The sequence below is a fragment of the Mauremys mutica genome, chromosome 2, assembly GCF_020497125.1.
Source record: "Mauremys mutica isolate MM-2020 ecotype Southern chromosome 2, ASM2049712v1, whole genome shotgun sequence".
Taxonomy (NCBI): domain Eukaryota; kingdom Metazoa; phylum Chordata; order Testudines; family Geoemydidae; genus Mauremys; species Mauremys mutica.
Window position 1 is genome coordinate 86,861,638 of NC_059073.1, and position 215,860 is coordinate 87,077,497.

Below are 215,860 nucleotides of genomic sequence, written 5' to 3' on the forward strand. Positions count from 1 at the left end.
TATGGATGGACTTACAGAACTCACCATAAGTGAAACAAATACATTTCATAAGAGCTAATCAAACAATACTTATATGCAGATATTTGTCATTACATGAATTTCATGCATTCTATATCTACCACCAACATATATTTGTCAGATACATCCACTTGTCACCCACTCATTCAAGGGTAATTTATGCTGCCTCATCCTAATATGAAAGGTTTAGACCACACATATTCCCAAAAAAGACAATCACTTCCTACATGAGACCTTAATTTGGTTCTCACAACACAAATTGACACTCTGAACCATTGCCAGACTGTTTTTTATTTCATTTGTGCATTAAAACAGCATTTCTGATTGCTATCACTTGAATCTGATGACTGAATTGCAGGCACTTATGGCTGATTCACCCTTCATTGTAGGATAAGGGGGTTCTTCACACAACCCGGTTTTTCCTGAAAGTGGTTACAAGACAACTGTAGGGACATAGAATTGCCATACTGAATCAGAGCTCTGGTTCATGTAGTCTAATATTCTGTTTCCAACAGCGGCCCACCAGAGGCTTCAGAGAAAGAAGAAAGAAATCCCATCATAGGCAGATGTGGATTTGGCCCTTGATGCTGCCAACACAGCTGCCACTGCCAGGACCATCTCCACAGCTGTGGTGATGAGACAGGCGTCATGGCTTCACCTCTCGAAGGAGATGCAGATCACAGTGGAGGACCTCCCCTCTGAGGGGGTGAAGCTCTTCGCCGAAAAGATCGATGCCTCTCTCCACTCCTTGAAGGATGCCAGGGCCACTCTCAGGGTCACTGGGAATCTACATGCCGGGGCAAAAGAGATGTTTGGCCTTTGGTACCAACAAAGGCCTTATTCATCCCAATTCCCATCACAACAGCACTATGAGCCTCAAAGGAAAAAGGGGAAATTCTCAAAATGGAAGCCTTCCAGCTCCCAATTCTTGACCCAACCACCTGGCCCTAAACACCACTTTTGACGGGCAGGTCAAGGTGCTGCAAGACCTCTCCCCACTACTACCAGTGCCCATGCACCTATTTGGCCACCCTTTGGCAGCCTTTCACAGTGCCTGGGAGTGCATAACGGACAGATGGGTCTCAGAGATCATCAGATCTGGTTACTCCATCCACTTCGCCCTCCCTATCCCCTCCACAACACCCTTCCCTGTCCCTCTTCAGGTACCCTTCTCACAAAAGTTTACTAAAGCAGCAAATAAATTGCCTCCTGCAGTTAGGAGCCATAGAACCAGTACCTCAACATCTATGAGGCAATGGGTCCTACTCATGTTACTTCCTCATATGCAAAAAAAGGGAAGGTGGAGATCCATTCTGGACCTCAGAACTCTCAACAAGTTTGTCAAAGCTCAGAAGTTCAAGATGGTCATCTTGTCAACAATCATTCCATCATTGGAACAGGGAGACTGTTCCTCGACCTACAGGATGCCGACTTGCACATTTCAATACTACCAGCTCACAGACCTTCTCTCAGGTTCACTCTGGAACACGACCACTGTCAATATAGAGTCCTCCCCTTCATTCTTTCATTGGTCCTGAGAGCATTTTCCAAATTTCTCTCAGTGGGGCCGCCCATCGACAATCACAGGAGATAATGATCTACCCTTACCTAGATGATTGTCTCCTCAGAGCCCGATCACTTTAGGGGCCTTGTTGAGCTACTGAAGCCACAATATGCTTGTTCATGGAACTGGGCCTACAGAGTTATCTCGGGAATTCATAGGGGCCAATCTAGATATGGTAGAGGCCAAAGCCTTCCTACTTCAAGACTGGTTTCTATCCCTGGTTTCACTTACAGACACAGTTCAATGGAGCCCTCAAGTGCCAGCCGGAATCTTCCTCCAACTTCTGGGGCATATGGCAGCAAGAATGGCAGTGATTTCACATGCCAGACTCCACATGTGATGCCTACAGTTGTGGTTTAGCTCAGTTTACAGACCAAACAGAGACAATCTGGACATAACCCTGTTACTGCCCACCAGGATAAGGAACTCCCTGGACTGGTGGAAGAACCCAGCCAATGCATCTCCTTCTTACAGGTTCCACCTTCGTCGCTCCTTACCACAAACGCATCCCATAGGATGGGACACACATTTAAACAGTCTCACAACACAAAGCAAATGGTCACCTGCGGAGATATCTCTGCACATCAATCTCCTCAAGTTGAGAGCGGTCAGGAATGCCTGTGCCCTTTTCCTCCCACTGATAACAGGATCATGTACAAAAATCCTAAGAGACAATATAACCTGCATGTATTATATCAACCATCAGTCAGGAGCCAGATCGTCCTCCCTATGCATGGAGACAATGAAACTATGGAACTGGTGCATCTCTCACAACACTACCTTGTCCGTGGCTTACCTCCCAGGCATGCAAAACTCAAGAGCAGACAAGCTCAGTCTCAAATTCCCACATGACCACGAGTATGTCACGACTTGTTCATATGGTGGGGAATACCATCCACAGATTGCCACTTTTCCACTCCTCCTCCTGTGGGAAAAGGACCTTCTTTATGCCTTCCCTCCATTTCCTCTTTGCTGAAGGTCTTTATAAAGATAAAAATGGATGGAGCTTATGCAATTTTAATTGCTCCCGTGTGGCCGGGACAGACCTTGTACTGTTACCTGATGCAGTTCATGATGTACCCACCAATCTCCCTTCTGGCCACCCTGTACCTTCTCTCTTAGGACAAAGGGCATACCATACATCCCAAATTGGGGGTCCTCCGCCTCAAAGCATGGCTCCTACATGGTTCTACCACTAGAAGGCTCATACTCAAAGGAGTGCAAGAGGTTCTACAACATAGTAGAAAATCCTCCACATGATGCTCTTACCTGCAGAAATGGTCCAGGTTCTAGATTTGGTGCATGCCCCAATAAATCTCTCCAGTGTTAGCAACTCTTCCACATATTCTGGAATATCCCCTAATCCTTAAAAGATTAGGGTTATCCCTGAGCAATCTCAGGGTCCATCTGGCAGTTATAGCATTTCACCAACCCACAGAAGGGTACTCAGTACTTTCATACCCAACCACTAAAAGGTTCCCTAAGGGAATAACAAACATTTTTCCTCAACCTCCGCTTCCTTACCCCCTCATGCGACCTACACCTAGTGCTGAAAGGACTGACCAGGCCCCCCTTTGAACCTATGGCCACACGTTCGCTAGCATACCTATCGATGAAAAGGGTTTTTCTGATCGAAGTTACCTTAGCTAGAAAAGTTGGGGAAATAGTAGCTCTAATGACACATCCTCCATACACATATTCTTCCCAGATAAGGTTACACTCAGGCCGCATCCAAGGTTCATCCCTAAAGGGACCTCCTCGTTTCATATGAATCACTCAATTCACCTTCCTGTCTTCTACCCCAAACCTCACTGAGACAATAGGGAGGCCATAATACACACCCTAGATGTTAGAATAGTCCTTGCATTCTACCTCAATAGGACAAAAGCCTTCAGGAAGTCCCCTAGACTATTCCTCTCTATGGTGGAAAGATCTAATGGCTCAGAGATACCAGTTCAAAAACTCTCCAAGTGGGTCTCAAATAGCTACCAAATTCATAACATGACCCCTCCAGATTCGATCTGTACACATTCCATGAGATTCCTCATCTGTCGCCTTCTTTAAGGATGTCCCCATCTTAGAGACATGCAGAGCGACAACGTGGGCATCAGTCCACAACTTTGCAGAACATTATGTGATCACCGGGTATGCAGCTTCTGATGCCATCTTTGGCTCCACAGTACTATCATCTATGACTAACTCAACTCCAAAGTCCCAGCCCTCCAAGCGGGGTACTGCTTGGGAGTCACCTACAGTGAAGCAGCCATAGGGACACTACTCGAAGAAGTTATTCACCTTGTACAGTAACAATGGTTCTTTGAGATGTGTGTCCCTATGGGTGCTCCATTATCCTCCCTCCTCCCCTCAACTTTGGAGTTCTCGCTTATGATTCTGTGGTAGAGAATGAACTGAGGACCGTTAGCCCACACATGTGACGCAGCACAAGAAGAGACACCGCATGTGCGGGCCCAACAGACACTGCTACTGAAGTTCTCCAATCAGCAGCGCATGGACGCAGATACACCTCGAGTGGAACACCCAGAGTGGAACACCCATAGGGACATACATCTCGAAGAACCATCGTTAGTACACAAGGTGAGTAACTTCTTTTAAGGCCTAACATCTACATAACAAAAATCTATTATTTTTATGCTATCTTAACTTTTTATTTTTCTTTTGGTGTCCTCTTTCCATGAGGTTTTAAAATAAGTATCCAATTTATATTTAAATATAATAGAATTATAATTCATGCTGCAAAATGAAATACCTGGCAATTACAGTAACTCTGTATGTCTGAGTTGCAGGTTGTTGTATAATTTTTCTTTCCCTCCTGGCATATTTATTCTGAAGCCCCTTGAAAGAGGTTCTCAAATAAATAATTAATGATGGTGAAAGTGGAATTGCTCTGTTTCACATTTAGGAAAACTTCCAGTCTAAACAACTGTTGAGTAGCAAAGATTATGCTACAGGAGACAGAAAGACTCATCTTTAATATAGCTGAAGCTAAAGAAATGTCAAGGTTGATTGTAGAGGAATGTTTACAAATCTGTGCCTTTTCAAAAACTATGAATGTGTAATGGACAGCCTGAAGGGCCAGACAGCCTAGTGGTTAGATCATGTGGCTCCCAGACTCCTACTTGGTTGTCTTTAAGGCTCAGATTCTCCCTCTCCACTGGGCCCTGTGTTTGTCAAACCCTGAACAGGGACAGCCCTCCCAACAAGGAGTCTAAATTTACTGCTCTGGGCTACTTCCTGCCGTCTGTTCAGTTTGGGGCATGAACCCTCTAATTCACTTAGCCCTGGTCTACACACAGCCCCTGGTTCGAACTAGGGTACACGAATTCAGCTACGTGAATAACGTAGCTGAATTTGAACTACCCTAGTTCGAATGACTTACCGTCCAGACGCCGCAGAAGCGAACTCCGCGGCTCCAAGGTCGACTCCGGCAACTCCTCCTGCCGCGGTGGAGTACTGGAGTCGACCGCGGCGCTTCCGGAGTTCGAACTATCGCGTCTAGATCAGCCGCGATAGTTCGAACTCCGAGAAGTCGAACTCGCCGCGTCGACCCGGCGGGTAAGTATAGACGTGGCCTTAGTTGGGCAGCCTGCTTCTTGTAGGGTCTTTCTCATGGATATTGAGCAGTGGCTCATCATGGTCCCATGCTCCTTTGGGTAGGCAGCTGCAAGCTGGGGAGGCCAGACCCACAATGTCCCTGGGCTTCGCCCACTCAGTTGCCTCTGGAGCTGGAAGCTCCTCGGTCTCCTCCAGAGTCTCCTGCAGCTGGTGGAGAGACAGTGCTTCCTCTCAGGCAGCTGCCTTGGTGAGCAGGTCAGCAATCCTTCCCTTCAGTTACAGAGGCAACTAGTTCTTGCCCCTTTGCCAGTCAGCCTTAAACTGAGCCAAGCTGTTTTCTTTTCTCCTCCCTTAAGGCCTGGCATTGCTGCAGGTATAATGGGGCTGGGCTAGCTGGGCCCAGCTGCGCTCTCCTTAACCCTTGATGTGCTGGCTGGCAGTTGCTCTGCTTCATCACACATTCCCCCCCTCCATGACCCCATTTGGGGTCCAACCCTAACCCCCATCAGCTCTCCCCCATCCCATGAAAAGAAGTCAACATTCAGGTGGTCTTTTCCAGCTCACTGTTGAATGTGGAAGGAAAAGGGCTGGAGGGAGAGGTACCATCTCATAATTTGGGGGTTAGTATCTTTCATGGCATGTAGCCATCGTGGTGGTGGGGGGGGGGGACATGGTTGTGACTAATGTGAAGTACATGCCCAGAAGGTAATAGCAGAGTGAGTCCATTCCACACCTTACTGTAAACACCACTTTTTCAATTATGAAGTAGGCCTTCTCCCTCAGAAACAGCTTGCAGCTAATGTACTTGATTGTGTGTTCATCACCACCCACTACCTGGGACAAAATGGCTTCTAGGCCTACATCCAATGCATTGGTATATACCAAGAACTTTTTGGTGAAGTCGGGGCTGTTCAAAACAGGTCCTCAGCAGAGCTTGGCCTCCTCACAAGCTTTGGTCCACTGGATCATCTTTGGGCTACCATTCCTGAGAAGATCAGTCAGAAGGACTGCAATGATTGTGAAACCGGGAATAAACTGGTGGTACTACTTGGCCAGTCTGAAAAATTGACATACCTATTTCCTTGAAGAAGGTGTGGGGAACATCTAAAGGGCTTGGACTTTATTAACCAAGGTCGCACTGTGCCTTTTCCTAAAGTGTATCCAAGGTAGGTTGTTTCATCCTTGCCCAGGTGACATTTCGCAGGATTTGCAATCAGGCTGACCTCATGAAGGGATCGTAGCATGGCCATCACATGTTTTAGGTGGTCCTGCCAGTTTCAACTTGTCATAAGTAGTTAGTTAAGGGTTAAGGTCTACCTGTAAAGGGTTAACACAGACCTGGTGAAACACCTGACCAAAGGACCAATCAGGGAAGAGAATCTGAAAATCCCAGAGAGCGGGAACTTGGGTCTCTGTGTTCTTTGTTCTGAGTTCTTAGCCGTCTGGACCTACACCAGACCAGACGCTTAATCAAGTCTGCTCATTTCTCTGAACTAATTTCTTCTATTCAAGCTAGTGAGTATTAGAAGAACTGGGTAATTGCATATAAGAATCCTGTGTCTGCAATTCTGTGTGTTTGTATTGATTATTCGTAATTTTGCCTGTATTGTTGTACTGAGGAAAAGGGAGAAATTTCTCCAGGGATTAATAAGATTAGACCCTATGAATGTCTATCTTGGATTCATAGAGATTGTGTATTTTTTCTCTTCTTTTTTTATTCTTTTAATAAACTCTTTTAAGTTCAGGACTTGGTTAAGTTCCTTACCTGTGGATTCAGGGGAAGGAAGCTAGGCGCCACTCTGTGGAGACAAGGGTTGTCTCCAAGCAGAGAAAGCAGGGAAGGGAGAGGGAAGGAAAGAAATCTTTCCCCCTCTGTGATTTGATCTGTGCTTCCCCGGGAAAATCTCTGGAAGGAGGAGAGGGAGGGGGGAAGTGGGCTGCTTCCCTGTGTGTAGAGATTCAAGGAGTTTGAATCAAGCTATCTCTCTCCGGAGCAGGCTGGAGAGAGGGAAGAGAAGGGAGGGGGAAGGTTCCTCCTCTGTGCGTGGATCTGTGTTCCCAGGGAGTGTCTTTGAAGGGAGACGGGGGGGGGGGGACAGAGGGGTGTCTCGATTCACCAAAATAATCGAGTGGTGGCAGCGAGAAGGAACCCTCCCCGACGGGTGAGGGTGGGGGGAGAATACCTGCGGATCTCATGACATGGGATCTCACCCCCACTTTGAGCTTGTGGGTTCAAAGATGGGGACCCGCAGGTATTCTCCCCCCACCCTAACCCTTAGGGTAGGATTCCTTCTCGCTGCCACCACTCGATTATTTTGGAGGTGGAGGAGGGAGTAACTGGTCCCAGTGTTGAGCATCCATGAGGATAAACTTTCGGAGCATCATCTTCAGTGTTCTGTTAAACCATCCCACCCGGCCATCTGTTTGGGGATGGTGAACAGATGTCCTGAGAGCCTTGAATTTCAGCAAACGACACAATTGTTTGATCATCTGGAACATGAAGTTCATTATCTGATCTGTTTAGATCTCCTAGAGCATCCTGACCTGAGCAAAGATTTTCATGAGTTTAGCAGCCACTGCTTTGGCATTCATTGTTTAAGGGTACTGCTTCAGCCTACCTGGTTGCATAGTCTACTATCACTAAAATGAACCAGTAGCCTGCAGCGCTCTTTTCCAGGGGCCCGACAATGTCCATTCCAATCCACTTGAAGGGCATGCCAACCAACGGGAGTGGGACCAAGGGAGCTCTCTCTGTTGGCCAGTGAGCTGTAAGATAACACTCTGGGAATAAATCACAGAAATCCTGAACGTCTTTGTATACCCCAGGCCAAAAAAAAAAAAGGGCAAGAATCTGGACTAATGTATTCTCCTTTCTGAGGTGTTCTGAGAAGGGTATGGCATGGGCAAGCTGCATCACCTCCCTCCAGTAGGGTTGAGGTACCAGAAGCTGACTCTGGATTTCCCCGGTCTGTTGGTCCTCCTTGGTGTGGATATAGGGCCCAATCTTGATAAGCCTAATCGGGGTGGCAGTCACAGCTGGAGGAGGGTTCACTGGCTCTGCTGGAGCAGTTGGCTACAGGATTGCAAGCACCTGCTGGATCAACTGTTGCAGCTGAGCCACTAGCTCATGGATCAACTGATGCTGGTGGTTAGCCATCTGCTGAAGCAGATGTTGCTGTTGCTGCTGTGGGGGTGTTGGTTCAGTCATCCATTTTAATAGCTGCTCCATTTCCATTTACTGGATGGGGTTTGGGTGCTGGCTGTTTGAGGTTCCCCCGCATCTTCAGTTCCCTTATCCAGTGACCGGGCATCTGCTCACATTCACCACTAAATCTGTAATGGGAGTCTTGAGGGCCAATGACCTAGTGGTTAGAATGCATGGTTCCCTTGTTGGTTACAGTGTCTCAGTCTTTAAGCCTGGGGGAGTGGTAGGGGGAACTGGGCCCTCCAGCTCCACTGGGTCCCAGCCCAAGGCCCTGTGTTTGTCAACCCCTGAGAACAGGGGCAGCCCTCCCAGCAGGGAATCAAAGAACTGGAAGGTACCTCAAGAGGTCATCTAATCCAGTCCCCTGCTCTCATAGCAGGACTAAGTATTATCTAAACCATTCCTGTCAAGTGTTTGTCTAACCTGCTCTTAAAAATCTCCAATGATGGAGATTCCACAACCTCCCTAGACAATTTATTCCAGTGCTTAACCACCCTGACAGTTAGGAAGTTTATCCTAATGTACAACCTAAACCTTCCTTGCTGCAATTTAAGCCCGAGATTTGCAGCGCTGGTGGAGGCTTTCCAGCGCTGCAGTTAGTAACTGTCCACACCTGCAGGGCACATCGAGCACTGCAACTCCCTGGCTGCAGCGCTGGCTGTACACCTGGGTCTGCTTGGGGTATAACGATTGCAGCGCTGGTGCTGCAGCGCTGGTCGTAAAGTGTGGCCATACACCAGCGCTGTTATTGGCCTCCAGGATATAAGGATATATCCCAGAATGCCTGTTCAGCCACTCTGCTCATCAGCTCGGACTCTACTACCCTGGCCTCAGGTAACCCGCCCTTTAAATGCCCCGGGAATTTTAAAAATCCACTTCCTGTTTGCTCAGCCAGGTGTGGAGTGCAATCAGGGAATCTTTCCAGGTGACCATGCCTCCACATGCCAAACGAGCCCCAGCATGGAGCAATGGTGAGCTGATAGACCTCATCAGTGTTTTTGGTGAGGAATCTGTGCAGGCACAGCTGCGCTCTAGCTGTAAGAATTATGATACCTTTGCCCAGGTATCAAAGGCCATGCTGGAAAGGGGCCATGACCGGGACGCACTGCAGTGCAGGGTTAAAGTAAAGGAGCTGCGGAGTGCCTATTGCAAAGCACGTGAGGGAAACCGCCGCTCCGGTGCTGCCCCCACGACCTGCCGGTTTTACAAGGAGCTGGACGCGATTTATGGGGGTGACCCCACTGTAAATCCGAGGACCACGATGGACAGTTCAGAGCAGGGAGAGGAGAGGGAGGTGGAGGGGGGGATGGAACCAGATAGTGAGGCTGCTGGGGTGTGGGGAGACACCCCGGAGTCCCAGGAGGCATGCAGTCAGGAGCTATTCTCAAGCCAGGAGGAAGCTAGCCAGTCGCAGCACCTGGAACTTGGTGAAGAAGAATCACAGGAGCAGGTTCCAGGTAAGCAGCTTTTATTGCAATGGAAATGTTTTGGGAGAGGGGGGCGGGTATGGCTGCATGCATGCATGCCTAGACATGGAATATCCCATTGATGTGGTCTATCACGTCGTGGTAATCGGCCTCGGTAATCTCTTCAAAAGTTTCAGCAAGAGCATGGGCAATGCGCTTGAGCAAGTTTAAAGGGAGAGCCAGTGTGGTCCTTGTCCCAGTCAGGCTAGCGCGTCCGCGCCACTGTTCCAGGAGAGGTGGGGGGACCATTGCTGCACACAGGCAAGCTGCATAGGGACCAGGGCAGAATCCGCATTGTTGTAGAACACCCTCCCTTGCTTCCCAGGCAACCCGCAGCAGGGAGATATCTTCCAGGATTAACTCCTGTGGGAAATGGAGGGACAGTGTTCCTTGCAGGTCCCACCAGCAGCTTTCTGCTTTTCCCAAAGCACAGAAACACCAGTGCAGTACTGAACCAATCAGCTCCCCTTCCCAGGCAACCCGCGGCAGGGAGATATCTTCCAGGATTTATGAACTTCTACACTAATTTCCCCTTACTCACCATGTCTGCGAGCCTGTGAATTCTCTGAGTTGTGTTTGGAATGTGTGAGGAATGCTACAGTGTGAGAATGGAAAGTACCTCACTGTGATTATACACAATGCTGGCTCTCTTAAAATGTATCATTTGTTGCATTTTTTAGTGTCCTTGACTGGACCGGCCTTATCAGAGACTGAAAAAAAGCTACAGAACCTAAGAAGAAAACCTAAAAAAAGCAAGGAAGATTTGGTGAAGGCAGTTATGAATCAGTGTGCCAGAGACAGTAAAACTACGCAGGAATGGAGAGACAAAATTCAGGAGAAAGGAGTTGTCGCTGAAGAAAACCACGAGGCAGCTGATAAGCCTCATGGCACGCCAAACGGACTGTATCCAGTCACTGGTAGCCATACAGGCAGAGCACTACCGTTCCAAACCGCCCCCCCCCCCAAACCTCTTGCCCTTGTGCACCAATGTCAGCTCCAAACCCCCTTCCCCAGCATCCAGGTTCTTACCTACACCACCACCAGCTGCCCCCGACACCTGTACGGTCACCTATCAGCCCTGAGAACTACGACCCGTACCCTCTGCACTCAACCCCCATCACCATGCAGCATTATAATCCTGAAGTGCACAGCACTCCTGGCAGTACATATGCAAACCTATGAATGTACAGTTCAACAACCAACCCCCCTGCCCTTTTACTTACTTTTTTTTAAAATAAATGATTTCTTGGCTTATGAAACAGTTTTTATTATTGCATAAAGTGAAAGATAACAAACCCCAAGGAAAACACAGGCACTGAAAATCACTGAAACCACTGCACTTCACTCCCATTCAAGGCAAAAAACATTACTGTTGGCTTTCAGCCTCAAATTCCTCCCTCAAGGCATCCCTAATCCTTGTAGCCCTGTGGTGGGCCTCTCTAGTAGCCCTGCTCTCTGGCTGTGCAAATTCAGCCTCCAGAACTTGTACCTCGGTGGTCCATGCCTGGCTGAATGTTTCACCCTTCCCTTCACAAATATTATGGAGGGTACAGCACGCGGATATAACCGCAGGGATGCTGCTTTCCCCCAAGTCTAGCTTCCCATAAAGCGCTCTCCAGCGCCCTTTTAAATGGCCGAAAGCACAGTCCACAGTCATTCGGCACCGGCTCAGCCTGTAGTTGAAACAGTCCTTGCTCCTGTCCAGCTTCTCTGTATAGGGTTTCATGAGCCAAGGCATTAACGGGTAAGCGGGGTCCCCAAGGATCACAATGGGCATTTCAACGTCCCATACTGTGATCTTCCGGTCTGGGAAAAATGTCCCGTCCTGCAGCTTCCTGAACAGGCCACTGTTCCGAAAGATGCGTGCATCATGCACCTTTCCAGGCCAGCCTGTGTAAATGTCAATGAAACGCCCACGGTGATCCACAAGCGCCTGGAGAACCATAGAGAAATATCCCTTCCGATTAATGTACTCGGAGGCTAGGTGGGGTGGTGCCAGAATAGGAATATGCGTCCCATCTATTGCCCCTCCACAGTTAGGGAAACCCATTTGTGCAAAGCCATCCACAATGTCCTGCACGTTCCGCAGAGTCATGGTTCTCCTTAGCAGGATGTGATTAATGGCCCTGCAAACTTGCATCAAAACGATTCCAACGGTCGACTTTCCCACTCCAAACTGGTTCGCGACCGATCGGTAGCTGTCTGGAGTTGCCAGCTTCCAGATTGCAATAGTCACACGCTTCTCCACCGTCAGGGCAGCTCTCAATCTCGTGTCCTTGCGCCGCAGGGTGGGGGCGAGCTCAGCACACAGTCCCATGAAAGTGGCTTTTCTCATGCGAAAGTTCTGCAGCCATTGCTCGTCATCCCAGACTTCCATGATGATGTGATCCCACCACTCAGTGCTTGTTTCCCGAGCCCAAAAGCGGCGTTCCATGGTGCTGAGCATTTCCGTTACCGCCACAAGCAATTACGTCACACGCGGCAAGCGACTCCAGATCATCGTCGGACTCCTCACTGTCACTTTGGAGCTGAAGGAATAGCTCAACTGCCAAACGTGATGTGCTGGCGACACTCATCAGCAAAGTCCTCAGCAGCTCAGGCTCCATTTCACACAGAAATCGCGCTGCACAGAGCCTCACAATGGCAAGAAACGTGGACGGGAAAACTGTGACTGCTGGGATGTGAAGCAATGCACCACGGGGCGTTGGGACAGGAAGCGGAATGACCCGCACCCTTCCTTCCCCTTCCCACAATACTCAGCGCCAAAATGGGACGAGGTGCTCTGTGGGATAGCTGCCCACAATGCACCTCTCAATATAGCACTGCAAATGCTGCAAATGTGACCACACTGCAGCGCTGGTACCTGTCAGTGTGGCCACACACCAGCGCTTTCCCTACACAGCTGTACGACCAGCGCTGTAACTCCCAGCGCTGCACATCTTCAAGTGTAGCCATACCCCCAGAATGATGTTTGCTTTTTTTGCAACAGTGTTACACTGTTGACTCATATTTAGCTTAGGGTCCACTATGACCCCCAGATCCCTTTCCACAGTACTCCTTCTTAGGGAGTCATTTCCCATTTTGTATGCGTGCAACTGATTGTTCCTTCCTAAATGGAGTACTTTGCATTTGTCCTTATTGAATTTCATCCTCTATACGTCAGATCATTTCTCCAGCTTGTCCGGATCATTTTGAATTATAATCCTATCCTCCAAATCACTTGCAACCCCTCCCATCTTGGTATCGTCTGCAAACTTTACAATTGTACTCTCTATGCCATTATCTAAATCATTGATGAAGATAGAGAACAGAATCATACCCAGAGCTGATCCCTGGTTGTGGGACCCCACTTGTAATGCCCTCCCAGCATTACTGTGAACCACTAATAACTACTTACTGGGAACGGTTATCTAACCAGTTATGCACCCACCTTATAGTAGCACCATCTAGATTGCATTTCCCTAGTTTGGTTATGAGAAGGTCATGCAAGACAGTATCCAAAGCTTTACTAAAGTCAAGATATACCACGTATACCGCTTCCCTCCTATCCACAAGGCTTGTTACCCTGTCAAAGAAAGCTATTAGGTTGGTTTGACATGATTTGGTCTTAAGTAAAAGTCAGCCCGGATTTGTCATCACCTTATTATCATCTACATGTTTGCAAATTGATGGCTTAATTATTTGCTCCATTATCTTTCCAGGTACAGAAGTTAAGCTGACTGATCTGTAATTCCCCAGGTGATCCTTATTTCCCTTTTTAATAGACTGACACTATCTTTTCCCTTTTCCAGTCTTCTGTAATCTTTCCCATCTTCCATGACTTTTCAAAGACAATCACTAATGGCTCAGATCATTCATCAGTTAGCTCCTTGAGTATTCTAGGATGCATTTCATCAGGCCCTGGTGACTTGAAAATATCTAACTTGTCTAAGTAATTTTTAACTTGTTTTAAAAAAGCTTCATCCACATTTTATTCCTGGTTAGGTGGTCTGTAGTAGACCATCACCCTTGTTTTTTTACCCCTTTTATCCTAACCCAGAGACTTCCAACAAGTCTGTCTTCTATTTCTATCTCAATCTCAGTCCAAGTGTATACATTTCTAATATATGAGGCAACATCTCCTCCTTTTGTCCCTGCCTGTCTTTCCTGAGAAAGCTGTACCCTTTATACCAATATTCCAGTCATATGTATTATCCCACCAAGTCTCTGTGATGCCAACTACGTCATAGTTGTGTTTATTTACTAGCATTTTCAGTTCTTTCTGCTTATTCCCCATATTTCTTGCATTAGCATACAGACATTTAAGATACTGATTTGATTGCCCACCCTCCAGTTCTGTCTTGTCTCTCTTTTATCCCAGCTATAACAGTCCATGCTCCCCCCAGATTCCAAACCTTATCCCAGGTCTCCATGTTTTTGACTTACCTGTGGGCTTTGGTCACCTGCCCCTTCACAACTAGTTTAAAGCCCTCCTCAGTAGGTTAGCTAGTCGGTATCCAAATATGCTCTTCCCCTTCCTTGATAGGTGGACCCCATTTCTGCTTAGCAGTCCTTCTTCCTGGAACAGCATGCCGGGGTTAAGGAAGCCGAAGCCCTCCTGGTGACACCATCTTCACAGCCAGGCATTCACCCCCAGGGTGCATCTGTCTCTGCCTGGGCCCCTACCCTTGACCGGAAGGATCGAAGAGAACACCACCTGCTTTCCAAACTCCCTTGCAGTATCATTAGTGCCCACATGGATGACTAGCATGGGGTAGTAGTCAGAGAGCCGGATGATTCTCAAGAATCCTTCTGTAACATATCGGATATGGGCCCCTGGCAGGCACATACCTCCCGGGATGCCATGTCAGGGCGACAGATGGGTGCCTCCGTCTCCCTCAGAAGAGAGTCACCAACCATCACTACCCTGCTTTTCCTCCTGGGAGTGGTGGCTGCAATCCTCCCAGCCTTGGGGGTACATGGCTCCTCCTCCTCCACCTTTGGGGGTGATTCCTCATTGCCAAGGCAGTATATCGGTTTTCCATCACCATGGTGGGTGTGTTGAGAGTAGGGGTGGAACCAGCAGCCAGTGTCCTCCCTGTGACAGAGCCATATCCTCCTCCCCCGGTGGTGTGACAGCAGTCCTCTGTAGCTGGATAGCTTCCTCAGCCTTAGATGTTTCCTCAGCAGTCCTCTGTAACTGGATAGCTTCCTCAGCCTTAGATGAATACTCTTGAGAAATTCCTCATGGACACAAATGCTCCTCAGCCTAGCCACCTCCTCCTGTAGCTCTCCCACATGTTTCCTGACAGATTCCACCAGCGGGCACCTTTTACACTGGATGGTCCTGGGTTACTTCCTATGAGTTTGTTTGGTTTGGGGCATGGCCCTTCTAGTCCACTTAGTTGGGCAGTCTACTTCCCATAGGATCCTGCTTATGGCTCTTGAGCAGTGCCTCATCATGATCCCAGGCTCCTTTGGGTGGGGAGCCACAGGTTGGGGAGTCCGAGCCCCACAATGTCTCTGAGCTTCGCCTACTCAGTTGTCTCTGTTGACTCCTCCAGAGTCTCCCAGAGCTGGTGAGGAGATGGTGCTTCCTTTTAGGTGGCCGCCTTGGTGAGTAGGTTAGTGATCCTTCCCCTCACTTAGAAAGGCCGTTTGCTCCTGCCCCTTCCCCAGTCTGCCTTGAACTCAGCCAAGCTCTTTCCTTTTCTCCTCCCTACATACTTGGCTTTGGCTGCGAGTATAGAAGATGATCAATATCCAGGTTTAACAGGTTCAAATGTCCAAAACAGATTGCTTTATGTTCTCTGGGAGAAAAGCCTTTTCTGTTACTGAGTCCAATATATAGCCTATGAAAAGAATTGTCTGGGTTGGGCCGGGAGCAGCGGAAGCTCCCTAAAAGGGGCCACCAGCACCTGAACCGTGCCCCCGCCCCCCCCTACCCCTTTCCCCCAAGGCCCTGCCCCCATGCTGCCCCTTCTCCTCGAGCTCCTTCCCTTGCATCGCCCCTTCCCCTGAGGTCCCACCCTCATGCCTCTTTTTCCCCCAAGGCCCTGCTCCCATGCCATCTCTTTCCCCAAAGATCCCCCCATCGCTCGCCCTTGCGGCAGGTAAAAAGTGATGGGGCCATGACCCTCTGGCCTACCCATTCCGGCGCCCCTCGATTGGGCAGAGATTCACTTTTTTGACTTTCAGAAGCAGACCAAGATCCAAAAGGAAGGAGGATGTAAAATGGATTGGAAGTAACTGATCCTCATGTGTGGCAGCCTTCTGCAAATAATTGTCCAAAATTATACTACTACAAAATTAAGATATTTTCAATGACTCTGCCAGACAGAAACATGAAAATATGCATCCTTTAAACTGAAAATTGCAAACTACTCCATAGTTGTAAGCAAGAGAATTATGGAGGTTGTGGTTAACATATAAAACCAGAACTTCTAAATGTATGTGTTTAATTTTTTTAAATGTAAAATTAGACAGAAGCCCCTATCTTTTTCAGGAAGTATTTTAAATAAATCCCCTGACCCCACAGATGTTTGAGAACCTTCTTCACAGCTTTTATCAGGAGCAACTTCCGTATTTCCAAGAGTAGAATAGTGTCATGAGAAGATTCCCTGAAAATAAAAGGGTAGGGGGAATTGAAAGAGGATAATTTTTTGAACTGATGGCAGAGCCCTTCTCTATCATTTCTATAACTCACTTGTCTAATGTAATAAGCCTCCAACTGCTAATGAAATGGGCTAGCCTGTCTCCAAATAAAGGGATGCTTAGACCCTTAGCCTATGACACTCGCATCAAATCTGGAAATGAGGAGGAGGGACAAGGTTGTTTTGTCTTGGGTCTGAGTCTGAAAGACCTTTTTGTACTGGCTCTGACATGAAGACATAGTTTGCTGATGTTGTTGCTGAAGTTTCTGATTTGAAGAAAAATTAGTAGATAGAGTAAAACTGTCTCTGACAGGAAAAAGGAGGAGTAGAAGGTCACCTTCTGATCGAGGGATAAAGATCCAGTTATTTAGAAATTGATCTAGTTTCTTTCAATTATTCTAACAGTTCATCTGTCCCATTGCTGAAAAGAGCATCGCCTTCAAAGGGAGATCATCTACTATAATCCTACTATTCACAGCTACCGAAGAATTAAGACAAGCATGTCTTCTTATTGTAACTGTGGATCCCAGCGCTCTGGCAGAAGAATTTGAAACATCAAATGAAGCTCTGAGAACATGTTTCATCACATTTTGGTCCTTGGTCAAAATAGTATCTGCCAGCCTTCTTTTATCGTCTGGCAAATCCTGGACAAACACAGCCATCTTTTCCCATAAATGGAATTGGTAATGGGCCATCATCATCTGGTAATTAGCGACCCTAATACTGAGAGAGGAGGAAGAGAAACCCTTTTTTCCAAGGGCATCATACTTCTTCCGCTCTCTGGCAGCAGGAGTTGAATTAACTTGGCTAGACCTAAGCCTATTAATGGCATCAGCCACCACCGGGGAATTAGGCATGGGGAAATATGAACATAAGAAAACCCCTCAAGAGGTATCTGGTACTATTTGTTTGCTTTTTCCAAACAGGCTAGCAGGAAGCAGTTGTCTCCCAAATAGTCTTAGCAGACTCCAGTATTACAATGACACTCTATTCCTGGAAGTAGCCCCAAGAATGTCAGATACTGGATGGGACAGTTGTTCCACAGATACAGAAGGTAAGTTTAGTGTGGATGCCATGTGATCCACCAGGTTGTAAAACTGCAAATCAACCTCAGAAGGGGAAGATGCAAAAGCCAGACTCACATGTTCATGTGGTGACAAATCCATCTTCTCTTGTACAAAAAAAATGAGCTATCTCTTCATCCTCCTCTTCCAAAAGTTTATCAGGCACAACTGCGTGAGTTGCACACAGATCTGAAGATTGCTCAGCCACTGGATCCTTACCAAATGAAACATCACCTCGTAGGACAAGTCATAAACTCCTGTGGTGGAACCCAATGAGGCTCTGTGGTCCAGTACTGCCAGTCCCTCCAGTAACTGGGATCCTAGGAACATGCCCATAGGAGGGGAGCAAAGTAGTGTGGGAATCTGGGCTGAAGAGGCATGAATCAAGTCTCTTAATTCTTCCTCTAACTGAGGATCTGATCTCGGATCTGCTTGGACCTCACGGGAGACAGTAATGGACCCAAACAGTGAAGAGAGACAAAAGGTGAGAAAGATCTGTCTGGAAAACTTGTAGGAGTCTTAGGAGGAGGCATATAAAAATGGGGAGAAAGACTAACAGTCTTCTCTGCTCTCCTCTTCTTTTCAGATGAAGATGATTGTGACACAGGGCCAGAAAGGGTTACACAACTAGCAGGCTAACTGACCCAGATTCAACCCTTAGAGACATATTAGTAGACAATGTGTTTTTTGTGTGACCAAATGGTTCCTGTCTATCACTGTATTCTGTTAATTCAGAGATCAAAAGGAGATGTTAACATTTAGATGAACTGTGAATGTAGTAATATCACTGTCTTAATTTCTGCACATCTACCAATGTGATATATGCCATCATGTGCTAGCAATGCCTCTCTGCCATGTACATTGGCCAAACCGGACAGGCTCTACACAAAAGAATAAATAGACACAAATCAGACATCAAGAATTGTAACATTCAAAAACCAGTACGAGAACACTTCAATCTCCCTGGACACTCAATAACAGACTTAAAAGTTGCCATTCTTCAACAATAAAACTTCAAAAACAGACTTCAATGAGAAACTGCAGAACTGGAATTAATTTGCAAACTCGACATCATCAAATTAGGCCTGAATAAAGACTGGGAGTGTTTGGGTCACTACAAAAAATAATTTTCCCTCTGTTGCTATTCACCCCTTCTTGTCAACTGTTGAGAATGGGCCACATCCACCATAACTGAATTGGCCTCGGTAGCACTGACCCCTCACTTGGTAAGGAAACTCCCATCTTTTCATGTGCTTTATATTTATTCCTGCTTACTGTATTTTCCACTCCATGCATCCGATGAAGTGGGTTATATCCCATGAAAGCTTATGCCCAAACAAATGTGTTAGTCTCTAAGGTGCCACAAGGACTCCTCATTGTTTTTACAGATACAGACTAACATGGCTACCCCTCTGAAACTTAATTTCTTTTTGAAGTTTGTAGTAAACTACCTTTAAATAGCTGAAGATGAGTAATTACCTTATGTTAATCCATGTAGCTAATTACCAGTGGTGCTTAGGAAATAGGAGGTTACTTCAAAGCTAGGATGATTGCCTATTGTGTTGTTGGCTTCTGGGTAACCAGTAAGGTACTGTAGAAGCTGTTTTGTTGCTGGCTTGGTGAAACCACCAGTTTTGGGGATTGTCTGCCCCATTCTTTGCAGTTTGCCCTAATTGAGCAAGGAGCTTGCATACTGAAGAGGGAGGTATGTACTGCCAGCATAAATCCTTACAGTCCCGTCCATCCACAACTCCAATGAATATAACCACATTGATTCTGCTGCTAAGGGGCACTCTGCCATCACAGATGAGTGGGCTTGACTTTACTCAGTTTGAGCACATTTGACTGAGAAACATTGAGTGAATTCACCTGGATAAATGATATGATGAATGGATGCCAGTGGAGAATACATTGCCATGATGACACTAAAATGATATTATCTCAATAATGTTTAATAACTAGTTTGGGAATTGGGGAGGAACAGATAAACTTCTAAAAGGAGTTTATTGTAGCCATGCTAATCCACCCAGTAAGGAATATTTTCAAGATAAGTACGTCACAATTTATTCTTAAGGGACTGTGATGGGGTGTACAAACCCCACACTGGGCAACAAGGGGTTAAGAAATTACTCTGGACCCAGCCAGCCCCACCCTGCTCCACCTGTAGCAAATGCTCCAACTGAAAGAAGAGTTTAAAGGCAGGGGAACAGCTCATTTAATGGCAGATTAGGGAAGAGAGCAGAGCTGTTACCTGCAGCTCCAGCAAAAGAGAGTGGAGGGAAGACAACTGTCCAAAGGTCCCTCCCTGAGGGAAGGGAGGACCTGCCACAGAGACAGCTGGAGAGGACAGCTCTCCCCCTCATATGAACTCTGAACTTTGGTAATCCCCTTTCTTTTTTGTTTGGACTATTCCAGCAGGGGAAAACCCTTGGACTGAGTTGGCCCAGGAGAGTTGGCATCTCATGGGAGGAGGCAGTTGCCGCCTGAGAAAGAGAGCTACCACACTGCATGCTGCCACCAGAAGGTTCCTTGTGGTGAGCGGGCACCCTTCACCTGGCCTTAACCAGGATGGTAACTTTGGGACAATTGCAGGGGGGGGGGATAGGAAGTGGCCCAGGAGGGCAGTCTTAAGCAGCCTTGGCTGTCAGATCACTGATAGCCCTCAGAAGGCCCTGGGTTGGAGCTTGGAGGAATGGGAAGGCCTGTGCTCCTCTTCCAACAACCCTCCTGCAGGTCATGGACTTTAGCCCTGACTACTAGGTGACACAACCTAACCAACCAACCCCTGAGTGAGGATCATCTCAGGGATAAATGAAAAAAGGATTAAAATTGGCATTTTTGAGCATAGTGCTAGAGTCTATGATACCATGTCATATTCGTGCCACTAGCAGTACAGGAATCTAGTACAAGAAACTTTAAACTCAATTTTGCTGCCACTGAACTCAATGACAAAATTCCCATTGACCTCAATGGTACAGGATCAGGGCCTAAATTGGTAAGATTTTTAAGGGCAATTCAATCTATAGGAATTGGTTGCCTAATTCCCCTTTGGGCCTTTAAAAATCTCCTCCTAAAGCAGTTTCCAACCTTTTTATAATATTTTATAATATTGATTTAAGAATCAGAAGAAAAGCTTTAATATTTGTTACATTTTGCATCAACATTATATTTTTTTAAATTAACTTATTAAATAGGTTTAAATTCTACCAAGTACAAATTTGGTATGAAACTTGGGCTCTCATATAGCAGATGTCACAAAGACTGCTTTTCAGCTGGATGTCTGCCTGCTATACTATGCACAGAAATGCCAGTTGTAACTAAGACTCTCTCTATATATCTATATATTACAAAACTACTATAATATTTTAAAACTATAGGCATGAAAATTTGACCTCAACAGTATGCAAGATCTCCGAAAATTTTTTGAAAGACAGAGTAGTTAAGAACATTGAGGTAAACGGTAATGGGAACAAAATATAACATGGTTTTACGAAAGACAGATCATGCCAGATCAACTTGATCTCTTTCTTTGAGAAGAAAACCAATTTCTAGACAAAGGAAATGCAGTAGATCTAATCTACCTGGATTTCAGTAAAGCATCTAATACAGTTTCACAAGGGAAATTATTAGTTGAATTGGAAAAGATGGGGATTAACACAAGAATCAAAAGGGGAAGGAACTGGGTAAAGGGGACACTACAACAGGTCACAATGAAAGGTGAACTGTCAGGCTGGAGGGAGGTTGTTAGTGGAGTTCTCAAGAATTGGCCTAGGCACCAATTTTATTTAACATTTTCACTAATGACTTTGGCACAAAAAGTGGGAGTGTGCTAAAATGTTTTGCAGATGACACAAAGTTGGAAAAAAATGGCCAATATGGAGGACTAGACTATCATACCAGAAAAACTGGAAATTGCAGTAATAGAAATAGAATGAAATGTAATAGTGCAAAGTGCAAGGTCATGTACTTAGGAAATAACAAGAAGAACTGTTGCTATGAGCTGGGGATGTTGGAAGCAACAAAGGAGGAGAAAGACTTTGATGTATTGGTCAATAACAGGATGACTATGATACATGAATGTGATGCAGCCATGCAAAAGGTTACTACAGTCCTCAGATGCATCAGGTGAGGTTTTGCCAGTAGAGACAAAGAAGTGTTATTTCCATTATACAAGGCACTCATGAGACCTTATCTGGAATACTGTGTGCAAGTCTGGTCTTCCATGTTTAAAACAGATTAATTCAAACTGGAAGAGAAGGATGATCAGAGGAATGGTGACCCTACCTTACAAGAGGAGGCTTAAGGACCTTGGCTTGTTTAGCCACCACACAAAGCATGAGGGGAGATCTGATTGCTCTCTATAAATACATCAGAGGGACAAACACCTGGGAGGGTGACAAGTTATTTAAATTAAGGGCCAGTGTTGGCATGAGAACAAATGGATATGAAGTGGCCATCGATAAGTTTAGGCTTGAAATTGGATAAAAGTTTCTAACCATCAGAGGAGTGAAGTTCTGGAATGGCCTTCCAAGGGGAATAGTGGGGGCAAAAAACCTAAATTGTTTTAAAACTGAGCTTGAAAGTTTATGGAGGGAATGGTATTCTGAAATTGTATACAATGGCATATGACCCTTCCATTACTGCTATTAGCAAATGTCTTCAACAGCCAGAGATGGGACACCAGATGGGGAGGACTCTGAGTTACTACAGAGAATTCTTTCCCATGTGTCTGGCTGGCGGGTCTTGCTGACATGCTCAGGGTCTAAATGATTGCCATATTTGGGGTCAGGAAGGCATTTCCCCCCAGATGACATAGGTAGAGACCACTGGTTTTTTTGTTTTTGTTTTGCCTTCCTCTACAGCATGGGGCACGGATGTCTTTCTGGTTTAAACTAGCATAAATGGTGGATTCTCTGTAATTTAAAGTATTTAAATCAAGATTTGAGGACTTCAGTGACTCAGCCTGAGGTTATGAGACTACTACAGGAGTGGGTGGGTGAGGTTCTGTGGACTGCAACATGCAGGAGGTGTTACCAGATTTGCCCGTTACTTTGGGGTATGCTCATTTATTAGGTTACTCTATGGGCGGAGGGTGTGTGTGGGGGTACTGTAATTCTATCAATGTACTGCTTGTGTCACTTGTGTTCTCATATGGAGCTCTACTTCTCCCTGTTGCAAGTTCCCTCCCAATGGAGCTATCCTGCAGAACCTATGTTTCCCAGGGCTGGGTTCTTCCAGCCCCAGAATCAGACGGATACAGACACAAATTAACAGAGACTGTCTGAGACGACCGGGTTAATAAGCACTCCCAAGCTGACCCCTTATATGTCCCTGAACTCAGTATGCTGGATCAAGCAGCATTTCCAAGCTGTCACCCTCATATGCCATGGGCACCACACCGGAATAGAGTATACCTGAGCAGGCTGGGTCAAGCAGCACTTTCAATCTACCACCCTTAAATGCCCTGGACTCAGCAGACTGGGTCGAGCAGCACTTCCAAGCTGCCACCCTCATATGTCCTTAGTTTAGCACATCCCCAACCTCACTTTCACGTTACAATTGTTCTGGGAGTAACCCACTTGATGAGCAAACCCCACAGGATTTTTGGGTGCTGCAAGGAATTTTTAGGTTAGGTACGAGAAGTGTTGCTGCAGAGTGAATGAGGAAGCCATGGAGGAGGGGGGACGGGGAGAAGTAACCAGTTTAACCAAGGAAGTTATTTATTGCCAGGTAATAACTATAAGGGAGCCAAACAAACAACGGTTATAATATTAAATCTACTTAAATTTGATTATAAAAGTCAGGTTTAGAAAACTGTAACTGATCACACAAGTCAGGGTCAGAAGGCTATACTGAGAGAGAGAGAGTTGGGTTGTCACCACTCCATGAAGCTTTAATAGATTGGGGGTCCCAGACAATGGTGGTAGCTGAGGGTCTGGAGTGCTGGAGACAGGCAGAGCCCCCAGCACAATCAGTCAGGAGAAGATGAAGTCCCAATGGAACTGATGCAGATTTTGGATCCAGGCATCAGAACACTTACTTGAGCATTTTGTAGGGAAACAACAATGGTTCAAGGGAGAACACTAGATTTGTTTATGAGTAAACTGATGGCTCGAGGGAGTATACCAAAGTTGTTTTATTCAGGCTAGACAATAGGAACTGATCATTCCTGGCTATGGGTGGTGTTCCTTGGAGGAAGCTCACAATGCAATTAGAGAGTGTCAGTATTTTAGATACCAATATAGGAGTTATTACTAGAATTGGTCTGATAACTGCTGAGCTGGGTGTGTGTAGGTGTGGGTTCATTAACATCTGGAGCAGAGATCCCCCATAATGCAGTGCTTCCCTACTTTTCTAGTCCCAGGGTTCAGTGCGGGTCTTGCTTTGGAATTTCTGTTCTCCATTCTGTATGATAACAGAGATGCCTCCTTGTCCCATCTTCGATGCAAATGAGGCTAGGGGATTTTCCTTAATCCTATCACCCTTGTCCCAGGGGTGTGTCTCCCACTGCCTTTTCATTGCTTTTTGTAAGTCTTTCTTCTGATTGGTTTTGGTTCAAACAGAGGCGTGGGGAGGGAAGTCTTTTGTGAGTCAGACAGGCTGGGTACTGCACCCTGGTTCCCCAAGAACACAGAACTGCCAGGTAACAGAGGTCAAAGTAGATGATCATGATAGTCCCTTCTGGCCTTAAAATCTATGAGAAATGTAGCTTAGCACAAAAGTTGTGGGCCTGATTCATGGGTAAAGTTATTCTCTTTTGAAGCTGTTATGCTAGTTTTGCTTCTGCAAACCCACAGTACTCCTCCTGAGACTACAGATACTGCAACCCTACTCACCTCCATGTAACTGCATGATCCTAAAAAAGTGGGCAGGGAATCATATAACTAGTCTATCTCAGGACACAATAGATACCTACACGTATGTGGTCTACAAATTGCAAGAAAACTGAGCTTGTCAGTCGGTAAAAATCCTTTCCAATTACTCTAGGTCAGGCCTTGTATAAAATGCTCCTGCACAAATTATTTATTCCTAAAATAGAGACTGTTTAAAGAAACAGCAACAAATATGGACATAAAGATAAAACTCTGAGATATCTGCAGTTAGCCCTATGATTTATCCATCTACATATTCAAATAATCTCCTAAATACCTGACTTGTTTGACAGGCCTTTGGGGACAAAAGCTGGCATGACAGTGAGAGAAGATGCATATACTTTAGGACAGGATATAAGAACAAAGTACAGACAGTCCTACCGAGAACATGTAGGCTGATCTATAATTATAGCAGGAGTGTGTGCAAAACTCTGTGTCTTCAAACTTTCCTGAGTTAACCACAAACACTGCAAGAGCACTAAACATAGGCTGCAGTTTCAGAAAGGATGAATATGTTTCAATTATGATTTTCTTTCTCTAGGTCATGAACAGCAATCCTTCCATTGAGCATTTTTGTCACTTCAAGTGTGCGGAGGGTGGGAACTATGTGGGCTAGGAAGCTTTGAACTGTTTCCTGATCTACACTGGTTTCACTGCTACTTTAAAGAGAGCTGAGAATACATTTAAATTTAAATATCTCCTGAACTATTTTAGTTAAATGCTGTTCTGGAGTTATTCTTTCTATTTTTAGAAAGGGGGAAATTGAATAAAGTGGCATTATCAAAATGACACAAATAGTCCAATTTTTAAAAATTAGAAAGTCTTTATGGAGAAAAAGTATAAAAAGAAACCAGTAAGAGCCTTCAGGGGAGTAGTGATCATCTCCAGGAGGAGCGGGACCCTGCACTCTGCTCAATTGGCAACGGAGCCCCGCGGAGGGAGTCCGGCGGTGACGCCCCGAAACGATACCAATGAGCGGGAGCGGCTGGGTGGGAACAGCTTGGGGCACGGGGCAGAAAGGGCGATTCCAGGGCTGAGAACAGCCGCGGCCGCCGCGAACATGGATCCGAGCAGCCGCCCGCCCGGGGGCTGCTCCGGGCTCTGCTTCAAGCGGGGGCGGGAAGTGGAGGCTCAGGCTGCGGCTGCAGGGCCACAGTTCGCAGCAGACTCCTGTGGCGACGGTTCTCCGCCTCCCAGCGCAGCAGCTTCGAGCCCGGCTGGGAGGGGCGCAGAGGAACACGTGGTCCCGGTGCCGCCTGCACAGACGGTCTCCTCCCACCGCCTGAGGGGGCAGCAGCAGCAGCGCTCAGAATTCCTGGGTGAAAAATCGAGGCTTCCCTGGTCACATCGTTTCCCCTCTCTATGGTGCATCCTGGCACGGAAGTGACGTACGGCCCTTGGTTTTAGTCCATCCCGGGACGATTCTTTCCCGAGTAACTTCACTTCCGGGATAGCCTGGTCCCTACTCCGTAGCCCCCGCTCAGCTCTTAGCTCCGCCCTCAGGCTGATTCGTCTCAGCGTCGCGCTCAGCCCGGCCCCTTCCGCTATTGTACTTCCGTGTCCCCCTTCCCCGGCCTAGGTTCCATCTCCAGGCCCCGCCCCTTCACTCGGCAGGCCCCGCCCCTTCCCTGGGGCTCCCCGGCCCCGCCCCCTTCCCCGAGGAGGCTGCCGCTCGCTGGGAGAGCAGCGCCAGGCGGGGGAGCCCGCGCGCCAGAAGCCAGGCTCAGGCAACTGCGCCTCGGCAATTTCCGTCTCTACTGCCGTCTGCTTCCCCAACATGGCAGCGGTGGCGGGAGGCGGCACCAGGGCTCCTGGGCCGAGCCTGTCAGGGCCGCACGGCAGCAGGGACCGGACCGTGTTCCTGTTCGACCGGCGCCGGGAGCAGGGGGACCCCAAGGAGAAAGTGCTGAGCTGCGGCGAGGAGACCTACCGCGGCTTCCGCCGCGCCGTGTGCCAGGTAGCGGGGGCCCGGGCGGGCGGGCGGAACAGGGCTGCTACGACAGCTGTGCGAGGGGACGGGGGGGGGGGCAGGGAGGAGGCACGGGCGCGAGGTGAGGTGGAGGCAGCGGGCTTGGAGTCCCTGGTCCTGCCCAACCGACCGGCCGTTGGGCGTTCTAGCGCGCGACACCCTCGGGGGTCTGGTGCCGCCGAGCCCGGCACGTGCCGCGCTGCCCCACGTGATCCTGCGTTCCTGTCTGGGGGGGTGGGCTGCGGTGTTTGCCGCTGTCTGCCTGGCGGGGCGCTGAAGAGCACCGCGTCGCTGTGCTCAGTGCGCATGGCAGGCTGGGCCTGCAGTGGCAAGTTGGTGCCCTTCCTTGTTCTGATGTTGGCCTCTGGTGGCTGCAGCCTTGCAGGTCACCACTGTGAGCTGTAGCCTCCTGGACAGAAGAAACTCACAGGCCGGCTACATATTGGGAACCTGTGTGTGTTACGCGTTTCAGAGGGGTAGCGGTGTTAGTCTGTATCAGTAAAAACAAGGAGGAGTCCTTGTGGCAGCCTAGGGACTAACAAATGTATTTGGGCATGAGCTTTTGTGGGATATAATCCACTTCATCAGATGCATGTGTTATGTTTCTCTGCCATTTTAAAATTTTCAAAGGGAGATTTTGTTGGTTTGGTTTTGGTTAAAGTTTAGTTTCAGCTAATTTCTTGGGAGAAAAGAATTTGTTGGATTAAGAAACCTTGTAACTGGGAAACAAAAGTTCGCCGTTATCAGGACTGCAGCTGTTTGGTTTTTTTTTTCCTGAGGAAAAAGTACTTGCTGGCTTTTACCACAAGTCTTTTCCACATTTTTGAATGTGTCACTTTGTCACCAAAATATTTAAATCACATTTCATTTTTTCTTGCAAGACAGAAGTTTGAGTTTGGGAGTGGAAAACTTTTATTCTAGAAGAATAAAAGGGAAAGTCCTTATGCATCTTAGGAAACATGAGTTATATAACTCTCTAGACCCCCTAGGAGGGCATGGAGGAACGTTCAGGGGATGTGGCAGGGCCTGGGCGAGCCCCTATGGGGGGTGGGGAGGGAGTCCCACACAACTCTGCCCTGCTCCCGATGACAACTTCTGGTGGGGCGTGGACAGATTTCATTACTGGTAGGGGGATGACAGCAAAAAATTGGGGAGTACTGCTCTAGAAGCCCAGATATGAAATGGAAATGGGTGGAGGCATTACTTATTTGAGAGAATGCTTTGTGGCTAATCAGTGGAATTAACTTGTCTGTTGAAGAGATGGCACTGGGTGGAAATATGACTGGTCACGCAGCTTTCTAAAATTTAGAAACTTCTGGAGGTGGGTATCTGTCCTCTTTGATTCTGCCCACTGTTTTGCCATTCACTTCCTAGTTGTGTTTAAATCTTGCTGCTGGTTTCTGTACCTAGGGGTCTACTTAAATTAAGGAGAAATCACATTTTTGTGGGCTGGTCATGGCATAAACAGCAAAATTTGCTATGACCAGCCCACAAGAAGTGTGATTACTCACAGTGTTTTTCAAACTGAGGGTCCTGATGCAAAGGGGGGGTTGCAAGCCTATTTGGGGGGGAGGGTGGTATTGCTACCTGTGCTTCTGCACTGCCATCAGAACTGGGCAGCCAGAGTGGTGGCTGCTGGCTGGGTGCCCAGCTCTGAAGGCAGTGTTGCTAGCAGCAGCAGTGCAGAAGTAAGGGTAGCAATACTATGCCAGCCTTACTTCTGTGCTGCTGCTGGTGACGGCACTGCCTTCAGAGCTGGGCGCCTGGCCAGCAGCCACCGCTCTCCAGCCGCCCAGCTCTGAAGGCACAGCGGAGAGCGGCAGCTACTGCCCGGCTGCCTGGCTCTGAAGGCTGAGCTGCTGGTGGTTCCCGGCCAATGGGAACCCCCTCTCCCCTACCTCCAAGGCACAGTGTGGTGTCAGAACAGGTATGGACTAGCCTGCCTTAGCTGGGCTGTACCGGCGATTGGACTTTTAATGGCCTGGTCAGCGGTGCTGACCAGAGCCACCGTGACCCAGTACTAGCTCACGACCCATAGTTTGAAAACCGCTGCTCTATATCAACATCTAATCAAAATGTCAGGTTCAGAGAGTGACTGGCTGTTTGGGTTGGACCAGAGATGACCAGAGTGTCAGTTGAGGATATGAGTTTGGAGGGTTTTACAGTCTGCAAGAAATTCAAGATCTAGACTATTTGGTTTGTCACAGCAGTTCCAGAAGATTTTCACTTCCAGATACCTAAAGAATGCCTATCTACATATTTCTTTTGTTTCAAAAATATCTATGGCTTGCTCTGTCTCCAAATGCATTTTTAATATGCCACCTTATCATTTGGTTTTGTATTTGCTCCCGTATCTTCACAAAGTTCATTGTTGTGATGCTGGCAGCCCTTTATTAGTGGAAGTTTACTATCCTGCCCCACCTCGGCTGACTTGTGCAGTTCCTGATGTGTCTGACTCATCTAAGAGCTGTTCTGACTCATCTAGGTTTGTCAAACGTTGGCGTGCTGTTCAACACAAACCAGCAAAAAAATCTCTCCTAGGAAATGATGATGGGGCAATTTTTCTTGCATCTCACATCAGGCCATTGAGTGTTTACCTAGTTAAATGGATCCTCCAGATGAAATTTAACTTTCTAATCCTAATCTGTTTTACTCCATCCAATTTCAAATTTTGGCTTATCTTTCAGATGTCTTGTGGAAGTCCTGGTTTCACCTTTTGATAATAAAATCTCAAACTGAATTCATTGTCTACTCAAGTGCACCCCTCTCCCTCCACCAGTGTGAAAGCGTAGTCGTCATCCCCTGGGCATTTTGTGTGACACAAGCCCTCTCTTTGGACCCATAAATCCAGGCAGTATCCAAATCCTGTTGCTTCTTCCTTCATAACTGTGATGGAAGGTCTGGGGACCTGGTCATAAGTCATTTCTTGATAAAAGAAATAATTGCTTGGAGAAGTTAAGCAAGAGGCCTGTCTGAATCGGGGTATAGTCGGCTATAGTGGTCCATGCAAGGTGGTGGCTGAGCAAGGTTGTTCAGCCTTTGAAAGGTCATTATTTGCTGTTGTTAGTCATCATCGTTCATTGTGCTGTTTCCTGCAGGATGAGTAATTCTCCTAGTCTTGGAGTGTTTTTGTGTAACTGGTTAGGAAAATCAGGGGAGGGGCTTAAGTAACTAAAGAACACAGAGCAAGAGTTGGTCTCTGGACAAAAGAGAAGTTTCTAGTGTCTTATTTAGATTCAGTCATGAGAAGGATTAATTTAGATGCGTTAAGCAAACCATTTCTTTTATTTGATTTCATTCTCTTATTTTAATATTTTTTGTTGTTGGTTTATTAAGATTACTGTAGAATGGGTAATTTCACATAGACATCCCCAAAGAGAAAAGCACCCCATAACCTCTAAAGGAGAGGTGCTGGAACTATACCTGCACCTCTGTCTCAGTCAGGAGGTGCCCTGTCTCAAGAAGTTCTGTTGCCATCAGGTTTCAGTGCCTGAACAAAAGGAGAGAAGCCAAAAGACAAGGAGAAGATGAGAATTGGTGATGGTATTGGTTAGGGCTAACAGGAGGATGACAATTCTGCTTCGCTGAAACATTTGAGGTTGAAAAATTTGTGTATGTTCTGCTTTGGAATGAAAACAAATCCTTTCAACTTTTTGTGAAAATGGAATTGTGCAGAAAATTTCAATTTGAGAAGAGATATCCGAATGCCTGAATGATTAATGTATGTGTAGCGTGGTGGTTAGGGGAGTGGTCTGGTATATGGGAGACGCAGGTTCAAATCCTGCCTGATTCAAAGCAGAGTTATTCACACTAGATCACTCTGATTCTTGCAGAGCAGAAACTTGAGTTTCCCACGTCTCAGGCCACTAGGCTTTAGTGTGAGGGTCTCTTTATCTTCCCCGACCCAAAAAAATCCAAGACATTTTGATGACGTCTTAGTTGAAACCAAAATATTCTGATACTTTATTTTGTCAAAAATGTTCCAGCTAGCTCTAATGTTGGTCATAATCAATGTTTATAAGATCCACTCTTTGTGCCAAGTGTGGGTCCCACTGTAGGTGTTCATGTGCACAAAACTGGATTTCTTCTGAATAGCAGTGTTCTTCATGGTCATTATGCGTACTGTGCCTCCCATGTGAGGGCATAAAAGGCTGAGTGGCCATTCTCCTCCCTCGCGTCCCTCTTAACAACTGTGACAGCATGATGGAATCCAGCGAGTGTCTAGCCTGGTACTCTATTCAGATCCTTTAAACCAGTTCTTTTCAACCCATTTGGTGAAGAATTCTGTTTTCACACTTTAGAGTAAAAGCATGTTTCTTTAAAAAAAAGCGAGATTGATTGACTCCCCTGTCATCCAGTACATCCCCATGTATGGCAGGGCGAGGCTCTTAGCATCAACTACCATGCCCCAGGGTTCAAAACCTGCCTGTCATACGAATGTTTGATCCTTATGAAGGGTGAACACAGCCAGTGTCTCTTCTGCCTAGAAGAGAGTGCCTCCTGGATAACTACTCTGTGTGCAAGCTCTTCTCCACCAGGACCTGCAAGTTCAGGGATACGCAGCTCAACCTATATCTACTTGAGCAGTCCATGTAGGTCACTTTGGACCCTGAGGGCTGACTATTATGATCAGAGTGAGGCCAGATATACCAGCATCAGCTAGTGCTCCCTCAGTCATTCTTCTTACTCTGGGATAAGGCAATAAAAATAATGTAAAAAGGACATCGGCAGAGTTGGCGTCAATCGCATCAACACCAACCTCCATGTTGGAGAAGTCCCCAGTGTGTAAGACTTCAGTGCTGACAGTCTCAGAATTGAGTGCATTAGCACCAGGGCCAACGACTTGCCTCTTAAGTTTCCCCCACTTAAGCAGCAAAGCTGGCACCTTTGCCCACTCAAACGGGATGCTGACTTGCATAGCTGCTCCAAGCATAAACTTGTTTCCAAGACCAAAGGATGTTCTCAGATGGAAGATGCAAGACACAGCTCTGAGGACTAAGTCCCTAAACGGGCAGAACGAGAGACCTAGCACCAAGCCTGTAACCAGTGTCTACAATGAAGTTGAGCAACAACCTCAAGTATGCTGTAGGCATCTGTATCACCCCTGGAGATATTCGCAGTATTGAAGAGACATCTGATCCAGAACCAGCACCACTTTTCTATTAGGAATATATTTCTCCTTACCATCCTGACTTATTCCTTCTTGTTGGTGTGAAGCAGTGATCCCGCTCTTCTGCCATCAGAGAATGATCCTAATGAAGTTATCAAGGAGCCCCTGTTCAGTGTGCACCCAGAGCAAGTATTAATTCCTGGAGGAACAAACTGCTGTGCATATCTCTCTATCAGTGTTATAAAGGGCAAACAATTTATGAGTTTACCCTGTATAAGCTTTATACAGAGTAAAACAAATTTATTTGGGGTTTGGACCCCATTGGGAGCTGGGTATCTGAGTGCTGGAAACAGGAGCACTTCTTAAGCTGTTTTCAGTTAAGCCTGCAGCTTGTGGGGGATGTGGTTCAGACCTGGGTCTGTGTTTGTAAGAGGCGTGCATGTCTGGCACAACCAGGTAGGGCACTGAAGTCCCAAGCTGCCAGGGAAAACGGGCTTAGAGGTAGTCTCAGCACATCAGGTGGCAGTTCCCAAGGGGGTTTCTGTGACCCAACCTGTCACAGGGGCCTCAGACCTATTTTAGTCCTACGACACCTCAACAAGTCTCTCACAAAGTTGAAGTTTTGCATTGTCTCCCTGGCCTCCATCACCCGCTTCCTAGATCCAGGAGACTGGTACACCGCCCTCGACTTGAAGGATGCGAATTTCCATATTTCAAGGTCACAGACATTTCCTCCATTTCATAATGGGTGGACACCGTTTCCAGTTCACAGTGCTGCCCTTCAGCCTCTCCTTGATCCCAAGTGTATGCACAAAATGTCTGGTGCCAGTGGCCCCTTACCTGAGATATGGAGGGGTCCAGGTCTTCCCGTATCTTGATGATTGGCTCATTAAGGGCAGATCTCTGAAACAAGTGCAGAGGAGCCCCGATCTGGCGATAGCCACCTGCCACGACCTAGGCCTGTTGATAAGCAACAAAAAAGTCCACCTTAAGGCCAGTGCAATGGATAGAGTTAATTGGAGCAGTCCTCAACTCCATGTCGGACCTGATCTTCCATGTAAAGAACCACCCACTCACCATGGCTCACATCTGACTGTAGTTGTTGAGCCACATGGCCGCGTGTACATACGTGGTTGGTCATGTTTGGCTCCATCTCTGGCCTCTGCAAGCGTGGCTGGTGTTGATCTACATTCTCAACAAGCATGACCTAGTCCAGGTAATCGAGGTGCCGGATTACATCCGGTCGTCCCTAGATTGGTGGTTGGACCCTGGGTCAGTGTTGGAGGGAGTTCTCTTTGTGGCCCCGTCAGTGATCCTGATCTCTGATGCTTCGGATGTGGGCTGGCGAGCACACCTGGACCAGCAGTATGCAGGGCTGCTGGTTGTGGGATGATCTGGCCCTTCATAATCAACATCAGGGAACTCAAAGCAGTTTGCCTATCCTACCAGGCTTTCTTGCCCCTCCTGAAGGGTAAGGTGGTGCAGGTTCTGATGGAGTTGGCTTAAAGTCTCTTGACTCCATCAAGGACTACGTTAAAGTCTCTGAAGATTTATCTGCTGGCATCCTACAAAAAGCCTTACAGATATCAACCCAAACAAAGGCAGAGTACACCTTACTTCCGGGACTGACAGACTGAATATCAGCAACAGAAGAAACCTAGTACTCCAGGGGACACCCTTCTTCTGCCTCCTTGACCATCCCAGCTCCCTCTGAGGCAGTAGGTTTAACAGGAATGTCGAGAGCCACAACTAAGCTAATCTGAAGTCTACACCAACCTTCTGGAACCACCTGCTACATTCTATCGGGCCTGGAAAGCTATCACAGCTGACAAATGGGTATTAGTTACCATTGCCCAAGTCTGTCCTATACAGTTCCATTCACTACCATCCTCTTTTCATAGACTCTTCTAATGAGAGTCTGTTACAAACAGAAGTGGACTAATTGTTTTGCCTTGGATCAGTAGAAGAGAATGTGAGAATAAAGGGGTGGAGTCTTCTCCCTATACTTCCTTATTCCAAAGAAGAAAAGGAGGTCTTTGACCTACCTTAGGCCTGAGGAGAATGAACAAATATATATGCAACCTCAGATTCAAGGCGATAACACTTTTCTCCATCCTTCTAGCTCTCCAGGTCACCACAGACCATAGAGTTCATAGGAGCCCTGACTGACTTTGGTTCAGTGAGAGCAGGTTCCTGTCCATGCAAACGCTGGTGCATGGGGTAGAAGAAAACATGCCTACAATGGTATCCTTGTGTCTGGGGCTGCTATGCCATATGTCTGCATGCAGGTACATGGTGCCAGTTGCCAGACTTCAATCTGAGCCAGAGTTAGAGCAGTCGTAGGTGGTAGAGAGAACCTGTAAACATGCATAGAGAGGTACCATTCTCTGAACAAGATTGTAATCGCAGATGTGTCTGATACAGGTTAGCAGGTCTACCTGGGCTACCTTCAAATACGGGGACATAGTCCCCAGAGGATATTGGGTTCCATATGAACATGCTCCTGCATAGTCTTCCGACATGTTCTGCAAAACTTCCCCACTGCATATCTTGATGCATAATGCCTTGTGATGCACTGTATAAACAAGCAGAGAGGCACATGCTCCTCTCCCTTCTGCCTGGAAGCTATTAGACCCTGGACATACCACCAACAGTTGATAACATTATGGCTCTTCATCTCCCAGGTGTCAGCAACAACTGGCAGAAGTCCTGATCAGACAGTTGGTCACCACTCACAAGTGGTTGTTGTGGAAGTCCATCATAGAGATGATATTCCTGTGTTGGAGGACCCTGATGATAGAGCTATTCACCGCAAATGTCAATTCCAAGTGCTAGAACTTTTATTCCAAAGAGGAGGCGAGTCCAGGATCATTACCAAACACCTTCCTTCTCATGAGAGCTTATTACAAACAGGAAAAAGGCCTCTTGTATGCCTTTCCATCGATTCCCTTGACCTCCAGGGTCATTTCCAAAATCAAAGGAGACAAAGCCATTATCATTATCATAGTTTGATACGGGGCAAGGCCATTTTGGCTGACAGACTATTACAAATGTCCATCCTGCCTCCAATCCAACTCCCAGATTTCTTGGACCTGATCTTACAATACCATGGCCAGATACACCATCCAGATCTGAAGTCACTGCAGCTGAGGGTGTGGCTGCTGACTGGCTGGTGAAATACTACAGACAAAGACTTCTTGTTACAGGTCTAGGAAATACTAACACAGAGCAGGAAATCATCTACCAGAAGAATGTATTTGTCTAAAAGGAAAAGTTTCTCAATATTGGCAGTCCCACATGGTCTGGACCTGTTCCTGCAGACCATCAACCACTTATTGCACTTAAAACAGGTAGGCCTTTTGCTCAGCTCTATTACAGTCCACCTTACGGTGATTTTAGCTTGCCATCTGCCTGTAGGTCATTCTTGGTGTTTACTCATCCCAAGATGCCAAGTTTCTCAAGTGACTATTACACACTCACCAGTCAAAGAACCAGCTCCTGCCTGGGACCTCAGTCTGGTTCATCTAAGACTTGTGAAGCCTCCATTTGAACATCTGTCAGATTGCTCCCTGCACCACCTAACTCCAGACAGTCTTCCTAATGGTTATTACTTCAGTCAGGAATAGTCAGTGAGCATCAGCCATTTATATCTGAACCACATCTATAAAACATTCCATAGGAATAAGATGGTGCTGCAACTGCACCTGTTTATTTGTAAGGTGGTCTGAGAATTTTTCACCTGAATCAGTTGATCAACCTGTCTGTCTTCTTAAGTTCTGCCTAAAGCCACACTCTGCATCAGGAGAAAAGAGAGACACACTAGACTTTGCTTTACTACATTGATTGAACCAAATTAATCAGACTGTTGATCTGTCTGTTTAGAGCTATGGCTGTGTTTTCTAAAGTCTAAAGTTTTCTTTGTATTTCCTTACAGAGGATATCAAAATGGGTAACACGTGCTGGTATACCTCTCCTGCCAGACTTCAAGGCTCACTGCACCAGAGTTCAGGTGATATTCTTGGCCTGTATCAGCAATGTGTGTTTTTCTGAGACTTGAACAGTGATTGTAGTACTGCTCTCTCAAACTTGGCATCAGCTATGGCAGCTAAGTACAATGCATAATGGTTCAATGGATGCACTTGCTACTTCTCATTCCCACCACCTAAGAGGATACTACTTGCCAGTCATCTACACATAGCTCTATACTGACACTTGAAGAATCAAGAACGGTTGCCTATCTACAGTAACTGATTCTTCAAAATGTTGTCAGTGTGGCTACTATGACCCGGCCTCTGTTCCTGCATTTTTGGAGTTCCCGGCTACTACAGGCTTCAAATGGTGGAATGTTGCAGCTGCTCATGGCTTTGCATGAGAGCTTGAGGAGGCACAAGGTGCATGTGTAGCAACAGAGGACACTGCAATGCAAAAAATTCTGAGCTTGTTCACGTGAGACCCATGTATCCTTAACCATGAAATCCACAGTGACTACAAAACCTCAAAGAATCACAGTTATAGTAGGTTAAATAATAATTCTTTGCTTTCTGTCTACATTGCCAAAATTCTTGGCCAGTCTGTTATCCCTTCCTCTTTGCGTAATGCAGCTTCTCTCTGGTCCTCCTGCCATACATCTTGCCCCCCTCACATCTGTCCAAAATGCTACAGCTAAGATCATCGTTTTGGCCAGTTGATTTGACTGTCTCATCCCTGTCCTTCCACCTTTTCCATCGCATCAAATAAAATGTGCTTGTCCTTTGAAAGCCTTCCATAATTTATCTCCACTCAACTTTATGATTGTCCACCACGCTTTCTGCTCTGCAATCAGTGCCAAGCTTCATTGTCCATTTTCTTGTTTTTCCTACAAGTACTTTCATGCTTCCTTCTGTGCTGCTCCTTGTGTAGAATAACCTTCTCAAATTTAATTCATAAAGCCATGACCTTGTCCTTCAAAGCTGTTAACACATGTTTCTCTTGTGATGTTTATTATTGTAATGGCCGGGGCATAGGCAACTGGCCCCGTGGTGTTCGCCGGGCTGGGATTGAATTCAGGAGTTGGGACAGGTTGCCAAGTCAAATCAAGAGACTAGTACTATGGTCAAGATGAGCTGGAGTTGAAGGCAGGAGACAGGACTAGTTAGTAAGCCTAGTGAGGCAGGAGTCAAAGGCAGGTGTCCAAGACTAGATGAAAGGCAAGGTGTGTAGCAATAGTGAGCGCGAGTATTCATTGTTGCTGAGAGGGCTCATTAGGCCAACTTCCTGGTTTAAATAAGTCAGGCGGCCACAGGGTTCTGTTGTTCTGTTGTCTTTGGGTGGTACTTCCTGCAGTATCTAACTGTCCAGTAATTTTTGGATACTACTCAACCCAGCTCCTTAGTGGAAGTGTTAAATCACCCAGGACCCTGCAACCCTGGGTTCTAGATCCTGCCAATCCTTACTGACTGAAACATCTTTTTTAGATCAGTATCTTCTGTCTGTTATAATGAAACAGTTTGTCATTTTGTAGCACCTGCTCTACTGCGCCAGCTGTTGTGGCATCACCCAGTTGCTCTCCTTTGCTGTGATGCTGCTGCTTCTTTGTCAATGGCATTGATCTGGCTCTTTAGAGTATTTGTTATTTTGCCATGCTGGCAAGATTTTCCTCAGGAGTGTAAGCAACAGAAGGGAAATGGTGACATTTAATAGTTTACAAATATCAAACTTGAAGGGAATTTCATGGGACAAAGAAAATGCATTTTTGTAGCCTCTTTCAAATTTGTTGCAAACAATGGAGATGTTGGAGCTTCTTAGGGAAAGAATCTGTTCTAATAGAAAAGGTTAGGCAACCTAAATAATAGGGGTTGATATCCACTTTCCCTATAATAAAGTAATGCATGTTTAATCTATTTTTGCTAAACTTGTATGCTAATGGGTATTCAGTTTACAGGATCTTGTGAGGGTTGTGGGAAGTGTTCAGCATCCTAATGAATAGTTAAATTAAGATATTTACTAGGTGTGCAGCATTATTTTGAAGTGACAAATAAGATGTTTGTGTATATTAGAAGTATAGAAAATACAGAAGTTACCATATCAAAGAAAAGTACACATTTGTTTAAACTAATAAGTACAAGTTTTGAAGAAAGCTATAGCAGAGATTGATATAGTTATGTCAGGCATATGATAATACCAAAAATGTATTGTTAAACTTGGAAAGGAGAAAAGTTTGATGGGACTTGACTGCAATATTCAAAATTAGAGTATTATAAAAAACTGATTTTTATTTTTTATTTTATTTATTATAATGTGAGAACAAATGGCCACTTTGAATGAAGATGCTATTTTAAGAAAAGTAAAAGAAATGCCATTCTAACTGATGTATACTTCCCTTTGTGTGGATATTGTAGTCAGATACTAGGCATGGGTTATTTCATGATCATTAATATTTGTGGCTATGCAGTTTAAATTACGGTTATTCATATTTCACGTGTCAGGCTCTAAGATGATTGCCTACAAGACAGTGTCTCCTTGCGCAAAGCCTTGCACAGCTGTCTAGTTGATGGTGCTTAAATCGTGTAAGGGAAACTTCTCAGACCAGAGCATTGTGCAAAGATGTAACAGCAAGTGAAAAAGAACTCTTGGAATTGGATTGCATTCTGTCAATTCCTAAAGTAATGTTAAGGGCAAAATATTGCATATTTGATCATTGTTCATTGATGACCAAATGAATGGAAAGGAGACCATTCCTTTTTACTTTTTCCTTCCTTTTTATCTTCACTTTATGTAACAGTTGATTTTTATAACTGACTTTTTTACGATTTTGTAGGCACTCTGCATTTCTTCTGACGATAACTTTGTTATCACAACCACCAATAGAAAAGAGGTTACAGATGACAACTTCAGTAAGTGTAATATATTATTTACCATACATCTCACTCCAAAACAGCTGTCTAGTGCATAGCTGTATCAGCTATGTATCAACTGTATTCCTATGCTACATATACAAGAGCAAATGGAAGTGCAAAGCTTCTTTATATAATAAAGCCTTGCAAAATTGTTACGAAAATCCATCTTGGAACAAATTTCACACACACACTGTTTTTGATGATGGAAACTATTTTAGTTGTCTGTCATCAGATAAAGTACTTCCATGTGCTAAGTATAATGTGCAATGTATGGTTAAGATTAGTATTTTTATTTTGCAATTCTAAATAATGGCAACTCTTCCAGGAACCATTGGGGCACTGAAAAACTAACAAAGTGGTCAAGTTACATGACAAGTAATGTCTGCAAAATGGCATCTCATTCTACATGAAGCTTAATTTCTTATGCAATTAGAGCAAAAAGTGGGTTTAGCTAAGCATACCTGGATAGTGACCCAGAACATTTTTGTAACTGTTACACAGATCAGCCTTTCATTGTGACTGTAACTACGCTGTTTTCTTGTAGTGGATTTATTATAACCTTATTAAATGAGGAACACTATAGGTAAAGTTGAAAAAGTATTTCCAATATAACCGTATACATTTGTTTACTTAATTTTCTAAGTTTGTGGGGGGTTTTGGTTTTTGGCCAAACTTTTGTTTTGTTTCTGTTTAACCAAAATGTAAACTTTGCTGCAAAACTGGAAGGAAATCTGTCGTTTTGGCTATGACAAAATGCCTTCTCCACTGTACATTATGGTGTTATGTTTTTCATTCGTCTAATAAAAGTCTAAACTTTGAAATTGCAAAGATAGTGAGTTAGTACTTCAATTGGAAGTACTGACTTTATTAAGTTTGGGGATATGAAAAGGTTTTGAATTAAGTTACTGTTCCTCCTTGGAACATTTCATAGATAGTGGAAAGAGAAAAGAGGTGCATCAGACGTTAAAACTATCTTCCAGATTTTGGGGCAGGAAATATCTGGAGGGATTTTTACTTTGTATTTAATATTTTAACTCCATTGCAGGTGAAATTGTTCAAGAAGGGATTACTTTGTATTTGCTACAGTCAGTTGATCAGACACTACTTTCAGCAACAAAGGAGCGAATTGACTTCCTACCACACTATGACACACTTATCAAAAGTGGCATGTATGAATATTATGCTAGTGAAGGGCAAAATCCTTTGCGTAAGTATGCAGATTTTTTTATAATCTAAAAACTGTTTTTCATGTATTATTAATCATCATTTACCTTAGAAGGACCTTCATGAGCAAGGCATTTCTTGTCTTTAATAATTTCACTTGTATTTTACCTTTTGTCACTTCGGTTGGAGCATTTAAACTTCAATTTTTTTCAGTTTAAGTTCACCTTTACTTTTAAACTCTGGTTTAGAAAGTGACTCTAAAAATAGCATCATGAAGTTCCAAGTTTACTGTACATGTTACTTGCAGAAGAATTTTTCTTATTTTACAAGCAAAAATACTTAGTCATTGAGAATTTTGCAAACTCAACCAGAGAGATGAAAGCCCAGCCTTTCTTTCTAGTGCCTGCACTTGTAGTAGATTTTGTATTTTGAATTTATTGATGCATGAGTCTGACTATAAGCCTGCTTGCTGTCCCTATCTGTGTTTTGGCTCTTCCGGGCTGACAGGATTAAAAAATAGAAACTAGTTATCTTTGTTAATAAAGTTAGCTGATGTACTTTTTAAAGAAGGTACCACTTGTACATTGGTCATTTTTTCTGATCATTGCTGCATTTCAAGGTACAAATTAATTTGTGTACCAACTTAATTAAATACTACTAAACTTTTGCTTTCGTTCTTTAGTACGCATATCCTTCTAGGCTCAGAACTGCCTAGAAAAATCACAATCGTAGAACTATATGCACATCACTTCATGCATGGAATTCTGGATTATAATAAGATGTGGCTCACAACTATCCCTATTTCTTTTCACGAGCAGCAAACACCAATTACTCACAATCTTTTGGGTTACCATATTCCTATTTTCTTCTGCAGTTTTTGGTTTAGTCTGTTGATGACTTTTATTGTGGCAGTTGGAGTGTTTAGGAACATAGGAAAAGACTTACTGGTTTAGACAAGTAGTTCATATTTCCAACAGTGGCCAGTACCAAGTGCCTTAGAGGAAGGTGCAAGAGCCCAGCAGTAGGCAATTATGGAATAACCCGCACATGGTGAAAGTTTCTTTCTAATCCCCATTTCAAATTAGTTTATTTCCTGAAGCAATAAGGGTTTATAACCCTTTCTAAGACTATTTATTTTAATTTATACTATTTTACTTGTGTCCAGTTCTTTCTACTGAATATTACATAGCCCCTTTCCTCTATGGTATGTTGTGGCAATGAGTTTCATAGACTAAGTGTATGTTCTGTGGGAAAAGTATTTCCTCTTACCAGTTTTAAATGTGTTGCCTTTCAATTTAATTGAATACCCACTGTTTTTGTATTAGAGAGGGTGAATAGACATGCCTGATCTGCGCTCTGTAAACTATTCATTATTTTGTGTACTATTATCTCATCCAGTCTTATAGATCTCCTTTAGGGTGAACTGTCCTAATCTTTTCAAACTCTTTATTATAGAGGTTTTTTTCATGTTTCTTATCACTTGTTGCCCATATCTGACCATCTCCTCCTTCTGTGATATCTTCTTTTGAGGTGGAATTACCAGAAAGTAACATCTTATTACAGATTGTTCTAAATCATGGCATTTTAATTTTTATTATTGCTCATCATCAGTTTATGCACTCTAATATTTTGCTTTTTTTATTGTTGCTGCACACTGAGCAAAGGTATTAACTGAGCAATGATGTCCTGTTCTTTTTTACTGAGATGTTAAAAGTTGTCTGAGAAGTTCCGATTACACTGCTCTACAGGCAAAATGCTTCTGAAATAAATGTAGTCAAACTTTACTAATTCTGGGTCACTGAGAATGAAAATGATGCTTAAAATTGTTGATTGGCTCTAGTTTTCAAGATATGCTATTGGGTCAGTATATACGACCCTTGACTTGGGAATAGCGGAGGATAAGTGAGTTATAAAGGGAAGGGATCTCAATTTAAACCAGAAATGACTAAAATACATCTTTGACTGGATCTATGAATAAATCTATGACTGGGTTTGGACAGTACTTGCTTTTTAGGCAAAACAATGAATGATGCAATCTGAAGCTGGTATTGCGTCATACATGATATGAATTGCATCATGTTATTCCTAGAAGTCATGGATGATGCAATCATAACGAAGCTTACATCACTCTGCTGAACAAATTGCCCTATATCAGCTCTAGAAATCATACAGTGCCGTGCTCTCTTATTTGTCAGTGTTTGATTTTGCAAAGGGACACACTTCTGTTTAGCCAAAGTGAGCAGAGATGCCTCGTACTTGTGTGAACAGTGCAGGTAACTTCTGCTATGTTTGTGGTGAAATGACTTTTGCATCACAAAAGCGCAGTATAACCACTATGGTTAAGAAAGCCTATCACCTTTATTTTGGCGGCAAAATTGGAGATCAGGACAAGAGGTGGGCCCCACACATATGCTGCAACACTTGTGCAACAAATCTTCACCCGTGGTTGAACAGGAAAAGGAAATCTATGCCTTTTGCAGTGCCAATGATTTGGAGAGAGCCAACAGATCATACCAGCAATTGTTACTTCTGCATGGTGCCTCCAGTTGGGAAAGGTGTGTCAAAGAAGAAAAAGTGGACTGTGCATTATCCAAACATTCCATCAGCTATACGCCCAGTGCTCCACGGAGAAGGACTGCCGGTTCCTGATGCACCAGAATCATTCTCACTTGAGTCAGACGAGGAAGAGGATGAAACTTCTGGTCCTGAACCATCAATGTCACAGGACCCACATTTTCTCCCATCCTCCTCCTCTGAACCACACCTCATAACACAAGGTGAACTGAATGACCTTGTCAGGGATTTGGAACTACCCAAGAGTAAGGCAGAGCTGTTGGGCTCCAGACTACAGCAGTGGAATCTCCTGGCAGGCGATGTTAGGGTTTCCATGTTCCGTGACCGTCAAAAGGATCTTGTCCCTTTCTTCTTCATGGAAGGTGATCTTGTAGCCTGCAACAACATTGATGGTGTGATGGCAGCCCTCAACATCATTCACGATCCAGATGAGTGGAGACTGTTCATTGATTCATCGAAGACGAGTCTTAAAGCTGTTTTACTGCATAATGGCAATGTTTTGCCATCAATTCCAGTTGGTCATGCAGTCCATATGAAGGAAACCTCTGACAACATGAAACAACTTTTGAGGTGCATAAACTATGACCAACATCAGTGGCAGCTTTGTGGCGATTTGAAGGTTGTTGCTCTCTTGCTTGGTCTGCAGACTGGATACACAAAGTACTGCTGTTTTCTCTGCGAATGGGATAGTCGTGCAAGAGATTCCCACTACATCAAGAAAGATTGGCCACTCCGACAGTCATTGGAGCCTGGGAGGAAAAGTGTTCAGCATCCACCACTTGTTGAATCAAGGAGGATTTTGTTACCACCCTTACACATCAAGCTGGGTCTGATGAAGAACTTTGTCAAGGCCACTGACAAAACACAAGCAGCTTTCAAGTACCTCCGTGGAAAATTTCCAAGGTTAAGTGAAGCTAAGATAAAGGAAGGTGTCTTTGTTGGTCCTCAGATTCGTGAACTTCTTTGAGATGATGCATTTGACCATGCACTGCGTGGCAAGGAAAAGACGGCATGGAAAGCCTTCCAGTTAGTGGCAATAAATTTTCTCGGAAACAACAAGGGAGACAACTACAGGTTGTTGGTGGAAAACCTCCTCAAGGCATACAAAAGCCTTGGTTGCAACATGTCACTAAAGATACATTTTTTGCACTCTCATCTAGATTTTTTTCCACCGAACTGCGGAGCAGTGAGCGACGAGCACGGCGAGCGATTTCACCAGGACATTGCAACAATGGAGAAACGCTATCAGAGCAAATGGAGCCCATCAATGCTTGCAGACTATTGCTGGACAGTGACAAGAGATGCTCCATTTAATGAATACAAGAGACAAGCCAAGAAGCACCGAGTAGACACTGAATAGGACTAAACTATGTACATAATAGTTTTTTGCCTTTTGATTCATAATACATTTTATTTATATAACCCTTTTGCTGATTTTTAAAGTGTTACATAAACAGGACAGGTGAAATATCATGTAAAGCAACCATAAACACATGAAAAGACCTAGGTTTACAATTTATGATTAAAACTCTACTATCTACACAATATACATAGACATAAAATGTAAAAACTTAAATATCTTAGAAACAATAGCCAATCAGTTGTTTTAATTGTCATATTTGAATTCAGCACCTCAAAATACATAATAAATAGCACATTTTATCTCTGAAGTAGACGATTTCTCAAAAATTGAAGACCAGTGTTACTACTTCCAGAATGTGTTGCCTTGCATTTGTCAAATCTGCTATTGTACTTCCATTCACCAAATTTTTAAGCTCCCTTTGCAATTTTCTTCATCTTCTCTGGTCTTGACTAAACTTAAATAATTTTTGTTTTCTGTAAATTTTGCCACCTGTGCCCAATCCCTTTTTTTAGTGAATCCAGACTCCCATCAAATTTTGTAGATGAAAGGCAGTCTGTTAAACACTTGATGTCCCAGAAATTCATTCCTGATTTGTGATAACTGATCCAGAATATGTTCCACCAGTGAACAAGGAGGAACAGGTTTGTATCCTGTGTTGGGGGGCGGGGTGGGGAGGGGAACCCCTTTAATTCAGTTATGTTCCCAAGCATAGCTAATAGCCACTCACCTTGTAGGGTACTTGAACATGCTCAGCAAACACTAATAAACACACATGAATGACCCTTAAAACAAGTGATGGTGGATCAAGTATTTTTCATTGTCAGTCATATATTGCCCACACTTATCTGGGAGTCATGCCCAGGGAACACTGGTTCAGGTATGTGGGTATTTTCCTACTGCTACTTTTAGAGATCAATAATTACTAACAGTTTTTTCTTTTTCCTTAGCATTTGCCTTTGCTGAGTTGATTGACAATTCTTTGTCAGCTACTTCTCGAAATACTGGTATTCGAAGCATACAGATAAAATTGGTACGATACAAAAGGAATACTCTATTTTATACTCTATTCAAATTTAGGATTTCATGTATTTATTTTGGTTCTCCTGGTTTTTCTTTCCAAACAGTTATTTGATGAGTCTCAAGGAAAACCAGCCGTTGCCGTGATTGATAATGGAAGAGGGATGACTTCTAAGCAGCTTAACAACTGGGCTGTGTATAGATTATCAAAGTTTACAAGACAAGGTGATTTTGAAAGGTTAGAAAGCTTTATACGTTGTTTTAATCACACAACTGAAAAACTGACAAGTTGTGAAGATCTTTACAGGGCACGTTTTTTAAAATAGAGAATTACTAATATCAGGTTCATGTCTGGGTATATTGCATTGCTGTAGCCCAGCTGAGAGGTGATGAAGGTATGAAAAACTGAGGTCAGGTCATTGTTCACTAGGACGGGATAGAGTGCCCAAAACAACTAGAGATGGCAGAAAGAGTTACTGGTGGATGCTGCTATATTAGGGTTTAGTGCCAGTGGGGAATCCAGGAACATACCTAAGCTATTCAAAGGGATGTCCAGCAACCTTTCTCATCTTCCTGACCCAAAAATCTGTGATGAAAAAGGGGCTGTGTTATGAAGAGAAATTAACTTCCTAGTCTGTTTCTTTATAGCGGTTCCATGTACTGTATGCAAAGGGGAAGCTATGCTAGGATTAATATGTCTTCTTTTACCATTCTGTCATCTTAAGTTTCTGTATAATGGTTATCATGGTATCGCAAATGTTTTTAACACAGATCTGGCAATTGTGAGAAATGTTTTTAAGATTGTGCCTTATGTCTTTATAAAAAGAACTTGATACAGAAGGAAACTGACTAAACCAAGTCACTTTCCTTCTGTAGTTTGTAGGGTGCCTATGGGTACGAACAAAATGGTTATAAGAATAAAGGTAATTCAGATAAGAGTTAAAATGCCGAAAACCAAGCAGAGATTTACCCTGCCACAGGAAGGGCAGAAAAATTGTATACATGGCTCATTGGGGAGAGGCGGGGGGAAACCTATAAACAGTTTTGCTAGGCAGCCATGTTAATCAGAATACATTGTGACCCACATGATTTCAGTTTAATAATCAACTTTGTTTTTTCTTTTTAGAGATCGATAAAACTACAACCTGGGTATTAGTTACAATGTTAAATATATGCTCTTAACATAGATCTGAGGTCTTGAATGAGAAATTTTTTAATGAAAAACTTTAGGGACGATGATGATTACAGGAGGTGTTTAATAAAAATGTTTATCCTTGAGCAGTTTTGTGACGTTTGTTTTGAAAAAAGTATTAAAGACAGTGGTTTTTTTTTTAGTGATCATTCAGGATATGTACGCCCTCCGCCAGTCCCTCGCAGCTTAAATAGTGACATCTCATATTTTGGTGTTGGAGGCAAACAAGCTGTGTTCTTCATTGGGCAGTCTGCCAGAGTAAGTAGAATGATCTCCGTATTTTAATTATTAGCATTTCTTTACACAGTGACATTCAGGTAATTCATCTGTTACCACATCACTGAACTGTCTTATTAATAATGCATTTTGGTGTCCTACTGTGATTTTTAAATTTATTTTTCTTTAATACTTAACAGATGATAAGCAAACCTGCAGATTCTCATGATGTCCATGAGCTTTTCCTTTCTAAAGAGGATTTTGAAAAGAAGGAGAAAAACAAAGAAGCAATATATAGTGGATACATTAGAAACAGAAAGGTAAAGTAATGCTTTTTTAAGTGAACATCTTTCCTAGGAAAACTAGTTTGTTTTGTATAGTATACCTATAACAGTTCTCCAGGCATACATATGTCACATGCACACACATGTCTGGGGTATAAAAGTTAATAAAGTGAACTTAATGGCAGTATATTGTAAGGTTTTCTCACATGTGGGTCTTCTACCATGTATTATAACCCAAAGGATTGATTGAGTCAGTAAGTAACACTTTTTCTGAGTCACTGTGCTGCTTTGAGGTACTATCTGGAGAAAAATGCTTTGGCATTGTTGTTATTATTAACAACTGCAAATGTGCTGGCTTAGTACCAAACATAAAAGGAAAATATCCCAGCTTCAAGAGTTTATAGTCTAAATTAGAGAACGAGAGTACATTCCAAACCAAAAATATTATACATGAAATATACATTATTTATAGGTGAAAGGTTCACAGGAGTTTTTTTTTGTTGTTATTCATTTTGAACCTTGATGACTTATCATTGAAAAGCTTGTGGATGTAAAGAGCCAAGGAGGAATTTGAATGGTCAGTTCTACTCTGTTCCATTTTCCTGCCATTTTGGAAGAAGAATTAAAAATGAGAGTGAGAGGAAAGACAGTAAAGTCTAAGGAGAGAGGCTCAAAAGGAATGTGGGAACTAAAAAAACAAAGATGTAGGCAGGGGCACAGCTGGAGGCACCTTGACGATGATAAAGGGTTTGAATTTTGATTTGGAAGGTGAGAAGCCAGTGAAGACATCTAGAGAGGAGAGTGACGTGGCTAGAGTGGCAGGAGAAGGAACTGATTTTTAGAAAGATCCCTTTGAAGCTGCTGAAGTGGGAGACTAGAGAGAAGTAGGTTGCAATAGTGGAGGCAAAAATGACTGCATCAACAAGAGTTTTTGCTGTAGTGATAAGAAGGAATACATACATTTTGGAGACGAAGGACTGGCAGGATTTGCTAAGGGCCTGGAAGTCTAGAGTGACCCTGAGGTTCTAATACTGTGAGGTGGGAGGGGAGGAGTGGGGAATGGAGTGTTTGACAGAAATGGAGAAGGGGAAAAGAAATTAAATAAGTTCTTAGAGTATGTGTCAGTGTGGCTCCCACTGTAGGCGTGCATGCATGGGAGACCAGCTTCCTCACACACAACTATTTCAAATTTGATGACCATATATATCTCCAGATCAGTGGCACCGCTATGGGCACCCGCATGGCCCCACAATATGCCAAGATTTTTATGGCCGACCTGGAACAACGCTTCCTCAGCTCCCGTCCACTCACGCCGCTTCTCTACCTACACTGCATTGATGACATCTTCATCATCTGGACCCATGGGAAGGAGACTCTGGAAAAATTCCACCACGATTTCAACAGCTTCCACCCCACCATCAACCTCCGCCTGGACCAATCTACACGGGAGGTCCACTTCCTAGACACCACAGTGCAAATAAGTGATGGTCACATTAACACCACCCTATACTGAAAACCTACCGACCGCTATGCCTACCTTCATGCCTCCAGCTTCCATCCCGGGCACACCACAAGATCCATTGTCTACAGCCAAGCACTGAGGTACAACCGCATCTGCTCTAACCCCGCAGACAAAGACCAACACCTACAAAATCTCCACCAAGCAGTCTCAAGACTACAGTACCCACACGAGGAAATAAGGAAACAGATCAACAGAGCCAGACGTGTACCCAGAAGCCTCCTACTGCAAGACAAACCCAAGAAAGAAACCAACAGGACTCCACTGGCCATCACATACAGTCCCCAGCTAAAACCCCTCCAACGCATCATCAGGGATCTACAACCCATCCTGGACAATGATCCCACACTTTCACAGGCCTTGGGTGGCAGGCCAGTCCTCGCCCACAGACAACCTGCCAACCTGAAGCATATTCTCACCAGTAACTGCACACCGCACCATAGTAACTCTAGCTCAGGAACCAATCCATGCAACAAACCTCGATGCCAACTCTGCCCACATATCTACACCAGCGACACCATCACAGGACCTAACCAGATCAGCCACACCATCACCGGTTCATTCACCTGCACGTCCACCAATGTAATATACGCCATCATATGCCAGCAATGCCCCTCTGCTATGTACATCGGCCAAACTGGACAGTCTCTAAGGAAAAGGATAAATGGACACAAATCAGATATTAGGAATGGCAATATACAAAAACCTGTAGGAGAACACTTCAACCTCCCTGGCCACACAATAGCAGATCTTAAGGTGGCCATCCTGCAGCAAAAAAACTTCAGGACCAGACTTCAAAGAGAAACTGCTGAGCTTCAGTTCATCTGCAAATTTGACACCATCAGCTCAGGATTAAACAAAGACTGTGAATGGCTAGCCAACCACAGAACCAATTTCTCCTCCCTTGGTTTTCACACCTCAACTGCTAGAAGAGGGCCTCATCCTCCCTGATTGAACTAACCTCGTTATCTCTAGCTTGCTTCTTGCTTGCATATATATACCTGCCCCTGGAAATTTCCACTACTTGCATCCGACGAAGTGGGTATTCACCCACAAAAGCTCATGCTGCAAAACGTCTGTTAGTCTATAAGGTGCCACAGGATTCTTTGCTGCTTTTACAGCTTCCTCTTGTTAGTAGTGTCTGGTGGGGCCATGCATGTATCATATGCCTCCTTGTGCTTCCCATAAAGGGAAGGGTGACTGCGACCCCCTTCCTCAGTTCCCTCTTACCTAGCTGTGTCTATTTGTTGAGAACTCTAGCATGAGCTGTCTTCATCTTAAGCATCTGAGACATTTCAGATCAACCATCGTTCTCTTACTTACAACATTTTGGACTTGGATAATCCTTGTCCAGATCTAAATTCTTTGACCTGACTTCCCTGTACATCACCAAACCACCTCCCCATACTGACAGCCCTTGTACAAGAACCTCAATATGGCAGATTCAGAACCCTGTGATAGGCTAATTTTGTTTAAAGATAGATACAGTAGGTACTGTGTATGCCTGGGTAAATCAGACATTCTAAGCAGTGGCTTTGTTTACCTTTCATTCTCCATTGTACCTAAAAATGGTGGGATGCAAGACACAAGCTCCATCTCTTAGAAAAATCTGAGTGTAGCATAGAACCCAGAAGCTCCAGGGTCAATTCCCCCCCATCTCCCTCCCCCCCCCCGCTGGTCAAACATGCATCCTTCAGTGCTCTGAGCAGATAAGTGGTGCCCAAGATGTCAGTGGAGAAGTCTGCACTGAGTAAGGAACTGACAGTGGCATTGATGCTGGCGCTGACCATAGTACTGGAATCAAGACCATTCACATCAAAGATAATGCCTAAGATATCAAAGAAGGCCATTGAAAGAGGACACCCTGGAACACAGAAGTTCAAAGGAGAGCTTGGTGACCTCTTATGCAGAGAGACAGGAAAGCATTGGGGAATAAACACTCCAAAATGTGTCCAGCTCCGCAGATGAGTGGAAAAAGAGCATACTGCAGTGCAGCAGACTCCATTAGTACCCCACCTGGTACCAAAGGCCCCACTGCTAATGTTGACCCCAGCACTGAGGGAACAGTCATGGACTGCATAACTGTCATTGATACTGACAAAAGCCCCAGCACCATCTCTGAAGGAGTTATACTCCTTGTCACCATCATAGTGGCACACCTTGCTGGTGTCGATGAGGAAGTCCTCCCCCATACAGTTCCTGAGTAGTACTGCCAGAAGAGCCTACTGTTCTACCCGTGTATTCATACAGTATGCCACTGTAGGGGGGAGGGATAGCTCAGTGGTTTGAGCATTGGCCTGCTAAACCCAGGGTTGTGAGTTCAATCCTTGAGGGGGACTGCTTAGGGATCTGGGGCAACATCAGTATTTGGTCCTGCTATTGAAGGCAGGGGGCTGGACTCGATGACCTTCCAGTCCAGTCATTTGGAATCTTTGAATTCAGGTGCATTTTTGGCATGATTTTTCTTAGATGGACAAGACCATTAGAGATCTGTGGTAGGATGCAAATAAAAGTATTCAACCCTGGAAGGTATAACCAGGCATCTTTTTCTCAATATGCTCTGCTGGTGATGTTGCAGTGGCTGCTGTTAGCGACAGGGCTTGCAATGGGTCTAGTAATCCCTTATTTATGAGGAAGGCAATTCTGGTAGGATCTGCTGGTGATCAGATATTGAATAGTTTGAGAGATTTTTCAGGTATTATCAAAGTTCCAATCTCCAGTGAATCTGCAAATCATACCAGGAACTCTTGGAATGTTTTGAAATCAGCCGGCATTGTTATCTGTGCCAAGGCAACTGCTTTGTCACACAAAGAAGAAAGGTCTTTCGGGGGGTGGAAGTGGGAGAGGCAACACCAGTCACTGATAGGTTTGTGTGTCTAGGTCTCACTCCTCCTAGTACTCTGTCATCTGTAGTCTTGCTAATGAGGCTATTGGAGGAGGAGATCTCCTCAATGGAGGCGAGCGGCTCCTTGAGGCTTGGGAAGATAAATGCCAGAACAACAACAACAAAAAATATGGAGATATACCTATCTCATAGAACTGGAAGGTCATCGAGTCCAGCACCCTGCCTTCTCTCTGTTCAGGAGAAAGACCAACTGCTGTACGTCACTACAACTGGCTAGTTGCTAAGCTCTCCTTGCCAAATATGACTTTTTAACATGGGACAAAGTGATGCTATTTATCAACAAGCTCCCTCATGAGGCTAGAGGGTCTCTAGAGGACATTGTACAAGAGGGATGATTGGTGGCAAATATGTTGTTGGGTGCAGATGACATCACACAGCTAGATGCATGGCCACTGTGGTGACCATGCTGGGGACATCTCTTGTAAACTACAAATCACTACTGAAGATTGCCCTTTGAAGAAATATATCAGAGTGGTAGCCATGTTAGTCTGGATCTGTAAAAGCAGCAAAGAGTCCTGTGGCACCTTATAGACTAACAGACATACTGGAGCATGAGCTTTCGTGGGTGCATCTGACGAAGTGGGTATTCACCCACGAAAGCTCATGCTCGAATACATCTGTTAGTCTATAAGGTGCCACAGGACTCTTTGCTGCCTTTGAAGGAATGAATAGAGGTATTTAGTGAGAAAACAATGCTCTATACTCACTAACAATTCCAAGGCAATTCTGTAATCTTTTGGAATCTGCACAGTTCTGGTGTACCCCACTCCACTTTAACATCAAGAAAGACAGTGCATGTCTTCCTATTATAGATAGTCTGAGTACCAGTCTAAAAAGTGTCAAGAAACAGCAGAGGAAGTGAACTTTTCTCCACTCTATTTACGTACAGAGCTCCATTTGTGTACCAGCAAATTTGACAGCTTGGTCAAGAACTACACCAAGTCAACAGAGTACTTCCTTCAGGAGCACTTTGCCTCATTCCTTCAAGCATGGACAGGCAATACTACAGACACATAGGTGCTAGATATCATCATCCTGTTCCGTTTTCTATCCCCTTCCCTGCCTTCTTTCAGGGACTTTTTTGCAAACAGAATTGGCCTCATTGCTCTGTCTAGGAGCCTTAGAAGAGTTGCCTCAGGAATACCAAGAGGAAAAGGCTTCTATACTCTGTATTTCTTCATTCTGAAGATAGATGTCTTCATCCTGTTCTAGACTAGACATTGCCACTCACCTGGACCACAGGAAGTACTCTAGATTCATAGTGGGACCTAGGTTCTAACCTTTGGACACACCATAGCACTGAGAGCATTTCCCCAAGCACCTGCAGGGGTAGTGTTCTTCATACCTAAGTGACTGGCTGATCACAAGCAAGTGCCAGGTGAGACCAAGACAACACTAAATCAAGTCCTCTCCCTGTTCTCAGTGAGGGTTTCTGGTTAACTACAAAAAATCATCTCTCACACAATTCCAGAGAATAGAATTAATAGCAACCCTACTCAACTCAATCAGCCCAAGCATATCTATCAGAGGACTTATTCAGTTCCTTTCAGTCACTGACAAGACACTACATGATGCTCTTGCCCATGCCTGGGGTTATTAGGACACATGTACCTAGGTAACACTGTTTGCCAGACTTTTCTCCACTCTACTCGCATACACTGCAGACATTCCAACATTGGCCAAGGCCAGTGCATACCCCAACCAAACACTACGTGAAGAGATTGGTCACGGTACCATCCCAAGTCCTTTGAGAAGTCACCTAATAGCTAGAACCCTTGAATGCAAGAAAAGGGGTGTCCTCCTTGACCCCCTTCCCAGCAATGACATTTACTATGGATGGATCAGGGACAGGTTAGGGCATCCACCTGAATCACCTCCAAATCCAAGGAGTATGTTCCTTAGATGTTACATGTGAACATCTTAGAGCTGAGGGCCATCAGGTTGGACTGTGTAGTGGTCCTAGCTGGTCTACAGAACTCTGTAGTGTAGTGTAATGTCGGCAATGCACTATATCAACTAGCAGGGAGGTGCACAGTTTTTCCCACTTGTCTGGAAGTCATCAAATTCTGCGGTTGGTGTCACCAACATGGAGTGACCCCAGTGGCCCTGCCTTTTCCAGGGGTTAACAAAGTTCTCATGAATTTCGGAAACAGAAATATAGTAACCATAAATAAGCAGTGGTTTGTGGAAATCCATTCTCAACCCAATATGCTGACTATTGGGGAACCAGACCATAGACCTATTTGCCATCACAGAGAATGCCAAATGCAAAGTTCTAGGGGAGGCATGAGCCTAGGATCTCTCCCAGATGCTTCCCTCCTCTGATAGTCTTGAAGTCTCCTCTGTGCTTTCCAATGGATCACCATGATCCCTAGAAAAATATCCAACATAAGATAGGACAAGGCTACTGTTGTTATGATGACCCCATACTGCCAAGACAATTTTGACCTACTCCAGATGTCCAGCCAACCTCCGGTTCACCTTTTCCCCTTGCCCAGACACAGCGTCACAGCATTAGGGTCAGATACTGCGTCCAGTATCCAGTGGCTTCGGCCCAGCATATCTAAAAGATGGCCTAAGGATCCAGGATGATGGACAGCGGTTGATTGCTCCTGTTCTTAGGCACAGTGGAACTTCCTATCAAAGAGTGAAGATTATCTGTGCAGGAGAAAGAACTGTGTTGAGGCCTGACTGAGACTGTGGAACAAACTCCTACAGGAACTAAGGGCTCTCTACCTCCCACTCATGTGCAAAGTGCACTTTTTGGACCTTTACCTTTTCTAATTTAAACCCATAGCAGCATGTACACTTAGAAAGGAAAGCCTCAAAAACAAAACACTACACACATTTCTCCCCGCTAGACAATGAGAGAATGAACCACACAACATAAGTTAGTCACATAGCTTAATGCAGGGGTTCTCAAACTGGGAGTTGGGAGCCCTCAGGAGGTCGCGAGGTTACCTGGGGAGTCGCGAGCTGTCAGCCTCAACCTCAAACCACGCTTTGCCTCCAGCATTTATAATGGTATTAAATATATTTAAAAGTGTTTTTAATTTTTATGGGGAGGTTGCACTCAGAGGCTTGCTATGTGAAAGGGTCACCAGTACAAAAGTTTGAGAACCACTGGCTTAATGCATTACTGGAAGATGTCCAGTTACTACAGTGATGTGGCAGTATAAGACTCCTGTATAGAATTACATAGGTGTTGATAGATTGAAGGTTGCTGAATTGAGAGCACCAAATACTGACTGTTATTAAGTAGGATGCTCTTAAACAAAGAGGATTAGCCTCCCATGTAATGTCTGCTATAAGAGTGTTTTGCAATTTTTGCCTCCATATGCTTGGTAGGACTTTTTTCACCCATCTTTGAAATGATATAGAGGGGCTTAGAAAAGTATACCGTTCAATTCCTGTCTTTGTTTCATTTTTGGCCCCTTTTTATAGCCATCTGACTCTGCTCATATCACCAGTGATGATGAACGATTTCTACACAATCTCATAATGGAAGAAAGGGACAAGAAGAGTTTCACTGCGGTTGTCGTTACAGGTGTACAACCTGATCACATGCAGTACTTGAAAAACTATTTTAATCTTTGGACAAGGCAATTGGCGTGAGTCAACATTTAATTTTTGTAAAAGATTTTTCTTATTTTAAAAAAAAAACCTCTTATGCAAAGTCAGATTCTAATCTGTTCTTACACTTTTAGTGATGTAATTTGTGTTTGGATTTACTATTAATAATGTTGATGATAAATATTCTAATGACTTTGAAATTCAGTACCGTAACTTGTCACTTAATATTGTAGTTATGTTCCTGAAAAATGCGACTTTAAGCAAAATGATGTTAAGTGAATCCAATTTCCCCATAAGAATTAATGTGAATGGAGGGGTTAGTTTCCAGGAAAATGTTTTTTTGTCAGACAAAAGGCATTATGTACATTTAAAACAATTTTAAGCAAGCAATTTAATACAGGTATAAGTTTTAAACAATTTTAAAGAAACAATTTAATACTACAATCATCATTGCTGAATATGAAGCTTGGTTTAAAAGGGAACTGGATAAATTCATGGTGGCTAAGTCCATAAATGGCTATTAGCCAGGGTGGGTAAGAATGGTGTCCCTAACCTCTGTTCGTCAGAGGATGGAGATGGATGGCAGGAGAGAGATCACTTGATCATTGCCTGTTAGGTTCACTCCCTCTGGGGCACCTGGCATTGGCCACTGTCGGTAGACAGATACTGGGCTAGATGGACCTTTGGTCTGACCCGTACGGCCGTTCTTATGTTCTTATGTTGAGGTGATGGAGTCAGAGAGTGGAAGAGGGTGGATTATCCAGCTGCTCCTCTTGCTGTTCCTGCTGAACTTTCTGAACTCAAAAAAAAAAACAAAACCCACATCTAGAGATTATTTTGCTTTCCTTCTCCTCCCCACCCCCCCGGTAAATTTCTTTATGGCAAATCATTAGATGACCAACTCCCCTAATCACTTTGGAGCTGCGTTCCCTGTTGGGATCGTCATCACTAAGGATTTGCAAGCCAGCTTCAATCATTTGGAAAGCTTCAGAAAGACTTTGGCAGTCAAATTTCGATGGATTGGTGGTGGTTCTACTTCTTGGCCCTCTTCTTCCATTGCTCTCGTCACCTCTAGTTGCATCAAATCTTCATTGGTTAGCTCTTCTCCATGTGATTGCAGAAGTTGTGAAACGTCGGCTTCTGTCACCTTATCAAAACCTGCTTTCTTGGCCAAGCCGAGGATATCTTTCTTCATAGAGGGGAAAACATCTTTAAATCCTTTTAAGTCATTGACACATTCAGGCCACAACTTCCACCACACACCATTCATGCATGCCTGAGTAACTTCAGCCCAGGACTCACCAATGTTATTGATGCACTTCAGGATGATGATGTCATGCCAAAATTGCCGAATCATAGGTTTGCCTTCCCCATCGGTGCCTCCTCTGATGAGCTGGTCAAAAGTACAGCGTAAGTAATACTCCTTAAATGCAGTGATGGCTTCTTGGTCCATGGGTTGGATGAGTGATGTGGTATTAGGTGGCAGAAAGACAACTTTGATGTTTTCACACAGGTCAATAAGCAATAAAATCTTGAAATCAAGATTTTCCTTGGCACAGTATTCCTTCCATGCAGGGACAGCATAGAGAGTCACCCATTCTGAAAAAATAGCTCCAGTTATCCATGCCTTCTTATTGGATCTCCAAATGACAGGAAGGTGTTCCTTTGAAAATCCCTTGAGAGCGCATGGTGTTTCAGATTGGTGCACTGTCAGTGGTTTCATCTTCATGTCTCCGGCAGCATTACTACCTAGAAGCAAGGTTAGACAATCTTTAGCTGCTTTAAATCTGGGCGCTGTCCTCTCATCTCGGGAAATGTAAGTCCGCTCAGGCATCCTCTCCCAGTACAGGCCCATTTCATCGACATTGAGGGCTTGTTTAGGGAAATAGCCACCTTCCTCAATTATTTTCTTGAGATAGTCGGGGAATTTTTTAGCTGCTGTACTATCAGCACTAGCTGCCTTACCGGACATCTTGATGTTATGCAGGTGGAAGCAGCTCTTGAACCGATCAAACCATCCCTGACTTGCTGTGAACGTCTCTGTGATCTTTCACCTTGGTCTCTCTTCAAATTGTCACGCAAACTTTTTGCCTTAGCTTGTATCACTAACAAACTAAGGGTATGTCTACACTACAAGAGTAGTTCGATTTAACTTAGGTCGAATTTGTGGATTCGACCTTATGAAGTCGAATTTGTGTATCCACACTAAGGACACCTAATTCGACTTTGTGAGTCCACACTAACGGGGCAAGCGTCGACATTGGAAGCGGTGCATTCTGGGCAGCTATCCCACAGTTCCCGCAGTCCCCGCTTCCCATTGGAATGCTAGGTAGAGCCCCCAATGCATGCTGGGGGAAAAATGTGTTGAGGGTGGTTTTGGGTAACTGTCGTCATTCAACCGTCACTCCCGCCCTCCCTCCCTGAAAGCGCCGGCGGGAAATCTGTTAGCGCACTTTTCTGGTCAGTGACAGCGCGGACGCCACAGCACTGCGAGCATGGAGCCCGCTGCAATCATCGCTGCACTTATGGCCGTTGTCAACTCCTCGCACCTTATCGTCCACCTCTTCCACAGTCAGCTGCTGAGAAATCGGGCGAGGAGGCTCCGGCAGCACGGTGAGGACATGAAGTGTCAGAGTGGCACAGACCTCTCACAAAGCACGGGATCCCGCGCCGCGGAGATCATGGTGGCAATGGGTCATGTTCATGCTATGGGACGGCGATTCTGGGCCCGGGAAACAAGCACGGACTGGTGGGACCGCATAGTGCTGCAGGTCTGGGATGAATCACAGTGGCTGCGAAACTTCAGGATGCGTAAGGGCACTTTCCTTGAACTGTGTGACTTGCTGTCCCCTGCCCTGAAGCGCTAGGACACCCGGATGCGAGCAGCCCTGAGTGTGCAGAAGCGAGTGGCCATAGCCCTCTGGAAACTTGCAACGCCAGACAGCTACCGGTCAGTAGCGAACCACTTTGGCGTGGGCAAATCTACCGTGGGGGTTGCTGTGATGCAAGTAGCCCACGCAATCGTTGACCTACTGCTCTCAAAGGTAGTGACCCTGGGAAACGTCCAGGTCGTCATAGATGGCTTCGCCGCGATGGGATTCCCAAACTGCGGTGGGGCTATAGATGGGACTCACATCCCTATCCTGGGACCGGCCCACCAGGCCAGCCAGTATATTAACCGAAAGGGCTACTTTTCAATGGTGCTGCAAGCACTGGTGGACCATAGGGGACGTTTTACCAACATCTACGTCGGGTGGCCGGGCAAGGTTCATGACGCGCGTGTTTTCAGGAACTCTGGTCTGTTTAAACGCCTCCAGGCAGGTACTTTCTTCCCGGACCACAAAATAACGGTTGGGGATGTGCAGATGCCTACAGTGATCCTCGGGGACCCAGCCTACCCACTAATGCCCTGGCTCATGAAGCCCTATACAGGCGCCCTGGACAGTGACAAAGAACTCTTCAACTACCGGCTGAGCAAGTGCAGAATGGTGGTGGAGTGTGCTTTCGGACGTCTCAAGGGGAGATGGAGGAGCTTACTGACTCGCTCAGATCTCAGCGAAACCAATATCCCCATTGTTATTGCAGCTTGCTGTGTGCGCCACAATCTCTGTGAGTGCAAGGGGGAGACCTTTATGGCGGGATGGGAGGTTGAGGCAAATCGCCTGGCTGCTGATTACGCTCAGCCAGACACCCGTGCGATTAGAAGAGCCCAGCAGGAAGCGCTGTGCATCCGAGAGGCTTTGAAAGCTAGGTTCCTCAGAGAGCAGGGTAACCTATGACTGTCCAGTCTCTTTACAGAGAAGCTGAACCTGCCCCTGTTTCAATTACTATTGACTTTTTTCAGCGGTTACATACCCCGTTCACCAGGTTTCCCCCCTTCCAACAGACGTTTAAAAATAAAGTTATTGGAACATTGTTAATTAACAAAGTTTTCTTTACTAACGAATTTGCGTTAAAGGGTTCAAACAGGGACGCAGACTGTGGTGGGTACGGTGTGCAGTGATGTACAGACCGCTTCTACACTCGAGCAATGACAGACTCCTGCTCCTACAGCGGTCTCTGGGGGGAGGACGGTTACAGGAGGGTGTGCAGGAAGGGGTGGGTTTGCAGGAAGGGGTGAGGGGTGTGTGGGAAGGGTGAATAGGTGTAGGGGGATGATGGCTCTGGCTGGGGCTCAGGGCATCGGAGAGGCTCATGGCTAGGGTGGAAGGGCATGGTAAGGGCAGCCTGCCTTGCCATTTGTGGATGCCAGGCGCTCGGACCCTGGGGCAGCATACACCTCCCAGACTGACCTGGGGCAGCAGACACCTCCCAGAGTGACCCGGGTGCCTAGTGACTGCACTCTGTGTGTGACCTGCTGTTGATCCTGCCCCCATGTCTGTACCCTGCTAATGGTGGCTGTCCTATGCAATTAACAAACCCCTCCCGCCCCTTCACACAAAGTCTTCTGCAAAGAAACATGACGGAAACAGTAATTAACAGCAAACTATTTTTAATACTCAACTACACAGTTGGGGGATGAAACTGGGATTTGGGATTGGGTGAGCCAGGAAGGGAAGCAATTCTCATACTTTAGGGAATGAGAGCTGTTTGGTACATGAGCGCTCTGCTGGGGTGGAGTGACAGTTTTCACGGCCCCTAGCGCCCCTCCTTCTTGTTATTTTGGGTGAGGGGGGGACAGGACTTTGTGGCGGGGGAGGGCGGTTGCAGATACAGTGCAGGGGGGCTCTCTCCTCCTGCCTGCGGTCCTGCAGAACATCCACAAGGCGCCGGAGCGTGTCCGTTTGCTCCCTCATTAGGCCAAGCAGCGTTTGAGTCGCCTGCTGGTCTTCCTGCCGCCACCTGTCCTCCCGTTCGCTGTGTGAGCGCTGCTGCTGAGAGAGGGTCTCCCTCCACTGGCTCTGCTGGGTGCCTCGGCTCTGGAGCAGGCCATCAGTTCAGCGAACATCTCGTCCCAAGTCTTGTTCTTTCGCCGCCTAATCTGCGCCAGCCTCTGTGAGGGGGATGCCGGGGCAGGTCGTGAAACAGACGCAGCTGTGTGATGGGAAAAAGGAAGTGATTTCCTTGCAAAGATGCATGTTTGCGAACACTGAACACAGTGTAGTCTGTTTCTGTGAACAAGACCATACACGGCACCTATCTCATGCGCTCTCAGGACAAGTTCGAATTTTCGGCATTCGCTTTCATTGCCTGGGGTCTTGCACTGGAGATCAGACAAGCGGGGCAGGACAGCAGAATCCGTGTAGCAGCCAGGCCTGGTAAGCCGTAAACTTTAGGCTGCTTAAAAGTTAATATATAGCAGTGCCCTCCTGCTGCAGGCAATCTGGAAAGCATAAACTCTGACCCTGTTCCACCCCCTCGCGGCTGTCCCCGGGAAAGATCCCTGTATGCTTCCCCTCTGCAGCCTCCACCACATGGCTGTTAAACGACGCTTATTGTTATGCAAAGGAAAAGTGAAGCATTCCCAATAGTAACATTACACTAATTCCCCTAATTAGATGCAGCAGTCGCCGAGCGAGATCACCCTGAGGTGGGTCACTAAGACAGACAGAGAGAGCATGCTGCGTGAAACCCTGCACAGACTAGGGCCCTATGCTGCCATGCTCGTCGAGGCAATGCTCCCACTGTACGTGAGGATAGCCTGGCGCGGAAGAGTGTGCTTCCACGGAGCACCCAATAAGGCACCTCTCCCCAGGAACCTCCTGCGGAGGCTTTTCGAGTACCTCTACGAGAGCTTCGTGGAGCTCTCCCAAGAGGATTTCTGTTCTATCCCCATATGCATTGACCTTCTTTTCATATAGTTTTTATTCCTGTTTTTTAAAAAATAAATGTTTACATGTTTATAGCACTTACCGACTGATCCTTCCCCTGATTCAGAGTCCGGGTTAACGGCCGGGGAGGGTTGGTAGGGGATCTCTGTGAGGCTGATGAAGAGATCCTGGCTGTCGGGGAAAGCAGTATTGTAAGCGCTGTCGCCTGCCTCATCCTCCACAAACCCTTCCTCATCTTCCCCATCCGTGAACATCGCCGAGAAACTGCCCGTCGACACTATCCCATCCTCAGAGTCCACGGTCACTGGTGGGGCAGTGGTGGCAGACCCACCGAGAATGGCATGCAGTGCCTCGTAGAAGCGGCATGTCTGGGGCTGGGCTCCAGAGCATCTGTTTGCCGCTTTGATTTTTTGGTAGCCTTGTCTCAGGTCCTTGATTTTCACGCGGCACTGCGTTGCATCCCGGCTGTATCCTCTGAGTGCCATGGCTTTGGAGACCTTCTCGTAGGTCTTTGCATTCCGTTTTTTGGAGTGCAGCTCCGAAAGCACAGACTCATCGCCCCACACAGCGATCAGATCCAAGACTTCCCGGTCAGTCCATGCTGGGGCCCTCTTTCTACTCTGAGATTGCATGGACCCCTCTGCTGGAGAGCTCTGCATCGTTGCCGGTGCTGCTGAGCTCGCCCCGATGTCCAACCAGGAATTGAGATTCAAACTGGCCAGACAGGAAAAGGAATTCAAATTTTCCGGGGCTTTTCCTGTATGGCTGATCAGAACATCTGAGCTCGGACTGCTGTCCAGAGCGTCAACACAGTGGTGCACTGTGGGATAGCTCCCGGAGCTACTAAGGTCGATTTCCGTCCACACATAGGCTAACTCGACATAGCCATGTCGAATTTAGCGCTACTCCCCTCGTCGGGGAGGAGTACCGAATTCGAACTAAAGAGCCCTCTAGGTCGAACTAATTAGCTTCCTGGTGTGGACGGTTGCACGGTTAAATTGAATTAACGCTGCTAAATTCGACAAACTCCTAGTGTAGACCAGGCCTTAGAGGTATGTTCCACTGGTTTTGGTCCTCTATCCACAGTGAGAGAAGATGCTCTGTGTTTTCAGCAAACTACTACTTGATCGAATTATTGTAGTAGTACTAAGCAGTGTTGCACACCGAGCACTAGCCCTGATCTTTTTGGCATTATTCCGAATTGTTCTCTCACTGGTCGGAGTAAGACCTAGAGCGATGCCAATGTCTACTGCATGCTCACCTGCATCAAAATGCTTTAAAATGTCTAATTTAGTACCCAAACTAATGGGTTTCCTGGTTTTCTTGCTGCTAGTGGTACTGCTACTGCTAGGCACTCCACTGTCACTTGCTGGACGTATTTGACTCATGATGCTGTGGGTGATGATCCTCCAGACGTGCATGCATGTGCTACTCTTCACTCCCTTCAGCTTGGAGTGGTTGGAGTTGTGCGGCATCAATCAACTATTGCAAGGGAAAGAATTTGGAAAACCTATGTCATTCTCCATGGTAATCTGCCCTCCTACTTGAAGCCCTTTGGGTTTAGGCTAGGACTAATTATGGAGGTTCTTACTTTCTTGCAGGTTCTTACTTTCACAGGAGCCCTGCTGGAGGACCAAAGGCCTCTCTTTTAGGGTGCCCTGGAAAACTGGCTCCGCCGTATCTCCCCTAGTAACCATGCACTCAATACCTAAACAGCATTGCAGCCAATGTAGTAAGAGGAGGAAAATAACATTTGCTGCAGGGCTGTGCCCCCTCTCTGCTGTGTGCATGTGGGGGCAGAGAGATGCAGCTGGCATTAAAGTGAATGGCAAAGCTCCTGTGGATTTCACAGATTTTCATGGGAGCAGGGCCAGGTTCTGTACATCTCTACACCACTTCTCCCCCTTGCTACAGTGAAGCAGGCGCTGGAACTCTCTATTCCTGTAACTTGCTTTGGGCGGGCTGCCTCCCCCTGTGTTCTTACCTCCCTCCAGCAAAAGGGGTTGGGAGGGGGACAAATTAAAACATTGTTTATTCTGTCGGACAGCAAAGCAGTGCCTCTGCTGTGCACCACCCACAGCTGCTTTGCAGGCAGCTGGTGGCCTTGCCAGCACTTGGTGTAGAGCCCTATTCCTGAGCAGGGCTGTTGGGCCATAAAGCAACAGTGAATTGTGGGAGGAGGGGATAGTGTGTACGTGCTGTGTGTTTACAAACATACTGTACGTACAGTACAGTGCTATAGTTGGGATGTGCCCCCTCCTTACCCCACCCAGGCACAGCCCACTGGCACTGCAGGCAATGAGGCAGGCAAGTAGGCTAGGAGAAGCACATTGTGCAGCAGCAACTGGAGCTTCCTCTCCTGTGCAAGCACCAGGGGCAGGGGGCTCAACCCTCAGCCCGCTCACTCCACCCCTTCCTCCAAGCCCCCAGACTTAACCCACATTTTCTCCCCCCCCACCTCCTCCCCCTTTACTCCGCACGCCGCGTCCTCACCCCCCCCCCCCCACCTCCTGCCCGTGGCAATCAGCTGGTTTGCGGCGTTCAGGAGGCTGGGGAGGGTGGGGGAGCCTGCATGCTGTGTCCTCGCTCCTCCCTCCTGCTTCCTGAATGCTGCAAACCAGCTGATTGCCGCAGGCAGGGGGAGCAGGGGGAAGGCGCTGATCTGCAGGGTACGCTGGTGGGCAGGAGGTGCTGGGGGGGGGCATAGGGGAGCTGATGGGGGAGCTTCCAGCTGTGGACAAAGCAGGCAGTCAAACGACATTATAGCAGAGCATTGCACAACTTTAAACGAGCATGTTCTGTAACGGAGCAGGGACATAAGATCGAAACAACATTAGGCAAAAGGACATTTAATTGGGGAGTTACTGTACACTTAACTGGTATCATATAAACTACAAACTATACTCCTGTTCCACTCTGTTATGAAGAAGTGTAAAACTTTTCAAATCTACAAACTCCCTCAGTGTATGAATCTTCATTGAACGTTACAAGGAAAAATCTTTTTGTAATTTTCTAAATCTGCTAAATTGCAGAATCAGGGCTTATGAGTTTAATTTTATACACACAAGTAGTCCCATTGACTTAAATATTCCAGTAATTTTCCATAACTAACTAACTAACTTTAGTTGCTAAGTTACTAACTTTTTCTTTCATCTGAAGAAGTGGGTATTCACCCACGAAAGCTCATGCTGCAAAACGTCTGTTAGTCTATAAGGTGCCACAGGACTCTTTGCTGCTTCTAACTAACTTTAGGCTTTATTGAGAGTACTCGTGGCTAAATTAGGCATGTATATGAGTAGCCTTGCTGAAGCCTAAAGGGTTGGGTAATTATTAAAATATTGAAGTCAGTGGAACAGTTTACATGTGTTATTAGTGTTCACAGGATTTGGGATTCAGAGTATACAATATAGCATATGTAGATTCTCAAGACTTCTGAAAACTGGGTTATATACCTTTAGAGAACGAGAATTATACAAGATAATTTCTCTAATGCATCATTGCATGCACACCTAGCTATTCATACTGTAGTAAAATGAAAGAAAGCATAAGGATTATTTGTGACATTCTAATTATTGTGTAGATAACTTGGCACCATTACAAAACTGATCATCAGAATAAATAAAAATACCTTGCTCTTATACACCACTTTTCATCTGTAGATTTCAAAATGCTTTACAGTAGTTTTATTATTGTACCTTACTATAAAGGAAACTGTCATCAAAATAATACATATCACCATAGTCACTTATTGCCTTGCAAAGGTATCTAAATATTTCCAAATCTTTCCTCTAATGCAAGTATTTCACCTATTCTGATAAGTCTGAGAGTAGATATCTAAGTACCCTGGCCTTTTCACTTGGTGAAAGAAAAATAATGTACCTTTAAATGCAGCTAACATAGCTTGGCTAGTCATTTCACCATGTGGTTTTAATGCTGTTGAATTTGGATATCCAACAATGCCAAGAACTAGTTAAATTTAAATTAAAAAAAACCCCACACCTCTTTAATATAAAAACACTTATGAATATATTTAGGCTTTGTACATTTTGCACTTTAGATTGCTTTAGTTTTTCCTGTGTGTGTTTTGGTTTAGTTAAAAATAATTTTTTTAATAACTTCAGACATATCTATCATTACTATATCCATGGACCAAAAGGAAATGAAACTAATGCTACATTGAAAGAAGCTGGACCTTTCAACAACATTGATATTGAGGTGGGATATATATGGTAACGTATTATATGTCATTAATACATTGCTGTAATTATATTTACTGTTAATTGCTCTGAAATACTGCAGTGTTTGAAAGATGTGTGTGATTTCATGGAAAACTGAGACATTTAATGATTAATTTAAAAAATGTAGTTAATCAGTTGACATTTTGTGTTGACGGTAGTTTGTTGATGACAGGAAAAAATTACACTTGTTTTGTTTTTCTTTTAGATTTTGATGTTTGAAAAAGGAAAGGTACCTAGGATGGTCAACCTTAGAGAGATCAAAGATGACATGCAGACATTATATATAAATTCTGCGGCAGATAGCTTTGAGTTTAAGTCACATGTTGAAGGAGAAGGTATAGTGGAGGGCATCATCCGCTACCATCCTTTCTTATATGATAAAGAAACATATCCTGATGATCCATGCTTTCCATCACGTAAGTCAGTTAAATCTAACTAGTTTTAAATTTCACCATTTTGGGGACAGTTTTATATATATATAATCCTACATTTTGTCAACATGCTACATGCATATTTCGAGTTCTCATCATTGGTAGAATCTGCTTAAAAAGACTCAAGAACATACTTTCTGAAGCAAATACGGATCTCCAAATTTTGAGAAACTCCTCATCCATTTTTTATGGCAAATTTCCATCTTGAGCTATCTCACAATTCTTTGTACTGATATGAATTAGAAACTGAGTGGTGAAAACATATGATGGGGGAGCAGTTTAAACCAAGTTGAGATTTAATCCTGTTTTTCAAGTTAAGTTTTACAATTTCAGTTTTAGGGTGAACTAAATCAGGGTTTCTCAAACAGGGGTCGCCGCTTGTATAGGGAAAGCCCCTGATGGGCCGCACCGGTGTGTTTACCTTCCCTGTCCGCAGGTCCGGGCGATCGCAGCTCCCACTGGCCGCGGATTGCTGCTCCGGGCCAATGGGAGCTGCTGGAAGCATCGCGGGCTGAGAGACTTACTGGCTGCCGCTTCCAGCAGTTCCCATTGGCCCAGAGCAGCAATCTGCGGCCAGTGGGAGCTGCGATCGGCCGGACCTGCGGGCGTGGCAGGTAAACACACCAGCCCAGCCTGCCGGGGCTTTCCCTACACACGCGGTGACCCCTGTTTGAGAAACTTGGAACTAAATTATGAAAGTTGTGTACATACATAATACTTGTGCTCCCTTAGGCTTCATTTCTGTGAGAAGTAGATTTTTTGGGCTAAACTCATGTACGCCTAAGGAAGGCTGTACATGACAGTTTTGCTGTCAACTGGCTGGATATCTGTACTGCTGGAAGCTGTAGGAATAACTAGGGTGTAAGAGATACAAAATTAGATTTTGTTTCTAGTGTTAAAACGATTGCCTCTGAAACTGGGTCTGAATGTAGGTGTGAGTCTGTGGAGGAGATAATTGTTTTGGATATTCAAGATAAGATGATCTGATTCAACAAAAGGATGCTTTTGTTCCCTGGTAAATGCCATTTAGTGTAAGAAAGGAATTTTAACCTGGGGAAAGAAAAGGCATATGATAAACAGAATTACTGGTAATTATTTTTTTCCCTCTGTGGTATATAACTACTAAATAAATAGTTTCACTGTACACAGAATGTATGTGTAATTTAACAAACAAGGTAAACGTTGCAATATATTCCTATTTTGGCTCTTGTTTTATTATGGTAACTCTGGTGTTCCTTTAAATCTAGGATTAAAAGATGACGACGATGATGACTGCTTTGTGGTAGAAAAAGGGGCCAGGGGAAAAAGGCCTATTTTTGAATGTTTTTGGAATGGAAGGTTAATACCATACACAAGTGTAGAAGAGTAAGAAATTTCCAGGTCTACAATTTAAACATTTTACTGCTTTTCAAAAAATGAAGTTTCTAATTATTTTACCTTTTTGTTTTAAGCTTTGATTGGTGTGCTCCTCCCAAGAAGAGGGGACTTGCACCAATTGAATGCTACAATCGAATTTCTGGCACATTATTTACCAACGATAAGTTTCAGGTCAGCACAAACAAGCTTACTTTCATGGACCTGGAACTGAAGTTAAAAGACAAAAACACTCTTTTTACAAGGGTCTTCAATGGACAGGTGATGCTTTTAATCTTTAATTTGTACTTCTGCTTGCCACAATTCAATGAATGTGATTTAGGAAGTGCTCATTTGTCCATATTACTAAATTTTTGCACTGTTTCCGGTGACAGGTCACTGTGGAAACTTGCATAGAACTTTGCAGTAGTAATCCATGTCAGTATTAATAGCCCTTAAAGTTGAGCATGTTTAAAACTGAAAAATGAGCACAAACCTTGGGGTTTTTTTTAGGGCTGTCGATTAATCACAGTTAACTCATGCGATTAACTCAAAAAAACACAACAGAATACCAATTATAATTTATTAAATATTTTTGGATGTTTTTCTACATTTTCAAATATATTGATTTCAATTACAACACAGAATACAAAGTGTACAGTGCTCATTTTATATTCCTTTTTATTACAAATATTTGCACTGTAAAAATGACAAACAAAAGAGCATTTTTCAATTCACCTAATACAAGTACTGTAGTGCAAGCTCTTTATTGTAAAAGTGCAACTTACAAATGTAGATTGATTTTTTTTGTTACAAAACTGCACTCCATAACAAAACAATGTAAAACTTTAGCACCTACAAGTCCACTCAGTCCTACTTCTTGTTCAGCCAATCGCTAAGAGAAACAAGTTTGTTTACATTTACGGGAGATAATGCTGCCCACTTTTTATTTACAATGTCACCTGAAAGTGAGAACAGGCGTTCTAAAGATAGCTACAGCACTCGACCCAAAGTGTAAGAATCTGAAGTGCCTTCCAAAATCTGAGAGAGGTGCGGTGTGGTGCATGCTTTCAGAAGTCTTAAAAGAGCAACACTGTGATGCAGAAACTACAGAACACAAACCACCAAAAAAGAAAATCAACCTTCTGTTGGTGGCATCTGACTCAGATGATGAAAATGAACGTGCATTGGTCCGCACTACTTTGGATCGTTATCAAGCAGAATCCGTCATCAGCATGGACGCATGTCTGAATGGTGGTTGAAGCATGAAGGGACATATGCATCTTTAGCACATTTGCACGTAAATATCTTGCGACGCCAGCTGCTACAATGCCATGCAAACGCCTGTTCTCACGTTTTCAGGTGACATAAACAAGAAGCAGGCAGCATTATCTTCTGCAAATGTAAATAAACTTATTTGTCTGAGCGATTGGCTGAACAAGAAGTAGGACTGATTGGACTTGTAGGCCTTAAAGTTTTACATTGTTTTATTTTTGAATGCAGTTATTTTTTGTACATAATTCTACATTTGTAAGTTCAACTTTCATGATAAAGAGATTGCACTATGGTATTTGTATTAGGTGAACTGAAAAATATTATTTTGTTTTTTTACAGTGCAAATATTTGTAATAAAATATAAAGTGAGCACTGTATACTGTATTGTTGTAATTTAAATCAATGTTTAAAATGTAGAAAAACATGCAAAAATATTTAAATAAATGGTATTCTATTGTTTGAGTGCAATTAATCGTGCACTTAATTGCAGTTAATTTTTTTAATCGTGATTAATTGTGACTACTTTTTTAATAGCTTAGCAGCCCTAGTGGTTTTTTTGTTTTGAAGAAGAAAAAAGTGATTTTTATGTCTTCTGCTAAACCTAGTTTTTATTGTATGGATGTAACTAGGTATACAGTGAGGGAAAGACTTTTTCCCTTAAGAAGATAACCTCTTATTTGTAGTAAGCAACATTTTGAAAATTAACTCAATACATCAGTAAGTAAAGCTATTTTAGGAATTTACTGGGTTAAGATAAGTCTTACTAAGGGCTTGGCTACACTTGAAAGTTGCAGCGCTGGGAGTTACAGCGCTGGTCGTGCAGCTGTGCAGGGCCAGCGCTGGTGTGTGGCCACACTCACAGCTACCAGCGCTGGTGTGTGGCCACATTTGCAGCATTTACAGCGCTGTTGGGAGTGCTGCATTATGGGCAGCTATCCCAGCATTCAAGTGGCAACAACATGCTTTTCAAAAGATGGGGGTGGAGGGTGGTGTACTGTGACAGGGAGCGGGGAAGATAGAGAGAGTGGATTTTTGGAGCCAACACTGTGTGTTAGCTTCCCTGGATTGAAAAATCACAAAATGTTCGCGAACCCTTAGTCTTAATTGCAAACGGCCTGCATCCAACGCTGTTTCTCTGTCAAGCAAACTGCTTGCCTCTCATTTGATCGTTCACAGCCAGGTACAGATAGCTCCTGTTTGCTGTGATCAGTGTTTGTTTTTTAGATAAGCAGTTCAACGGAGCTCCGATTGGAGTTCACAACAAAACAAAGAGAGGCTGCATAACAAAACAAAGGAAGTAATTTAGTTAAAAGCATTCTGGGATATCTCCTTATTCCCTGGAGGCCAATAAAAGCGCTGGTGTGTGTCCACACTTGATGAGGAGCGCTGGATCACCAGCGCTGCAATCGCTACACCCCAACCTGACCAGGTGTATAGCCAGCGCTGCAGCCAGGGAGTTGCAGCGCTGGATGTGCCTTGCAGGTGTGGACGGTTACTAATTGCAGCACTGGAAAGCCTCTACCAGCGCTGCAACTTGCAAGTGTAGCCAAGCCCTTAGAATGCGATATTTTTAAAGAGTGTTGAAAAACTAACTTTTGACTACAGTATCACTGAGAACAACCATTAATTTTAAAAGCAGCAAAGAGTCCTGTGGCACCTTATAGACTAACAGACGTATTGGAGCATGAGCTTTTCGTGGGTGAATACCCACTTTGTCGGATGATATGCATCCGACAAAGTGGGTCATCCGACGAAGCGGGTATTCACCCACGAAAGCTCATGCTCCAATATGTCTGTTAGTGCCACAGGACTCTTTGCTGCTTTTACAGATCCAGACTGACACGGCTACCCCTCTGATCATTAACTTTAAGTCGTTATTGACATTTATGAATCTCAGACTTACGTTTTGTATGCATCTACTAATACTCTTTACAGGAGCAGCGAATGAAAATTGACAGAGAATTTGCTTTGTGGCTCAAAGACTGCCATGAGAAATATGACAAACAGATAAAATTCACACTATTTAAAGAAATAATTACACGTACTGACTTGACCTCCAAAAGAATGCAAAGTCCTTGGGCTACATATTCTGCAATAGAGTGGGATGGGAAAACGTACAGAACTGGACAGTTGGTAAGTTAATTGCTTGATAAAATTGGCACTGTTTAAAGTTAAAAATTGATATACGTTATGTAGAATATTTACAGTATATAAGGTAAGTATGATACTAGTTAGATCAACAGATAATTTTCTATACAAAAATTACATTAAAAAAAGTTAAGATTCCAAAGTCAAGATCTAAAAAGTTAAATATCAGAATTAAGTTTGTCTGTTCTTCCCTGGCTCCTTCTTTGTCTCCTGCAGAGTTTAGAAGTAATCTTCAGTGGTCCTGTTTCTCCTTAACTTTGCAACCTACAGAAACTTTACAAATATACAGTTTGTGTTTACTTTGTAAAGTGCATATCACTACAAACTTGTCTTCACCGGGGGTGTGTAACTTTTAGTGCACATTCGTATGTTGCACACTCATTGGCTGTGTGGCCCTTGCTGGAGTGCATTGAAGTAGTCCTGTTTGGGACTGCGCTAATGTAATGTAACTACCTTTTAGTTCACGACAGTGGCAGTTAACCATGTGAATCAGTTCACACCTCGTGGTCCACACTGTGGCACAGTGTAGACAAGTCCTTAATCTCTTTTCTGAAACTAGGAGTTCTTTGTTATAAGACAACAAAATTATTAGAAAAGAATAAAATTAGCCCATTTTCTTCAGTTATAGTTCATGTGCAAGATTTCAAATAAACTTAACTGTGAAAAATATGAAGGTAGTAACAAGCTGCCTTAGTTTGACACATGTTAATGTCAAATCAGATTAATTTTTTTAATATCCTGTAACTCAATTTGACCAGTTTACTTCATGCATTACAGAAAAATTCTCCATTAGCCTTTAGAATAAACCTGGAAATTTTTAGTCCACACCATTTCTTTTAGCCTGAATTACAAGATGTATATACAATAAGTCTTATAATGGAACCTGATTACAACCTTAACTATGGACGGACTGTATCATCCTGTGATTTATCTGGGGAGGAGCTCTGAGAGAAAGTTCCTGGCTGAATATGACAGAGGCCACACTAATTTAAAGCAGGGAGTTTGGGTTTTAAGGAAAGCGTCTCCACTGCAAACTAAAACCTGGGTAAGGAATGTCTAACTTCAGAAAGGTTTATTGTTTGATTTTATACATGAAAGCAGAATAATTGCAAGGTGGCTGATGCACAAATGTCATTTTTAATGTGTAACTTCTGTTGAACCACATGTGTCAGGAACTCATCCATGTTAAGGTTTATGATAATTATTGAGCTGTCTTTTCTCTTTTAGGTGAAAACAATTAAAACTCTTCCAATATTTTATGGAAGTATCTTGAAATTTTTTCTATATGGAGATCATGATGGGGATGTGTATGCTACAGGAGGAGAGGTTCAACTTGCTCTGGTAAGTAAGCTATAAAGCAAATCGTACAAACTCTGAAACTTACTCCATTTTGAAACTCTTTATTTGATCCTGAGATTAGATTTTTTTAACCTTTTTCTCTATCTAAAAACTTAAGATTCAGTCATGCTAGATTGTTTAACAAACCTCCAAAAAAAAAAAAAAAGGCAGTTCAGAGTTTTAGTATAAATCTCCATAGTTCACATTATGGAGGTGTGTTCATTGAAATGGTCTAGTTTAATTTAAATTTGATTTGGCAGTGCAGTATCACAGTTGGCACTTAGCACAGTTGCTGCGTTTTGTGTGTTTAAATTCTGCTGCCCCATGTCAACCACAAATACACATGTATATTATAATCATGCTGTGTTAGAAATTTTCCATTCTCAACTCTTACCTGATAATTTCCCTTCTGCTAGCAGTCTCTCCCACAGCTCTGACATGTATGGGCTATATATTCTCCTCCTGTCTGAAGATTCTGGAGGCAGTTCAAAGCTTCAGCGCAGCCTATACTAACCATGCTCCCTTCTTCAAGTTGCTGCCAGATCTTCTGCGTTTTGTGACAGCTGCCAAGTGGTGGTTCACTTTGCTCCCTTCCTTTTCTTTTGGATTTATTATTTTGGGCTGTTTTGTGGGCATTTAAATTGTTTTTATTTGTTTTATAGCCTTTTCGCCTCCTCTTGGTCTGGGATTTGAGCAGTTCTGTGGTCACTGCCACCCAGAGCCTCTATTGCAGTGCCTCCCTGCTGAGCTTTTTTGCCCCCTTTCAGGTGTGGCAGAGCAGCCATGCAAGCATTGAGCAAAATCTGAGATGTACTCAGTGTTTGAGGCAGCTTTCTCTGTCTTGGCAGAAGGTAAAAAATGCCCAGCCCGCAATCAGCCAACCCTCTCTTTCTGAGGGCACAGGGCTCTGAGTTGACTGGCATATTGGGTCTCCTACCCTCTCAAATTATCCATGACTTCACTGTGAAAAAGCCAACCAGGAAAGATCGAGCAGAGCAAGAAGAGGTGCTGATGATGAAGAGGACTTTGACCAGCTGACCAAGGGGTTGAGTCCTAGGGCAGCAAAGGACCATAAAGATAAGACCCCTTCCAGGCTACTGGTTCCCCCACAAGTCCTAAAGTGGGTCCTAAATCCCTTAGGAGAGAAGCAGAGTTCCTATACAGCTCCCCTTCCTTGCACCATGAATCAGGGGTTTCTCATGATACTTTGGATAAGTTCTGTGTAAACCAGAGATTCTGGGTCAAAAAGGCAAAAGTAAGTGTCTTTCACAAGACAGTGATTACTATTGTGAATAAACAAGTCGGGTGAAAATCAGGAGTTAAACCCCTTCTTTGCCTTCTCCCCCGAGACAGTGTTTGTGGGCGATTATCTCCTTCAGAGGGTCTCTCTCAGTGCTCTGTACCATGGTCACCACCCTCCCCAACCCTACAGCTTGTGTGGAGATTCAGAGAAGCCAGTGCTATGCGTCAGGCAGCAGGTTAACTGAAATTGTGCCCATTTGGCTTTCAACCAAAAGACCCTCACTCTGCCAGGGAAAGGGCTTCAGATTTGAGGCAAAACACGAATGGGAATTGTGCCTTCTGATCATCAGCTACAAATTCTTTCTTTGCCTTGGAAAAGGTCTTGCTTTTTCCCTCCCTCACTCCCAGGCTGTCTCCACATAGAGCCTTGTGCATCTCAGGCAATCTGTGACCAGAACAGAAGTGCTTGAGAATTCCACTCCCCATGAAGCTTGTACCTTCATGGGATTACAGAGGGGTGGGTGAGAAATCCCTTTCCATGTTCAAAATAGCCCTGATGTCCTGACTAAAGCTCCAAGTGGTACTAGGTGGCTTCTACCATACTTACTTGCAGGAGCAGTCAGGCAGCCTTTCAGGTCCTGGAGGCAGCTAACAAGCCTTTTTCACAATTTACTTATGTGTACCAGTAGCCCACTTCTGTTGTGTGGTCTCCTGACCAAGATGAATTATACTATCTCCCTCCTGTAAATAGCCAGGGGAAGAAGTACCACACAAGCAAAACAAAGAAAGAAAGGAAAACAAAAAAACCCTACAGAACTTTTCCAATACAGGATGCCAGTCAATGGCCTGCAAGGAACTTAATATTTAATACAATATCTTTCCTTTCAAGTATTATTAATACATATTTTCCTATTAATGCCTCTTTTGAGGGCATAAGATCCAAATGAGGACACCTGATTAAACTAAAGTGTGTGGGGGTGTGTGTGTGTGTGTAAAAACAAGCCACACCTTCAGAAGAGGACTTCCTTCCAAGACCATAAGAATCATGGTGCAATAATTTCAAAGCCTCAGCTGTAAGTGTTCAAACCAAAGGTTTTTCATATATTTAGTGGGAAAGCTTGTTTCATGATAAACAAGCGTCTCATCTTCTAGTGGTATGATCCTTGCTTGGAGTGAGATGTCTCAGGCCTGGTCTTGGTCAAACCTTTGATGTGATTTGTGATGAGCAATGGATTCTAACATGGTGACTACAAGGATGTCATATTACACCCATGAATAGTTATCACTCATCCTAAATAGATATCTTATGCATGCAGGCTTACAGGTGAGAAGCTATTGGAGGAAACAGAGAAATTACTAGTTGAGACTGCAGAGAAGCTTCAGCCCTCTCTCTGAAATCCAGCACAGCAATTCATTGGTTGCTACCAATACCAAAGATATCCAAGAAAGGATTGTTACCCTGGATGGGAGGGAAAAACCTGGAGTAGAAGCTTCCAAGCAAACCTACATCCGTTTTCCTTCAAACTAACAAAATCCTTAGCTTGATAGACTCTTCTTTCTGATCCACCGTTGGCACTCAGAGTCGTATGTAGCTGATTGTAGTCACAGCAAAGCATGGCTCATAGGCCACAGCATGCAGTCCCACAATCCAGAATCTGGATTGCCTCCAAGCATGTGGCTTTGCAGTAATGCCAGGAAAAGCTCGCTGATTCCCGCAACAACCATAATTCACCTGGGAGTGGACATAGATGCTTCAGTAAGAAAGATATACCCATCACTAGACAGATTCCTGAAGATCCAGGATCTGATATTTCTGCTGGAGAAATGCATGAGGTCAACCATAGCACAGTGTCTATAGCCACTATGCCTTCTGGTCTTGCACATATGTGTCTCTCCATGGGTGAGGTATATCAGATGTCTTCAGGCCTTTCTTCTGAGAGTATGGGACCATTCCTTGTAGCGAATGTAAGACCAGGTTGTTTCTGAGTCAGGTGCTGTAGTTCCAGAGGATGTCCACAGGGGTTTTCCCCATATGCCTTCCAGGCCTGCAGCTTCTCAGACAGCATTCTGAGGGAATGGGGAATGCTCCGAGGACCCAAAATTACCTACCAGATCTGGAGTTTTAGAGAATGGAACCATAGCTGTCAAATGAGAAGCCGTGGCACACCCTAGATATCAAAAGATCACTGAAGACTTATATCAAGCATATGGAATCCATAAGGAGATGGGTCTGTATTCTTCGAGTAGTGTCCCTGCGAGTTCTCCACTTTGGATGTTGGTGTGTCCCTGCGCCGCAGATCAGAGATTTTCAGTAGCAGTGCTCAGTCAGGGCATGCATGAGCAATAGTCATCTCGCGATGCTGTTGGCACCTCATGTAGCGTTCGGACAACCTGACTCATTCAGTTCATTCTCAACCGTCCTTGGCTGCAGATAGAGCTCAGTGCCAGTACTGCCTCTTTGTTTTTCTCTCTATAGAAAGTTAGATTAGCAGTAGCGTAGTAAGTCTAGTTTACTTAGTTATTGTTTTTTTAAAAAAAAATGTATAGGTATTTTCTTTTAATTGTTATTTTTCCCACTCTTTCCCCGTTGGGAAATTTTAACATCCACAATGCCCAGCTTGCCTGGGTTTAAACTGTGACTTTTGTCATGAGGCGATGCCCCTCTTAGATGTCCACTTGTCTGTTGTTTGGGGGAGACCCATATCCCTCAAAAATGTGCCCATTTCTCCAGGGCCGGTGCAAGGATGTTTCGCACCCTAGGTGAAACTTCCACCTTGCACCCCCCGCCACACTGAGGCGCCCCCCATGCGGTAGCTCTCCACCCTGAGGCACCCCCCCGCCCCAACTCACCCCTGCTCCGTGCACGAGCACCCTGAGCACACCGTCGCTGCTTCACTTCTCCCGCCTCCCAGGCTTGCGGCGCCTAAGCTGATTGGCGCTGCAAGCTTGGGAGGCGGGAGAAGTGAAGCAGCTCACCCCTGCCCCGTCGCCTCCCCGAGCATGCCGTGGCTGCTTCACTTCTCTTGCCTCCCAGGCTTGCGAAGCCAATCAGCTTAGGCGCCACAAGCCTGGGAGGCGGGAGAAGTGAAGCAGCCACGGCGTGCTCGGGGAGGAGGCGGGGCAGAGGTGAGCTGGGGCGAGGAGTTCCCCTGTGTGCCCCCCTCCCTTACTTGCTGCAGGCAGCCCTCACCGAGCTCTCCTGCCCCAGCTCCCTCCGCCTAAATGCCGGCGGCGACCGAAGAAAATGGCGCCCCCCAAATCCCAGTGGCCTAGGCGACTGCCTAGGTCGCCTAAATGGTTGCACCAGCCCTGCATTTCTCCAACCTTAAAGCCAGGGCAAGGCATGATAGAGATCCCCGCTTCAAGATGATTTTGATGGAAAGTCCCTTCAGCTTCCTCCTCAGGGACAAAAATTGACATCAACAGATGGTTCCCTGAGCAAAATCTCTGCTAATGGGAGTGCTCGGTCTTCCAAATCATCCAGGAAGCGAGCTGCGAACTCCCCTAATAGGGACACTCAGAGAAAGAAGAGGTCCCTGGCGAGGTCGCCATCCTTGGTGCTGAGCTCGAGTAGAGTGAGCACCTCTGAGGCTTCAAGCACCTTTGGCACCATCCCTCTGTGGACAACTGCTGAGCACCACTGCTCCGGAATGGAGTCGAGAGGCTCCTCCTCCACGGTACTGACCACCCCGGTGCAGGAGTCGGCACTGAGAGTGGTAACAAGGGATCTCCAGGCCAAATAATTGAGTTGTTGTCCACTTCTCCTGCTCCCTAGCCCATCTCCAGTGATGAAGAGAAGAAATTATATGGGAGACACTTCTCCTCCCAACACTCTTCACTCTCGCCAACCTTGCAAGATGCAACAATGGTATGGGCAATCCTGGATGTGTCCAACAATGCCCTTTCCCATGCAAGGGGACCTCTTGGTGGCATATAGGGCTTACCACCGTAGGCCCTCAACCCCAGCCGGAAGGGAAATTCATTCTCCACCTTCCCCAAACAGGGAGACGTCAGAAGCACTGGAGGAGATGAGAAGGAAGACGGTTCGGTTGATGCGGACATTTCCCCAGCCCACAACTCATCGTCCTCCCCTGACAAGGCAGTCTTTTCATTGCCTCTCAGCCAGTTGATGACTTGAAACAATTTCAGGAACTCCTTAAAAGAATAGCCGCCAGCCAAAACATCCCCCTAGAAGAGGTGCAAGAAAACCAACACAAGCTACTGCAAATTTTAGACATCCACTACATCCAAAATCACACTACCAATAAACAATGCCATAATGGAACCAGCAGAGAATATTTGGCAGACCACCACCGCTCCTCCCCCGCCCCCCGTCAACCATACCACCTACTAGCAAAAGAGCTAGTAGGAAGTACTTCATCCCAGCTAAAAGGATGGACTTTTTGTTCTCTCATCAAATCCAAATTCCCTAGTGGTGGAAGCTGCTAATCATCGCAACAAACAACCTCAATTCCAGTCCACTCCACAGGATAAAGAACATAAACAATTAGACCTATTAGACAGAAAAGTATACTTGTTAGCTACACTCCAATTCTGGGTAGCCAGTTATTTTGCCCTTTTAGTCAAGTACAGCTACGACAATTATGGTAAGCTGCAAGAATTTCTTGATGCCTTACTGGAAGAAAAAACATCCCCAGTTCAATGCTGTCTTGAAAGAAGGACAGCAAATTGCAAGGACATCCCTACAGGTCTTGATGGATGTAGCGGACACTGTGGCAAGAACAATGGCAATGGCAGTTGTAATGCGCAGGGCTTCGTGGTTGCAGTCGTCCAGAATCTCCAAAGAGCTCTAACTCAAGGTAGAAGATCTAGCCTTCGACCAGGAGAAACTCTTCTCTGTAAAAACAGATGATCTTCATTCTATGAAGGACTCTAGGGCCACTCTGGGCACCGTAGGCATATACATGCCTCTTAACGAACAACGTCAATACCAGCCATACCAAAAGGGCAGAATTACCTCTTTCCACCGCCCACAACAATGGCAATTCGACCACAACAGAAATAAACATTCACAAAGATGGAGGGCTCCTCAAAGTCAATCCACGTCTTCACAACCATCTACCACCAAGCCACAATTTTGAAGTCTGAACGACCTCCCCTTCAATACAGCGCTACCAGACACTCCAACCCCACCTTTTGGCCATCATCTGCACCTGTTTACCATGCTTGAGCAGGAATAACAATGGACCAATGGGTACTGGTGGTTATGCAATCCCCTTCCTCAGCTTACCCCCCACCTATCTCCTTCCCTGTCCCTCTTCAGAGATCCTTCTCATGAGCACCTCTTACAACAAGAAGTGAACCAAGTTCCAACTCAATACAAATGGAAGGGTTTTTATTCCCATTATTTTCTCATCAAAAAGGAAAATGGCAGATGGAGGCCTATCTAAGATCTTTGGAAACTTAACAAATGTTTGTGGAATCACTGATTCAAAATGGTCACACTCGCCACAGTTATTCCAGCGTTAGACAAGGAGGGACTGGTTTTCATCCCTTGATCTCCAAAATGCTTCATTTCATATTACCGTACACCCAGCACACAGACGATTTTTAAGATTCATAGTAAGGGTCAACCATTACCAATACAGAGTACTACCTTTTGGCCTTTCCACTGTCCCTTGAGTCTTTTCAAAAACCCTCGCTGTAGTGGTGGCCCACTTACGAAGGAGAGGAGTGATGATCTTCCCGTACCTAGATGATTGTCTACTAAAAGGCACAACTTGAGAAGAAGAGACACACATGGTGCAGACAACCATTGAGCTGTTCCAGACATTAAGGTTGCAGATAAATATACTGAAAACTACACTGACTCTGGTGCAACAACTGGAATTCATCGGGGCCTACCTTGGCTCCACACAGGCCAGGGCGCTGATGCCCAGTCACAGATTCATGAAAATAACCAACCTCATCTCAACAGTAATTGGCAGCCTCAAATGTCCACCAGAACCTGCCTACAGCAATTAGGTCACATAGCAGTCATGACATTTGTGGCGAGACACACAAGACTGCATATGCGTTGCTTACAGGGCTGGCTGAGCACTGTGTGCGCTCCCTGCAAACACAGTCTAAACAAAAGAGTGACAGTACCCTCAAATGTCATTACATCACTCAAGTGGTGGACGAAACCAGAAAACGTCTGCATGGGGATTCCTTTCCAACAAGATCCTCCATCACTAATAATCATGACCGACATGTCACTCATAGGCTGGGGCGCTCACTTAGACCAGCACTCCATACAAGGCAAGTGGCCACCGATGGAAACTCAGCTCCACATCAATCTGCTGGAGCTCTGAGCGGTATACAGCGTGTTCATGCATTTCCTACCGATTATATGGAACGAATCAATCTGCATATTGACCAATAACATAGCATGCATGTTCTATATCAATTGCGAAGGAGGAGCTCACTCCCATTCACTTTGCACCAAGGCTCTGAAATTGTGGAACTGGTGCATTCACCACAACATAGCCATCTCGGCATCTTACCTCTGGGGTGTCAGAATATGACAGCAGACACTTCTCCAAGGAACATGAATGGGAAATACACAACAATGTCCTCCAATCGATATTCCAAAAATGGGGCTATCGATCTGTAGACCTGTTTTGTGTCAGCAACAAACCACAAGTGCCCACTTTTCTGCTCCAGGGTGGTACTAGCACCCAAGTCACTAGGGGATGTCTTCTTCATCTCGTGGGAAACATCATTCATATATGCATTCCCACTGATACCTCTAACCTCGCAAGTCATTCACAAGATATGCACCAACAAGGCCCATATCATACTGATTGTTCCAACGTGGCCCAGACAGACTTGATTCCCTTACCTGTTGCACCTAGCAGTGTGCGCTCCAGGAGCTCTTCCCCTGCAGACGGATCTCCTCTCACAGAACGGAGGCTGAACTCTCCACCCAAATCTGGAGAAACTTCACGTCAAAGCAAGGTGACGAATTAGCCTGTTCAGAACGTGTAAAACATATTATTAAATAGCAGGTGATCCACCACTCACAATACCTACCTCCAAAAATGGAAGAGATTCTCACATGGTGCCAACAAAAACAGGTAAAGGCAGTCATGACGCCTCTGCTGGCCATACTGGACTACATACTGGATGTCAAGGAATCAGGCTTATCCATAAGCTTAAAGTACATCTAGCGGCCATTACAGCCTTTCACCACAAGGTGGAGGAAACATCAGTCTTTGCTCACCCAATCACAGATGCTTCCTTACTGGTATACAAAACATGTACCCAGAAGTCTGACAACCTACACCCGCATGGGACTTGAACTTCATACTCCAGTACCTCACCAGAGCACCTTTTCAACCCATAGTGACCTATTCCCTCCTTCATATGTCTATGAAGGTGATGGTTTTTGTAGCGATTACATCAGCTAGACAGGTCAGCGAAATCAGGGCACTGATGGCGGAGCCCCTTACAAAGTGTTCTCTAAAAACAGGATCACTTTAAGACCACATCCAAAATTTTTGCCCAAAGTATTGGGCAAAATCCTTCCATCCAAACCAACCCATATACCTTCCCGCATTTTACCCAAAACTGCATGGGAACTCACAAGAGGCCATCCTACATACACTCAATGTCAGACGAGCCATAGCATTTTACTTAGAAAGAACCAAACCCTTCCGGAAATCCCCAAGACTATTTATTTCCATAACAGAACACTCCAAGGGATATACAGTATCAACCCAGAGACTATCTAAATGGATCTCTACCTGTATCCATCTCTATCGACTGCGTAACAATGAACCCCTACCAGTGATCTGATCCCACTCCTCGTGTTTCATGGCTACATCTAGAGACTTCCCGAACAATGTCCCTCTGATAGACACATGCAGGCCTGTCACATGGGCCTCAGAGCACAGCTTTGCAAAACACTATGCTATCATCCAATCCTGTAGGTCAGATACTATATTAGGCCTTACTGTGCTCTCTGCGTCAACACACACAACTCCGAAGCCCCTACCGTCCACAGTGGGGCACTGCTCTACAGTCACCTAAAGTGGAGCACCCACAGGGACACTACTCAAAGAAGAAGAGGAAGTTACTCATCTTGTGCAGTAATGAGAGTTCTTTCAGATGTGTACCCCTGTGGGTGCTCCACTAACCACCCTCCTCCCCTCTGTTTTGGAGTTCATTCCTCGAGCTCTGTGGTGGAGCAGGAACTGAACAGGTCAGGTCATGCGTGTGCTACATGAGGTGCCAATGGCATCGCGAGACAACTACTACGCACACCGAAAATCTCCAATCTGCTGCACAGGACACACCGACACCTAAAGTAGAGCACCCACCAGGGGACACATCTCGAAGAACCCTCGTTACTACAAAAGGTGAATAACTTCCTCTTTTCCTTTCATTCTGAGGTGCCAACGGCCTAGAGAATCTGTGCTCTCCTTTACTAGATGTATCTGACTATGCATTGCTGAGACATAAAAGCCATTCGGTGCATCTGTTCCAAAAGGAATCAAGGTGCATTCTGTAAGATCTGTAGTAACCTCATCGGCCAAATGAGCTTGCCCTTCCACCCCAGAGATCTGCAGAGCAGCTACTTGATCATTGACTAACACCTTGATTGGATGCTATAAGATGGACTTTCAGTCTCTGCAGAGACCCCCTTTGGCAGGATGGTACTGCAGGCGATGGTCCAGTCATAATCAGGCCATTTGAGTAGTTCAAAAGGGGTGTGTGTGTGTTTTTCCTATTTCTTATGTTCACTTTTGTATCCCTCCCTACTCCTGTTCACTCAGTGTTGCTTCCATAAGCATCAGACTTCTGGAAGACACTAGGCTGCCGAATGGAAAATTTCTTACTTGATAATTCCCGTTCTGCTAGCAATGGGTAAAAAATTTTCCATTCTCATCCCTAGTATAGCATGATTATAATGTATGTGTATTTTAGCACTGAGTCTGTTATTTGTGCACTATAGTTTAAGTGTAAAGTGTGTATATGTAGTTAAGCTGAATACAAATATACAGGAAGACTTTTTAAAATAAAACCAGATAACTTGAAGGGTGTGTTTTGTTTGTTAAAAGTTAATAACCAGCACTCAGTTGATGCCCCTGCATGCAAAAACCTTGAAAGGGCAGTGGAACGCCACAAGATTCCCCTTGTGGAGTTTCTACCTCATCATTTGATTGTTATGTGGAGTAGAATTCCCCACCACCATTGTGAGGAGAGAAGCTTCAAAAAAACCTGTTAGCATGTTATTTACTATAATGTAGCTTTTACAATAAATTCCCTGTGTGGCTTTTTTTCCCCAGCAGGGATAGGGTGAGTTTATGTATAATAGACCTACCCTCTCCCCTTTATGTAGTCAGGGGACAGCTGTGCCTAGTTTATGGGGGGCAATTTGGGTTATACAGTGATCTAAATAAATGCAGATTGAGATGTTTGTTAGCCTATCATGCACTATTGCAAACATAAATTAGAAATCTACAGAATTGTCTGATTAGTGTTTGAAATGCAGTTGGGTTAAAGACTATTTAATATGAAGGAAATTCTGAGAAACTGAGATGTTCATGTTCATTGTGAGCATATGGATGTTCTAAAGGCAACAGCCAATCACAATAGAAATTGTATACTTCAATTATTACATTATTGTATAGTTGTGAGTAACTGTATGGTATCACTGCCCTCAGATGATTTTTTTTTAGCATAATCTAGCATCTACAGGATCACCACATAAACTTATTTAGGATATTGCATTATATCTATGTCTAATTTGCCGATCCCTTTATATAAAGTGATAATTCTACTCTTTGCATGTTACAGCATAGATATTGATAATTGAATTTAATTTATTCAGGAACCTCAAGCATTGTATGATGAAATAAAAATTATTCCAATCTCAAAACTTGACAGAGCAATGTCTGAAAAAGTTGTTAAAAAATACATTGAAGATGAAATGGCAAGGTAAGATCTCTTTTTTGTAATAAAGAGGTTTTACTTGCTAAGACCCTATTCTCTAGGTTTTTGTATTTCTTCCAAAATCATTAAAATCACTAATATGTAGAATGTAGCTCCATTACTCCTGATAATCTCATCAGCTGCTGTAGTAGAAACAAAGATTTCTGAATTGTGAGCATAGCATGAAAATAAGAAATGGAGGGAATGACTTTCAAAAACCTGCTTTCTAAATGTGCTTATGTATAAACTTCAATTATATGCCGCTAAAAATTAAGTGTACTGTTTCTTACTTACAGAAAAAAAACAATCTTGTTTCTTTGTTAGATTTCCTGATAGATTGTCAGTAACGTGGCCTGAAGGAGATGAGCTCTTACCAAATGAGACCAAGCTTGCTGGTACACCAATAGGTATATTTTAATTTAATGTGGTTTTTTTGTTTGTTTGTTTGTTTTGCATATTATGCATTATAACTTTAAAAGAAAACATCTTGGGAACAAGAACAAACACATTTTTTACATTGCTTGTTTTAAAAATTAGTCACTTTTTGGTACCCTTTTATACAGGAGCATTAAGAATTGAAATCTTGAATAAGAAAGGAGAGGCAATGCAAAAACTTCCAGGTACAAGCCATGGAGGGTCAAAGAAACTGCTTGTTGAACTAAAGGTTATTTTGCACTGTAAGTACACAACCTTGAAAGATTAACAAATTATTTCTTTTTAGACTAATAAAGCAAGTTGTCTATATATAGCTAGTTTAGAATTTGATACCCCAATATGAATTTAAGATAAGGACGAAATCTTGTCAGAACTGCACAATGATTCTCCAAAACTAGGTAAGCTATATATTTTAAGGAACTGACAGATGCCATCATGCCAAATGTTTAATGCCCTGATATTTTAAGTATGGCTCTTTAAATCCTCCATTATCTATGTGGACATATGGATTTCAGGTCATATGGCCTTAGAGTGTGAGAATAGTAAGGAGCAGTAAATGTTATCTTTAACCTTCTTTGTATGTGTAACTAATAAGGTAGGTATGTGGGAACACAAGGCTTATAGTTCACTCATGGACTTCAGGACTCATCTATTATATAATGCCCTATTGATTTATGACAGTTAAAATCCATTTAATGAATAAATAACAAAAGAAACTGGAAGCGACTTATACAAAAAGATTAAAAAGTGTGTTTGTTTAATGTTTTGCAAAAAAAAATCTAGAGATCCCAATCAGGATCAGGGTCCCGTTTTGCTAGGGCCTGTACATATACAAACTGATGGTCTCTGGCCCAAGAGTTGAGACATTTTCTAGTAGGATGTAGTGTATTGAAGGACATGCCACATCTCTTTAACTCATGCCATGAAATTTTGCAATACACAGTATCTGATTAATGTATGTTTGAAAGTGCAACATGATATGAGCATTTCAGCCTCTGTAAATCATTCTTGAGCATACATGTGATACGATGAATGGCTTTAGCATTCTGGTGAGGAACAATTGCTGTAATGGTCTAGGAAAACATTCTTTACTGGGCATGAAGAACATGGTATATATATGCAAGACACAAAAATGTCTGACACATGGATTTAATATCGCCATGTCTTGTAGAAGTGTGCCCTGGAAAATTTGTCCACAGCTGGAACTATAAAAATCAAATTTTGCCAGCTTGGTTATATGGTAAGATGCACCAAAATTTGTAAATTATTTCGCTGGATAATAAAAAGAGCAAAATTTGTTACCAAATCTTGCCTATAGTAGAGAGTTGAACTGGTGGGATTGCATAGGTGTAAACACCACCAGTGCAATACATTCACACTAGCCAGAGTTTTTCATGTTCAAAAATTATGGTTTGGCCTCATTCCCCACTAATACTGTTTTACACAACTGCAGATATGCTACTTTCTGGGTAGGTATCCCATAGTTCTTAGCACAGCTCCCAGAGGCGCTACGTATATATACACACACACACTAAATATCTCCCCTCTCATACTGTTTAACGATGAGTATATAGTACTATAGTAAATGAAACAAGGAATTTACACTACTGTGGCTCTCTTGGGTAATGTTGATTACTAATTTGGCTCCTGAACCACTGTTTTAAATGGTCTTCTGGAATACCTCTGGGAAGCCAAGAGAACTGAGAGAGAAGAGATCAAGCTCCTCTGAGTTATTTGTTACTAGCACTATTTCCAAACCATTTTCTTAGATATGGGAATCCACAATGAATACTCAACTTAAGCTCTTTGTCCAGCAATAAAGATTTTTGCTGGAACTTTTGAAGAGTCATTGTTAAGTATTTGAAATGGCTGCAGTGAAACTGTCATGAGTGTGAGATCACGTCACTAAGGTCATCAAGCACCAGTAAGCAGGGGTGGCTCTAGCGATTTCGCTGCCCTAAGCACGGCGGCACGCCGCGGGGAGCGCTCTGCCGGTCGCCCATCCCGCGGCTCCGGTGGACCTCCCGCAGACGTGCCTGTGGAGGGTCCGCTGGTCCCGCGGCTCCGGTGGACCTCCCGCAGGCACGCCTGCGGATGCTCCACCGAAGCCGCGGGACCAGCGGATCCTCTGCAGGCACGCCTGCAGGAGGTCCACCGGAGCCGCCTGCCACGCGACCGGCAAAGCGCCCCCCGCCGGCATGCTGCCTCAAGCACGCGCTTGGCGTGCTGGGGTCTGGAGCCGGCCCTGCCAGTAAGGCACCCTGTCACCAGCTGAATATTCCGTATATATTGAATTCTGTATCTGTGGATTAAATGCACCAGGCAGAGCACCACTTCTGGGTCCAGAGGTTGACCACAGACTGACTTGTCCTGGAGTTCTGGGATGAGCTGCAGTGGCTTCAGGATGAAGATGAAGACTTTCTGTAATTCTCTGCACATTCACAATCATGCATAAATAACTTAATTGTCTGATAACACAGTGTGCCCTATCTGGGCTAAGTGTTGCAACTACCATTGATCCCTGAGGCAAGAGGCTTGCCTCAAAGTGTAGGTACTGAATGTTCCTCATAGAGGACAATGATGACAGGACAGATTCCAGAGCGCTTATTGGTTTCCAGTCTCACTGCCCATCTCTACACCTCCAGAGCTTAGGCCTGATATCCTTTCTCAGCCATGCTGCCTGGAATCATGAGGGCTTTTACAGTGGTGGGAAAGGCCTCCATTTCTTGCTTCCATTCTAGGCCTTTCTATCAGAGACTCCTGGGGGAATTCTGCTCCTCAGAATTCAAAATTCTGCATATTTTGTCAAAATAACACAATATAATCACACAAGTCTCAATTATTTTGGTAATGTATTTCAAAATAGCTGTCAGCAAGTATGTCTAACAATACAGACTGCAAAAAAGATTCAGGAAATGTTTTTTGGCAAATAGATTTATTACTAGGCATATTAATACAGAACTTGGAGTAATAATTCATTTAAACTATAATACAGACACACATTTTCTGCACCCCTCAGAAGCAGTGCAAAAGCTTGGGGGGAGTTGGGATAACGGAGGAGCTCAGAGAGAGGGAAGTAATTGCTGGGAAGGAGCCTAGGTGTGAACTTAGAGGTTGGTGGGTGTGGGTGAGAGAAGTATGGAACAAGTATTTTTAGGGGGGATTATTAAAGAGCCTCCCCCATGCAAACCCTGGCTAATGCTGGCCTCCCTCATTCAGTCAGGCACATCTGCCCCTGTCTCCATGTGTCCCTGCACCTCCCCATCCACATGTGTCCCTGCACCCCCACTCGCATTCAGTCCCCACCCCAGTCTGCCTTCCCCCCCAACTTTTCCGTCTGAACCCTGGTCTGTGACACCCCCCCACCCCTGAAGCAGCCCCATGTGCCCTACACTGTCTGTCCCTTCATATCCCATGCCTTCTGACCTGGCTCCACGGGCAGGGTACTGTGAGGAATGCAGCCTCTTCTCGTCCCTGTCCACAGCTAGGATGCTCCCACCTGGAATGGCTGCTCTCTGTTCTGGTTCCCCATCAGCCCCTGGTGGGTGAAAGGTGTAACTGCAGCACTTCTCAGCAGAACATATTTTCTGCTGAGGAAAAAATAATTCTGTGTGGCACATGAATTCTGCATGTATGCAGTGGTGCAGAATTCTCCCAGGAGTAGTATATTCAGAGCTCTGTAAGCAGCATCTGCACTGATTCCTGCATTTTCTAGTCTTAGCTTAAGTTTATGCTTAAATAATTTCTTCAGAGCACGGACAAGGGGTAGTCCACTGAAGTGAAGTAGTGTCAAGGTGGTACTTGTCAAGGCACAAGTGTGCTCCACACTGAGGGGGACAGTATGCTGAGGCAAAATGTGCTAAAACACAGAGGAAAGAGCACCAGGGTATTGATGCAGGAGGGGCACTGACACAAGAAGTATTTTAAAGCACTGGGCGAAGATTTTGAGGTACCAGAAAGAACTGCACAAAAAAAATGTGTTGGAGCAATGAGCTGAAGAAGCATAGTGACTCTAGAGGTCTTGGAGCACTGAAACCTGGGGAACAGTCAAACAATGAACTTAGACAGAAACTGGCAAAAAAAAATTAGGCTGTAATAGCAATGAGTAAGTCTTAAGTTTCAATAATCAAGAGTTGGATTGCAGGCAAGGGATATTGTCCCGCTGTAATGAAGATGGGACTGGTACAGAATGTGTGAGCAGTGGTATTATATATGAGGGGCTGGTAGCATCACATGTTGTTAAGTTTGCATGACACTTCCCAGTATAAGACCCTGATCTCAGTTGCTTATAAATTTGCCAAACTTTAACTATTTGGACTGGAAGTTTCCAAACTAGATATCTGCCTCAGGCTGAATTGTTTTTATTTTTTTATTTTTGACAAAATTTCAGCAAATGCAGTTCAGCCATTTCCAAGAACAAGGCTAGAGAAGAATAAATTTTGCCTCAGTTTAAAAAAAAATAGTCTGGCAACTTTTTCTTTGAGAAGCACTAGTGCTGCTATGCTTTGGATCAGGGACTTGAAATTTGGGAAGGCAGTAACTTTGCTGCCCCCAGGAAAATCCACCAGAATTTGGCCAAGTTATAAGCCTTTGAAAAATTTCAGTTTGCACAAACTCAAGCTTACTAGAGCGTTGCAGCTAAATTCCCTGAAGCATGCTCCAGCCCAGGGCTGTAGGAGGCAGAGCAGAACTTTTCTTGCAATTATGGCCCTGGGCCCAGAGGTGCTGTGGGCTGAGCACGGGAACTAAGAGCAAGGAAACTTTGTGTTCTCAGCAAACCCCCCTGCTGGTGCCCAATCAGCATGGAAGAGGAAGCTGCCTGATTTGAATGCATTGGGGAATAGAGCTGGTTGAAGGTGCAGGAGACTGGGACTGGAGGCTGGCAGGGGATTGGGGAGAGCGGAACTGTGAGTGTGAGCTCTGAAGGGAAATGGGGTGGGCTGGGACAGAGACTGAGGTTGAATCAGGAACTGGGGGGGACACTGGGACAAGGAGCTGGGGGTGGGGTGGTGTTGATGCACTGAGATTAGATGAGCTTGGGAGGGAGACTGGAATGGGGAGACATTGGGCATGGGGAACTTGGGCAAGGGAAAGGAGGATGAGTGGAAGCCAGAGTGAGGGGAGAGAAATTGGATGAGGAACTGGGAAGGGGGAAACGGGGGCTGGCTGGGCAAGGAGAGTGAAACTGGAATGGGAAATGGAGACTGGGAGTGGGATAGAGAAGGACTAGGGCAGGGACAGTTGGGAGGATATGGGGCAGAAAGGAGCCAAGTTTGGGGGAGAATGGATGGAAGAGTCTGTGCTCTCTAGAGCATGGTCTTTCCAAGGCCTGTAATTGAACCCAAAGTGCAGAGTCTCTCAATTCTTCTGCTTTTAACAAGTGTCTGAAACCCACTGGCAAAATTGTCTCTCTTATCCCCCTTTAGTGCTGGTTCACATACAGGATGACTACCTACTACTGCTCTCAATAACACAAGTGGCAGAGAATCTGTGCAGTGAATCTAAGGGTTCCAACTGTGCTAATAACCCACGTGGCTGTCAGTGTGATGCCACATGATGGAATTTAGTTTTTTTTCCAATTTTGCTTTTTTTTGAAACCTACGAAATAACACACAAACTACATTAAATGAACATTATTAGGTTTGCAAAATCAAGCACTGAAAAATTAGGAAATGTTGGTACAACCTTATTTTGGCTCCCTTGTGAGTATGCATGATGATCTAGTCTTTCATCACATGATCACACATTGTTTTTCCCACAGGCCCATTGCCTCATTCAGTGAACAGGATGAATCAGAGTTGTGTAGTAAAGGAGGCTGTTGTCTATAAGACTCTGTCATGGTCTGGTTGGGGCTCGGAGGATGGGGGAAGAGGTCATCTGGACCAGTGAGGGATTGTGTTACTGTCTGCCCTGTAACCCTGAGTGCCTGAGAATGCTTTGCTCCTGTAGCTGTGAACCTGGGTTGCTCACAACCAGTCTACCAGCATTCAGGTCACACCCTGAGCATCTCCGGTCCAGCAGCTCCGACCCCAGCAGCTGGCCAGCAACACACCAGTCGCACTGTGGCTTGCACCAGCCTTGGTTATAACCAGCAGGATGACCCCAGCGCACTCCCAGTCCCAAATTTTCCCAAAATCACTAGTCCTGAAGTTTCCAGCCCTCTCCTGGGCAGCTCAGAGAAAAAAAAATGTGTTGCTCTTTTATAAAGATAAAACCACATCACAGCTTATTAACTTAAGTGGGGTAAATATATCCTTCTCCTTAAACACAGCATTGAGTTGCTTTATAGTAAAATAAATGTATTAACAATAGGACCTAGGTTAAGTGATGTTAAGTAAAAGAAATAAAATTAGAAAGTTTTACAAGCAAATAAAAGTGAAAACACGTGTCTAAAATTCTGAAACTTAATCTAGCAAGATACAGGCTTTATTCAAGATGGTTTCTCTCACCAGTCATTCTTTTTCCCATCCATGGTTGACTTTCACTCAGTCAAGCCCTTCCACAAAAGTACAAAGTGCTGGCTTCCCTTTTCTTCCCATGTTCAAAATGGCTCCTGGCTTACTGAATAAAGCCCCAAATGGTACCGCAGAGTTACTCAAACGGGTGGTAGCCAACATGGGAAAGCAGGCAGGCATCTTTCAGGTGATTCTTCTAGTGATTGTCCACATGTATTCCATTTCTGAGGTGTATGTGCCCTGTGTTACCTGCACTCTTGGGGCACCCACATTTACCCTGTTCTTGGGCTCAAGGTGTAGCCCCACATTCTAGGGCACCCACCTTTACCCTTCCATGTGCTCAGGTCGTAACCCAGTTAATTTAGGCATCCATCCTTACCCCTTCCGTGGGCTCAGGGTGCAACCTTACACTCTGTGAGTTTGGAGGGCCTTTACCAGTGAAAGTCTTACATGGTAACAGCCTTAACCTCTGTTTATTAACAGTCACAAAAACAGAATGCACACACACTAAGCATTCAATGCTCACCACTCCTAATAAGGCAGGTGAACTTTTCCTGCTAGCTAATCAGGATCATGCCGTCCAGGGACTCCAGCTTCTGCATGATATAAGAGTGTTGAGGTCTGGCAGCTCTGATCTTAGGGCTGTGCCCTGGCATTGGTTCCAATGAACTTCCTTTTGGACTCCAGTTTATATAGTGAAACTTGAGTCCTCCTTAGCTGTACCTTAACCAATCATTTTACTAAAGTATTACAAAAAAATTCTTTGACCAATCCTAACATATTGCGAAACAATTCTTTGCTCAATCATATCCTACCACCTTAGTTGATTTAAATCTTTAAAATTAGTTATGCAACAGACAATCAATCAAAGAACCAGACATAAACAGTAGAGAAGTAGGGACCATAAAGGCAAAACAATAAAGAAGTAGAGATTTCACAGCCACAACTGTTGATAGGTGATTCTTTGCCAGACAGAATACTACCAAACAAAGTTTTCTTTAAACATCTTAAGATCTGTTTCTTTATCTGGTGATGGTGGGTACTATTAGGACAGGATCTCCTTCTTAACAGCCCAATATTACATTATTTTAATGTAAATTAGATAGAATGTGAGGATGTGACTTTCTGCTTTTTGGCTCATGGCTGCTGCTGTCCTAATGTGGCTGCAAAAAAAAAGAAAAAAAAAAGCCTCAAACTTTACACCCTGTGTCTGTGAGATTGAAATCTTTTGAGTAGCATTGTCCATTGGAGCCGTGCCTGCACACCCTCCAGTGCCCTGTAGCAGAGAGTAAGGTAGCATAAATGGTGGAGCAGCTGCAACAACTGTTCTCCAGTTTTTTCTTACTGCTTGTGACTTCAGGATGGCACACACCTGCAGTGTCTGTCTTAGTACATTCTATGATTTATCTTTCTAAGTAGTTTTATTACTTGTAGCCTGGTGGCATTTTGTAAAACACACATGCACACACACACATGTGCGCACACACACACAATAGATTTTAAAGGTCTTCAAGGCCACATGCTGCTTCTGGAATTGGTACTCAGCCATGTCACCTGGATTCAACTCTTGTCTCATGAATATGTTATTCGTATCAGTGATGGACACTAAGTGTCTTCTACCCAGGAGAAGTGCATATGCTATGCAAGTGCTCTATATATTGCTCCTTTTCAAAAAGGATCCATTAGGGCTTTGTTGGTCCTCGAAGGTGAATAAACTGCTCCACTGGACCAGACTACCACTGAGCACCCTGATAAGATGTCAGTCCACTCTCATCTCTAGAGCCAGTTAGCATTGAGGAAGTTCCATTCTTCCATCACATAGTTGTCCAGAACCTCCTCATGTTTTCAGCTCAAGAAAGAGAAGACTGAATGAACTCACAGTGTGACCAGAGATATAAATCTCCCTGTCCAGCCCTGAGCAGATCCAGCCTAGGAGGTAGTTCAAAGCCCAGATGAGATCCTGCTGATGGCTTGGCATTGGTCACTGTTTGGCCTCAGTACAGACTTTGGAAGCAGACTCCCAGCAACTGAGGGTTAAAGCATCAGGCAGAGAAACAGCTGACACCGAAGCAATTGAAACTGAAGCCGGCTATGCGGACAGCTCTTCAGACCTCCCCACACAAACACTAAAAGCCCCAGTACCGAGAGATCATGGTTAGACCAAGATTCTGTTGACGGCCGTGAAAGCTACAGTAGTGAAAGCTGCAGCACTGGCTCCTTCCACACCATGCTTTATGATACTGGCTAACTTTCCTGAGCCAGAGACTTTGCCACCACAGTTTCTTTTTGTGGTATTCATGTGGTTCATGGTACAGGGTGACCTAGTAGGGGCCATCTAAAGTGACACCCACTCAGAGAGACCCTAAAAAGTTGGACCTCTTTGACCAAGAATCATATTCCTCAACCAGTCTACAAATGTACGTTAGAAATTACTAAATGCTGCTGGCTAAATATGATTTCCTGAATTGGGAAAGTATACCTCAGTTCAGTGAGAGACTTCTACAGGCGTACAGAGAGGAGGTTAAATCCCTTGTGCAGGAGGGACAGGTGGTCTCACGGACCTCGCTACAAGCTGCTCTCAACACCTCATTTGCGGCAATCCCATAGTATAGCTATAACAGTAACAATGTGAAGGGCCTCCAGTATTCCTAAGACCTGCAGTCTGAAAGAGGTTTAAACAGCCATTGAGGACCTCCTTTTCATGGGCAGTAACCTCTTTAAAAACAAGATCACCAAAACCTTTCACCTGTTAAAGGATTTGAGGTTGGGTGTACACTGCAGCTCCCAGAAGGAAACAGTTCAAATCTCAGCTGTCACAGGCAACCGTCCTCATACTACTGCGGTCAGCTGAGATAGTCTGAACCTTTGAGGAAAAGCAGAGGTTCTTCTTCGAGTGATTGCTCCTATGCATTCCAGTCAGGTGTGCGCGCCGTGCGTGCACGGCATCTCGGAACTTTTTTACCCTAGCAACTCCGGCGGGCCGGCTGGCGCCCCCTGGAGTGGCGCCGCTATGGCGCCCGTTATATATCCCAGCCGGCCCGTCCGCTCCTCAGTTCCTTCTTACCGCCCGTGACGGCCAGTTGGAACTGTGGAGTGCTCTCTGTCCTCCACCACCCTAGCTCTCGCTACTGTTCTCTGTATATAGTTCGTTTAGTACTTAGTGTAGATAGTTTTGATAGTTAGTTAGTTAGGTTTTAGGATAAGGTTAAGGGGGGTATCCCCTCCCTTTCCTCCCCCGGTGCGGGCTCATGCCCAAGGCACCGGGCTTTAAGCCCTGCGCATCGTGCCAGAGGCCTATGCCAATCGGGGACCCGCACGACGCCTGCCTCCGTTGCCTTGGCGAAGGTCACAGAACAGATAAGTGTTCTTTCTGTTCCGCCTTTAAGCCACGAACTCGTAAGGAGCGGGACATTCGATTAAAACAACTCCTAATGGAGGCGTCGCTCCAGCCCCCGGCACCGTCCGCGCCGGCACCGAGAACTTCATCGGTGCAGACCGCGCCGGCGGCCCCGAGCCGCTCCGGCACCGTGGCTCCGCAGCCTCAGCCAGCGGCTCCGAAGACCCGGCACCGCTCGCTCTCGCCTTCTAAGAAGCGCAAGCTGGCGAAGGCGATTGCTAAGTCCCGCGCGGAGGACTCAGCAACGATGACGATGGCGCTACCTGCGGCCCCCGCGGTAGCCGTGCACAAGACGTGCACCGGACCGTTGACTCCTATCCATTCCAGACCCGCCCTCCTTCCCCACTGTCGGAGTAGCCGGCAAGAAGGAACTGAGGAGCGGACGGGCCGGCTGGGGTATATAACGGGTGCCATAGCGGCGCCACTCCAAGTGGCGCCAGCCGGCCCGCCGGAGTTGCTAGGGTAAAAAAGTTCCGAGATGCCGTGCACGCGCAGCGCGCACACCTGACTGGAATGGATAGGAGCAACACATCTCGAAGAACAACAGTTACTATGGTGAGTAACCGTCTTTTCCTAAGGAGGAGTCACTCTGTGCCTTCCTCCACCACACACAGTCTATCAATGTCACAGCAGCAGGTTTAACAGAGATTGAGAGCCTTGCAGAACCGGTGGTTCATATCCCTCCCTTACACCTCCTCCCCTTTTGGAAACATTTAATCTTGTTTCAGGAGATAGGGACCTTAGACCATTGGGGCCTGAAGGTTATGGACAAGAGGTACTCCAGTCCGGGTCCAATCCCTTCCTACTGCTTCCTCCCCTTTTCCCCTTTTGGGACTCCTCTTATGATATATTTCTCAGTAAGTGGATTCCTTCAGAGAACTTAGAGTAGTGGAGGAAGTGCCTGTGGAATTCTACGGCTGGGGATTTTATTCTCGTTTTCAGGTCCCAAAGAAGAAAGGGGGTTGATACCCCACCATAGAACTCCAGCAGCTCGACATATTCATCCATCAATTCAAGTTCAAGATGGTGAGTCTATCATCCACAATTCCTACTGTAGATTCTCACGATTGGTTTGTGCAGTATGAAAGTAGGTGTTTTATAGTTCACCCTGCCCATAAGAAATAACTCTGATTTCTTATGAAAGTCTCATTACCATACCTCCACAGCCCCATGGGTCTTTAAATGCCTGGCAGTTGTAGCAGCATTCTTGAGAAGACGAGATTCGTGTTATGTATACCTTAGTGGCTGGCTAATTTGAGGTCAGAGGTGAACATCTCAGTGCAAGTAATTCTGGATTTGATCTTGTTGCTGTACTAAGCCTCATATTCAATGACGCAAAGTCCATGCTCACTCCTATTCAGAGCATAGAGTTTATAGGGGCAGTATTGGACTCCCCAACAGCAAAAGCCTATCTGCCACAAGACAGATGTCTCCCGTTCCTGCATCTTGTCAAGCAACTTCAGTCTCACAAGAACACCAGTCAGAACCTGCCTAAAACTCATGGGCTGCATGACTTCCTGCACCTGTGTGATGCAAATTGCCAGACTTGACCTGTGCTCCATGCAAGGATGGTTGAGATGTGTGTAGCTACCCGGCAGAAACCGCATAGACATGTTGGTCACGAATCCCCAGGATCTCTTTTCCTCATTAGATTGATGGAAGGACCCTCTACAGGTTTGCAGTCCTTTTCACGTCTGTTCAACATAATACTAGTGATACACATTCATAGTAGGATTGGGAGCTTATCTGGAGTACCTTCGGACCCAAGACTGTGGTCGCATCAGGAATTGAATCTTCACATAAACATCCTGGAATTGAAAGCCATTTGGATGTCATGCATAGCTTTTTCCTGGCACTTTGAGGTGCCACAGTATAGGTCCTCATGGACAACTCCATGAAAATGTACTTATCAGGAAACAGAGAGGCACTCACTTGTTACTGCTGTGCCCAAAGGTGATCTGCCTTTGGGAATGACTACCTCAGCAGCCATGTTGCACCAGTGGGCCTTCATCTCCACAGTCTACAAAGCACACTAACAGACCATCTCAGTTGTCAATACTGGGATAACCATGAATAGTCATTCAAGAGTTTCTGTGACAGGGACCCCAGGGTGCAACCGGGACTGGGGACCACTGAGCCCTCTGTCCCACCAATGTGGGGTATCCCTCTCACACTGATTCTGTGTCAAGCCACAAACCTCTGGTATGTACTGCACTTACACAGACATCCATGGGCAGGGACACACCCAGCTGAGTTACATGAGTGATCTCCCAGGTACTCATGAACCATCAATAGCTAATTCTCTCTCCAGTCCCGCACCTCCGAATTGTTACTGTCTTGTACTGGTCAGAAGCCTGGCCAGTGTAAGTTCATTACCCAGTCTGCCCCTCCCTTGATGAGAAGAGGACACACACACTAGCCTTTGTAAACTGAGCTGAGATTTCCTCAGCACTTCAACCAAAACACAGTGTTTTAGGTAAAATATAAAACAAAGTTATTAACTACAGAAAGATAGATTTTAAGTGATTATAAGTAGCAAGTGCAGAAATCGAATTGGTTACCTAAGAAATAAACCTGAAGCAAATACTCACCAGCAACCGCACACCATACAGCATAAACACTAACCCAGGAACCTATCCTTGCAACAAAGCCCGATGTTAGCTCTGTCCACATATCCATTCAAGTGACACCATCATAGGACCTAATCGTATCAGCCACTCCATCAGGGGCTCGTTCACCTGCACATCTACCAACGTGATATATGCCATCATGTGCCAGCAATGCCCCCCTGCCATGTACATTGGCCAAACTGGACAGTCTCTATGCAAAAGACTAAATGGACACAAATCTGACATCAGGAATCATAACATTCAAAAACCAGTGGGAGAACACTTCAACCTGTCTAACCACTCAGTGACAGACTTGAAGGTGGCAGTTTAGCAACAAAAAAACTTCAAAAACAGACTCCAAAGAGAGACTGCTGAACTCGAATTAATATGCAAATTAGATACAATTAACTTGAGTTTAAACAGAGACTGGAAATGGTTGGGTCATTACACTAATTGAATATTTCCCTATGTTAAGTTCTCCTCACACCTTCTATGGGTCATCTCAATTATCACTTCAAAGGTTTTTTTTTTCTCCTGCTGATAGCTCATCTCAGCTGATTGGACTCTTCCAGTTGGTCTGCGTACTTCTACCTTTTCATGTTCTCTGTATGTATAAATATCTCCTGTCTGTGTTCTCCATTCTATGCATCCAAAGAAGTGAGCGGTAGCCCACGAAAGCTTATGCTGAAATAAATGTTAGTCTCTAAGGTGCCACAAGTACTCCTGTTCTTTTTGTGGATACAGACTAACACGGCTGCTACTCTGAAACCCAAGAAATAAAAATAAATGCACAGTCTGAGTTCCGCAAACTAAACAGGATTTGAATCAAGCAGTGTCTCACCCAGACAGAGGTATAAATAGGTCACAGCGATGTGCAGCCTGGAACTGCCTTGCAGCCCCGGACCACCCTGTCTCAGTTCAAAGTCTTTGTCCTCCAGATATTCCTCCAGGTGTTGGATTGGGGAGAGGGCATAGAAGAGGCTGAGTGATGATGTCACTTCCCCTCTTTTAGAGTTTCTTCCAGCTTGCTGGGGAGATCTTTTGACATGGAGATCAGGCAGGTCCCCATTGGTCAAGTAGTCTCCATTGTCGACATTTTCTCTCTGAGGTGTCTTCTGGGATGGCCTTTGGAAGAGTGAATTCCCTTTAATCGGCGATCAGCGTGTCTATCTGCTCCATTGTTGTACCTGAAAGGCTGGTTGTGGGTGTTCCCAACCTCACAACATATTTCAGTAATATATACAGCAATACCTCACATATAATGATAGCACATACAATCCGACAGGATATTAGTGTTGAACAGATCAAGACTTTTAAAATGCTATCTCATAAGGCATACTTTGTACAAACATATATTTATATGACAGTGGTGGATATGGGGGTTCCAGGGTGCTGCTTTGAGGTACAGAGTGACAACTCCATTATTTCACAGGTGGGGGCACTCAGATTTAGACCTGTTTGTATTTGACCTGAACAACAAATGTTGCAGATTCTGCTCTGGAGGGAGAACCAGTCCTGGCTATGCTGGACAACAGTGGAGAGGAGGAGCAGTGCTGGCTGGCCCACTGCCCTTCAGGGTTTGGCCCTGCAACCACTGTCAGGATATGACTGCAATGCAACTCACTCTGTTTTGGTCAGGCTGCTCCCATAATGATGGAGGGGCCGAGGGGCCAAACTTGAGTGGGCAAGTGGGGTGGCTAGAGCTGCTGCTCTTTGCCATTGGCTATGGGAGGGCCCAATGGAGGTGACTTGATGCCCCTACCAGTGGTATATACAAATGTGTAATGTGTGTAAGGCTGTGGGTGCCACTGTACCTTCCAATTCCTTTGATACTTTGAGAGTCCTCAAAAAAATCAGACAGGACTTAGCTCTACTGATGATGGTATCTCCAGCCTGGCTCAGGGAGTTTTGGTATTCCAACCTCATGAACCTGTCAACCTGAACCTGATCACTCTCCCAACACACCGAAATGTGATCACATAATTGGAGGGACAAGTCCTACCTCCAGATCTAGTATCCCTCCATTTCATAATCTGGATGTTGGCTGGCTGATTTAGGTTGACAGTGGATTATGTTCTTTATCAGTTCAAAACATCTGCAAACCAAGCATCACAGAACAAAGGGAACTAGCCTTAGTAGTATTTTTTTATGAAGGCACATAGGACTCCTTGATAACGTATCCTCAGATGTCCAGATTAACCAGAAAGGCCAGACTAGAAAAAACATTACCTCCAAAACACAAGGAGTTAATACCTCTTTGCACAAGATTCACATTGCGGTTCTCATGAGAAAAAGGCTATTTTAATGCCAGAAACATTTTGCTTCACAAAATAAATCTACCAAATAAATTCTGTACTTCAGAAAATAAATCTACCATTGCTTTTTTCCCAAACATTTTTCCAAGCATTCTTTCTGGGAAAATAAAGTTATGGCATAAGTGAACATCCCTAGAGTTTTAGAGACTGTTACAAGCATGTGGAGTATACACACTAGCTGTATTTGTCCAGAATGCCAGGGCCTCAAAGGCAAGATGTTAAAATCTGGCATCAGTTGTTATCGTAGGCAACAGGGAAATATTCTCAGAGGGAATTAAGGTTCCTTCTACAAGAGCTGTAGTGGCTTTGTGGATAGAAAATATCTGAGACTCATCTGAGGAATTTTAACAAGTAGATATCCATTTCTCTGCAGAAGCACCCTGTCTAAGGAAGATGCTACTGGGTTAGTTCCCAGATCATTTTCTCAAATAACGTCTTTTACTGTATAGAGGGGAGCTTTTATTTCTGCCTATTCTGCTCTAATGATGATGATTAAATTCTGCTGTATCCTTCTCCCCCTATTTTTGTGATTCACTGCTCACTACTTTCTGTTTATTATGACTGAGGAGAGAAGCTGTGCAGCAGAATGAGAAATTTCATATCTGATCATTTTCTTTCAGTTTTTAGCGTCTCTCACCATTCAAATCTGCCTGGAATACAATTTGTAATAACTTGGGAATTTTTCTCTGAAAAGAGACTTAAATATAGACTTACCTTAAGGTTGGATAATATATTCTCAAGTCTTAATTGGAAAGTTCAAATAGCTTTTGGAAAATCTCTTCTGGTGGTCTGAGGGGAAAGGTGGGGATGGGAACAGAGGTTAGCTTCAGAGTCCAAGCAACAGTCATGTACCACATCTGAATTCCACAGGTGAGAGGCATTATCCATTTGTTACAAATGAGGAAAGAAGCTGCTAAAAGAAGATTATCAGTCAAGAAACTTTTCAGTGTCCCATCATAGAACAAATGTTACCAGTTTGAGGTTTTAAACACAGTCCTGGTTTTGGAGACCAGCATTTTTCCATTCAGACTTTTCCTTTTTGCTACAGCAGCTGCGTGTATTGCCTCTCCCTGGATCACCTTCTCCTTTGCTTAGGATAGATAGTGTATCTTCACAGTATTATTAGTCACATTGTACAGATGGGGAACTAGAGGTAGAGAGGTGAAGTGACTTGTCCAAAGTGCTTTCTTTCAGGGGTTAATCTTGCACTACAACTAAATGATCAAATTTAGGCTAGCAATAGCTGGTGATACTTTTCAACAGGATATTTTGAATTTATTTGAGAACATTTCTCAGTGTTGGTGACTGACAAAAAAAATCATAATGGTTTATTTACACTATCTCCCAAGATCTCCCAAGATTAATTCCTAGTAAAAATTTATTTAACTCACTGTTTTAAAAATTGTGTACAAGAACAAATAAGCTTAGGACAAAGCCGCCTTTGGCAGCCATTTCAAAACATGCATGTAGTTTAGTGCAAGAACATGTGAATAAAGAATATAATTGTAATGTGTAAGAATTTGAAATACCCACATTAAATTGCTATCTAATTTCAGACAGGATGAATGAAATAATGGCATGTTGTAATGAGGTGGTTTTATTTCTTCCCATGAGCCCTCCTTCTCCCCTGTTTCTTCCTTGATTTATTCTGTTTTATTTGATTTTTATTGCTTAGTTTTGCTCCATCTATACTATGTATTTACCAAGTCATAAATTCCTTGATTTTTTGAATAATAAAATTAAATTCAATCCCCCTAAGATGAAGGTGTGAATGAGTGATACATGACCAAAATTTACATTGGTATGTATGTATTGGATACTAAGTTAGAAGATGAAAATTTTAGTAATTAAAAAAATATATATTTTTTGGATGTGCCCTCTTAGTATGGCAAAGATTCTATAGAATAAGAGGAGACAACCTGGGAGAAGGGAGGATAAATGTTTTTGTACTGTCTTTTAATTGGTTTTAGTTTTTTCTACCCAATTGCTCCTATTTTAATCTATTTAATAGTAAGTCACTAGTGAAAGTGGCTTATAAAGCACAGTTGTTTATAAAGCACTACTGAGTATGTAGACTAGAAGTGCCTCCATGTGGGGCACAGCATAACTAAAGGGATATAAAAGTGGGCTTCCACAGTAAATGTATGCTTCCAGTGGCAACAATTTGGCAGTGTGAGAGTTAGGTTCTTTAGTAAAGTTTACCTGCAATCAATGTGATAAGTTGATCAATTGAATTCAAACTCTTGTCTTTTTTTTTAATTTAAAAATATGGTGTCTGGGTATTTGTGATAGGTGTAATTGGTTCCTAGAAAAATAAATATGATACGAAATCTAAATTTATGTAGCTGAATGATCCCTTTTTCTGTTCAAGCTCCTGTTGGGAATAAGGAAATCATTTCTCACATTAGTCAACATGGGGGTAAATGGCCTTACTGGTTTAAGAAAATGGGTGAGTTTGTCTTTAAAATATTACCTTCAATTTATCTATATTTGGGAAATTTTTCTTTTTAACTTTATTTTTATCTGACCCTATCCAGAAAATATTCACAAACTTGGGAGCTACACACTGAAACTGCAAGTCGTGTTGAATGAAAGTAATGCAGACACTTATGCAGGAAGGCCTCTACCATCTAAAATATTTAAATTTAATATTGTAGGTAAGGAAAATTCAAACTATTCCAATTTTCTTCAATTAGATCCTTCACAAATGCTCAGTTCTTACTTTTGACTCACTATATTAAATGTGTGCTGGGTTCAGCTTCAAAATAAATTCAATTTTGGTTAAGAAGTGTAGGGATGATACCTTCAGCAAAGACAAAGTAGTGTTTGTAGGCCAAGGTGTAGATTCACAAAGGAACTTAGGCACCTAACTGCCACTTGAGGTACCTGAATTCCAGAATCTGGCCCCACTGGGATTCACAGAACCCTGTAAACCCCTAAATTTGTTCAATACCTAAATTTTTGCAGTTAAAGTTCCCTAGGTATCTATGTTTCTGCCTCTGACGTGCACTCCAGCACTCCGCCAGGCATCTGGATGCCTGATCCCAGAGTGATTCACAAATCAGGAAGATAGGCATTCTTCTATCCAACTTGCCTGTGGGGCCTGATCTAGTAACCATCATCAGAGCCTGCTTACTGAATCAAGCCCTTGTAGGCGAGCTTATGCTAAAGGGCTGTGGGACAGGGTTGTGGAGAGGAGGACCTCCCTCATAACTTTTAGCCCTGTAGTTAGGGTAATCACCTGAGATGTGAGAGACCTCTTGTTCAAGTTCCTCCTCTACCTGAAGAGGAAAAGAGATTTGAACTGGGATCTTCCACCTCTCAGGTGAGTACCGTAGCCACTGGGTTATTCTTGTGTGGGGGCCTCCTTCAGTCTCGCTGATTGAAGTTCTAGTTTGGATAAATAATGAATGATTGGAGCAGAGGGACTGGATCCTGGGTCTCCCACCTCCCAAGTGAGTGCTCTAAGCACCAGGCTTTAGTCATTTTCATGCATGCTTGCTCACTTTCCCTCTTCCTCTAGCTCTAGCCCAGTGACTCTTGCATTATTTATTCACAGTGGAACAGCTTCAACAGAAGAGATTGAGGGAGCTCCACATCAGAATATCTCATAGCACAGTGGCTAGGATACTCCCCTGAGCGGTGGCAGATCTCTGTTCAAATCCCTTCTCCCTCTCAGATGGAGGGGGGACTTGAACCTGGGTCTCCCACATAAGTAACCCAACCACTGGGCTAAAAGTTATGAGGGTGGTGCCTCATATGCCTCCTTGCTACAGTGCCATAGGCACCTAATGCCAAGAGAAGGTCTGCATCTGAGAATCCTGTGCAAAGAGAAGTGCCTTTCTGGAGCCCAGACTTGGGCTCTTATCTCTGAGATAGGGGCAAGGCTTCACATACACCTTCTCTTTGGCATCTCCCATTGGCTAGTTTAAGGGGGAGCTGCCTAGCATGCTGACCTTTGTGAATCCCATTCTGAGGTGCCTATCTCTCCCCATTCATTATATAGGAAGCGTAGATACAAAACTCAGGCTTTGTGAATCCCAGTGATTTTCTAGGTGCCTAAAAGTTAGGTGTGGTAATGCTCTGCCTCACCATGCCTAAGTTCCTTCATGAATCTAGCCCAGGTATCAAGTGGTTAGAGCAGAAAAGAGCTTGATGCCTGGAAATCCACCATCTATGACAAATCAGATGGATGCTTTGTCTCTTAGTCAGCCTTACAAAAAAAAAAGTAGGATTTTTATGGAAGCTAAAAGCTACCCTTGAACTGAACTTCCCCAAAATATTTATAAAAGAAAAAACAGAATTTTTCTCCTTAGTAGATTTGAACCTAGGGTACTCACTCTACTAGATTTGCAAATTTTCATAATTTAACTTCGCTGACAAATCCTACTTTTTTATAAAACTTGGAAAAATTGGCTGACTTTACAATACATTTAAACAAAAGTATATATGATATTGAAATTGACTAATCCAAACATGAGTTCATACAACCTAAAATATTTCAATGTATATTTACAGTCTCATTCATCTATAATTTTACTGTTATATTACAAGAAAAATCTTACAGAATATCAAACACATCAGTACGTATTCAGTATATAGATAACTTTGTAACCATTTGGAAGATACAGTTGCCTTTGAATATAGTGAAGCAAACTACCAGAAAGAAAACAGTATTTTCCACTACACTTGATGAGTAATTCATTATTTGTCCCTTCTGTATAGTCTGATACATTTATATTTGATCTAAACCCAGTATATGGTGGGTCATGTGTTTCAAAGAGAGCTGATTCTGATTTTAGTGACAATGTGGAACACATCTAAGATGCACACTCTGCTATGGTTGTATCATGTACGTCAGCCACAATGTTACTGGCTTTTTATTGAGAGGATAATAGAAATGGAACTACTTCAGACCTGCCAGTTCAATTTTCTTTTCTGATGTCAAATGAAGCTGTGAACTTTTAACTACTATTTGAAAATTGTTTTGCAGCCTTTTTCTGAAGCAATTTAATTCCATGCCACTGAGCAGCCTTTATTTAACCTTCTTAAGTGGTTGTATATGTGTATGGAAAACTATATACTACTCATAGTAGGGATAGCTCAGTGGTTTGAGCATTGGCTTGCTAAACCCAGGGTTGTGAGTTCAATACCTTGATGTCTTGTCATAACATGTTGCCTTTACTGACTACAGTGATGCTTTAATTTGCTGCATAGTATTATTTGTATTCTTTATATGCGAAGGAATCTAGGGGTTTAATACTACTTTCTATATTGTGTATTTTTGTGCACCTTAATTACAGGATCTCAGAAAGAACATGTAATTATTCAACTTAAAAATGTTCTTTCCTCTTAATTCCTTTTAATTTGTGATTAAATATTTACATTTGGGACCTCAACTCAGACACACGGGCTCCGTGCCTGATTTCAGTAGTCAGCCAAACAGTCCAATTCATGATCTGAGATTTTTTTTAGTGATAACTGGGCCTTACCTGCCCTGTCTGCAGGGCCGGCTCCAGACCCCAGCGCGCCAAGCGCGCGCTTGGGGCGGCGTCCCAGCGGGAGGGCGGCAGGCGGCTCCGGCGGACCTCCTGCAGACGTGCCTGCGGAGGGGTCGCTGGTCCCGTGGCTCCGGTGGAGCATCCGCAGGCATGCCTGCGGCTGGTCCACCGGAGCCGCGGGACCAGCGGACCCTCCGCAGGCACGTCTGCGGGAGGTCCACTGGAGCCGCGGGACCAGCGACCACTAGAGCGCCCCTCGCGGCGTGCCGCCCTGCTTGGGGCGGCGCAAATCCTAGAGCCGCCCCGCCTGTCTCTCTCTCTTTTTTTGGTTACTGGTGTACCTTACAATAAGTAAGCAAGGTGTCCCCATCTAGTGGACAAAATGTGCTTACTTAGAAAGTGGTAGGGTCTTTCTATCCTGTTTTGCAGCTCATATTCTCAGGTTCCAAGACACAGCTTATTACCAGCATCCTTCCTAGCTATTGCATTTTTCAGCAGTTCACAATCCAGAGAAAACCATATCAGAATACTACAAATATAAAACTTTTGGGCTTAAAAAATGACTTTACCTCAAGGGAGAAAAGATAGAAATCCTAGGCGATCTCTGTTTCTAGGAAGACCAAGAAAAAATTGCTGTTTCATGGGCCTCTCATAATCTCTCCACATAAGAAAGGCCGTACCGGGTCAGACCAAAGGTCCATCTAGCCCAGTATCTGTCTACCGACAGTGGCCAATGCCAGGTGCCCCTGAGGGAGTGAACCTAACAGGCAATGATCAAGTGATCTCTCTCCTGCCATCCATCTCCATCCTCTGACGAACAGAGGCTAGGGACACCATTCTTACCCATCCTGGCTAATAGCCATTTATGGACTTAGCCACCATGAATTTATCCAGTCCCCTTTTAAACATTGTTATAGTCCTAGCCTTCACAACCTCCTCAGGTAAGGAGTTCCACAAGTTGACTGTGCGCTGCGTGAAGAAGAACTTCCTTTTATTTGTTTTAAACCTGCTGCCTATTAATTTCATTTGGTGACCCCTAGTTCTTGTGTTATGGGAATAAGTAAATAACTTTTCCTTATCCACTTTCTCAACATCACTCATGATTTTATATACCTCTATCATGTCCCCCCTTAGTCTTCTCTTTTCCAAACTGAAGAGTCCTAGCCTCTTTAATCTTTCCTCATATGGGACCCTCTCTAAACCCCTAATCATTTTAGTTGCTCTTTTCTGAACCTTTTCTAGTGCTAGAATATCTTTTTTGAGGTGAGGAGACCACATCTGTACACAGTATTCGAGATGTGGGCGTACCATGGATTTATATAATGGCAATAATATATTCTCAGTCTTATTCTCTATCCCCTTTTTAATGATTCCTAACATCCTGTTTGCTTTTTTGACCGCCTCTGCACACTGCGTGGACATCTTCAGAGAACTATCCACGATAACTCCAAGATCTTTTTCCTGACTCGTTGTAGCTAAATTAGCCCCCATCATGTTGTATGTATAGTTGGGGTTATTTTTTCCAATGTGCATTACTTTACATTTATCCACATTAAATTTCATTTGCCATTTTGTTGCCCAATCACTTAGTTTTGTGAGATCTTTTTGAAGTTCTTCACAATCTGCTTTGGTCTTAACTATCTTGAGTAGTTTAGTATCATCTGCAAACTTTGCCACCTCACTGTTTACCCCTTTCTCCAGATCATTTATGAATAAATTGAATAGGATTGGTCCTAGGACTGACCCTTGGGGAACACCACTAGTTACCCCTCTCCATTCTGAGAATTTACCATTAATTCCTACCCTTTGTTCCCTGTCCATTAACCAGTTCTCAATCCATGAAAGGACCTTTCCTTTTATCCCATGACAGCTTAATTTACGTAAGAGCCTTTGGTGAGGGACCTTGTCAAAGGCTTTCTGGAAATCTAAGTACACTATGTCCACCGGATCCCCCTTGTCCACATGTTTGTTGACCCCTTCAAAGAACTCTAATAGATTAGTAAGACACGATTTCCCTTTACAGAAACCATGTTGACTATTGCTCAAGAGTTTGTTTTTCTATGTGTCTGATAATTTTATTCTTTACTATTGTTTCAACTAATTTGCCCGGTACCGACGTTAGACTTACCGGTCTGTAATTGCCGGGATCACCCCTAGAGCCCTTTTTAAATATTGGCGTTACATTAGCTAACTTCCAGTCATTGGGTACCGAAGCCGATTTAAAGGACAGGTTACAAACCTTAGTTAATAGTTCCGCAACTTCACATTTGAGTTCTTTCAGAACTCTTGGGTGAATGCCATCTGGTCCCGGTGACTTGTTAATGTTGAGTTTATCAATTAATTCCAAAACCTCCTCTAGCGACACTTCAATCTGTGACAGTTCCTCAGATTTGTCACCTACAAAAGCCAGCTCAGGTTTGGGAATCTCCCTAACATCCTCAGCCGTGAAGACTGAAGCAAAGAATCCATTTAGTTTCTCCGCAATGACTTTATCATCTTTAAGCGCTCCTTTTGAATTTTGATCATCAAGGGGCCCCACTGGTTGTTTAGCAGGCTTCCTGCTTCTGATGTACTTAAAAAACATTTTGTTATTACCTTTGGAGTTTTTGGCTAGCCGTTCTTCAAACTCCTCTTTGGCTTTTCTTATTACACTCTTGCACTTAAGTTGGCAGTGTTTGTGCTCCTTTCTATTTGCCTCACTAGGATTTGACTTCCACTTTTTAAAGGAAGTCCTTTTATCTCTCACTGCTTCTTTTACATGGTTGTTAAGCCACGGTGGCTCTTTTTTAGTTCTTTTACTGTTTTTCTTAATTTGGGGTATACCTTGAAGTTGGGCCTCTATTATGGTGTCTTTAAAAAGGGCCCACGCAACTTGCAGGGATTTCACTTTAGTCACTGTACCTTTTAACTTTTGTCTAACTAACCCCCTCATTTTTGTATAGTTCCCCCTTTTGAAATTAAAGGCCACAGTGTTGGGCAGTTGAGATGTTCTTCCCACCACAGGGATGTTGAATGCTATTGTATTATGGTCACTATTTCCAAGCGGTCCTGCTATAGTTACCTCTTGGACCAGTTCCTGCGCTCCACTCAGGATTAAATCTAGAGTCGCCTCTCCCCTTGTGGGTTCCCGTACCAGCTGCTCCATGAAGCAGTCATTTAAAGTATTGAGAAATTTTATCTCTGCATTTCGTCCTGAAGTGAAATGTTCCCAGTCAATATGGGGATAATTGAAATCCCCCACTATTATTGGGTTCTTAATTTTGATAGCCTCTCTAATTTCCCTTAGCATTTCATCATCACTATTACTGTCCTGGTCAGGTGGTCGATAATAGATCCCTACTGTTATATTTTTACTAGAGCATGAAATTTCTACCCATAGAGACTCTATGGAACCTGTGGATTCGCTTAAGATTTTTACTTCATTTGAATCTACACTTTCTTTAACATATAGTGCCACTCCTCCCCCTGCACGGCCTGTTCTGTCCTTCCGATATATTTTGTACCCCGGAATGATTGTGTCCCATTGATTGCTCTCAGTCCACCAGGTTTCTGTGATGCCTATTATATCTATATCCTCCTTTATCACAAGACACTCTAGTTCACCCATCTTATTATTTAGACTTCTGGCATTTGTGTACAAGCACTTTAAAAACTTGTCCCTGTTTATTAGCCTACCTTTTTCTGATGTGCCAGATTCTTTTTTATGTGACTGTTTATCATCTGATCCGGCCCTTACATTATACTTCTCATTCCTCTGCTCCTGACTATAACCTGGAGATTCTCTATCATCAGACTCTCCCCTAAGAGAAGTCTGTGTCCGATCCACACGCTCCTCTGCAGCAGTCAGCTTTCCCCCATCTCCTAGTTTAAAAACTGCTCTACAACCTTTTTAATGTTTAGTGCCAGCAGTCTGGTTCCACTTTGGTTTAGGTGGAGCCCATCTCTCCTGTATAGGCTCCTCCCATCCCAGAAGTTTCCCCAGTTCCTAATGAACGTGAACCCTTCCTCTCTACACCATCGTCTCATCCACGCATTGAGACTCTCCAGATGACGATAGCCCCTCAAAACACACCAAGTGACTGAAGAGTTTTGAGTCATAGTTTAAGTCTAGAAGGGACCACCTGATTGGCAAACAAAGCAGGTATAGCTACCAATCCTAAATGGAGACTTCTCTTTGTACTTGGTCTGTCAAATGTCCTCTGAAGCAGGGTCTTGATTACCCTGAGGCCCTCTGGTTCAAAAGTCCTACAAAAGTCTCTCGTAGCAGTGTTTTGGCTACCCTGAGACCCTCTGTCTTACAACGTCATGGATCTCTTCAGATATTAATTGAGGAGCTAACTAACTAACTTATGATGTTCCTAGCATTTATACCCTCTGTTCTCAAAGGAGTCACATTTCCTCAAAATATGCTCTGTGGGTGTTCCATTACTGATTTTTTTCTAATTAATATTTTAGAAGGGACTGCAAACCAGATACCAAAGATCAGTTGACATTTACCCTCTCAGTCGTTCACATGAGCTCTCAGTGTGATGCCATCCAAAAGGTTCATTTTGAACCAAGCTCACTGATTGCATGTTTTTGCATTTTCTTTACTTGGTGAGCTGGTCACTGACTGATGTGATCAAAGTTCCAAGTTGAAACACACACACGGAAAGAGTCTCAATTAACCATTCAAACGCAGTCAATATAGCCACTTGCTCAATCTCCACGGCAGTGGTAATGAGGTGGGCTTCTTGGATACATCTTTCTGGTGCTGCCCAAATTGCTGCAGATGACAGTGGAAGATCTCCTGTTTGAAGGGCCCAAGCTCTTAATGGAGAAGATGGGCTCTTCTCTCCACATCTTAAAGGATTCCTGAGAATCTATTCAGCGGGACAGAAGAGAAGATACAGCTCTCAGCCACAGCACAGGTCACGACCTCCTCAATACCGACCATCTCAGCTCTATTATGCGCTGGAGCGTAAGAGGTCCAATGTTCAAAAATGGAAGCAGTCAGCTTCAATCCATGACCTCTCAGTCTCTTGTAAGTACTTTTGATGGGTCAAGGGCCCGAGCAACTATACCTTGCAGCATCAGCTGCCATCTACACACGCCCTTTCAGAAGTTGCCTGGCCCTCTTGTACAGCAGTTGGGAGAATATTACCTCTGACAGAGAAATCTTGGAGATTATTTCAATTCACGTCCAGCCCCCATTTCCACCCTCCTTCCCCATCTCTCTTCAGGGACCCTTGTCACAAGAATCTACTATGCCAGGAAATAGTCAGTCTGTTATGCCTAGGGGCCACAGAACCAGTCCTGGCACATCTCAGGGGCAAGGGATTTTATTCCAGTTATTTCGTGATCCCCAAGGTGAAGGGAGGTTGGAGGTCCGTTCTAGATCTAAGGGCATTAAACAAGTGCGTGAAGGCGCACAAGTTCTAGATGATCATGCTAGCAGCTATTATTCCAGCTATAGAGCCGGGAGATTAGTTTTTGGCCCTCAACCTCAAGATGCCTACTTCCACATCTCAATACGACCGTCACACAGGAGATTCCTACTGTTTATCTTCAGGCAGGACCATTATCAGTACAGGGTGCAGATGAGAGGCCGAATGTCCTCGTTACTGCTCCAGGGCTGGCCTGGGAAAACATTCCATGAGAGAAGTCCTCATCCTCTCATGGGACAGGGACCTCTTGTATGCTTTTCTCCCATTTTCTCTTCTATTCAAGGTCCTGTTGAAAATTCGACAGGACAAAGCAATTTATTTTAAGATAGTTAGCTCCCCAGTAGACTTCATTCCAAGTTACAGAGGTCTGTTTGTACTCCTGTGTAGAGTCCATGGCAAACATTTTTAGAAGTGACCAGTGATTTTTGGGTGCTTTGACTTTTTTGAGTGATTTTTCTCAAAACGTGGTAAAGGGTGGGGGTTATTTTCAAAGTATGAGTGTGCTCAGTATTTTTTTTTTTAAATCAGGATGCATTAAGTGGCTCAAGTTTGGAACAACTGGATAACAAAAGTGTTTATCCTAGCATGTAAACTGAATTTTGTTTATGTAAATCAGAATATGTAAATTGTTTAATTTTACAAAGCGATCCACTGTCCCGTTGGATTTTGTTGAGACATTTCATAGTGCTCTGAAGTTGCAGACATGTTTTATATAAGTTCTTACACCTTACATCAGTATATGTTTGCATTTTAAACAATTACTTCTAAATCCATACAGACTGAGGAAGGAGAGACTGAGAGGTTCTGATCTATCACTGCTGCCAAAAATCTCAGTTTATTGTCTACTAGCCTGTTAGGATGGGACCCTCCTTCCCCATCTATTTGCCTGTTAGAGTGGGAGTTTAGGTGTCTGTACTGATGCCTTAGTTAAAAGAAATATAATGTGTAGTTACAGATAAAATTACCTACATTAACTTTTTTCTCTCTTAGAGGGGAAACCAGAAAAATTTTCAGTGAGTCTTTTGGATCCTCCATTTCGAGTTGGAGTACCTTTTAATATTCCTTTGGACTTGCAGGATGAATTTGGTCATCCCACACAGCTGGCAACTGATATTGAGCCAATTCTTGAAGCTAGGTAATTAAACATATCGAATTTTTATTCTCCCTTTTTTGTAACTTTTACACATTTTTGTTCTTTAATTTTACAAGGTGTTGGACTAGGTATTTTTAATATAAATTGTCTGACACCTCCTGTGGCTTCCAAGTGTTCTTACATCTTGATTATATTTTGGGTGAGAATTAAAATGCTTTTCTTTAAATTAATTTTAATTTATTTTTGTAGTGGTTTGACTTTACAATATGAAGAAATAAGTAGAGGAACAAATTGCGTCATTAAGGGTGTCACTGCTAAAGGCCACGTGAACAATTACCTGGGCAAGGTAGGCTGAGTTATTTAAATTTGGGCAGTATATTAAAACTGCTCACTGCTTTATATGTAAAATGCATTCTAGTGTTCCGTTGTCTTTTATCTGTTCTTAAATATGGGGAATAAGCAGGAATAACTCTAACTGCTTGTAAATAAATACAACTATGACATAGTTGGCATCATAGAGACTTGCTGGGATAATATGCATGACTGGAATATTGGTATAGAACGGTACAGCTTGCTCAGAAACGACAGGCAGGGGGGAAAAAAGGAGACGTTGCCTTACATATTAGAAATGTATACACTTAGACTGAGATTGAGATGGAAATAGGAGACAGACTTATTGAAAGTCTCTGGGTAAGGATAAAAGGGGTAAAAAAATAAGGGTGATGTTGTCACAGAATATTCAGGAATCTGACTGAGGAGATATGAGCCATTAGCGATTATCTTTGAAAAGTCATGGAAGATGGGAAAGATTCCAGAAGATTGGAAAAGGGTAAATATAGTGCCCATCTATAAAAGGGGAAATAAGGACAAATCAGGGAAATACAGATCAGTCAGCTTAACTTCTGTACCCGGAAAGATAATGGAGCAAATAATTAAGCAATCAATTTGCAGACATCTAGACGATAAGGAGATGACAAATCCATACTAACTTTTACTTAAGAACAAATCGTGTTAAACCAACCTAATAGCTTTCTTTGACAGGGTAACATGCCTTGTGGATGGGGGAGAGAAGCGGTAGACGGGGTATATCTTGACTTTAGTAAAGCTTTGGATACTGTCTCGCATGACCTTCTCATAACCAAACTAGGGAAATGCAATCTAGATGGTGCTAGTATAAGGTGGGTGCATAACTGGTTAGAAAACCGTTCCCAGAGAATAATTATTAGTGATTCACAGTCATGCTGGAAGGGCATTACGGGTAGGGTCCTGCAGCCAGGGAACAGTTCTGGGTCCGGTTCTGTTCTATATCTTCATCAATGATTTAGATAATGGCATAGAGAGTACACTTATAAAGTTTGTGAATGATACCAAGCTGGGAGGGGTTGCAAGTGATTTGGAGGATAGGATTATAATTCAAAATGATCTGGACAAACTGGAGAAATGATCTGACGTATAGAGGATGAAATTCAATAAGGACAAATTCAAAGTACTTCATTTAGGAAGGAACAATCAGTTGCATACATACAAAATGGGAAATGACTGCCTAAGAAGGAGTACTGCGGAAAGGGATCTGGGGGGTCATAGTGGACCACAAGCTAAATATGAGTCAACAGTGTAACACTGTTGCAAAAAAAGTGAACATCATTCTGGGATGTATTGGCAGGAGTGTTGTAAACAAGACATGAGAAATAATTCTTTTGCTCTACTCCGTGCTGATTAGGCCTCAACTGGAGTATTGTATCCAGTTTTGGGTGCCACATTTCAGGAAAGATGTGAACAAATTGGAGAAAGTCCAGAGAAGAGCAACAAAAATGATTAAGTGTCTAGGAAACATGACCTATGAGGGAAGATTAAACAAACCCAATCTTTTCAGTCTGGAAAAGAGAAGACTGAGAAGGGACATAACAGTTTTCAAGTACATAAAAGGTTATTATAAGGAAGGAGAAAAAATTGTTGTTCTTAACCTCTGAGGATAGGACAAAAAGCAGTGGGCTTAAATTGCAGCAAGGGTTGGACATTAAGAAAAACTTCCTAACTGTCAGGGTGGTTAAGCACTGGAATAAATTGCCTAGGGAGGTTGTGGAATCTCCATCATCGGAGATTTTTAAGAGCAGGATAGACAAACACCTGTCAGGGATAGTCTAGTTAATGCTTAGTCCTGCCATGAGTGCAGGGGACTGGACTAGATGACCTCTCAAGGTCCCTTCCAGTCCTATGATTCTATGATTAATTGACTTGGATACAGCATCTCTTACAACAAACATACATGATTCTTGAATTGTCTTAAATGTAAATGCACTCTGTGAGGGTACTGGAGTATCATTAATGGGATGTCGTGGGTGAGAGGAAGGCACTCATGATTGCTGGAAGAAGTGTTCTGAGGGAGGAGTTTGGAAGGAGGAGAGAGGGCAGATACTTGGACACTAAAAACAGGGGGTTTGTTCCAGTCATAGGGGGTTGCATGTGTGAAGGTATAAACCTGAGTATGTGAGAGATGAGCAAAAAGAGAATACCAGTGAAAAAGAATTGGAAGGAGTTTAGGGAGATAAGGGAGTAGTGAGCAAAGAAGAGTAACAGCAGAAATGTAGATTGTGGCAAGATTAGGGAGGATCTTGAAGAAACTTGAAGTTGAGAAACTTGTTCAGTCTAGTAAAATGGGAAGCCACTAAAGGTACTCAGGGTGCAGGAATGTGATGCAATCATTGCAGGAGAGGAAAATTACCCTTGCAATGGCTGGTTGGATAAACTGTGAGGAGATAAGAACTAGAGATGACAAAATATAGACACAAGTTTTAGCTGTGTGAATGAACAAAGGATGCTTATGGTTATATCAGAAGTAGTGACAGTACCTAACAGAGGACTGGAGGGGAAAGAAAGAGTCAGAAGAGTAAAAAAAAAGATTACATTGCAGTAATGAATCTAGGAGATAAGTTGGATGGTATAGTTGACAGTGATGATTAAAAACGAAAAAGGAGGGGGGCAGGAAGCAGAGAAGAAGGTTAGGAGGAAAGCTATTCACTTTCTTCAAAATAGTCTGAGGTGATAGCAAAACAATCAGGATACTTTGGAGAGGTAGCTAGAAAGGATACTATATGGGAGAGGAAGAAGTTGGGAGTAGAGCGAGAACTGTGGCAATGGTTACTCTCCCAATGATCTCATTGTCTGTAGAATGGAGGGGACCAAGGAAAAGACACAGATAGGGTTGAGAAGGAGGATGAGGAAATGCTGAAGGAGTTAGTCTGCAAGGTGGGGAAAAGCCTAGATAATAGTAATGGGAAAATAGTAGAACGAAGATTGTGGATCAGTGTAGCAGGCATCGGACAGATAACAATAAAGAAGAATAATCAATATTTTGGTTTAGCTGGAAGGCAATTAGTGACATAGCTCAGGGTGGTTTTGGTGGAATGGAGAGAGGGACAAAGCCAGATTGTAGGGGATCAAGGAGACACTTGGAGGAGAGGAATCAGTGCAGAAGACAGCATATTCTAAGATTCTGAATAAACAGAGGAGGATGGGTGGGAGCTGAAGGTAGATAAAAAGGCAGGTAGGAATAAGTGAAGATTATTTTCAAGACACTAAAGCAGATATAAGAGCATACTTGAAGGCAAAAGGAAAAAGATAGGTAAAAGATAAGAGAGAGGGAGGGGTCCGAGAAGGATCCAGGCATGATAGAAAGTCCATCTGAGGTCCAGAAGGTGGTGAGAGGCAGAGCAGTTGAAACTCTCCTGGTAAAGATAAAGAGGAAAAAATAGGGGTAGGTGTCATGGTGGGTGTCTACTATAGACCACCCAGTCAGGAGAAAGAAATGGATGAGGCATTTCTAGAACAAATATCAGAAATATCCAAAACACAAAACCTGATAGTAATGAGGGACTTCAACTGCCCAGGCATCTGGTAGAAAAGTAATAGGGCTAAACAAAATATCCGGTAAGTTCTTGAAATGTGTTGGGGACAACTTTTTCTTTCAGAAAGTAGAGGAAGTAACCAGGGGGACAGCCATTTTGGACTTGATTCTGACAAACAGGCAGGAATTGGTTATGAATCTGAAAGTGGAAGGCAATTGAGTGAGAATGAACATGAAGTGATAGATTTAATGATCCTAAGCAAAGGAAGAGTGAGAGCAGCAAAATAAGCACAATGGGCTTCAAAAAAAGCACACTTTAACAAACTCAGAGAACTGGTTGGTAGGGATTCTATAGGAAGAAAATCTAAAGGATAAAGTAGTTCAGGAGACGTGGCAGTTTCTCAAGGAGACCATATTAAAGGCACAACTGCAAACTATCCCAGTGTGTAGTAAAGATAGGAAGAATAGTAAGAGGCTCCATCAAGAGGTCTTTAATGACCTGAAGATCAAAAAGGAGTCCTACAAAAGTAGAAACATGGATCAATTACTAAGGAGAAGTATAGAAGAATAGCACAAACAAGTAGGGACAAAATCAGAAAAACTAAGGCACAAAATGGAGGATGGATGAGGTCCCAGAGGACTGGAAAAGGGCAAATATAGTACCTATCTTGAAAAAGAGGGGCAAAGAGGACCTGGGAATTTAGCTAGTCAGCTTATCTTCAATATCTGAAAAGATAGTGGAACAAATTATTAAACAATCAATTTGTAAACACCTAAAGCGTAATAGGGCGATAAGGAATAGACCGCATGGATTTGTCAAGAACAAATCATGCCAAACCAACCTAATTTCCTTTGACAGGGGTTACTGGTCTAGTGGATGACATATCAGTAGGTGTGATATATCTTTTTTTTTTTTTAAAGTAAGTTTTTTAGTTTAGTTTAGTTTGCAGATGACACCAAGCTGGGAGGATTTGCAAGCTTTTTGGAATTAGAATTAGAATTGAGAAAGACCTTAAGAAATTGGAGAATTAGTCTGAAATCAACAAGATAAAATTCAATAATGATAAGAACAAAGTATTTTGATTAGGAAGGAAAAATCAAATGCACACATACAAAATGGGGACTAACTAGTTGGGAGATAGTACTGCTGGAAAGGCTCTAGGGTGTATAGTCAATCGCAAATTGAATGTGTGTCAATGTAATGCTGTTGCAAAAAAGGCTAATATCATTGAGGTGTATTCATAGTAGTTAGACACAGGAGATAGTTCTCCTACTCTGTAATGTACTGGTGAGGCCTCAGATGGAATACTATGTCCAGTCCTTGGCACCACACTTTAGGAAAGATTGGAGAGATTCCAGAGGAGAACAAAAACTTATAAAAGGTTTAGAAAACCTGACCCATGAGGAAAGGTTAAAAAACTGGGCATGTTTATTCTTGAGACAAGATGACTGAACAGACACCTGATAAGTCTTCAAATATATGAAAGTCTCTTATAAAGAGGATGGTGATAAATTGTTTTCTGTCCACTGAAGGTAGGAAAAAGAAGTAATGGACTTAATCTCTAGCAAGGGAGATACAGGATAGATATTAAGAAAAAAAACTTACTAACTGTAAGGTTAATTAGGCTGTGGAATAGGTTTCCAAAGGAGGTTGTGGTATCTTCTTCATTAGAGGATTTTTTAAATCATGTTAGACAAACACCTGTCAGGTATGGTCTTGATTTACTTGGTTCTATCTCAGTGCAGGGGGATGGACTTGATGACTTCTTGAGGTCCCTTTCAGCCTCACTTTTATATGATTCTGTGACTCTACCCTGTAATTATAGTGGCAAAGGAGCGCAATTATAGTTAAGTTGTGTCATGACATCCGTTTAAAGGTCAACTTTTCTAAACGCTAAAATTGATGTGCTTATTTGAATATCTTTGAAAATTGGTAAGCCTCAGAAAGGTACAGGGTAGGGTTAGTGACCCAAATTTGGAGTCATTTGAGCATGGGATTCCAGAGATATAAACCCGGGGGGTGGGGGGGGGGGAATAGCCTTTTTTTTTTTTTAAGTTCCAAGTTTCTCCCCTCCCCAAAAGCTAAAATCAAACTATTGATGTGATGGTGATCAAAATGGTCTCACGCCATCAAGTTTTGCCCAAGATAGTGCATAGCACCTACTAAATCTTTGGAGGACCCAAAATGGGAATGGTAATTAAGAAAATGTACACTGTACATATACCAGTACAGAAAGATGGGTGGAGGGTATCCATTCTTGTCATTTTATATGCTCTAAAGCTAGGCTCTTGTAAGTGGTCTAAAATACGAATGGTTAATTGGATTGTTTTGAAATTTGGAGTGCTTCATTGGGGAGGGTTCTGAGTTTGCATCAGTGATCCAAATTTGAGATCATTTGCGTTTCTGAATTCCAAGCCCTCAGAAGAAAATTTCCTTTTGCTGCCTTGTACTGTTTAACTGAGAGGTACTAATGATTGGATGAATCACACTTCAGATTGCTTGCCCTTCAGTTAACATAACTAAGAATAAATTAATCACAAGCCCCCACCTAAAACAAAAGGAATTTCTGAAAGAGGCTATGTCTACATTACAAGCACTAGAGCAGCACAGCTGCAGCTGTCGTGCTTATCGGGTAGACACTTGCTACAGTGACGGAAGGGGTTTTCCATTGCTGTAATTAATCTGCTGCCTCAGGAGGCAGTGACTAGGTCAATGGAAGACTTCTTCTGTTGACTAGTGGTGTCTATATTGGGGCTTACGTTGGCTTTACCACTTCTCTTGGGTGTGAATTTTTCATACCCCTGAGTGATCTAGTTAGGTTGACCTAAGTTTTAGGTGTAAACCAGGCCTGAATGGCAGGAGGTTGCTACAGTTCGTGAGGCATGGGTGGCAATTTTATTTTGAGGGTAATGTAATCAGTCTTTGGCAGTAGGGGTTAAATTAAACATGTGAATGCTTCCTGGAAGGGGAGGAGTATTAGGAGGCAGAAAGGTGGATGGAGAGGGGATGGGGATTATTGGGAGGGGAATAAATGGGGATAAGTAGTAGAGGAGGGCAGGAGAGATTCTGGGCTGAGATGAGGGAGGCCTGTTCTGGCAGTGCACCCCAACCTCCTCCTTTCCTCCAACTCTGCCAGTGAACCCCAACCCTCCTTTCACATTTAATAGTGTTAGATCTAGTCCTGTGGGTGAGAGTGAATGGGTTGTAAAAGGAGGTGAAGAGCTAGTATGTTTCATCGCCTGTGGGGTTTTCAGGGTAAAAGATACGTGTCAATGGTCATACTGGGGCATTGTTGAAAGAGAGTAGAGTCAAGGTTGCATGGGCAAGCTTAACTTGTGCATTTTCTGGTTTTCAGAAGTTTTAAGTTTTTCTCAACTCAGTGTTCTGCAGGGGGACAACAACATACCACCAACCAACCATAATTCTATATTAACATAGTTTTTTGCCATTGAATACATGTTATTGTTGACAGCTTTTATACTGCTGTCCACAACTGCTGTAGATTCTGAGGAATATTATATAATACTTTTTGCACTGAATTATATAATATATTTCATATGGTCAGAACTTAAAATATTATTTGGGGCTATGTAAAGTTTCTCTTATTTGGTCAGTGTGGTGTTAGTGAGTGTGTAAACTCCTATGAGTAAATCTGTAAGAGAACTTGTTTAAAAACCATACGAGTTGCTTCTTGTGCTGAATAAATGAATGCTAACATTATACATAAGTTTTTTAGAACTTCTTGTTACTCATAATAGGTCTGCTCTAAATATTATTGCCATAGACTGGTATATGGTTTCCTGCAGCTAGAAGTTTAAATAACAGAATTCCTATGTTTAGCACAATTCATCATTATCGTTCCATACAAAAACCTAAATTTAACAATGCCCAGAAAGCCTTTAGGGCAAAGTGAAGGACTCAAATTAAAAAATGCCAAAGTTATAGTTGGCCTTGTAACTTTAACTTGGCCCCCTTTTTTGTTTGCCTTCTTTAGAGCACGTAAATGTTCTGGAGGATTCATTCATTGTGCAGAAAGAATAGTGCAGTGAATGAGACTGTTCTTAAATATTTTTATCCCACCTGTTCAGTGAGTTGACTTCTGATTCTTTCACTGCACATCATCCATTCTGTCCTCTGCAGAATTACATGTGCTGCTAGGCTGGTGTAAATTAAAATTTATTCCAGATCTACACCTTCACAAATGCAGATAATTGATCGATCTGGGTATTTATATGGCCTCCATCACCATAGTTTGTGAGGACTTTGATCAGAGTATTTCCTGTCGTGTTTTTTCTGCCTTTTGCAATATTGTTTGCATTTATTTTCATGGGCCATTTTTTGAGCTTTAGTTTCCCAGATTTGACCTCTCTGGGGCGGAAGATAGATAAATGCACTCAACCACTTGCAACTATGTCTACTCAGTTTGTTTTGTAACTATTTTATTATGTACTCTTGCAAATTTGTATACCAATAAATATTTTAAAGTAGCTACAAAATATGAGGCACCCAAGGACTGCAGTGCTCCCTGTTGGATTTAATCCCTAGAAGTTTGGAGGCAATAACATCAGAAAACTGATAATCTAGTTTGCAAGTTAATACAGAAAATTTGTGTAAGCCTCTGGAATTTCACAAAAATATGCATGAAAGTCCAAAATATGTTTTTGTAGGTTATGAGAATTTATGTAAACAAATCTACGATCTGTGTGTGTTCAGCGTTAATCCTTACAATGTTCTTTTCAATAGAATTTCAATCTGAAGGTTATTCTTCCTGGTTTGAAAGAAGATTCACAGATCTTGAAAATAAGATTATTGCCTGGTAAGTATTTTGAAATATTTGTATGACATGTTGAAAAATATTCTAACACTTTTTTTTGTAATAGTGTGCCTCCATCCAAGCAGATATAATACCCAATGAGATGTACATTTACCTCTACATAATTTATCATCTGTTATTGTCCATAATATGTAAGTCCAGGTACTGGGCTTTGTATATTATTACTAGCAAGTGAAGACTGGAAACTTAAAACAAACTTTATGATGCCATCCCCCTTTGACTGGCAAACATTCACTCAGCATTCCAGCACTACCTGTTCTCTTATCAGTTGGAAATCACCTGCTTGTCTGAGATACATTTTGTTTTATTTTGAATCCTTTTTTCTGATCACGAACTTTTTCTAACTAGGCACAATTATTTAGCATTTTTATTTATTTCCTTTTCTCTGGAACTTTTGGTTGCCCACTAGTCTCCATCTTCTTTGTCCCCTTTTTAGATGGGTCACTTGGTGAACAAATTCTGGGTTTTTCATTCAATTTCTTACTGACACAAACTGTGAAATCTTGGCTGGGGGTGTATAGATATAGTGTCTCAGCTTTAGCATCATGCATTCCTCTTTTATGCCATTTAGTAGTCTGTAAGCAGTACCCCCACCAGATTTCTAAGTCATGTTGTGGATGCACTGGAACTGAACAAATGTAGGTCACCTCTGTAAGTGGAATTTTTTTGGCATGAACAGCTAAAAGTTTCTCAGAGACCATGTGGGTGAGGTAATTTTTTTTATTCTTTGAGTTGATGCAGTTGTGTATTCCATGTAGGTGTGCATCCACACACCATACCAGAGCCAGAGAACTTTGTCTGGCAGTACACATAGAGGCAGCGCTCGGGTCTTGTAGCCTTCTCCCCTCCCCCGCTGTACAAGTGTGATGCCACTATCAGTTTCTTCTCACTGCTCATGGCTGGAGTCAGAGCTCTGTGTGGTATTATTTCACCTCATGCTTTCTGTCTCAGTTGTCTGAGACTTTTCTTGTATATCAGGTGTGGGCAAACTACTCTGGCCTGCGAGCTATTTTAAGTCAACCTCAGCTCTGGTGCTCCGACTGGGGCGCTGGGTCGGAGGCCGAACCACGTGGCTCGGCCCAGCTCCAGCGCTTCAGTCAGGGCGCGGGGTCAGGGCTGCACCATGCGGCTCCTGGAAGCTGTGGCATGGCCCCACTCTGGCTACTACGAGCTCCAATGGGAGCTGCAGGGGTGTTGCCTGCAGGTGAGGCAGTGTGCAGAGCTGCCTGGCCGTGCCTTCACATGGGAGCCTGAGAAGGAATATGCCACTGCTTCCAGGAGCTACTTGAAGTGAGTGTCGCTTGGAGCCTGCACCCCTTGAGCCACTCTCCACACCCCAAAACCCTGCCCTGATCCCCCTCCTGCTCTCCAAACCCCTCGATCCCAGCCCGGAGCACCCTCTTGCACTTCAAACTCCTCATCCCCAGCCCCACCCCAGAGCCTGCATCCCTTCCCGCACCCCATCCCCAGTTTTGTGAGCATTCATGGCCCACCATACAATTTCTATTCCCCTGTGTGGCCTTCAGACCAAAAAGTTTGCCCACCCCTGTTGTATATAGTTGTTGTAGCTCAGACTGTGCCCTCTCTCCCCTCTACCACAGAGTGAGAGCTCATTCTATGAGAGCCCAGATGACATTGATTGTGTTTCTAAGTGATGTTCCCATTTTGGATATTTGCAAGGCTGCCACTTGACCGTATGTATGTATGTTAACAAACCACTGTGCCATTCTGCTGCATCCTGCTCATATGCAAACTTTGGGAAGACAATCCTGCAGTCTGTTCAAACAGACTCCAAGCCCCAGCTACTGCGGGTACTACTGAGAGTCATCTGCATGGAATACATGGCTGTATCTACTCAAAGAAGAAAACATAGTCACTGACTGTAATTTGTGTTCTTTGAGATATGAAGCAGACATGTTTTGCACAACCTATCCTCTATCTCCTCTGACGTTTGATGGGGTCGGGATGGCACCACCCTTATATGGCTAGGAGAGGGCATAAGGCCATAAGACGTGAGCACCGCCCCCACAGGTACTGCTAGGGAAAGTTCTCTGGCTCTGGTGCCCTGTGTGCGTGCACATCTGCATGGAATACTCATCTTCATCACATATTGAACAACAGTTACAGTAAGTAACACTGTTCTATTGGACCAGCTTCTGGTGAAAGAGACAAGCTTCTGAGCTCAATAGAACTTCTCTTTACCTTGTCTTTGTCATATCCTGGGACCAACCTGGCTACAACAACATTGCAAATACCAGTTTCTCAAGCAGTTCCACTTAGGCCTGGTCTACACTAGGACTTTAATTCGAATTTAGCAGCGTTAATTCGAACTAACCGCTCAACCGTCCACACCAGGAAGCCATTTAATTCGAACTAGAGGGCTCTTTAGTTCGAATTTGGTACTCCACCCCGACAGGTGGAGTAACGCTAAATTCGACATGGCTAGCTCGAATTAGGCTAGGTGTGGATGCAAATCGAACTTAGTAGCTCCGGGAGCTATCCCACAGTGCACCACTCTGTTGACGCTCTGGACAGCAGTCGGAGCTTGGATTCTCTGACCAGCCACACAGGAAATGACCCGGGAAAATTTGAATTCATTTTCCTGTCTGGGCACTTTGAATCTGACGTCCTGGCTGGACATCGGGGCGAGCTCCGCAGCACCTGCAACGATGCAGAGCTCTCCAGCAGAGGAGTCCGGCCAATCCAAGAATAGAAAGAGGTCCCCAGCATGGACAGACCGGGAAGTCCTGGATCTGATCGGTGTGTGGGGCGAGGAGTCTGTGCTGTCGGAGCTGCGCTCCAGCAAGCGGAATGCAAAGACCTTCGAGAAGGTCTCCAAAGCAATGATAGAGAAAGGATACAGCCGGGATGCAATGCAGTGCCGCGTGAAAATCAAGGACCTGAGACAAGGCTACCAAAAAGTCAGAGCGGCAAACAGACGCTCCAGAGCCCTGCCCCAGACATGCCGCTTCTACGAGGCACTGCATGCCATTCTAGGTGGGTCTGCCACCACTGCCCCACCAGTGACCGTGGACTCAGTGGATGGCATAGTGAACCTGGACAGTTCCTCCTCGATGTTCGCCGATGGGGAAGATGAGGAAGGGTCTGTGGAGGACGGCGCAGGCGACAGCGAACACAATACCGCTTTCCCTGACAGCCAGGATCTCTTCATCACCCTCACAGAGATCCCCTACCAACCCTCCCCGGCCGTTAACCCGGACTCTGAATCAGGGGAAGGATCAGGCGGTAAGTGCTATAAACATGTAAACATTTATTTTTTATAAAACAGGTATAAAAAAATAGAAATACTATATATAAAATTTTCAATGAAAAACTATATGAAAAGTAGGTCCACACATATAGGGATTGAACAATAATCCTCCAGGGACAATTCAAGAAAGATCTCATTTAGGTCCTCGAAAAGCCTCCGCAGGAGGTTCCTGGGGAGAGGTGCCTTGTTGGGTGCTCCGTGGAAGCACACTCTTCCACGCCAGGACATCCTTATGTAGATGGGAATCATCGCCTCCACAAGCATGGCCGCATATGGTCCTGGTCTCTGCAGGGCTTCCCTTAGCATCCGCTCTTTGTGACTCCGAGGGACCCGCATCAGGGTGATCTCGTTCATGAAATGCTGCATCTAATTAGGGCAATTAGTGTATTGTTACTGTTGTGAATGGTTGACTTTTACTTTGCATAACAATGACCCTCGCTTAACAGCCACGTGTTGTAGGCCACATAGGAAAAGCATACATTGATCTTTCCCGTGCACTGGCGGGAGTAGCTGGAAAAGGGTCAGAGTATATGATTTCCAGATTGCCTTTAGCGGGAGGGCACAGCTATCCATTAACTGATAAGCAGAATGTACTGTAAGGCTTACCAGGACTGTCTGCTAGACGGATTCAGCTGTCTCTCCCCACTTGTCCGCTCTCCTGTGCAATGCCGCAGCCAATGAGAGCGTATTCCGAAATCTCGAACTTGTCCTGAGATCTCGTGAGACTTGTTGCCCTGTATGGTCTTGTTCAGAGAAACTGACTAGTCTGTGTTCACTGTTCGCAAACATGTATCTGTTCAAGGAAATCAGTTACTTTTCCCATCACACAGCTTCGGCTCTTTCCCGGACTGCCCCGGCATCCCCCTCGCAGAGGCTGGCGCAGATTAGGCGGCGAAAGAAAAAGACTAGGGACGAGATGTTCGCGGAACTGATGGCCTGCTCCAGAGCCGAGGCGGCAGAGCAGAGATAGTGGAGGGAGACCCTATGTCAACAGCATCGCACACACATCGAACGGGAGGACAGGTGGCGGCAGGAAGACCAGCAGGCGACTCAAACGCTGCTTGGGCTAATGAGGGAGCAAACGGACACGCTCCGGCGCCTTGTTGATGTTCTGCAGGACCGCAGGCAGGAGGACAGAGCCCCCCTGCAGTGTATCTGCAACCGCCCTCCCCCGCCAAGAAGTCCTGCCCCCCCCCCACCCAAAAGTACAAGACGGAGGGGCGGTAGGGGCCGTGAGAACTGTCACTGCACCACTGCATAGCGCTAATGTACCACACACCTCTCACGCTATAAATTTGTAGAAGTGCTTCCCTTACAGGCTCACCCAGTCCCAAATCCAAGTTTCATCCCCCCACTGTGTATTAGATTATTAAAAGCTGTTTGCTGTTATTCACTGTTTCGGTCACGTCTTTCATGTCAGAGGATTTTTTTGTGTATGGGGGGGGAGGGGATTTATAATTTCACGGTATAGCCTACATTACCAGTGTACAGACTTGGGGCCATGATCAACTGCAGGGCACACACACACTGCAGTCAGTAGGCACCAGGGTCACTCTGTGTGGTGTATGCTGCCCCGGGTCATTCTGTGATGTGTATGCTTGTCCAGGGTCCTAGCGCCTGCCACCCCCTTAATGTTAAGGCACGCTGCCCTTACCATGCACTTCCACCGTAGCAACGAGCCTCTCCGCTGCCCTGAGCCCCAACAAGAGCCCTCATCCACGGACAGATAGTCACCCTTCCCCCACACCCCTCACCCCTTCCTACGCCCAAACCCGCAGCCCACTGCCGTCATCCAAACCCCTATCCAAAGAAGGCACCACTCGCCCCTTCCTGCAAACCCACCCCTCCTGCGATCCCTCCCCTTCATGCACAACCACTTGCAACCGTCCCCCACCCCAGAGACCTATGTAGGAGCAGGAGGATGTCATTCCTCTATGGAACAAGCGGTCTGTACATCAGTGCACACCGTGCCCAGCACAGTATGCGTCCATGTTTCAACACCTGAACAGAAATGCAAAGTAAAACAAAGATTTATTAATAATGAGTGTAACAATTAATTTGCTTTAAAACGTGCTTTGGAAGTGGGGGAAACTTGGAGAACGGGGTATGTAACCGCAGATCGAAATCGACCCATACAGACACAGGCCCAGGGTCAGTTTCTCTTGAAAGCAAGTGGAGAGTCGTAGGTTACCCTGCTCTCCGAGGAAACTTGCTTTCAAAGCCTCCCGGATACACAGCGCTTCCCGCTGGGATATTCTCTCGGCACGGGTGTCTGGCTGAGCGTAAACTGCAGCCAGGCGATTTGCCTCAACCTCCCATCCGGACAAAAAGGTCTCGCCCTTGCTCTCACAGAGATTGTGTAGCACACAGCAAGCAGCAATAACTACGGGGATATTCTTTTCGCTGATGTCCGAGCGAGTCAGTAAGCTCCGCCATCTCCCCTTGAGACGTCCGAAAGCACACTCCACCACCATTCTGCACTTGCTCAGCCGGTAGTTGAAGAGTTCCTTCTCTCTGTCCAAGGCGCCTGTATAGGGCTTCATGAGCCAGGGCATTAGCGGGTAGGCTGGGTCCCCGAGGATCACTGTAGGCATCTGCACATCCCCAACCGTTATTTTGTGGTCCGGGAAGAAAGTACCTGCCTGGAGGCGTTTAAACAGACCAGAGTTCCTGAACACACGCGCGTCATGAACCTTGCCCGCCCACCCAACGAAGATGTTGGTAAAACGTCCCCTATGGTCTACCAGTGCTTGCAGCACCATTGAAAAGTAGCCCTTTCGGTTAATGTACTCGCTGGCCTGGTGGGCTGGTGCCAGGACAGGGATGTGAGTCCCATCTATAGCCCCACCGCAGTTTGGGAATTCCATCGCGGCGAAGCCATCTATGATGTCCTGGACGTTTCCGAGAGTCACTACCTGTGAGAGAAGTTGCTCAACGATTGCGTGGGCTACTTCAATCACAGCAACCCCCACGGTAGATTTGCCCACGCCAAAGTGGTTCGCTACTGACCGGTTTCCAGAGGGCTATGGCCACTCGCTTCTGCACACTCAGGGCTGCTCGCATCCGGGTGTCCTGGCGCTTCAGGGCAGGGGACAGCAAGTCACAGAGTTCAAGGAAAGTGCCCTTACGCATCCTGAAGTTTCGCAGCCACTGTGATTCATCCCAGACCTGCAGCACTATGCGGTCCCACCAGTCCGTGCTTGTTTCCCGGGCCCAGAATCGCCGTTCCACACCATGAACTTGACCCATTGCCACCATGATCTCCACTGCGCGGCGTACCCTGCTTTGTGAGAGGTCTGCGCCACTCTGTGAATTCCTGTCCTCACTGCGCTGCCGGAGCCTCCTCGCCCGATTTCTCAGCAGCTGACTGTGGAAGAGGTGGACGATAAGGTGCGAGGAGTTGACAACGGCCATAAGTGCAGCGATGATCGCAGCGGGCTCCATGCTCGCAGTGCTGTGGCGTCCACGCTGTAACCGACCAGAGAAGGGCGCAAACAGATTTCCCGCCGGAGCTTTCAGGGAGGGAGGGCGTGATTGACGGTTGAATGACGACAGTTACCCAAAAGCACCCTCGACACATTTTTCCCCCAGGAGGCATTGGGAGCTCTACCCAGCATTCCAATGGGCAGCGGGGACTGCGGGAACTGTGGGATAGCTTCCCACAGTGCACCGCTTCCAAAGTCGACGCCAGCCCCGTTACTGTGGACTCAGAAATTCGAATTAGTGTATTTATTGTGGATACACAAATTCGACTTCATAAGGTCGAATCCACAAATTCGACTTAAGTAGATTCGAAATAGTCTTGTAGTGTAGACAAGGCCTTACACAGTAAATGTAAGAGATTTACCACGGTGCCTTGTTCCGATGGTGCTGTTACTCCTTTTTGCACAGGCTTTTCCAGATTAGGAAAATGTATGAGGTGTGTCAGGTCTGTCATGGGTTAACTACTCTTGGCTTTTGACCAACATAAGGTGTGCCAAGCCATTTTGGGGAAATTATTCTACGGTAGCCTTCCTTATAGTTAGACTAGCAGTTCCACCTGTAATTTCTTTTTTATTTCATTACCTTTTTCTGGGCTGCAGACAGATATAAATGCTCCCTTCTGAGAACAGGTATAATCGTCTAATTTGATCAGATTAGATAAAATTAAAGATGTACTTCTGAATTTTCATCTCCTCCTATGTCAAAGATATTTGGACGTTCTCTTTCTTCCTGCAAATACCAGACGCAGTTCAGATTTGTCATAGAATTGCAGGGCATGGTCACATATTTTTGCACTGGAATCTGTCTTTGGCAGTGCCGCAACACTTCAGAGCAATTGATTCAGTGCAATCCTATCTTTTAGAGCTAATTTGGGGGCAATAGTGAGCAAAATCTTTTTCATTCTTTGCTTTTCTTAGGGGACTAAAGTTTCGGGGGGGGGGGTTGCTTCCTGAGTAGAACTGTCTGTTCATCTCCTTCTCTCCATCTGTTTCTCCCCTTTGCATTTTATGATGTAGCAGGCCACCCAGAATAAGCTGAAAGTACACTGGTGCTTGTAACAGGTTGGGGACTCACCACCTGGCACCTCCCACTGGTGACTCCGGGAATTAGTTCTGTCCAGGGGAGCGCCCCCTCCTGGTGGTGTCCTGTCCATCGATCCGCCCTCAGTTGGCCTCTCTGGACCCACATTGCTCCCTGCTCGGCGGTGTCCTCTTCGAGGCCACTGCCCTCCGGCAGTGCCCCTTAGTCCATCCGCATCCCCTTCCGGGGGTCGGTGATCAGCAGTCCTACACCCCAGCCACCAGGTCCAACCACACCCTCTGAGTCTAGTCCCTCTTCTCAGGGATCTGGTGTAGTCTATAATGGGCCGCTTGCTAAGGCCAATGTCTGGGTGTACTGCAAGGGGGGGAAGGAGGGGATCCCAACCCAGGGACCCTCTGGCGGCAGCCTCGCTGTCCTCCTTCTCTCCCCTCCTCTGTCTGCTTCCCTGGGCCACTTCCCCTACAGCCCCTTGCACCCGCTAGGCCCTTCCCTTCAGGGCCTGCAGCCTGGCAGCCTCCGGGCTAGAGCCCCCTAGTCTCCCCGAGCCTGGCCAGCACTGCTCTGTCCATGGTGCTAGTCTCCCACCCTTGGAGACTGACCTTCCCCTCTCAAAGGCCTGGGACAGACTGCCTGCTCCCTTCCTGGGCAGCCTTCTTATAGGGCTGAGCCTGGCCCTGATTGGCTCCCAATAAGCCCTTCTTTGATTGGCTCCCTGTCTGCGCAGGCGCCCTGGCCTGCCGCAGCCCACACTCTCAGGGAGTGGGGTAGTATGCCCCACTACAGTGCACCATGTGCAAGGAGACCACAACAACTATAGAAGAGCAATTCTGCTAAGATTGTTTCATGGGCCTGGGAACAATTGTAGGTCATGTCAATCCTGTGCTGAAGAACCTTAATTGCCACTTTAGGGCTTAATTAAAACACTGCATCTGGTCTCTTAATTGCTATCCTTTTCATTTGACATTTTTAATCTTTAGGGTCTCATTCAGCCAAGGTAGGCAAATTTATTAACCGGTTCTTGCCAATGATGTTTTTCTACCATTTATTCTCCTAAAAGCTTGTTCTAACTCTGGTTTTCAAAAAATAACTTCCTGTAAGGGATAGATCAGCAAACTCTGTTTGTGTAAAGCTTTTTACTAGCAGAGATTTTAATTTAGTCTTCAAAAGTGGTCATGGTCTCTTTTCCTGCCCCCTACCCTACCCCACCCTTCCAAAATAGCTGTCACTTTATAGGTCTTTTCCCACTTGTTGATAAAAATCAGTTTTAGATACTTGGGTTGTAAATGTATAGTTCCCAGCTCAGGTGGGATATCATAACTGATTACTTAGTTCCCTTTCCCTTCTTAAATGTTAATTAATCTCTGTGATTCACCATAGTTGTTTTTATTGCATAGGATAGAAATTAGAAGTTTTAAATAACTAATAGACAGGAACAGAGATTCTTTGCAAAATATTTCTGAAAATTGACCAAAGTTATTTATTTTGTCTTTATTCATTCTTGAAGGACTTTGACATATAACTCTGGTCTTAAAGCTAATGAGTTACAGTTTTCTTTAGGGACTCCACATTAATTTTTAGAATTAAGATTGACAACATATAAAAATTATTTTACCTTTTAAGCTATAAAGTTTATTTTGAGAACTCCCACTATGCCCTCCACATCACATCGTTTTTTCTTTTTTTTATGTTTAGAATGCCTTTTAGCATGATTGATCAGAGTTCTTTGTGGTTATCTACATCCTATAGCACATTTCATATGTTTGCCTTGCATCTCACAGGAAAGTCCAGTTTCAGTATCTTTATTGGTTTACTGGTCAACACTGATAGTACTGGTGACTTGTAAAGATGTGTTTTATATATCTGGTGATTGCTATGTGTCTATTTAAGCACATTCAGGAGACTAGTAAACAAGCACCTGCAAGGATAGAACCCCCTGCTTATTTCAGTACTAGTATTCTTCTGAGGAAAGACCATGAGCATGAATTGTGCTAGATTGTTTGTTACCAAAGGTACCGTGGCAGTTCAGTTTCTCTGCATAACAACCATAATTTGAAAATAAAAGTCAGATAACCTGTAAAATTCTGAAGTGTAACCTCTACTCTAAAATTGTGTATGTTTACAGGCCCTCCTCGTCAATTGAAAGTGAAACCTGATTCTGAAATGCTTAAGATTGAAAATGGGACATCTTTCCCCTTTCAGGTTGAAGTGTTGGATGAAGCAGGAAATATAACAGCACAGCCAAAACTGATAGTTCATTGTAAGGTAGGCTATATTTTATGTATACTAGCATAGGCTTCTGTTATGGCACTTACTTTAATAAAATAGTGCGGAAAGGATCTATTTTGTTCTGTCAACCAAATGTAATATACTGATAGTTTTCCAGACATCTTGAGATTTCATAGTAATTGCAACTTCAGTGCCACCTCTGCCACATAGTCCCTGACTAAATGTCAGAGGTACAAAAAGCTGACACATTAGAGATTAAAGAGATACTGGGATGAGGATATTTTAATTACAGTATCAAGATACTTCAGAGCATGCTTGTGTGTGCGTGTGTGCGCGCATGCGTGTATAGAAAGAGAGCGAGGACCCCTGCTAAACATTTATTTGGTCTAGGATTAGCTAATGCCTCAAGTGAACTCTTAATATAAGAAATAACAGACTATTATTTGCAATATATTGTCTGACAATTTATTTTTAGTATTGGTTGTTTAACTGTCAGCAAACCACTGCAGAAGTTAATATTTTTTAACTCCACTAATCCATTTAATGTATTTAAATTTCTCAGAAATAAGCTCGCAGCAGGCAACTTTAAAATGTTTAACAAGAATGTTTGCACTTAGATTTTCATGTGTGTATTGTTTATGCATGTTACAAACTTAACTTTAACATTTTTATTTTATGAATGAGTGATCAGTGTTCAGTCAATTTTAGGGCATAAATCTAAACAAATGTTAACTTTTGAGTGGCATGAATCATTGTTTTGGAAAAAAAATAATTTAAGGCAAAATATTTTAAATATGCTTAAAGATGAAAATGCAGGCTAATCTGTATAAAAACAAATAGTGTATTATTCACGTCTCCTAAGGACAGGCCCACACTAAAAACTTTTGCTGGTATAGCTATGTCAGGTAAAGGTATGGGGATTTTTGTTTGTTTGGCAGTGTTTTGTTTGGTTTGGTTTTCTAGTGACATTTTTATATAACAGCAAAACCCGTAGAGTAGATGCAGTTAAATTGGCATAAAAGTGCTTTTTGCCAGTATACTTATAAGCTACACTGACAATATAAGATGTGTACACATGGAACTGTTTGCCGTAGCTATATCAGCAAAAGTTTTCCAGTGTAGACTGGACCTAAATTATTAGGATAATATGAGGGATTGTTGAAAACCAATATTTAAGACTAAGCTACCTTCTTTCTACAACCAAGGAAGGACTAGTGCCCCTTCATAATACCTGTACTTGTATGTATTATTAAATATACATTATTAAATGTGTATGTCAGTCACAGTTGTAATCCTCATCCTCCTAGGCCTCTCCTATTATTTGTTCTCCATTGCTGTGAAAAGTCTGACTTTGGATTCCAAGATTCTTGAAGGCGTGGACCTCTCATTTTACCTGTAAAGAGCCAAGCTTCCCTTTGGTGTTGCATAACTAATATTTTAACTTATTTACATGCTACTATATTTAAGTGTAATTTTGCATTTTAAATAGTTTGTAGGTGCTCCAAATCTTCCCGTGTATGCCGTGGATTGCAGTAATGCTGGGACAAATATTTTAACTGGACCAGTTGTGCATGTACAGAATATAAAGAAAGACCAGATGCTCAAAGCAAGGATTGAAATACCTGTAAGTATTGCTCTGGAGTTGTATGCGAATGAAAGAGGTAGGGATGAATTTAAGTGGCAGGCTGCAACTTTTTGAACTTCACAATAGGGAGGGGTGCTATATGCCCACTCCCTCACATACCAGGCAGTTAAAGGAGGCCAGTTCAGAGTTACAGGACTCCTGCCCTTTAACCAGTAACTCGTGTTAGACCCTCTTCGGGGGCTCTTTCTCCTCGCCTCTGCTCCATGCAAAGGGGTTAGAGACTACTAAGGGGAACCTCTGTCTTAGAAGATTTCAGGTCTCCCTTTCTTCTTACAGGCATAAGGTCCACCAGTGAAATCCCAGGTCTCATTTACCTCTGGGAGCTGGCGCTTCTGGCCTCTACCTACACTAGGCGCCAGCTGCAAGTTGTGATGAACTAAACGTCCTATGCTATCTCCTAATGTTAGACTTTCCATCTCGACTCCTTTTGTCTAACTGCCTTCACAATGTTGCCGGGAAGGCAAAATACAGACCAGATCTCTGCCAGTTTGGCACAGTGGTAAAAACTTCCTTCCTAATCCCCCAAATAGGCCATTCATTAGACCCACCATTGTGGAAATGCAGCTCAATATACTGTCAGTACAGGAAGGGAGGGAGGGAGGGTGGGGCAGCGATGAAGCAACTGAAAATGGCCCCGAAAAGCCCAGGATCGCTTTAAATCATGGAGATGGGGAGTGCAAGAGCCAATCTGTTCCTCTGTTCTCTGCTCCCCATCCCTGCCAGCCAGTGGAAGGCGGAGAATCTCCCCCTCCCTCTTCCACCTATTTCAGAGATAAGCAGAAGGGATTTGGGATTTCCAGGCTGGTATGTTCCTCCCAAGCTGAGTTTCATTGCCTTTAGTGTGATCAAACATCATATCCCCATCATTGAGCTGAGGCCAGGGCATTGTGCTATACCTATGCATTAATACTTTTAGTAAGGAGTATTTTTTTTAAAAATAGGCAAAAGAAGGAACTGCAGAAATTGCATTAGTTAAAAATAATTTTTCCTTGGTATAGTATATAGTGACTAGTTTAAAGAGCCTTGGAATACTTATCTAAAAAGCACAAGATAAACACAAATTGTATGTATAGAATGTACAGCTGCAAGATGTGTCAAAACTGCAGCCATTAACATTTACAAACAGAAGACAGTAGTGAAGGAGTTTGCTGTATACTCTGTTTTTGTGTTAGTTAAAAGATTTTGTTTTTTCATCTTCTGTTCCTATCATCTTGATGTTTTTCTGTTTTTCCTTTTCTTTGTATTTCATTATTATTGTTAATATGAAACGATTCTTTATTCTAATTCCTGTCATTTAATGACCCCTCTCAGCGCAGGTTGTTATTTCTTTGCAGTTCAGAGAAACTTGTCTCTGTCCACAGCCATTATCACATTTAACCCAATAGTTGAAGAAAACATGAGGAACTTTAATTGGTTTTATCTTGAAATCTGAGGAGCTTAGTTAACTTGTAAACTTCTCCTTCCCTTAAAAAAATCAAATCAAATCTTTATTTTCCAATAAATTTGCTTTTTCTGGCTTTCAGGCTGGTAACTTCCATGGCATGACTATAATATAGTAAATAAGCAAGATTTCAATTTTCTTTAATACTTAAACACTTATCTGTGCTACTACTTGCACTGAGGAGTCAATTAAATGTCCTCATCATACCAACTTCTTAGTGACATTTTTCAGTATACATCAGCTCTGATTTCTACAACAAAAAGTTAGGAAGGATTATTGTGGTAGCTCCCATATCCCATCCAATGCAGAATGACTGAAGTTTTTCCACATGATGTTGCCTCTATAGAACCACACTCTGTAAGTCAAAAGTCCCTAGCCATGTGGTCAAGGAACCTTCCTGAAGAGTGGTTTCCTCTGAAGTTTCTTTGAGCTGAACATTACATAGACCAAAGGTTATAAACAATCTGCTTCCTTTTGCTATCCATCAGTCCATATCTGACTACCAGCTGGAGTACTCATAGGTCAAACCTGTCCATTTTCTTGGTTTAGATCTAAATAGAAGTCATTTAAAACATCTTATAATGATAAGTTTAGCGTAGGCATAAGTCTGGTACAGTATTAATTTTCTTTCCAACTTGCATTGAATTTATTGTGACTTCTGGTTGCCATGGGCCTTACCCAAGATGGTGGATCCATCTAAGAAAATAGGATTTAAGCGGTATATGTCTTAATTTTCAGTATTCCCTCACTTCAAATGTTGTGAAAAGTGTCTTTTTTTTTTTAATACTATCTGGGAAGAATGTATAGCTAAATCTTGTGGTACCTGAAAGATCTCTTAAAAAGAATATGAAGGATCCTGAAGGCACATGATTCTAGAGATACTATTTCAAGAAGGTGTTTATGAGCACAGTGGACATTGCCATAAAGTCTGACCTGAAATCCCAAAATGAATGGTGTTCTCTGGCAAATGGAGCCACACAGTGACCTATTGAAACCAATTCTACCAGATAAATGTAACAGTTGTTCAGAATAAGCTGAAAAAAGCCCCTGTTAAAGTGCCAGAGATTCCAAGAGACTGCATAGTAAGAAATGGTTCTTTGAGTTCTGGTCCCTGTATGTATTCCACTGTGGATACACATATGCCTGAGACCAGAGAATTCTAGCAAGTAGTGTCCATTGGAAATGTAGATTGTAGTTAGTTAGAATCCTCACTCCAGGGAGTCATCTGATCCCCCAGGGCAGGACTTAAGTTATCCAGGCTTTAAGAATTGCATCTACTGCCCCTGCTTCTTTTCATTCATTGATGACCAGTAGCACTGCCTCTACTGCTTTGGAGAAGCCCATATCTCCAGTAAGTACAGTATATGCCACTCCTTTCCCAGCCGAAAGCAGTAGGCATGAAAACTCCAGCTTTGGAAGTATCTAATGGAATGCGCCAGGGAGCCCCTGTCAGATCCAGGCTGTGGAGAATCCCAGGTACATCAGCCTAAGACATCAAGGAGTGCACCTCCTAGCTTGATGTCTGACTCAGGACCAGGAATGACTAGAGCCAAGGATCCTTCGTCTGGCCCATCTCACAAGAATAAAAGGCACTCTCTCATGTGCATAAAAACAGATTCCTTTCTAGATCTAAGAGTAAGGATCCCTTCCTGGCCCCATCCAGGTTGGGCAAATCCTTGCACTCTGGACACAAGGACTTAAGTTCTCTTAGGCCTTGTGGCCATGATCAGAAGGTACATAGGAGCAAGGCTTCTTCAGTACCGCTCCGCATGTCATCGACACTGACTACCGTACCAACTAAGACAAAGCACCTGGACCCGAAGGATTGTGAACCATTGGTATCAACAGTTACTACATGGTTGAAGTCTCCTTGATTGGTGCTACTGTCAGATTCCCCTAAAGAACCACCAGTTACTAAGAGACCCTTTACACTGACTCCAGTGGGACGAGGTGACAAGACACAGCCTTCTAAGCCTCCACTGCACAGGATATCTTACACCACTGCACAGGATATCTTCATTCGCCCAGACCCACAGTCTCCCCTGTTGTCGGGATCGACCCTCATCAGAGAGATTCTAACACCAGAAACACATCCATGCAATTAGCTACTCATGGCTTCATAACATGGGTACTGATGGCACTTCAGATGGAACTGGACCTGACCTTCTCATCATTAGGAGAGTCAGCTGTACCAGTGGAACTATCCTCCCCTCCACCAAGGGAGTTCAGCTCAGACAGGGGATCAAGAGTCTCCTACTACCAATCTCGTCTATATAAGTAAGGACCTGCTGCTAGGGACCAATTTTTCCCAATAGCTTGGAGACTGCTTTTGATCCCTCATACTGATGTTACTGGGGGCCATGGGGCCTGTACACATAGCATCTGGAATCAGTGTGATCCAAGAAGAAATCTTTACACCTCCTTGTCTCCAAGAGGTCAACCAGAGCTTCCTGATCCTATGTAGGAGGAAGATGATGAACCAGATCTGCCAGTACCAGAAACAACATATACTTCATCTTCCTCACAGTCTCATAGTTTCTTCTTGACAACCACAAACAGTTCCAAGAGCTGCTTTGGAGAGTAGCAGAAGAGCCTCAGATCCTCTTAGAGGAGATCCAGGACTCCAACACAAGTGCCTGGACATCCTACAGCTTACAGGATCTAGATGAATAGCACTCCTGGTCAATGAGGCGATTCTGGAACCAGCAAAATCTGTGTGGCACATGCAACCTACCTATTCTTCTTACCCTAAGACAGCAGCAAAAATTGATACTTTGTCCTGGCTAAGGAAGTGGAGTTCTTGTTCTCCCACCCTGCCCTGAACTCCCTAGCTGTGGAAGCAGTGGTGGAGAGGACTAAAAACGCCCAAGGGCCATTCCTGTGGCTCAGGAGGCCAAGCATTTGGAACTTATTGGGAGAAAGATGTTTACTTCCACCAGCTTCCAATTTAGAATTTCCAATTACCAGGCCCTCCTGGCAAAATGATTTTTTTGAATTATTCTAAATTCCTGGTCTCTAAAGACAGGTTACTCCAGGAGAATAGGGCTTGACTTCACACCCTTTTTGATAAGAGCATATTAGTGCCAAGAACCTGATTACAAGAAGCAGTTGATGCTGCTGATACTGCTTTATGATCACGGATGACTGCTAGAGTGATGCATCAGGAATCTTGGCTATATTCTTCAGGGTTCCCCAGGTAGTTACAGAACACCATGCATGAGTTGCCCTTTAATTAAATCAGTCCTTTCCACCAGAAGACAGACAAGCCTTTGCATTCATTAAAAGACTCCAGGGCAATCCTCTGCTTCCTGGGTGTATATATACACCAGTCTGGAAGAAAGTAGCATAAGCAACCTTGCAAGCCAAGGCCTTTGCCACAGGCTTTCTATCACAAGCGCATTTATGAGCTACTTTGCAAATGGCAGTGGGTGCAGAAATGGAGATACATTGTCCAGTACACCTCTTCTGCAGCTACCCAGCCTCACCATCCCACCTCCCCAACCAAAAGATACTTTTGACAGGACTCTAAAGAGCTGCAAACCAATGTTCATTACATCTCCACCCAACTCAGAGATCCACTTTGGTGGATGCCTAGCACCATTTTCCCCCAACTGAGGGCAATAACAATTGACAACTGGTCATTCCTTTAGCTCAATAGAGGTTCACCTGACAGCAGTCAGCACATGTCACCCTCCAAGGGATGGCTTCTCTATCTTTACTCACTGAGTCACCTCCCAATCAAGTTCTTAAAGGTCTTAATTAGAACCCCCCCCCCGGTAATAAGACCAGCTGCTCAATCGGACCTTAGTTTAGTACTTTCAGCACTTACCAAGCCACCTTTCAAACCCCTGTTTAGCTGTCTGATGCATCACGTGACTATGAAGGTTGCTTTCCTCGTTTCCATCACCTTGGCCAGATGGGTAGGCGAACTGGAGTCTCTAATGGCAGACACTCTTTAATGGCTGAGTCATTACACTACCTGAATTTGTTTCCTTATGATAACTATCCTTACACCTCTTGTCAACTGTCTGTAATTGACCATCTTGATTATCACTACAAAAAAATTTTTCCTGCTGATAACAGGTCATCTTAATTAATTAGCATCTTAGAGCTGGTATGGCATCTTCTCTGTATGTATATATACACTCTTCTTCTATGTTCCATTCTATGCATCCGATGAAGTGGTCTGTAGCCCATGAAAGCTTATGCTCAAATAAATTTGTTAGTCTCTAAGGTGCCACAAGTACTCCTGTTCTTTTTCCAGATACAGACTAACATGGCTGCTACTCTGAAACCTGTCACTCTTTACACTGTATTTCATAAAGACAGGGTCTCGCTATGACTACATCCAAAATTCACCCTTAAAGTAGTTTTGGAGGTTCACATAAACCAAGCTATCCACTTACCTCTCTTCTTTCCAAAACCCCATACTTTCAGCATAGAGAAGAAACTTCATTCTTTCAACGTGAGATCAGCTTTGGCATTTTACCTACAGAGAAGAAAACAGATCAGAAAGTCATCTAGGCTGTTTCTTGCCATAGCAGGTCTAGCCCGAGGACACACTGGGAGGAAACAGCTTATCTCTGGCTGTATCCTACATTTTAACCTTCTTCCCCCACTGAGCTACAGGCTTACTCTGCGGGAGCACAGGCAGCCTTGGTAGCATCACTTCTAGAAGTACCTCCGCTTGATATTTGCAAAGCAGCTGTGTGGAGTTCCAGCCACACATTCTTGGGCAATACACCTTGGTCCAAGCCTCCTCCACTGATACGTCCTTTGAGACAGTGGTTCTACAAGCACCCATATCACCTGGATCCTCACCCCCTCCTTCTGTTTATGTACTGCTTGACAGTCACCCACGATGGAATACACATGGGGAACAGCACTCTACGAAGAAAGGGCAGTTACCTTTATAACTGCATTTTTTTTTAGATGTGTTGTCCTTATCTCTATCTCACTACCTGCCCTCCTTGCCTGCTGCTTTGGCTCCTCTCTGAATCAGGGTAAGAGGAGGAATTGGAGAGGCCTGGGTCCACACTGCCCCTTATACTCTCAGCATAGAGCACAAGGAGAGCAAGGACACAGGCGCAGATCAACGGACATTGCTGACTAGAATTCTTTGGTCTCAGGTGCATCGAGTACACATGTACCTACAGTGCAATACAGATAAGAACTGTGCATCTCAAATAATTCCAGTTATGAAAGGTAAGTGTTTTCCCTATGCCTTAATAGGGACCACGCCACTGGACCTGGGTGGATCCCTGTATGGTTGCTTTCCCTAGATCCTGGGTATCCTAGGAAGGATGTCCAGGGATCCTTGGATCTGAATTGGTCAGATTAGTCCTTTGCATAGGCACTTGGAGTCTGGTTGTGTGTCCTCAGAGACTTAGTTAAGAAGGGGTATTGCAGATTTACATCTCCAAAGCTTAGGAGCTGTAGTAATTTGGATTAATGGTGATACTTTAGATCACTGACGAATATATTCTTAAGGTCTGATTTTTCTGGGGTACAGAACCTAATATCGTCCACTGACATCCAGGAGAGCTACATCACTCAGCACCTCTGAAAATACTGCCATTGGTATTTAACCCTGCAAAAGTTATAGCTGAATAGTAAAATGGCAAACTGACCTATTTCAAAGAGTGGTTATACTCTCAACACAGCTGTAAGGTTATTTTTAAAAATTGTTGTTTTTTAAAAAAATACACTGGATTTGAGGTTCCAAACATGGAAATTTCTATAAATAACTAATATTTCAAGATGTGAAATTAAGATTTGCATTTTTATTGCAGTTTTGAGAGGCCAGATTCTGACCTCAGTTACACCTAGGCCAGTTGAAACCTAGAGTAACTCCATTTATCTCAATGGATGTTAGAACTCAAATACACCCAACACTCTCAAAATGTACAAGTATATATTTAATGGCTTATTTATGTCGCATTCAATGTTTTTCCATGCATAGAGTTGTAAAGATGTGCCACCAGTGGAAAAGACTATTAAACTGCTCCCCAGTAGCCATGTTGCAAGACTACAGATTTTTAGTGTAGAAGGAGAAAAGGCTATTCAGATCAAACACCAGGATGAAATTAACTGGATTGCAGGGGATGTCATGCAGAACCTTATCTTTCAAATGTATGATGAAGGAGAAAGAGAGATCATCATAACTTCAGCTCTAGCAGAAAAAATTAAGGTAGGTATTTTAGAAGAAACTTTATCATAAATTCAAAGTAAATGGAACACAATTGATAGAATATACAATACGTAAAGAAGAAAATGTACTGGCTTATTTACAAGGGGTTTGTTCTCTCTCTTTTTTTTTTTTTTTTTTTTTTTTAAATCAGGTACATGAGCAACGTTCCAACTGATAGTCTCAGGATATGTCTATACTGCAATAAAACTCCCATGGCTGGTTCATGTCAGCAGACTTGGACTGCTGGACCATAAAGTTGAAGAGTAGACATTTGGGCTTGGCTGGAGCCTGGCTCTGGAACTCTCCCTCCTCGCACGCTCCCAGAGTCTGGGCTCCAGCTTGAGCCTGAATGTCTTACACTGCAATTTTATAGCCCCACAGCCTGAGCCCCAGTTAGCTGACAGGCCAGCTCTGGATATTTTATTGTAGAATAAACATACCCTCACAGGCCCCTTGAAGATCTGAAGCACTATACAAAGATGGAAATGTTAATAAGATTGTTCATCTCTAAAAAATCCAATAAAATGTTAAAACTATGTCCATAGGGGGTAAAGACACTTAATGACGATTTTATTGAATTGAGTAAGACTTGCATAATATGTATCATATTCTGTTACCATTAATGCCAGAAACTATCTCAACAGTAAAGGTCTTAGACTAAGATTACTTTAATTACATAACACATTTTATTAATTGATAAAAGTAACATTACTTTGCTTGTATGGCATTCTTGTTCCTCAAGGCTGCTGAGACTCAGTAAGAATCTTGCCTAAGTAAAAATTGCAGAACAGGCCCTTTGGTTTATTCAGGACATCTTTTGCAGTAATATACATTATGAAAAGTAGGTTAGCATTTTCAAGCCTCCAATGCTACTCTCCAGTATAATAGGTTAATCCCTGTAAATACCTGCCCCAGAACTATACTCTTGGCTTTGGAGGCTTTCCCAACATTAGGTAGCCTGGTCAGATTTTTGTCAAACCTGTAACTTCATGAAGGACTTACGTTCCCTTATGTTCTTCCTCCTATATATAGATGTAGGGCTCAATACCAAGGCAGAGCTCCATTGAATTGATTCAGATTTTGTCTTGATAAGGTTCTAGAGCATTGGGACTCTGTCAACAGGACATTTTAGGCAGTCAGGCTGAATGTAAGTTCTCTTCAAAGTAGACTTCTGTATTTGTTCAGGTAACATAGGTTAGTGTTGGAAAAACTCAAGGCTGTCATGAATAAGATTACTAAAGCTATGTACATTTTTACATACACAGTCCAGTCCTGAAAACCATAATGTATATGTACAAATGAAGGGCTGAATGTTGTATAGCCAGTGACTAATTAATAAATATTTTGGTTTTAGGTTAACTGGACACCCAGGATTAACAGAGACCAAATGATTCAGGGACTACTGCCTGATGTCAAAGTACCAACATCTGTAAAAGATGTGCGTTATTGCCTAATTACATTCCATGATGACCATGTATCTTTGGAGAGTGCATTTACAGTCAGGTCTGTTCTTATTGATAATGCTTTTTGTAAAGGGTTGTAATATTGTTCTTTAAAAAACAATTAGTGTTTTTTCTATAAAAGGAAAAAATTGAAAATATTTGGTGAAAGAGTTTATACTTATTAAGAATTAAATAGGCTATCCTAAAGCAAAAAATTTCGATTGCCGAGAAGAACATGTGTGTGAAGAAAAGCATCCATGTATGATTGTACATAGCTTGACAATCACTTGTGAATATAAATCTATTTAAAGGGAGGATGTTGGTGAAAAATTTTGGTAGGCTTCAGTTGCCTGTGTTACAGGATTGTTGAAAAGCATTGGCCTCTCTGTATTGGTTACAGCAACAATAAAAGGGAAATATTCGCATCAGTGCAGAGCAAATTGTTAAAGGTATCCTACAATTAGAAACAGTGATTGTTAAATATGTAACTGACTTTCAGCATCTACAGGACTTCATGGCTTCAGAGCAGTGTACAAATATTAACTAAAAGTCAAAATATCTTTGCACGGTAGGTTAGCAGCAATCAGACGTTCCCAAGATCCACAAAATAGAAAATGGTAGCCAACCCTGAAGCAACAAGACTGTACAAAGTTGAAGCAGGAATTTCATCTTAAGTGCTTGTAAAACACTCAGCACACCTTGGTAGTGGAAAATAAATTACTTGAGTAGATGGAAGATATTTTGATTAGATAGTAGCCTCCATTCTTCTTCAGGAGAAGAGAAAGATTCTTGAAAAACAAACCAAATTTGTTGTTGCTGAAACAAAACAGAACAATAAAGACCATCGTCTTATCTGATGGTCCTTATCTGAGAAGGTGATTCTTCTGTCTTCCCCTTGATAGGAATCTTCTTAACAAATTGTGTTTAGGAAGCTGATTCAAGCACAGTTATTAGCATCTGAAGAGAGGTTTTTTTGGGTTTTTTTTGGTTAGACATGGTTGTCTCTTTACATAGTGCCAAATGCGCTGACTGTTTGGAGCCCAAAGACTTGTTTGGTGCCAATACAGCATTAATATCACAAATTTATTCCCAGTCTCCCTCTAGATCAGGTGTCGTCAAAGGTGGCACACAAGCTGATTTTTGATAGCACGCGGGGCGGGCTGAGCCATTCAGCCCGTCACCGTTCTGGGGTTCCCACTGCTGGGGTCCCACCGCCAATCCCACTCAGCGGCCGCTGCTGGCCTGGGGTTCCTTCCCCCCAGGCCGGCAGCGGGCTGAGACCCCAGCTGGCAGGAGACAGCAGCCGAAACCCCCGAGCGGCAGCGGGCTGAGCCGCTCAGCCCGCCGCCGCTCTGAGGTTCCCACTGCTAGCCCCTTGCCAGCCGGGGTCTCACTGCCCATCCCACTCAGAACCTGCTGCTGGCCACCGCTGCTCTGGGATTCCCGTTGCTGGCTTTATAGATGAGATCTTGGTATCTTTGTGTATGTATATCACGGCATATTATCATGATCCAAATTCTAATGCATTTTACAACTAGACATATGTTTTAAAATTAATTCAGACATTTGTACAATTTATTTTGTCCTAATCTGGTTACAAATACTGTTCCAAATTGCAGAGTAGGCTGGACTTTAGGCTGGTTACAAAACACAATTAACAATCTCATCTATGCTAAGTATTGGTAGCCAGATCAGTAGAAAAACAAGTTTTAACCAGGTTCCCTGACATCATTGTATTTTGTCCTGCATACAGTGCTCACACTGGTTGTGGTTGAAGTGAAAATTCAGAAGTTTATCAACTACTAAATCAAATGCAAGCACTTGAGTCTGTAATATATGCAAGGATATAATTTTGAAACTGTTTGCAAATGAATTATTTTTGTTAAATATGTTTGAAGTAATTGATTTAATGAAGAACTACAAGCCAATTTTGTATGCCAATTTAGACCACTTCCTGATGAGCCTAAACATATTAAATGCAAATTAAAAGGACCAAATACATTACAGATGGGTGAAGAGCTACAAAGTGAAATTGGTGAGTACCTGCATGTCCTATGCTTCATTGTAGGATATAAAAATTTCCTTATCTCTCATAACGTATTATCCTGTTATCTGTACAAACAGCATGTGGCAGGAACTCTGTAGTATGTTCAATATAAAATAGGCAGCTACATTTTAAAATTAAAATCCTAGTATGGAAGAAGTATCAGAGGGGTAGCTGTGTTAGTCTGGATCTGTAAAAGCAGCGAAGAATCCTGTGGCACCTTATAGACTAACAGACGTTTTGGAGCATGAGCTTTCGTGGATGAATACCCACTTCGTCGGATGCAACGAAGTGGGTGTTCACCCACGAAAGCTCATGCTCCAAAACGTCTGTTAGTCTATAAGGTGCCACAGGATTCTTTGCTGCTAGTATGGAAGAGTTTATCACAGCTCAAAGTGAAAAGGTAGTGTTACAAATATTTTCTAGAAGACAAAACCCACCTGTAAATCTGAATTCCTAGTCTACTTGATATTCCTCCATCTGGAGCTCAGATCATCAGGAAGCTTTTATTTAAGTCATGCTATCTAAAACTTCTTAATTTGAATACTATTTCAGACCTCATTTCAGAAATCTGGTCCTCTTTATATTAATTTATTTTAAGGCTGAGGCTCCTAATTTGAATGGAAATAGGCATGTTAAGGAGACCATCAGCCTTTTCAGTATTCCTCAGTTTTGATGTTTTTCACAGCTTTTACCTCATATTTCATTGTCTTTATTATGCATACATTGATGACTTAAGTTCCCATTGGCCTATGATGCTACAAATGTTTGGCTATGAGGTATTTTATTGGTAGATATGTCAGTGAAATAATATGTTGTGATTTTTTTTCAGCTGATAAAGAGGGGTTTTTTCTATAGTATACTGAATGTGTAAATGACCTCAACATGGTCTGAAAAATTTCAGATAATATCTACTTAACTAACCTCTAGAAATTATAAATATTAGGAACATTTTATGGGGATATAAAAGTGTATCTTGAAATAAATTTATTTCATTTATGAAGCAAGAAAAAAATCAGCATAAGACAGCTCATAGTGCTTTAATGTGTTCTCATATGAGTTTCAATATTCAGAAGACTTCTCTTTTAATTCTATGTCAAGTTAAGAGATGATCTACTGCTAAAGGTAAATGTGCGTGAATGGGAAAGGAGGAGTCTTGTCAGGTATGGCTAGAGTAAATGAATGCATTTTTCGCTGTTTCCTATTTACCGTATATACTCATTCATAAGCTGAATTTTTTTAGTGAAAAAAGGAGGAGGATCTGCTTATGAACGGGTATAGCGAGGGAGAGGTGGGACATAGCCCGTCCCCCCAACAGAGGGAGCAAGAAGAGGCAGCAGAGCCAGAAGGGAAGAGGCAGAGCCAGAGTCTCTCTCTGCTTCTGGCCACGCTGCTCTCCCCCCCAGCCTCCGAAGCAGCTACAGCTCCGGGGCTGGCAGGCTGCAGCCATGCCGCTCAGTCCCGCCTCCCAGAGCAGGCTGTGGCCGCGCCGCCCGGCCTGCCGGAGCAGCTCCAGCCAGACCAGAGACATCCTTCCTTGGCCCTCCCCAGATAAGGTGGGAAGGGATGGGATGAGGAGAATGTGGGGGTCCCGGGCTAGGGGTGGGGTTGTAGGGGGTGGTCACAGGGGTTACTCCCTGACCCGCAGCTTCTGCTCCCCGCCCCCAAAAAAAAACATTTCCCCACCAGTTGCTGTCCCGGCCCGTCAGGGTAAGCAGCTGGCGCAGGACACTTTGTTTACGTAGGTTTACCTGCATGCCTGTGGAGGCTTGAGGTAAACAAACCATCTCAGCCCACCAGCGGCTTATCCTGATGGCCCAGGAGCCAAAGTTTGCTGACCCCTGAATTATAGGGTCAGCTTATGAATGGGTCATAAAAATTTTCCATTTTTACTTATCCATCTTGTGGGGGATGGCTTATAAATGAACCGGCTTATGATCGCGTATATACATATATAGATTTTGTGCATGTTCATACTTTGTCTTATTAAAGAGGACATTGCACAGTTACAAATTTTGTTGGAAAAATAAGCTTTCTTTTTTTTAATAGATGTGATGGTTACAGACCAGTATGGGAATCAGATTCAGACCCTCTCAGCCGCTTGCATAAATTCCTTAGGAGTTTCTGGGAATGGGCTGGATAAATCAAATTTGAAAACTGTGTGGCAGGTAGGTACTCAGGAATACTTTCTAAGATGTCATTCAGCGTGTTGTTGCCAGCATGTAGCAATTGATTTATAATAAAACTATTTGTCACCCAGCAGAAATTTAATCAAAATTGGAAAAAAGTCTCTTTTTGATAGGTTAAAAGAGTAGGGTGATCTTAGAGATCTATTAAACTGTATCCCATGTGCCTGTTGCAACTAGGGGATACAGCAACTTAAGTTCCTTTTTTACTACTGATGATAAATCTCCATGCCATTGCTGCAGCTATGCAACAAATCTCATTTTTCAGGTTATGCTTCAAACTTTTTGTCATTTGACCTGTTCTTAGTCCATGCTCCTTTTTATGTCTCTTGCTTCTAGGTGTCAGCTTATTTTTTTTAAAGTAATTTTCTCATTCAGTCTTTTGTGTTGTGCTTTGCAAATGTAGGGATGTTTGGTGTGGAAAAAAAGAATAAGAAGACATAATGGCTAGGTATAGACAATTAGATGCATTACTGAGTCGCTAATAGAGATGATCCAAGTATTTTTCAATGCCTGTGCCAGCCTTAAGTTTCTGGAATTGCAAGGTCTCAGCTTGTCTCTGTGTGACTGAAAACCATGTTACCCCAAGTTCTTCTAAAAGTTCATCTTCTTGGAAATACCCAGGACATAGTGGACTTGGCAGAAGGATTTGCTAGAGGCAGCAAGTTTCCTCAAAAAAGTATAAATTGATGTGTAGAAAGCAGAGAGTGATTTTTGTTAGGTTTGGGGTGCTAAAACAGATGTTTACTTTAGCTTTTCAAAATGTGGATTCTAGTTGCTGATAAAATAATTATGGACAGTTGTGTGATTATGCATATATATAATTACATTAAAATGTACAGTGACGCATATAAGAGTTCCTCTAAGCAAACTAACATCTGAAACAAAAGTTCTATTTTATTTCTTAGCAATAAACTGATAATTGTTTTATCATTTCATTTTGCCTGAATTTGATATAAAATATATCTGTCATTGCCTGGTTAATAATCTTTCTTTCTCTCTCCAAGCTGGTGTTGTCTAAAACAATTTTAGCATATATATATATCTTGTAAATGCAGTTTCTTTCAGTGTTCAATCATTCATTGGTGGGCTAACTAAATTTTGTGACTTTTTCAACTCTTCATATCATTTTTCATGTTCCTTGTTTTCCTTTAAAATGTTTTGCTATTTTCCAATTGATTTGAATTGTATTTTTTCTTAATTTCTAGCATAAAGATACAAAATCCTGCTACACAGGATTTCTGTCAAATAGAACTTAATTTAATTTTCAGTGGCAAACAACAACAAATATAAAGGGAAGGAGATTTTTTTACGCTGTCCCATAGAGTTGTGTTACAGAATTCCCTTTTTTTGGTGTGGCTCTACTTATAGGATTTAGGAGCTTTTAGCATTTATTATTGCATGGAATAGCTCTGCTGTAGTTTTGTGTGAATAAATTGAGATCCTCAACCTGCTTTTCATTTTTATGGGTTTGGGCAATAAAGACAAGTGTCTGATCTTGCTTTCTGTCTTGGGGAGTTTAGTTTAATGTATGCTAGTATTTGATTTTAACACAGCCTTTCAATATTCTGCTCCTTCATTTGAGTGAATTATTTATTTTGACTGGGAATAAGCTATCATTTGTTTTTTCATGTTGAGTCATCATGCTATGACAAGCAAATATATATTGTGTCTGGACTTATGCATTTTTGACAGTTTTGCATGGTTGTTTTCCTGTATGACCTGTCCTTAGGCATAAAAATAATTAGATAAAACCCCATTTATTAGGAAGATAGGTGTCTTAAGAATATGTAGAATTATCTTAAAATCAGTTACTTTATTTGCATATCCCAAAATACCTTGACATTTTAACAGATCAAACATTGCAATATAATCTTTTCATTTATTATACAATGTACTACAAAAAGACTGGCATCCAATGTACATAAATAGTAAGTCACATTTTTTAATCTGAAAAAAGAATAAATTACATTTTGCTTTGCTTTTACTAAAAACATGTTACACTTCTGTTTCTTAATAGGAAAGTACACAAACCATGGCAGTCAAAGGTATTAGGTTTTATCCAGGTCCTCCTGGAAGCAAAGAACTGTGTTTTGCTTGGCGTGAATTTTCTGATTTTCTCAGAGTAAATTTGACTTCAGGACCTCCAGTTAAACTACACTTTATGGATTGGCCAGATTTAGGGGAGGTGAGTCAGCTTCTTTTGGTTCAGATCCAAAGGGTTTAATACCAGCTTTTTATATTTCCAGAGTTTTTGAAGTATAAGGAGCAAAGATTAAATCTGTTGAGTTTTTCTTTCAGTATAGTATATTCAGTATTCCTGAAAGTTTCTACAGCGTAACAGCTCTGGAGATCAAAGTTCACTATCTCTACAAGACTGTATAGTATAGACAGAAGCAATTCAAGCTTCCACCAGTGCCCCTATTTATATGGATATGTGACAGGGTATACCAGACCCTCTGAGGCCCCTTACTGGAAGTCTTGTGGCCCTGCCACACCCCATTACGGGATACCTGTGTGTTTTGAACTAGACTGTGACCATCCGGTCATTTTGTGTGTAGCAGTTGGCTCAGCTGCCCTGCAGGAAGGGGGCCCAGCTGCACCATGTGACCAAGCAATCTGGGGTGCCTGTGACCCAACATACCTGCTCCCCCATGCATTGCTTCCACTGGGGCTTTCATGCTCTACCATAGGCAGCCTAGTTTAGGAGGCAGCTGATGGAAGTCATGGCCTCATGTTCTTTGGTCATGATTTGTTGGGAGGAGGAGGGTAGTTCTTGCTCACACCCTTGTAATGATTGTCTGACACATTCTCTTTACAATAAAGTAAAACATATATATTTGTATCTTTTTCAGCCGATTGCAGTAATTAATGGCAGAGAACTGCAGAAGCCTCTGATAGTTCAGCTCTGTGATCAGTGGGAAAATCCATCTCCTGAACCAAATGTCAAAATCAGTCTTGTAAAGGCTAACAACTTAAAGGTAAATGAGAGCTTAGAAGATGTCCTGGCAGCTTTTATGTATCAAAGCTCATAAATATTATCTACCAAGACATAATATAATATATGGAGATATACCTATCTCATAGAGCTGGAAGGGACGCTGAAAGGTCATCTAGTCCAGCCCCCTGCCTTCACTAGCAGGACCAAGTACTGATTTTGCCCCAGATCCCTAAGCGGCCCCCCTCAAGGATTGAACTCACAACCCTGGGTTTAGCAGCTAATGCTCAAACCATTGAGCTATCCTTCCCCCCCCCCCCCAATCATCTCCCTACATTTCTATCTGGTTTCTCCTTTTTTAAAATATATTGCGGAATTTTACAGATGTGAATATGCCAGCTAAAAAGAGCAGAATAATCTTTTACAGTAGTAGCATACAATAAATAAAAAATAATAATTCCGTCACAGATTCCACAGTTCTTTTTTTCTTGTTAACTAAAATTAAATACAGTAATAAAACTAATAATTTATGCTATTCATTTGTAACTTTTTTTTTAACTTTATCTCCCTGGGCCTTTCTCTGTACCTTCTCCATATTCCGTACATTTCTTCTTATTGCTACTTTTACTTAGTCTTCAGTTTTGTACTTAAGTAACTTACCAAATGACAATAAAGAACAGAGTCAGTAGTATGGTATGTAATCACCTTGTTCAGTATTTCCCAAACTGTAGCCCATCGAGAACTGCCTGATGGTCTGCAAAAAGCCGGCAGGCTACATAATTCTGGCTTCCCTTCTTTCCCTCTTCTAATGCTGAGATCAAGGCTCTTGGCAGTGAAGATCAAGTGGAAATGAGGAGACAGCTTAGCTGTGTGTAAGCGATTGCTGTTGTTGCCACTAGGATGTTATGGAAATATGTTTGTAAAATGGTCTTCACAATTGCAAATGGGATGGAGATGGTCTCTTTATTAAAATGGGGTCTGCATTATGAAAAAGATGGATAACCTTGATTTTTGTCTATTTTTAATGTGTGCTAGTTTTTGCTTATATACAAGATGTTCTTTTTCTGCTGCACAGCTTCTCTCCTCATTCATCACAAATGCGTAATTTCTCATCTGTGGAATTTGGTGCTGAAGGCTCCAGAGTTAAACTACACCCTTCTACCCAGGCCACAAAATATTTTGCCTTTGTGGGCAGAACGAGTTTACTGGAGGTTCTGCATCAGCTTTAGATAAATTTAAAATTGGAGGTTTATACTGAAATAAATGTGAAAATGAATAATGCAATCACTACAGTGTTTCTTCTGTTATTTATTAATACTTAGTTCAGTTTATGTGGTTTCCAAATTTTTAATCTTTCAGTGTGCTGCATAATTTTGTATTGAAAAGTTATAAGCATTATAGAACTTCGGGGGAAGGGGTTGCAGTTGTGTAAGAGACACATCAGGGAAGATGTGATGGTTCAGTTTCTCCCAAATACTTTGTTGTTTAACTTCAATTTTTATTCATTTTCATGCTGGATGATTTAATTTAACCTTCTAGCTCCTCTCCACTGAGGAATCACCAGAGTATTGAGGCTGTAAACTCTGGTTTCTTTGGTACAACATTGGGCTCCCTCTTCCCACAACTATCACAGCAAAGAAGCTTTGCAAGCATTGAGCCAAGTCCAAGAGGTGCGTGCTACAGGCAGTATTTCAGGTGCCTCAAAGGACAGCTATACCCTGCTGCTACAATCCACCAGGCCTTGCTTTGTCATGGCCTAGGGCTTTGAGTCAGAATGGCATGCAGGGGCCTCTGCTCCCCTGCCCAAAGCTGTGACTCCTCCATGGGAGGCTTGACCAGGAGCATGAGGATTACCGCAAAGAGAAGAACTTCTCACAGCCTGCTCAGGGCTAAGTCTTGCAAACTCCAAAGGCTCTGAGTGTCAAAAAGACAAAAGCCAAGCATCCCTTTCATAAGGAAGTGATTCATAATGTTAATGAGCAAGTGCTGTACAAATTATGATTTAAACTTTTTTCTCCTTTGCTTTCCCAACCTGCCTTTTCTGTGTCCTGCAGCACGTCTGGGCATCCAAAGAAGCCTGTTATTCCTATGAAGCCCTGTCTCAGCAACAGTGCAATGGGGAATTGTGCTTGTCTCAGTTTCAGCCCAGGGCCTTCACTCTGCCAGGGAAAGGGGTTCACAGTTGGGGAGAGGATTGCCCATCTCCTTCTCAATAAGCTAGCTCTACATTAAAGCTTAAGGAGCACTTCAGGCAGTCTCTGCCCAGAACCAACGCACATAAGATTTCCATTCCCCATGCAGCTGCACCATTGTGAGGTTATAGGGGGAAGTGGGAAATTGCTACCAGTGTTCCAAATGGAATAAAGCTCCGAGTGGTAATAGATCTCTCCCTAAATACTTTACATGGGTCTAAGCTAGCCTGGGAAGAGGTAGACATATTTGCAGGTTCCTGGGGCCATCTACAGGCTATTCCCACAATCAGGGTATTGGTCCCAGTACCTGTTTCGGCTGAATGGTCCGAATAGCGTACTACCCTTCCTGTAAATAGCCTGGGGAAGTACCCTACAATTACCACTAGCAAAAGAAACCCAAAAATCTTCATGGCTTTCCGAAGAAAGGCAGCCAGTGGTTTGCAAGGAATTCATTGATATTATTAATAAAATACCTTCTTCTTCGAGTTATTGCTCATGTGTATTCCACAATAGGTGTGCGTGCTCGCCACTTAGACTCATAGGCTTTAAGGTCAGAAGGGACCATTATGATCATCTAATCTGACCTCCTGCACAATGCAGGCCACAGAATCCCACCCATCTACTTCTATAACAAACCCCTAGCCTATGTCTGAGTTATCAAAGTCCCCAAATTGCGGTTTGAAGACCTCAAGTTGCAGAGAATCCTCCAGAAAGTGACCCGTGCCCCATGCTGCAGAGGAAGGCGAAAAACCTCCAGGGCCTCTGCCAATCTGCCCTGGAGGAAAATTCCTTCCCGACCCCAAATATGGCGATCAGTTAAACCCTGAGCATGTGGGCAAGACTCACCAGCCAGCACCCAGGAAAGAATTCTCTGTAGTAACTCAGATCCCAACCCATCTAACATCCCATCACAGACCACTGGGCATACTTACCTGCTGATAATCAAAGATCAATTGCCAAATTAATTGCCAAAATTAGGCTATCCCATCATACCATCCCTTCCATAAATTTATCAAGCTTAGTCTTAAAGCCAGATATGTCTTTTGCCCCCACTACTCCCCTTGGAAGGCTGTTCCAGATCTTCACTCCTCTAATGGTTAGAAACCTTCGTCTAATTTCAAGTCTAAACTTCCTAGTGTCCAGTTTATATCCATTTGTTCTTGTGTCCACATTGTTACTAAGCTTAAATAATTCCTCTCCCTCCCTAATATTAATCCCTCTGATATATTTATAAAGAGCAATCATATCCCCCCTCAACCTTCTTTTGGTTAGGCTAAACAAGCCAAGCTCTTTGAGTCTCCTTTCATAAGACAGGTTTTCCATTCCTCGGATCATCCTAGTAGCCCGTCTCTGAACCTGTTCCAGTTTGAATTCATCCTTCTTAAACATGGGAGACCAGAACTGCACAGTATTCCAGATGAGGTCTCACCAGTGCCTTGTATAACGGTACTAACACCTCCTTATCTTTGCTGGAAATACCTTGCCTGATGCATCCTAAAACCGCATTAGCTTGGAAGTTTTTTCCACTAGCAGTACCCATAGGGAGAGCCCCTGGAGTGGCACCTCCATGGCACGGTATTAGGGGCGCTGCATGCTCTCCCCACCCTCAGTTCCTTCTTGCCACCAGTGAAGGTGCTTTGGAACTGCTCTGCTCCAGCTTTGCTGCAGCTATTCCCCAGAACTCTTGTTCGTTCAGTGTATAGTACCTGTAGTTAGTAGTTGGATTAGTTTTATTTTAGTTTAGTTAGTGCGCCTGGGCCGAGGCATGCCCCGCGTCCTTGGTTTTAAGTCATGCAACATTTGTAGGCGACCAGTGCCAGTGAGTGATCTGCACGCAGACTGTTTACACTGTTTGGGTGAAACCCATCTCAGCAATCGCTGCAAGATTTGCAAGTTGTTCAAGACTTGGACCAAGAGAGAGACATTAGGCTCTGGGCCATCCTGATGGAGTCGGCATTGACCCCGACTCCGGCGCGCCGCTTCAAGTCAGCACTGGGTACCACGGTGTCGGTGCACTGCAACCCCCCAGCACCATTTACCAGTTGGCACCGCTCCCCGTTCGCAGGGCATGCCAAGAAGGCTAAGGAGAGGCCTTCTCCGCCACAGCACTGGAGTAAGACTGGGGAAGAGGCTAGACCCATGTTAGGCAGTCCTCGGTCCCCATCGGCCTCTAGGCCTCCGACTCAGGTCGAGTGGAGTAGCCTGGCCCATTTCCGGAGCAGGCTTCTCCAGATGCGTTCCATGCCAGAGGCCCTGCAAGCGGCCCAGGACGTTATGTCCATGCCGGTATCAGGAGCACCGCCAATGTTGGTCCTGCAGTCAGAGGCAAGCTGATGCTGGGATCTCTGCAGTTGCCCCCAACTCGATACCGGTCACAGTCGAGGGAATGTTCCTGATGCCGTTCGCCACTCAGCAACCAGCCCGTGCATAGTCCATGCAGGTCGCTATCACACACCCCCCCCCCCAGGTTGTCTGGTTGGGTTTCGACTGATAGAGTCCAGCCACCACTCTGCCTTGAGGAGCGGACACCGACGGGTCCGAGTCAGGTGACGCCGAAGGTCCTCGTCTCAGGGGCTATCGTAGCCAGTCGCAACACGAACATTGACACCGTTCCTGTTTGTTGTTTCGCTCCAGAAGCACTGGACTTTAGATGCTACCAGAATAATAATCACAAAATTCTTGTGATCTCAGCTATTCTAGAGTTTTCCCAGGCAGATTGGTTGAAGTCCTACACCTAAACATCATAGGAAATAGGGTACCAGCATTAGTGCCGTTCTTTATGCCAGCATATTGGACTCCCTATCTGAGTCTGAGGTATCAAGACTAAACAAAATGACAGATTAGACAAGCCTGTGGCTAGCCTTTTTAGTTGCCATTGCCTCTGAAAGACATTCTTCATTTGTTCTCTCTATACAAAATATACACTGCTGCTATTGGGGAAAATATTGTCATAGTTTCAGAAAGCTTTCTGCCCAAAGTATGATTTTTTTCCACAATTCTTGGGAAATCGTTCTTTCATCATTTTGTTCCAATCCTTAGCACTCCTTTGTGAGGTCATAGCATAAATGGGCATCCCTAGAAATCTAAAGATACATCTTGAACCTGCAAAGTACATGTGGCAAATGTATCCTGTTTCGATTCCATCCAAAGAGTCAAGGCCTTAGGTTTTCAAAGTTGCTAGATATTAATGTTGCACCAGTTGGTCTGATAGGCATTTGGGAAACCATTCACAGAGGGAATCAGGGCTTCTTCTACAAGATCCACTGTGGCATGTGAAAAGAACGTGTCTGAACCTCGTATGAGAAAAACTGACAAAATAGGTTTCTCTTCCTCTGAAGAGGCATCTTTGGAAGAAAGGTACTACTTGATTGGTTTCCAAATTCCCTTTTGCCTTTATATGGGATAACTTCTATTCTGCCTGTTATCCTTCTGGATTAAAATTCTTTATCCTTTCCCATGCTACTTCTGTGAATCACTACTTGCTACTTCTCAGCAATAATATTTGCCTACCTCTAAATTCCACAGGTGAGAGGCATTACCCATTTGTTTTGAATGAGGGGAGAAGCTGCTAACAGGATTTTCAAATAAGTTCTCAGTCCTTACACTCAGTGAATAGTGAATTGGCGTGGTATGCAGTTGTCAGTTTTTTTGAGCACTGGTCCCTTTGTGTATTCCACTGGGCATGCGCATTTGTAGTAGTATGTGTACATAGTATATCTTTATTTCATAGCCATATATACCAGTTATGTCTGTAACGTTCTGTATTGTAATCACCCTCAAACTCTAAACAAATCTAGATAGATACAAATGAGAAGTGGGAGGCCATTTGTAGAGGGTGCAAGCAACTTAAAATATATCCCAATTAGCATATACTACAGAATAACTAAATTGACATCAGAATATAACAAAACATATAACCATAGTAAAATATATAAACTGGTTAATTAAACCAAATTCTGCTTAGTCAGACAAAATGACTTAAATACTGGTCAAGGATATTCCAGAACCTGTTAAAATCTTCATTAAATCATAAGAGTCAGGAGAGGCACAGTATAAAAAAAGAGCTGAATTGTCAGAATACAAGGCAAGGTATTGAGTTGAAATAAAGTATGATAGAAAAAGGGAAAACTTCTATTTTTGGTGTAATATAAGACTTGACACTACTTCTGTCTCATTACAAGAAAAAAAGTCTTGACAACCTTCAACTCTCTTGACAGATCATTCCTTCAAGCCAACAACATAAAACAGATGAAAATGGTAGGGCTAATCTGGGAATAATTAGTATTCATGCACCCAGGTAAGTAATGTAAATGTATAGACAAAAGTTAACTTCTGAAAAGACTCTTATTAGATATTTTTAAGTTAGTTAGTTGCATGTTTACTAAAGTAACTCTAGATGACTTTCTGGCAACTAAGTGCAAACACTTAACTTATTTACTCCTGGGGGAATTCTGCACTACTGCGTGTGCACATAATTAATGAGCCACACACATTTTTTATTTTTTGCACAGGAAAAAAGGCTTCTGATTAAATGTTGCTACAGTTATGCCATTTGCCTACCAGAGAGCACTGAGGTGCAAGAACAGCAGCAGCTCCCAGCAGAAAATAACTTATGCAGTTCTGCCTTTTGCCCACTATAGGGCACAGTGGCAATAGAACATAGCAGCAGCTCCCAGCCAGCTAGGGATAAGAAAGAGCCTGCCTACTTCTCAGCGCTGGCCAGGCCAGGTCAGGAGACAGGGCTTATGGGGACACATGGGAGTGCAGGAACACATGGGGGCAGGGGCAGATGTGCCTGACTGAATGGGAGAGGCTAGGGGGTCAGCCAGGGTCTGCATGGGGGAAGCTCCCTAACAATCCCTCCCCATCCCCTCAAAAAATCTGTTCCATACTTTTCCCACCAAGACCCACCAACCCTCCAAGTTCACACCCAATCTCCTTTCCAGCAGTTTACTTCCCTCTCCCTCAGCTCCTCCGTTACCCCTAACTCCCCCAAGCCTTTGCACTGGTTCTGAGAGGTGTGGGAAATATGGTTCTATATTGTAGTTTAAATGAATTATTATTAATATGCCTACTAATGAATTTGTCAAACATTTCCTGAATTTTTCTTTGTTGCCTGTATTGTTACAGACATGCTAACACATATTTTGAAATAAATGACCAAAAATAATTGAAACTGGTGTGATTATATTGTGTTGTTTTGACAAATAAAATATGCAGAATTTTGAAGAATTTTAAAATATTGTGTGCAGAATTTTTTATTTTTTGGCTCAGAATTCCCTGAGGAGTAACTTATTGTTTGGGTGCATAGGCTAGACTAATTGTTCAGCTTTGAGAAAGCCATTTCATAAACACTTTATATATATATATATATATATATATATATAATGTAATAGCTTACTCCATACGTCTGCCAAGAGAAGCTGCTGCTTTTGTTTACGGGATTTTTTTTTAGATGTGGAAAAAAATCTCTAAAAATGCACATTTTAACCATCATGTAGCACCTAGTGTAGATAGGGGTTTAACATCTTTAAAAATGTGTTACTGCCTAGGGTTGACCATACGCAACTAACGTGTTAAAGTCAATAACATTAATTTTTAGAGGAGTATCAAGCGATGTTTAAAAATATTCGTTAAAATGTTTTTGCTAACTTTTTTTAAACAAATACGTTTTTCCCAGACTAGAGAAGGTCCTGGAGTGGAAATTTTAAGGCGCATTGGAATGAAAGAGAAATATAGTTACAGGTCCTGTTAAGTAGCCTAGAGTTTTCCACGTATATTTCTACCACAAATTAGTTGCTGTTATTTTTTTTTTCTTTAAAGACTCCTGCATTCCATATAAGCAGACAGAAACTAAGGGACTGAGGCCAACTTGTTTCCTTTTATAGGTCCAGTCTTGGTGACACAGGGAGCATGGTTTGAGACATTCAACCCAAGATAAACTATAACAATTTTTAATACGTCTAAGCCAGCCAGGTGGCCCAGAGGAGATCTGTGGATCCAATAATTGTAGTACTCAGTAACTAAGCTGTTTGTAATAATTTTTCCAAAGAGCCAAAACAGCTCCATGTTACGCAAAAATATCTGAGGATGACGTAAACACACACTTTTCTGTTTTGATGCTTACAGTTTTTATATCAGTTAATATTTTTGCATTTTTAACTTGATATTTTGAACAAGAATAACATTTTAAGTTTGAAGAAAAATGTTTGAGTCTTTCACCATAGTTAAAAATGTAGTGTTGTAAAAAAAAAAAAAACCCTCAGATTTCTGTATTATGAAGTTAATGACCTCTTCATGGTCTAATAGTCTCAGTGTATGTTGCTAGGTGTGAGGCCTGTGTTCAGCTTCGATCCTTGGCTAGCAAGGACTGGGAATGGTTTAGAACATATTTCTCTCAGGTGACCTTTTAAATAACTCTCTCTCCTTCCAGTCCTAATCTAACTGTCCTACAAGTCAGATCCTGAAAAGGGGGTTGAGAATTGGTCAAAATGGTGGAATATTAAAGCAAAAGTAAATGCAAATAACTCTCATTAGTGCATAGTTAGTTTTGAGAACATCTTAAATTTTAGACATTTCTTGACTCATGATATTTCTAACCTTGCATTAATACTAGGTTTTTGCCTTTACTATAATTTTTTATATCAATGATAGAAGTGGGCGTGGGGAGGAGAATATTGTAAGCTCGGAAAGCCAAATAAGTCACAAGTACCTTTATGAAAATCCATTTAAACAGCTTTTGAAAAACTGCTATTAACTTATTGCATTATAACAATTTGTTATATGATTGCTGTATGTTTCAGGGGAGAGCATACGTTACAGCTTAAAGCCTCATACAACAGGAACACATTAGATTGCCCTATAATCAAGTTCAATGTCCTGCCTGACCCTGAGAAACCTGTGTGTTTGAATGTTAAGTATGACAAAAATGCTTCTTTTGCAGCAGGAAGTACCTTCCCTGGTGAGTAGCTGTATTTAAATTAGCTTTTGGTTTGGGGCGAGGGGGGGGCGGGGTTGTGTAATTTTTGGAAACCAGCCAGCCAAATAAATTATGGCTTTTGATGTCTGTAAAAAGTGATTTTCATACATCCCTTTTAGCTAATATTCCATTATACCTGACTGGCAAAAGCCTTTCCAATCAGCATTTTGGCTTCACCTATCGAGAAACAGGAGGCAATATGTGAAATGATTGACAGAAGTTCCAGTTTTGCCCTTTTTGCCCAATTTTTGCCTGATGCCTGCTAAAAGCCTGGAAGAGAAGAGATGTCTTTAGTCAATGGCTGTGCCACTAAAAGGCGCACAGTGTAGCTGTTGTTTGTCAGCAGGAGAGAGCTCTCCTGACAACAAAAAACTTCCAACCCCCCGCCCCACCCCCACTAGTGGAAGTGGCTTTGTAGGCGAGAGAACACTCTTATCGACAAAGCGCTGTTCACACCAGCGCTTTTCATCTGTAAAACTTTTGTCCTTCAGGAGGGTGTTAAAAAAAACACCCCTGAACGACAAAAGTTTTGCCAACAAAGTGTCAGTATAGACAAAGTCTTAGTCATCATGCCCCTCTCGGTCTTACTCCACTTTCTTTTCCTCTACCAAAAAAAATAATCTAAATTAAATAGTCCTTCAACTTGTGGGCCTCTTTGCAATGTATACAGAATTGGTCTTGTGGGCTGGTTCCATTTGTGCCCACTCTGAGGTGTTTTTCTCAGTCACTGGCTCTTTCTCTTTTCTGAAGATGTTGCTCTATAGACTGGGAATCTCACCTCTGCTACCATTTCTCCCCTGGGTATGGAGGAGATTCAGTTTTTGTCCTGACAGTCCTCCTCTTGCATCACCATGAATGTCACAAGCTGGTAGAGCTCACCCAGATAACAGCAGTGCAGGAGATCTGACTCCTATTTAGAGGAAGTCCAGTATCAATGTGCTGGCGTTCCACATTATCCACCTTATCCTTCTTGCCTAAAAGCCGGTATTAGACAAATTGACTGCAGTGCCATATGTATAACTGGGAGGTAGTCTCAGACCAAGCCCTTGTCTGAAATCCCTTCCCTTGACACTTGGGTAGAAAAATCCACATTGCTTTTTTCAGTCATTTACCTCAAATTCAAAGAATGTTATAATCCACTGCCTGAGCAAAACTCCCATATTCCAAGTATGCACCTGCAGGTGCTCAATGAAATTTGTCATAGTGTGGAACTCTAAGCATTGATTGGTTTGCTCCACACAAGACAACCAAACTCCCTGTGTTGGTCTCCAGGAACTTCACTCTCAAAATCCTTGACAGATTCATTCTCCTACTGTTGGAAAGAAAAAACTAGGAAACTGTTTCCATTTTATTACTCAGATTAACCAAGGATGGTGGAAAATCAGGCTGGACCTGGTGGAAATACTTTTACTGTCACAGTAATGGCTTCACCAAGTCCTGATTTTTCTGATGTACTGAGTATGTGTGTCTTGCACCAATTGAAGCTGCATCTTCTCTTGATCCCGTTTCCCCACCCAGTTTTCTAATCCAAAGTACCTGGCACTAACAGCCTTGAGAAATTGAATAGACTTGATATCTGAAAGAGAATCTGTTGGAGGACCCCTCTCCCCCCACATTGCTGACTACCTCTCCAGGAGCCAATCATCCACTGCAGTTATAAATATTATGGGATCTTGAATATAGCTTCTCTCGGAGGGGATGAAAAAAGGAAGCATCTTTGTATAAGCAACTATTCCCTCCAGCATGCCCTTCAGTTCCTGCTACAGGTGTTTAAAGTTAACTTTCCCAAATATACACCTCTAATCTAATCCAGGGAAAGGATATTTAATGCTGTTTTTATGGGAAATGGCTGTTATGTTCCCAAAACCTATGATTGGTTTTGAATGTTATGGGTATGTTGGGGTAGCTTCTGAGACCTTATTCACCTAGTAGCCTCTGAGCTCTTATTTACTTGGATCCTAAGAACTCAGCTCAGATGTCATTGAGATTTCTTTGTTGGCATTCAGTCAAACTACCCTTGAGTTGATCAGGCTCAAACGTAGGATGTGGGTACAGGAATTCAGTTTCTAGCCTGCTGATCCATTTACCTCCCTAATCATATCTCCCAAGAAATGAGGCCTCACCAATGTCCAGTTACTCATGTCAAGCCAGGCCTTTGAATTTATGGCGTATTTTCCCTTTTTCGTTGCTGTGACTTCCATTTGCAGGGTGAGCACACAAAATTATTGGATTCATTCTCCTCCCTTTCTTCAGTTCTTTCCAGACAGAGCAGTGTTTTCATCTTCTGCCAGAGTTATTCCAAGAGTTAAGTTCAGATTTTTGGACCCTTACTTTTCTCCCAGTCAGATACTTAGATTGCACCTCAGTCTCTATACCATAGGCAGCTCAGACTTCTCCACTAGGCCATATCCTAAATAATCCTTCTTCAGATACTTGGCTTCCAGCCAGTTGTCCCTTAATTTTCATTTCCTGGATTTCAAAAATTTAATTTTGGACCAGCAGCGAGCAGTTTTTCTACTTTTTTTCTTCTCTGGGACAAAATTTGTAAACTCTTTAAAAATAGATGGTGATGGAAGATCTTTTCTGAAAAGGGATCACCAAGTTCCTCTCTCCTCCCCCAGAATGGCAGAGCTAGATATATGGAACAAGCTAAAAGTGAAAAGTGGTTTCATTTGACAGGAGGGCCTTAAGAGCATCAGAAGGAGACCTTCTTCTCCCTGTGGGTGCTCTACTTTAGGTGTTTGAGCACCCTTGCACTTGTAATTGGAGATTTGTGGGAGCAGTGCCTTATTGGGTTGCACGTGCGCAGTCTTGCACTGTCTTGCACTGCCTCAGGTGGTTAACTAGTGCTGTGCAACCAACCCTCCCTCAGTTCCTTCTCTACCGCCTTTGGCTTGAGTCAGAGCATTCAGCAGCACCTCAGAGCTTAGTAATTTACCCCTTTTCCATTAGTTCTACTTCGAATGGATAATTTGTCTTCCTCGTTTTTCTCCCCATTTCTTTTTCTCGTTTAAAAAAAAAAGTTTTTCTTTCCCTCAGTAGAAGTTGGCATTTCATTTAACTGGCAGAGTAGTGTTTAAATACTCCCTCGGGGGCGTGCCCAACTCACCGGTCTTTAAGCACTGCCTCACCTGCAGGCTTTTAATACTGCTTTCAGATGGACACTCTGTGTGTTCGTCGCTTAGGTGACGCACACATGCCTCAAAAATGCCCACATTGTCACAAACTGACAGCCCGGACCACACAAGCCAGAGACTTGCAGCTTAAACTGCTGCTCATAGAGAAACGTCTCCACCCAGCATCTGAGCCAGAAGCACGGACACCCCCGGGACACAGTTCACAAACTGCAGCCTCTGAAAGGGCTCTTCTTTGTCTGTGACTCATGCGACCACCCTGCTAAAAAGTTGGTTAAGAAGTGTACATTGTCCTCACCAGCTCGAGAAACGATCAAGAAACAGCATCCCCCAAACTGAGAGACCTTGTCGGTACCAACAAGCACCACAGCCAAGATAACGGGACCTTCCGGTACCGTAAGAGCTCAAGATGTCAAGAGAGCTAGCTCCAATGAAGGCACCAAGGGGAAACAGAAACCCCATGTCTCGGCACTGGCGGAGCCATCCCGACACTCAACACCGGGCACATCAAAACAACTGCAGCCTATGCTGTTACCTCCTGTCAGTATAGCGCAGTTGACAAATGCACCCTTACAACAGCTCCACAGCAGCCAGTATCCACCATTACCACATCAACGGCACTGAAGCAGTTGACACCACAACAATTCTTCCTTCCCAGAGACCTTATGGTGTCCTTGACAACTGACTCTCCCATTCCTGGCACTGAGATCACTACAGCACTGTCGGTACCGAGCCACCCCACCACTCCACTGCCATCTGCTCCCCCATTTTCGAGCGATGATGAGGATGAGAACGAGGGAGAGACATACCCCTCGCACTGCTCTTCTCCTACCCATGAAACGATCAAACCGGCCCTGCCACACCAGGGGTACTATACAGGGGCCAAAGAACAACAGTGTTACGGGCACCTTTGGATGGTTCCTATGCCCTTCCCTCCATGGTGGCAGTATTGGGCCCCATGGATGGCATATCCCCCACACCACCTCAAACCTCCTACCCCAAACAGGGAGGATACACAGCAGTCACCTGTGCTTTCGGTACCAGGACCATCTGAACTCCCTGAAGAGATGACAAGCTAACAGGAAGAAATCTTTGACCAGGAAGTCAAACCAACAATCCATTTTTCTTCGTGTGTCCCAGATAACACCATCATGCCCCCTCCTCCCAACGCGGGGGACGACTTTAGACATTTCCAGGATCTCTATAGGAGAGTTGCAGGTTCCCTTGACATCTCCCTGGAGGAAGTGCAGGATTCACAACATAAGCTCGTTGACATCCTGCAAACGTCAGCATCATCCATAATCGCTTAACCCACGAATGATGCAATCATGGAACTTGTCAAACACATCTGGCAGACCCCTGCAACAATTGTTCCAACCTCCAAGAGGTCCAACAGGAAATATTATGTCCCTGCAAAGGGAACAGTTTCTTTTTTCACATCCCACACCAAACTCCCTGTTAGTGGATGCTGTTAATGAAAGGGGCAGATAATCATACCCCCAAAACACACCACATGACAAAGTCCAGAAGAGACTCAACTTTTTTGGCCGAAAAGCTTATTCCTCAGTGATACTTCACCTTAGAATTGCTAATTATTAAGCGTTATTAGCAAAATACGACCACACATATTATGGCAAAATATCAGATTTTATTGAATTTCTCCCCTGAGAAGAAAAAAAGCAATTCAGTGCACTCATTTCTGAGTGCCAGCTGATCTCCAGGACAGCACTGCACGCTGTCCTAGACTCTGAAGATATAGCAGCATGATCTACAGCCACTGCGATCATAATGAGAAGGGCATCCTGACTGCATCTCTCTGGCATTCCCAAAGAAGTGCAAGCAACAGTGAAGGACCTGCCTTTCAAAGGGTCCAAACTCTTCGCAGCCAAAATGGATGAGTCTCTGCACACTCTCCAGGACTTGAGGTGACTCTGAAGTCCCTGTGTATCTATACTCCAGTACAAAGAGAAGACAAGGAAGGTATTTCAACCCACAGAGATTCCAGTCCACACCATATGCACAGATACACAGGCAATACGAGCCACAAGCCCGGAAAGAACAGCCTCCAAGGTGATTTGAAGGTTGTCATCTATCTACCGTATCTCATCAACCGTTAGCCAGGCAGCAAGTTTGAGAGGTTGGTTGAGGGCTTGAGACCCCCACAACTTTCAACACTGAGAACTACCATCTCCCAGCCATTCAGAGAGCATTTAAGTTCCTGCTACCCAGTCAGGCAATCCATCACTATAGATATATGGGTGCTGGAGATAATCAAAGTTGGATACTCCATCCCTTCTCTTGTCTTGCTTACAACACTCCTGCTACTACATCCCAGAAGGATGTTTGCCTTTTTTGCAACAGCGTTACACTGTTGACTTTTATATTTAGCTTGTGGTCCACTATGACCCCCAGATCCCTTTCTGCAGTACTCTTTCCTAGGCAGCCATTTCCCATTTTGTATGTGTGAAACTGATTGTTTCTTCCTAAATGGAGTACTTTGCATTTGTCCTTATCGAATTTCATCCTATTTACTTCAGACCATTTCTCTAGTTTGTCCAGATCATTTTGAATTTTAATCCTATCCTCCAAAGCACTGCTTGGTATCAGTCACAAACTTTCTAAGTGTACTCTGTATACCATTATCTAAATCATTGATGAAGATATTGAATAGAACCGAACCCAGAACTGATGCCTGCGGGACCCCACTTGTTATGCCCTTCCAGCATGACTGTGAACCACTGATAACTACGCTTGGAACGGTTTTCCAACCAGTTTTGCACTCACCATATAGTAGCTCCATCTAGGTTGCATTTCCCTAGTTTGTTTATGAGAAGGTCATGCAAGGCAGTATCAAAGGCTTTACTAAAGTCAAGATATACCACATCTACTGCTTCCCCCATCCACAAGGCTTGTTACCTCTATATGTGTCAAAAAATGCATGTGTTCTGGAATGCCACATTTAGTACTTTCTCAAGAACTTAATGTCACTATCTTTCCTTCTCCAAATTTGTGTGTGTTAAGGGTGCTGAATGAGTTGGTGTTACCAGTTAACATTAAGAAATGGATTGCAGTAACTACTAGTTAATGCAATCCATTTCTTAATGTTAACTGGATATAGTGGCCACAATAGAACTTATTTTGAGAAACTGGAAATCTGCAATTCTTCTCTCATACACAGGCTGGCTTATTGAGCTCTCTACAAAGTTTTAGTGGGGAAAAAATGGCTGACTAATAGAAACATTTGGAAAAAATATGAGGCTATCTGGTCACACGTGAAATTATTGCATACTTTTGCTATTTAGTATATATTAGTCCCTGATACTCATGGGTTATGTTCTCACTTATCCGATCAGTCACTTTAATACTTGATGCCCTATGTGACCTCTATAGGTTCAGGGGCTTCTGTTTTGTTTCCAGGTTTTGTGAATAATGAACGTTGAATTTTGTTATTTATATGCTATAAATTGCCTAGGGAGGTTGTGGAATCTCCGTCATTAGAAATTTTTAAGAGCAGGTTAGACAAACACCTGTCAGGAATGTTCTAGATAATACTTAGTCCTGCCATAAGTGCAGGGGACTTGGATCAGTTGACCTCTCGAGGTCCCTTCCAGTCCTATGATTCTATTTCCATCTTGTGCATTAATTTATGTGTTTTGTTTCATTGTGTGTTTATATTTTTTATAAAACAATAAAAATAAAATCTAAAAAATCATTGGGATTATCATGTATCTTCTTAAACTATTTCTAGCTGGGTAAAACAATGTATCCTTGAATGTTACATGTTATCAGCAGCTTCTGTGCCTTGTGGTATGAGAGCTCCTTCTACTAGCGCCGTAGCAGTAGCAGCATCTTTTGCTTGTCTTAAAAATTTTCCAATTTGGGAAATTTATGGGACTGCTACTTGAAAGTCAGTCCATATGTTTACTGGACATTATGCTTTGGATTTGGCTTCAAAAGTGGATGCTCATTTTGGTAGAGCTGTGCTTCAGTTTTTCATGTTATTAGACTCTGTTCTGACCTCCTGAGTTTACTGCACTCTCTGCCAAACTACCCATAATATGCAGAACTACTCAAGGAAATGAAGGTTTCTTATCTGTAACCAAAGTTCTTCAAGGTAACTCTGCCATATAATCATACTTCCCACCCACCTTCTCCTTTTTCTCAGAGTGTTTTCTTGGTTTCTCAGCACCCCCTTTTATAACTTTTCCCTCAATGTCCGATGCACTGAAGGAAGGGGTGAGGCACTGCTTAGAGGAGGTTTCACCTTTAGTCTGCATCAGTTGGCTCATTGCTTTGTCACACTTAAAAGAGTAGAGTCATCTTGAAGAACTCCAGTTACGAGTAAGTAAACTTCAGTTTTTTCCAATGAATTCATAAGCAACAAGGCCCAACAAACCTCAGTAAGGATAGACACCCTTAGTAAGAAAGACTTACTGATACTCATTTGGCTTAAAGTCTTGTTACATAGTTTATTTTTATTTTAAGATTAGTATTTTTTGGAAAGTTTTAGTATTTTGTTTTCTCTAATGTTGTTTTTTATGATTAAATGTGCAATTGAATATACTGTTAGCTGTGTGACACCTGCAAGTTGCATCTATGAAAATTCTATTTATGGGTCCTTCTGGGGGCACTGAGCAGATAGTTGATGCCAAAAATAGGTCTGGGGGAGCAACCCAGTCCCCTCTCCAATTTCTGAATTCCCAAAGGTTTTTTGCAGAGGCCAGTTCACTTTTTTATTTACACTAAACAAAAAAGCCTCCCGCTATTAGACTACTAGTAGTAAACCATTGAAAAAAGAGGCTTTCAAGCCCCCACATTCCAGCATTTTATTATGTTTAAATCCTTTGGTATTCAGATTGAAAGGGTTATAGTTGTACTACTGTGCTGAAGTATCAATACACTTGCTATAGTTCAAATCCTACTGCCACTGGCAGTCCTAAGAACATAAGAATGGCCCTACTGGGTCAGACCAAAGGTCCATCTAGCCCAATATCCTGTCTTCCGACATTGGCCAGTGCCAGTTGCCCCAGAGGGAACGAGGTAATCATCAAGTGATCCATCCCCCATCGCTCATTCCCAGCTTCTGGCAAACAGAGGCTAGGGACACCATTCCTGCCCATCCTGGCTAATAGCCATGGATGGACCTATCCTCCATGAATTTATCCAGTTCTTTTTTTGAACCCTGTTATGGTCTTGGCCTTCACAATGTCCTCTGGCAAGGAGTTCCACAGGTTGACTGTGTGCTGTGTGAAGAACTAGATCATTTTATTTGTTTTAAACCTGCTGCCTATTAATTTCATTTGGTGACCCCTAGTTCTTGTGTTATGAGAAGTAGTAAACAACACTTCCTTATCTACTTTTTCTACACCAGTCATGATTTTATAGACCTCAATCATATCTCCCCTTCACTGTCTCTTTTTTCAAGCTGAAAAGTCCCAGTCTTATTAATCTCTTCTCATACGGAAGCCGGTCCATACCCCTAATCATTTTTGTTGCCCTTTTCTGAACCTTTTCCAATTCCCATATATCTTTTTTGAGATGGGCTGACCATATTTGCACACAGAATTCAAGATGTGGGTGTACCATGGATAGAGGCAACATGATATTTTCTGTCCTATTACCTATCTCTTTCTTAATTATTCCCAGCATTCTGTTCACCTTTTTGACTGCCGCTGCACATTGAGTGGATGTTTTCAGAGAACTATCCACAATGACTCCTAGATCTCTTTCTTGAGTGGTAACAGCTAATCCAGACCCCATCATTTTATATGTATAGTTGGGATTATGTTTTCCAGTGTGCATTACTTTGCATTTATCAACATTAAATTTCATCTGTCATTTTGTTGCCCAATTTTGAGGGATCCTTTTGTAGCTCTTCGCAGTCTGCCTGGGTCTTAACTATCTTAAGTAATTTTGTATCATCTGCAAATTTTGCCACCTCACTGTTTACCCCTTTGTCCAGATCATTTATGAATATGTTGAATAGGACTGGTCCCAGAACAGACCCCTGGGGGACACCACTATTTACCTCTCTCCATTCTGAAAACTGACCATTCATATCTACCCTTTTACCTATCTTTTAACCAGTTACCAATCCATCAGAGCACCTTCCCTCTTATTCCGTGGCAGCTTACTTTGTGTAAGAGCCTTTGGTGAGGGACCTTGTCAAAGGCTTTCTGAAAATCTAAGTACATTATATCCACTGAATTCTCTTGGTCCACATGCTTGTTGAGATATTCTAGTAGATTGGTGAGGCATGATTTCCCTTTACTATAACCATGTTGACTCTTCCTCAACAAATTATGTTCATTTATATGTTTGACAATATTGTTCTTTATTATAGTTTCAACTAATTTACCCAGTACAGAAGTCAGGCTTACAGGCCTGTAATTGCCAGGATCACCTCTGGAGCCCTTTTTAAAAATTGGCATCACATTAGCTATCCTCAAGTCATCTGGTACAGAAGCTGAGTTAAATGATAGGTTACAGACTACAGTTAGTAGTTCTGCAATTTCACATTTGAGTTCCTTCAGAACTCTTGAGTAAATACCATCTGGTCCTGGTGACTTACTGCTATTTAATTTATCAATTTGTTCCAAAACCATCTCTAATGATACCTCAATCTGGGACAGTTCCTCAGATGTGTCACCTAAAAAGAATGGCTCAGGTTTGGGAATCTCCCTCACATCCTCAGCCGTGAAGACTGACACAAAGAATTAATTTAGTTTCTCCGCAATGGCCTTATTGTCCTTGAGTGCTCCTTTATTACCTCAATCGTCCAGTGGCCCCACTGGTTGTTTAGCTGGCTTCCTGGTTCTGATGTACTTAAAACAACATTTGCTATTACTTTTTGAGTCTTTGGCTAACTGTTCCTGAAATTCTTTTTTGGCCTTCCTAATTGTATTTGTACACTTCATTTGCCAGTGTGTATGCTCCTTTCTATTTTCCTCACTAGGATTTAACTTCCACTTTTTAAAGGTTGCCTTTTTGCCTTTCACTGCTTCTTTTACTTTGTTGTTTAGCCACAGTGGCCCTTTTTTGGTTCTCTTAATTTGGGGTATACATTTAAGTTGAGCCTCTATTATGGGGTCTTTAAAAAGTTTCCATGCAGCTTGCAGAGATTTCACTTTTGGTACTGTACCCTTTAATTTCTGTTTCACTAACCTCCTCATTTTTGTGTAGTTCCCCTTTCTGAAATTAAATGCTAGAGTGTTGGGCTGCTGTGGAGTATTCCCCGCCACAGGGATGTTAAACTGAATTATATTATGTTCACTATTACCAAGCGGTCCAGCTATATTCACCTCTTGGACCTGATCCTGTGCTCCACTTACAACTAAATAAAAAATTGCCTCTCTCCTCTGGTGGATTCCAGGACCAGCTGCTCCAAGAAGCAGTCATTTAAGGTGTCAAGAATCTCTGCATCCCGCCCTGAGGTGACCTGTACCCAGTCAATATGGGGATAATTGAAATCCCCTATTATTATTATTGAGTTATTTATTTTAATAGCCTCTCTAATCTCCCTGAGCATTTCACAGTTACTATCACCATCCTGGTCAGGTGGTCGGTAATATATCCCTACCACTATATTCTTATTATTAGAGCATGGAATTTCTATCCATAGAGATTCTATGGTACAATTTGATTCATTTACGATTTTTACTTCATTTGATTCTATGCTTTCTTTCACATATAGTGCCATTCCCCAACCAGCACGACCTGTTCTATCCTTCCAATATATTCCGATATTTGGGTCAATGGGAAAATATTTAGTCATTATTTTGTAGCTCATGTTTGTGTAGCACAGCGTAAAGTGCTCTTAAATATGTGTTTAGATTAATTGTGAAATATTCTTGGATGCCTCCTAACAAATATATTATGCTAATACAGCATTTTGTGTTTCTCTAAAATAAAACTTTTTCTCTCCAGTGTTCTGTTTTAAAGGACAATTAGTTTGCACTGCCACAATTTAAACATGGCCTAACACACTTTCATTCTCAATTTTGGGGTCTGACTAGGAAAAATTGTGGTGGGCGAGATGGAGGACAGTAATATTTTACATTTATTATTCTTGAAGAGGTTAGACGTGAGTTTCTGAATGTAAAACTGAGTCTTGGAAAAATAACATTTTAATTTATTTATTTATGCAGATTTTATGGTTAGTGTAATTTCTGAAGATAGCAACATTATTAAAAATATTAATCCAGGCCGGGTTTCTATGAAAATATGGGAAGGACAAAGCAGTGGAAACAGAGTACCAGCTAATGTGAGTAATTGGAAAATGTTATAACACATGTTGGTCCTGTGAATATGACACAGACAGCATTTTCCACAGAAGGGAATTCTGTGTGCTTTGTTTAGAGAAATGTCTCTTTCTGGATTGCAGCTATTAAGTGTTAAATTTCTTGTACATTCAGTAAAATTATGTCCACGCCAGCTGCTGTCCCTATTACTTTAAACAAGACTAAGCTGTCTGTCTAGTAAAACTGCAATACTTCAACGCTGGGAATGTTGTTGCTATTCAGCAGAAGCTCACTAATTTACACTCAAGGGAGACCTGTTACAAATTACGTTTTATGTATTTTGACAATTGTTTAATATATGATAATGCAATAGTATGTGTACTACAATATGTATTTTTAAAATAATGAAATATAGTAATATGAGACTACCATTACAGCATTTTGCTATTAATTTTCTAAATAGTAAGGAAAGCTACTGTTTTGAAGTAAGTGTGTACATAACTGAAGTTTTACTTCAGGTTCTACTGTACTTAAGACAAGAAGTATGAATATATTACTGTAAAAAGCCACCATTCTCCAAACCTTAAAAACCAAAGGAGGCTCTTTGTACTCCATAAGGATGTCAGAAGAGTTGTGAAGTATTACCTTTTGCCAATCTGATGCTCTTTGTTTGAAGATTTAATTTCCAAAGCCTATATTTGTCACTGAGTTAAAATAACTATAAAAATAATCTCCAAACAGACATTTTGCCTTTTGGCATTGCAGATTCACAGTCCATCAGATCTTTGTTGACCTTATGGGCAAAGAGAAGCAGGACATGTTGCACTAAAATTTGGAAAGCATGTATCCACACCATTACTAGAGATAACACTTGTTTGCAGCTTTTAGCTGCGATTCCGTTCTAGTGTGTTATCTACAAATGATACATCAGAGTTGTCTGGATTAGCATAGATGTGCTGGAAAGTTGGACAAATCTATATATTGGTCATCTCTTAAGAGGGCATCCACCAATCCAGAATTTCCTCCTTCCATCCTGTTTATATGGGATTTTTTATACAATTCATGTATGTGTATTAGACGTGAAATCCTGCCCCCACTTTAGTCAATGAAAAGCTTTCCTTGCCTTCACTGGGGCAAGAATTGTACCCTAAGCTTTTCCAGTATTATTCACAAAAACTTTGAAAGTGCCTCCCAGACCATGCCACTAGACTACCACCCCTCAGCAGGAATCTTTCCTGTTGGGGAAGGAAGAGTGGGGGGAGGAGGGGAGTCATCAAGTAGCCTCTGTGCATGTGCCAGTAAGCAGAGCTCCTCCATCAATCCGAAGCAATTTACAGTAAGAGAAATTTTATTGCAGTTTTTTTCATCATATGATTTAAGCTTCTGTTTGGTTGATTGCAACATTAGCTGTTCTTATGCTTAGAAGTGAAGATAGCTCTTTGTACAAAACATTTTTCTTCTGAAGGCTGAACAGAACAGGTACAACTCTTTGGTAATTTTCCTTGGCATACTAAGGAACAGTGCTGTGTTCACATATCGATTAGTTCACTCATCTTTATTATGCAGGAACTGAGAATACCAAAATAGCTTCTAAATTACAAGTTCTTTCAGAAAACTGCTATTTCAGTTTTCTTAATTTAAAAAACTTTTTTAATGGAAAAAGCTTTTAAATTTTTTAACAAACATACAGTTTTTAACTGATGTTTAGTAGGAATGTAAACAGCATGTAAAAAACCTACCCATGTAACTGATTGAAATTCTATTGGTTAAACGTTTTACCAGAGAACTAGGGGGAATCCCCGCTGCCGGCCCTGCGCCCAGGGATCTCTGCCGCCACCAGTGTCCCTGTGCCAGCCCCACAGGCCGGCAGCTGGAACTTCGGGTGTGTGGGGAGACAGCGGAACTGTAACCGATGAGCATTGAGCGTATCAGTTAACCGGTTAAACTTTTACATTCCTAATGTTTAGTAAGACTTGATAGCATGTTACATATGAAGTGCTTTAAAAATTTGTATCTATTACATTTACTTTTTTAAATCCTGTTCTTTTCAGGTTACAACTCTTGGCTGTAGTAAAGTCAAGGATGGCAAGGATGAAGGCTTCTTTTACTTCAGGTTTGAGCAAACTCATTTTATAATTAGAGTTCGGAATAGAGTAAGCATTAACAATATAGCTGTTGGAGAAATGCTTTAATTTTGACAACATCATTGATGAGAAACTGGTATATTCTAATGTATTGGCATGATATAATGCATATGGAATGAATTCCTTCACAAAAAATAAACCCTGTTCTTTTGAGATCAGTGTGAACATTTTACATATAATATTTAGAGATGGTTGTGGGGTAATGCATCCCTCATTTTGAGGCCACCTTCCCTGTCTATAATTTGCCATTTATTTGGGGTGAAGGAAAAGGATAATTTTAACTCATGCCTTCTCCTCTGTCACCAATCAGTTTCAGAGATGCTCTATTTTCTGCCTCATAAGTTACCCATTAGTTCACAGTACTGGACTATCTCCTTTCTCTGCAGTAGAACCACAGTTAGCAACCTGTCAGCTTGCCCACATCTTTTCCTTATGTGTCACAGATGCTCTGCCTATAATGGCAGGACCAGACAGCAGAAGAAAGTGCTACCTTTCTCTGGAGCAGATTTTATCAAGTGGGCAAGTGTCATGCAAAAAGTGGGTACCTCAGGAGTGCTCCAAAAGTAACTTAAATAGGTGCAAAGCAGTGTGGGAAAGCAAATAGGAATCCTGTCAGAGTGCCAGGATCCTGTAGTGCGCTCTTCCCACAACTAACGGGATCCTTCATAGTGCCCCTACTTGGATGACCTTTCCACACAAGCGTCTTTCCCCCTAAATGCAGCTAACGGGAGCACATCCGAAGTGTGCATGATCACTCTGGTGGTAGTTGTTCACAAAGAAATGAAAAGAACAAAAGGCTAAGAGGCCTAAAAATTGTAAGTCCAAAAATGGTGGTTCAACCTCTCCCATTCCCTGCAGCTCTGCCCTTGAAGAAACTGTGTCTGACCATGACGAGCCAAAATCAGATTCTCAAGAGAATGATATTTAATATTCTTGATATAGGGTCTGGTAACATGGAGGAAAAAGGACCTAACACTAAGGCAAAGTCCTTCTCCTTTGAGATTATCATAAGATCTGAATGAGAACTTGCAGATAAAACAAAGAGGGTTTATGAAGAAGTTTTACAACTACCAGGAACTAAACGTCTCCCTAACTCAGATACCCAAGGTTGATGAAGCAGTAGCCTCACTAAGAGAAGACATGGTTACTCGTTTGTGGAGAGACTCTTCTTTTCCCAAAGATACCATAGATAAAATGACGGAGGGTAACTTTTACAAGGATTTCAAAGCTTCTTCAACAGCAATACAGATATACTTTGCAAGAGCCAGAATGATCAGATGTGGTGATCTGAAAAAAACGGATCTTTTTAACTAGAATAATTTTTTTGTCTTTTGATAAAGAAAATGTACGTCTTAGATGGCCTTAGATTCTTCTATGGTAACTGAGGTTTAGGGCAAAAGCAGACACTAAGGTGTCAATAGTTATTCTGACGCTCTATATCTAAATTTGGAATATTAAGTAGTAGCTGACAACAAAACAAAAAAACCCCAAACCCTAAATCTTGCTTCTAAACACTACTAAGTATCAGAATTAGACTATAAGGCAGATTACAGACCCAAGCAGTTCTTTTCTTCCTACCAAAACGAAGTATACTAACTCCTCACTTAACGTTGTAGTTATGTTCCTGAAAAATGCTGCTTTAAGTGAAACGATGTTAAGCAAATCCAATTTCCCTATAAGAATTAATGTAAACAGGGAGAGTTAGGTTCCATGGAATTTTTACACACACACACACACACACACACACACACACACACACACACAGTTTTAAACAAACAATTTAATACTGTGCACAGCAATGATGATCGTGAAGTTTGGTTGAGGAGGTGAAGTCAGAGGGTGGGATATTTCCCAGGGAATGCCTTATTGCTAAATGATTCCTTTTTAAGTAGATTAGCAAATTGAGACAGCAGCTGCTGCTAGCAAGCTCCCTCAGTCCTGAGCTCAGTATCTCCCCCCCCCCCCACACCCGGAGATAAGGTACAGGAGCCGGTGGAGGGGGACACCCTGACTTTAGCACCCCTCTTCTCTCTCTCTGCGCCCTGCCCTCTCACAGCAAGCAGGAGGCTCCCAGGAGCACCTCCAAGGCAGAGGTCAGGAGCAACACACGGCAGCCGGGGGAGGGATACCTGAGCTGCTCCGCAATTGATAGCCTACTGGGTGGCTGCCACACAGGGAACTTAAGGAAGCTGATGGTGGGGGGTGCTACCGGTCCACCCTGGTTCCAAGTCTCCACCAGCTAGCTCCAATGGGCTGCTCTTTCTGCAACCAGTTGACAAAGCAGGCGGCTGCCAAACAACATTATAAGGGAGCATTGCACAACTTTAAACAAGCATGTTCTCTAATAGATCAGCGACATAACAACGTTCACCGGGATGACTTTAAGTGAGGTGTTACTGTATAGTCAAGAGAATTTGCCCCCCCCCCAGGAGCAGAGGCTCCAGAGGGAGAACTAGGCAGCCCTCTTCATTATTTTCCATCCTACCAAACCCCACATTGACACAGACTGTGCTTCTATGCAAGTTCATCTGGGGAAGGCAAAAGAGTGTCTCACTCATTTTAATTGCTCATGAAAGAGTCAGTATTGGACAGAGGTTCTGGAGATGTCTCTCAGTGCATCCATGTTGCACTCAGATATTTTCTTTCTCCATTCTTCATAGTGCTCTTGACTTCTCTCAACAAAATAAATGTTATTCTTCTTCACATCTCAAGAAATAATCCTACCATCCTTTTGTCCACCCCCAAGGTACAATAAAAACATTAAAAAGCAACAGAGAGTCCTGTGGCATCTTATAGACTAACAGATGTATTGGAGCATAAGCTTTCGTGGGTGAATACCCACTTTGTCAGACGCATGTAATGGACATTTCCAGAGGCAGGTATCTGTTAGTCTGTAAGGTGCCACAGGACTATTTGTTGCTTTTTACAGATCCAGACTAACACGGCTACCCCTCTGATAATAAAAAAACATTTGTGGCACGTTCTAGACATGTGCAAATCACTAAGAATCTACTTGAAATTAAGTATTCCAGGAAGTCTTATATATTTTCCTGTGAAATGAAGAGGAGACAGCATCCAAATAATCATTAGCAAGATAGCTAAAACATTGCATAGTGGAAGCATACAAGGCTTCAAATCAGTCAATTCAAGAGGACATCATAGATTATTGTACCAATGTCCAAACATGAGTAGAGCCTGCTTGCATCTCCTGATCGGATTTGTTAATAGTAATGTGTCATCGTCCATGTTCTTGAAATGCAACAAACTAGACAATCTTCCATGTGCTGCAGGTGGTACCCCTTGTTAGGCCAAATTCCTGTTCTAAATTTCCCTCAATTTTGATTCTGATATTTCTCATTCTTTGCATACTGCAGACTAGTGATGATGATATGAGGCAGAATAGAAATTTTTATTTCCTGTTTATCTTCTTTCTGTGATTAAGTTGTACACAAGTCCAAACCATCTACCTTTATAAATTGTAAATTTAATAATTGAATTTGGATTTCTGTTGAAGTTGAAAGAATCATATTAGGTGTTCAATGAAAGTTAGGGTTTTTTGTACATATAAGTTTCCTTATATATTATTCCAATGCCTTTGAGAGAATTCATCTAAATAGTACAGGAAGGAGTTGTGATCAGGCTGACAAATTGCTAAGTAGCTTGGATTACCCACAGATTCACTGCAGAGAGGAAACAGACCAATTCTGTAAACTAGTGGAGAGGCTAATCCCAGAGAGCCATATTGTGACACTGGTGTGCAGGAGTAAGATTTAGCCTCGGCCTTTGTCACTTGATAATATCTCTGTGGGCTAGATTGAGCTGCAAGGCTCAGCAGTGAGTAAAGAGTGGCACATTCTTGTGCCACCCCAGGCAGATCCTGGTGATTCTGTACTGCCATTCCCTCTTCTTTGATCTTCTTGCTACTGCTGTTGCCATTTTAAGTAGCAGCAGCCTATTGTTGTTTGTTTACATTGTGATAGCTCCTGAAATATGCTAAGCATTTCAAGAGACACAAGACATATTTCTGGTTCAAGTGCTGTCTTCTGAGTTGGAATTGCTACTAGCCCTATCCCCTGCTGATTTATGAAGCAACCTGTGCAAGAAAGCAGGGCTTTTTGCTAATAAAATGGCAGAAGAAAAAGAGGAAATTAATCCAAATGAAAGTAAATAAAGTAGTCCAAACCAGTTTAAAAAATGTTCATCCATTCACTTCTTAAATATAACGGATAACTTTCCATGAAGTAGTTTAAAATTATAGTTGTGACACAAGGTGACAGAACCCAGAAAATTCAGTGTCGTTATGCATGTGAGTGGGAGGGAGCATTCATCATTCCAGACTTTGTAGCATTCATCCTTCCATCTTGTATAAAAGAACAGAATTTCATAAACTCTTCCTCAGACAGGTTATCACAGGTTTTGTTCATAAAGTTGGGTAAAGAATGGATGGAATCTTATGGAAAGTAAAGTACCCCATCACTTTTCAGTAAGTGGTTAACAGGAATAGATAAAGATTTGATTTGCTGACCTTATTTGTAATGTCAACATTAAGATCACTATTTTTTTTAATTAACTTAGGGATAAAATGGTTCCAGAGAGAGTGGGAACTTACAGCATCCAGTTTGCTTTTGCGATTGATAAGACAAATATACTCAGCAGTGAACAGGTTTGCTTCTGTGATGAATTATATATAGTTAGGTGTATATATAGTAGGAAATAAAGTATGTGAATTCTTTACAGTAAATGAAAGATGATTGATTTTAATAAAAACATTTGAATTACTATTACAATTGGCTAATTTACAAAATCCATAACTTTATTTTTGGTAATAACACACCTTGAACAGTTGATTATCAATCATGTTTTTATTGGCCTTTTAAGTAGGCAGACATCTGCTGAATAGACTTTTTTCATTTTGTTCTCGTGTCTTCATAAATGCCTCCTCACTGTTTCTTTTAAAATATAACATTTTTTTTTAAACTGCGTAATCTATAAACTAGTAAAACTTGTTATGGCCCTTTGAGTTGATGATTAAGTTTTAAGAACATATTTTTAGCTTATACATTGTATTCGTTTCACTATTGTTGGGCAGCCTACATATTGTAGATGAAATTTCAGTTAACTGTGTTGTTCCTCTTACTTTCTTAAGATTATAATTGAAGTGGTAGCTAATGTTCCAGTGCAGTTGCTACCAGAATCTCTACCAGCTACTCCTGTAGTTTCTAATGTTCGAACTGTTGCCAGCCGGACTCTGATCAAGGATTTATGCCTCCATATAAAGGTAATGTTACTTTGCTGCAAAGCAGTAGTTGGAGCAATAAATAAAGGTTATTAAAAATCTGATGTATTTTGCTCATTAAAATTATCATCTTTAATTGTAAAATGTTGGATAAGTAGAGATGTATGAGAGGATGCAGCTGTTCAAAACTCAGAACTGTTTAAAAAACATTTAAAAAAAAAAACTTGCTGTCTATATTAGAAAATAAAAAAGGGGGTTGGTTTGTTTTTTTCCCCCAAAACGTATGAACATAGAAATGACATTACACGCTGTTATTTCCTTTACTATTTCTGTGGACTTGAATTTGAAGGTTGTTGACAACAGGGGGCGCTACTTCCCCTGAAATGCATCTTTACTAGCTCCCAGTGGAGCAGATTACTGTCAGACCAGTGAAAAATGTCCACAGCAATTATCTTCAATACAGAGCAGGAAGGAATTACACAAGCGGTAAAGGGTTATATCAAGCACATAACTCCTATGTTAGACATTAAGAGCTATACATTAAGACCTATATATTCCTCTGAACAAGTCTCTCTTTTACAAACATACACAAACAGGCCTTGAGCTAGCCTCATGCAGTTCCTGCTTGACAAACAGAGAAAGCAGTTAACAATTTTATAGATGGCTTCTTCCCTCCAGGTCTGTTCTTCTCAGCCCTCTGGTCTGTCTCAGATTCCCTTGAGGCAAGGCCTTTGCTGGCTTGAGACGCCTCTAGTTCACAGTCCTATTTGAGCCCACGGAGCAGAGTTTTCGCTACTTTTCCTAACAGCGTTGCTTCTTCAAGTGTCAATTAAGGAATCCCAGTAACAGTAATTTACTTTGCTTGACTTTTCTTGAACTTTACTTTACTTTTCCTCAAAGGAGTCACATGTCTTAAAAGCATGCCCAGTGGGGATTTGGTTATTAATTTTATCTTATTAGTATTTTAGAAGGAGCTGGGGGGGGGGGGTTTGTACCAAACGAAGTTCACCCCACTTTACTCACTCATCAATCATTCACTCTGGCTCGCTGTAAGGTCACTATAACCAGGTCGACCTGTGCTCCATGCTGGAACTTTATACGTGCAATAGTTACTTTTGCATGGGCCCATATTTGCAGACCAGTAGGTTCAATATCGATCACACACGCAGACTTTGCCAGTCCTTTATCAAATATGCTTCTGCTTAAAGGGGACCCTGCTCCCAGGATCCTCTGTAGGCCTTCAGCCATGTTTAAGTCATGTCAGGTTATGCTCACACTATTCATTCAGTATGACTACACCAGTTTGACACCATCCCAACATAAGTCTTCTGCTTTTATGCCTTCATATTCAAGATGATGAGAAACTCACACCTTAAACTGTTAGTCCTACAAGTTACTCTGGTATAGAGTGTAACTCTGAAAGTAGCCACCTGCTTTAGATGGTGTCCTCAAACCCCTCTTTCCTCCTCTCCCCCCAAAAAAGAAAAGAAAATCATCTTCCCCTCAAAGGACAAAAAAACACCAGGTTATTACAAGAGCCACAGAAGGTGAGCTCTTCCATGATTGCTCCTTGTTCTTCTGGGGAAAAGTTTTGAGCCTGAACATCTTGTTATCATTCCTCACATCAGCTAAGACACACTTGGAGACATCTTTAAAAGGATGGATCAGTCCTTCTTGGAACTCTTGAAAACCCAGATTGTCCTTGCCAGTCATGGACTCACAGGATGGAAGTCTAGAAATCTCCCTGAACCTACAGATGAAGTCCAACTCTAAAGGAAAAAGAACATGAGTCCCATCCCAGCTTCTTAAGAGGGTTAATCATGTTACTTGGCAACTCTGACCCCTTCTGAAGAAAAATCTAAAGAGCTCTTTTAAAGATGTTCCCTTTCATTTCATTTCCAATTAAGTCACATAGTGATAAGTGTATCATCCTCCTCCTCCTTCCCTCCTCCCTTGCAGGAAAAATCCAAAAGGGAATAACAGACTAGAAAAGTCAATTCTATGGGAATTACCAGTCACCACCCTATTGTCCTCTTCCCTGTCTTTCCCACCCCCACCCCTCCAAATGTCTTCCATCTCCCCAAAAGGACAAGAGAACCAAGAAGACTGAAAAATAAAATCAGGAAAAACCAGAAATCACCACAGATTTTCATCTCCTCCAATAAGTTCTAGTTCCTCTTTCAGAAAGGGGGAATTCTCAGCTCTGGATCAAGATGATCAGAAATCCAAAAAGAACTTCAACACTGAGCTGAAAAATCAGATGTTCTTTACTCAGACTTCCATGAAACTCTGAGAGTGGTGGCTACTGTGTTAAGATAGAATATTAGAAAGTAGGGCTAGAAGGTAGCTCAATAGGTCATCTGTTCCAGCCCCCTGCACTGAGGCAGGACCAAGCAAGCCAGACCATCCCTGACAGGTATTTTGCCTAACCAGTTCTTAAAAACCTTCAATATCAGGCAATCCATAACCTCCCTTGGAAGCCTATTCCAGTGCTTAACTATCCTTACAGTTACAACGTTTTTCCTAATATCTAACCTAAATCTCCTGTGCTGCAGATTAAGCCTATTACTTTTTGTCCTACCTTCAGTGGACATGAAAAACAATTGATCGCTGACCTCTTTATTACAGGCCTTTCATAAATTAGAAGATCCTTTTCAGGTTCCCTCTCAGTATTCTTTTCTCATGACAAAAAATGCCAAGATTGTTTTTTTTCATTTGTTTTTTTTAACCTTTCCTCATAAGTCAGGTTTTCTAGATGTAGCAGGGCCCCATTTGCTCCTGCCTCTGCTCTGTTCCAAAAGCCTCTTAGAGACCCTGGGGCTCAGCAATCACCGGTCCAGTTTATTTACAGCATGCAATCCCACCACCTCACCATATACAGCTTGAGGATTTCAACCTTACGGACTTCTCAGCCTCTGCACCCAGGAGGGAAGAGCTACCGCTCTCCTTCCACTCTCTGGCTTCCCCTGGCTTCCTTCCTCTGGGCCTGTTTGTAGCCCTGAGCTGTCAGCTGTTTCCCATTCACCAATCAGGTGCTGGTTTCTCTAACCAGCTCCAGTTTGCCTCCCTTAATTGGAACTGGCATGACAGAGGGCTGGCTCCTGCCCAGCACCCTTCACACTAAAGTTTATCATGTCTTTTTGAGTTTCATCTTGTTGAGTTCAGACCAATTTTCCAATATGTTCAGGTCATTTTGAATTCTAATGCTATCATCCAAAGTGCTTGCAATCCCTTCCACCTTGGTGTCATCCACAAATTTTGTAACCATGCTCTCCACTCCATTATCCAAGTCATTAATAAAAAATATTGAATAGTATCAGATGCGGCATCCCAGTAGGTATGTCCTCCTGCCACTCTGAGTATGGTCTTTCAACCAGTTGTGCACCCACCTTATGGATCCTGTCAGAGAAAGCATATGCACAGACTAAAGCCAATAATAAATATCTCCCATCCAAAACTAAAACCTTCAGAAGTCATTAGGGAGGAGTGGGGAACTCCTGAAAATAGAAAGTGACTTAGTTAGCAAATCTTGAGATTATGCAGGCCCCAGAATGGAAGAAATTTGCCTTCGTGATCTCCAGAGTTGATTCAGTGGTGACATCCTTACCAGAGGATAATGGATAATTCCTGTTAAGAGGGATGTCTTTTCCAGACACCCTGTAGACAGGAAGATAGGAGCCATCCTTAGAAGGGACTTCAAAGCCTTTTCAGAGCCCTAGTGTCAACCAGATGCTTTGCTAGAGTGCCAGTAACTGATGTAATGTCCTAAAAATATTCGATCCCCACATCCATGGCAAATTCAATCCATACTAAAGAAGATATTCCTAGCTATAACATTAATGTTTAAGTGTTCCAGAGATTCCATGATCCTTGTTGTGAGACCAGTGTCAACCAGTCTAGTGGCCAGATCCCAACTTTGGCTTTAAGCTCTGGACAGTAGATAACTTCTACAAAACAAATTTGAGTACCATTACTACTATTTCAAGTAATTATCCACATATTTCACTTCTGGTGCACATGTATACCATAAATGTGTGATCAGATTCTTTTAAGCTAGTAGTATCTGCTGGTGCTGCCTCTGCACCCTAGATGTGCTCATGGCTCCCACCCAAGGACATAAAGGGCTGAGAAGAACAACCATTCCTCTTACTGCCCATTGCAACAAGACAGAACCCCCACAGTGTCTGTTTACTCTGCACTCCATGCAATCTCTTGTTAGCTAGTAAGTGTAGATAGTGTATTTACTAGTTTGTTTACATGCCTTGGCCAAAAAAAACCCAAAAACCTTTATAATGCATTAGGGAATACTCTCCCAATTCCGGAACCCTCGCCAATATGGCTGAAACAATTCCCTGGCATTTAAAACTTGCCCCTTTTGTGATGCTGCTGTTTCACTCAATAGGCATTCTAGCTGCCTGTTTTTCCTTGGTGAGGGATACATTGCTGACAGATGCTCTGTTGATCCTTCTCCAAGTGGACCCAGAAAGCTTTCTACTGGAATGTTCAATGAAGGCGTCTTCAGAACTAGGGGTGAAAAATTCTGTCAAGCCTGAATAGAAACGTTTGGCTAGTGCTCCTGTGAGATGCAGCTCTACTCTCCAAGGACCATTGCTTTAATTAGAACTTTACATAACAAAAACTAGCACCACACTCTATCTTCCCAAGCCTGAATGTTTCCTCACATGCTAGGAAAGTTTGAAAGGTTCTGTAACAGTGCCACCTGGTGACTCCTTCAATAACAACATTTACCCTAAATCAAGGGATCCAAAACTGGATTGCCCCATCAGCGGATGGAGTTGTGGCAGTCCCTAGTGTGTGGAGGACTCCACTTTGTTCCGTTCAGTGTGATCTCACTCATGCTTGCTCGTGAAGTCAAGCTGTATGGAGGATGTCATTTTGCTCTACAAAATGGCATCTTCAGATGCTGTCTGGGGTCTCAGGAGGAAATATTTCATTAAAATGGGGTCATGTTAGCAAAGAGTTTGGTGGGGGAAGTTTTCTGCCCTAAATATTCAGTGCAACTCTTATTCATGACCTACACAAACTCATTTTTGTTTGTTCTTTTTTTATTAAGGATGAATACAACAACCGTACAGGAAATGATTTGGTTGGCAAGATAATAGCTGCAATTAAGAGTTCCAGTGAAGAAGATACAGAGATCCCAGTCTTTCAGGGGAAAGTTAAAACAATTGAGTTTCCATTTAACAGAGGATCTGCTGAAATCGTTGTAAGTGTTTGTTTTAATCACAATGAAAAATGTATTTTTATTTGTAGGTGACATTTCAGTAATTTTAATTTTTTAATGGAATTCCTTGTTTTTTTCATAGACTCATAGATTTTTAAGGCTAAAAGGGACCATGAAACTATCTAATCTGATTTCCTGTATATCAGAAGCCATCAAATATCACTGTTATCTGTGTATTGATCCCAATAAGTTGCTTTGCTAAAGCAGGTTGTCCAGTAAAGCATCCATTCTTGATTTGAAGACATCAAAAATCCACCACTTGCCTTGGCAGTTTGTTCCAATGGTCAGTTATCCTCATTATTCAAAATTTGTGCTTTATTTCTGATCTGAATTTGTCTGGTTTCAGTTTCTAGCCGTTAGTTCTTGTTACGCTCTAGATAAGAGCTCTTTTATACCTGGTATTTTCCCCTCATGAAGATTACTGATACACTCTAATCAATTCACCTCTCAGACTTCTTTTGATAAGCTAAACATATTGAGATCTTCTTGAAACATGGAAATGGAATGTGTGCGTGACATCACAAAAAGTATATTATCCTCTCAGTCCTATAATAGTTTTCCTTTTATATTGAGCAATTTATTTAAAACTTTTCAGTGGGGAGAGAGAAAATTATTTAATTTCATGGAGTGCCAGTCTCGAGGAAAATGCTGGATAGTGCTTCACACTAGCTTCTGGAAGCAGAAATAAAAAAATGTCTCTCTCCAACCACTACCACCTGCCCTCAAAGAGCCAGTTTGGCAGCCAAACTCCATTCTTCCTGCCTCAACAGCAGCTGACAATGTTACAGTCTCCCTCTGCTTATGCTATGAACCTTCTTTCTTTCCCTGTTATCTTTTCCTGGTTTTCAGCTGTCCTGCTTGTTCTTTCATTCTGGCATGGTAATCCTACTGCTTTGGACAGGAACTCCTGTTGTCCCTCTCTCTTTCTCCCTTGAGGGGATGAGAGTGTACTTCAGTAGTAACCATCTTCAGTGACTCGTGTATTCCTTCTCCTTACAGAAGCAGGTCAAGTTGTTTAAAGGTATATCTGCATTGCCAGGTGAAGATGTGATTGTAGCATGGTCTGGCATATACCCCGTGTTAGCTTTATTGTAGCTAGCACTGGTAATAATAGCAGGATGGTGTACACTACAAAAGAGTAGTTTGTGTTGTATTGGACTTCAGCACAGGCTAGCAATCAGAATACCAGCCCTTGAGGGCATGTCTACACTGAAGCTGGGAGCTTACCTGCCAGCCCAGATACACAGACTTGTGCTAGCTTGGCTAAAAATAACAGTGTGGATGTTGTGGAACTGGCAGCAACTCAGGCTAACCAATCTGACTCCTGGGACCAAGCTCGGGTGGCTAGCCCAAGCTGCTGCAAGTGCTGCAGCATCCACACTACAGTTTTTAGTGTGCTACCAAGTCTGTCTACCTGAGCTGGTAGGCATGGTCCGAAATGCAGTGTAGACATAACTTTGAGGGCTGGTACGCTGATTGCTAGCCTATGTGGAAGTCCATGCCGCCACATCTGTCCTATTATTGTTACCCATTAAAGCTAACACAGGTATGCCTATCCATGCTACAATCATACCTTTACTTGGCAATGTAGACATAGCCTTAATAACCACCAGTGCTCCAATTTATAGTAGCTGAGAACCTTTTGATTTCATCTAACTTAATATACATGAGTAGACCTATTGAACTCAATGGGTCTATTCATGCGCATTAAGTGTTTGCAGGATTGAGGTCTTTGTTAGTTGTGAAACAGCTTTTAACTTTTTATTCAACTATAATTTTGCATCCAAAATTCAGGAATATTCTTAAATTATGGCAGCATTCCATCTTGCCTAGAAGTATGGGGAAGTACCAGTTAGCATCATGAAAATGAAAACCACATAGGTTTTCACTGGTATTTAGAGTTTTGTGAACATGGAGAAATGAGGGGAATGGGGAAACAATTTGGATCTATAATATCTGTAACAGAACTTAAATTATTACTTTCTAGAATTTTCATTTCTTAGTAATTGCTGACCAAATATGTAGTTACAATACCTTTTTGGAAGTCATTTAATTTCTCTAAAGGTTGTATTGTTTTATTTCTTCTTGTATTGGTGACCTTTAAAAAGTGGATCTCTTGTCTGGTTACATAGAAATCTCTCAGCATCTAACAATGGAGTTCAACATTAGATTTATTGTGATCATCACTTGTATAAAGCTTGGGGAAAATGCTATGTATGTGCCATTATTTAAGTTTACCCATACTCGTTTTACTTTTATATCATTTTTGATGGTTGTGGTATTTGCTATATTTCTATAGGGAAAGATGAGGTTTTAATAAGAAATTATTGAGAAATAGGTCTAAAAATATAGTGTTTGGAAGCGGGTTAATTTTCATTTTAGAGAAAGTGCCCTTTAATAATAAAATGACTTCTCTATCTGTCATAACTTTGTTCATTCACTTGGGACCTACTGTCTGTTTCCATAGTAACAGGAGCAACTTTAACTCAGCATTGGGAGCAGAGTGACCAGATAGAAAGTGTGAAAAATCTGGACAAGGGTGAGGGGTAATAGGGCACCTACATAAGAAAAATCCCCGAATATCAGGACTGTCCCTATAAAATCGGGACATCTGGTCACCCTAATTGGGAGTTAGGCACTTTTCTTATCTGGGTTTATATATTTGGCCTGGTTTCCCATTATGTTTGCATTGTGTTCACATGATATAAATGCACTCTAATGCTTCCAGGAAAATTTTATTTATGGGAGAGAGTATAAGGTATATTTTTTCTAAATATTTGTTTGATCTTACTGATAAAACATATAGTTAAAACTACAATTCTTTCATAAAGTAAATCTGATATTTTAGTCCTTAAACTTAAGGTATAGAGTATTCAATCTTCAAATTTTTATTAAGAAAAGAAATTATAAGTATTGTTACTTAAGGATAACAGATACTAACTTCGAAATTTATCGATAACTATTTAAAACTTTATCTATATTTTATAAATAGTACTTAGTCAGCGATGTGATATTTGACTAGGAAAAATTCGTAAGTCAAATTTTATTTGTTGTGATATATTTGTGCATCTTATATGATGTGTGTATATTTGTTTCTACAGAATCTAGTGCTGGCAGAAAATAGCCCTGGAAGAGATAGCACTGAATATATTCTTGAATTTGAGGCAGACTTACCAGCTTTGGCAAAACCTCTGGAACCATACCGTCTATCATTTATGTTTTACAATGGTGAGTTTCAAAAGTAGCTTCAAAATACTTCTCATTCCCAAAGTCTGACTCTTATTTCCACCCAAAAAATATCCATGTTGGTTTTAGGCATCTTTTCGCTACATCAAGCTATATGACATTTTAATATGTACTTCTGTTAGTATTGTTAACGGAATGTTGATGTGTTTAAATAATTTAGATTTTAAGAAACAGCAGCGGATGGCAACGCTTACAAGAGAGAGAGATGAACTATCTAAGTCAATAGCTGTATACAGAAATATGTTTGATACCACTGAGCAGCTTATAACTGAAATGAAATGTAAGTCATGTCATTTACATATATACTTTAAAAATAAAAAAAATGTTTTAACTATTTTCTCAGGAAGGAAACTAGTTTTTTCCTATTATGATTTTGATATTAAAGAAATTGTAAATATCAAACTGAAAAATGAGGAAACAAATTTGACAGTTTATTTTGGAAAAACATAGTGTTTGTTGCATTGGGAGAAAAGCATCTGGTTATTTGACTAGGTGTACATATAAAAAGTCTAGCAGTTATCTTGACATGAGGCAAAATCCTTAGGCCAAAGTTTTCTAACATGGGTGCCTAAAGGTGGACACTTAGGTCAGTGCCCTAATTCTCACAGCTTCTGAGCACTTTCATTTCTTCAGTGAGAGCTGTGGGTGCTCAGCTTGCTGGAAATCAGACTGCCCTTTAGTTCCCTAATTATACGTGAAAGAGTGAGATGAAGAAGCCGTCAGTATAGTGACCCATTAACAAAAGTAACAAAAATATACTTGTATATTTTGGTTATTCTTAAACTTACTTTGTTTGGATCAGCCTTCTTATTGACTCAAATATTTTATTTGTTTTATATGCCACGTATTTTGAATTCTTTCTCTCATTGTTAATTGCTAATATAAGATAAATGAAGAATATTGATAAATTATAAGAAACGTTTGCTCGTTGCAGTACTAAGATCAGGGTTAAATTCCATAGATGTAGTTCTAATATGGGCTCTCGATGCAAAGCTGGGTTCTAATACTTGTGGTAGAGGAACTTTTAGGAGCATTCTCAGATTTCAGACATTTCTGTCTAAGATAAGAGATCTGGACACGAGCTGTGCACTATGCACTGTTTTTTAAAACATTTTTGTTTTGATTTCTTAGATTGAATGGAGAATAAGACAAAATTATTGGCTTTACTTCTTTGTTTTCAAAGCTGTTTCAATATAATTGGGAAGCACTTATTTGAAGAGAAATTGTTTGCAGTCTGGCCAAGCCCAGGACTCTTGTGATCAAATCTGAGGTGCGTCCAGTATACACTGGAAAGCAATTGTAATGGAATTATCTCTAACAAGGGGAAGGAATACTCCTAGAAAAGAATTCATTGGCTAATAAATTTTCCATTCCAACATTACCTACCATGCTAAGTGTTGATTATTAAATTGTTTCAGATCAGGTCCAGGAAGCTGAAACAAAACAATCTCACCTGAAGAATGAACTGAAAAAGCATCAAATTGATATTCCACAGACAAGCATAGTATGGCTTTTTAATTTCCTTTTTTAATTGTTTATTTCACAACAAGCAACATATTTAACACTGTACAAGTAAAGCCAGCTCTCAGCTTGTGTTATATCAAAGAATCAAATAAAATGTGTAATCCATACATACTTATCTACAAAAACTCTAAGGTGTAAACTTAATGGGTCACTTATATGAAGTAGTGCCAAAAACTGTGCTTAATTCCTTATGTAAAGCAAGCTTTCATTTACTGTTCTGACAGTACGCCAGAATACTTATTTGAAGGGACCATTTCTGAAGGTGAGTAGTTAGCTGTATCTGTCCATATGTAGTCCTTGCTTCTTGGCAAAGACTACCAGTAGAAGTGCCAGTTTTGAGGATTGCTACTTATAATATTATACAGATGATTATACATTTCACACATTACTGACCAACGCTGAATTAAAATTAGTAATTTAGAGGTTCAGTACAATATCTCCCATTATCAATTTCCCTGAAAGATGAGTTACTCTTTAAAGAATCTCAAGTATCAGAGGGGTAGCCGTGTTAGTCTGGATCTATAAAAGCAGCAAAGAATCCTGTGGCACCTTATAGACTAACAGACGTTTTGGAGCATGAGCTTTCGTGGGTGAATACCCACTTCGTCGGATGCATGCCCACTTCACCCACAAAAGCTCATGCTCCAAAACGTCTGTTAGTCTATAAGGTGCCACAGGATTCTTTGCTGCTTTTAAAGAATCTGAGACATCTTGCATTGGTAAAGTTTTGAGTTCATTATTGAAATAATTGAATACAGAAATGAAGGTTATAAATAATATATATTATTTTGTCATGAACCAATAAAATCAGTTGGTTTTCTGTGCATTCAACAGTCTGGCCAGTTGGTTTCCCTCTGTTAGCTTACCCTTTAGGCGGAGAGCCTAATTGCAGCCTTCCAAAATTTTGTTCTCACCGCCCAGCTACAATCCTTCCCTCTGACTCTTGCACTTTCTTCAGTTCCTCTTCTGTCTTGGCTTAAGGTAGGCACCTTCATTTCCTCATAAAGCAATTAACCAGTCTGACAGATGGAAAATGAAATAGGCACCTGAATTCTTTCAGCAAAAGAACTATAGTTGTGATGCCACCTCTTGTTTTCCTCTGACACCAACTAGAATAGAGCCATAGTAAGTCTGATCCAGATTGTTGTATGCTTCACAGCAGAAACCTGATTTACAGCTAGGTAAAATCTTTCTGTACAAGATGAGATGATGTACAGTTAACTTTCAGTTTTAATTTACAGTTGCAATATGTTGATTCTCTCATAAAACAAAAGATGTTGGAGCAGGAAGGAGTAAAGAAATCTCCAAGAAGAGCATGTACCCTTTCAAACTATCCCAAAGACAATCAGGATATTTTAGGGAAGGTGAGTTTTGTTAGTCCTTTTCACAAACAATTCCATGGTGAAGAACTTCAAGCTGTTCAGTCAGTAAGCTCCTAAACAAGTTTCTAAGTAACCTCTGGAAAAGCAGCCTCCAGAAAGGGGTGCCAACAGCATCCCATCAGAATTGCCCAGTTATTGTAATGAGCCTTCAGTTGAAGAGGGATTGTGGATAGCAGGAAAAACATAAGTGATCTTGTTTCCAACAAGTATTCTTTACTTCTGTTGTACAGATTGCACATTTAGCACAGATTGAGGATGACAGAGCAGCGAAGGTCATCTCTTGGCATATGGCTAGTGATATGGACTGTGTAGTCACCCTAACTACTGCTGCTGCTCGTCGTATCTTTGATGAAACCCAGGGTCGACAGCAAGTCTTGCCTCTTGATTCTGTTTACAAGAAGACTCTCCCGGATTGGAACAGGTAAAGGAAAAAAATTGTACTTTTTGTTTTCCTGGAAAACTTTTCCTTCACTTATTTTTTTTTTCTAATTTTGTTTAACCTTTATATTAGCAAAGAATTCTAGTTAGAAAATGTCTTCACAATCATGTTAACTAGCAGGAATGTAGCTTAAAATCTTAAGTAATATCCCAGTTTTATAAATTTAACTTCGTATTGTTACTTTCTATATTCTAGAAGAAACTTTTCTCTTATAGTACAGGAGACTGTATATAACTCCTTTACAATTAACAAAATATTATTGGATAATGTAATGGTACATAGAATTAGATATTTGGACCTATCACTTAGTACTTTGAAACCCTAACTTTTTCCGTTCAAATCATGAGCATGTTCCCGGAAATCATCTGTAGTCATTCAAATTACTATACTGATCCATTTCCTGGAAGGAGACGATGCAATGTAGAATTTCAGGTTTCAGCTATGCCCCAAAAGGAAACTAAACTAATAAATTTAAATAGATAACATTATATGCCTTTGCTATTTAAATACACTAGTACTTAAGTATCTTGGGTGGGTGGGTGGCATGGTTTTTAAACTGTGTTAAACTGTGTATCAAATCCGGCCTACATAGGACTGTTACATTCAAAAGTAACTCTTGAAGTCAGATCAGTTCAATTATATATCACTAGGAATTTGGGTTTCTTCAGGTGATATGTATTAATGTTGGGAACTTCCAAGTCCTGGTATTGAAGTGTTAATATGTAGATCAAGTATAGTTTCCTGTTTCTGATTAGTGTGTCAAAAACCATGGTAGAATAAAATAAAATGTAATTTGTTTTCTTTTTTCAAAACCAGGACTTTACCTCACTTACGAAATGGAAGAAATCACTTCAGACCTATTGGAAACCCTGTATTTGCCAGAGATTTGTTAACGTTTCCAGAGAATGTAGAGCATTGTCAGATAGGTAAATGTCACTAAAGAAATATTATCTTAATTTATAAACGGAGGAGACTCAGAAACCATACCAAATCATATAGTGAGTGATCGCCATTAAAATCTTTACAAATTTGCCTTTTACGAAAGCGATCACATAACTTGTGTTAGAGAGAATGACAGTAATGTTAATTTGCAAATGACAAGAAGATTTTAACAATGACCACTATTACCTTTCTTCATTCTTGATTGTCATTCTCCTACTTTCTCTTCCATATATTTAATTTTAAAACAAAAACTTCAGCATTATCTCATAACCTCCAGTTTGTTTCAAAATAATTGGAGTCAATCTTGATATAAGTTTTAAAAATATTTTCCAAAGTACTATGTTACACTGTTTGCTGTTCCTTGTCTTTTCAAAACTATGTAGGGTATCATATCACCTCAGACCAAGATACATCCTAGCTGGATTATGTATAATCATACCTTTTCTAGCAATATACTATTTCAAACCCTGGCTTTCTTAAGCTTTTAAAGATCTATCCAAAACTAAATAGTATCTGATATTTTTTATCACGTTACCAGTGTTGAAGCATTCCTCTCCAATATTAATCAAAAAACAGTTTTCCTTTAAATCTTTTCCCAAAGTTATGCATCTGCCTTCATTTCACTCAGATTCTACTTTTCATGAACGTTCAAATGATAGACTATTGCTTAGGGGTTGGCAATAATTTTCTGGTGTTGCAATATTACAATAAACATTTTCCAGCAGTCTTCCAAGGGAAGTAGTAGAAACCACAATGCTTGAAACATAGAACAGAAGACTGAACAAAGTTTGACACTTAGAAAATACCTTGTATGGCATAGTCCTTTCCTGTCAGGAGAATAGACTTGGAAAAAAAGTCCATGGATCTTTGATTTCTGTGGTAATGTATGTTTCTTGCTATCTGGAGGATTAACCAAACAACGACAACATTATGGAAGGAATAGAGAGAATACTCCTGGAATAAGAGTTCTTTATATGAGTCTTCACAGCAGTTGTAATCAGTTGATCTGCTTAAATTAAATGCAAGTGCAGTAACCTTACTTCTCTTCTGAAGATTTCAAGAGATAATGTTGTGGGGGAAGTATACTTCCAGCTAAGTAATCTTTCAGTAGCGTCCTTATGGATGCTCCACTTCAGGTGCGGCATTTTTCTTCCATTGGAGACGTTCAGTAGCAATGCCTGTTCAGCCCATGCGTGCTCCATAAGCATCCTCATGCCTACACAGAGGTTTTATAGGACTGCATGGGCCAATTGTCCTCAGTTCCTTCTCAACCACCTGGGCCAGAGATGGAGTGGTTTAGCCTTCCCACTTGGTTGGTTGTTAAGCTTGCCTTCTAATTTAGTTTAGCCCTTATTAGTGTTTTGTTTAGTTTATTTCTTTCATTTGGAGGGTCTTTATTTTATTCCCTTATTTTTCCCCTTACTACCTCTGGGGGGGAGGGAGTGAGACCCTTTTCCTCTTTTACGTGGGTATGTTGGGATCACCAGGATTCGAGCATTGTCTCACTTGTCCAAATACTATCCTGCTCAGTGACAGACATTCCTGTTGTATTAGTCTCTGGGGGACATGCACATCCCTCAAAAGTGTAACTTCTATGTAGCCCTCAAGAGCAGGGCTAGGAAAAAGATGACAGATCAGACTCAAACTTTTCAAGATGGAGCGGTCTCTTCATCATGCCTCTGATTCAGGTCAGAGGACCCATCGTGTGCATCAGCCACCAGGTGAGCTTATTGCCCTGTCTGTATCGGCACCACATTCACCCAGACCTTTGAAGGAGAAATTGTCAAAAAGTACTGGAAATGCCTCTAAGAAAAGGAGTTCCAGGTCTCCTCATAGACAGTCTATTTCAAAAATATCTGTCTCCACTGAAACTAGCTGTTTCTGAATCCTCCTTCCTTTGTTGGGTACTGTTGAGACTTCAGACTCCTTCAGTACTGATAGGTCTCCAAGACACTACGTTCATCTGAGAACTACAGTTCCAAACGTACTTTGATGCCTAAACAGTCTTTTGTACCACCTAAGCATGATCAGAGCAGCAGGAGAAACAGGCCTGCTACTAGCAGTACCAATGGACCCTCTTTTGCAACCTTTGGTGCCTAGCCACATGACCTCAGTACCACAGAAGGTTAAATTGCCTCAGGCTTCACACTCTTTGAGGCATCTAGTATCATTGGTACTCACACTTCTACAAAGGACTTATCAAAGTAGGTTCCTCTTCTATCTTCATTATCTCACTTGGTGCCACAGGACTTTAGGTATTCCAAAGATCTGCATGTCTCTGATGACCCAGTATCTCCCCTCTTAATGGGTACCAAGCACCTATCAGTACCAGGATTGTCATGGTCACCAGAATTACAAATCTGTCTGCTGCCACTGGATTTTCCACCAGTTTTGGAGCAAGGTAGGGCTCCTCTCTGGACATCGTAGAGGATTTTTCTTCTGATTCCCATGTCTCTATCCAATATTCCCCTACCTATCACTACAGGGAGAAGAACTATTAGTGTGAATGGCACATTCCCACTCCTCCTCCATAGTATGAACATCAATGGGTGCCACCTCCAGTGCCTTATCGCCCCCTCCCCCACTGGGGACCCTTGGGACACTTACCATCAACAGTGTTGGTCTCTCTCAAAGGAACTATTGGAACAGGCAGACCCCTACTTTTCCTTAGTTGCAAGAGGAAACATTTTCCACCCACAACCATGACCTCATCTTCCCCAGATGAGGCTGTGATGGCTCTTCCTCTTTCCTTGGCCATGAGTTCAAAGAATTGCAGGACCAGGTGAAACAGATTGCAGGCTCATTGCAGATCCAACTAGAGGAGGTCCAAGAATCTCAACATAAAATCTTGGACATTCTGCAAATGTCACCTTCTGTGCACAAGTGGCTCTACCTATAAATGAAGCCCTCCTATATCATGCCTAAACCATCTGGCAGACCTCAGCAATGGTGCCCAACACACACAAGATTTGGTAAAAAGTACTTTGTCCCAGCAAAAGACTCAACATTTTTATTTTCAGATCCTGCACCCAGTTTTTGGCAGTTGAAGCTGTAAATGAACACTGCTGACAGCCATGACAGGGACCTTTTTCACTGTAAAACCTATTAATCTGTGCCCTTGCAATTTAGGATTGTGAATTACCAAGTGCTCATGGCAAAGTACAATCACACTAATTTTTCAAAATTTACTTCTTTTATTGAACATCATAGCTGAAGGTCAGCTATTGGCTCAGACTCCGCTATTAGCCTCCTTAGATATGGCTGATGCAGCAGCACACTCCATCTCCATGGCTACTATTATGTGGCAGGCATCCTGACTGCAGCTCTCGAGATTCCCTTGGGAGTTTCAGAACACAGTTCAGGACCTTCTTTTTGGTGGAATCAAACTCTTTGCAGACAATTGACGGATAATTACAGACCTTGAAGGATTCCAGGGCCACATTTCAGTCACTTGGAATCTACACGTTGCAAACAAACATAGATTTAGTAGATCTCAGATAGCATCAGATTCTATCCCACACAATTCTTGGGTTTCCAAAGACCCACTGAGCCACACTACATCTGTTTCGACCATGCAGCCACCCTCATCTTCAAAGCATCAATTTTGACAGACTGGTTAAGGGTCCCGATCAGCCCCCGTTTATGATCTTTCTGCTGAAACTTTTTGCTGCATTTACCCATCTTCCTCCGTTTAGGAACCGCTTCTCCCACTTCCAGCTGGCATGGAAGCAAATTATACTCCGGGGGGGGGGGGAGGGGCGGGATTCTGCACCACTGCGCACTCAGAGAAGCCTCACAGATTTTTTTTTTCTCAGCAGAATCTATTTTCTGCTGGAGAAGTGCTGCAGTTACACTTTTCACCCACCAGGGATTGCTGTGGCACCAAAAAATAGGGCAGCCAGCTGGCAGAGAGGCTGCTTTCCTCACTGCAGGGCTAGGTGAGGAGGCACAGGATGGACAGAGCAGGACACACGGGGCTACTGGGGGGTCATAGACTGGGGTTCAGAAGGGCTAATGGAGGGGACAGACTGGGCCAAGGGCTCAGGAGCTAATGGAGTGACAGCATTGATCCAGGAACTGAATAGGAGGGGGGCTTCAGGGCCACATGGGGTCAGAGATGTGTGGCTGCAGGGGCACATGGGCCTGGGGCAGATGTGCCTGACTGAATGGGAGAGGCTAGGGGTCTGCCGAGGTCTGCATGGGGGAGGCTCTCCAACTCTCTAACAATCCCCCCCACCCCCTCAAAATAAAAACCTGTTTTCCCCCACACACACACACACACCAAACCTCCAAGTTCACTCCCAGGCTCCTGCCCAGCGATTCAGATCATCTCTTACCCCTGATTCCGCCAAGCCTTTCCACTGCTTCTGAGGGGTGTGCGAAAAACATTTCTGTATTATAGTTTAATTATTACTCAAAGTTCTGTATTAATATGCCAAGTATGGAATCTATTTGTCAAAAAAAAATTTCCTAAATCTTTTTGTTTTGTTTTGTTGTTTTTTGGATTTTTTTGGTCTGTATTGTTAGACATACTTGCTGACAGGTATTTTGAAATAAATTACCAAAATAATTGAAACTGGTGTGACTAAATTGTGCTATTTTGACAAATAGAATATTGCAGAATTTTAAAATATGCACAGAATTTTTATTTTTTTGGTGCAGAATTCCCCCAGGAGTAAGATTACATTGGGCAGTTGGGTGCTGGTGGTCATTAGATCAGCTTACTCCATCCATTTTACATCTTTCTCTTCCCCAGCCCCTTCCCTGTCCCTTTGCAGGGACCTCTCTAATGAGCACTTGCTGAGACAGGAGATTGACTTCCTCTACATTCAGAAGCCATATAACGGATTCCTGCACAGAATGGGGGTGGGGGAAGGGGTTTTACTCCCAGTACTTTATGGTCTCAAAAAAGAATGGATGTTGAAGACCTTTTCTAGACTCTTAAACAGCTTTGTGAAAGCACAAACGTTCAAGAAGATGACTCTTGCAGCTGTAATTCTATAGTTGAATCTTGGGGATTGGTTTTCAACCCTCAACCATTAGCACGCATATTTCCACAACCTCTCTAGGCAATTTATTCTAGTGTTTAACCACCCTGACAGTTAGGAACTTTTTCCTAATGTTCAACCTAAACCACCCTGGCTGCAGTTTAAGCCCATTGCTTCTTGCTCTTACCTTAGAGGCTAAGATGAACAAGTTTTCTCCCGCCTCCTTATGACACCCTTTTAGATACCTGAAAACTGCTATCATGTCCCCTCTCAGTCTTCTCTTTTCCAAACTAAACCAACCCAATTCTTTCAGCCTTCCTTCATAGGTCATGTTCTCAAGACCTTTAATCATTCTTGTTGCTCTTTCTCTGGACCCTCTCCAATTTCTCCACATCTTTCTTGAAATGTGGTGCCCAGAACTGGGCACAATACTCCAGCTGAGGCCTAACCAGCGCAGACTAGAGTGGAAGAATGACTTCTCATGTCTTTCTCACAACACACCTGTTAATGCATCCCAGAATCATATTTGCTTTTCTTGCAACAGCATCACACTGTTGACTCATATTTAGCTTGTGGTCCACTATAACCCCTAGATCCCTTTCTGCTGTACTCCTTCCTAGACAATCTCTTCCCATTCTGTATATGTGAAATTGATTGTTCCTTCCTAAGTGGAGCACTTTGCATTTGTCTTTGTTAAACTTCATCCTGTTTACCTCAGACCATTTCTCCAATTTGTCCAGATCATTTTGAATTATGACCCTATCCTCCAAAGCAGCTGCAATCCCTCCCAGTTTGGTATCATCTGCAAACTTAATAAGCGTACTTCCTATGCCAATATGTAAGTCGTTGATGAAGACATTGAACAGAGCCGGTCCCAAAACAGACCCCTGTGGAGCACCACTTGTTATATCTTTCCAGCAGGATTGGGAACCATCCATAACTACTCTCTGAGTATGGTTATCCAGCCAGTTATGCACCCACCTTATAGTAGCCCCATTTAAGTTGTATTTGCCTAGTTTATTGATAAGAATATCATGAGAGACCGTATCAAATGCCTTACTAAAGTCTAGGTATATATCATCCACCACTTCTCCCTTATCCACAAGACTCATTATCCTATCAAAGAAAGCTATCAGGTTTGTTTGACACGATTTGTTCTTTACAAATCCAGGCTGGCTATTCCCTATCACTTTACCACCTTCCAAGTGTTTGCAGATGATTTCCTTAATTACTTGCTCCATTATCTTCCCTGACACAGAAGTTAAACTGGTCTATAGTTTCCTGGGTTGTTTTTATTTCCCTTTTTTATAGATGGGCACTCTTTCCCAGTCTTCTGGAATCTCTCCTGTCTCCCAAGATTTTCCAAAGATAATAGCTGACTTGAGGCATCTAACTTTTCTAAGTTTTTTTTTTTATTTTATCTTCTAAACCTACCCCCTTTCCATTAGCATTCACTATGTTAAGCATTACTTTAGACTTCTCGGTGAAGACATACGTGGTATCTTGTGGCATCATACAGATACCCACATGGGTCATCAGTAGGACTGGAAGCTTTGGATCTATCAAACATACCTCCATCATCTGAATTCCTGGAGTAACTGATAGAAGTTATAGGCTATCCTCTACGTGAACCAGCACGAGAGATGAATGGGACATTTTGCTTGTGAGTGTCACAGGAATTTGCTAACAGTAGACTAATAGAGGAATGATGAGTCTCAGGAATATTGTGTTCCATTCCAGGCTCTTGAGGAGAGTGTTCTCTAGTGGGCACAGTCTTTTACCCATTCTCCTCAAGTGTGACCCCTCTTGCCTCCTCCCCTCCTACTTGGTTGTCCCAGACTTGTCTCATCCCCTCTGTGGCTTCTTGTCCTAGTCCCATTCCCAGTCTCCACTGCTCAAGCTTCTCTGGTCCCAGTCTCCTTTTCCCATACCATCCCAGTCTCTCCCCACCAATCCTGGCCTCCAGTTGCCCAACCCCACCCATGTTTGCAGTCCCCATTGGCTCCCAGTCCCAGTCTATCTCCCTCAAGCTCCTCAAACTTCAGTTCCCACTACCCCATGGTTTCTTGTCCCAATCTCTTTGCCCAATTGCACCCAGTTGTGACAGATCAGAGTAGCTGTATCTTTATTCCCCCTCTATGGTCCACCAAGGGCACCCACTCATGCTTCCAGCTCCCTGGCCATCACTTCAAGTGGAGACACGTCTCTCCCCCTTGATTGTTCCCTCCCACCCCAGGCTGCACTTTCTTGCCTACACTGAGAATTCCCTGTCTAAGCAGGCTTGCTTTGCTTTCTCCTCAGAGGCTATAAACAGTGTAATTGCCCATAGGTATAAGTTACCACACAACCCTTTCTAAGCAAGCACATTTATTCTTCAAGTGAAATCATTACACAAAAAACATTAAAACAATTAAAAAAACACTACACACATGCTAATAAGCTTATCTGAGATCACCCCAACTCCAACAAGTCTCTGACAGGAGATCTGTTCTTCAAACTCCCATCAAGAGGTTTTTTTTGTAGTCACAAGTTCATAACAGCTGCTAGCTTAGAACAAGCATCCATGAATAGGTCAAGTTCTTCCAACCCTTCCCCCGAAGGAGTGGCGTTTCTCTCGGACAGAATGTCCCATCCATGTGCTGGATAAATAGGCCCTTGGCCCATTTAAACTCAGGCTATTAAGGAGAGGATTTCCTGACAGTCTGTTGGTTCTCTGGAGAGTCCAGTTTGAACGAGTACATCCAAGCCTCTCCAGGTGCTGGTTACTCTCTGGAGTATTACAATCTGAATGAATTTACCTAGTCATCCTTCCCGTTCTTAGCTCCTGGAGGGATGTGGTCTCCATGTAATTACTTACAATCCCTGGTCCACAATAAACTTAATTCAGTAAGGTTTGTCCGGAATATTGCAGGAAATTACCAGTTCTGTCACACCAATCTCCCCACCATCCCCAGTCTCCTTGTCTCAATCCAATGCTCCACTAAAGATTGGGCTCTTATTCACTCTGCATGTAAATCAGATGGTTTCTTCCTCCATGCTGCCTGGGCCCAGCAGCACAGGGCCAAAAAAGAGGCTGCCTGTCTCAGTTCAGGTGTTTGCACTTGGACCATGCAGGGCCCACAACAGTCTGAGTTGCAGCTGCCGGGAAAGTCCTGCTGAACTTCAGGTTGCAGCATGCCCACAGCAGATGGGATCTTTGGGGAATTTAGTGGCATGTACAAATTACTCTATCTTTCAAAGGCTTATAACTTGGCCAAAATTGGACAGATTCTCACAGATTGTAGAAGGCACATCCTTGAGACAAAGGACACCCCACTACCAACGTTGTCAAAGAAGAAACTGACAATTGTTTTTTTTTTAAACACAGGCAAAACAACATTTTTTCCCTACCCTAGTTCTCAGAAATAACTGAAATTCTTGGCTGAAATTTTCCAAAAATATTCAGAGCATGAGGGAGACACATGGCATGGAAATTTCAACCCAAATAGTTAAAAGTTTAGCAAAATTATAAGCAACTGAGAAATGCTAATACCAGTTCTTTGCGTCACTCTTCGCCACCTCGGCTCAACTTCTTGATTCAAAGTAATTGGGTCTGTGCAGTTCAGCTGTCCAGTTAACTCCCAGGCAAAGCACTGACACTATGTTTAGCAGATTTGCTAACATACACAACACCACATTTTCAAATAATGTGTTTGCTCTTAATTTTTTTTCCCCAGACTGAGCAGAGAGGCTTTAATTAGAGGCCTATTCTCTTGAAGCTGGGAAGTGCAAACATCTGAGTTATTCAGCCACATTTCATTTTAAACAATGGAAAGTCCTGCTCATTATCTCCCCCACACACACACTCAAAAATGGCTTAAAAGATTTTGCTCAAACTCTCTCCCTCCCCCCTCATCCCAAATTCTCATATTCAAGTTGACACCAAGCATTTAAGATTTCAGCCCAAACAGTGAATTCAATAAAAAGTAACAAGTGGGGTTATAGTGGCAACAGTTTTGCAACCTTGATTACAATGTTCACTATTAGCACAGTTGTTACTACATTGAAAAAAAACCAGACTTTTTAATCAAAGTGGTAGGATCTTAAAGGTTCAGGCCACTAGACACTAGAGGAGTTTGCCTATGGCTCCCCAGCCCTCCTCTTCTACGTTAGTTTTCACTCTCTTAGAACATTTTATTCCTTTGCATCAGATGCTTCTCCTATGATTGAGTGGCACTCTCAATCATGTCTTTCTGACCTGGGGGTTTCCAGAGGTGGAACTTTTTGCCAACAAGAAGTTCAGATAGCTTTGTTCAAGAGGATTGTGGGGCCTTCACTCACTAGGAGATGCCTTCCTCGTCCCATAGGTGAGGAGACTTTATGCATTTCCCCCAATACCTCTAATATTAATAGTTCTAACATGGCCAACACAGCCTGGTATACTTACCTGGTTCACCTGGCTGTTTGCGGACAATCAGCCTTCTGTCCATTTCTTATCTCTTCTCTCAAGATGCCAGTCAGACGCTTCACCCTAACCTGGGAATTCTTTTCCTCAAGACTTACTGTTCTGCAGAGGTACAACAGGTGCTGTTGATGAATAGTAGGGAAAAAATCCACATGATAAAAAATTGAAGAGATTAAACCATTGGTATGACCAGCGGCATTTTTCATCCACTCATTCTTCCCTCTCAGCTCTTCTGGACTACCTCCTGAAATTGAAAAAGACAATATTATCAGATTTCAGAGTAGCAGCCGTGTTAGTCTGTATCCACAAAAAGAACAGGAGTACTTGTGGCACCTTAGAGACCAACAAATTTATTTCAGCATAAGCTTTCGTGGGCTCCAGCTCACTTCTTCAGATGCATAGAATGGAACACACAGACAGGAGATATTTATACATACAGAGAACATGTATGTATATCGGCATTCCATCAGAGTCTGCTTGACTGCTATAATGGACTTTCCTGTCCCAGTTAAGCATTTTTTGGTGTTCGCTCATCCCACAACAAAGTAATTTATCAAGGGGTCGAGGAAACTTGTCCCTCAGATTAAAGAACCTGCTCCTGTTTGGGATCTGAACTTAGAACGTAAGGAGCCCCCTGCAGAGAGACAGGTGTCATTAATCCCTTTGAGCCAATTGTGATCTGTTCTCTCTTTAACCTATTCATGAAGATGGCCTTTTTGGTGGCTATCACCTCTGCCAGAAGGTGTGGCTTTAATGGCAGACCCCCCCCCCCCCCATTTACTGTTATTTCCCCCAAGGACAAGATTTTGTTATGGCTACATCCTGTGCTCTTACATTAGGTGCCATCTGAGTTTCACATAAACCACCTCATCCATCTTTCAGTCTTTTTCCTGAAACCATATCAGTCCAGGATAGATGCTACCTTGTACATCAGAGGGTGTTCGCTTTTATCTGGATAAAACCAAGTCATTCAGGAAGTTTCTCAGACTGTTTGTTTGTAGCAATTGGTGATAGGTCCGAAGGGTCCACGATTTCAACCCAGAGACTCTCCAGGTGGATTTCTGGTTGCATAATATCTAGCTATGAATCTACCAATATACCATCTCCTTCTAGGGCAGTGGTTCTCAACCTATTTACCATTGATGCAGCCCACAATGTGTTATGTGGACACATCTGATAATACTTGTATGGCTCTGAGGATGTCACATGGGCTGCAGCTCTGTTCTCATTGGACAGCAGGTTGAGAAGTACTGTTCTAGGGTATTAGCCCATTCCACAAGACCTCTCTCTGCATCTGTGGGGTTACTCAAACATGTTCCTATTGTGGAAATTTGCAAGGCTTCAGCTTGGACTAATTGAGACATGTGTCTTTGATCAGAGATTTTCAGTAGCAGTTGCCCATTTGGCTCGCACATGTGCCCTGTACATCCTCATGCCCCACATTAAGGCTGTATAGGGCTACACAGGCAAACCAGTCTGAGTTCTTTCCACCACAAACTCACACAGAAGAAACTCTGAAGCAGAGGGGAAGGAGTTGGATATTGGTGCATTTATAGAGATACATGTCTCAAAGAACTCCAGCTACTGCATAAGGTGAGTAACCTCCATCTGTGTCTAAGGGCTGGTCCACACTAAGAAGCGGGGTCGAACTAGGGTACGCAAATTCAGCTACGTGAATAGCGTAGCTGAATTCGAAGTACCCTAGTTCGAACTACTCACCCGTCCAGTCGCCGCGGAATCGAAGTCCGCGGCTCCAAGGTCGACTCTGCCACCGCCATTTGCAGTGGTGGAGTACCGAAGTCGACCGCGGCGCTTCCGGAGTTCGAACTATCGCATCCAGATTAGACACGATAGTTGGAACTCCGAGAAGTCGAACTCACCGGGTCGACCCGGCTGGTAAGTGTAGACTAGCCCCTAGACACAGAGGCAGTCCTAAAACCTTAGTAAATCTTGTGTAATAAAAACTGCAATTAAATAAAAATACAATAAATTCTTATGGGCTGAAATGCCTCCTACCTACAACTTGCAACTTACATTCAGAGTTTTTTTACATCATAAATGTCACCTTGAGTTTCATTATTGTTCATTTTTTGTCTTTTTGCTAGAGAATTACATTGTAAAAAGCTGTTTTATATTTAAATTACAATAGATATAGCATCTTAGCTATAATATAGCAGATACATTTTAAAAATTCAGTTAGTGGTTATGCAAGCTTCTATTAAGAACTGGTACTGCTTCTTTTAAGCTGTTGTTTTGAGTTGTCAATATCATTTTGGACATTTAATTTACTATAGACTAATACATGTTTAAAGTATTTTATTGCTGAGAAGTTTCACCATTTGACAATTCATTACGTTTACAGTGTTCGGGATGCTCTTAGGTGACACCATCATTATTGACAATTTGGATGCTGCCAATCATTACAGAAAGGAGGTATGTACTGTACCTTCAGGTGTTTGTGTATTTTGCTTAAAGAAAATCCTGTTGGGTTACAGATTTTGTATACTTATGAATGTACAGGGACAGATCCTAAACTTGTGTAAATTTTCATAGCTTCATCAACTTAACTGGAGCTATGACAATATATATTAGCTAATGATCTGCCCCAAAATGCTTTTCATTCAGAAATCCCAATGCACTTCACAATGGATGCAGTCTATAGTATCAATGTTGACAAAATTGTCTGGGGTTTTTGTTTTAATTAAAAAAAAAAATACTACCATATGAGTGTTGTTGTATACCATGGAGCTAGCCAGATGGTGTCCTCTCTGTCCTTAGACTCTCCCTGAAATGCTCAGAATCTCTTGCTTGGAGTGGGGGATCCTCAGTGGAGGGGGCATACTGAACATGCCAGTCTGACTGTGAGCTCTGTGCTCTGGCCGTTCAAGGCTCAGCTGGCTGTGAACAGGCAGATCATAATTCACCTTCCAAAGTTTCTGCAAGTGACAGAGTATGCAGGGTTGGCACTTTAAAGGAAATGTAACTATACATTTAAATAGAGCAAGTTTGCTCTGTAATTTTGAGATGCAATAGACATGATGCCATTTTTACAGAATCACTTTTCAGTGTAGAACCACCTGCATTATAATGTAATAAAGGTCACTGTAAAACTGTGGGGTCCACCACGACTGGCCCACCACTACTGATGATTAAGCTTTTCCTTTTAACAGATTTACTATACCTACATACTTTTTACCTATGAGATTTATTTTTATACCTATGTAGGTTGTAAAAATCACACATTGCCCAACATTACTGACTAGGGAAGGAGATAGAATTCGCAGCAATGGAAAGTTTGGAGGCCTTCAAAATAAAGCTCCTCCAATGGACAAACTCAGAGGAATGGTATTTGGAGCACCAATGCCAAAACTTTACAGTACTCTTTCTGGACAGATAGGTAAGTTCACAAAGTAGTGATAATGCCCCAAACATTATTTACTGTGATGTTACTTGTATATTTTTTTGTTACATCTGTCTAAGGTAAGAAGTGATACTTTGTTAGGTGCAAGATTGTCTTTTAAAGTATTACTGTACAGTCACTTTTTTATGACTACAAATTGAAAATTTGGCCTCTAAACTCTGTCATAGCGTTTCTTCAAGAAAAAGAGAAATAACAAAAAAAATTTTTTTTTAAATGTTTCCTGTTTCATAGGTGTTACTAGTAAGAGAGCGTTGTGCTGGGTTATCACCCCCGCCTCCTGGGTGCAGTGTGGGAGCCGTGGGAACCATTTTGCCTCCTAACCATTCAGCTGGGCTGCTCTCTCTCACACTGCTCTGCTGGTGATTCAGCCAGCCTCTCCAGGCCCTGTTGTTATCCAACATGACAGCAAGTGGTACCACCCACCCAACCGAGTTACCTGAGTGCTTTACGTAAGCCACTAAAGAACAGACAGAAGACGACAGTCAATTTTCCAGCTCCCCAGCCTTTCACCTTTGCTGGAGTATAAACCCAGTATTATACTGTCTTGCACTGCACAAGGATCTGTACAATGCAAGCTCTTTAGTATAGTTCACTTTGCTGTCAATGTGGGAAAGATATGCACAACAAGCCTGAGTTAACCAAGCTGAGATTTTCCCAGACACTTCACTTAAAGACACACTGGTTAAAATAAAACATAAAACAAGTTTATTAGCTACAGAAAGATAGATAGATTTTAAGTGATTATAAGTAATAGCAAACAGATCAAAGCAGATTATCTAGCAAATAAACAAAAATGCAAACGAAGCCTAATGTACTAGATAGATAGAATGTGAAGTAGCAATTTCTCACCCTGATTGATGATACAAGGAGGATTGCAGATTCTTAAGGCACAGACTGTAATTGCTGTGCAGCATGGGTTTGCCTCCCCTGTTCCAAGCCCTTTGTCTTTCAGAGCTTCTTTCAGGTGTTGCGTTATGGGGGAGTGAAGACAAATCATGATGTCACTCCCCACCTTATGTAGGCTCTCCATATGGCAGGAACCCTTCGTTTCAAGCTAAGTTCCCAGCCCCGTTTGTGGGTCTCAGTTTCTTTGTCAGACTCTATCTGTTTAAGTTCCAAAATTCTCTGGTGTGCGGCTGCTTGCCTCTGCGCCTCAATTTCCATCCATTTTAATTCCATAAATCTTTTATGTTTCTTTTCTTTTTCTTCTGCCTGCAATCTGCACAGCTCCAATTTCATGAAAGTTTCTCACACACTCATTTTCCTTCTTTTCTGACCCTACTTCCCTTGCCTGAAATAAGCAAACAGAAAATAACAAGCAGGTAACGTCTTATACTCATCTCATCTCTTGACTCCTTGATCCACTACACTTAACTTTCACTTAAAATCTCCACCAGTGTATGAAGTGCAAAGCTTACTCAGAATAACAAGCTGTGCAGTTCACCCTGCTCGACTATGCCACTGTTGCTGTGCCTCAGTGGGTCACAACTGAGAATACCAAATTCAGGACAAACTGCTGGGAAATAGGGCAGACGTACCCCAAAACTGGTGGATATGTATAAGAAATACCCAACCAGCAACAAAAGTAAATTTCTGTCTCACCACACTGGCTAATCAGTAGTCAGAAAAGCAGTCTCCTAAGGTATCCCAGTGGTACTTGTAACCACCAAAAACTCTAAACTTAATGATGAGTGGTTATTTAAAGACTAGATGCCATTGGGAGTAAAATGTTTTTGAACTGCATGGTGGAAAGCATAACATCCCAACAAATGGATTTTGGAGGTCTTCATATCCGGTTGGCTCATCCATTTCCCATCCATCCCTCCCTCCCGTCCCTCTTCCCTGTCCCTTCAGTGACCCTTTTCACAATCAACTGCTGAGACAAGAGATGTAGTCTCTTCTACATTTAGGAACAATAGAACCCGTCCCAGCTCAGCACAGGGGAAAGGGGTTTTATTCCAAGTACTTTCTGCCCCCCCCCTCAAAATGGAGGATGGAGATCAGTATTAGATCTCAGATGTCTGAAAAACTGTTAAACAGCATATATTCATGATGGTGACCCCTGTTACTATGATTCCCTCCCTATATTCCAGGGATTGGTTTGCAATCCTTGGCCTTCAAAACACCTATTTTCATGTTGCAATTCACCCCTCTCATACGAGGTGTCTTCACTTTAAACTCAACAACAACCATTAGTACAAAAGATAGATTTCATAGGGTCTTCTCTGCATGCAGTAACAGGCATGCAGTTACTTCTCTGCATGCAGTAACTAACGTACCTACAGACAGGTTTCTCACCCTGAAGCAGGAATAGTCCATTATTTTTTGTCCAGGTCCAAATTTCTTGGTTGAGGTATAGTCAAGGTCCAGACTCCAGAGAAGAAAATAATAAAAATAACAATAATATAATAAATAAATAAATAAAAAGATTTAATTGTCCATTCAAAAGCATCTGGCGGTCTGAAATTGGCCTGTGGTCCGCCTATTGACTACCGCTGCCCTAAAGAATCTCATCTCAAAGATTCAGCTCAGCCTTCAAACCTCAGTAAGGCATTGTCTTCAACTATTGGGGCACGTCACGGGGGGCCGCTCAACTTGAACAGTGCCTCATGCTGGCCGTTCTGGGGATTAGCTCTGCCAGCTTGCGCTCTCTTTCTCTCTCCGGTGTTGGCTTCCCTCATCTTGTCTGACTCTGCTTCCCTGCTCACTCCCGGGTCTGCAGCTTCCTCTCTGTGGCCTTCTTCCCTGCAGCCTTTCCCAGAAGAAGCAGTGCCCCCCTCTCTGCAGCCAGCTACCTGGCTTTACACAGGCCCTGCCTGTTCCTGCAAAGGTGAGCCTGTCCTTAATTATCTGCCTCCAGCTTTTATCTCCCCTGCTTGCAGCCTAATTAAGCTGATTGGGCCCACCTGGCCTAATTCAGCTCTTACAGAGTTAGTATGGGGAGTCCACCCCATCACAGGGCACATGGCAGTTTGCATCGGTGTAACCCAAAACGCCAGGTTACATCTTCGATTACTTCAGGGATGGCACAGGACAATCTGTATGCCGAAGAAGCACAGTCTGGACAGACAAGTGTCTGTACCCAGCTGGGTTCTGCAATCAGTGGAAAGACCCTTCAGAGGTCTGTGCATGAGTCCTGTTTGTTCATGATTCCCCTACCACTGTGATAATATCAGATGCTTCCTTTTTGGGATGCTAGGGCACATCTAGTGCCTCACTCAGTCCAGGGCAAACTGTTATCCCAACAGCAGCTTTTCAACATCAATCTTCTGGAGTTGAGAGCAGTCAAAAATGCTTGCTTTTAGTTACTTCAGAGCCAGATCATGACAGACATGTCCTGCATATTTTATATCAATCATCAGGGAAGGGCACATTCCCATTCACTCTGCCAAAGATAAAAGTCTGGAATTGGTGCATAGCCAACCAGATAGTTATCTCAGCTTCTTCCAGGTCTTCAAAATACCATGACCAATGATGATCTCAGCAGGCACTTTTCCCAAAATTATGAATGGGAGCTAGACTCATGAGTCCTCAACAACGTATTCTTACCTTGGGGATTTCCATAGATAGATCTCTTTGCAACTGCTGCTAACAAAGTGGAAGAAATCTTGCATGAGAGTGCCCAGTTCTCCAACCCGACTTTTACAGTGTTTTTCAAGTAAAAGCTATCATCACAACCTCATCCAAAGTTTCTACCTAAGGTGTCTTCTGAATTCCATGTTAATCAGACCATTCATCTCCAGTTTTTTCCCCCAAAATCACATCAGACTAGACAAGAAGATGCTTTCCATACCCTGGATGTAAGAAGGACATTAGCCTTCTATCTGGACAGAACCAAACCATTCAGACAGTATCCTAGACTTTTTTTTCAGTTGCAGACAGATCTGCTATCTCTACCCAGAGACTTTCAAGATGGATCTCAGCCAGAATATTATTGCATGTTATGACTTGGCTGACATTCATCTTCCTTCTAAACTGATAGCTCATTCTACAGTGTCACAATCTACTTCTGTGCATTACTCAAAGATGTTCCAGTTACTGACATCTGCCGAGCTGCAACCTGAACCTTTGTACATACTTTTTCCAACCACTTTGCTCTGCTTCATGCCTCTAGATCAGATGCTGTGTCTATGCCGAGGGTAAGATCAGCATAGCTGCAGTTCTAAGATGTGTGACTTTTTCACACCATTGAGTGCCATAGCTATGTCAGCCTAACTTTTAAATGTAAAGCAAGCCTCAGTAGTTTCAGCTTCATAGTTCTAAAGGAGTAAATAATAATGGAGTAGACACACTGATTTTCAGTAAAATATGACTCAGAATACACAAGAGTAATGGATCTATTAGATAAGGAAGTGCCATCTTTCCAAGTCATTTTTCAGAGTAGACTGATACTTTAAACTAGGGCTGTCGAGCAATTATAAAAATGTATTGTGGTTAATTGCATTGTTAAATGGTATTCTATTATTATTTATTTAAATACTTTTGTATGTTTTCTACATTTTCAGATATATTGCTTTCAATTACAACACAGAATACAAAGTGTACCATGCTCACTTTATATTTTTATAGTAAATATTTGCACTGTAAAAATAAAAGCAATAGTATTTTTCAATTCACTTAATACAAGTACTGTAGTGCAGTCTCTTTATCATGAAAGTTGAACTTACAAATGTAAGTTACGTACAAAAAATAACTGCATTCAGAAATAAAACAATCTAAATCTTTAGAGCCTACAAGTCCACTTAATCCTACTTCTTGTTCAGTCAATCGCTAAGACAAACAAGTTTATATTTTCAAGAGATAATGCTGCCCGCTTCTTATTTACAATTTCACCTGAAAGTGAGAACGGGCATTCGCATGACACTGTTATAGCCAGCGGCGCATTATATTTATGGGCCAGATGCACTAAAGATTCATATGTCCCTTCATGCTTCAACCACCATTCCAGAGGATATTCATCCATGCTGATAACGGGATCTGCTCAATAACCATCCAAAGCAGTGTGGACCAAAGCATGTTCATTTTCATCATCTGAGTCAAATGCCACCAGCGGTAGGTTGATTTTCTTTTTTGGTGGTTCGGGTTCTGTAGTTTCCGCATCGGAGTGTTGCTGTTTTAAGACTTCTGAAAGCATGCTCCACACCTCATCTCTCTTAGATTTTGGAATACACTTCAGATTCTTAAACCTTGAGTCGAGTGCTGTAGCTATCTTTAGAAATCTCACATTGGTACCTTCTTTGCTTTTTGTCAAATCTGCAGTGAAAGCGTTCTTAAAATGAACATGTGCTGGGTCATCATCTAAGACTGCTGTAACATGAAATGTATGGCAGAATTCAGATAAAACAGAGCAGGAAACACAATTCTCCTCCAAGGAGTTCAGTCACAAATTTAATTAATGCATTTTTTTTTAACGAGCATCATCAGCATGGAAGCATGTCCTCTGGAATGGTGGCCGAAGCATGAAGGGGCATACAAATGTTTAGCATAACTGACACATAAATACGTTGCAATGCCGGCTACAAAAGTGCCATGCAAACGCCTGGCCTCACTTTCAGGTGACATAAATAAGACGTGGCCAGCATTATCTCCCGTAAATGTAAGCAAACTTGTTTGTCTTAGCGATTGGCTGAACAAGAAGTAGGACTGTGTGGACTTGTAGGCTCTAAAGTTTTGCATTGTTTTGTTTTTGAATGCAGTTATGTAACAAAAAAAATTTACGTGTGTAAGTTGCACATACACAATAAAGAGAGTGCACGAGAGTATTTGTATGAAATGAATTCAAAAATACTATTTTTTTTGTTTGCCATTTTACAGTGCAAATATTTGTAATAAAAATAATATAAAGTGAGCACTGTCAACTTTCTATACTGTGTCGTAATTGAAATCAATATATTTGAAAATGTAGAAAAACATCCCAAAATTTTTAATAAATTTCAATTGGTATGTCTGTAGGAAAGTTTATCTTGCCCGTTCTGTTTAAGTTCCTGGGCCTAAATCTTGTTCTCTTGGCTTTTTATTGTTTGACTCATTCTGTTAAAGGTTGTTTACTTTGTTTTAAAAGCTTGGTTGAGTTTGTCTGTCAGTCTTTTTTATTAGTGATCATTTAAAATAATACCCATAATGGGAGTTTAATTATTTAACAGTTTTCCATGTTTTATGTTTTATTACCCTTTTGTTCTTTTTCTTCTATTAGATCTTCTTCAGCAATACCGTACAGCTGTGGTCAAACTGCATAGTGCTAATCAGGATCTTCATTTACAGTTACAGTCCCTTAATACTCCAGAGATGCAAAAGAGAAAACAGGAGCTTGCTGAACGAGAGAAAAGTCTCAAGCTAATAGAGGAGAAACTGGGTATGTTACGTTAACTTTTTGTTAACACTCATTTGTGTCTCTGAGGGGGGAGAACAGGCAATGGACTAGCATACTTCTACATGTATTAATTTTCAGAAAACTAGAGAAACCAAACCACAAAGGCAAGGTTATGAAGTCATTTCACAAAGTGAGTTTTTACTTTAAATTGAGATTTAGGTTCTTGATAATGGTTTCTAATTTTTTTTCAAGAATAATATAAAAACTACTTGCAGTGCAGTGTTATGCATCATGATCCAGAAGTACATTTTCTTTCAAGGTGTCTTTAACTGACACCTTGAAAGAAAATCTTATTTTTATGATCTAAAATGGCTTGCGAACAAGAGATTATGATCTCAGTAATAAGAATTACATAACTTAATTATTATTTTTGTTTGCCAATGTTAGGAAAAGCTGCTTGTTGAAATGACTGCACAGCAAATAGTTGTTTCCTTAGCAAGGTGTCACGGGGAAAGCGTGCCCCGTCCCCTTTTTGGGGCAGGGTGAGGGTTGTTATTTCCTCGCAGCTGAGTCTGTGCAATTCTCCTTTGTCTCGGGATAGCATGGCCCAGTGGCAAAAGTCAATATAACTACCCTCTCCTTCCGGGCTGTGTGGCCCAATGGCCAGAGTCAGTAGGGCTGCCCTCTTCAGCAGGGCCGGAGTCAATATGACTGCATGGCCTAGTGGACAGAATCAGTATGGCTGCCGTCTTGAGCAGGGCTGTGTGGCCTAGTGGCCGGTCAGGGGAGTGGGTCACCACCTAAGAGTGGGTGGCAGCCAGGTAGGGGACCCGGGCCCTCCCTGCTCCACTGGTTCCCAGCTCAGGGCTTTGGCAGTGGCATATGTGCTCACCACTGGGTTAGTGGGGGGTCTGACCAAAAGACGCTGACACCACCTGGCATAATGATTAATTCCCCCTGAGCTACTCTGTCCTTCGTGCAGTGGTGCTGACATCTCCAAGGTCTTTGGGCTCCTTGGCCTATGTGGCTCTGAGCAGCTCTGTCACTCCTTGGGTGTCCACAGGAGCTTGGGTGTTTGCCTGGGTCTCAGTGTCTCTGGCTTCTACTGCCTGGGACCTCACCAGTTCCCAGGCTGGAGCCCGCAGCGTGCTTCCTCCCTCCTTAGTGGTCAGCCCTCAATGAGTTGAGCTGCTCCCTTTTATACCTGGTCTCCAGCCAGAGTATGGCCAGCAGGACTTAGGGGGCATGGCCTCCTCAGCCCAAAGGGCGGAGTTAACCCTTGCAGTACCAGTGCGGGGCAAGTGCACCCCATCACACAAGGGCAAAACATTTTTTTGACTCTTTTGTTTGTTTGTTTTTCAAGACCATAATTCCCTAAAGACAAACTTTCCAAATGTAAGAAATGTTGAGTTGATGTCAAACATTCCTATAATGTATATGAATAATATGGAAGCTAAGCATTTATTCTCTGAGACCAGAAGTAAAGTTTATAAGTGATTATTTTTGGTCTCTTTTCCTTTACTTTAACCAGATTTTAACATTAAGGAAGCAACCTTATTTGTGTTGAATGGCAAAACTTACCATTTTGAACTTTATTTTTTATGATTTGCACCACTGTTTTATGAACTATTGTATAAACAGGATGAGAAAACTTTGTTTTTGATGTATTTTTATTTGTACTTCTCAAAGGCATGACCCCATCAGGTAAAGCCACTGAATCATTACTTCCGCTAGAAGCACTTGATATGTCTGACAGTCCCACTCCTCCCAAAAGAATGAGAAGATAAACAGTAAAAAAAAATTATATAGGTATGTCTATCCTGAGTTCAGTCTTGTCAATACCCTGCTTCCACGTGTCCCTGTGCACTACAATGCAAAGGTCCCCCATAGAGCTCCACATTGATAAACTTATGGATAACCGTTGAGTGGTCCCCATATTCCTCCCACTACTCCCTTTTTGCAGTGAAGCCATGCCACTTCCACTGCCAAGGGAGCCTCTGCACCATGAAGAAAATGGCAAGAGTTGCTCCTTATTGATTAAATGTGTGTTTTGCTTTCTCACAACCCAGTTTCTCCTCTTTGACCCCACTGAAGCAAAAGCTGAATTTTTCAACTGAGTTTACTGTTCATGAAAGATGTCCAGCACAACTGCCAGAGAATTCTGCAGTTCTGTTAGAAGAGCCCCCTTTTATGTTTTGCATGGAGTTTTGAGATCAACAAGTTCCAGACTCTGAGGGATTTACTTACCTCCCTCTCCTATGGAATTAGTGTTAACCTGTGAGAGGACCTAGATCTGTCCCATAAATCAAGATCAGTTCTTTCTTCTTTTCTAAAGAAGAATCAAGCTTCCTGCTTTTCAATTTTCTACCAGTGAATATATCTCTTTTAGATTGGGTGCTGAATATTTTGTAAGCCAAAAACATTCCAAGAATGATGTAAGTGTACAGTTTTAAGATGGTAGAGAGAGTTACTTTTTGTTCATTTCCATTTGCCATTATATTCCTTAGAATTAAGTTATGTTCATGTTATACTAGATTATGGTTACATTTTTGAGACCATTTAAATTTTTGATAGCTGTATTCTGTAACAGTATGATCTTACTGTATTACTGTGCCATGTTGCTTTTTTTACTGTTTTCATTTGTTGGTTATTCTTTTCCTCCTCTTAATTATCGCCTAAATGCAAAATTTAAGTAGCTAGCTAAAGGAGAGATCTCAACAATGTATCACCCTGCTACCACCCCCATTCTTATCAAAATAACTACAAGACCAGTGATAAGTATAAAAGTAATCCATTTACAATATTAGTAATTATATTTTACTCTTATGATCATCTCATCATGTTGTTCAGTCATAAAGTCACAGTCAATACATCAAAACAATCTGGGGTGATTTCTTCTCCACAAATTTTGAGACATACCTCCAGCTAATGTAAATTACCATAGCTCCATTGAAATTGATGGACAATTTACATTAGCTGAGGATCTGCCCCTTTACATCTACTGTGTAATTGGTTTATAGACACTAATACCATACTTTCTCTTTAGTTCAGAAGAATATCGCCTCTCCTATGAAGAAGCAGCAGCCAGTGCAAACCTCCATAGCAGAATTGAGTGAGACCCTACGGAAGGGAAAGGCATAGAGCAATCAGATTTGGTGGAAAGTAATTGTGTATTGAAAAATGTAAATAAGCTCTAATTTTTTGTAAAGTTAATTTTTATTTCTATAAAAGCTTCCAGAGTTTTTAGTTTCTTGAATGTGGAAAAGCTTTAAAATATACCCTTGTTTATTTATGCAATAAAATTGCTGCAATACAAAGAGCACTGCAAATACAATATATTGTGGTGATTTAAGGCTGCAGTAAATGTAATTAAATATGACTTTAATTTTGAAAGTGTCTTAATATGTCTTGGATAAGAGGTAATTCTAGATTGCCCTGTTCAAGTAGTTGAAGGAAGTCATAATTCTAAGGCAAAAATTATATGGATAGAGCAACAGTACATTGAGATTCAACCAAAGCAGAGTCCTTAGGCAGTTGACTTCAAACAAAGTCTAAGGTTCTGTCCAAGGAGTGGAAATTAAGCATTTGTGTACCTCAGATGATATCAACAGAGGAGGCAAGGTTTGTCTTTAGCCACTAGACCTGGAACTTACATTGATAGAAGGCTGTATTTCCATAGTATGGCTTGACAAAGTGAGAGACTTCATGGGTGCCTGTAAGAATCTTCTATACATAAAGCTGGAAATTACATTGCTGGTTGTGATGGCCAGGCATTTTTTTTGTTGATATTTTAGTGATATAAACTATTATTATTTGCTTTACTGCAGCCCCTATAATGTGCTGTTTGCTTTCTGTGCAAATAGGAATAGAGTTCCTGCTCCAGAAAGCAAACAGTACATGACAAGCAATAGACAGTGGGTGGTGAAGAGAAATAAAATATACAGTGAAAGAATATTTTCAGATTGTCCGCTGTTCCCAGTTACCTGTCTATGTAGCCATTGTTAGTTAGCCAGTTTCTTTTCAGCATCATGATGAGAGAGGGATGGGAGGCTGTATAAGGTAGTGGCCTTACAAATTCTGAGTTGAGATCCAATGCATGAGAAATGACATGGAAGAAAGCACAAAGACAGTTTTAAGAGAAGCACACAAACAGTGCATGGAGTCTGGTAGCTTCAGCTGAGGAGAGAGGATACATGGAGATATACCTATCTTGTAGAACTGGAAGGGACCTTGAAAGGTCATCACTAGCCAGGACCAAGTACTGATTTTGCCCTAGATCCCTAAATGGCTCCCTCAAGGATTGAATTCACAACCCTGGGTTTAGCAGGCCAATGCTCAAACCACTGAGCGAGCCACTGAATAGGACAAGCCAGAGATATGAAGGAGCTTGAAAGTGAGAACCAGGAGCTTGAATTTGGAACAGTTGGAAAGTAGCCAGTAGAGGTAATTGAATGAGGGAAGACATAGAGGCGAGGAAGAAGACCATAGCAGCTGAATTTCCTATGGACTGGTGGGGGACAATGAGTATCAAAGGCCCGAGAGGAACAGGTTACAGTAATCAAAATAGGATATGGTGAATGCCTGGAGAAAAATTGTACATATGAAGACAGAAGTTAACGTTTTGAAAGTGCGTAAGCCTTACTGACTTTCACTATATCACTTAGCTGCTCTTGAAAATTTTACACTGAAAACTCTGGAACTTAAAAATGTTTTGGAGGACGAATTAAGATTTGGGCATGCATTGGATGTGTGAGGCGAAGGAAGGGGAGGAGTCAAAGATGACCTCCAAGTTCTTTAGTTGAGTCACATGGATGGTGGTCATGTGGTCAATATATGACAAAATGAGGAGTACTAGGTAGGGGGCATGAGTTCAGTTTTGGCCAAACTGAGTTTAAATAATTGGAGACAGGCTGAAGGATACAGGTCAAGAGTGGAAAGGTAGATTTGTGAGTCAGTATAACTGTATGATGAAGATTTAGATGAAGCCATGTGAGCAACTGAGATCACCTAAAGAAAGGATGTTGAAGGGAGTGAAAGGATCAAGAATGGGGTCCTGTGAGCTACACAAGCCTCAACAAATCCATTCCTGAAGTCAAACTTGATATTGAGAACCCAGGTTTCTTCACTACCCGTGGCAGTCTTCAGACTGTAACATTGGAGACATTTATTTATTCTCACTCAGCAACAAGGAAGTTAGATAGCTTTTTAGACTGAAGCATACTGTGCAACGCTATCCAGGAGAGTAACATTGCTCTCTTTCTTAGCTGAACTAGAGTAAGTTGGGAACAAAATGAGCAACTTCAGGAAAAGCACCCTTTTCAATGATCTTGGAGAATCCTGGACATTTTGTGAGTGACATTTCTAATTAAAAAAAAAAAAAAGACTTAAGTACAGAACTTAATGATCTGTGGAGTTATTCCAGGCATCAGTTTGTTCCACTGCTTATTTTTCTTTTTTAAAAATCATATATATTAACTGCAGCAATATAAAATTAACTACAAGTGTAATAATAAAAAGTACTTTGATCTGGTTAGAGTACCAGCCACCTCACATTTAATGGCTATCAGAAAAATAGGAACTAAAGGTAAGATGCATGTCTGCTTCCATATAAATTTCATTCTAGCCCCTAAAATACATATATTGAAGCACACCAGTCCATTCTCTCACACTGCTTTTTTGTGTGTTTATACGGTATGTATAATTTATTAGAACTAGGAAAAATTGCACTGTACATTGTTTTCTTATGAAGTTAAATAGCTATTTAATAAAAAAAGGTTTGAATTTTCATGTAATTATACATGTAGATAATAAACAGACTGAACTGAAACAATATAGCTGTAAAATATTTGGTTTATTAAGGACCATTTATAATTATATAGTTTGAGTCACTTAAGAGAAGCATATCCCATGAGAGGGGAAGAGCAGCCAGATTCCAAAGAGAAAATTGGACAAGTCTTGTAGTTTGGACATATCATTAGCTTCTTTGTAGTATGTGTGTGAAATGGGGCACCAGATGGCAATGGTAATCACTATACTGATTATTTTATTTGAGGCAAGAAGAAAACAATATGAACTAGTGTGAACTCCTGTGTAATTTAGGCTAAAGAATGTCACCCAGTAATTTCTACATCAAACCCACAACTTCTGTTGATGTTTAGCATATCTTTTAGAAATATATCCAGTCTTGACTTAAGGACTCCAAGTGATGGAGAATCTACCATGTCCCTGGGTAAGTTGTTCGAATGGTTAATTACTCTCTCTGTTAAAAATTTGTACCATGTTTGTAGTCTGAATTTGTCTAGCTTCAGCCTCCAATCATTTGATTTTGTCTTTTTCTGCTAGATTAAAGAGCTGTCTATCAGAAATCTTTTACCTGTGTAAGTACTTGTTACATCATGATCAAGATACCTCATAAACCTCTCTGTGGTAAACCAAATAAATTGAGCTTCCTTAGTTTCTCACTATAAAGCATGTGTTACCAATCTCAAGTCATTCTTATGTTTTCTGAATCCTTTCCAGTTTTTCAAGATCCTTTCTGAAGTGTAGATATCAGAACTGGATGCAGTATTCCAGTAATGATCTTATTAATACCATAAACAGAGGTAGTAAAACATCCCTACTCCTACATGACCTTCCCTTGTTTATCCATCCAAGCATTGCATTCGCCCTTTTAGCTACAGAATTGCACTGAAATCTACCCTAAATCCTTTCCAGAGTCATTGCTTTCTAGGAAACAGTCTCCTAGTTTATAAATGCAACTTACATTATTTCTTCAAGTGGTGGTCCTTATTCCACACACATGTACCCTTGTGCACCATGCAGCTGAGACCATAAAATCCTGCAAGTAGTGGCCGTTGGTTGGTCCATACCTGCACCCTGTAGCTCCTTATGCTCAGGACGGAGGGCATAAGGGGAGGTGCAAACTGACTACCTCTCCTCTGCCCAGGTAGGGTTACCCTCCAAGAGATTTCTGATCAACAGTGCTTTGGGGCTCCCACCAACCAGCCTTCAACTATTCATATAGACCCTATTGGGGTCCATGGGATCCTTATGACACCCTAGAACTGTGCAGTCTATGAGAGTCATACCCTCCTCCTCCAAGACAACAGCGACTGGCAGCTCTACAGGAGTACATGGAGGAGGAAGACAGTGAGCCAATCCAGTGGTATGGACAGATGTATCTTTCTCATCCAAAGAGCCAATTTCCTTATCTTTTTCAACCCTACCTGACTACCAGAGGCAATATCAAGAACTATTGCACAGGATGGCAGCAGAACAGTACAAGCTCTTGGATGTCCTGCTGCTGACTGGACCCAGTCAGGTAGCTCTTCCAGTGAATGAGGCCATTATGGAACCCCCAAGCGTGTTGTAGCATACACCAGCAACGGGTGCCTCTGTTCCTAAAAGGGCTGAGACATGTTACTTTGTGCCCACAAAGGGGGCAGTATTTTTGTGCACCCACCCTTCCCCTAATTCTGTAGCTGGAGAATTTTGCCTAGCAGTACCTGTAGGAGGCAGCGCTTGCACCTTGTGGTCATAGCTAATCCCTTGGCTATGTGAGGCAGTGCCACCTCAACCGCCCTGCAGTTCCTTCTTTCTCCCCATGGCTGGACTCTGAGCTCTGTGAGGTTCTCAACCTCACAGTTCCTCATCCTTTGACTTCATTGTTCTAGTTGTATATAGTTAGTACCCTTAGTATTCATTTTAGTTAGCTGAGTTAAGTGTTTTCCTGTAATGCCATCACCAGGGTTGTCCATCATGTGGGGAGAGGGAGTGATCCCCAACAATAGCACACTCAAAATGTGCTTGTGTAACACTGACAGACCCTGGTTGTCGGCGGGCAGGATCGAAGCTGGGGGCTCTGGAGTTTAGTGCATCAGCCTCTACCGCATAAGCTAAAAGGCAACTGGCTATTAGCTAAGGCTGTAGAGCAGACTCATTTTATCTCTCTTTAAGTGGTCTGAGTGACACTAGATGGGACAGAACTCCACACCCAGGAGGTGTGTGGGTTACACTTGCTCTGCTTAGGCAAGGCTCACATCAAGGAGTGGTGTTATATCTGTAAATTGTTCACAAAATGGGTTCAAGTGGCTTGAGACCTTTGCCTAGAACAGCAACTTCTCAAGCAGGTCATGGGGCCTGTGTCAGCACCACGGCCGACATAGGATTGGAGGTTGCCGTTGTTCTCGGTGAGTGGTATCAGCTCACGCTCTGGCACAGGCACCTCTCCTAAGAGGTAAAGAAGCTGCTGTCCATCAAGTGCACTGAAGGAAAGGTCTCATAAGGCCAATCAAGACCACTCCAGGTCTCCTGGAGACTGTTCTTCCTCCTCCAGAAAGAGTTCAGTTGTTGCCAGTATGCAGGGTGGAGCAGGCCTTTCCAGCTGCTCCCGAGTACTACGTAGGAGTTTGGGAGAGCACATACTATTGACTCCAGAACTGATGAAGGTGATGCCAGCACAAACTGGTTCCATGCCAATGGCAGATCTCTGCCTTTTCATCCCAAGCTCTCCATTGGTCCAAGACTTCACCAGGGCTACGGCATCCACAGCCTCACTGCCTGCACAGGCTGCTGAACCTTTGGGTCCATTGGCACTCTATCCCGATATTCCCTGGCTGCAGACTGTGGAAGTCACCTTTATTTTTTCATGTAGCAGCTATAAAACATTTTCTTTTTCATATTGTTCCATCTGTAAAGTCCCAGACACTCTCTAGCAGTTGTCTGTTGCTTCTGTAATTTTTAAGAGTGGTTCATGAACTATATGAGTGGTCTGGTCCAACCCTTATGGAAAGAGATTATTAGTTCAAAAAGTTGCAGAATAAAATATTGGCTGGTTTATTTTTTATTTTTAAAAGCTGCTGCTTTTCTCAGTGAGGTATAAATCTTTTTTTAAATTAGATTTAACTTCCTGCCTTTAAAAAAAAACATGTTGTATTATTGAAATGAAACCTTTAAATTTCATATTACCTCCTCACACAGTCCATTTGAGACGGGTTCTGTGGGAAAAATGTATGTGATCATGTAATTAAAGACCATATCATACTGCATGTGCACAACAGGAACAAATTAAGGTTGCACAGGCAACCTTAATTAGGGCGTTTTCTAACTTGAGAGCTTAACATTGCAACCTCTGATTTTCTTTTAATATATTTTTTGTGTAATATTTATAACTATCTTGATCAATAATTACAGGGAGGTGCAGCTTTTTAGCTAGTAAGGCTGGTTGTGGAGGAGGATTCATTATAGGAATATAGTAAAATGTAGGAATTATTGCTGCAATCCATGTGAAAGGATGCAATAGTTTGGTAAGTAGGTGTTTAAGATCATCTCTTCCTTGGAGAAGTCCTGGCTTCCTGTGTGATAGTAGGTTTTTTGGAAGAGGTGAGAATGGAGAGGCAGAAGCCCAGTGAAGGTTACTAATAACAGACTTCTGTCATAAATATTCATATGAGATGGAACAGTTTGAGGAAGTGCAATGGAAGACAGTGCCTAGGAACTAGAGGCAAAGCCATCAAATACAAAGCATGCAGGAGTGCTGTGAATATGCAAGAACCCTCCCATGCTGAAGCTGAGCCTGCCAAGCTGCTAATGGTACAGTAGTTGTGACAGCAAGACTAGCTATGAAAGAACTTCCTTAAGATTATGGAAATATTCTTATCTTCACCCACTCATTAATTGTCCTGGGGGCACACAGCAAGGCTGAAGGAGTGGAAGTGTTGTAGCAGCATGGTAAGGATGGGGATAGGTTAGGCCACTTATCGGGATGCCTTTTGTGGGGATGGGGTTGTAGATCTGCTTGTAATGCACATCCTAGCCCCAGGTGAAGCTCTTAACTGCAACACAGCCTGAATGTGGAATGTGAGTTCTGCAGAGGAGAGGTGCTGCTCCCAGCTTGTGCCCCTGGGACAGGGAGTCAGTATTTAGTTTTCAAACAGAGGTAGGGTGATTAAGATAAGAAAGGCCTGGTACTTAAATTAAGAATCTGGAAGTCATTTGATGAGCCTGTAAAACAGGAATCCCTCTACAGCAGGGGTGGGCAAACTACGGCCTACATCTGGCCTGTCAGACTTTAATCTGGCCCTCGAACTCCAGCTAGGGAGCAGGGTCGTGGGCTTGCCCCGCTCCGCCTGGAAGTCCCCAGCCCCCAACTCTCACATGCTGAGTCACACTGCACAGGCACGACCAACACCCAAGACCACCAGGCTGTTTTCAGGATCGGAATCCTACCCCTTACTCAGGAGTGTGCCCAATCCCCAAAACGCCAGCCTCATCTCATAAGCCACACCC

At 42.8% G+C, this 215,860-nt stretch overlaps 1 protein-coding gene across 1 annotated transcript; it reads left to right on the forward strand.

The window, feature by feature from the left end:
• The first annotated feature begins 26,136 nt into the window (after positions 1-26,136).
• Positions 26,137-211,403, forward strand: SMCHD1 (structural maintenance of chromosomes flexible hinge domain containing 1). The gene is made up of 48 exons (XM_045005127.1): positions 26,137-26,351; positions 38,270-38,345; positions 39,394-39,555; positions 44,397-44,479; positions 44,574-44,704; positions 45,802-45,916; positions 46,075-46,194; positions 54,027-54,193; positions 64,048-64,141; positions 64,370-64,580; positions 65,843-65,960; positions 66,047-66,230; positions 69,159-69,356; positions 70,599-70,712; positions 81,790-81,896; positions 82,215-82,297; positions 82,454-82,567; positions 99,473-99,550; positions 99,639-99,758; positions 109,019-109,163; positions 109,371-109,467; positions 117,710-117,782; positions 127,718-127,857; positions 129,311-129,445; positions 136,870-137,097; positions 138,452-138,600; positions 140,486-140,574; positions 142,633-142,751; positions 144,790-144,957; positions 145,625-145,750; positions 152,117-152,196; positions 154,703-154,860; positions 166,160-166,275; positions 168,304-168,365; positions 172,972-173,059; positions 173,543-173,674; positions 178,707-178,859; positions 181,979-182,105; positions 182,284-182,403; positions 183,542-183,627; positions 184,889-185,011; positions 185,260-185,450; positions 186,285-186,394; positions 198,205-198,275; positions 199,068-199,239; positions 205,457-205,615; positions 207,263-207,382; positions 208,620-211,403. Exons 1-47 carry the CDS (start codon positions 26,172-26,174, stop codon positions 207,358-207,360), a joined length of 5,970 nt encoding a protein of 1,989 aa, XP_044861062.1. The 5' UTR covers positions 26,137-26,171; the 3' UTR covers positions 207,361-207,382; positions 208,620-211,403.
• The last annotated feature ends 4,457 nt before the right edge of the window (positions 211,404-215,860 follow it).

Bases quoted from the DNA above. Each gene is read 5' to 3' on its own strand.
- SMCHD1 (XM_045005127.1), top strand. From the start codon at position 26,172: ATGGCAGCGGTGGCGGGAGGCGGCACCAGGGCTCCTGGGCCGAGCCTG. The intron at 99,759-109,018 runs GTAAGGAAAATT...TTTCTCTCTTAG, and splicing joins ATTTAAATTTAATATTGTAG to AGGGGAAACCAGAAAAATTT. The intron at 186,395-198,204 runs GTAAATGTCACT...TTACGTTTACAG, and splicing joins TGTAGAGCATTGTCAGATAG to TGTTCGGGATGCTCTTAGGT.